This window comes from Vulpes lagopus, chromosome 4 (assembly GCF_018345385.1).
Source record: "Vulpes lagopus strain Blue_001 chromosome 4, ASM1834538v1, whole genome shotgun sequence".
Taxonomy (NCBI): Eukaryota; Metazoa; Chordata; class Mammalia; order Carnivora; family Canidae; genus Vulpes; species Vulpes lagopus.
In genome coordinates this window covers 132,824,079-133,046,387 of record NC_054827.1, presented here as the reverse complement: position 1 = coordinate 133,046,387, position 222,309 = coordinate 132,824,079, and the positions used below count along the sequence as shown (strand labels likewise).

The window sequence follows — 222,309 nt, the reverse complement described above, 5'->3', positions numbered from 1 at the left end:
TCTCCAGGATCACACCCTGGGCTGAAGGCGGCGCTAAACCGCTGAGCCACCAGGGCTGCCCTAGAGTTTACTTTTTTTAAAAAAGAGTAACGGGGGGATCCCTGGGTGGCGCAGCGGTTTAGCGCCTGCCTTTGGCCCAGGGCGCGATCCTGGAGACCCGAGATCGAATCCCACGTCGGGCTCCCGGTGCATGGAGCCTGCTGCTCCCTCTGCCTCTGTCTCTGCCTCTCTCTCTCTCTCTCTCTGACTATCATAAATAAATAAAAATTAAAAAAAAAAAAAAAAAGTAACAGGCAGCCCAGGTGGCTCAGCGTTTTAGCGCACCACCTTTGTCCCTGGGCGTGATTCTAGAGACCTGGGATTGAGTCCCATGTCCGGCTCCCTGCTTGGAGCGTGCTTCTCCCTCTGCCTCTCTCTCACGAATAAATAAAATCTTAAAAAAATAAATAAATAAATTCAGGGTAATAGCTGAGATGATTTTTTTAAGGTTTTTTATTTATTCATCAGAGAACCAGAAACACAGAGGGAGAAGCAGGCTCCCTGTGGGGAGCCCAGTGTGGGACTCCATCCCAGGACCCCAGGATCATGATGTAAGCCAAAGGCAGATGCTCAACCACTGAGCCACCCAGGCACCCCAGCTGAGGTGATTACTAACACGGTTTATTTTCCTTTAAAAAATATGCTTCCAAATGATAAACATTTAGTTTTAAGAACCAGAAGTAGTGAAGAATTTATAGTGGGAAATCTCTAATCCTCTTCCTACCTGTAGTACTAATCCATTGAGACAACAGATTTAAAATGTTTCTGGTTTTCATTTTTAGATTACTTCCAGGTCTCTAAGTAATAGACTTATATCTCTGTAAGTAACTTTAGGCTTTGTAATACCTACATTAATTACATTTCTGTTCCACAATTACGTATAGTATCCCTAATTTTATCCATAACCTTCATTTAGTACAGATGATCCCTGACTTAGAATGGCTTGATTTACTTTTTTTTTTTAACCTTATGATGGTGTAAAAGCAGTATGCATTCATTAGAAACTACACATTGAGATTTGAATTAAGACTTTTTCCTGTGTTAGTGGTATGCAGTATGATACTCTCTTGTTATGCTGGGCAGTGGCAGTAGCTGCATGCAGCTCCCAGTTAGCCACTTGATGAAGGTAAATAATACTTAGAACCATTCTGTATATGTAATAGCCATCCTGTTTTTCCCTTCAGTACTGTATTCAATGAATTACTTGATATATTCAGCACTTTATTATAAAATAGGTTTGATGTTAGATTATTTTACCCAGCTGTATGCTGATGTAAGTGTTTTGAGCACATTTAAAATGAGCTAAATTGGGCAGCCCCGGTGGCTCAGCGCCTACTTCAGCCCAGGGCCTGATCCTAGAGTCCTGGGATCGAGTCCCACGTCAGGCTCCCTGCATGGAGCCTGTTTCTCCCTCTGCCTGTGTCTCTGCCTCTCTCTCTCTTTCCGTGTCTCTCATAAATACATAAAATCTTTAAAAAATAAAATAGGCTAAACTGGGGCACGTAGGTGGATCAGTCTGTTAAGCGTCTACCTTTGACTCAGGGGTGATCCCAGGGTCCTGGGATTGAGCCCTGAGTCTGGCTCTATGCTCAGCAGGGAATCAGCTTCTCCTTCTGTCCCTTCCCCCACTGGTACTCGCTATCACTCACTTCCTCTCAAAAAATATATATATAAGCTGTGATATTAGGTATATTAAGTGCATTTTCAATTTATATTTTTAGTTTACTATTGTTTTATTGGCATGTAATTCTATCATAAATTGAGGAAGATCTACAGTGGAATTTAGGTTGAGGGAGGGCTGTTCCATGTATGAAAGCATTGAGAAAGTAGGGTGACTTCGGGGCAGGACATGTATAGATAAGGGACATCATATTCATTGGAGCAGAAATTGCTTTGGAACTGAAGTAGAGATAAGGAATAAGTAAACTGAAATAAGGGCGGCCTGGTGGCACAGCGGTGTAGCGCCGCCTGCAGCTCAGGGTGTGATCCTGGAGACCTGGGATCGAGTCCCATGTCGGGCTCCCTGCATGGAGCCTGCTTCTCCTTCTGCCTGTGTCTCTGCCTCTCTCTCTCTGTCTCTCATGAATAAATAAATAAAATCTTTAAAAAAAAAAAAAGTAAACTGAAATAAGGAAATTATGATAATTAGATTGGGATAATAATTAGGTGAAGATGTAAGGGAGAGATACTATGAAAGGGAGATAGAAAAGGCAAAATATAGTAAAGGATGAAGTTAGTTATAAATCTGAGGAGGGGGTAGCCCTGGTGGTGCAGCGGTTTAGCACCACCTGCAACCCAGGGTGTGATCTTGGAGACCCGGGATCAAGTCCCACGTCAGGCTCCCGCATGGAGCCTGCTTCTCCCTCTGCCTGTGTCTCTGCCTCTCTCTCTTCTCAATAAATTTAAAAAAAAAAAAGAGATGCCTCCCCTTTTAAAAAAATAAAAAATCTGAGGAGGGCAGGATAGGAAGGGAAAGAAATGCTATGTTGGAAGACATCCATGTAGAGAGTCCAACCAAAAACCTGAGCCCTAAATATTTGGTAATTTTCTTAATGTGCTCAAAATGTGCTCTAACCTTCTATCCCCAACTCTCTTAACTTGAGTAGATTAGTATTTTCTTCACTGGGTCTTTGAGAAGCTTCTCCCAGATATACCTCCTTATACTCTTTATTACTTTTCATGGTCATTAGATTTTTTTTTCCATCATCCAGCAGTTTTTTTCCCAAAGCCTTTTTCCATTAAACTTTATGCTTTTCTCTTTTCCCTACTTTGCCACACTTACAAAATGCTGCTTCCTGAATAGTTTCTTTCCTTAACCTTTTCTTTATTCTTTAATACACCCAATTTTGCTCTTGGCTTCCATAATGCTAAAATTGGTCTGAAAACTCTGCAGTCCTTCAAATTGTAGATACAAAAAAATGAGGTCTTTACTTGCCCAGACTATCCACTATACTTCTTACTTTGTTTTTTAAAGTGTGTGTGTGTGTGTGTGTGTGTGTGTGTGTGTGTGTGATAAAAATGTGCTAATTCAGGAAAGTTAGACTTAAAAAAGAAATTTTAAAAAAGGTCCTAATCCTATTTCCTCCTAGAATTTACTTAATATCTTGGAGTATTATTTTATTTTAATGTACTGTTTTTATGCAGTTAATAGTGTATGATTGCCAATATTCACCTTTTAAAAACTGATAGTCACGGCTTTTTTTTTTTTTTAAGATTTTTATGTATTCATAGAGACACAGAGGGAGAGAGAGAGGCAGAGACACAGGCAGAGGGAGAAGCAGGCTCCATGCACCGGGAGCCCGATGTGGGATTCGATCCCGGGTCTCCAGGATCGCGCCCTGGGCCAAAGGCAGGCGCCAAACCCCTGCGCCACCCAGGGATCCCTGTAGATTGTTTTCAATTACACATTATGCTGCATGGGCTTCTGATTAAACATGATGAGTACCACAAATGCTTTTAATACTAGCTTCTCCTAAAACTCAAATGACATTTTTAAAAGTGGAAATCAGGGATACCTGGGTATTTCAGCCATGGAGCGTCTGCCTTTGGCTCAGGGCATGATCCTGGGATCTCAGAATCGAGTCCCACATTGGGATCCTTGCATGGAGCCTTCTCCCTCTGCCTGTGTCTGCCTCTCTTTCTGTCTCTCATGAATAAATAAAAATCTTTTTTAAAAATGGAAATCAATAGAGACCATGGAAAATAAAACAATGTCAAAATACTTTTTTCAAGGGGGTGCCTAGGTGGCTCAATCAGTATATACATCTCTTGATGTCAGGGTTGTGAGTTTGAGCCCTATGTTAGGTGTAGACATTACTTAAATATTTTTAAAAATACTTTTTGGAAGATAGAGGAATAGAACCTGATTTAGTATATTAGATGTAGTTCGGACCTAATTGTTTACAGGAGTGTTTATTTTGCAAGGGAGATGATTTGTTCCTTAAAACCCAGACTTAGAAATGGGACAGAATAGATCTTGCAGAATGTGGATATGAGAGTTGGGCTGGGAGTGGGTATTTGTTGAAAATATATTCCTTTCTACCCAGTTAGGTAAATAGCTTATCTCTATCTTCTATGGAAGGAGAACTACTCTTTTGAGAATTTAAAATAGGTTTTCAAACTGAGATGCCAGTTAAATTGAAAATGAAGATCAATTAAAATTCTGTATACTGGGATGCCTGGGTGGCTCAGCAGTTGAGCATCTGCCTTTGACTCAGGGTGTGATCCTGGAGTCCCTGGATCAAGTCCCACATCGGGCTCCCTGCATGGAGCCTGCTTCTCCCTCTGCCTGTATCTCTCTGCCTCTCTCTGTGTCTCTCATGAATAAATAAAATCTTTAAAAAAAAATAAAAGTAAAATTCTGTATACTTGGATAATAGATTACTAGTTTTAGAATGCTGACAGTTATGTCTCAGGGAAAAGGAGATTGGATCCTTTTTTTTATTTTAAGTAGTCTTCATGCCCAGCATAGAGCCTAGTGTGGGGCTTAAATTCATGACTGTGAGATCCAGACCTGAGCTGAACCTCAAAGTATGAACAAACTCAAGAATTACCAGATTTTTTAAAAAGATTTTATTTATATATTTTAACACACAAAAGTGGGGAAAGAGGGAATGAGATAATCTCAAGCTGACTCTGCACTGAACACAGAGCCCAATGTGAGGCTCAGTTTCATAGCCTTGAGATCATGACCTGAGCTGAAATCAAGAGTCAATCACTTAACTGACTGAGCTACCCAGGTGCCCCCAAGAATCATCAGATTTATGAAAATTGCCCCAACACTAATGATCAAGACCAAAACAAGATCAGTACAGGCAGATGAAAATCTGAAAAAAAACGTTTTCAAAGATAAGATACAGCTATTGTGTCCATGAGAAAAGTACAGAATGCTTTATAAAACCAGATTTTGTAAGTTATTATAATGCTTAAAATTTAGCTAAAACATTTGAACTTCAAAAAGTAAACCATAAATAGTTGCCCGGGTGGCTCAGTGGTTGAGTGTCTGCCTTCAGCTCAGGTTGTGATCCTGGGGTCCTGGGACTGAGTTCCACATTAGGCTCACTGCAGGGAGCTTGTGTCTCCCTCTGCCTATGTCTCTGCCTCCTTTCTCTGTCTCTCTCATGAATAAATAAAATCTTTTAAAATTACGGGATCACTCCAAAATGTCAACACCTAATAGGAATTTTTTAAAGATTTTATTTTAGAGATAGCATAAACTGGAAAAGGGGCAGAGGGAGAAGGAGAGAGAATCTCAAGCAGGCTCTTCACGGAGCACAGAGCCTGATGTAAGACTCAAATTCACGACCTTGAGATAGTGACTTGAGCCAAGATCAAGAGTCAGTCATTTAACCAGTTGAGCCCCCCAAGCACCCCTAATAGGAACTTAAAGAAAATGCAATGAGACAAAGTATTAAGAAAATAATTTGGGACACTTAAGGACATTCTACTTTGAGAGCCTATTGAACATCCTAACAATGAATGGAAAAAGATCCACAGTAAGGCATGTTTGGTTTCTAAACATGAGGAAAAGAGCCAAAAGAAATGGCATTGGAAGTGTGGGAAATGGGTCCCTTAAATGAACTGGGGTAAGAATGTCCTCGTTTCTCAACAGAGATATATATGGGAAGCTAGGACAATGAAGCAGTGACAGAGAAGTTTTGAATGAAAATTTATTTCTAAATTCTATTCCTAGCTGAGGTGTCAGTGTAGACTAAAGATAGTTTGATATATTGAAGTCTCAAAACATACTTGTCTTTCATTGTCTTTTCTTGGGAAGGACCTTAATGATTAATTCACCAAAATTGAGGAATAAGCCATCCAAAAGAAAGGCATAAGAATATAACATAGGAACTGGTTGTTTCTAGAATGAGTGAAGAGAAATCCAGAATGCCAGTTGTGTAGCAGTCTTGAGTATTCATTCCATTACATAGAGGACCGACCAGAAAGCTGAAGTAGTCTGGATAAGATCAACAAAATGAAAGGAACTGATAGATTGTCTAGTATATTTTACCATGTGTGATATTACATTGGAATTAGAATGCAAGGAAAAAACTGACAGTAGTAGGTATGCAGAAAACTAATCAAAAAGAAAAAAAGATTTGGGGCTCCTAGGTGACTTAGTTTGGTTAAGTGGCTGACTATTTTCCCTCAGATCATGATCTCAGTGTCCTGGGATTGGTCCTGGTGTTGGGATCTGTGCTCAGCAGGCAGCCTACTTCAGAATTCTCTCCCCCTCTACCATTCCTCCTGCTTGCTTGTGCTCTCTTTTTCTCTAAAATAGTAAAAAAAGAAAAAGGACGTAATTGTTCTAGGAAAACAAAGATGTAAAAAAAGCATTAAATGTATGGTCATTTGCCAGTCAATAACCATATAGTTACAATGTAAACTATTATACCAGACTTGGCAAAAACTAAGACATGAAAAGTGGAAGGGGATGGATGATACAAGAGAGCTAAGAACTTGTCTACCTTTAAATTATGTTTTAAGTCATTGAAGACAAATATAGTAGTGTAAGCATATTATTTTAAAAACGTTTGCCTTAATGAAATGGGATATGTGTGTCAAGATATGCTGTGTGTGTGTGTGTGTGTGTGTGTGTGTTTTAATTTATTTATCCATGAGACACACACAGAAGCAGAGACACAGGCAGAGGGAGAAGCAGGCTCCATGCAGGAAGCCTGACACAGGACTTGATCCCAGGTCTCCAGGATCAGGCCAGGCCCTGGGCTGAAGGCGGTGCTAAACCGCTGAGCCTCCCAGGCTACCCTATGTGTTTTTAACAGACTTGCTGAGATATAATTCACCTACCCTATTATCATTTGCTCACTTAAAATGCACAGTTCGATGGCTTTTAGTGTATTCACAGAGTCGTGCATGTGTTAGCTCACATTTAGTCATTTTTATTACTTCAAAACAAAACTACTCAGCCTTTACTAATCATGTTTTTTAAAGGTGATTTTTTTTTAAGATTTATTTATTTCTGATAGACACACACACACAGAGAGAGAGAGAGAGGTAGAGACGCAGGCAGAGGGAGAAGCAGGCTCCATGCCGGGAGCCCGATGCGGGACTTGATCCCAGGACTCCAGGATGGCGCCCTGGGCCAAAGGCAGGCGCCAAACCACTGAGCCACCCAGGGATCCCCTTTAAAGGTGATTTTTGGTAATAGTTGACTTAAAAACTATACCTATTACTTTGATAAAATGAAAAATGCTATATTGAACCATTTTGTATGCATTTCAGATTATTTCCTTAATTAAGCACAATCTGCAGGGATACCTGGCTGGCTCAATCCATGGAGCATGTGACCCTTGGTCTTGGGGTTATGAGTTTGAACCCCATGTTAGATGTAAAGGTTATTTAAAAAGTAAAAAAGGGACGCCTGAGTGGCACAGTTGGTTGAACTTTTTTTTAAATATTTTATTTATTTATTCATAGAGGCAGAGACACAGGCAGAGGGAGAAGCAGGCTCCATGCAGAGCGCCTGGACTCCATCCAGGGTCTCCAGGATCACGCCCTGGGCTGCAGGTGGCACTAAACCGCTCTGCCACCGGGGCTGCCCAGTTGGTTGAACATCTTGACTTTTGGTTTCAGATCAATGCGTGATCTCAGGGTCGTGAGATTGAACCCTGCATCAGGCTCCGTGCTCAGCCAGTCTTCTTGGGACTCTCTCCTTTCCCACTGTCCTTCCTTCCCCATGCTCACACTCGCTCTCTCTTTCTCTCCCTCCCTCAAATAGATAAATCTTTAAATAAAAGAAATTTAAAAAAATTTTTTGGTTTATTTATTCATGAGACAGAGAGAGGCAGAGACATGGAGGGAGAAGCAGCCTCTACATAGGAAGCCCGATGTGGGAACTCAATCCCAGGACTCTGGGATCACGCCCCAAGCCAAAGGCATGACGCTCAACCGCTTAGCCACCCGAGTATCCCTAAAAATAAAACTTAAAAAGGACAGTCTGCAGGGGTTTGCTTTATTGCTAAGATACTTTCCTATGATGTTGTACTAATAAATATTACCACTAACATACATGAAAGGGTCACCCCACTTTTTCTGAAATGTAAGCATTCATTTAAAAAATACTATGAAGGTGCAAGTAATGGGAATTTGTTTTTAATATACACTGACTGGGCATCATTTCAAGGCTTAATTTGCCTTGTTACTCCTCTCTGTTCAGGTTCTTCGTTCACTTGAATTTGCAGTCTTTTTCAAGAAATTAGAATACTTCTTTAAGAATAATCTTAGCAGGGATCCCTGGGTGGCACAGTGGTTTTGCGCCTGCCTTTGGCCCAGGGCACGATCCTGGAGACCCAGGATCGAATCCCACATCGGACTCTCAGTGCATGGAGCCTGCTTCTCTCTCTGCCTCTCTCTCTCTCTCTCTCTCTGTGTGTGTGACTATCATAAATAAATAAAAATTAAAAAGAAAACAATCTTAGCATTGTTTTGGAAAAAAATGGGAATTAATATTAATATTGGGTTTTTACTTTATCATATGGCATTTTAGATATTATGTATTATTTCACTGAATACTTCAAAAGAAATGGAGTACTTTGAAATTTTTTTAAATTCTATTTATTTTACAACTGAAGAAACAGGTTGAGCAACTGACCAGGACTTATTGAATAGTGACCCAACCTAACCAGATATCAAACTTAGACTTATCTCCCTATTTTATCATCTTGTTAAGAGACATCTTAGTTATTTCAAGACTATATTCAAAACTACATCTGATTTTTCTTTTTAGCATTATCAGTGCTGACTTCTGAGTAAAGCTAAAATGGATTGGCATATTTATTCTTCGTTTCTCCTAAAAGACCACATATAAAGGAATACAAGGTAATAATGCATATAACTTGATAACAATGAAGAAAATAGGATAGACTCAACAATGGATGAAGCAAAGTCCTGCAAAGTAGGAACCAGTGAGTGTGAACTAATGCTACATGTGGAAAAAGCCTCTGCTTAGCTATAATGCAGAGAGCTTTGAACTGTTGGGAAGGATGAGCCTTGAAGGAACTAGATACTGTGTGAAGATACAAGTTGGATAAGAGGCTAAAAATGGGACTTAAATGAAAAAGAAGATATATGGGACGCCTGGGTGGCTCAGTAATCAAGCATCTGCCTTCGGCTCAGGGCGTGATTCCAGGATCAAGTCCCACATCAGGATCCCTACAGGGAGCCTGCTTCTCCCTCTGCCTTATGTCTCTGCCTCTCTGTGTGTCTCTCATAAATAAATAAACAAAATCTTAAGAAAAAGAAAATGAAGATATATAACTCATAAGCCCCACCTTGTATGATTATCTTTTTTTTAATTTGAGCTTTACTTAGTTAACAGATTCTCTTTTTTATTTTTTAAAGATTTTACTTATTTATTTATTTATTCATGAGAGACACAGAGGCAGAGACACCGGCAGAAAGAGAGGCAGGCTGCATACAAGGGAGCCTGATGTGGGACTCGATCCTGGGTCTCCAGGATCACACCCTGGGCCAAAGGCAGGCGCCAAACCACTGAGCCACCCAGGCATCCCCAGATTCTCTCTCTTTTTTTTTTAAAGGTTTTATTTTTAAGTAATTTCTATGCCCAACAAGGGGCGTGAACTCAAAAGCTCCGAGATCAAGAGTCACATGCTCCTCCGACTGAACCAGGTGCTCCTCCCCTGAATGATTATCTTAAAGAAAAAGCCTGACAGTCCATAACTATAGTCACAGTACTCTTAATCTTTCAGTGCCTCATTGTTAACCACATGCAGAAAACTAAGATAAAAATTAGAAAGAGGGATCCCTGGGTGGCGCAGCGGTTTGGCGCCTGCCTTTGGCCCAGGGCGCGATCCTGGAGACCCGGGATCGAATCCCACGTTGGGCTCCCGGTGCATGGAGCCTGCTTCTCCCTCTGCCTGTGTCTCTGCCTCTCTCTCTCTCTCTCTCTCTCTCTCTCTCTGTGTGACTATCATAAATAAATAAATAAATTTTTAAAAATTAAAAAAAAAATAAAAACAAAACAAAACCTGGAGGAAATAATACAGGGAAGAGAAGAGTAGTTGAAACAGAAATCTAGTTATTAATGTTTAAGAATTCTTTGCACCCCTCCAAAAAGAGCAAGATGTTATGAAAAAGGAACGTACAATAACAAAAAGCTCTTGAAGTTTTTTAATGGTTGCATAGTTTAAAAAAGTAAATTAGATTTCCCCCCATTCTAAGGACATCCAGAGCATTCTTTGTAATACTGATCAGACCACCACCATCTGTCACCCACTTTATCACAACAAACTGCCTAAGAAACTGATGCTAAGAAGGAAGCTGTAGTCATAACTGATTATCCAACTTCTAAAACTCTACAAGGCTTAATCCCATTATACTTTTCATCTTGGTTTACTTTATTCACCCAGTTCAAGATTAAAGTTATTTGATAACAGTTAGACTTTTAACTCTATCAAGCTATTCCTTGATCTGACCCAATCTTAATAACTGGCCCTCTCTTCACCTCCTTCCACCATGCCCTAATTCATAGAATTCTCAGGAGCAATATTCAATCTTGATTACTTACTGAGACCAGTTTCCTTAGTTGGTGTTTATAATTTTTTTAATTTTCAATTTTTTTAAAAGTAGGTTCTATACTCAACATGGAACTAGAACTCACCACTCCAGATCAAGAGTTTTGTGCTCTGAGTCAGCCAAGTACCTGGGTAGTTTTATCTTTTGTTATTATGATGTCATCTGTGAATAGAAAGTTATAATTCTTTTCCAGCATATATTTTGTCTCTTTGTTTATGATTGCCTAATTATTCAGTGTAATGTTGAATATGAGTAATGAGATAGGACATCCTTGAATTGTTCCCAATATTAGGGGGAAGCATTTAGTCTCATATTAAGTATGATACTAGCTATAGGTTTTTGGTTGTTGCTTTTTTTATAGATGACCTTTATTAGGATAAGGAAATTTCTTTTTTTTTTTCTTTTTAAGATTTTTATTTACTGAGAATAACACACAGTTGTTGGGAGGGGCAATGGGAGAGGGAGAAGCAGACTTCTCACTGAGCAGGAAGCCCTATGCAGGATCCCAGAATCCTGGGATCAAAACCTGAGCCGAAAGCAGGAGCCTGACCAACTGAGCCACACAGGTGCCCCACGGAAATTTCTTTCTATTTCCAGTTTACTGAGAATGCTTATTAGTAATGGATGCTGAGGGATCCCTGGGTGGCGCAGCGGTTTGGCGCTTGCCTTTGGCCCAGCGCGCGATCCTGGAGACCCGGGATTGAATCCCACATCAGGCTCCCGGTGCATGGAGCCTGCTTCTCCCTCTGCCTGTGTCTCTGCCTCTCTCTCTCTCTCTCTTTGACTATCATAAATAAATAAAAATTAAAAAAAAATAAAAAAAAAGTAATGGATGCTGAGTTTCATTACATGCCTTTTCCACATTTATTGAAATGATCATGTGGTTTTTCTTATTTGGTCTTTTGATGTGATTAATTCTCAAATGGTGAACTAGCATTACATTCTTGGAATGAATTCCACTTGGGCATTAAGTATTATCCTTTTTATATGATGTTGGATTCAATTTACTAATATTTTTTTTAATTTACTAATATTTTATTGAAAGTTTTTACATCTGTGTTCATGGGAGATATTGTTCTGTAGTTTTCTTATAATGCCTTTGGTATGGCTAAAACATTTGTAAATGTCTTTGGTGGTCTTGTAAAATGAATTGAGAGGGTTCCCTCTTCTTTCTTTTTTTTTTTTTTTTTTTAAGATTTTATTTATTTATTCATGAGAGACACACAGAGGCAGAGACACAGGCAGAGGGAGAAGCAGGCTCCATGCAGGGAGCCGGATGTGGGACTTGATCCCAGGACCCTGGGATCATGCTCCGAGCCAAAGGCAGACGCTCAACCACTGAGCCACCCAGTTGTCCCTTCTTTCATTTTCTTAAAGACGTCATATAATATTAGTATTATTTCTTCCTTAAATGTTTCATATAATTCTGTGAAACCGTCTAGATCTGGGATTTTCTTTTTTGAAAGATTTTTAGGTACCAATTTGATATCATTAATAGATATAGAACTATTCTGATTGTCTCTTCTTGAGTGAATTTTGTTTTCAAAGAAGGAAGGTGGTCCATTTCATCTAAGATGAAACCTTATCTATCTCTATATAGAGAGATTTCTGTAGTATTACCTTAGTGTTCTTTGTAATGTCTGTGGGATTTCTGGTAATACATCCTGTTTCATTTCTGATACTGGTAATTTATATCTTCTTCGGTTTTTTTTCTTTTTTCTTTTCTTTTTTTTCTTCTTCGTTTTTTTCTTAGTCATTCTGGCTAGAGATTTATCAGTCTTACTGCTTTGTGAAACCAGCTTTTGGGTTCATTTATTTTTTTTTATTTTTACGATCATTAATTTCCCTTTAATCTTCTTTGCTTTGGGTTTAATTTGCTTATTTTTCTTTTTCTTTTTTTACTTTTTATTTTTTAAAGATTTTATTTATTTATTCATGAGATACAGAAAGAGAGAGAGAGGCAGAGACATAGGCAGAGGGAGAAACAGGCTCCATACATGGAGCCCAACATGGGAATCGATCTTGGGTCTCCAGAATCCGGCCCTAGGCCAATGGCAGTGCTAAACTGCTGGGCCACCCGGGCTGCCCAATTTGCTTATTTTTCTTAAGGTGGAGGCTTAAGTTACTGATTTTAGATTTTTTTTTAAGATCTTTATTTATTAAAGAGGGCACATGAGCATTTGCAGTGGGAAGAGGTAAAGAGAGAAGCAGACTCCCCACTAAGCAGGGAGCCCAACATGAGGCTCAATACCAAGACCTGAGATCATGACCTGAGCTGACAAGGCAGACACTTAACTGAACCACTCAGGCGCCCCTTTCTTTTTTCTTTTTTTCTATCAGAAACGTTTAATGCTTTAAGTTTTCCTCTAAGCAACGCTTTAGATGTATCTCACAAATTTTACTGTGTTGTATTTTCATTTTCTTTCAGACTAAATTGTTAAATTCTCTTGAGACTTCCTCTCTGATCTAAGAACTAGATAGTTTATTGTTTAATTCCAAATATTTGGAGATTTTCTAAATATTTGATTCTAATTTAATTCTGTTGTAGTCTGAGAACATTTTTTTTTTCAGATTTTTATTAGTTAAATTTGTTAAGATTTGCCATATGGCCCAGAACATAGTCCATGTTAGAAAGGGTTCCATGTGTACATGGAAAGAGTATATAATCTGACATTTTTTGGTGGAAAATTCTGAATGTCAGATCAAGTTGGTTGATAGTGTTGCTGAGGTCATTTTTATCCTTATTAATTTTTTGCCTACTTGTCAATTACTGAGAGTAGAATGTTGAAGTCTCCAATTATACTTATGGATTTATATATTTTAATTTTTATATCTGTCTTTGCTTTGTGTACATTGAAGTTCGGTAGTTTTAGGTGCATGAATTTAGGATTATGCTATGTTGGAGAATTGACATTTATCATTTTCTCATGTCCCTTTTTTTTTTTTTTAAGATTTTATTTATTCATTCATGAGAGACACCCAGAGAGAGGCAGAGACATAGACAGAGGGAAAAGCAGGCTCCATGCAAGGATCCCAATGTGGGATCATGCCTTGAGCCAAAGACAGACATTCAACTGCTAAGCCACCCAGGCGTCCCTCTCATGTCCCTTTTTGTCTCTGCTAGTATTCCTATTTCTGAAGTCTGTTTATCTAAAATTAACTACTCCAGCTTTCTTTTGGCTAGTGTTTGCATCCTTTTACTTTTACTTTTAACATATCTGTCTTTATACTTAAAGTGGATTTCTTATAATTAGTGTATATAGAGTTGAATCTTGCTTTTTAATCCAGTCTTACAATCTCTTTATTTTTTAAGTTTTTTAAAGATTTTTTTTTTTAAAGTAATCCCTACACCCACTGTGGAGGTTGAGCTTGAGCTTGAGCTTGAGCTTGAGCTTCCAAGATTGAGTCACATGCTCCACTAACTGGAGCCAGCCAGACACCACCAGCCCCCCACCCTTTTAAGAGATTTTATTTACAATCTCTGGCTTTTAATTTGTGTGTTTAGACCATTTACATCTAATGTGATCATTGATATGGTTGATTTAAAATTCTCAGTAGCTGTTTTTAATTTCACAGTCCTAATTCCTGAAGGTGAGACATGTATATTTGTTATACACCTTCCTCTACCTGACTTAGATTCCATGGGCCATCATCATAATTGTCCCTTATCTATTGCTTCCTGATCTTCCTTGAAAGCCTCATGTGTCTGCCTATTCAACTCCTATACTTTCTTATCAGAATTACCTGGAGAAAAACACATGTGGTTAAACTGACTATTCTCACTGTGAGCTGATAACCACTATTTTCGAGTGTGCTTTTAGCTCTTAGCTTCAATCTTCTATCTCCCTGATCATTTCAAATCTGTTCTCTGAAGTGACTATTGTACAACTTACTTGCCTCCAATCTCCAGCAGCTACTTCTAATTCCTCACAGCTAATGAACTAATTTCTTATGTTACTGAAAGATAGGAGCAAGGAGCACTGCATCTTTTCATCATCAAATGTATCTAACCTTCATCTGCTGTTATATACTCTGTCTTCCATCTCCTCTGTTTTAGGATTTTCATTCCATCTCTTTCTCTTATGTTGTAAATTTCTCTTTTTACTTCAACCAGCAAAGTTATAATATCTCCATCTTAAAGAGAAAAAGGAAAGATTTATTTATAGACTCCATACCCCATCTGATTCAGAATTTAAACTCATGCAGATCATCTCCACACTTTTAACCACTATGCAGGACTTTTCAAACTTCAGTTTAAAAAGACAGAATCTTTGTTCCCTCTTCACCTCCACCCAAACCTGCTGCTTCCTCCATCTTTCCTTAGACATTTGAAAAGTACCATCATTTACCAAGTTGCTCAAGCCAACCCCCCAAATCACCATTTACCCCTTTCTCTGCCTTATGGCCCATATACATTAGTAACTCTTACTAGCTCAAGCTTTAAGTATGAAACTGACCTTTGAACAGCAGAGCTTTGAACTGTGCCTGTCCACTCTGGATTTTTTTTTTTCCCAACAAATATAGTACAAGTACTATAAATATATTTTCTCTTATAATTTTCTTAACATATTATTTTTTCTATCTTTATTATAAGAATACAGTTTATAATATGTGTAACATAGAAAATATGTGTTAAATAACTGTTGTGTCATCTGTAAGGCTTCTGGTCAACAGTAGGCTATTAGAAGTTAAGTTGCCGGGGATGACTGGGTGGCTCAGCAGTTGAGCATCTGCCTTTAGCTCAGGACATGATCCTGAAGTTCGAGGATGAAGTCCCACATTGGGATCCCTGCAGGGAACCTGCCTCTCCCTCTTCCTACATCTCTGCTTCTGTCTCTGTGTCTCTCATGAATAAAGAAATAAAATCTTTAAAAAGAAAAAATAAGTTGTCAGAGTCAAAAATTGTAAGTGAATTTACGGCTGCCCAGGGATTTGGTACCTCTCACTCCTACACTGTTCAGGGGTCAACTGCATTCTTGTTCTGATTTCCCCTTACTTTGTCCCTACGTCCCTAAGCAAGCCACTATTCACATTTACTTTAACTATTAAACATCTTCCCTCCTTCCACTCTTGAGCTCTGTTGTCCATCTGCCATATAGCAGCCAGAATGTTATTTTTTTAAGTGATACTTCCAGTTCAAAATGACTTTTAACTAAATTTAGAATAAAATCCATGTTCCTTACCTAATCCATGTTCCTTAGAATAAAATCCTTGGCCATGTTCCTTACCATGGCCACAATACATGGCCAAATGTTACTTTACTACCTGTTCTGCTCTTGACTATTTCTCCAGCTTTATCCCTTTCTCCTCTCCCTTGCTCACTGTCCATTAGACATACTAGCCTCATGGTATTTTTCAAATACCCCAGGTTTCTTGCAACCTCAGGTCCTTTGAAAAGCCTATTTTATCTACCTAGAATGCCCTTTGCCCGGATCCTGACATATCTTGCTCTGTGATTTCATTCATGTTGTTGTTCAAATGTCAGACCTTTCCTGACCATCCTAACTAAATCAACTTTTGCCTCCACTCAGTTGTCCCTCTACTTGTTAATTTTTTTAAAGGCACTTAAATTAACCTACTTTTTAAGTTTTGTCCAAAATGAGGATTGAGATTTGAGATTTGTCTTATTCACTACTTTATCTGTAATGCCCATAACATTGCTGGGAACACAGAAAAACATAGTAGGTCAGTCATCAGTAAATACTTGTTGAGCAAATGAACGAATAGTAAATAAAGGAGATATGTCAATTGTTGGTGTGGGGGAGGCAGAAAACAGAAGCAAGAATATGAGAAATGTATTGAATCAACTCAGAAGGGTCAACAACGGATCAAAATACAAAGACAAACTATCATAAGAGAATTTTTAAAATGTGGGATTATATTACCAAATAAATAGTACAAGAACACCTCAGAGCTGAAGGACACAAATTTTCTGATTGAAAGATTCACCAGCTCATTGCTATCAATGAAAAAAAGAAACATATCTTTGTCAAATTTTAGAGCAGTTGGCAGAAACAAAGATCCTAAATGTCCCTTGAAAGAAAAGGGCAAGAATCAATAGCATCAGACTTCTTAAAAACTTACTGTATTCTAGAAGGCAGTGTAACAGTTTTTAAGTGCTGATAAAAAACTTTTTTCCGTATAGTTTATGTTAGTCTTTTATTAGGATGGAATAAAACCTTTTTTTTTTTTTTACGTGAAAAGATGCAGAAGTATTACTTACATACCATTATAAGAAATTGCTTGTAGATATTCTGCTGTAGGAAAATGAGAATGTATCCATAAATAAAGATACTGGGCAGCCGGGGTGGCTCAGTGGTTTAGTGCCGCCTTCAGCCCAGGGCATGATCCTGGAGACCCAGGATCAAGTCCCACATCGGGCTCCCTGCATGGAGCCTGCTTCTCCCTCTGCCTGTGTCTCTGTCTCGGTCTCTGTCTCTCTCTCTCTCTCTCTCTCTCTCTCTCTCTCTGTGTCTCATGAATAAATACATAAAATCTTTTAAAAAATAAAATAAAGATAAGTTGAGTCAAAGAAACAGTTTCTAATCCAGAAGAGCTAATACAGGAAGAACCCATGGTAACAAACACAAAGCCCTCAGCTTTATTAGAGCAGGACATGGGGCTTTGGGTAGAAAGACTCTTAGAAAAGAGGACTTGATAAAACAGACTGCCTTATTGCATAACCTCATTTATTCTTATCATGTGAGTGGGGCCCTTGCAGTTCATGTTCTACATGGATGAAGCAACTGGAAATGCGCAAGAGAAAAACCATTGTAAACATTAGGACAAGACCCTGTAGTAGGTTCTTCTGGGTGGCTCAGTCAGTAAACCCTCTGCCCTCAGCTTGGGTCATGATCTTGGGGTCCTGGGATTGCCTTGCATTTGGATCCCTGCTCCATGAGGAGTCTGCTTGTCCCTCTATTCCTTCCCCCTGCTCTGCTGTCTCTCTTTCTCAAATAAATAAAATCTTTAAAAATAAAAAAAGATCCTATAACAATAGTAATAGCTTTTTTTTTACCCTATATACTACATGCCAATAATCATTCTGAGTATTTTTACATGTGTTAAGTCATTTAATTTGATTTTACAACAATCGTGTAGATCTGTCCTCATTTTACGGATGAGGAAATGGGCAGAAAGATTAAATAATTTTCTCACAGTTAAGACAGCTAGAAAGTGCCACATCCAGAATTTGAACTTCAGTATGGCTGCAGAGCTGATACTCTTAACTAATATTCTGTAAGTTTTCTAAATATAATTAATGTAAAACACACAAGAGTGCCTAGGTGGCTCAGTTGGTTGAGCATCTGCCTTTAGTGCAGATCATGATCTCTGAGTCCTGGGATTGAGCCCGTCGGGCTCCCTGCTCAATGGGGAGTCTTCTCCTCCTCCTTTGCACCTCCCCCTGCTTGTGCTCTTGCACTCTCTCTTTCTCAAATAAAGTCTTTAAAAATAAATACACAGCTTAGCTCATGAGCGAACACTTGCAAGACAATAAATACTTGATAATCAAGTTAACCAAAAGTAGTGATAAATCAGTATTGCAAGTTGTGGGGAGCTCTAAGAATGCCGAACTTTCATCTTTTAGAGTACATTGTAGATATATCCAGAATTTATATAGTAAGAAATAGTATTCAAAGGATATTATTTAAAAATAATGGCAAGTCTTGAGGCGCCTCTGTGGCTTAGTAGGTTAAACATCTGACTCTTGACCTCAGCTGAGGTCACAATCTCAGAATCGTAAGATTGAGCCCCAAATTGACTGTGTGATAGGTGAGGAGCCTGATAAAGATTCTCTCCCTCTCCCACCCGTTCCTGTAGGCACTCTCAAATAAACTAAAATATAGCAACTCTGTAAAGAAATGGTTAAGAAAGCTTGTCTCTCAAGAATAGGCCAGACACTGGAAAGATCTGGGCAGAAGAGATATTTTCATTATAAACCTGTTCTTTCTTTAACCACTTTATTATTTGCATAAAAATAAGAATTTATATTAGAATATCTTTTATTTTCTCCCTAATGTTTCTCTAAGTACACATTGTGCTTCCTGCCTTTATATGTTTAAAATTAAACTTGTTTCTTGGGGGCACCCGGATGATGCAGTCAGTTTAACATCTGACTCTTGGTTTCAGCTCAGGTTATGATCTCAGGGTCTTAGGATTGAGCCCGGAGTCAGGCTCCACACACAGCAGGGAGTCTGCTTGATATTCTCTCTTCCCTCTCTCTGCCCCTCCTGCCTATCCTCTCTCTCTCTCTTTTTTTTTTTTCCTCTCTCTCTTAACTAAAACTTTAAAAATAAATATAAAATTACTGTTTCTTCTTTTGCATATGATTCTCCTTCATTTCTAGAAATTGAAATCCTATCCTTCAAATCTACCCCCAAATGCTCCCACCTCCAATGAACCTTACCAGATCTTACAGGAATTTGTAAGTTCCACGACATATGTACATTCTACTTTATGTTCTTATTTGTTGTTTACCCTGGTTGATTGTAAACTCCTTAAACACATCTTGGTGCTTAATAAATGTCAAATGTGCACTTAAGAAATACCGAGAAGCAGAGGAAATAGGACTAAAAATGGTGCTAGCATTAATGGTATCAGAATGATGGAGCAGATGAAAGCTAGTTACTGCGTATTGGCAATAATTTCAGCATTTTGTTTGTTTTCTTGAAGTATCTGAGCAGTTTGATAAACTGATGGAATTAATCAGCTTAGAAGTTAGGGAATGGTGAGCTAAAAGAGAAATTCAATTGTTAAAAAGGGAACTAAAATAATTACCAAGTATTGTAATTATTTGCTTTCTAAAGCGAGAGAAACTTGTGCATGGGCACATTTTGTGATAAAAGGAGAAAACTCACTGGGGAGAGAGAAGTTGAAGATGTTGGGAAGATGGAAAATAATCTCTTGGTGAGGAAAAGTGGAATGTATGTATTGTAATTATTTTGAAGGAATAATTATCTGAAGTATAGATGGCTGCAATTATATACTGTCAGTAGGAGAAATGAGATCTTTGAGGCAAATTTCATATTGCTGGTGAGAAATTCAAGGTGAATTATGATTTGCCTAAGGTCATTAAAAGTTGTTAATGAATCATATAACTGAGATTTGAACTATTCCCAAATCTATATTCTCCCCATTTCCCTACCCAGCCTGAAATACTTGTCTCCTTTCTGATGAAATCCTATTTTACTAAATTACTTTTCTGGAACCTTTGTATGTTTCTTTAAACTCCCTCTCAGGCACAGTAAATTTTTTCTAGACTCATATTTTTTTTGTAAGCTATTATTATAATGCACATCATACTGCATTAGCAATTTGTTTTCATGTCAGTCATTTCCTCTTTAAGGATTGGAATCATGTCTTCTTTACTTTTGTTCCTAATGCAAAGACTGGCAGAGAACTGATGCTCAACCGTGTCTTCATATTGGAATTCTTGTTATGAATCATTTTGATCTGTAGAAATAGCTCCATGGGTGCTATTTATAAGCCATGCCAAAGATAATCAGGCAATTTATGGACAAAATTTGGTAACAAGACATCTAAATAGCCAAACAGAAATGTAAAGTGTCTCAACCCCCAAAAGATTTGGGTAATTCTGGTGATCTCAGGATTTTAGGCTTCTGTGAAAGGCAGGGGAAGGGCTATTCTAAGAAATGACTTGAAAAAAAGGAAGGTGAATTGAGTGTAACAAAGCTCCATTTATAAGGGTTGTGTCTTGTATTTTCCTTTCTTTCCTACTTTGCCTTCCCATATTTCATATATGTACCTTTTCAAGTATCAAATATTTGAGGGGCACCTGGGTGACTCAGTGTTTGAGCATCTATCTTTGGCTCTGGTCGTGGTTCCGGGGTCCTGGGATAAGTCCTACATCAGGTTCCCCGTAGGGAGCCTGCTTCTCTCTGCTGATGTCTGCCTTTCTCTCTGTTTCTCTCATAAATCAATCAATCAATCAATCAATCTTTTTTAAATTTTTGAGACAAGTTTTTTTTTTTTTTTTTTTAAGATTTTTATTCATGGGGATCTCTGGGTGGCGCAGCGGTTTAGCTCCTGCCTTTGGCCCAGGGCACGATCCTGGAGACCCGGAATCGAGTCCCATGTCAGGCTCCCGGTGCATGGAGCCTGCTTCTCCCTCTGCCTGTGTCTCTGCCTCTCTCTCTCTCTGTGACTATCATAAATAAATAAAAATTTAAAAAAAAGATTTTTATTCATGAGAAACAGAGAGAGAGGCAGAGACACAGGCAGAGGGAAAAGCAGGCTCCATGCAGGGAGCCCAATGTAGGACTCGATTTCGGGACTCTGGGATCACACCCTGAACCAAAGGCAGACGCTCAACCGCTGAGCCACCCAGATGTCCCTTGAGGCAAGTTTTTTTTTTTTTAATATTTTATTTATTCATGAGAGACAGAGAGAGGCAAATTTTAGGACTCGAAAATGTAGGACTCGAAAATGTAGGAAATCCAAATGTAGGACTCGATTTCGGGACTCTGGGATCACACCCTGAACCAAAGGCAGATGCTCAACCGCTGAGCCACCCAGATGTCCCTTGAGGCAAGTTTTTTTTTTTTATATTTTATTTATTCATGAGAGACAGAGAGAGGCAAATTTTAAGAGCAAGAGAATTGTATTAGGTTCATGGACCAGAAGACTATGCAAGCATGAAATTGTTATATATCCTAAGTGTTTATGTCCTCTTAAAGGGGGCCAAATCAAATATCATTAGTACTGTGTCCTGGCCCAAGTCTAGGATCTCTGGGTAATAATGTGTTTCTCTTCTTACTCTGATCCTGCCTAGATATTATGTAACCTGTGGGCTAATTTTAAAACTTAATTGCAAAACATACTCTATATAAAATAGTGCAGAGAAGTGGAAAATAACTCAAAATATGTAAATAGATATATAAAACACTTAAATTTTATATAAATTACTAAAATATGTAAATGTTCAAATAATAGAGCAAAAAACCATTGTTCATTGTTGCTTATATCTGCAGCTGGTCAATGACAGTAGCTGACAAGTGTCACCATTATGATTACCATTTATTACAAATTCACCTTCCATTAGCTAACACCTCAATAGATTGAGCAGCTTTTTATAGAACAGTAGTTTCCCTAGATTCCCACATACCCCTTCTTCCCACTATTGTGGAACAGTGACATATTTCCCTATTTGATAATATAGATAATTCGCCCCAATCAATCCTGTAACAGATCCCAGGGGCACCTGGGTGACTCAGGGTTTGACTGTCTGCCTTTGACTCAGGGTGTGATCCCGGGATTCTGGGATCAAGTCCTGCATCAGGCTCCCTGTGGGGAACCCGCTTCTCCTTCTGCTTGTATCTCTGCCTCTCTCTCTCTCTCTCTCTCTCTCTCATGAATGAATAAAATAAAATCTTTTTTTTTTTTTAAGATTTTATTTTATTCATTCATGAGAGAGAGAGAGAGAGAGAGAGAGAGGCAGAGACACAGGCAGAGAGACAAGCAGGCACTATGCAAAGAGCCTGACATGGGACTCGATCCAGGGTCTTCAGGATCACGCCCTGGACTGCAGGCGGCGCTAAACCACTGTGCCACCGGGGCTTCCCATGAATGAATAAAATAAAATCTTAAAAAAATTTTTTTTGCAGTTCAAAAGAGGAAGAGTAGTAGACTAATGATTACAAATTACACTAGTATCTTTTGAGAGGAGAATCTACCTATTAGTCTATTGCACAGTGAATAATGTTGCGATCTCTATTTTTGCTTGTATGTTTTAAAGACTTATTTCTTTTAGAGAGAGAGAGGGAGAGCATGAGTGGGAAGGGCAGAGGGAAAGAGAGAGATAGTCCCAAGCAGACTTGGAGCTGACTCTGGAGCCCTGTGCAGGGCTCAATCCCATGACCCTGAGATCACAACCTGAGTCAAAATCAAGAGTCAGGACACTTAACCGACTGTTCCACCCAGGAGCCCCTCTATTTCTATTTTATTTTATTTTATTTTTGTCTGATTTCACATCTATTTGTTTTGCAGTTTCTTTTCATTAAAAAAATTTTCAATTCTAGTGTAATTAACTGTTATATTAATTTCAGGTGTGCAATTTAGTGACTCAGCAATTCTATGCATTAATTAGTGCTCAGCATGATAAGTATCCTTTTAATCTTCACCTGTTTCTCTTTGCCCCCACCCATATCCTCTCTGGTAATCATTAGTTTGTTCTCTATAGTTTGTTTGTTTGTTTGTTTGTTTGTTTGTTTAAGAGAGAGAGTGTGTGAGCAGGGGAAGGGACAGAGGGAAGGTAGGGGAAAGAATCTCAAGCAGACTCCCTGCTGAGTGCAGAGTCCCATGTGGGCCTCTATCTTATGATCCTAAGATCATGACTCTAACTGAAACCAAGAGAGGGACACACAACTGACTGAGCCACGCAGGTGCCCCAGTTCTCTAGAGTTTAAAGTGTCTATTTTTCAGTTTGTCTCTTTTCTTCATTTGTTTCTTAAATTCCACATGTGAGTGAAATCCTATGTTGTCTTTCTGTGACTTATTTCACTTAGCATTATGCCCTCTAGATTCATCCATGTTGTTGCAAATGGCAAGATTTCATTCTTTTTTGTGTCTGAGAAATAAATATACACACACACACACATATATACACAAACGCACACACACACATATAATAGCATATCTTGATATATAGCATATCTGGTTTATTCATTCATCAGTCAGTGGACACTTGGGCTGCTTCCCTAACTTGGGTATTGTAAATGTTGCAGTAAACTTACAGGTTTATGTATCTTTTCTTTTTTTAAGATTTTGTTTATTTCTTTGAGAGAGAGGCAGAGACACAGGCAGAGGGAGAAGCAGGCTCCATGCAGGGAGCCTCATGCAGGACTTGATCCTTGGACCCCAGGATCTTGGTCTGGACCAAAGGCAGGCGCTAAACTGCTGAGCCACCCAGGTGTCCCACACATATCTTTGCAAATTAGTGTTTTTGTACTCTTTGGGTAAATACCCAGTAGTGGAATTGCTAGATATAGAGTAGTTATATTTTTAATTTTTTGAGGAAACTTCATACTGTTTCTCACAGTGACTGTACAAGTTTGCATTCCCACTAAACTGTGTGAGGGTTCCCTTTTGTCCACATTCTCACCAACCCTTGTTCTTTCTAGTGTTTTGTATTCTAGCCCTTTTGACAGGTGTTAGGTGATATGGTAGTTTTGATTTGCATTTCCCTGATGGTTAGTGATGTTGAACATTTTTTCATGTGTTTTTTGGCCATCCATGTCTTCTTTGGAGAAATACCTGTTCATGTCTTCTGCCCATTTTTAATTAATTAATTAATTTTAGAGAGAAGATAGTGGAGAGGGGCAGAGAGAGAGGAAGAAAGAATCTCAAGCAGACTCTGCATTCAGGGCAGAGCCCAATGAAGGGCTTGATCTCATGCCCTCAAGATCATGACCCAAACTGAAATCAAGAGTCACTCGGCTGACTGAGCTACCCAGGCACCCGTCTTCTGCTCATTTTTAAATTAGAGTATTTGTTATTTTGGTGTTGAGTTGTATAAGTTCTTAATATGTTTTGATACTCTCTATCAGAGATGTCATTTTCAAATATGTTTTCCCATTCAGTAGGTTGTCCTTTAGATTTGTTGATTGTTTCCTTTGCTGTGCAGAAACTTTTTTTTTTTTTTTTTTTTTTTTTTAGGATTTTATTTATTTGTTCATGAGAAACACAGAGAGGCAAGAGACCTAGGCAGAGGGAGAAGCCGCCTGATGGATCTGGGGACTCCATCCCCAGATCTCGGGATCACGCCCTGAGCTGAAGGCAGACACTCAACTGCTGAGCCACTCAGGCATCCCTGTGCAGAAGCTTTTTATTTTAATGTATTTCCAATAGTTTATTTTTGCTTTTGTTTCCCTTGCCTCAGGAGACCTATCTAGAAAAATGTTGCTGTAGCCAGTGCCAGAGAAATTAATACCTGGGCTGTCTTCTAGGATTTTTATGGTTCAGGCCTCACAGTTTTAGGTCATTCATCCATTTTGAGTTTATTTTTGTGTATGGTGTAAGAATATTGTCAGGTTTCATTCTTTTGCCTGCAGCTGTCCAGTTTTCCCAACACCATTTGATGGAGAGACTTTTTCCCATTGCGTGTTCTTGCTGCCTTTATTGAAGATTATTTGACCATATAATCGTGGGTTTATTTCTGAGCTCTCTGTTCTGTTCTGTTGATTTTGGTATCTTTTTTATTTTTATTTATTTATTTATTTATTTTAGGTATTGGTATCTGTTTTTATGCCAGTACCATACTGTTCTGATTACTACAGCTTTGTAGTGTATCCTGAAATCTGGAATTTTGATACCGCCAGTTACTTTTTCAAGATTGCTTTGGCTATTTGGGGTCTTTTGTGGTTCCATATACATTTTAGGATTCTTTGTTCTAGTTTTTTTTTTTTTAAGATTTTAATTTTTTTTTTATTTTATTTATTTATGATAGTCACACACAGAGAGAGAGAGAGGCAGAGACACAGGCAGAGGGAGAAGCAGGCTCCATGCACCGGGAGCCCGATGTGGGATTCGATCCCGGGTCTCCAGGATCGTGCCCTGGGCCAAAGACAGGCGCCAAACCGCTGCGCCACCCAGGGATCCCTTTTTTTAAGATTTTATTTATTTATTTATGAGAGACAGAGATAGAGAGGCAGAGACACAGGCAGAGGGAGAAGCAGGCTCCGTGCAGGGAGCCTGACGTGGGACTCGATCCTGGGTCTCCAGGATCAGGCCCTGGGCTGAAGGTGGTGCTAAACCACTGAGCCACCCGGGCTGCCCTTTGTTCTAGTTCTGTAGAAAATACTGTTGATATTTGGTAGAGATTGTATTAAATATGCAGATTGCTTTGGGTAGTATGGACATTTTAATATTCTTCCAATCCATGAGCATGTCAAGTCTTTCCATTTGTGCCATCATTGTTTCTTTCATCAGTGTTTTGTAGTTTTCAGAGGATAAGTCTATTAGTGTATAGAAATACAGTGAATTTCTGTGTATTGATGTTTTATCCTGTGACCCTACTGAATTCATTTATCAATTCTAATAGTTTCTTGGTAGAGTCTTTAGGTTTTCTTTTTTCTTTCTTTCTTTTTTTTTAAAGATTTTATTCATTCACCCATGAGAGACACAGAGAAAGAGAGGCAGAGCACAGGCAGAGGGAGAAGTAGGCCCCATGCAGAAAGCCCGATGCGGGACTAGATCCTGGGTCTCCAGGATCACACCCTGGGCTGAAGGTGGCACTAAACCGCTGAGCCACCCAGGCTTCCCCTTTTTCTTTTTTGTTTTAAGATTTTATTTATTTATTTAACAGAGACTGAGAGAGCATGAGTAAGGGGAGAGGCAGAGGGAGATGGAGAGGACAAGTAGACTCCCCACTGAGTGCAGAGACCAACATAGGGCTCAATCCCAAGACCCTGAGATCATGACCCGAGCTGGAGTCAGATGCCTAACCGACTGAGCCACCCAGGAACCCACTAGATTTTTATATATATAGTATCATGTCACTACAAACAATGAATATTTTGCTTCTTCCTTAGCAATTTGGATACCTTTTAATCCTATCTCTTAACTGATTGCTATGGCTAGGACTTCCAGTATTCTGTTGAATAAAAGTGGTGAGAATGGACATCTTTGTCATGTTCCACATCTTAGGGCGAAAGTTCTCAGTTTTTCACTATTATCATTTTAATTGTGGGTTTTTCATAGATGGCCTTTATTATGTTGAGGTATGTTCTGTCTAGACCTATTTTATTGAGTTTTTTTTTTTTTTGATGAATGGATGTTGTCCTTTGTCAGATGCTGTTTCTGCATCTATTAGTGTGATCATATGGTTTTTATTCTTTCTCTTAAGAAATGTGATGTATCACGTTGATTGATTTGCAGGTGTTAAACCTTACTTGCATCCAAGGAATAAATCCCATGTGATTGTGTTGAATCATTTTTGTAATGTATTGCTTGATTTAGTTTGCTAATATTTTTTGAGGATTTTTGTATCTATTTTTCTTTTTTTTTTAATTTTTATTTATTTATGACAGTCACACAGAGAGAGGGAGAGGCAGAGACACAGGCAGAGGGAGAAGCAGGCTCCATGCACCAGGAGCCCAACGTGGGATTCAATCCCGGGTCTCCAGGATCACGCCCTGGGCCAAAGGCAGGCGCTAAACCGCTGCGCCACCCAGGGATCCCTGTATCTATTTTTATGAGAAATTGGCCAACGTTCTCTTTTGTGTGTGTGTTCTATCTGGTTTGGTATCAGGGCTGGCTGCTGGCTTCATAGAATGAATTTGTGAGCTTTCCTTCCTCTTCTGTTTTTTGGAATAGTTTGAGAAAAGTAAGTGTTAACTCTTCTTTAAATATTTGGTAAGGGGCAGCCCCGGTGGCTGGGATCAAGCCCATGTTGGGCTCCCTGCTCAGTGGGGAATCTGCTTCTCACCCCTCCACATGCCCCTCCCTGCTGCCTATGATTTCTCTCAAATACATAAAATCTTTTTAAATAAATATTCTCATATAATCATTTATATTTCTATGAGTTGGTTATTTTTCCTCTTTTCATTTCTGATTTTATTTGAGTCCTCTCTTTTTTGTTCTTGCTGCTGTTGTCTGTTTCTGTTTTGATAAATCTGGCTAAGGGTTAATCACTTTTGTTCTCTTTTTTAAGATTTTTAAGATTTATTTATTTATTTTAGAGAGAGAGAGTGTGAGTGGAGGCAGGGGAGAGAGAGAGAAGCAGACTCCCCACTGAATGTGTAGCTTGATGCAGGGCTTGATCTCAGAGCCCTGAGATCATGACCTGAGTTGAAATCAGAGTCAAATACTTAACCTACTGAGCCACCCAGTGCCCCCCTTGTTGATCTTTTCAAAGAACCAGCTCCTGGTTTCATTAATCTGGTCTAATTTCTTAGTTTCTAATTCATTTATTTCTGCTTTGATCTTTATTCTTTCTTTCTCAGGTTTGTTCTTTTCTTTTCTAGCTCCTTTAGGTGTTAGATTAGGTTGTTTATGGTGTTTTCTTGTTTGTTTGTTTGTTTTTGCTTTTTTTCATTTTTTTAAAGATTTTATTTATTCATGAAAGACAGACAGAAAGAGAAGCAGAGACACAGGCAGAGGGAGAAGCAGTCTTCATACAAGGAGCCCGATGTGGGATTCGATCCTGGTACTCCAGGATCACGCCCTGGGCTTAAGGCAGGCACTAAACCACTGAGCCACCCAGGGATTCCCCCCCCCCCCCGCTTTTTTTTTATTTTTGCTTCTTGGGGTAGGCCTGTAATGCTATAAACTTCCATCTTTCTTTTTTTTTTTTTTTTAAGATTTTATTTATTTATTCATGAGGGACACACAAAGAGAAGCAGAGACATAGGCAGAGGGAGAAGCAGGTTCCCCGCAAGGAGCTCTATACGGGACTTTATCCCAGGACCCTGGGATCATGCCCTGAGCCGAAGGCAGATGCTCAACCACAGAGCCACCCAGGTGCCCCAAACTTCTTTCTTAGAACAGCTTTTGCTGCATCCCAATAATTTTGGACTGTTGTATTTTCATTTTCATTGGTCTTCATGTGTTTTTTTTTTTTTTTTTGTCTTTGATTTCTTGGTTTACCCATTCATTGTTTAGTAGCATGTTATTTAACCTCCATGTCTGTTTTTTCCAGATTTTTTTTCCTTGTGATTTCTAGTTTCATAGTATTATGGACAGAAAAGATGCATGGTATGACTTTACTCTTTTTTAATTTGTTGAGACTTCTTTTGTGAATCTATTCTGGAGAGTGTTTCATGCGTACTTGAAAAGAATGTGTATTGTGCTGCTTTAGGATAAAATGTTCTGAATATGTTAGATCCATCTGTTCCAATATGTCTTTCAAAGCCACTGTTTTCTTGTTGATTTTGTTTGGATGATATATGCATTGATGTAAGTGGGATGTTAAAGCCCCCTACTGTTATTATATTACTATTGATAACTTCCTTTATGTTTGTTATTAGCTGTTTTATGTATTTGGGTGCATAAGTGTTTACAATGGTTATACCTTCTTGTATTGTTCTTTTTTTTTGGTATTGTTCTTATTATGAATTTATAGTGTTCTTTTTTGTCTCTTGTTACTATCTTTATTTTATTTTAAAGATTTTATGTGTTTATTCATGAGAGACACGCTGAGAGAGGCAGAGACACAGGCAGAGGGAGCAGCAGGCTCCTCACAGGGAACCTGATGCAAGACTCGATCCCAGGACCCCAGGATCACACCCTGAGTCAAAGGCAGATGCTCAACTGCTGACCTACCAGATGTCTCCAGTCTTTTTTTTAATAAAAATTTCTTTTTTAAAATTTTTTATTATTATTTTTATTTATGATAGTCACAGAGAGAGAGAGAGAGGCAGAGACATAGGCAGAGGGAGAAGCAGGCTCCATGCACTGGGAGCCCAACGTGGGACTCGATCCCGGGACTCCAGGATCGCGCCCTGGGCCAAAGACAGGCGCTAAACCGCTGCGCCACCCAGGGATCCCCAGTCTTTGTTTTAAAGTCTATTTTGTCACATAGAAGTATTGCCACCCTGGCTTTTTTTTTTTTTTTTTCATTTCCATTTGCACACTTCTCCACCCCCTCATTTTCAATCTGCATGTGTCTTTAGGTCTGAGATGAGTCACTTACATGCAGCATGTAGATGAGTCTTGCTCTTTTATCCATTCCATCACCCTATGTCTTTTGATTGAAGCATTTAGTCTGTTTACACTGAAAGTAGTTATTGATAGGGCACCTGGATGGCTCAGTTGGTTAAGTATCTGCCTTTAGCTCAGGTCATGATCCCAGAGTTCCAGGATCAAGCCCTGCATTGGAGTCCCTGCTCAGTATGAAGTCTGCATCTTACTCTGCCCCTCACCCTGTTGGTATGCTCTTGCCCACTCTCTTTCTCTCTCTCAAATAAATAAAATATTTTTTAAAAAGAAAGTAATTATTGATAGATATGTATTTATTGCCATTTTTTTATTTGTTTTATGGTTGTTTTTTAGTGTTTTTTTTTTTTTTTTTCTGTACCTTCTTTCTCTTGCTCTCTCATGGCTGACTGGCTTTCTTTAATGATATAGTTGGATTCCTTTCTTTTTCTTTTTCCATATCACTGATTTTTTATTTGTGATTACCATTAGGTTTATATATAATAGCTTATGCATATAACAGTCTGTATTAAGTTGATGGTTCCTTAAATTTGAACCCATTTGAAAAGCACTAAATTTGTACTCTTCTTCCTTCCACCATGTTTTAGGTATAAATTGTCATACTTTATATTCTATTATTTTGTGAACCCCTTGACTGATTTTTATTTTATTTTTTAACTTTTATTTTTTATTTTTAAAAAAAGATTTTATTTATTCATGAGACACACACACAGAGAGAGAGAGAGAGAGAGAGAGAGAGAGAGAGAGAAAGGCAGAAACACACAGAGGGAGAAGCAGGCTCCCTGCAGGGAGCCCAATGTGGGACTCAATCCCAGGACTCCAGGATCACACCCTGAGCCAAGGCAAACACTCAACCGCTGAGCCACTCAGGCGTTCCCCACCTTGAGTGGTTTTAATAGAGATACTTAATTTTATTGCTTTTGTGCTTCCTTACTTTTCTTACTCCTGCTTATGATCTTTCCTTTCCACTCAAGAGTCCCCTTTAACATTTCTTGTAGGACTGATTTAGTGGTGATGAATACTTTTTGTTTTTGGTGATGAATACTTTTAACTTCTGTTTGTATGGAAAGCTTCTTTTTTTAAGATTAAAAAACAACAACAAGGGCAGCCTGGGTGGCTCAGCGGTTTGGCACCTGCCTTCAGCCCAGGGTGTGATCCTGGAAACCTGGGGTCCAGTCCTGCATCGGGCTCCCTGCATGGAGCCTGCTTCTCCCTCTGCTTGTGTCTCTGCCTTTCTCTCTGTCTCTCATGAGTAAATAAATAAAATCTTTAAAAACAACAACAACAACTTTTAAGTAATTTCCATATCCAATGTAGGGCTTGAATTTATGACCCTGATATCAAGAGTCATATGCCATCAACTTAGCCAGCCAGGTGCCTCTTGTCTAGGAAACTCTATCTTCTTTATTCTGAATGATATCTCTGCTGGATAGAGAATTCTTGGTTGCAGGTTTTTTACTTTCAGCACTTTGAATATATCATGCCACTACCTCTGGCCTGTAAAATTTATGCTGAAATCATAAGCTGATAGTGTTATGGAATTTCCCTTGTATGTAACTGTTTTCTTTTTTTCTTGCTGCCTTTAATAGTCTCTATCACTGTTTTTTTTTGTCATTTCAATTCCTGTGTATCTTAATGTGGACCTCTTTGGGTTGGTTTTGTTGGAGGCTCTCTGAATCTCCTGGATCCTTATTTCTGTTTCCTTCATTTTTTAGGAAGTTTTCAGCTATTATTTATTTCTTCAAGTAAATTTTCTGCACCGCTTTTTGTCTCTTCATCTTCTGAAATCCCTATAATAAGCACATTATGCTTATTTTAAAAAAATATTTATTTACTCATGAGAGAAACAGAGAGAGAGAGAGAGAGAGAGAGGCATAGACACAGGCAGAGGGAGAAGCAGGCTCCATGCAGGGAGCCCGATGTGGGACTTGATCCCGGGATGTGAGATCATGCCTTGAGCTGAAGTCAGGTGCTCAACCACTGAGCCACCCAGGTGTCCTCAAACTACTGCTTCTATGCTCTATCTCAGTGGGGCTGTTTGTTGTGCTCTCTCTTTAAGGGTGGGGACTCAGTTTCCTCTCACTCCCCTGTCTCTCCAAGAGCCAAACCCAGTGATTTTAAAGTTCCAGGTGTTAAGCCCCACTGATCATAAGAACTGGAAGTTAGGCCTCTCTGGTTTTCAAAGCCAAATGTTAGAAGAGATTCATCTTCCAAGTGTGGATATCTAGTACCCAGGGTGCTTGATGTGGTGAGGTCTGCTCCTGTCCACTCCACATTCGAGGAGTTTCCCCCCCGCCTTCCCACAGATAGGCCTGTGGGTCCATTTGGCTCCTGACTCTGTCTCCACCCTCCCTACTCTCTTTGATGTAGCCTCTTAGCCACATTTAACTGTGTAGGATCTGTTCTGCTAATCTTCAGGTCATTTCCTGGGTTATTTACACTGATGTGGGGGCTATCTAGGTGAGTCTGTGGGACGAGGTGAGGTTAGGGGGAGCCTCCTACTCTTCTTCCCTGAAGTTCTCTTGCAATTTCTGTTTTTTGAGCCTAAGTTCTTCAAATTTATTAATGGTATTGTCAGAGTCTTTTTTTTTTTTTTAAGATTTATTTATTTACTCATGAGAGACACACACAGAGAGAGAGAGAGAGAGAGAGAGAGAGAGAGAGAGAGAGAGAAAGGGGGTGGGCAGAGACACAGGCAGAGGGGAGAAGCAGACTCCATGCAGGGAGCCTGATGCGGACTCGATCCCAGATCTGGGGATCACGACCTGAGCCAAAGGCAGGCGCTAAACTGCTGAGCCACCCAGGCGTCCCATGTCAAAGTCTTTTTAATTGTTAAAAAAAGACTGTACTCAGATTTGTTATCTATCCTCACTCACAGTTAAGCAAAGAACACTATTTTAATTTTGAAAAGAATTGCATGAAGCAAGAGACCAACAAATTACAGGGAATCTTTTTTTTTTTTTTAAGATTCTATTTATTTATTCATGAGAGGCACACACAGAGAGGCAGAGACAGAGGCAGAGGGAGAAGCAGGCTCCATGCAAGGAGCCCGATGTGGGACTCGATCCCAGGACCCCGGGATCATGACCTGAGCCAAAGGCAGATGCTCAACCACTGAGCCACCCAGGTGTCCCACAGGAAAATTCTTAAGGATAAGTTAATGTGTGTTAGAATTTCATAAAAATCCCATGTCACAGTATATTCCTGAAATTATTTTGCTTTTCAAGATTGAGTCTAGCGATTTCAATAGAGAAGAATTCAAACACAAAACCTCCCAGGTTGTCATGTAGAATGAAGAGACTGATATAACTGAAGTATAGTTTCTTTACCTGAGTATTTTGAATCTAGGGGCTTCTGTCTTCTGCCTAGAAGGTGCAGAAAGCTGTAAAGAGGGTAGTTACTACCCTAACAGGAAAAAGCAAGATAATCCACAAAGTCATTTTCTTGAACCCATCGGAAAATTGATGTAACCAGTTTAAGCGAAGGTGCCTCAGACACAAGGAGATTTCTCATCTACTTATGAGTTCTTTTACATGGTCATTCATCAACACTCACAAGGACTAGTGGGCCCAGGTGGAGACCAGAGACAAGCCCTTCTTGGTAACACAGGCTGGGGAGGTGAGCAGTTGCTGCCGTGTGAAAGAAACCAAGCCCTGCCTGGACTCCTCTTCCCTACATAACAAAACTTGTAGCTGCTGGAGAAGGAAAGCAACCTCAGAGTATAGATGAAGATCAGATAAGGTTGGGGAAAGAAAAAGAAATCCTTGTCCCATAGAGAAGGGGCAGAAAACCATCGTGAACCAGATCATTAGAGGCTCCTACCGCTGGGAGATCAGAGGAAGCCCCATCCCTTAGATGGTTTGTTACCAGCAGATCCATTTTCTGTTGAGGCTTCTCTTTCTGGATCACAGCTGGCCATCTTCTCATTCTGTCCTTAACATGGTCTTTCCTCCATGTGTACAGCTGGAGAGAGAGAGTGCACAAGTGAGTTCTCTAATATCTCATAAGGACAGGAATTCAGAGGAGAAGAAACTGATCAGTCATAGTGAATATGTTGGCCCCTTGCTTACAGATACAGTCTTTTGTATCTTTGGTTAGTGAAGTCAGTTGTGGCAGGACTATAGTGGAGAAAACGTTTTCTAGGCCTGCCTAGCTGAGAACCAGAATCACTCCAGCATGTAACCCTGTAAGGAGTGGAATTCACTGATGAGAAGGGTGGTTTGCCTGCAAATTCAGTTATTGTTAATAATGGTGTTTTTGATATGATTTGGATTTGACAGTCTGGTACTTAAGCAGACGCGCATTGTTTGGCATAAAGATTTTTTGAAGATGTCTCATTTATCTTTTAAGTAATCTCTACGCCCAATGTGGGGCTTGAACTTAGACCCAGAAATCAAGAATCTCATGTCAACCAACTGAGCCAACCAGGTGCCTCATGTCTCATTTATCTTAAAATTTGTTAAGGTATAACTTACCATAAAATATAATTCAATGATTTTTAATAAACTTATTGAGTTTTAGAACATTTCCATCACTCTGATAAGATCACATGAGCCCACTTACAGCTAATCCTGGCTCTTAGACCTAGTCTCAGGCAACCACTATTCTACTTTATGTCTATAGATTTGGCTTCTCTGGATATTTTATATACATGGAAGCATATAATATGTAGTTCTTTAGGTCTGGCTTTTTTCACAAAGTATACTGTTTCTAGGATTGATCTATGTTGTAGCATGAGTAGTATTTCCTTCCTTTCTATTGCTTAGTATTCCATTGTATATACACGTTTTGTTTGCAAATTTGATATTTTTATATAGATCACATTATTTTTAAAGATTTTATTTATCTATTCATGAGACACACAGAGAGAGGCAGAGACAGGCAGAGGGAGAAGCAGGCTCCATGCAGGGAGCCTGATGCGGGACTTGATCCTGGGACTCCAGGATCACGCCCTAGGCAGAAGGCAGGCACTAAACCACTGAGCCACCCAGGGATCCCAGTATAGATCATTCACCAGTTGACGGAGTCACATCTTCATTTGCTTAGGATGTTTGCTGAAGGTGTATATGGAGGCAATAGAATCTAATAGGTAGTATCATCTCAGCTTCTCCCCAGTGTCTTATATTCAGTATCTGTTTCCTTCTGTGCCCTTATTTCTGGCCTATTGTTGGCATCTGGTGGAAAAGCCTAAGCAAGCAGTGCTGAGGGGCACCTGGTAGGCTCAGTCTGTAGAGCATGCATGCAACTCTCCATCTCATAGTTGTGAGTCTGAGTCCCACATTGGGCATAGAGTTTCTTCTTAAAAAACATTTATTTATTCATTCATTCATTCATTCATTCATTCATTCATTCATGAGAGACACACAGAGAGAGGCAGAGACATAGGAAGAGGGAGAGAAGCAGGCTTCTTACAGGGAGCCAGATGTGGGACTTGATCCCCGGACCTGGGATCATGCCCTAACCTAAGCTGAAGGCAGACGCTCAACCACTGAGCCACCCAGGGGTCCCTAGAGTTTACTTTAAACAAAAAACAGGGCACCTGGGTCAGCTCACTTGACTAATCATCTGACTCTTGGTTTTATTTTTTATTTTTTTTATTTTTTATTTATTTATTTATTTTTTTTTCCGACTCTTGGTTTTAGCTTGGATCTCATTTGTGGTATCGAGCACCGTATTGGGGTCTGTGCTCAGCATGGAGTCTGCTTCAGATATTCTCTCTCTCTCTCTCTCTCAAATAAATGAATAAATAAAAGTCTTTTTGAAAAAGAAGAGTTGGGGATCCCTGGGTTGCTCAGCGGTTTAGCGCCTGCCTTTGGCCCAGGGCGCGATCCTGGAGTCCCGGGATCGAGTCCCATGTTGGGCTCCCGGCATGGAGCCTGCTTCTCCCTCTGCCTGTGTCTCTGCCTTTCTCTCTCTCTCTGTTTGTGTCTCATTAATAAATAAATAAAATCTTTAAAAAAAAAAAAGTAACTGAATTGTGTAGTCAGACTGTTTAAACTCCTGGTTTTTTAAACTGCCCCATTCTTAACTGAGGAGACTTAGTTGGGGTTATTGTTTAACTTCTTTGAGCTACAATGGGGTTTATAAAATAGAGATGACATAGTAGCTACTTTATGGCTTATTGTGAGTATTAAATATGCCAGTATATGTACAGTGCTAAGCTTTTGATAAAAGTCACTTTTTATTAGTTCTGAGTATGGGAGAGGGAACTAGATCTTAGGTAGAACAAATATCTTCTGTGCTTCATTTTCTTTATAGTTAAAACACAGCCAGGGCAGAGTAGGCAATCAAGGACTGGTACTCTCTGATTTTTTGGTTAGGGTGGGAAAAGTGCTTAGTGGCCATTTTCAAGAAGCATGACTGATCCTTGCCCCATGAAAGGGGCGGGGGGGGTGTTCATGAAGTGAGGAAAATGAAAAGCATCTCGGTGTTTCCTAAGTAGGAAAATATTCAGATTTCCTCCACACAGTCAACCAGTGCCAATACAGATGAAGGCCCACGTGGCAGTCTTGACAGCCTACAATGCTGAGTCCCCTTCATAGCCTCTAGAACTCCCTGACTGGGCTTCCCTTGGCATTGCCCTTCTGAGTAACTAGGAGATACTCAGGAGGAACCCTGATATGCTTCTGAGGAACCCATTCTCCAGCAGTCAGGTTTGGCCTCCTAAACTCTGCATTATTTTAAGGTACCTTTCCATCACCACCTCATTGCTTTGAGGTACTCAACCCAACCTTTCCAGGATTCCTGTCTGAATTCACAGAGCAAATGTGTTCTTTGCATGTCACCAATGTGTGCTCTCAGAATTCAGCTTTTCTAGGAGCAGATAGAGATTCTAGTTGCAATACCAGCCCTTTCTGAACCTCTTTGCTCAATTATTATTGTTGAAAAATATTAATCACAAGCAGGTATATTAAAATGGATGTGAACTGAGGCAGAAATCTTTCCAGTCTGTTCCTTCCCATATTCAGAACTCTGTTCTCCCCAAAGCCAAAAGGCAATGAAGGCCATGTTTGCACCATTGCTTGCTTCTTGTCTCTACTAATTATTATGGAATATTTGTAATTGCTCCATCCTTCCATAGGCACTGTAATATTTAGGTAGTTTTCACCCTCAAAACACAATGCCAAAATTATCAGTAAGATAGAAATGCATCAGTGAAGATCAGGTGTTTAGATAACAAGCACTTTGCTGCCATTTATGTTGCTATTGTCACAAAAAGAATTAGCAGGAGACTAGACACGATTTGGATTATAAAATATTTGTGAAATTTTTTTCTCTGACTCAGCTTTGGAGACTGGGACCTGCTTGACTATCATGGTATGGTCGGTGCCTTGTGATTAATAAAAGATCCTACTTGGGAGTATGTGTGGAAAGCAATGGGATCTGTCTACTTTTGATCCCAGTGATCTACAACTTCTAAAAAGAGGCAGGCCCTGTTGCTCATAATGATGAGATTCCATGGGCAGACCAAGCTGCCCAGTGGTCAAAAAATGCAGACCTGCACCTTCTGGGCCTATTCTACATAGGACATTTAAAAGAACCTCTGTAAAATGGTTACAAGTAAAGCAGTTTTAGGGGTACCAGCCTTCTGCTTTTCAGTTCTTAGTCTGAGGTAGGTTGCAAGGGGACAGGTTCCTCTTGTGTTCTGAAGCTGGTCTATCTCTTGAAGGGTGCACTCCATTGTAAGCTAGGTGAAACCAGATGGCAAAACTAACACTTTTGAAGAAAATGGTCTCAGCAACTTTTTTTGGGATGAGGGTTGTATGGCTATCGGGGCAAATCTTTTAAGAAGGCTGAGAACAAACCTAAAAGGCGCTTCAAGGGGACACTGTCTGGGTCTCCATCAGAATTTGCTTTTTTGGAGAAGTATAGTAAGGCCCTGTGGTTACAGAGAGTTTGTGCAGAGAGGCGACAGGAACTGTCAGCACACTCAAATTTGTGTTTGGAAAGGGAGTGCACTCAGGATAGCGGGTGAGCAAGGTTTGGGGGCTGGGATGAGATCTTCCATAGTTTGCAGATGGAGTAATGCTTCATGCATGGGAAGTGCTCAGGCAGTGTTTGCCCTGCTGAACTAGCAGGCTTCTTTCTGTTCCTTCCCAGCTGGAGTTTGTTCTTCTCTATGATCACCTCTGCCTGGGGATTCCTCAACCTGAAGAACCGGGTTCAGCATCAGATCCAGCTTACTGTGCGTGCGGCAGTGGCTTGTTCAGCTAAATCCCTTTTTTGAGTTCTCTCTATACAAAGGGTAGGTTTTCTGCTTCTACAGCATCTCTCAGGGCTCTGAAGTTCAGACAACATATCACCTAAAACAGTCACATCTGCCTATGTCGTGCTGTTTTATATTGCTAGTTCTTCTAACAGCTCAAAATAGTTTTTCCAGTGTGAGCCCCTGCCATATTGTGTACCCTTCAATGTTCTGACTGGCTTCCACAGACTTGGACCTTGTTCCTTGTATGTATAAATGACCTCCAGTTGATTGCTTTCCAAGCTTCTCCCATAATTGGACACAATGTTATTTCCTAAAAGGAATGAATTTTATTCAAAATGCATGGTCTTTGCTAGAGAACAGGAGTAACTAGAGAATGAGGGGAAGTAAAGGGCCTTCAGCTGGCGATCAGGATTGATAAAATATTATTTGAAAAAGACCCCCAAATTGAAATCCTGATCACATCTGGTCCATATTCCTTAGAAATGGGACTCACATGTTCCTGTTGGCCTTTCATTTCTTTTTTTGAGAGAGAAAGTGCATGCACAAGGGGGCGGGGGGTGGACACAAGGCGGAGGGAGATGGACAAGTAGACTCCGCGTGCAGTGTGACGCAGGGCTTAATTCCAAGACCCCAAGATCATGACCTGAACCGAAGTCAGATGCTTAACCCACTGAGCCACCCAATCGTGCCACTGGCCTTTCAAATAAGACACAAAATGAAGTAAAGAAGGTTTATTACTCTTATGAAATTGAAAATTTAAAGCTCTGGTTTACAGGCTGAGGAGGTGTGTGATTATGCACATTCATTTCCATTGTTCTACAGTGTTACTGTCTTACAGCGAACTTCTTGTGAGCAATGCCATCATTGTTGAGGCAGGCTGCAAAGCTTGTTTTCAGACTGTTAGAGACTTGTTGGTCTCCACTGGTTTCTATGAACAGTTTATCCACTTGAATAGTGAGGACAGAAACGTCTTGACAGTACAAATATCAAGGTGTAGAATGATAATCCCATGGAGGGTGAAATACAGAACCAGGCAGGATAGCTAGCTTTCTTATTTCTCATTCTGTCCATTTCTTATTTCCGATACATGTAATCTGCTTGCTGTCCATCAGTTTATAAACTAAATGTGCATGTCCAAAATTTGCAATAAATAGATGTTATCATAGTATAAATGAAAGGCCACTTTTAAGTTCTTGGGTTAAAAAGGAACTTCTAAAGTTTCCCAAATGCTTATCAGAATTTATCATCTATTATGCTCTCCCTCAGTCACTGTCGGTCAGATCAGAGTATGTAGCCAAGAAGTTTGAAGGTTTTTTTTTTTGACTTATGATTACATTTGATTTCTCATGAGGATATGCAGACTCCAGATTTCAAACAGAAAATATGCAGATATTTTATCAACTTGTGACATACCAGGGGGTACATGAATATTCAGGGTTCCACACTACTATATAATGCTGCATTTCTTGGTTTTATTTGAAACAATGCATATTTTTAGCATTTTATGGTAGGATTTTACACTCATCATTTACACAAATTACAAGGTTCTGCTTCAAGTCTTTAAAAAATTTTTTAAAAATTCAGCCCATGTGCAGCACAAGAATATGCAAAACTACTTTACATTATACACACTTTTTATCAAAGGAGATACAAAATTCTGGCTTGTAGTTTTAGACAAATACAAGAAGCTTCAAACTAGACACAAAGGGTTAACATTAATTCTCAAATATAAGTCTGCACTTTGTGTTGTATTTCTCTGAGATGTGAATATCAAATTCCTAAGGGATTTAACATTTTCCTTTTTCAAAGGAAAACTGACAAATGTCCCTTAAGTCCCTCCCCATCATCTCAATCTTTTTATCATCCTACTCTCCCTTCCCTTAGTGCCAGATGCTTGCATCACATTATGAAACCAGAGGGGCCATTTACATACACCTGCGGACCAGATCCTTTTAGCTAAACTCCTCTCCTGCAAAAATGCAGCCACAAACAGATGCAAATGGGTCTGCTACATTGTTAAATAGCACTAGGTAATCTAGTCAGCTGTGATGCTGAGTAATCAAAAGGAGTTGAAAAAGAAGGTCCCTACCAGTGTGCTTTTTTTTTATTGGTGACAGGTCAGTGGCCTTGTGAATCAAGTTGTCTGATGCTAAGAGCACTTTAAAATCTTTCTAAATATACACGTCCACTGTTTGCTTGAGGGACTTCTCTGATGCTTATGCATAGATATTCTTTTTCAGCATGTTGGAGGCAATATTTTATACTTCTAAAGGGTAATGAAGAGGCAATAAGAAGAGCAGGGCTTTTCTTGCCCTTTTAAAAAGGTATCGTTTTCTATCACTTGTATTCACTGTTCCCTAACCATCATCTGATACTTACATGTGTGTACATGCATATTTGAAAGTTACCCATCTTTCACTGAGTCAATATACAGCCAACTCTTGATTATCTAGGAGATCATACGTGACATTTACTACTAGCAGATTTCACATTTAACATAATCTTTTATTTTGACATTACTCACATTCGCTGTTTTACATGCCTGTGGACTATAGCATCTCAAGACGGTTCTAGTGCACGTGTCGTTTATGTCTTCTGACCCTCCTAGGAACGTGCAAGGCAGCTGAGTGAGCACATTCAGTTATGGTTTTGAGAAAGAGCCTCAAATGAAGACTGGGGGGCAACAACTCTTGAGCATGAGAAAGGATCAATTACAAGTTCCTCCTGAATCAGCTCTTGTAACATACTTGCTTTCATTCAGTTTACAACTTAAATTATGACTGCAACTCAAAATCTGAGGCACAGTCACTGTTTTATATAGATAATGGAGAGTTGACTGTAATCATGTTCTTTATGACTTTAGCCCTTTCACATAAAAAGAAAGAAAACATAATATGATAAAGAGATTAAAAAAGACTACCATATGACCTCTAGAAGCATTTATTTTATGCAAAAAACTTAAATATGATTATGTGTACACAAAAAGTGCACACATCACCTATGCTGAACAATGCCAAGAAACAATATATCGATGCAACAGTTGTCTTCTAAAATAAACATAAAAACTGAGCCCAGACTGGCAGACAAAAAGCAAAATACTTAATTCCCAATAGCACAATGCTGAAAATTGATGGCAATCCTAAACACCTCCAACTTTCCTTACAAAGCTGCCAAAGTCCAACTATTTAAAAAAATTGACTTTTTCCTTTACATCAATAATAAAAATCTGGTGACAAACATTATAAAACCAAATGCTGGGCAGTCTTTACTCCTTTAAAATTCCAAATATTCCAACATAATCACAGGAGTAAAAACCTTTTTAAAGTGATATGCTTTATGAAACAAACAACAATATGTACATTTATTGCAAATTATATTAAACTAAAATGGAGGGGAAATCAAAATATGAAGTGATATGAAATCAATAATAATCTTAATTATTTTCTCACTCTGATAAAAATCAGAAAGCAACATTTATAAAATTGCCACCACATCACTTTTCATAGCAGGGAACTGAAATCTGTACATCTCATTTTTGCAGAAAAGTAGGCAGGCAGAAAGAATTATACATAAAAGTTTCCAAAAGGAAAAACAAAGAAATATTTAATCTGATCTCTTTTCTTCTAAAAAATTAATTCAGTAGACTTCTATTTTTTTTTTTCTTGTGTAACACGGGAATTCCTGGCTCTAAAATTGATGAATTTTCAGTGTCAGTGTAAGGACATCCTGTTACTTTCCTTAAAATAAAAACTGCAGCATGGAAATTAATGGTATATTATGCCTTTAAACTCCAGATATGCAGGAACTGGAACCAAGTGTTAAGCAATTTGCTTAATTATTGACTTTTCGTAAGAAAAGTCTAGGGGGAAGGGTAGAATAGAGTTGCTTTTAGCCTCTCTCTCTCTCTCTCAAGAGTTTCTCTGTACATTTCCATCAAAGGACTTGTGGTCATGTGAAAAGGAAGTAATAGTTTCTTTCAGTTTTCAAGGCAGAAAGTGTGTTCTGAAGTTAACTTCATTTTCTGTTCAGGGACATTGTGAATCCAAGTTCTTGCAGAAGCTGGAGCCTGTGCTTCTGTTTGGCCTTCATTTTCTCCCTTTGCAAATGAGTTTTCTTTTTACCTTGGGGATGGGAATAGAAGAAAGCAAAGTTAGAAAAGATGCAAACAGGAAAACAAACCAAACTAGAATTACTTCATTTCTACAGTTATTATCTAAAAATCTCAAAATAGGGCAGCCCGGGTAGCTCAGGGGTTTAGCGCCGCCTTTAGCCCAGGGCCTGATCCTGGAGACCAGGAATCGAGTCCCACGTCGGGCTTCCTGCATGGAGCCTGCTTCTCCTTCTGCCTGTGTCTCTGCCTCTCTCTCTCTCTCTCTGTCTCTCATAGATTAAAACAAAACAAAACAAAACAAAACAAAACAAAAAAAACCCTCAAAATATTTTTTCCAGTTTTCACCTGAGACCTTTACTTATTTTAAGGAATCTTTCTCTAAACTACATATAAACACAATATACCAATGAAGTTTTTTTTTTTTTTTAAATTTTATTTATGATAGTCACAGAGAGAGAGAGAGGCAGAGACACAGGCAGAGGGAGAAGCAGGCTTCATGCACCGGGAGCCCGATGTGGGATTCGATCCCGGGTCTCCAGGATCGCGCCCTGGGCCAAAGACAGGCGCCAAACCGCTGCGCCACCCAGGGATCCCACCAATGAAGTTTTTATTTTCAACCATTAGGTGCTGCTATCCAATGGCAGATTTGCTTACCATAATAAAACAATAGAAGCTATTTATTTGAAATAACTGTAATTTGTTATTACAATTATTTCAAAATGGTATTACAGAAAAAAAGGTACTGGGCACTTATGGCAAAATGAATTTATATAAATAGCAAAAGAAGTTCTAACTTCCAAACCAGGTAAACACATACATTTTACTTTCCTTAAAAGCTTCTGAGAGAGAGACAGAGCACAAATGGAGGGAGGGGCAGAGAAAGAAAAACTGAAGGAGAAGCAGACTCCCTGCCGAGCACAGAGATCTCAGGACCTTGAGATCATGACCTGAGCCGAAGGCAGGCGCTCAACCGAGCCACCCAGGTGCCCCAAACACATATATTTTAATATGCTTAAAACAAACAAACAAACAAACAAACAAACAAACAAACAACAAGGAGGAAAATTTACTTTAATCCTGTGAAGACGTTAGAGGAATGAAATCCCCACTGGTCCCGTTTTCCTAGTAAGGAGAGAGAGTCTGATCTCTGGAAGCATAAGCATGGGAATGTGATCTCTTCTTTCCCCTAATTCCTCTTTGGAAAGAGAAGAATCCATCGAATAGGTGAGGGGCGAGGGGTAGGAGGAACTAAGCATGCTGGGCTTGTCTTCTCCTAGATTTGTATCTTTTGCTTCCAAAAGGGCCATTCTGGTTTGCCTGTGGTTCAATTTAGAGGCAAGGCATTTGTAGCCACCTGGCCTGTCATTTCCACATTTTCTGTCAGCCGTATCAGTATTAAAACTGTGTCTCCGGGACACCTGGGTGGCTCAGCGGTTGAGCGTCTGCCTTCAGCTCAGGGAGTGATCCTGGGTCCAGGGATTGAGTCCTGCACTGGGCTCCCTGAGAAGAGCCTGCTTCTCCTGTGTCTCTCATGGATAAATAAAATCTTAAAAACCACCTCAAAACCAAAAAAACTGTGTCTCCTCCTCAACAATTTCAAACTTGGGAGAAATACAAGGGAGATATTTACCTGTATTCCACTACATATATATTTTATTAAGATGACAATGCTTAAAAACAAGCTAAGTGATTAAGATCTTATAGAGACTTAATTTGTTATGATATATAAAGCAGATTTAATAATATGATATCAAAGAATACTCTATAAGTTGCTGTTGCACCTTTGGAAAGCTTCCATTTACCTCATACCTCAGTATGTTCCGGGCTGCTCTCACAGACTTTTAAATGATCTAGATCACTGAAAGAATTTGCTGGATTTGATTCTGTGTCACAAAGTGAACTGCCATCACATCAAGTACCTGGCTTCTAAAAGATGTCATACTAGTTTGATAAAATTCACCTGCTACTGAAACTGAATAAGTATTCATATCAAACTAATATATGATTAACATATGAGGATACATATTTAGGGGTTCCTATAATTTGAAGATATGAATCTATTACATGGTTACATGGTACCTATGTACCATGGTACATATGATTAACATATGAGGATACATACTTAGGGGTTCCTATAAGTTGAAGATATGAATCCATGTAATGACAGGAAACTTTCTGAGTATACAAATCAGCACAGGAAATAGGAAATTCTTTGCTTATAAAATAGAAATTCCAAGATTCTTGAACACTCCCACACCAAGCATACCGAACAAAACATATATATTTTTTAAATATTTTATTTATTCATTCATGAGAGACACAGGGAAGCAGAGACACAGGCAGAGGGAGAAGCAGGCTCCATGCAAGGAGCCCGATTCAGGACTCGATTCCAGGACCCTGGGATCATGTCCTGAGCCGAAGGCAGACATTCAACCACTGAGCCACCCAGGTGTCCCAGTGAACAAAATATATTCATCAAAGATGGGAAAATAATAGTCTGTTTTCCTATAGATAATTTCCTTATATTTAGTTTCCCCAGAAGTCCCAAATTTAAGCACTGTTTCTCCACTGGTATTTCCTGATAATTTCCTTGTAACAACTTTAAGGCCTTAAGTCTAATAAAACATACTGGTGAATCAGCAGACCTATGCAGACACATTTTCAATGCAAAATGTTTGGAATTGTTTGACATCTGGATAATAGCTCAAAAACAAAAAGGAAAAACAAATTAACTTAATAATTGAAATGATGATCTACCCTTCACTCAAAACTCAGAAAGCCAATGTTAATTATCAGGTTGTCAGATACTGTTTCCTGACCATAATACACAAATGGCTAATTATTATAAATAGGGTAAATTCCAGGAGTTTTCTCAAAAGTAGTAACAATTCCAAATATAGCCTCTGAAAGGTGATGCTAGCATAGCTATAGATTGGCTACCTTGAGGAGATTCCTACTCAGAAGGACAAAGGAATACATGGAGTTAAGAAGATCAGGGTAATGTCAGGGGGGAGAGGCTCTTTTCAGCTGTTACTGTGAAAACCTGTGGCCAGAGCAGGACTGGACCATCTGAGAAGTGAGAAATTATGCAAGTGAAAAGTTATGAAGAATAATGCAAGGTTAAGAAAAAGACTGAAGTGGCATGTGAAATTAGAGAGCAGGGGCAGAGAGAAGCACTAGGGGTACTGGGCCTTATTTATCAAAGTCTTACACTCAAGCTTTGAGTCCAGGGGTGAACAACTTCAGTGCAGCAATTTGGATCTCACTCCACAATGCAAAGCCTTTAGGCTAGGCTTTGAGTTACCAAGGCAATGAGTATCATTCTGGAGTCATCCTTGGCTCACAGATTTAGTGTTTGATGGCTCTCAGGTTTGGCAACCCCATTTCTTTTAGTAATTAGTTGGTTGAAATTTTAATGACAACATTAACAGGATGATTCAAGGTGTTGTCCTAGTTTTATGAGAATTTAATCGTATGGCTTTAATCTGTATGTGATCATCACCAGGTCTCAGGAAAATTCAGGTGGGATGTCAAATCAATCACAGGTACTACCTGCAGTTAATGAAAAGTATGTTTACTTTTATTTATCTTTTAAGTAAACTCTATGCCCAACGTAGGGCTCGGCCTCATGATCCCGAGATCAAGAGTGGCATGCATTACCGCCTGAGCCAGCCACGTGCCTCAATGAGTCTTATAGAGTCTTTTTTTTTTTTTTTAATCTTTATTTATTTATGATAGTCAGAGAGAGAGAGAGAGAGAGAGGGGCAGAGACACAGGCAGAGGGAGAAGCAGGCTCCATGCACCGGGAGCCCGATGTGGGATTCGATCCCGGTTCTCCAGGATCGCGCCCTGGGCCAAAGGCAGGCGCCAAACCGCTGCGCCACCCAGGGATCCCGAGTCTTATAGAGTCTTATAGGAAAGTGAAAGCTACAGTCCCACCATGAAATAAAAATAAAGCTGGTACTGTCAGGATTTTGATGGTTTAACATTTCTCCTTAAGTTGAGATAGTTAAAATATCAGCTGAATCACAAATAAGGAACTTTTGTTTTGATGTATCTACTCCACGATTTGGTGGTAACTACACAGTATCTTTTATATTATTACACAGTATCTTTTACATATTAAGAGGAAAAACAGGGACTCCTGGGTGGCTCAGTGGTTAAGCATCTGCCTTCCGCCCAGGGCGTGATCCTGGGGTCCAGGATCGGGTCCCACATCAGGCTTCCTGCATGGAGCATACTTCTCTGCCTGTGTGTCTTTCATGAATGAATAAATAAAATATTAAAAAAAAAAAAAAAGAAAAATAGAGTTCTGAATGTTCACAGTTTAAAAATGTTTCAAAAGGGATCCCTGGGTGGCGCAGCGGTTTGGCGCCTGCCTTTGGCCCCAGGGCGCGATCCTGGAGACCCGGGATCGAATCCCACGTCGGGCTCCCGGTGCATGGAGCCTGCTTCTCCCTCTGCCTATGTCTCTGCTTCTCTCTCTCTCACTGTGTGCCTATCATAAATAAATAAAATTTAAAAAAAAAATTAAAAAAAAAAAAATGTTTCAAAATGCTGTGTAAATTAAGAGAACCCACCACACTGAGGTGGTTACTAAGGGATGCGCCTGGATTCGAAGCTTTGCTCTGCAGGACACTGGCCAGGTGCCCTGAGACAGTAGCCTGTTTGGGTCTCCTTATCTTTAATATAGGGTTATACTTACTTCAAACTGACTGCTGGCAAGGCAAATATATAGTTAACAACCTTTCCCTATCATTACTATTATTTATGTTGATATATAGGCCAAGGACTACCCCAATTATCTTCCACACATTATTGTACCTAACTTTCATCAGTCTGACAATGTTGTTAGCATTAGGTGCTTCATTTACTTTAAGTGTGCCGTTTTCAAGAATATCTGATCTACTGCTTGGTTTGTTCCTCTCTGATGCTAAATGCAGGGGCTCTCATTTGCACATACTCTGAAAGAGGTTAAAAAGAGGACTACAGTTGGTCTGTTTGGCTTAACCTGTACTTTTTTTTTTTTTTTTTAAAGATTTTATTTATTTATTCATAGAGACAGAGAGAGAGAGAGAGGCAGAGACACGGAGAAGCAGGCATCATACAGAGAGCCTGACGTGGGACTCGATCCTGGGTCTCCAGGATTACACCCTGGGCTGAAGGCGGCGCTGAACCGCTGCGCCACCGGGGCTGCCCTTAACCTGTACTTTTTTTACGTGAATCTGAGCCCCATGATGGGTACAGAGGTTACTTAAATAAATAAACTTAAAAAAATAAACAAGCTACCTTTTTACATAAGAGTTAAAAAACTCCATTACGGAAACTATTACTCATATGAACTACATTAGCTATTTAAGATATATAAGAATATAAAGTACACAAGAATTTTCAAAGCACTCTCTCTTACACCAGTTTTGTGTACACATGCAGTGCCTTAGAATTAAGACTTAATTTTATCTTACAAGGACAATATAGCATGGCAGTTACAAACTCTGGAGTAATATTGCCTGGGTTTAATCCTGGCTGCACTATTCATATAAGCAGAGATGAAAAGCTGTATGGGGCCTCTATGCCTGGGTATCGTCCTTTTTGTAAGCTGAGAATGATACAACTTACCACAAAGAGGGGTTTTAAGGATTTAATACATTAACAAGGAGCTTAGAATGGAGCTTGACTTATAATAAGTACTATATTAGTGTTAGCGATCATTATTCCTATGTAGCAGTTTTTTGGTGTAAAATTTATATGACCTAATATTTATCATTTTAACCATTTCTTTTTAAGATTTTATTTCTTTATTGGTGAGAGACACACAGAGAGAAGCAGAGACACAGGCAGAAGGAGAAGCAGGCTCTTTGCAGGGAGCCTGATGCGGGACTCGATCCCAGGACCCTGGGATCACGACCTGAGTCAAAGGCCGACGCTCAACCACTGGGCCACCCAGGTGTCCCATTTTGACCATTTTAAAGGACATGGTTCAGTGGCATTAAGTACATGCACAATGTTGTACAATCATAGCCATTTATTTCTAGAATGTTTTCATCTTCCCCAAATGAAACTCTGTACACCTACTGAACACTAAAACCTACCCCTCCTCGTCCTGGCAACCACCATTCTACTGTCTGTCTCTCTGAATGTGATGGCTCTAGGTACCTCATATAAATGGAATCGTATAGTATCTATCCTTTGGGGTCTGGCTTATTTCACTTAGCATCATGTCCTTAACAGGTGTCGGAATTTCACTTGGTTTTATGTAGTACTTAAAAAAAAATTCTTATAATTTCCTGTATCAATCAACAGACCTAATGTGAAACTTTTTTGGAGTTGACAAGCTAGGGAAATAAACTCTGTGAGGGCAAGAACCTCAAAACTATCATTTTGGATACATCTGTATTGTCAACACCCAGCATGATGCGAGCATTCTTATCAGTTGAGTATTTGTTGAAAGAACGAATGAGAAGTACCAGGAGCAATACTGATGGTGCCTATAAGGCATTCAATTCTATGCAAGAGGTGATCATGAGCAGTGATCTTTGACTTTCAGTGATCTTTCAGTGAGTGAGCTTTCACTGAATAGTTCATCAGGATTCCAAGCTGAAGTCATAATGCTAGAATGAGAGGGCAGAGTTGTATATTAGGTTTAGGAAAAGGTAAAAGGAAACTTGGGAGAAGTTTCAGAATGTACTTCTATGTTTTGTTCAATTAGTAGCAGACAGTTCAAGCAGAAGTTTCTGAAGTATGTGTGCAAAATATCTGATCTATTCTACTGAATTAACACAGTAAACATTGTCATGAACATCTAATTTAACCATCTAACTTCACTAAGAATATAAAACCATCACAGAACTTGTTTTGACTAACATAGTCCCCCCACCCCTCTCAACCTAACAGCCAGCATACTTGAGACTTCTAAGGTGCTTTTTCACTGAAGACATTTTTAGATTTTCAAGAAGGCTCAATGCTATTTTTAACCAGTCCCTGGCATGTAAGCCATTTTTGTTGGTTTAACGATACTGAGGTACATGGTGTAGCAAAAGCAGAGCAATGGGTTTTACAATGCCCTAATCAGAGACAAGGTCTGGTTGCTATTGAAAACATTTTCAGGGACCAAGTAAGTAACTAGATATTTTGCTTAGAAGGCAAAAAGACAGTAAATGAGAGGTAAGGTAAGGTGGCTCAAGTGGCCTATGTGTGATGATCAGTACTAATAATGGAATGGCTAAAACAGAATTTCAGAAATCCTTTAGAAAATTCTGGCCATCTTGAAGGAAACTGTTCAACTTTTGTGTAACTGAAAAGTGTATTAAGGGGTAGAGAAACTAGAATTCAATGATTACAACGATGACTACTTATTCTGTGAAAGGCACTTTTTAAAGTGCTTTACGTTTACTGATCCACAGTCCTTTGAAGAAGGTATTATTATACTGTCTTACTGAAGACAAAGAGGAGGTTGAGGTTAAATAAGACATTCTAGGTCAAAGATCCAGATCTGAGGAGAAAAATAATACATTTGCCCCCAACTGCTTTCAGTACTACACTTATTAGTCCATAAAACTACAAGTGAGTAGGAGAAACATCCATTACTTAGATCAGGTTTGGGCCTGGATCTGCTCCCATGAGATGTTGTAAAAGGTAGCTAGAGACACTTAAAATGTAAGAAAATTTAACGTGAATGGTAATTTAAAAAATGTACTTGTTAACACATATGCTTCAGGCAACACTGTACTTTATAAAAATACTGAAGCAGGATGGTAAGATCATCCTGAGATGATCAAAACTCTTTCCTAGAAGAAATTCAGATGTTTGTCATCTAAGCTCAAGGGGAGATGAGTTAGGTACAGATATACAAGGAAAAAAGCAGAGGGCAGGCCAAGTGTGAAAGGAGCCAAGTTCCAGGTCTCCCGCTGGAACACGACCATTACAGGGTAGAGAAGCTGAAGTCTCAGCCTAGGAATGATCAAAGATGAGCAGCTGTGAGGTTGTTTCACTGGAGATTGGGGGTGGGGTGGGGTAAATTGTTGATTTATATTAAAATTAACTCTAACAAGAGGAATTGAAGAGCAGGATATACCTGTTTGTGTGTCATGACTTCTGTCTTATGCTTTCTGAGACCTTTTTACCCAAAAAGGTAGCCCTTTAAATTAAGTAAAGCCCATGTAACTATGTGAAGGATACCAAGCAAAATATAATACCATCCTTGCTAGTAAGCAGAAATATCACAACACGATATCCTAATTAAAAATTAACCAAAAGAAATAAGACCTCTCTTCAAACTGGCTTCCTGGAGGTTATGAGATCAAAATAAATGCCACTATAACCTACTCAGGAAAACCAAGGGCAGTTTTCAGTCTCAAATACCTAGGTGTTTGGGGGTAACCGGCACAAACTAAAAATAAAACACAATGTCTAAATTAACAGTTCAGAAAGAATGGTGTCCATTACCTTTGTAAGTCAATCTGTCTTTCTGCTGGTACTGCCTTTTTGGCTACATCTTGCAGTTTGGGTGCTTTGGCATTACCTGCTTCCAGACCCCCAGGGCTTTCCTGACTGACCACAGCTCTCTTTCTTCCCTTGCCAAGAGGTTTGTTTATGTCATCATTTTTGGTTGCATTGCCCTGAGATTCAGACTTGGGTCGGCGTCCTCTCCTGGGTTTTGAAGGGGCAGGTGGTCCTGATTCGTCTACTTTCTCATCTGTTTTTTGTTGGATGTTCTCTGTACCAGCTGCTGCTACACTTCTCTTCTTTCCTCGGTCACTGCTGATGTTGCCCTGGGTAGTCTGATCAGAATTAATCTCCTAAAAGAGCACAAAAGAATTCTGTAAATGCAAATTGCTTAAATATCAATATCTGTACTGGAAAGTAGTATTTTTTTGAAAGTATTTTTGAGTAGCTGGAATTCTAAGGCTTCTAATGAACTGCTTGCTTATAGAGTCCCTTGTAGAATGCAAACTCCTTGAGGGTAGGGCCTGAGAGCGGTGCCAATCATGGGGCTTGGCACATATAATGTATCTAATAAATGCTTATTGAAATGTATGGTGGTATACATACTCATGAAAAGGTCCTTTTAATCGGTGGTATGCTCTATATTTATCTAAACTTTTTTTTTTTTCTTTTAAAGATTTTATTTATTCATGAGAGACATAGGGAGAGAGGCAGAGACCTAGGCAGAGAAAGAAGCTGGCTTCCCGCAAGGAGCCCAATGTGGGACTCATTCCCGGACCCTGGGATCACGCCCTGAGCTTCAGCTGCTCAACCAATGAGCCACGCAGGCGCCCCTAAATTTATCTAAACTTTTTAAAAAGGGGGAGCATGTTTGCATAATTGAATATGCTCTTTACCTATGATGCTTTTTTGTCTAGAATAACTTCTGTAATTCTATGACACAAAGTTCTTCAATTTCTCACTCTACTCATACATTCTAATTTTTGTCATTTTTGCTGTAATCATTAACCTTCTACTGTTTTCTGAACATTTTTTCTTTTTAGTTTACTAAATATACATATTAATTCAACACGTTCTAGTCAAAGATCCAAATCTGGGTCTTTGTTCAAAATAATAGAATCCCATTTTAATATGATAGATATAATGGACTTTAATAGTTTTTAGAATCAAAAGTGACTTTTATACAAAGGTTATTTAGGAATAATAATTTTAACTGATTAAAGGAAAACAAACAAGCACTATCATTATCCAAAAAATCAGTCTATATCTTTTCCAATTAATTAATTTCCATTTCCCCCAGAAAATCTTTTCAGAACATCTGAGTAAAAATGATAAATCTTTTATGTTTCATGAAAACTCATGAAAGTAGTAATTTCAGTGAAAAAATTTCACAAATCAGTGTTTTACTTTAGGGTTTATTTTACTATGTGTGGTTTTTTTCTAAGATTTTATTTATTTATTTGAGAGAGAGCGAGAAAGCACAAACAGGGGAAGCAGCAGAGGGAGAGGGAGAAGTAGGCTCCCCACCAAGCAGGGAACCCAACATGGAGCTTGACCCTGGGACCCTGGGAACATGACCTGAACCAAAGAAGCCCAACCGACTGAGCCACCCAGGTGCCCCTTATTTTAATTATTTATCTTACTGTTAATCTTCATTTTAAGAGAAAGGATAATACCTGAAGGAGTAAGAATAAGGTCATCCACCAGAATTAAACTGTAAAACACCACAGAATGGGTCAGAGAAGAAAGAGGCAAAGTGTCAGCCTGGGGAAAGACAGTGATTCTAGGATGACAGGAGGGTTAACAGGATGACCAACTATTATTAATCCTGCAGTTGGAAGCATTCATTCAACTGAATGCCTAGCAGGTGCAGTGGCTGCTGAGCACAGATCAGGGAAGAAAACTGACAGTGTTTTTGTCCTTATGGAGATTAGCATGGTAGTTGCTAATTTTTTAAAAAGTAAACAAACATTCAAGTACAAAATATCCCAAGTGCTCAGAGATCAAAGAACAGGGCATTGATTTTTCAGGGCATGAAAAAAATCAGAGGGAGCCTCAATTCTAATTGGCTTTTAAGGAATATTTTTTAAAAATATAAAAGCAGGACATTCATCACGTGAGAAGTGCTGTATGCTATACAGAGAAAAGAGGACCATTAAAGTATATGAAGAGGGAAAGAACTTGGAAGAGACAAGGAACGTGAATTATGAGGGGTGATAGGAGAGGGATTCAAGATAAGGTAGGAGAAGAGCACAAATGCCTTACAGGACAGGTGAAGAAATCTGATTTCATTCTAAGTGCTCATGTAAGTCACCAAAGGACTTTCAATAGAGGACAAATTTAATCCAAATTACATTTTTAAAAGATAAAATTGGCTGCTGTATCGTGAATGGATTGGAAGGGAGCAAGAATATTAACAAGAAGGTAAAACTACTACAGCCATCAGAAGTTAAGTTACGTAAGAAAAAGATTATTTAAAAATGGGTAGATCTCAGGTGTAATTCACAAGGTAGTCAACAACAATACTGGTATAAAAATGTAAATTAATATAGTGGGGCATTAGATTAGTTTTGATTTTTGGGACTGAAAGAAATGAAAAAGAACCCTAAAATTTGTTATTGGTGGGCATATAGAGAAAAAAGCACTTACACCTTGATGAATAGCAATGTCAGGTGTTCCACTTTTTCAAGGAAGCAATATAGAAATATCTAAAATCTGTAATACATTTTACTCTTTGACTCAGCAATCCCACTACTAGGAATTAAGTCCATAGAAATAAAAATCACCAGTAAATGTCTGATGCACATTTAATTTTTAATGTAATATTGTTTGTAGTGGCAAAAAAGGGGAAAGGAAATATATACACATACACACACACAAAGTGTAAATGCTAAAATGGGGGAAAAAGACTTTTTAAAAGTAAAAAGACTAAAAAGTAAAAATGACTTTTTAAAAGTAAAAAGATTGCATTAAAAATCCTGCACATAACTGTATTTACACATTTATGAATATTATGTGAATATATAATTAAAGAACTCATGTATAAGGCAAAGGAAAGGGGAAACTCATTGGGCAGCCACGGGTAGGAAGAAAAAGAAGATTCCTTAAGGACAACACTGGCAACACTGCTTGCCTGAATCCATGGGATATGTTTTGTTTCTTTTTCCCTTACCCATCCTTCATATTACAATTTGATTTCTCTCACAGTGTAAATAACAGGAGAGAATGTCCCAATTTTTTTTTTTAAACATTTTATTTATTTATTCATGACAGACAGAGACAGAGGCAGAGACAGAGGCAGAGGGAGAGAAGCAGGCTCCATGCAGGGAGCCTGACGCGGGACTCGATCCTGGGTCTCCAGGATCATAGCCCAGGCCGAAGGCGGCGCCAAATCGCTGGGCCACCGGGGCTGCCCCCAATTTTTTTTCTTTTTTGAGAGAGAGGGGGAAGGCCGTGGAAGGGGGGAGGAGAGAGAGCTTAAACAGGCTCCACACCCAGCCCAGAGGCCAATGTGAGGCTTGACCTCACAACCCCGAGATCATGACCCGAGCTAAAATCAAGAGTCAGACCCTTAACTGACTGGGCCAGCCAGGTGCCCTAAGAATGTCCTGATTGTAAACACCCACATCTAGTTTGCTGGGTAATTTTGATTTTTACCATATTTTTAAAAAGATTTCATTTATTTATTCATGAGAGACAGAGAGAGAGAGAGAGAAGCAGAGACAAAGGCAGAAGGAGAAGCAGGCTCCATGCAGGGGGCCCAAATGTGGGACTCGATCCTGGGACTCCAGGATCACGCCCTGGGCCGAAGGCAGGTGCTAAACTGCTGAGCCACCCAGGGATCCCCAAGACTGTTTAATTCTATACAAGAATCCCACAATAGTCAAGTCTATTGGTTTCTGAATTCCAGAGTTTGGTAGTGAGAGGCTCCCTGTTAGCTGAATCTACTGACATACTGAAGTTCAGATAACAAGCAGCAAGAGGTTGAATAGTGAGAGACTGATCTAAAAATATATCCTCATCTATTCAGTTTGAATTCAGATAATAAGTTTGCAGAGCTGAGCTATTGCAGGGTAACTGTACAGTCCTGTGTTTATGTACCCGAGGGTGATTCCTAAAACATTTGATGAATACTATAAATATATGGTGGGCAATAAAAACACAAGTATATCAAGAATATGATTCTGTGGAAAAAGAACAATAGTATTTCCATACCATCCCTACTAAGATAAGTTACCAGTTTCATTCTATAGTTAAACAGAAGCTTAGAGAAGTCAAGCAACCTGCCTAAGTAAACACACAGCCAACGAGTGGCAGAGCTAGGATTCAGACTCAGGTCTGTAATTCTCCTACCAAGCTTTCTCTCCCGCCACAAAATTAAGAAATTAGATGCCATAATTATAAGGTCAACAATAAAGAATGTGGCTATTAAACAAAAAAATATATTTTAAAAGCTTAACTCATAAATTTAACTTTTAAATTAAAAATATAATAGAAATCAAACTGTTCACATCCCTTAGTGGAGTCAATAAACTTTGAAAGATCTCAAAAACTCTCAATTCCTAGTCTTTCAAGTTTTGGGAGTATTAGTGTGGAAGAAGGGAAACTGTTAAGGGGTGTGGGTGACCACCTAAACTCTTGAAATGAGTAGTGATATGGGCTGAATCATTTGTTAGAGAGTGGAAGCATAAACTATAGTGAGAGGTGGTACATGCAAATATAGAATATGTAGTATTTATCAACTTGTCAACTGTGGGCTTCTTACATCTACCATGAAACTTTGGGAGAAATCCATTTGTTAAATTTTACCTTATTCTTTACTGGGTCAATATTTTTTACAGGTGTGACAGAAATAATTCTCACAGGGTTCTCTTCATTTTCACTAACTCCAGTTTCTACTGCCTCTGAACTTTGTTCCCTGTTGAAGAAAAATAAACCAAAGCTTCATTATTTCACCAAATGACAGAGAGCCTATCCTTTCACTATACCAATAAGGAAACAAACAGAAGCTCAGGCTAGTTTAGAAGTCCAGCCAAGTGAAGCAACATTAGCAAGATTCAGATCTTCTGTGGTTATAGATCATTGCTAAATTATACCGTGTTATTGATTCCCTTTAGCCTTACTAATATAAGGCACAAATGACTGCCTAAAACTATCTGATAAGATTAGCTGTCAAGAAACAAAATCATACAATCATTTTTAAGACTTTCTCTTGGGGGTAGGAAACTCTAAAACAAACTAAAAATACAATGATAAATTGAGTGTATAGTATAGTTGTTTCCAGTCTGTGTGGTTTTTTTTTTAAGATTTTATTTTTAAGTAATCTCTGTGCCCAACAATGGGGCTTGGACTCAAACCCCAGAGATCAAGAGTGCTTCACTAACTGAGCTAACCAAGGAGCCCCTCCAGTCTGTGTTCTTAATGCTCTGCAAGGGAGGGGGCAGCTGTTTGAGACCTACTATTTCTGTAAACCACATATGTTCCATGTTAATTTATCTTATATTTTGGGGTTCTATTGCTAAGAATGTGTTTAAAACAACACCAACCGAGTTTATACTTAAAAATTCATGAGTAAGAAAAAAAATCTTTAAAAGCTTCAATTTTTAATGTTGATAAAAGTAGGGTCAGGTGAAAATTTTTATGCAGTGGCTACCATGGTAAAGACTTGTTAAAATACACATGGAATATTCTTGTAAGTAGAAATGCTACAACAATGTTATCTTAACTCATGTTATACTAATTTGATTGAAATAAAACTTAAAAAATATATAAATTTTTTTTTAAGATTTAATTTATTTATTCATGAGAGACAACAGAGACAGAGAGAGAAGCAAGCTCCATCCATGCAGGGAGCCCGATGTGGGACTCGATCCCGGGTCTCCAGCAGCATACTCTGGGCTGAAGGCGGCACTAAACCGCTGAGCCACCCGGGTTGCCCTATAAATTCTATTTCTTTAAAAGAACTAATGTGTTGTTTCCTAAGTGTTAACTTTTCTTTTTTTTTTTTTAATTTTTATTTATTTATGATAGTCACAGAGAGGAAGAGAGAGAGACAGAGACACAGGCAGAGGGAGAAGCAGGCTCCATGCACTGGGAGCCCGACGTGGGATTCTATCCCGGCTCTCCAGGATCGCGCCCTGGGCCAAAGGCAGGCGCCAAACCGCTGTGCCACCCAGGGATCCCAAGTGTTAACTTTTCTTTCATAAACACTTCCATGTAAATTAATTATATTAGAAATTCTTACATCTGTTTCATTTAACTTTTTTATATGTTTGCAACGTTAAATGGGTGCAAAATGGAATTGTGCACTCTGAATTTCCATCATTATTTATATTTAAACCCATTGCTTTTATATTTTACAAAAATGTTTCCTAAATTCTATTTTTGTGATCTAGTGCTTTAGGCAAAAAATAAAAGATGAACCAAGTAATGAGTGATAGTAACAAAAATAAGTGGAGAAAAAAAATTGCCTTGATCGATTTCCGGTTGAAGGGTTCAGCTCTGAATTTACATTAATATTGCTTCCAGTCTCAGCTCCAGTGCTTCTTACATATGGTTTCCTTCCTGTTGCTGATAAAGGCTTGTTTACTGCACCTAGTACTCCAGCAGGTTTTGGCTAAAAATTACACATATGCATGTTATTTTATACCTTACTGTAAGGAATTCATATAAAATTAGATACATGTAAAAGATACTGTTTAGCCTAAGCCAAGGAACTGCTGTTACGTTGGGAAGTTAAATTCTAAATTTATTAGAAATTAGAATTCTGAAAAATCAAGTTGGTCTAAATACAATTACAAGTCATAGGCATTACTTCTATTTAAAAACAACTTGGCAGTATTTAATTATTCCTTATTGTTCAATCAAAATAAAAAGTGCCTCTGAAACACACTGAAATACATAACAAATAAAATATAATAAAATGTCTTACAAATAAACTATTAAATGTATGTAGTAATAGACACATTTTTTTATCAAAAATTACTTTTGCTCTTTTAAGTGTTATAGAATACAAATTATCTAACTCATTAATACTTTAAAATCATTTCTTTTTTTAATCTTACATATCTAAACTTATTATACCATTTTTTGAGAAAATCTGCTTTATGGATTCTGAGTACTTTGAAGCTTACTAGTACTGATAAGAACACATGGTCTTATTCAAGAGTCATTTATGGCAGAAAAAAGCCTAAGAGAACAATGCTTTAGATGCTACAATCCACAATACATCCCTAAGAATCAGGAACTATAAAATCCATGGGACATTTAAAGGTTATTTCTAAGAAGAGAAGTAATATACACATGAGATAAAGATTTCCGAATTATCTAGTACATAATACCTTTCCTGTTAACAGAAGTACTCTGGTCTCTTCTGAAATATAACTCTTGTCATTACAGAAATCCTGTCCAAGAAAAAAAAAAAAAAAAAAAAAGAAAGAAAGAAAAAAAAAATCAAGTGAACACGTGTATTTTTTTACTGTCTAAGTGAGACTTTTCAGGCACTGTGCTTACAATAACAATTATATTTGAGCTAGCATAACATATTAATTCCTCATATAAAGCAAATTTAATGAACCATATTATTAAGTGTAGCTTTAACTCAATGGCACATAAGACTTGGCAAATACCAGAACTCAATTAAGTTATTTAAGTTAATCACATTTTATTTATTTACTTTTTAAATATTTTATTTGTTTATTTGAGAGGAGACACCACAGAGGGAAAGGGAGGAGAAAAGGCTCCCTGCTGAGGAGAGAGCCCAACTTGGGGCTTGATCCCAGGACCCAAGGATCATGACTGGGGCCAAAGGCAGACAACCAACGGACTGAGCCACCCAGGTGCCCTTAAATCACATTTTAAATAAAACACATTCCTATTTTTTTCATATAGTTCAGGGCAGTCAGTCTCCAGGTTATTCACTGAACTACTTTCTCTACTGTATAAAATCTACTTCATTTGGAATTCCAAAGCATCCAAAATGGTACAGTGCATATATTAGGCACTCAATATTCACTAAAATAACTCCACACTGGATCTCAAGCAAATTATTCCCATTGAAAAATTGTAACTTTAATTAAAAATATTATATTTCTTAGAACCATAAGCAGACTGTCCAAATCATATAGGTAAATACACTGCCAAAATATAATTAAATGAATTATAATGTTCTTTGGCAGCAGTGATGTTTACGTTAATAGAGTTAATGTGGACACTGATGGTACTTTCTTGAAAGTTTCATCTATATGAAACTTAAGAATTCTTTGAAATTTCTGTTAAGTATCCGGGTAATAGCACACAGATAAATCATGACAGTGTCACATAAGTATTCACTATGACCAATAAGTTTATTAATTTCCAAAAAAAAAGTTTATTAATTTCAGTAATCTCACTTAAAAAATAATTTTTTCTTTTCTCTTATTAAATTTATCTTCACACTGTTGTTATAGGAAAGAACAGAAGGCTTAAATTTGCCCATCAAGAAATCACAAAAAAAGAAGAAAGAAAGAAAGAAAGAAAGAAAGAAAGAAAGAAAGAAAGAAAAAAGAAAAGAGAAAAGAAAAGAAAGAAAAGAAAAGAAAAGAAAAGAAAAGAAAAGAAAAGAAAAGAAAAATAAATAAATCACAGTTTTGGCATGTGTTCCAGGCACAGCTGTGTCTTTTTTGGGGGGTGGGGGACAAACACTTTTATGAAGCTAAAATAAATGTCACAAAGCCTGGGTACTAAAGTTCATTCACTTTATTCATTGAGATATATTATGGCCTCACTAGGCTCATTATCTTAAATACTTAGTTTCCTAGAGTTTAAATTTATATCTTTTTTTTTAAGATTTTATTTATTCATTCATGAGAAACACAGAGAGAGAGCGGTATAGACACAGGCAGAAGGAGAAGCAGGTTCCCTGCAAGGAGCCTGATGTGGCACTTGATCACGGATCGTGGGATCACGCTCTGAGTCGAAGGCAGATGCTCAACCACTGAGCCACCCAGGTGTCCCTAAATTTATATCAGATTAAAAGCAACATATCAGAAAAGGAAATGAAGAAAGGCATTCACTGAAAACAGAAAAAAGTAGTTCTTAAGAAGGATAAAAACACTGTTTCGCGGCAGCCAGGGTGGCTCAGTGGTTCAGCGCCGCGTTTATCCCAGGGCGTGATCCTGGAGACCCGGGATCGAGTCCCATGTCAGGCTACATGCATGGAGCCTGCTTTTCCCTATGCCTGTGTCTCTGCCTCTTTCTCTGCGTCTCTCATGAACAAATAAATTTTAAAAATCTAAAAGAAAAAAAAAACACCAAAAACACTGTTTCAGATATCAAAACAAATCCAACTAAAATTAGGTTCTAGTGACAAACAGCAATTTAAATTATTTTTTAAATAGGCTTCACACCCAATGTGGGGCTTGAATTCACAACTCTGACATCAAGAATCCCCTGAGAATGAGAGTCACATGCTTTCCTGACTGGGCCAACCGGATACACCACATCAATTTAATTCCTGATGATGGGATCACTGTTTTTTTTTTAAGATTTTATTTATTTATTCATGAGAGTCACACAGAGAGAGGCAGAGACACAGGCAGAGGAGGAAGCAGGCTTCCCGCAGGGAGCCTGATGCTGGACTTGATCCCAGGATCCCAGGATCATGCCCTGAACCAAAGGCAGATGCTCAACCACTAAGCCACCCAGGTGCCCCTGGGATCTTATATGAAGATTCTATCTGGGTACTTAACTATTCTGGTCACGGTAACCCTAGATCAACAATAAAGTAAATTTAAATTTAATTCAAGAGGGATCCCTGGGTGGCTCAGCGGTTTAGCATCTGCCTTCGGCCCGGGGTATGATCCTGGAGTCCCACATTGGGCTCCCTGCATGGAGCCTACTTCTTCCTCTGCCTATGTCTCTGACTCTCCCTGTGTCTTTCATGAATAAATAAATAAAATCTTTAAAAATAAATAAATTTAATTCAAGAGCTCAGGTAGGACTATTTACATAAACCAGTATATACTCAAATAGAAGGCAAAGAACTTTGAATCTTTATTATCAAAAACTAGGGGCGCTTGGGTGGCTCAGTGGTTGAGCATCTGCCTTTGGCTCAGGGCATGATCCCGAGGTCCTGGGATTAAGTCCTGGATCAGGCTCCCCACAGGGAACCTGCTTCTCCCTCTGCCTATGTCTCTACCTCTCTTTGTGTCTTTCCATAAATAAATGGATAAAATCTTAAAAAATAAACAAAAAAATCAGGCACAGTAAGTGCTGAATATCAAATAAAGAAAATCTATTTAAAATTTTTGTCAAAGTATGGCACTGAAAGTAGGAAGCTCCATTTCCTGGTATGTTTTTTTTTTTCCCCCCTGGTATGTTCTTTTGTAAAATACTCTAAAAGGGAGATTATTACCCTGAATGTTCTGAAGTGTATCTTCAGGTTTGAAAATGTATAGAATTAAAAAAAAAATTTTACAATTAAGGGCGACCCGGGTGGCTCAGCGGTTTAGCGCCGCCTTCAGCCCAGCGCGTGATTCTGGGGACCCAGGATTGAGTCCTATGTAAGGCTCCCTGCTTGGAGCCAGCTTCTCCCTCTGCCTGTGTCTCTGTCTCTCTGTGGGTGTTCTTGTGAATAAATAAATAAAATCTTTAAAAAAAATTTTTTCCCCAATTAAAAACATATTTTTATTCTGGGGGTGCTTGGCTGGCTCACTTGGTAGAGCCTGTGACTCTTGGATCTCAGGGTCCTGCGTTCAAGCCCCATTTGGGTGTGGAGCCTACTTAAAAGAAAAAAAATTAGGATTCTGTTTTTTAAACAAAGCACAGGAAGGTTAAACTTCCAAATACTTCCTCAAAGCCAGAAATAAATACAAAAATTTTTTAAAAAAGATTTTATTGGGATCCCTGGGTGGCGCAGCGGTTTGGCGCCTGCCTTTGGCCCAGGGCGCGATCCTGGAGACCCGGGATCGAATCCCACATCGGGCTCCCGGTGCATGGAGCCTGCTTCTTCCTCCGCCTGTGTCTCTGCCTCTCTCTCTCTCTCTGTGACTATCATAAATTTAAAAAAAAAAAAAAAAAAAAAAAAAGGTTTTATTTATTTATTTGACAGAGAGAGAGAGAGAGAGAGAGAGAGAGAATATGCACAAGCAAGGGGAGCAGGCACTCCTAAAAAAAGTTTTTAAATTCTGATTAGTTGGAAAAACAAAGAGCTTTAGTTAGCTGGTAGGTAAACTTACTTACGTGGAAAACTTAATTTGCTGATAGCAGAACAAATATATGATGTATTAATTATTACTACCATATACTGAATACTTACTAAATGACAAACTGTTATAAAATTATAGACATAATATTAGTAATTGTTCATAGGTATTATCACTTGGATTTTAGGGAGATAGAAACTGAGGCTTGGAAGAGTTAACTCGTCTAAAGTCTCTTAAGTTAGAAGCAGTTGATTAGAATACAGGTTTATCGGGGCAGCCCAGGTGGCTCAGCAGTTTAGCGCCACCTTCAGCCTAGGGCCTGATCCTGGAGACCTGGGATCGAGTCCCATGTCAGGCTCCCTGGGTGGAGCCTGCTTCTCCCTCTGCCTGTGTGTGTCTCTGTGCCTCTCTCTCTCTCTCTGGGTCTCTATGAATAAATAAATAAAATCTTAAAAAAAAATACAGGGTTATCATTTGGTAAGACCAATGTTAATTCTAACATTATTTCATACATATTATATATTTTATATATATTTACACTGTACCAAACATTTATTTCTTGCCTGATAAAATACACTGTTTTAATAAAGTGAGATTAACACGTTCCTGGGTAGCTCTCTGTCGGTTAAGCGTCTGCCTTCAGCTCAGGTCATGATCCCAGGGTCCTGGGATTGAGCCCTGCATGAGGCTCCCTGCTCAACAGGGAGTCTGTTTCTCCCTCTCCCTCTGCCTGCAGCTCTCCCTGTTTGTGCTGTCAAATAAATGAATACAATCTTTTTAATAAATAAATAATGTGATATTAAAATAATTTAAGAAATCAAAAACTCTTACATACTAGAAATATTGAGAAGGAATAGTTACATAAGAACATCAACTTTGATTTGCATTCTACTCTGTAAGGTGAGAATGACATTTTTTTTTTAAAAGATTTTATTTATTTGTTCATGAGAGACACACAGAGAGAGAGAGAGAGAGAAAGAGAGGGCGGGGGGAGAGAGAGAGAGGCAGAGACACAGGCAGAGAGAGGCAGGCTCCATACAGGGAGCCCGACTTGGGACTCGATCCTGGATCTCCAGGATCAGGCCCTGGGCTGAAGGCGGCGCTAAACCGCTGAGCCACCTGGGCTGTCTGAGAATGACATTTGTTCAGGGAGACAATCTCCCATTCCTTGATACAAATACAAGGAGGTATTTCTTACTCCATAGTCAAGACAATCCACTATTTGCCATTCAGGTTGATGGTAAGTGAAATTTAAATCAGTTTAGTGTGGTGGTAGAACAATGAAGAAAAAATATTACCTTTTCAGGTTGTGTAAAAAATTTCATTGGAAGGACTGGATCCTTTGGTGAATCTGCATTGCACAAAGCACTTTTACTATTTATAACACACAGAGCCACATCACATACTGTATAAAGTTTCTAGGGAAGAAAGAAAGAAAGATCTTATATAACTTTCAGTAGCACAAAGTAACCACAAGTACCAATTCTACCGGATGCATAAAATGAAATCAAAAGGTTATGTGGGTATTCCTTGAACATTTCACATTTATGTTTACATTTCTTCTTTATGTGCAGCCTCCTGGTAAGCAATAACAAAAAACCCTTTACCTAATTAACATGAATGCCAAGTATACACTAAAAACAAATAAACCAAACTAAACCAAGGGAAACATACAAAAAGGAATATTTACTTCTCTGTGTAACTTACTAAAAGTTCGTAAGACAGCAGAGTAGTAAATTTTATTAGTTTTTATCTTCTTGCTCTGTAGAAGTTTTAAAGTCCTTTTCCAGGTAATAAACATTCCTCAAATAATAGAATTCAATTATAATAAAATACAATCAAACTGACCATAAATACATTTTTACAAACATTCTGTAATCTAATTTATTATGTAATGGGAAGAACAAGTGGGACAAGGATTGTAATATTTTTTCCTGTAATTATCTTAATACAGACTGGCCTAATACATATCTTACTTCATTCATCTTGGATTCATCTGGAGACTGGGCATCTTTTGTTAACTTGATGTTCTCTGCCATCTTCTTCATAAATGCATGGCTATTGTTTTCATTCTTTGTCATTAAAACTTCAAGCATGAACCATAGGCACCTAAACGATAAACATACTTGCCTATAAAAAGAGGCTAAACGTAGGTGCTTTGCTTAAAATGAATTAAATATCTTATTAGGAAGGTCTGTTGTCTGGATATAACAAAATAAGAGAAAATATAAACTAAACCATAAAATATTAAAAATAAAAAAATAGCTTAATACAAGAAAGTCTGACAGTTTCATGAGGCACATAAAGATTCATTCTACAGGTATTCAATAGACATTTAGATGATTCGACATGTATCATCATTGCCCAGCAATGGTGAGAAAACCAGCAGGCAGCAAAGTCTTTCCATTTTGACTCTGCAAACTATGTAGGTCTAGGTAGGGCCTGTTTATATTAAGTTTCCAGGATAAATCTCAGGCACCCATGGGACTTACTGCTTTACTGCATCAACAGAGGACAAACCATTTGATGATAATGTATGCATACCTCTTTGCCTATATTCTATGTAAATGTTTTAAAAGACTATTGTGAAGGGGAAATTCAGCACTAGGTTAGTGGAGTTCATTTTTAAAAGAACCATGTTTTAAAAGAACCATTAAATGGAGTCCTTCAGGCTGAAATACAAGGACAAGACTAGACTGTAACTAAAACCATAAGAAGAAATAAAGAACATTAGCAAATAGTAAAGATAACCACATAAGTAAATATAAAAGCCAGCATTATTGTACTTTCAATGTAATTATTACTCAATGTATTTGCCTTTAAATACATAAAGTAATAATTACATCTATATAAAAGGAAATAATGTAAAAAGATATAATTTCTACCACAATTACAATACTAAAGGAAAGGAGTAGAGATGTAAAGGACAAAGTGTAACTCTTGAAACTAAGCTACTTTTATTCAGTCTAGGTTGTTATAAGTATTATTTGGAATCTCTAAGAAAATAACTAAAAATATACAGAAAAGAGGGGAATCAAAAAGGTTCATTATAAAAAAAATCTAGATATAAAAAAGAGAAGCTGTAATGAAGGAAATTAAGTAACATATATAAGGCAGAGAAAGCAAACAGCTATATCGCAGAAATAAATCAGTAATTACTTCAAATGAAAATAGATTAAAGCCCCCAGTTAAAAGGCAGAGGTAAGAAGAATGGAAAAAGAAGGGAGGAAAAAAAAAGAATGATCTATCTATATCTATCTACAAGAGATTGTTTTTTTTTTTTTAAGATTTTAAAAAAATTTATTTATTCATGAGACACAGACACAGAGGCAGAGATACAGGCAGAGGGAGAAGCAGGCTCCCTGCATGGATAAATAAATATCTCTCATGAATAAATAAATAAAAATCTTAAAAAAAAAAAAACAACCCAAACCATAAAGCATCTGAAAGTAAAAGGATAAGAAAAAATTTTTTTTCCATGCAAATAGTAACCAAAAGAGGGCTGGTAGCTATTTTATGATCAGACAAAATAGACTTAAAGTAAAAAAGGATTATAAGAGACCCAGAAGTACTACACTGATAAATGGTTCAATTCAGCAAGAAGATACTATCATAAAACACATACAAACCTAACAGAGTCCCAAAATTACATGAGGTAAAAATTGACAGAATTAAAGAGAGAAATAGATAATTCTGTGAAAATAACCAGAGATTTCAATACCTTATTTTCTTTCTTTCTTCCTTCCTTTCTTTCTTTCTTTAAAAGATTTTATTTATTCATTCATGAGAGACACAAAGTGAGGCAGAGACAGAAGGCGGCTCCATGCAGGGAGCCCTCATGCGGGACTTGATCCTGGAACTCCAGGATCACACCCCAGGCAGAAGCTCAACCACTGAGTCACTTGGGTGTCCCTATTTTTTTTTTTTTTCAAGACTTATTTCAGAGAGAGAGTGTGCACGTTTGAGAGAGTACAAATGGAGGGAGGGGCAGAGGGAGAGACTCCAACTCCTTGCTGAGTGTGGGGCCTGATGCGGGGCTCGTTCCCACAACCCCAAGATCATGACCCGTGCACAAACCAAGAGTTGGATGCCTTGGGCCACCCAGGTGCCCCTTCAATACCTTACTTTCAATAATGGATAGAAAAGCCAGAAAGAAGATCAGTAAGAAACAGAGAACTTGGTCTGATTCAAGATGATGATGCAGTAAGAACCTGAACTCATCACCCTCAGGAACATAGTGCACCTACAGCTACATATGGAACCAATTTCCTCTTAAAAAAAACCTAAAGGCTAACTGAGTGATGACTATACATTCAGCAAACAAGAAAAAACCACATCAAAGTGGGTAGGAGAGGCCGGGACACAATCTAACCATGAACCCCCACCCCTGGTGCTGTGAACCACAACTTGGAGGGAACTTAAATACCTGAAACTTCTTCCTAAGGAGTGAAAGGTTCAAACCCCACACCGGGCACCCTAACTTTTAAGATCGGAACATAAGAGATGAGTCCCCCTAGTGGGTCCCACAAGTCTGTAGCAATCTGAGAAATGCCTCTAAAAAGGGTTTGTGTACTGGAACTGACTTGCCCCTGGGTCCAGCTCAGAAGAAGCTTAAAGTGGAGAACATTAACCTGCTTAAAGCCTCCACCTGAAGGGCAGGCAGCTAAATTAACTTACACATCTAGAAGCCTGCTGGAACACTCTCCAGGGATGAAGCATTCTCCCTTTGCCGTTTCCCAGAAGGGAACCTTTACATGTGTCTGGTGCCCTGACTTTTGTGGGTGTTGCCCAAGAGGACATCTCTTAAACACCTGTCTCTAGAGAACAGAGGTGTTTGTGTTTCTGGTCACATGGGAGCATAATAAGCACCTAGACAGGAGTTCATAACCCTCCCCTGGTGCCCCAATTTTTGTGACTGCTGCCAAGGAATACTTCTACATCACCTGACACTGGTGGCCAATGGGGCTTACATTCATGAGTCCCCAAGGACTGTAACCAATGCACAAAGAGTGCCTAAACAGCTACCAGCTACCATCCCTCCCGGGCACAGCAAGAGGCAATTGACCCAGGAGCTTAGTCTTTCTGTGCAGGAGGCCTATTAGCTAATCATCAGAATCTGAGGGGCAGACTTCTAATGATAACAATCATCTGGAGGTTGACTGATATCCTTTCCAGAGACCTCTGAGGGCAGGCACTAATTTTCATGCTCACCCTCTGCCATGCTCCAGAGGGCCAGTGTCTCCTGGAAGGGGGCTTTCCATCTGGTGCCTGATGCTCAGGGGGCACCCCTTAATCACTTGGCTCTGGTGGCTGAAGGAGCTTGCATCCTGGATTTTCCAGGGACTGTGTTCATCAGAGGGATGGCCCTTGGCAGGCTACCACCCTCAGGATGCTGCACAGACAATAGACTAAGGCATACCTTGAGTTTCCTGTGAAAAGGCCAATTGGTCCTGGAGCTTTGGACTAAGGGCAGGACTCAGGTTTCACAAACATTTAGTGGCTTCTGGTGCTTCCTTAAAGAACACAGGCTATAAATGCCATCTTGGTGCTCTTGGTCTTTCTCCAGTTTGTTGGTATCTCCCAGAACGGAGGCCATATACTTGTCCGGAACCTCTATTTTTATGAATGCCACCGGGGGGACATACCATACCTGCCTGGCTCTGGTGGTCAGTGAGGCTTATGCTTGTGGCCCCTGAGAACTGTATGTATCTCCATAACTTTTAAAAGCAGCTGCCTAAAGGTCTGGGTTCCAGTCAGCCTGAATGTAGATGCAGAGATCCTCCATTATGGGACACTGACACCTCTTGCCACATCCTTAACTACTGAGAACTATTAAAAATAAAACAGGCTGCTTGACACACTCAAAGCTTTGAGGGATGACTGAGAGCTGGGGAAGGACCAAATGAGAAGGTTCAACTCCTGTACAAGGTCATTCCTTCAAGACTAGAAAAGATGTTCCATCTACTGTACAGAAACCAATACAGAGGGTCAAGCAAAAAATGAAGAAACAGGAATATGTTCCAAGTGAAAGATAAGCTAAAACCTCATAAAAAAAGCCTTAAGGAGGGACGACGCCTGAGTGAGTCAGTGGTTGAGTGTCTGCCTTTGGCTCAGGGTGTAATCCTGGGTCCAGAGATCGAGTCCCACATCAGGCTCCCTGCATGGGGCCTGCTTCTCCCTCTGCCTCTATGTGTCTCTCATGAATAAATAAAATCTTAAAAAAAAACCACACACACACACACACACACACACACACACACACACACACAACCCTTAAGGAACCTAAGAAAATGTATTAAGAGTTCAAAGTAATGGTCATAAAATGCTCACTAAACTGGGGAGGAGACTGGATGAACAGAGTGAGAACTTCAACAGGGAAGAAATTATAACAAAGTGCCAACCAGAAATCATAGAGCTGAAGAATATAATAATGGAACTAAACAATATTATAAGGGGGTTCAATAGCAGACTAGATATGAAACATAAATTAAGGATCAGTCAACCTAAGGATAAGGCAGTGGAATTCACCCAATCAGAGCAGCAAAAGAAAAATAATGATATAAAAGGTGAAAATAGCTTCAGGAAGTGAAAGGATATCAAATGGACTCATATTTGAACTGCAAGCTTCCAGAAGAGCTGCTTCTTCCAGAAGAGCTTCCAGAAGGAAAGGAAGAGGCAGAATTATTATTTGAAGAAATATGCCTGAAAACTTCCTAAATGTAGGGAAGGAGATATACACCAGATTCAGGAGGCGCAGAGAGTTCCAAAATAGATGAACCCAAAGAGACCTACACTAAGACACATTACAATTAAAATGTCAAAAGTTAAAGACAAGGAGAGAATATTATAAGCAACAAGAGAAAAAAATTGTTACATATAAGAGAATCCCCAAGGACTATCAACAGATTTTTCAGCACAACCTTTACAGGCCAAGAAGATATAGCACAATATATTCAAAGTGCTAAAAGAAAACAACCAAGAATACTCTACCTTCCAAGATTATCTTCCAGAATGGAAAGAGAAAGAGTTTCCAGAAAAGTAAAAGCTAAAGGAGTTCATCACCACTAAACTGGTTGTAGGAAAGATGTCAAAGGGACTTCTTCAGGCGAATAAGGGCCCTAATTGGTAACAAGAACACATGTGAAACTGGAAAGGTAAATATATAGGATAGTAAAGGTAGGGAATTACTTATAAAGCTAGTATGAAGGTTAAAAGACAAATGTAATAAAAATAACTTTGATTCAATAATTAGTTAAGGGAAATATAAGATAAAAAGATGCAAAATGTAAAATCAACACCATAAAACGTGGGGAGGAGAGTTAAAATGTTGAGACTTAGAATGGGATCAAACAAGTTGTTAGCAACTTAAAATAGACTGCTATAAGTTGTTATAGGTAAGCATCATGGTAACCATAAATAAAAACCTATAGTAAATACCCAAAAGATAAAGAGGAAGGAATATAAGCATACCACTAAAGGAAGTCATCAAACCACAAAGCAAGTGAACAAAAGACTAAAGGAACAGAGGAGAACTACAAAAACAGCCACAAAACAATGAGCAAAATGGCAATAAGCACATACATATCAATAATTACCTTGAAAGTAAATAGATTAAATTCTGTAATAATAATAAAAAAAAAGAATGGCTGGCTGGATAAAAAACAAGACTCATCTATATGCTGCCTGCAAGAGAGACACCCAATGAAGAAATGGAAAAAGAGGGCAGCCCGGGTGGCCCAGCGGTTTAGCGCCGCCTTCAGCCCAGGGTGTGATCCTGGAGACCCAGGATCGAGTCCCACATCAGGCTCCCTGCATGGAGCCTGCCTGTGTCTCTGCCTCTCTCTCTCTCTTTCTGTGTTTCTCATGAACAAATACATAAAGTCTTTAAAAAGAAAAAAAAGAAGTGGAAAAAGATATTACAAGCAAATACAAACTCTGGTAGCTACACTTGTATCAGACAAAATACTTTAAACAATGACTTGTAATAAAACACAAAATAAAACACAAAAAAGAGTGTTATATAATGAGAAAGGGAACAACAAAGAAGTAGATTTAACTTTTGTAAATATTTATGCGCCCAACATAGGAGCACCTAACATATAAGCACCAGACCTAAAAGGAGAAATACAATAATAGTATTTAGATAATTATTATAATTTATTATATATAGGGACTCTAATGCCTCTATTAGTTCAATGAACAAATCATCTAGACAGAAAAATCAATAAGGAAACATTGATCTGGACAGCTCCGATGGGTCAGCGGTTTAGCACTGCCTTCAGCCCAGGGTGTAATCCTGGAGACCCGGGATCGAGTCCCACATTGGGCTCCCTGCATGGAGCCTGCTTCTCCCTCTGCCTGTGTCTCTGCCTCTCTCTCTCTGTGTCTCTTGTGAATAAATAAATGAAATCTTAAAAAAAAAAAAAAAAAAAGAAAGAAAACATTGATTAAACGATGTGTTAGACCAGATGGACTTAATAGATATTTACAGAACATTCCATACAAAAGCAACAAATATGTTTTTCTTTTTTTAAAAATACATGTTTTTCTAAAAAAAAAAAAAAAACAAAACATGTTTTTCTTAAGTGCACATGGAACATTTCTAAGATAGATCATATGTTAGGCCACAAAACAAAGTCCTAGTGATTTTAAGACTGAAATAATATCAGGCATCTTTTTCGACTATAATGGTATGAAACCAGAAATTAACTATACAAAGAACACTAAAAAATTCACAAGTATGTAGAGATTAAACAACATCCAACCAGTGGATCAGGAAAAAAATCAAAAGAGAAATAAAGGATATACCTTGAGACAAAGATAGAAATGTAACATAACAAAATTTACAGGATGCAGCAAAAGCATCTAACAAGGAAGTTCTAACAGTGAAGTTGATAGCAATAAATGCCTACCTCCAGAAACAAACTAAGTTTACACCTTAAAGAAGGGGGAAAAAGAGAACAAACGAAGGCCAAAGTTAGTAGAAGTAAGGAAATAACAAAATTTAGGGAAGAAATAAATGAAATAGACTAAAATAACAATAGGAAAAAAATCAATCTCTTGATGAGACTAAGAACTGTTTCTTTGAAAAACTGAGCCAGACTGACCAAGAAAAAAGACTACTCAAAGTTATGACTGATATCACAGAATACAAAGGATCATAACAGAATGCTATGAAAACTCATATGCAAACAAATGGAACAACCTAGAAGAAATGGATAACTTCCTAGAAATATGTAAATTAACCAAGACTGGATCATGGAGAAATACAAAATCTGAAAGACCAATTACTAGTAAGAAGATGGAAACAGTACTTGAAAACCAACCAAAAAACAAAAGTCTAGAACCATATGGTTTCCCTGGTGAATTCTACCAACGCTCAAGGAAGAATTAATACCAATCCTCAAATTCATCCAGAAAAGAGGAGGAAACTCTTCCAAAAAATTTCACAAGGCCAGCACTACCCTGTTACCAAAACCAGACAAGGATGCCACAAAAAAGAAAAGCTAGAGGCCAATATCCCTGATGAACATAGACGTAAAAATTCTCTCCAAAATATTAGCGAACTGAATTCAACAGTACATTAAAAGAATCATATACCATGACTTAGTGGGATTAATTACAGAGATTCAAGGATAGTTCAGCATCCACAAATGAATCAATGTAGTATATACCACGTTAACAAAATGAAGGGTAAAAATTATACAATGATCTCAATAGATGCAGAAAAAGTAAATGACAAAATTCAGTATCATTTTATGATAAAAACTCTCAACAAAGTGGGTATAGAGGGAACATACATCAAGATAATAAAGAGCACATATAACATACTCAATGGTAAAGACCTGAAAGCCTTTCCTCTAAGATCAGGAGTAAGACAAGAATGTCTGTTTTTTTCCACTCTTTACCACTTTACCACTTTTATTCAACAGAGTATTAGAAATCTCAGCCAGAACAATCAGGCAAGTAAAAAAAAAAAAAAAAAAAAAAAAAAAAGGCATCCAAATTGGAAAGAAGTAAAACTGTCATTATTTGCAGATGAGATATTACATACGAAAAATACTCAAGACTTCATAAAAAAAACTGTTAGAACTATTAAATTCAATAAAGTTGCAGAATACAAAATACACAAAAATATGTTGTATCTTTTACACTAATAATTATCAGAAGAGAAATTAAGAAAATATTCCCATTTATAAGTACACCCAGAATTCCTAACATCTAGGAATATAGTTAGCCAAGAAGATGAAAGATTTATATATTAAAAACTGTAACACATTAATGAAAGATACTGAAAAATGCAAAAATGGAAAGATATTCTATGTTCATGGGTGGGAAGAATATTGTTAAAATACCCAGGGATCCCTGGGTGGCGCAGCAGTTTGGCGCCTGCCTTTGGCCCAGGGCACGCTCCAGGAGACCCTGGATCGAATCCCACGTCGGGCTCCCGGTGCATGGAGCCTGCTTCTCCCTCTGCCTGTGTCTCTGCCTCTCTCTCTCTCTGTGTGTGTGACTATCATAAATAAATAAAAATTTAAATAAAATAAAATAAAATAAAATATCCATACTATTTCAAAGCAATGTGTAGAAAAATGCAAAAATGGAAAGATATTCTATGTTCTTGGGTGGGAAGAATATTGTTAAAATATCCATACTATTTCAAAGCAATGTGTAGATTCAATGCAATTCTGCATTTTTTAGGGGACACCTGGGTGGCTCAGTGGTTTAGCGCCTGCCTTTGGCCCAGGGTGTGATCCTGGAGTCCTGGGATCGAGTACCACATCAGGCTCCCTGCATGGAACCTGTTTCTCTCTCTGCCTCTCTCACTCTGTCTCTCATGAATAAATAAATAAAATCTTAAAAAAAATTCTGCATTTTTCACAGAACTTGAAGAAATAATTCTAAAAATTTATGTAAAAGACTCTGAAGCCAAAGCAAATAGTGACACAATAGTAAGTTAATAACTTCCACAATGTTAAAGACCAGTTTGAAAAAATATTATTTAATACTTCAAATGACATGGTAACTTAAAAATAACTGTTTAAAGATACTAAAAAATGTTGCTCGCTAGACAGAACAAAAAAATATGTGCCAGTGATTTCAATTCTAACTCCAATGACTTCTTTTACGTCAATATTCTTTTCACAACAGTTATCTCTCTTAATTTTAATCCTACCTCCATGACTGCTTTGAACCTGAAATATGCTGAAATGTCCTCTAACATAGACTTTGTGGCAAAGTCAAACATCATGTTTCATTTTATGGAAGCGCTTTCTGGGATACCCCCAACTAAAGGTTTTTAATGAAAAAAATTTGTAAATACAAATGTAAATATTTACAAAATAAACATGAAGAACTGGAAGACATTATGGGAATTAACTATTTTATCTCCTGCATTTTATAGGTACAAATGAGGGCCAGAGAAGTATTTAATTACACAGCTGGGACTAGAACCTAATTATGTGGCTTCCTAAAATACAGATCAACTAAAAACCTTAAAGAAAATTATTTTTAAAAATGCAGGGATCCCTGGGTGGCTCAGTGGTTTAGCGCCTGCCTTTGGCCTAGGGCGTGATCCTGGAGTCCCAGGATCGAGTCCCACGTCAGGCTCCCGGCATGGAGCCTGCTTCTCCTCCTCCTGTCTGTCTGTCTCTCTCTCTATCACAAATAAATAAATAAATCTTAAAAAAAAAAAAATGCAGACTTGGGGATCCCTGGGTGGCTCAGCAGTTTAGTGCCTGCCTTTGGCCCAGAGCGCAATCCTGAAGTCCCGGGATCGAGTCCCGCATCGAACTCCCAGCATGGAGCCTGATTCTCCCTCTGCCTGTGTCTCTGCGTCTCTCTCTCTCTCTATGTCTATCATGAATAAATAAATAAAATCTTTTTAAAAAAATAAAAAGATAAAATAAAAATGCAGACTTATTTTCAAGCATTTGGAATAGACAATACTACTAGAATGATGTATTGGAAATAACAATGAAATGACAAGACTTCAAAATGTAAGGAGCATGACCCAGTGCTTAACAGTAATGTTGGACAAGATATAACATCTCTTTCAATGAAGATATTGACACATTTTGGGACACCTGGGTGGCTCAGTGGTTGCGCATCTGCCTTAGGCCCAGGGCGTGATCCTGGAGACCCTGGATTGAGTCCCTCATCAGGTTCCCTGCATGGAGCCCTGCTTCTCCCTGTGCCTGTGTCTCTGCCTCTTTCTCTTTGTGTCTCTCATGAATAAATAAATAAAATCTTAAAAAAAAAAAAAGATATTGACATGTTTTCAGTAATGAAAGCTGCAGGAGGCAGAGATAAATGTTGATTATATCCTTAAATAAGATCAGGAATAAGGTCACACATACAAAAATCTTAATACTTTTAAATACAAGTTGAAGCTTACAATTTAAGAGTACAAAGCAAAATCATAGTAACAGAAGAGAAAGTAAATATTGGTTTAAAGTTTCTTGAAGGGGGATCCCTGGGTGGCGCAGCGGTTTGGCGCCTGCCTTTGGCCCAGGGCGCGATCCTGGAGACCCGGGATCGAATCCCACATCGGGCTCCCGGTGCATGGAGCCTGCTTCTCCCTCCGCCTGTGTCTTTGCCTCTCTCTCTCTCTCTCTGTGACTATCATTAAATAAATAAAAAATTAAAAAAAAAAAAATAAAGTTTCTTGAAGGTTGGAGGCAAGGCAATCAATGCGGTCGCTGCTGGGCACAACTGTCCCACCTTGTCTTCCTCAGTGCAACCCATTACTCAGCAAATCTCTGAGTAATGAAGAAAACCTGAAAACGTTTGGGAAATTAAACAATCCAAATGACTATGGGCACAATTATAAAGACTGATCAAATTACAGGAATGGTTATGAATTTGACCGACCTCAAAGAGTACATGGAGGAGACAATTATGAAGGCCCTTGATCATTAGAATCTGGATCTGGATGTGCCATGCTTTGCAGATGCTGTAAGCACGACAGAAAATATAGCTATATATATCTGGGAAAACCTCCAGAAATTTCTTCCTCTGGGAGTTCTTTATAAAGTAGAAGTATATGAAACTGACAATAATGTTGTCATCTATAAAGGAGAATAGCTTTTCGGAGTTAATACTGTAGAAAAACTAATTTCTTTCAAAGGTCTTTATACCCTTGGACTATTAAGAAGTCATTGCAAAAAAAAAAAGTCATCACATAATTGTTACACTTCCACATTGTGTTCTGGAGTGCCTGATTTTTTGAAATCACTGTAGGACCTGTTGTGAATTCAAATCTATTTTAAAATTAAACTTGTAAAAAATATTCTGAGTATCACTTAGTCTTTGTATCTGTAGATTAAAATCACTTCACTTCAGTAAAATGTTGTGGTGTGGGATTTAAAAGGAAAATAAATCAATTCTTGTTTTTCCGTTAAAAAAAAAAAAAAAGTTTCTTGGAGGTCATTTGTAGGCAAACTTAGGCTGCCTCTCACTCTTTCACTCTATCATGTAAAGTCCTATTTTACATAAATAACACTTCTTCAACAGTGTTTTTTAATTATTGTTTACTTGCCGTCTTTCCACTAGATACAAATCTGTGACTGGTGTTAACAAACTTCATTTTGTATTACCATAATCTTGCCACAGAATATGTATATATATTTTTGTACATGTATATTTTTAAGGCATTATCTTTTGAGTTTGAAAGTTCAGTTTCAAGGAGAAAAATTTTACTACGTGGCTTTCTAAATTATTGAAATGAGGTAACTTAAAACCATCTTAATACAAATAGTAAAAATAATATAAAAACTAAAATAACCAAACCAACCTATTTCAAAGACTCAGCTAATTGCAAACAGGAAACAAAAGAATATAAAAGAACTTGTCAGATGAGAAAAATTTTGTAAGATGAAACTTATAATAAATAAACTACAGATGAGTTTTTATTCTAATGGGAATAGTAATACAAAAAAATTATCATCTTTTCAATAAGTAAAAATAATTTTTAAAATTCTTGAAAATCAATACGACTTACTCTTTAATATCACGAAGCTGATCAACATCTTGTGATCTTGTAAAATCTGGATCATGGGCTAGCAGGTGAATCATGTATGGAACTACATATTCAGGCAACAGTGATAGTAATTTCTCTAAAGTGAAAACATTATTATTAACAATAATAATAACAGCTGTTATAAAATCCCTCTCTAGTTTGCATTCTACTTCAGTTTCCATCTTTTTCCTCAATTATTTAAAATTAGAGGCAACATGCTATCCAGATGATACTGAAATACATGTCAGTGTTGAAAGCTATTAAAGCCAAAAGGATAATTTGAGATTATACAGTGGGACCTTGGTAAAGCTGGGAAAATACTTCTTTATTCTCTGACACCCGAGCAAAGTATTTAAATCAAGCCACACTGCTGATTCCCTAAGAAAAATGCAATTTCCCTAAACAGTGTTTTTACACCATAAATAGGACTGAGAAACCAGGATTTTAGACATTAAGTATATCACAACTACAGGAATAGCATTCTACAAAAATTATGGTGTTATTATAAATACACTACAATGGAAATATATGAAATAAACCCCACCTACAAATTGATATACTGACAAGATACACTGGCACACTGGGAACTTTCAAAATTACTTACCAGTAGCCATGGGGTTCTGTTTAATGTACTCCCTGCGTATACTGATATTTTTTAGTAAACACTGTCGTGCATGTGCTCTTCTCTCCTTCACAGGATCTTTGGCACACAAGGCAAAGATCGCCATATATTCCAATGGCAGCAGTAACTTCACGAGAGCTTTATGCAACTTCTGGGCAAATATCTGCCTTACTTGGTAGCACTCATCCTACAGCAGCACAAAACCATAAATACTTAAATAAAAATGTTAGTACTTTTAAAATCATGACAAAATAACCTAGTTAAGAAAAAAACTGGCAAACATTAAAGAGCAGTTTGTTTCAAATGTCTCCATTTAAAAAATAATGGTAATTATACTGGAGAATAAAAAACAATACTTAGAAGATACTTAGAATAGTTGTAATAGCAATTCCTTTTGTGCACACAGCAAATGGATCTGTATCCACAGAAAGTAAATGTATTTAACTTTGAAGGCCAAGTGATTGACAAAAATAAGAGGAGTACTTACGTTAATAACAAGTGCACAGAGCTGAAACTGTTCTGGAGTTATAATTTCATGGTAACAAGGTTCCTGAGCAAGCTTCATTATGGCACTACCAGCAGCTAATCGCAAGCGAGACATATCAGATTTACTATAAACAAACAAAAAAGAAATAAACATTTCCTATAACCATTATCATTCACAACAATGTTTTGATCCCTTTTTGTGTGTTAATGTCTTTAGCATAATTTATGCTTAAGTTGACATAACGTACAAATATCTGGGAAAACTACTTTGAGTCCTTGAACTCAACGCAAGGAAAAAGGTTCAAATCATTGTGACTAACGACAAATTTATTTATCTTCATTTTTAGTATGTTCTAGTGTAGATCCTCTACCACAGCCAAGCAGCTCCGCTTAGGATCACAACTTAACACTAATTCCAATGTCAGTAAGAACCATTTACATCAGGAACGGTATTCCTCATTTTAAGAGGAATACACATTCATTGTAGAAAACTTGATTAAATCATCCATATTTCCTAGTTTTTAAATGCATGTACATAAACATGCATATGCATATACACACATACACTCACCCCCCCCCCCCCCCCCCCAGAAATCTAGCTTAAGCCTACACGTCTGATGAAATAGAGGGGCTAGCAATTAGGAGTTGATTTACACTACAGAAGGGGAGGTATCAGAAAAATATCTAAAAGGAAAGAATATGGGAATGAGAGCCAGTATCTATCTGGGCTACTAGTCTCTGGGGCAGACTTTGTTTGTAGCAAAAAAAAAAAAAAAAGGAAGTCCAGCATTCCCAGTCCGGCCCAGTATGCCCAGTAGTTTATTACCTAAATGGTAAAATGTGACAATGAATGGGATGAAAGGACAGTTTTATTTCAACTTCTATGTGAAACATACTATGGTTATGACATTTTGAAGACTTCAGGAAATGTGGAAAGCTGTCGGAGTCCATCATTAGCATACAAGAGGAGAAAACATGGCACTCTTGGACAATAGGATTATCAAAGTGAACATTGATATTCTTGAGGGAACTTCAAATGGCTTCTAAGACAAATAATTCAGGAATTTAAATAAAAGTAACTACCATCTGGGTGCTTAAGTCTGTGCTAGTCAGTGTGTGAAACTGTCACAGGCTTTTTCTCATTTAATTTTCACTCTGTAGGATGAGGAAATTGAGGCTTAGAAAAGTGGTTTATATAAGTTCACACAGCTAGTAAATGGGAGTGTAGAGTTGTAGAAGTTTCTGATTCTAGAGCCCAAGTTAAACCATGGGATATGTAATACCTAATTAAGACTTGCCTAATTATTTCATGATTTATGTGTGTTCCACAATTAACCATTTGCCTATTTTCTATGATGATAAACAATGATGAAAAGAACATGTCCGTATATATGTATTCGTAAGATTCCTTTATTTCATGAGTATAAAAATAGTCAAAATGGTAACATTTATAAGGATCTAGACACAAAATGCCAAACTATCCAGCCAAGATTGTGCCAATTTATGTTCAAAGGAGTAATGAGGAGACCCATTACTCTGAACCCATAAAAAAAAAAAAGTGATTACTTTAAAAAATATTTTTGCTGATTTGAGAGGCAGGAGGTATTGCTAAGTTTAAGCTGTATTTAATGTATTTAGTGATGCTAAACATTTTTTAAAAGGTAAACTGATAATTTATAGCCTCTATCTCTATTGGAGATCCTGCCTATTTATCACTGATTTCTTAGAGCTCATTATTAAGCCTTTGCCATAGTTTCCCCAAATATAAAACTTCTCATTATCCCTAACTCGGCTCTAATCTTCTAATCTGTTCCTACAAAAACTACCCTTGGCTTATTCTAAATTAAGATAATTTTCCATGGTTTTCTTCAGTTTATCAAAGCATTCATCATCTCTACTATAATTTGCTCATTTCCAAATCTCCTCACTGAATGCATATTCTTGGAAGGAGAGATTTTATACCTTTAAATAAAGCACAGCAGTACCTAGGATGACAGTGCTCAATAAATAATGAACGCATAAATTTAAATTTATGTTAAATGTAACCTGTAATAACACATTTTAGAGGAGGAACACATCACAAGCAGAATTCTATAGTTTTATCTGTTGGTACTCCTGGACCCTTAAGTCAAGAATTTGAAACAAATACGATCATGAAAAATTTGTTTTTATTTTCATCTTAAAATGAATAGAAAGAAGAAATGGTGATTTCCAAAACAGTGAAAATGTGTAGAAATGGAAACAATTTGTTTTTCTCATTCACAGAACCCTGTTTTAATCTTTTGCAAACCACCAGAAAGGCTGTAACTTTTCCTCCTTTAAACCCCTCCACTGAAGCTTGTATTCCTTTCATAGTACCAAGTCACTCCACTTATTCAATCACTATACTACAGGGCAAAAGGTAGGAACTGAATCTTACTTGTTTTCGCTGCAATGCCTTTCATGGTGTTTTGAAAAGAGTAGTATTTCAACAGATATTTGCTTAAGTAAACTAAATTTTGAAGCCAACTGTAACATATAATGATTACAACTAAACATTTACTAGAAAAATCTGGTCTTTAAAAGTGAAAAGAAACATTCCATCATTGAGATGAAAACCCCAAGTGAGTATATTAGATCTAATCCTGAGTGTTGGCAAACTGAATTTAAATAAAATATTAAAAAAAAAAAAATTCTGATCCTGAAGCATATGGTACAAGATTCAATATTAATTAGGTAAATAGTTCCTATGTAAGTTCTACCAACATTTTGAGCTGTAAAAATTGGAAAGGAAGAAAGATCTCACCTGATCCTCTTTTGCTCTGTCAGGTCACCCTCACTAACCAACATCGCTGATAATAATCGAAGAGTTGAATTGGCAGATTTAGACTGGTTGTTTTTCATACCCAACAGCCACCTTACCAGAAGTTTAATTGCCTGTACCTATAAAATATTAACATGCTAAAAAAAGAAAGGAACTTAAAATTCCAATTAGATGGAAGATTAATTTATGTCAAATAGATTAGTGAGGTTGCTTAATTGCTGGTAGACATGTTTTATTAAAAATGTCTGTGGGATAATGATAACAGTAAGAATATTTATTCTTTTAATCTATAATATGCACTTTTCCCAGAACTGTACATTAACTTATTTGATGTCCCAAGCAAGCTTACAAGGCAAGTGTTTTTATTTCCAATAGATAAGGCAACGAGACACATTTCTACGATGGATAATTTGCCTAAACTCTGGCTTGTGAACCCAGGCTTTTCACACATGCCCAAGATTTTCAAATTATTTGAAAATACATTGTTTAAAAGTAACTTTTTAAACTATACCTAGTATAGTGATTAAAATGAGCTATTTAGATAGATGTTAATTTTTTTATAAGTACTGCAAGAACTATCTTGAAGAAATCATTAAGTCTGATTCTATCTGACTATCCTGATTTAAAAACTAGAAGATTGCATAATTATTTGTGGTCATAATTACTTGGAAGTTTATACTCAAAAGAACGCTACCAATACACATGAAAGAACTAGCGAAAGGATCTAGGTGCTATTTACGATATTTATCATAAAAAGGAAAAAGGAATTGATGGAACACGACTAGGAAGCTACAAAGGGTGAAAAATATTATCAATGAAGATGGTAACAAATGAGTCTTGCTTCAATCCCAATATTACACTTTAAAAATTACCTTTACTGAAGTAATTTTGTATGTATCTAAAGTTACCAATTTGATGTCAAGCATCTGTTTTGCCAAGTTAATATTCCTATTTTTGTAGAGTTGTAGTGAGGTTAGATCTGAGATGCTTCTGAGCATCAACATTCCACAAATTTCTGTGTAAAACAGCCTCACTGAAATTTAGCAAGCAGGAAGTTCTACAGAAGATGCTGACATGTATCTATATGTAAACAACTCAATGAGGACTACAATTTCTTTGAGAAACATAACTTTTGATTTAAAAATAAGTACTTCATGCAACACAAAAGTTATCAAGGCCTATACAAATTTACCTTTGCTAGTACTTCGGGGGAAACCTCTTCATCTGGAGACCATAATTTTCCATTCTTCTCACCTGTTGACTATAGACAATTGAATATATTTAACTCTTAAAAACAAAAGCAATTTTAAGGTTTCCTTCATTAAGTTTTTCATGCCGAACAATGCAGTGCTCTAGGAAACCTAGCGGAAAGTCACCAGAACTTGAAAAAAGAACAAAGTTGGAGGACTTGATCTCCCTGATTTCAAAACTTACTACAAACTTATAGTAATTAAGACAAAATGGATGGTACTGACATATATGGCCATATAGACCAATGGAATGAAACAGAGAACCCAGAAAACCCTCACATATATGGCCAATTGATTTTTAACAAGGTTAAGACCAATTACTTCAACAAATGGTACTGGAAAAACTGGATATCCACAAGCCAAAAAAAAAAAAAAAAAAGATGAACTTCTAACACATAAAAATTAACTCAATATAGAGCCATAGATCAAAGATCTATTAATTTAAGAGCTAAAACTATTAAAATCCTAAGAAGATGATACAGGGGAAAATCTTCATGATCTTTGATTTGACAAATATCTGACAAGGGTTTAATACTCAAAATATACAAAAAATTCTGACAACTCAGCAACAATAAACAACCCAATTAAAAGCATGCAAAGGACTAAATGTCCAAAGAAGATACACAAATGCATAAAAGCACATGGGAAAACAAAAACAAAAACAACCTTCTACATTGTTAGTCATTAGGGAAAGAAACACAAACCCTAACCACAAGATACTACTTCACATCCACTAGAAAGGCCATTATCAAAAACACAGAAAAGAGTAAGTATTGGCAAAGACGTGAAGAAATTGGAAGACTTGTGCCTTGATAGTGGGAATGCAAAATGGTACAGTCACTGTGGAAGATAGTTTGGTGGTCCCTCAAAAAGTTTAACAAAGAATGACCAAGTGACTCAGCAATTCCATTCCTTAGTATATACCAAAAAGATCTGAAAACAAGGTCACAAATGTTCAGATCAGCATTATTTGCAAAAGTCAAAAGGTGGGAAGAAACCCAACTGTCCATCAACAGATGAATAAACAAAATGTAGGCTATACATACATCATTTTGCATAAAATGAACTTCTGATACATAATACAAATGAACTTTGAAGTCATGATGCTAAGTGAAATATGCCAGGCACAAAAGGACAAATATTGTATGATAAGAGGCATCTAGAAGAGGCAAATTCAAAGTCAGAAGTACAACAGACGTTACCAGAGGCTGTGGGAAGGAGACCATGGGGATTACTGGTTAATGAATACAGAGTCTCTGTCTGAGATTGAAATGTTTTGAGGAAAAAAAAAAAAAAAAAAGGTTCTGAGAAAATGGTGGTGACAGTTTCACAACAATGTGGGTACATATTTTAGGTGGTGGTTTGGGTCATTTTGGAGAGCTGTTTGGCTTTCCTGGGTATAGAGTAGGCGTACACGGTATTAAACTTGTTTTTTAAAAAACAAAACAAAACAAAAACACCAACCCAACAACAAATATAGGAATGCTGGTGTATTAGTGTAAGTGAACTGTACACTTTAAAATGGCAAAAATGCCAAAAGTTTATATTATATATAAAATTTTACCACACAAACAAAAAAGAGCCACCTTAAACTACAATCTAGGTATTTAAGAGGTGTCTTAAATTTCACGTTTGTTGCTATTCACATCTATCAACAGTGCAATGAACAGCGAAAATGTTAAGTGGGAAATGACACTTAAGCCATGCTCTTCCATTCTTGTCTATTACATCCAAATCGGGGAAGTTAAAGAGAATGGAATGCATTGGCAAATGTCTTTCTAAGTTTGGATATCGAAGGCTTCAAGACTATTGGATCATGTGGAAGGAACAGGTAAGCTGGACAAATTAGCACTGCATTGAATGTCATCCACTCCTTGACCAAGTAGGCCATAAACTTCATTACATCTATTTGGTAAAGCAGTGATTCTTAATCAGAAGTGTATTTCAGGAATCACTTGGGGAGCCTTTTCAAGCTATAAATTCCCAGGCTCCAACCCAGGGCTAATAAATTAGCATGCGCGCACATACACGTGCACATACCCACCAACCCACACACTTCAATAACTAAAATAGAATATGGGCCTCATGCCAAAAATGCAATGTCATTATATTTCAAAACATTAGTTAAAAATCCACTTATATTTTTAACAACATCTGATAAAATAAAATTCTAGCATTCCAGTAAATTGTCCTTCAAATGTTAGGATAATAGCATTTGACTTATATTTTTTACTTCATGACTCATCCATCTCATGTTCTCATTTTTATTTTCTTAAATGTTAAGTTCTTGTAATAGCTACATGAAGTTAGGATGTCATTTGGAAATTTAAATAAATAAATAAGGAATGAAAACATAATAATTGAAAAGGAAAATAAGAGAAGCAGAAATGTTTCTGTAATAAAGATATAAACAGTTTTAGCCTCATTATTCTAAATTTAATTAAATTATAAACTTACCCTGTCATTCATTAGCAGATCTTTCACAATAAAATTTGCTACTACAGATTTCATTGGGGAAGCAAATTGATCTGGTGCTAACATAGAAATGTGGCCCAATGATACTAACGGAGTAATAAGTTGTTCTGGTACATCAGCATTCAGACTCCTACTGAGTGGCTATAAAAATAAAATAGTCAAAATTACCAGTTTTGTCTTATAAAAATCTAGACATTCTATGGAAACAGTAAATGTTCCTGACATTCTTAAATTTATTGTGCTCAAACAAATCTGTTGTAATGATATGATCAAAAGTAACTTCAGCCATATTAGATGCTTGATTCTTAGTTCAACTACTGAAATTCAGGGAGATTGAAAGAATCCAGAAAGGGGGAAAAATAAAGAACATATCAAAGGCAGAAGTAAAAACAAGAACATTTCTGTATCATCAAATTAGCATTAAAAGCCTACATTAATAGGCTTGTTTTATTACTGGATTTCTTATCCTGTAGGGACATTTTAAATGACCACAGACCATAAATAAGCATTCACTGGGTCCTGTTGATACTATATCCAATTTATAATAACACATAAGAGTACTAATTGATCTTACTTACTCCTAGTACCTTTCTAGTAGTGGAATCAGGCCAAGGATTATACATAAGAAAAGACAAACAGGACTAATTTTCAGGTAGCGTTGTCAGGTACTTTAAACTGGGTAGTTCAAAGTTACCTACTTATACTTTCTGAGGTTATGTGGACCACTGAGCCAATAAAGCTAAAATTAAGTAAAATAGGGATCCCTGGGTGGCGCAGCGGTTTGGCGCCTGCCTTTGGCCCAGGGCGCGATCCTGGAGACCCGGGCTCGAATCCCACATCGGGCTCCCGGTGCATGGAGCCTGCTTCTCCCTCTGCCTGTGCCTCTGCCTCTCTCTCTCTCTCTGACTATCATAAATAAATTAAAAAAAAAAAAAAAAAAAAAAAAATTAAGTAAAATATTCTAACACAAACACACAAAATATTCTTCTATATGTAGTACTTGAACACATAATGTGATCTAGAGGCTGAGAATACAGTACTTAAAAAAAAAGAGAAAGAGAATCCCTACTCATAGAATTTATAGACTAGGGTGAGATTAAATAGCTTAAAAAAAAAAACTACCTTCTATCTTGGTCAAACCACACAGCATAAAAATAAAAATCAACACAAACACATCCTATATATTATATATACCTCAAAAATCTGTGCAAGCTGGACTTCTTTATTTGTGAATATGGCATGTATACAGTGAACAGCCTGTTTTGCTTGATGTGGAGTACCTCTCTTTGCTTTCTGATGTAAAATGGGAATTAAGGTTCTGTAAAAAATAATATCATAGTTAAAAAAAAAAACAAACCATATACCACAAGTAGTTCTTTTGGTTTCTCCTTCTTCCTTTCCCATAACTGTTTGGATGTATGCTAATAGAGAAGCCTCTCTTATTTTTTTTTTAAGTTTATTTATTTAAGTAATCTACACCCAAAGTGGAACTCAAATTCCTGACCCTGAGATTAAGACTCGCATGCTCCATCAGCTGAGCTAGCCAGGCACTCTGAGCAGACTCTTAAAAATTACTTCATCTACAGAAAGATTTAAAGCTCCTTATCTGTCCCCAACTATAATCCAAGAAACACAATGTCTCGAGAAAAGGCCTACTCCAGGAGACAATTTTTGTTTTAGAGACACCTCACGAACATGGAGAAATAAACAAGCCATCCTTAATTTATAGTCTAAAACTTGCCACGTGCTATTTTTATATTCACCTTCTAAGTACATACTCCTAATTTTCCGCTTTACTTCCACAATCCCATTCAGTTATTTTACAGCAGTCATGGAAAAAAGTAGTAAAAGGTCGAGTTTTATTAAAAAACTGAAATGATACCAGTAGAACACAGTATGCAAGGATACAGACATACATATATTGGTAGAGGAGTAATAAAAGCATTGAATGATTATTGAGAGCTTGTGCCAAGCACCATTTTAAGTGTTTTTACCTGGATTAATTCAATTAGTCCTCATAATCACCCAAAGAGGACTATTATATTAAACAGATAAGAAAACCAAAGCACAAAAATATTATTTATTTAAACTTAAGTTAATAGAGTTAGGATTTGGTGGAGTTGGGGTGTGAAGAGGTGTACTTCTGTTCCAAAATTCATGCACTTAACCTCCATATTGACATTGAAGATCAAAGTAAAACAATCTTTCCATAAGGCAATATGAATATACACATTAAAGTATTAAATGCTGATATGGGAAAACACTGTATGAAGAAAACAGCATGTGTGTATCAACTTATAAAAGAACAGGTATACACATCAAGCAGATAAAATACTCCTAAAAAATATTGAAGTGTTAATAGTGACTCTTTTTCTCCTTTACATTTCCTAAAGTTTAAGCTTTTTAAAATGAACATATATGTATTTTTTTTAATCAAGAGAAAATCTAAAGCAAGAAAATTTAAGAAAAGATACTTGTCATACATTTACTGTAGTGGTCCTATTTTCTAGATTATTAGGTCATTGGCATCAAATACAATGGTGACAAAGGGTCCTCTTATGAAAACAGGAGGCTAGACATTAAGAGCAATACCCCAGATCCTAGGTCATGCACCTCAACCAAAAAACTGGAACATATGTTGGTCAGTATAAATCTAATTTGACATTTATGAGTATTCCACATTTCTTTGTATGCAGGTTTAGAATGGTAAGGTAGGGATTTCCATACCCAACTAGTCTCCCTAACTGAGCACTGTTTAATTCTTTTTTTCCCCCCACAGATTCATTTATAAGTAACAGTTCTTATAAATAACACAAGTAACAAAGGAAGACATATTATTAATCAAATTGTTGTTAAACATATTATTAATTCTTAGCCTAATGAAATGATGACACATAACAACTTTAACCTTTTTCCTTGTTAGTCTAGTGTGCTATAATCCAAAGATGCCATCAAGATTGTTGAAGCCTGCACTGTCATGCTTCTCTGCTCTTAAATGATTCTCTCCTTCCTTTCTTCATTATTCTTAAGAACAAGAGGTTTTATTCCTCGTCTCCAAAGTTAACTATTCTATCTATTCCCATCTTACCACTGTTTCATTTGGGATGGAATTCCTTTAAGAATAAATCCTTTACCTTAAAAAAGGTTTCTCTACATTGAAAAACTCACCAGAAACTTTATCCTGCTATGCCAATTATTTTTTTCAATGTACAAATATAAAGATTATCATCTTTAGGCTATAAACTCTTTGAAAACAGGGACTGACTGTGGTAATTCTTTTATGTTAGCCAGTACAGTTCTGAGAATGAAGAGAATGTACAATAAATATTGACTTATTTTTCTCAAATTAAACTGTTAGCTCACAAATTTAATAAAAACTTTAGAAGTCAGGAGTCTTCTTGTCCTATTATTACCCTGTGAAGAAAAACTGGTTTGATTTGGATATATCCAGAACTATTTGCATATACCCTGAACATCTGATTCAACAGCTATCAGCAATGTGATTTTCCTCCAAAAGACATCTCCCACATCTTTTGTCTAAATATAAACTCTCAGCACAAGTTTGATCCTAAGGCAACCTCTTTAAGATGCCAAAGTAAAAGTATAAAAATGTATTTCATTCTTATGATGAAAGGGGAAAGGTAATCTTGAGGGAGAGATTAAAATTATAAAAGCACCACTGCAAACAACCAAGCAACTAATAAGATACACGATTAAAGCACACTACTTGATTATCCCATTCTTTGATGAGACATGAAGGTAGCAGCTATTGAATTTACATAAGCGGGAGGAAAAAAAAACGAACATTCATAGATAAGGAAGATGTTATTAACCACAAATTCTAAGTTCTGTGAAAACTCTTGATTATTAGTATTTAAAAATAATCCTGTTATAGACAAAATTTCAGTTTGTTCTTTTGCCTAATTTCTTCTTCTGTTTGTTCTTCTAATGGTAGAGGCGGAGCACAAAGCAGAGAAAAGATGAAACAAAGAATACAGAAAAGTAGCTTTTTTTTAAAAAAGTAAGCTCCAAGCCCAATATGGAACTTAAAAGTCATGACCTTGAGATCAAGAATTGCTCTACTGATTGAGTCACCCAGTTGCAACCAGAAAAGTAGCTTCTGAGTAAAAGTTCTCTTTCCTCTCTTCTATCTTCCTCCATGAAAGGGGAAAATGACTGTATGGCTCCCACTCTTAAAACACTTTTGTGTTTACCATGAGAAAAAATATACTCACGATCGTATCTGGGGTAGGTCTGTTTCTATTTTGTGGCCTGTATTTCTAAAAATTTGTATAGCAGCTTCTGCTACCTTGTCATCTTCCATTCTGAGGCACTGTAACAGGGACTCATATGTCTCTGCAGAGTGGAACGAGGTAGGATGTGTGAAAGACAGAACCTAGAGGAATAGATACAGCTTTAGAAGTATAGACAATGGTTTTAATCCATTAAAAGAAGAGAATTATTTTCTAATATGAATACAATTCAAAATATTGGGCTGTATATGCTAGCATACGGAATGAAGATTTTATTTCATAGCCTCCTTTGCAACTTATTACATTTAATGAGACATTAACAAAAATATTGTGAAGATTTTTTAAGAGAGCTGATTTATAGCCCTTGCCTTATTTTCTTCTTCACCTTATCTATTCTGATACTGGGAATACAGAAAATGTGGCTCCATTCTTATGGATTGTGGTATTGTGATGTGAACAAAATATTAACACCGAGTTTTATTTTGCTGGCAAAAAGATACTCCATAAGGGGTATTTTAAGTGGAATCCATCACAAAAAGTTCACTTGTTACACCTATAAACAAGCCATAATTGTGAACTTTTATCATGATTACAAACATAAATAATTATTCCCTTATTTATTCCTACATAAGTCCCAGTACTAAGACATTTACAGCAATTTAGACACAACATGTCTACAAAGTTTACTTTCCAAGAAGTGGAAAAAATTTAGTTAGCATAGTATCAGAAATAAGGGCTAAAAGTAGAGAGAGAAGTCGGGGGCAGGGGGTGCAGTATTTAGTCTTCATCAACTATTCAATTAGCATTTATTTACTGGGTTATAAAGTATAGAGATTGTCTCATTTGGTGAGGTTCTTGTCCATAATATTTAGAAAACATATTGACATGTTACTAATAAGTTGATAATATAATACCTTATAAAAGTTTTAATTACTTACAGAAAGAAAATGGAGAATCAAATCTGAAAACCTGAATCAACCCATTAAAGATGTTTCTTAAAGATGATTTCATTTCACTCTTAAAGACTACTTAAAAATATAATCTCATTATTAAAAATATACTTAAAATATTTCTCATTAAGCATCATATCAATTCTTCCCATAACATTATATTTAAGACCATTCCAATACAATCCCATCACTCTTTTCTATATCATGTCCACTGCATTGGTTAGTCTCTTCTCCTTCAGTTTACATATTGTAATCATCTAAATATTTCTTTGCCTTCAATTTCCTCTCCTCTTTACTCTGTCAAGTGCTGTTATCATAATAAAAGCCCGAATGAGGGGATCCCTGGGTGGCGCAGCGGTTTGGCGCCTGCCTTTGGCCCAGGGCGCGATCCTGGAGACCTGGGATCGAATCCCACATCGGGCTCCCGGTGCATGGAGCCTGCTTCTCCCTCTGCCTGTGTCTCTGCCTCTCTCTCTCTGTGACTATCATAAATAAATAAAAATTTAAAAAAAAATAAAATAAAATAAAAGCCCGAATGAAAGACCCTGATAATACCTTTCTGCTCCAATAGCATTCCACAATCTAATACAAACCTTGTCTCCAATTACTCCCCAAAGCAATCTTTTTCTCTAGTCAGGCTAGATTCCCAACAATTCCTAATATATGCCAAGAATGATTTTCTTTGATGATACAGCACTTCCCTTAGACTAAACCATATCTTGTCCACAAAGTCTTGTCTGACCCAGTCTTACTAATTGCTCTATTCTCTGAATTCCTTGGCATAAGAATATAAATATGATTAGCAATTGTTTAAAAATTCTCTGATCAGACAGATGCTGTCATAAAATTTCTGTGAGTGATCCTACTACTCCAGATGAAAGGTAAGACTAGATCCTTTAAAACATACTGTTACAAGCACATGTTGTTAAAATACAGGCATGCAAATGATGAATGAAACAGCAAACCCCCCAAACATTATTATTTTAAAATGTGAAACAATTACATTATTGTAATATAAAAAAATACATTTTTATAAAATATTATTTCTGCCACAAATGTTTAATCTTTCAAATAGTTCCCAATGAAATTAAGTCCTACTCTTGCATATCCTTTTTTTTTCTTGCATATCCTCAAGGGAGTTCAAATTAAAACTGTGGAAATGCATGGAGACAAAATTATCTCAAAAGTACCTTAAGAAGTTCAAGTCCCGAACGAATAGCTGTATCTGGACTTACACCCTCCTCTTCATCATCTGCTGTCCCTTCTATTGATTTATTCATCAGTTTTACCAGTGCACTATAAAAACAAGAAAATCTAAATTAGAAACCATACTAGATTAGTAACTATATCCTAATTGCATCATGGCAGGATACATATAGCATCTAAACATCAGACACAAATATGTTCCTGGAGAAAAAAGTTATTTTGTGACTTTTCAACTTTTTCCCTATTTGACAGCTGAGCTTACTTTCAGTTTATCTCCCCAGAACTCTGCCCAAACTCCATTTGTAACTCTACTGAAAACCAACAAAATTGAAATGAAACAACACATACTGGAAATAGAATTTAATATTGATTTCTATATATAAAGAAATCATTTACAATCTTAGGAAAAACAATAAATAGATGGAAGTTGTTAAATTGACAAATAAGTCACTAAAAGAAAAAAGCAAATAATTAACAAAAATCATAGACAAAGACATTTAAATTAATCTCTGGTAATCAACTTACTGAATCAGTAATTCCATTACTAGAAATTTATAACAAGAAGCAGTTCATCAAAGGCATCATGTTATATTCATAAATAGATTAATCAGTTAAAAACCATTTAATTACAAAAATATAGATTCTAAAGGGCACATGAACCCTGATGTTTATAGCAGTATTATCAACAATAGTCTAATTATGGAGAGAGCCCAAATGTCCGTTGAATGATGAATGGATAAAGAAGTGATACATATATATGTTCCATAATATACATATACTTAGTCACCAAATAAATAAATAACATCTTGGCATTTGTAACAATGTGGATGGAGCTAGAGGTTAATTATTATTACCTTTATTAGGCTAATAAGTCAGTCATACCATATGACTTCACTCACATGTGGAATTTAAGAAACAAAAGATGAACATATGGGAAGGTGAAAAAGGAAAGAAAAAGAGAAGGAAACATACAGTAAGACATTTAACAATAAAAACAAACTAGGGTTGATGAGGGAGGTGGGTGTGTTGGGTGTTGAGGGCACTTATCATGATGAGCACTGGGTGTTGTATATAAGTGATGAAACACTAAATTCTACTCCTGGAACCGATACTAACCAATGTTAACTAGAATTTAAATAAAAATTTTAAAAAACATTTAATTGTCCAACATTATAGAATTACTTCTTCAAGTACACCTAAACACCACAAAGTAGAGTATTACCTGGTCAATAAAAATCAGGCTATGTTGCAATATGGTACTATAAGTATAAACAGATGTGATTTTTGGTTTTGAGACTGCTTCCTTATCAATGAACTGAGAAATAATACTACCTTATTTTGAGGACACTGATTTTTTACAGCAAATGGCCTAATACATAGCAAATACTTAACAAATGGAAGCTAATCATAAAAGCTTTAGGTTAAAACTTTTTCTTTGGAAAAATATGCTTATTTTAGTCAAGTTATTAAAAAATGTAAGTATAGGGCTGCCCGGGTGGCTCAGCAGTTTAGCACCGCCTTCGGCCCAGGGCTTGATCCTGGAAACCCAGGATCGAGTCCCATGTCGGGCTCTCTGCATGGAGCCTGCTTCTCCCTCTGCCTGTGTCTCTGCCTCTCTCTCTCTCTCTCTCTCTCGTCTCTCATGAAAAAATAAAATTAAAAAAAAAAAAAGTAAGTATAAAACATAAGATACACATATATCTATATAATTTAAAGCAATTTTAGTACTTTTCTTTCCTTTTTAACATCATAAGAATAATTTCAAAATCTTAGTATCTTTAATTGATAAAACTTTATTTTTTTGGAAAACAAATTAGGGATATGTATATAAACATTAGCCTGAAATAAAACTTATCATATAATTCACCTATTTAAAATGTGTAATTCAATGGTTTTTAGTGTTTATTCACAGAGTTGTATTACCACAATCTAAATGAATTCTCCCGTCCTTTTCCAATGAGTCACTGCTATTCACTTGCACTTTCTCCAGCCCCAGTCATCTACTAATCTACCTTCTGCTGCTATACATTTGCCTACTCTGAATATTTCATATAAAAATAAAATCATACAATATATGGTTTTTATAAGTGACTCCTTTCACTTAGAGAACTGTTCTTAAGGTTCACCCACATTGTCTTATGTATCAGTATTTCATTTACTTTAATCCTGAATAATCTTCCAGTATATGAATGTAAGACAACTTATCCATTCATCAGTTGAAAAGACATTGGGTTGTTCCCACTTTTTTGGCTATTAGAATTAATGTTGCTATAAACATTCATGTACAGGTATGGACATATATTTTCATTTCTCTTGGGCATATATTTAGGAGTGGAATTGCTAGGTCATATGGTAACTCTGTTTTAACTTTTTGAGGAACTGCTAAACTGTTTTCCAAAGCAGCTCCATCGTTATAACATTCCCAGCAGCAATATACGAACATAACAATTTTTCCACATCTTCTCCAAATTATCTTTTTGTTATAGCCATACTAGTGGGTATAAAGCGGTGTTTCATTGTGTACACATGCACGCGCACACACACACACTCCCATCTCTGCACAAAAAATTGCCTTATGTCAACCAATCCCCTTTTTCTATGCTGGCAATCATTGATTTGGTTTCTGTCGCTGTAATTTTACCATTTCTAGAATTTCATACATTGTGTGTCTGACATCTTTTATGTGACATAATTCTTTTGAGAGTCCTCCATGTTGTTGAGGAGAATCAGTAGTTTGTTCCTTTCTACTGCTGAGAAGTATTATATTGTATGGTTATATCACAGTCGTTTATCCAATTACCAATAGATAGACATTAGGATACTTCTCATTTAAAGATATAAAGTGCTATAAGCAATTAATGATATATCTTTATGGCAATTTATATTTTCTTTCCTTATAGGCAATATCTAGTATTGGGATTCCTGAATTGTATGGTAATATTATATGTCCACTTAACATTACAATAAACCGTCTCCTACTTCACTGCCACTTGGTTCAGTCTACACCCTCATCAACACTTGGTACAGATAGGGTCTTTAATTTTACCATTCAAATGGTTGTGCAGTTGTATTTCTCATTGCAATCTGACTTTATATTTCCCTAATGAGTAATAATGTGTATTATCGTTTCCTGTGCTACTTTCTTACTTGTATACTTACTTGAAGTCTGTTCAAATTTTCTGTCCATTACTAAACTGTACTGTTTGTTTTACTGAATAGTAAGAATACTTTTTATATTCTCGCTATAAACTTTTCAGATATATGCTTTGCAAGTAGGTTCCTAGTCTTTAGCTTGACTTTTCTTTCTCATAATAGCATCTTGCAAAAAGGAAACAGTATTTAACTTTCATTCATTATGCTTTTTATGTTCCATTTAAGATATCTTGCTCACCTCATTATTTTGTTCTAGAAGTTTTACTTCTGATATTATATATTTTTTAAAAAGTTATTTTCAACTTGAAAAAAATATTTTGATTTAAGCTATCAGGAGGAAATCCTATAAAAATATGAGTTTAACAAGATTATAAATTTTTTAAGATCATACATGTTTGAAAAATTTATAAATGTATCTGATTATTGGTAAGAGGTAGTAGTCCGTTATTGACCACCTATGACGTGCTAAGTCTTAGTGTCTGTCCTAAAAATACAGTGCAAAACAAGACAGGCATAATCTGTTTTCATTATACTGTGGGTGGATCACCATTATAAGTCAAGAGAAAGACCCAAGTCTTGAAGCCAGGATTATAGTCCTTGCTCTTATAAAAGTACTTACATTTCTAAATTAGAGAAATAATACATACTCCATATACTTCACCAATTCACGTACATGTTCGAACTGCTTGACAAGTCTTCTATGTGTCTCTTTCTCTTCTTATGCTGTATAACAAACTGACACAAATCTTCACCATTCTTCCTCAGGTCTAAATCTTTCCACTGAACAGACTACTTTATTTTTAACCTAACTGAGAATAATGAAGGCCTTGAGTGAAAACTAATTTTCTATACCCTGCCTTCTAACTTCTTCTAATTTGTATCTATTATTTTTTCATGTCACAGGGGAGGATTTCCTTCTTCCTTTCCTCCTCTATAAGGATGTTTCACTATCATAATTCTATCCGCTCCCATCTTCAACCTCTCTTCTTTTCCATCAGTACCTCTCAAAGGTATTTCATTTTTAAAAAATATTTATTTATTTATTTATTCATGAGAGACACAGACTGAGAGAGAGAGGCAGAGACACAGGCAGAGGGAGAAGCAGGCTCCTCGCAGAGAGCCTGATGCAGAACTCAATCCCGGATCCCAGGATCATGACCTGAGCTGAAGACAGGTGCCCAACTACTGAGCCACCCAGTCGACCCTCAAAGGTATTTCAATATTTAAAATTCCTTCATTAAAAACAACAAAAGAGCCTTTTTCAAGTTTACTCCCTTCCAATTTAATTTTTCTCCTTTACTTATTTTTATTTTTTTAAGATTTTATTTACTCATGAAACACACAGAGAGAGAGAGGCAGAGGCAGAGGGAGAAGCAGGCTCTAAGCAGGGAACCCGATGTGGGACTCGATCCCAGACCTCCAGGATCATGCCCTGGGCTGAAGGTGGTGCTAAACCACTGAGCCACTGGGGCTGTCCCTCCCCTTTAAAGATTTTATTTATTTATTCATAAGAGACACACAGAGAGAGGCAGAGACATAGGCAGAGGGAGAAGTAGGCTTCCTGCAGGGAGCCCAATGCAAGACTCGATCCCAGGACCCCAGGATCACACCCTGAGCCAAAGGCAGATACTTGACTGCTGAGTGACCCAGGCATCCCTCTTCTTTACTTTTTATAGCTAATCTGTCCACAATGGCTGTCCCACATCCAATTTATTTCCTAAAGCAGAGTTTACATTAGAAGTGTGACAGGGTATTTATCCCTTTGATTTTCTCATAACTAAAGGTGGCTGAGTGAGAACCTAGTGGGAACCTGTTGAGCTAAACCAGTCACTTCTGGGCATCAGCAATTTTCTCTGCTCAAATATTATCATTTTCTTTGTGTATCATGGTATTGTGTTGTGAAGAACTATGTTAAGCTCTTCTTAATCGTTTGTCATCTGGGTTTGCTCTTGCTACCCCCAAACTATTCTGGCCACTGTGATGTTTTTCCTTTTTCTAAATCCAATGGGTGCTTTTAGTATCTATTTTACTTCTGGGGAACATATGACCCCTCCATCTTTTAGTCCGTCTGACCTGTTCTCACTCTTTCCTGATTTTCCTTCCACTTTTGACCATGCCTCCTTAAAAAAAATCTTCTTAATTGAAGAACTGTCATGGTAATATATTGGTTACAGGTATAGAGCACAGTGATTTGGTATTTATAAACATTATTAAATAGTCACCACAATAAGTGTAGTTACCATCTGTCACCATTACCACATTGTTAAAATTTTTAAAGATTCAATGAATTCTTTATCTTCTCCTAGCCTCTTAATTTTCCTTAGGGTTCAGTCCTCGCCTTTTTCTTTTTAAATTTTACTCTCTTCCTGAGGTTTCAACCATTATTACAATCACTACTTCCTTTTCAACCACTATCTAAAGACAACTAACTGGAGCGTGCATATGTGTATCTGTATCTGTATAAACACAAGGCTGGAGAAAATATACTAAAGAAAAATTGGTTATATTTAGGATGATTTTCTACTACCCTCATTCCTTTATTCCAAAATCCTTCATTATGGTGAAAGTACATGCAATTTTCTAACTACTTTTTGATTCCTTCTGCCTTTGTCTATTTTTTCTTTCTGGAATAGATCCTAATGTTCATTTGGTAATTACTATGTGTAAGGCATTGTGCTAAGTGTTTTATATATCCATGTCATTTAAGCCTCTCAACAATTCCAGTTGTTATTGTATTGTAATATACTATTTTTATTTTAAAGGTAAGGAAATTAAAGTTCAGAGTAGCATAAAAAATCTACAGGGCTAGTGGCCTGGGTTGCTTCTTCCTCTGCAATATTCATCTGGCTACCCTACATAATTCCTACTGATCTTTCACTACCCATTTTATGTGTGATCTATTTCAGAGCCTTCCCTAACAACAAATCTATCCCACACAATTTGGGTTATGTAACTATCCTTCTCCAGTTACCCAATGTATTTTATAAACTGCTCCATTAAACATACATTAAATGAGTAAATAAACCCTCTATTTGCAAATTAACAGTCCATGAAGATTTGGTTACACAGAAAGAATATTATATGACATATATATTTGTCATTAAAATAAATTGGAATTTTGCATAAAATTAGTCTCTCAGAAATTCTAACCATAAGTTGATTTTTCTAAGCTAAACATTCATGATGTTACTGAAAAAAAAATGAATTTTTGGTCTTTTAACACTGGAGATCAACCATTAGCGTATTATAATTTACTAATAAAATCCCGTAAAGCCTCATGGAAACAAACAGCAAATGCACTATATGTCTCTTTCAAAGTCAATATGCAAAAGCAAGAGTACTAGTACATGTACTTTATCCTTGGTTTATCCTATTAAAATCAAATGGCATAGGGACACCTGGGTGGCTCAGCAGTTGAGCACCTGCCTTCAGCCCAGGGTGTGATCCCGGAGTCCTGGGATCGAGTCCCACATGATTCATGAGAGACAAAGAGAGAGACAGGCAGAGGGAAAAGCAGGCTCCATGCTGGGAGCCCAATGTGGGACTCAATCCCAGGACTCTGGGATCATGCTTTGAGTTGAAGGCAAACACTCAACTGCTGAGCCACTGAGGGGTCCTGATAAAAAAAAATCTTAAAAAAAAAAAAAAATCAAATGGCATTGAGCAAAGAACACTGATATTAAAAATAAATCTACTGGTGGGAGTGTAAATAGTATAGCCACTGTGGGAAACAGGATGGAGGTTCCTCAAAAAATTAAAAATAGAAATACCATATGATCTGATAATTCCACTACTGGTTATTTACCCAAAGAAAAAAAAATACTAATTTGAAAATATATATGCACCCCTAGGTTTACTGCAGCATTATTTATAACAGTCAAGACACAAAAGCAACCTAAGTGTCCACTGATAGATAAATGGATAAAGAAGATGTGGGGTGTACACACACACACACACACACAGAGGAATATTATGCAGCCATAAAAAGGGATGAGGTCTTGTCATTTGCAACACAGGTCGACCTAGAGGGTATTATGCTAAGTGAAATAAGTCAGACTGAGAAAGACAAACACCATATGACACTTACATGTAGAATCTAACAAAACAAAACAAATGAATAAACAAGCAGAATCAGACCTATAAATACAGAGAATTGATGGGTGCCAGAGGGAGGAAGGATGTAGAGATAGGCAAATGGGTAGATATAGAAGAGTGGGAGATATAGGCTTCTAATTATGGAATAAGTTACAGGAATAAGAGGTACAGCATAGGGAATATAGTTAATGATATTGTAATATCATTGTATGGTGACACATGGGAGCTATATTTGTGATGCACTACAGCATATGGTGATGTTGAATCACTATGCTGTACAACTGAACTAATGTAACATTGTGTATGAAGTATATACCCCAAATCAATCAATCAATCTATGGTTTTTGCCCAGCTATGAACAAACCACTTACTCTCTGAAAACCTTAGTTTTCTTATTTGCAAATAAGGAAATTAAATAAAAAGGAACTCTTAGTCAAAAAAGAAAAAAAGCAGACTAACGTTATTAGCTGAATTGTGTACCCCCAAATTCATTTGGTGAAGTTTAACCTCCAGTATCTGATGTGATTGTACTTGAAACCAGGGCCTTAAGATAATTAAGGTAAAATGAGGTGAAATGTGTGGGGCATTATCCATTATGACTATTGTCCTTATATGAAGGAAGATTAGGGCACAATGTGAGACCTTGTGAGTAGACAGCAAGAAGGAGGCTATCTGCAAGTCAAGGAAAGAGGCTTCAGAAGAAATCAAACTTGCTTACACCTCTATCTTGGACTTCAAGCCTCCAAAACTGTCAGAAAATTAATTTCTGTTGTTTAAGTCACTCAGTCTGTGGTATTTTATTATGGTAGCCCTAGAAAACCAACAGAGTTGGCATTTCAATACAACCACGCAGTAATTCACATATGGTGAAATAAGTAATAGCTAGAATCAGCTCTCCTAACCCAAGGCTGTTTAAAAAGAGAACCAATTAAAAAAAAAAATCAAGACAAAAAACCCCCCAAAGATAGAGAACTAGTAAATGCTATGCAGCAACCCACCATGAAAAGGAAGACATATAGCTTATCAAAAAAATGATTAGTGCAAGGGAAAAGTATTCACAGATGTTTACAATAGAAAATCATAAAAAACAACTAAAATGTATGAAATTACAGAAAATACTTAATAAAAAATAGCTGTCAATATCTATTATGCCAGGTTGCTTAGTTTTTATATTATCTCTAATTCTCACAACCATCTAACAGGGAGATGTTACACACATATTGAAGTTAAAAATAAAATGAGAAACTCAGATAAATTACTGGGCTTCTTCCAAAGCCACAAAACTGGTATGCAGTAGACACATGTTATGAAACCAGATTAGTCTAATGGCAACTTGTGCTCTTTTCAAAGTACTATTCTGTTTTCACATATCTCAAGTGAACAGTGATATAATACATAGTAAAAGAATGTCATGTGGCCATCAAAATAGTTAAGAAAATTCAAAGTCTGATCGATAGTCTATAGATATAATTCTGCTTTCTCCATTCTTAATGTTCTAGGTTTTAATGAGCACATATAGGCTAAAGATAAAACACAAGGACCTTTAAAAAATAAAAAGCAGTGAAGTAAGCCAAAAACTAGAAAACAAGCAGGCCCTTCATTCAAGTTGAATGATACGTGCTTCTGCCATTAAAAAAGTATACAGGAAACCTTTTTAGGTTTTCTTAGGGACCCAGAATTTAAACTTACAATACTGTGGTTAAAGATTATATTCCATTTTTGAGTGAATTTATTTCCTAGCTTACCTTATGGCTTCTGAATCAATGTGCACAGGTGCAATTCTTTCCAACAGAAATTTGACCATCTCTAGAAAAGGATTTGTTGGCTGCTTAGGATTTGCAAGTTTTCGAGCTATTTCTCTCTATAGAAAGGAAAGATTTTACCATAAGTAAAATTTACTTTCATATTTCTCAAAATAAAAATGATTATATGTATCAAAAGCACTTAACGATTCAAAACCAAAAGAATCTGCTTTAGACCTGACCAAATCTCTGCTCTAAACCCTGACTAAAATTATTATTATTATTATTATTTTTTAATTTATGGTAGGCACACAGTGAGAGAGAGAGAGAGAGAGGCAGAGACACAGGCAGAGGGAGAAGCAGGCTCCATGCACCGGGAGCCCGACGTGGGATTCGATCCCGGGTCTCCAGGATCGCGCCCCGGGCCAAAGGCAGGTGCCAAACCACTGCGCCACCCAGGGATCCCCCTGACTAAAATTATATACTCATGGGATACTCACTGCAAAATATGGACTATGAGGAACAGAAATGGGATGACATGGTATGGTTTTGTTTTGTTGTTTTTTTTTTTAAAGATTTTATTTACTTATGATAGACAGAGAGAGGCAGAGACACAGGCAGAGGGAGAGGCAGGCTCCATGCCGGGAGCCCGATGTGGGACTCGATCCCAGGACTCCAGGATCGCACCCTGGGCCAAAGGCAGGCACTAAACCGCTGAGCCACCCAGGGATCCCCCAACATGGTATGATTTATGCCTCCTGTCTCGTATTTCTTCCATGAAGTTATTGCTTAGTAAATAATCTTTTTCAACTGCTCTACTTTCAAAAAGTTAACAATTTATACTTTCATGGGTATGTCATATTAGTTTATTTCATAATAATTAGTTTATTTCATAATATTGTATTTTATTTCAGTTAATAATTTTTTCTTAAAGAGGGGAAGATTCATTCATTGTGTATTTATAAAGTGTTTTTAGGAAGAGCATATTTGATTTCAAAGATGATGACATATCAAATAGCTCCTACAAAGAAAACACATTATTGATGGAATTTCTAAAGAATATATTAGTATTTAATGACTAAGAGCCTGATTTTACCAAAGACAAGGTTAAATTTACAAAATGCTGGGTTATTGGGAAAAGAAGTTTAATAATGAGCCTTTTAATTGAATATCTCTGATGAGTAAATGTAAATTTTGGCTGAGAAGATAATACATATTAAAAACGCTTTCCAAACTATAAAGCAATTAATAGTCACTTTATATATTTTTTTCATAAAAAAAGAAGAAAAATTAGTGATATACATTCAGAGTGACAAGGGAGAAAAAAATTTCTACTGTAGTTTCAGTGACATCTTGACACAAATTAATTATAAAGACAATATTAGATACCATCCATATTTAAGCAGTGTCTCAGGAAAACATTAATCATTACAAGATGCCAGATATATTTTGCAAGCTGTAATTAGCAAAATTTTAGAAAATAAAAATATTTTAGTCGTGCTCAGTCCTTATTACATACTTTGCTTTAACTCATAGGTAAACATTTTAAATCTGAATTTAAGTATGTTACTATCTTTTGAAATCAAACTTATTTTCTGCAGGTCTCTCCCAAAGAGGATTTTTTTTTTTTTATCCGTAGTATAAAATTTAACCTAAGATGAAGTCAGTGATCATTTAATACGAAATCTACTGGAAAATTGCTAGACAAAGTATACAGTCAGTTCTTTGGAATACATTACTAAAAAAGGAAAAACTAGGAGAGACAGTTAATGGTAGAAAAAATAAAGGGAATATTAAAGGAAAAAAGAATAATTCACGATTATCTAAATCCAGTAAAAACACTATATAAAATATACCTATGTATAAACAATAACACTAGACACAATTAACTTCTATTTTATTTTACTTTTAAGTAGGCTCCATGCTCAGTGCATTGTGAGGCCTGAATTCACGACCCTGAGATTATTAAGACCTGAGCTGATGCTTACCTGACTGAACTACCCAAGTGCTCAACATAATCAACTTTTAAGACCTGATATTTAAAAAAAAAAAGACTTGATGTTTTTGTATTCCAATATAACCTTACATTTAAGTAATTCCTCATAAAAATATTTTATGTATGTAATATTTAGGTACTGTCTCATAACAATTATATGTGATAATCTTAAGTGATACTGTGGGTAATCAGCAAGCCAAATTAGTGGCAACAAAAGCCAACTAATTAGTTTGAACCAACAAATAGTTTCCTTGTTCTTTCCATAAGAAAAAAAATACCCACACATACACCCAAGGCACAAAGAGAAACATCTAAGACCAACATGAAATTTTATAACTGAAGAGTAGTTGACAAAACTTCAAACAGAAGTAATCATTTATGACGGCAGAAAGAATTAAAAAAAAAAGAATTCTTTCTGCATCTCCGACAATGTTTCCAAATTTCTCATCAACTATGCAGCTTGATACTACTACTGATATTTACAAATTACATAAATTGTTTAGTATATTAAGCACCCTTAGGGAATATAAAAAACATAAAGAAATAGTCCCTGTTTTCTTTAGGATTTTTTATTTGAGAGAGAACGCATGTGCACACATGCACAGCAGTGGGTGAGGGGCAAAAGGCTAAGCAGACTCCTTACGCGACAAAGGAGCCAGGGGTAGGGTTCAATTCCAGGACCCTTGAGATCATGACCAGAACCAAAGTCAGACGCTTAATGGACTGAGCCACCCAGGTGCCCCAATCCCTATTTTCAACAAGACTATATATACATATTAATCTTGTTATTATAAAAATAAAGTTTAAAAATTCTGCATTTAGACGTTCTCTTTGTTCCTTTTTTAAAAATTATTTATTCATTTCAGAGACAGAGAGTATGAGTGGGGGAGGAGGAATAAGGGCAGATGGAGAGGGAGAAACAGACTCCGCACTGAGCAGGGAGCATGACTCACGGCTCCAATCCCAGGACCCTGAGATTTTTTTTTTTTTTTTTTTTTTTTAGGACCCTGAGATTATGACCTGAATTGAAGGCAGATGCTCAACTGACTGAGCCACTCAGGTGCCCCTCCTTCCTCTTTGTTCTTCATACATTTTTTTCCTTTCTCATTTTGACAATAAAAAAAAGTTTGTTAAAAAAACAGCATTCTCTCTATACACATTTGTTGTCCTAATCAAAATGGCTCCTAAAGGGATCTAACATTAACAATATTTTTTGCAGTTAGAATCAGTAAACTAGACAAAGCAATTTCTCACAAGAAGCAGTTTCTAAAGGTTTAACTTTCATGTTATAGTGGCCTATTGTTTTTGGTTCCAGGATATAATTCAGTGTGTGTATGTGGCGAGGATCCCCCCACCAACAAACAATTCTCTGGACCCCAGCAGGATGTCCTACAATTCAACTCAATTCTGACACTGTCTATCCTGAGACAGCATCGGTTCCCACTGGTTAAGGGTTCAGTCTTAAGCGACTGCCTCCCCTCTCCCCACCAGACCTCAGTTGTAAGCCCAGGTTGTTACCTATTCTTCTGACCAACTGGCTACCCCCTCCTTTCTTGGGTCTGATGAACTTGCTAGAGCAACTCACAGAACTCAGAGCAATATTTTACTTAGCAGATTACTGGTTTATTATGAAAGGATATATAACTAAGGAATAGCTGGATGGAAGAGATACACAGGACAAGATATGTGGAAAGGACAGGGAGCTCCTGTTCTGTGAGCTTGCCACTCTCCCTAAATCTTCACATGTCCATCAACCTGTAAGTCTCTCTGAACCTTGTCTTTTTTCAGTTTTTAATGGAGGCTTCCTTACAGAAGTTTGACAGATCAAATCACTGGTCACTGGTGACTGAACTCAATTTCCAGTCCCTCTCTCCTTTCCAGAGGTCAGAGGATAGTTCCAATCCTCTAATCATGTGATTGGCTCCACAAAGAACCAGTCCTACCCTTAGGGGAGGTCCAAAAGGCACCTCATTAACATAACAAAAACAAAACAAAAACATCTTTGCAGCTCTTAGCACTTAGGGAAATTTAAAGGGTTTTAGTTCTGTGCCAGAAATGGGGGACAAAGACCCAATATATATTTCTTATGTTAATCAGGTTACACCTTCTATCATTCTCACTGAACTATAGAAAAGTTAAATTAAAATAGGAAGCATTTGATGATTGTTACTGAATAGCATCTTTCTCTCCCCTTTCTTCTTTTCTTCTTTTACCTCCTCCAGGAACTATACCTATGCTAATATATACCAACCAGCCTTGAATTTCAGACTTCTAAACACAACTGCTGAGAGGCCACACACCATTGTTTTCCTACCCTTCTCTTGGCTATCCAATCACTCAAGTTAGAAATACAGCAGTCATTCTTGATGTAGTGGTCTAATCCCTATTCGTCCTTTAAGATTCAATTCAGGAATCACTTATTCTAAAATAAGGTATTCCCATTTCCACTCCTGCCTGGGATGGCTGCTTTTTTGTGTGTGTTACCAAAGCATATGATTCTATCAGAATACTTACGATACCATGTTCTTGACCGAAATACTTGTCTGCCTCTGTCACCTAATTGCAACCTCAGTGAGAGACCACATATAATACAATTTACTAAATTATGCAGTGAATTATAATGATGTAAGCTTGATCAAGGGACAACCCAAAATTTAGCCTTCAGAAGATATAATGTATATTTGGATAACTCTGTAGGGGAGGTTAATTAAGGTGCAGTCCATGAACGACTCATATCTGAATCACTTTGTTAAAAAGAGAGATTCAGGATCCCTCTCCACTTATTTTAAGAATTCCTTGTGTTTGTCATAAATACGTAATACCGTAAGAATTACTTTTCATTTACATCTTATAGGGCAGTGCAAGGGGTCTTGTATTAGGTCATATTTAAAATTTCATTTTATCTTATTCTAACAATCATGAGGTAGATAAAACTTAAAGATGAAGAAAAGGAAGCTCAGAAATATTGAGTAAGTTACTAACAGTCAAAATGGTAGTAAATAGCATACTGAAATTCAAACCTAAGACTGTCTCAAATGCTCAATGAGTAAGCTTCCTGGAAAATCTTGACATTCAAGTCATAGGGAGGGTGCTAGAGCATAAAATAGCAACCAGAGCTCATGCTATGCCAAATATGTGATCCTTCTCTAGAACCAAGGTACAGAAACTCAAAACCTAAAGTCCAAAGGGAAAGCAAACCTATACAGCATATATCCTAATGCCATTGCTCATGCTTTCTCACTCACTATAGCATCATCTATATATGTATTAATCCACAGTATGTGTTTATTGTTATTCCTTGCTCAAAGTATTAGATCTCCATTCCCACAAATTCTGTTACTGAGTAATGCTACTGTTACTGAGTAATGTTACTGAGTAAGAAGTGATTGTCATTTAGAAAAAAAGGAAGTGGTAGTATATACATATAAGCAGGGACACAGCTCTATGTAGCTCTCAGAATGAAAGCTACATAAAATGACAGAAACTAAATTTTATATTTGTGTATTTCTTTATTCTTTTCTTCTATTCTAGAATGAAACTATCAGGAAAAAAGGAATGTGATACTAGAAGGTATATATAACTAGTACCAGTAGCCCTTAGGGAGAAAGACTAAATGATATAGATATTCTGAAAAATAGCAAAAACTTTATGAACAGTAGTCATTTTCCTGAGTGTTTAAAGGGTATTATAAATCCTATTTTTAGATGAAAGAATATGTAGATAAGTTAAATAATATGCTCAGAATACACAAAGCTAATGTAAAAGCCAGAAAATATATTACTGTGAAAAATTCACCAAAGAAAATAAAGAATATGAATAGCAGAAATCTTTTCTTCCAGAATAGAGTTCTATTAGCTATTCCATGGACCATTACTTAAAATATCCTCAGAATAATTTCCCTTCCAAAAAGCACCATTACCATGCTCTTTCCAGGGCAACTGCTGTGCTCATCTCTACTTTCCTGGTTGCTAAAATCAGGAGTGCTGATTGGCTATACTGCATGGCTGTGGTATTCATCCTGAGATATTTTGGTTACAAACATCTGTTTTGCATATACTTTTTGGATTTGGAAACTTAGATATTTATGGTCTGACAAATAGTAGGAATTCATGTTACTGCCATTTTTTCAAAGTCAAGCTCAATTTCTGTTTTCTTAGACCAAAAACACCACTTGATTATTCTTTCTCAAGGTCATTTGTTGAGCAGTAGTAAGTTTGTACTGGCTCTTCCGGCAAACAATGGAATGTATAGAAAGAACACTATTTAGGACCTATGAGATCTAGACTCTACCTGCAGCTCAGCCACAATCACCAGCTATAAAATACTGGACAAGAAACCTTAAAATTCAATGTCTTTATTTGTAAAATGAAGTGGTTAAACCAACTCTTTATTTGTAAAATGAAGTAGTTAAACCAACTCTCTTTCTTTTTAAAGATTTTATTTATCTGAGGGAGCGAGAGCAAGTGAGCCCACATGTGCAAGCCAGAAGAGGGGCAAAGGGAGGAGAAAGAATCTCCAGCAGACCCTAGTTGAGCATGGAACCTGATGCAGGGCTCCATCTCATAACTCTGAGATTGTGACCTGAGCTGAAATCAAGAGTAGGGTGTTTAAACAACTGAGCCACCCAGGAGCCTCTAAACCAAGTATTTCTAAGGTCCTTTAAAGATATTTCTTTTTTTTATATATATTTTTAAGAATTTATTTATTTATTAATGAAAGAGAGAGAGAGAGGGAGAGAGGCAGAGACACAGGCAGAGGGAGAAGCAGGCTCCATGCAGGATCCTCTCCAGGATCAGGCCCTGGGCCGAAGGTGGCGCTAAACCGCTGAGTCACCTGGGCTGCCCAAAGATATTTCATTCTAGGATCCAATTATATTAGCAGATACCCTGCAGGACATAGTATTCTGAAACTATAATTCTAAATGCCAAAGAAATTAATGAAATCTTTAAACATTTGCAGCAAACTACTCAACTCAAAAGTACAAAGGCTGAGGAAGTCTGGGCACGTGGCATATCCTTATCCCTAGGACCAAGAGGAGTCCACTGTTCTCTTCCCTAAATTAGCTTCTCCTTAGCTCTTCCTAATTCCGGGTCTTTTTAGATCTGCTTAGGTAACTAATATCCCTAGAATGAATAAAAAATACCTATTCCATGCTCTCAGACCACGTTGTATATACATCTATTATAGCCCTTATCCCTTTATCACATAAATAATTATGACACTCTATTTCTTTCTACAACAAAACTATACATAAATATCTGAAATAATTTTCTTTTCTCTTATTCTTTCTTTTCATTCATTCATCTCTTATGTAAGCCTGGTCCCAAACATAGCAGTTATGACATACGTGTAATACCACAGAAATACAATTTATTTAAGTCCTAAAGGGCATCACAGGGCCAGGTATTAGGATATATATACACACATACACATGCAAAATCTTCTAACAACCCTATGAGGTCTTTAACATTTAAACATAAGAAAAATGAGGCTGCAAAATATTGAAGAACTTACTAAAGGTCACACTGGTAGTAAATGGTATAGCTGAAATTCAAACACAAAACTCTCATAAAATGCTGAATAAATGAATGGATCAAGTTTTCCTTCCTGGTATTTTCAACGAATATTGGTTTTCTATAAAATAAAGAATCCAGGAATAGAATGTAGACAAAAGCCTAAAAAGGGATTATCTCATCATCTATAAATGCATATATGGTGATATAACCATTACTAAATTTTTGATAAGGTTTACTTCCATGTTAACACATGAGTGAAGAAAATGCATACATACATGAGGATTTAGAAAATTCTATTTACTTAACAACTGTCTACTAAATACAAACGTACTGTCTTTCTCAATTCCTAGCAGCAACCTCCCTGGCTTAGTTCTCTAGGGGTTTTCCTGGAATGTGGCTAAACAGTGGTAAGAGAACTAAGCTGACCACAGATATACTCCTGGGTAATTTAGGGTTCGCTAAATTGTTAAATAACACAAATAATTTATGCAAAGCAGACTTTAGTAAAATATAAATTTCAACAAGCAAAGCTAAAAGAACACATGTAGAAGTATCATTTACTAACCACACAGACATCTGCCTGTTTGCATGAACAGGTTGGGCTGATTAGTAACTCCAGCTGAGACCGCAATTTCTCATCATCACCAAGGACCTGGTTAAATTTCTTCACAAAATCTTGTGCTTTCCCAGGGTCAGGCAAATTCTCTATAAAATTGAAAGAGAATCAGTATTATAAAAGAAAAACTACTAAACTAAAAGTAAGCTTTCTAAAAAATAATATGGAGCTATCAAAAGACATCAGCTTAATTGGTTCTCAGAAATAAAATTAAGAGGATTATTTTCTCTTACTTGGTATTAAATTGATAGTTCCAGTGTGTAAATTATTTGTTTTGATGTTTACACACACATGCACACACACACAAAGAGAGTGAATAAACAAACTCACTTGCTATGGTCATCAGTTTTCCAAACATGGCAGAACAGTTAGCCTCTGACTGAAATTTAAAACAAAAACAAAAGAAGTCAAATGTGCTACCAAATTTCTGTAAGAAAATCCAAAATTACAAATTTAAAGCAAAACAAAACAAAAAACAAAAAAACATCACAAACCAGCCACAAGAAAATCTACACCCTAAATTGATAACAAAGAATTATGGAGTAGCTAGTTACAACAAGCAGAAGGAAAGGTGAGGTCAGAAGGAAGTTCTTTAAAAACTAAAAAAGAGTACATAACTTCCATAGGAAAAACATTTTGCCAGAAGACTGAACTGAAGATAATCAAAACAATTATCATATCAAAATTATTGTGAAACCATACATCAAAGAAAATTAAAAATGTGAAGAGTAGAGAAAAATTTCTTCCTGAATAGTTCCTATTAACTATTTTGTGGCCTATTACTTGAGAATATCACCTCGCTTCCAAAAAGTAATTCCATATAGTCCAACACAATAAAGTATTACTTTATTACTAAATTTGTATGGAATTTTAGTAATTTGAATTAGAAATTGGTAAACTATGGTCCTATGGACCATCTGTTTTTGTTAAAGGTTTGCTGAAACACAGTCACATTCATTCATTTACAGATGGTCTATGACTGCTTTTGTAATTTTACAAAGGCAGAGTTGAGCATTTCACCAGAGACTTTATGGCTAGGAAAGCCTAGATTTTTACAATCTGATCATTTACAAAAAAAGTTTGCCAACCCTTGCTTTAGCATCAATAGACCCTTGAAGAATCTCTAAGATTCCCTAGTTAAGAACATCTCTTCTAGCAAACACATTTAGAAGTATATTAGAAAGTATACTAAGAAATTATACAAGTTTCTTTCCCTCATCTTCCAGAAGACTTTTTTTGTTAATTTGACTTTGCCATATTTATAAGATTGGTACCTGATGTGATACTGACTCTACACTGAGGGACCCAAAATCATGGAGTAAAAAAAAAAAATCACGATTTCTCATAACATTTTATCTTGAGGTTTAATTATAATTATTTGAAAATTAATGAACAATGTATAAATTCTTAGTATCTAAAATGATAAACTAGAAATTATCATTTCTTTGTTCATGCTACAAAGTAAGATTTTGTTATATTCTCTACAGTGAAAATTTAACTTGGAAAACTACAGAATTTATGCATTACTGACATTTGGAAAACAGAATAGTTTTTACCTGCTTCATAGTAGGTACAGAAAAACTGAATAATGACATAACAAACTATTAATTTAAACAAATCTTGAACCTACTGTAGGTTGCTTGTGCAAATCCAAGAGTTCTCGTACATGACTTCGAAGCATGTTCTGACATTTCCACATTTCATTGAGAGCTCTGTTAATAAAGTTACAAATATGAAAAAAATATGTAATATAACAATTCTGGTAATTATTCAACTTTACTACTTTTCTTGTTGCATGGTATATATCTATACCATGCTTCTACATCTACCTAAAATTTTAAACACCAGTACCAATAAATTTTTATTTATAGGATTAAGTAAGGCAGGTTAGTTTAAAATGGTAAATAAAAGGATTCTTATGAGAAAAAATACTTGAGAAGTTTAGAAAGATGAAGAGGATCTTTCTAGGTAAATGAAGGGACTGAAAAGACCTTTTTTTTTGTTTTTTAAAGATTTTATTTATGTATTTGAAAGAGAGTGGGAGCAAGTGAGCACAAGCTGGGGGTAGTGACAAAAGGAGAGGGAAAAGCAGACTCCCCTCTGAGCAGGGAGCCAGACCTGGAGCTCCAACTCAGGATCCAGAGCCAAAGGCAGAGGCATAACCGACTAAGGCACCCAGGTGCCCAGGGACTAAAAGACATTCTAAGCAGAATCAGAATGTTATAGTACCAAAAAAGACAAAATGTCATCAAAATGGTTGGGATAGAAAACTTTATTTATTTATTATTTTTTAAAGATTTATTTATTCATGAGAGACACACACAGAGAGAGCCAGAGACACAGTGGGAGAAGCAGGCTCCATGCAGGAAGCCCGACGCGGGACCCGATCTCAGGTCTTCAGGATTACACCCTGGGCCGAAGGCGGCGCTATATCAATGAGCCACCAGGGCTGCCCAGGATAGAAAACTTTAAAAAATTTTTTATAGATTTGAAGCACAAAGTATGAATGAAGTAGCACCAGGAAGCTGGAATATACTATAGAAAAGGATCAGATCATAAAGGCATTTTCATGGCAGGCTAAGAGATACTTATGCATAAAGAGCTGCAGAAATGAACTTCTTAGAAATGATGTAGATTCAAGACATCAAATTTAACTTGAGTGTCCTTATTCTTCTAGCTTCCTTTCTCTCCATGAAAGCAGATTTTCTTCTTTCACAAACCCAGTCCATAATTCCAGGTGCCCAGAAGGATCTCTGAGACATTAGTCTATATTAGAGTATTATTTGCCAATATTTTGAACTATAAAGAGACCAAAACTTTAGGCCAGGGATTTACTACCCAGGGTGAGCATTAGGAATCATTTGTAAATTAAAAAAAAAAAAAAAAAAAAAGGCTAATGGCTCCTAATGTAATACACTAATGTTATAACATGACCTCTGTAGAATTTCTGCTGAAAATGCATAATCTCAGTCGAATAATGAGGAAACCTTGGATGAAACCAAATTGAGGGACTATTCTACAAAACTAGACTGGACCATGCATACTCTTCCCCGATCATCAAAGTTATCAAAGACAAAGAAAGACCAAGGAATAGCTCCAAATTAAGAAACTAGTGACCTGACAACCAAATATGCAATCTGCAATCCTAAAAAGGGGGGGAAAAACCCCATAAAGCACACTATTGGAACAACTGAGGAAACTTAAATACACATTAGGTTAGACAGTTATATCAATGTTAAACCTCTGGATTTTGATAAGAGTTACATAAGAAAATATCCTTGTTCTTAGGGAATATACACTGAAATATTTAGAGCTAAAGGAATCTAATGTCTGCAAATTACCCCCAAATGGCTCAGAAGAAAATATTTATGTAGAGATAAAGAAAAAGTATATGCAAATCGCAAATGATAGCGCATATGATGAATCAGGATAAAAGGGATATCATAATGTTTTGAACTATTCCCACAACTTTTCTCTAAGTTTGAAATTATATGGAAGTTAAAAGACAAATACATAAGATATAATATACAAATATTGTAAGTATAATAATACACACATACACACAAGCTGAGGTTCTTTTCAGAAGAATCAGAATTCTCAACAGGACATTTTTACTTTTTAAAAAGCTTTATTACTGTGGAGGACCACACATCCTAGCAAGCCTTGGACAGCTGAAGTTTATGCCAATTGCCTGATCAAAAATATTAATAGTGCCTTTCAGTTTAAAAAATATCCCAGTTCAAACAACCAATCATGTGGTCATTCTACATAGAGGTGATTTTGATATGCTTTCCTAAAAAAGAAGCAGTATTAAGTTCTTAGAATTAGTACTGTAAAGCTACAATAGTGTAATTTAGATCCCCTTCAACAGGTAGGGGAGTAATTTTGATATGGGGATTTCTTTGAATCCCTGAAACTATATTACCAACCCAGTTTCTAAATATGTCTACACATTTGGGAATATTTTTTGCTTTTAATTTATCTGAACTTATAAAATGTTTCTCTATAAATATTTATCTGAAGCTCTCTTTTTTGTCTTAAAAGAGTGTGCGCAAGTGTGCGAGGGTAGGGCGCAAAGGGAGACAAAGAATTGTAAGCAAGCTCTACACCCATCATGGAGTCCTACCCAGGGCTGGATCTCATGACCCTGAGTATCATGATGTGAGCCAAAACCAAGAGTTGGATACTTAACGGAGATACCCCTGAGGTTCTTGATTCAACCAGAAGAAGCAACAACCCTATCAATAATTAGATAAGGTGAAGTCGTTTTTACAAAATTGTTAACTCCAATCATTTAAAAAGTAACTTACTTAAAAAAATAATAATGAAATAAAATAAATAAAAAGTAACTTACTTGACAGCATTTGGATCCAAACTAGCGTATAAATAATACAAGCATTTCATTCTCTCTTCTGTTTCCAGGTTGTGGGGGACAAGATACTGAGCAAAGATTTTCTCTACCAACAGTCTATGAAACAAAAAATTCCAGTAACATAATTATTGTTTTTCAGAAGGAACAGCCCTTTTATATTTTAACCATCTCCTGCAAAGATACCAGCCTTATGTGTACAAATACAAAGGAAAAGATTAATAGGTGACCAGACCCTTGCCTTCAAGTATGGTTTTTATTTGGTGGTGGTTGTTTTCTTGAGAAAACTCTATTCTCAACATGGGGCTTGAACTCACGAAATTAAGAGTTGCATGCTCTACTGACTAAGACAGGCAGGAACCCTGGAATACAGTTATTTTTAAAGCTGGAGCAATGGTTGCTATTTGTGGCTTTACTTTTTAATTTGTCAGTATGGGACATTTGTTCTACAAGGGTTATATGTTATTACTAAACACAGGGTTGCTAGGCTGTTCCAGCTCTTCTTCACCAGTCCTGAGATACAGGAAATTACTTAACACTACATATAAAGCTATGATCAAGAACAGCTAATTCTCAAAAACAAAACAAAACCCCAACAACACACAAAAACAAACAAAACACTAATTTCTTCCAATTACAGTCCAATTCTTTTCTCATGTTGTCATTTAAAAAAAAAAAAATCAAGGGGATCTCCCTTCATATTACTTCCTGAAAATTTAGCTTTTCCTGTGTACATCTGATCTCCTCTCCACAGTCTAAATCCCTTATTGATACTGGAATAACCTTCTTGCTAAGCTAATATTTATTATTCAATATCACTAGAATGAGACAATATAAGAAATCCTCATTAATCAATGAAATACACAGCCAGTGATACTAAAGTAATCAAATTCTATAAAACATTGCAAAGTATTTTGCAAAAACTAAAATCATTACAACCCAATACAGAATTATAAGTAACATTAAAAAGTTGAAAACAACATAAGTCCTTATCAGAAGAAAAAAAAATTTGTAACCAAGTATGGGGATGGATGTTAAGTTGACATACCCCGGTGATCTTTTCCAAGTATATACAAATACAGAATCATTACGTTGCATACCTAAAACCAATGTAATGTTATATGTCGACTATACCTTCAGCATCATTATGTTCCATACCTGAAACTAATGTGTTATATGTAGACTATACCTCAATAAAAAAACATCACTGCTTCTATTGATACCTACAGTGTTGCAAAAAAGTAAAAATAATAACTAACAGTTACTGAATAGTCCCATATTGCCAGGCATTGGGCTAGGAACATTTAGGTTCATTTTTAAATTTAATACACGTAACCACCTTGTAAGGGAAGCTTTATTATTACATTTTAGATAAAACTAAGATGCACAAGAAGTCAGCTGTGCAGAAGCACATGTCTAATAAGGGGCAGAATGAATATCTGGTCTCTGGTCTGCCTCCAAAGCCCATAGATATTTCACTAATTATGCTACTTAACAATTTCTGCCAGAGTCTTATTTAAACATAGTATGTATAAATACATAGAAAATAATTTCTTAATCTAGAAATAATTTAAAAATTAAAAAGTAAATTGTTTAAAAAATTAAAAGCACTTTTATATTCGACCATTCTACCAATGTCAGACTCACTTGTCATCGATGCTATTTTGATAATAAATATGCAAAAGTTTGTCCTTTATCCAGCTGACTTTCTCTGCAGCTTCCTTTCCTGCTTCACCATGAAGACAGTATTTCTTATAAAGCTGAGCCAGACCCATCATAGCTTCTTTTCTTACTCGCCACTAAAAAGTATAAAGTTCATTGGATAAGTGAGATACCAAACTTCAGTATAATAATCTGCAGAAATTGGCATTTCTTCAGTAGGCTGTATAATCAGACTTATACATACATAAACTGGCATAATATTTATTTTCCTAAGAAGCAACATATTGCTTTATCAACAACTTTGAATACATTCCTATTTATAAATCAGACTATTTTAAAAATTGCCTAAATACTAACTCACCAATTTTTTATTTCCCTCATAGCCAAGCAATCAGTAGTAAATCTTAGAGATGATTTCATTAGATTCCATCTAAAAAAATTTGCCCAAGTTTTAGCAGTGATGAAATGGTAAAGAAGAAAGAAGAAAGTACAGATTTACTCTGTAACCAAAAGCCCTATCATCTGGAATGTTTTACCCTAATTACATTCCTTTTGATATTAACTTAGAATAAGAAGAATAGAATTTAGTATCAAGATCCTAGAATTACAAAGTTGGAAAGCACGTAATGATTATTATTTTTTTAAGATTTTATTTATTTATTCATTCATGAGAGATACAGAGAGAGAGACAGAGAGAGAGAGAGAGAGAGGCAGAGACACAGGCAGAGGGACAAGCAGGCTCCATGCAGGGAGCCTCGTGTGGGACTCGATCCTGGGTCTCCAGGATCACACCCTGGGCTGAAGGCAGCACTAAACCACTGAGCCACTCAGGCTACCCTAATGATTATTTTTTTCATAAGAGTTGACTTATTTATTTGAGAGAGAAGCACGAATTAAAAAAGAGAGAGGATGGTCAGAGGGAAAAGCAGACTCCCAGCTGAGGTGGAGACCCAGGGCTGAATCCTGTGACTCCTGGATCATGACCTGAGCCAAAGGCAGACGCTTAATCAACTGAGCCACCCAGGCGCCTCCTTAGTGATCATTTTAAGTGGACCTTACTTTATAGATTAAAGGGGCAAATGATTTACCTAGCCACATACTAGTTAGTGGAAGAAGACTCTCTGGGACTTCTAAAGACTGGAAGAGTTTACTAGGAGAAAAGAAAGGTGGCAGGAGGAAGGCAGGAAAAAAAGGAGACCATAAAAACCTACAGTTAGAACCATGACAGTGAGACAGAATTAAAAAATAACCAAGAAAAATATTTGTCTCAATAACAAATCAGAGTATATAATCTTTTGTTTATTTACATTAATATAACTTTATAATTTTTTGTATAATTTCCTCTTAGGCAAGATGAATGAAACTATGAAACTTTGAATGAAACAAATGAAACTTTGTTCCTATATAACAGGTAACAGATGCTGTTTGACATTTCTCACATGAAACCAAAAAATGTAAGCAATGCAATCTAAGATTAAGTCCTGTCCCCATATTTTATACAGGAGAAACAAATTTCAGAAAGGCTATACCTAAGATCATCTAATTTATTACACCAAAATCTGGGACCTAAAATGTCCAGTAGAAGCTATTTAACCACATCATGCAGCCTCAGGAAGACTCATGTATTCAACTATTTCAGAAACTATCAACAAACATAAGCAGAATCAGGAGTGAAAAATGTTTCTAAAAGGAGGAAATAACACAAAAGGTTAAATCTTAAATCAAGTGTGTGTATGGAGGTGGGGGCAAGCAGGGGGGTTACCAGCTAACCATTAGTAGAGCATCATTTCATTTAAATTAAACTTTTAAATTTAAATAATTTAAATTATTAAAGTCAAGAGGAAAAACTTGTTCAAAGTTATAATTACTGATACAGCTGAACATATTAAACACTGCTCATTTGACGTTATCTGCCTCTGCTAACAAAAGTTATTAGACTTAAAAACTATCTCTTGCTATATTTTATAACCAAGAAATACAATTTTCTTCTGAGACTATTGGTAAACGACACTAGTTTTAGGAGGACAGTGTGTTTTCAACCTATACCTCAAATAAAACAGCACACTACAAAAGTAACTTTTGTTGAAGACGTTAATACATTTAATCAGCCTGCCCTGCATGTTCTCTTGCTTACAGTTGACACTATTCCTTAGCAACTGCTTTTGTTGTTCTCAGTACTACTCTTCCTTTTCAACTCATGTTTTTAACTAACCACAGAAAGGAAATCACACAAAAAAGTAAATGAACATACATTCTGCCCTTAGCTGGGCATGGAAATATAGAAATATCACTTTCATATAAAGTATGCTATTCTTTTAGTTCAATGAATGACAGATCCAGCTAAGTATATACAACATGATCACTTTTGAAAATGCTAACTATAAGAAAAAAACATAGGTGATCAATCTTTTGAAATTCATCATATAAGTGAAAAGGTAAAATAAAACTTTAGAAATCATTTAATAATTTTACTTATTTAGCACTTTAAATTTAGTAAATTACAAAAGAATACAATTCCTCAGATCTTACCCGTTTATCCAGTGTTCTTTCTCTTACAAAGCCAAGTAGTTGATCATTTACTAAGGCAAGGTCTCTTTTGGCAGCTGTTATTATAGTAACAATGACATCATGACGAATAGCCTCTTCGGGATCATGGGATCTAACTTTCAAATATTCTGTAAGAAGAGAAAAAAAAACTAAAGCTAAATGTTAGCTATGTTAGCTATGTTATGTTAGTTGTCATGTTCAGAATGACAGAAAAGACTAATGTTTTAGGCTTCTATCCATAGTGAAACAATGTTTGTAAAAAGCGGCATGAATTAAAATCATTTTTGAGGTGGCAATACCCTACATAATCAATCACAAAATAAACTATACCTCATTATTTGCTACTGAAGAGTCATACATCTTTTTTTTTTTTTTTAAAGATATTATTCATGAGAGACACAGAGAGAGGGGCAGAGACATAGGCAGAGGGAGAAGCAGGCTCCCCGTGGGGAGCCTGATGCGGGCCTCAATCCCAGGACCTTGGGCCAAAGGCAGACACGCAACAACTGAGGCATCCCAAGAGTCATACATCTTAATAAAATAATGTATTTTTACCTCAACAATTCTGGAAAAGTTAAAGCACAACACATTAACTGATTTATATATTCAGAACTTAAGATATAATACAAATTAAAAGAAAAATAGTAAAAAATGCTTATAGCAAGGTTGCTGACAGGTATATTTCTGTACATTACACAATATGAAATATAGAATAACATTCTATGATCTCTAAAAAAGATTCCTAAATAATTATAATACAAACAAAACCAAAACAAAAAGTGTTTCTTTTCTTGGTAAACAATATTTTGATAAAAGCATTTATTTGCTAATACCAAATAAGCAGGTTCAAACGCTCTATGTTCAAGTGGAGAGTGAGAAATTCTAGTGTACTCCAGGAGATAATCGCTTTCTGGCTTATTAAAATAGATTATGTTACTATATTTAATTACCTCATAGGTATAATGATTTGTGCCCAAACCACATGTGTACCTCTTCAAACTCTGATTTCCAAAAAATTCTAAAAGATTACAGTATGAAGATTTCAAATGCAATTTTATTGTATAAATATGAAATCATTTGTTAGCCCAGCACAGATAAAAATCTGAAATAGTGCCAGAGTAAAAACCTATTGAGATACTAAATTTAGGTCAAAGGCTACATCTAAAATATATTTGTGTGATTATTCTCATATTTGTAATAAATTAGCCAGCTTACCTGTGAGATCCTTTGCTAAATCTGGGTGATTCATTAAACAGTGACTGGCAAATTTCACACTTTCTAATCTCACAGGAACATGAATGTCATTAAATCTACATGGAAAAAGTTGCTAAAGATTAGTTTTAAGGCAAAATAATCATTTTTGATTAAGGCACATTATTATGTAAGGGCCAATAAACAACAGTTACTGAATAGAAAGAGTGTTATCATTAAAACATTTTCAAAAACGTTTACCATTCTAAGATAAATGAAAGTATATGAACACATCCCCCAATCCAAATGACACACTTCGTAGAGCCCCAAATTTAAGAGCTAATTATGATGCAAAAAATAAATATTTAAAACTTATAAAATCTACTTGAAAAAAATTTATAGGGGGAAAATGCTGGAGGAATAAGAGGTAGGAAGCAAATCATAGGAGAGGTAGAGCCAGAAGTTCAAAGATGCATGTGTCATACTGCTTTACAACAAAAAAACGTTTCATATCCTGGGATGACTTGTATTAAAGTACTCTTTTAAAGGTCGAGTATATTATAAAAATGCAATAAATATGAAACACCACATGGAGATCCAAAACTGCACATGATAAAGGTAAACTTAACTCTCAAATTTAAAATGGGCTATTCATTCATTCATTCATTCATTCATGACACAGACAGAGAGGCAGAACCACAGGCAGAGGGAGAAACAGGCTCCCCACACGGAGCCCAATGCGGGACTCTATCCCTGACCCCGGGATCATGACCTGAGCAGAAGGCAGGCACAGAACTGTTGAGTCACGCAGGCATCCCTTATTTATTTATTTGAGAGCTAGAGTGAGTAAGAACGCAAGCCAGAGATGAGGCAGAGGGAGGAGCAGACTCCTCAATAAGCAGGGAGCCTTATGTGGGGCTTGATCCCAGGACCCTGGGATTATGACCTGAGCAGAAGGCAGCCACTTACTGACTGAACCACCAGGGGCCCCTATTACGGGCAATTTAAAAAACATTTGTTAATCACAAATAATCTGTTTTTAAATAGCAAGAATTATTTTTATTTTTGAGTTAATCTCATAAAATAACCAGTTAAAGTCATTTAATAAATGTCTCTGGGATGCCTAGGTGGCTCAGCAGTTGAACATCTGCCTTCGGCTCAGGGCATGATCCCGGAGTCCCAGGTCTAGGTCCCATATAGGGCTCTTTGTGTGGAGCCTGCTTCTCCCTCTGCCTGCATCTCTGCCTCTCTTTCTGTCAGTCATGAATAAATTAATAAAATCTTTTAAAAAAAATGAATGTCTTTCTTTTTTAAAACATTCCATTTATTTGAGAGAGAAAGAGTGAGCACGAGCAGGGGGAGGGCAGAGGGAAAAGGAGAAGCAGACTCCCTGCTGAGTAGGGAGCCCACCTTGGGGCCTGATCCTAGGATCATGACCCCTGCCAAAGACAGCCACTTAACCAACTGAGCCACCCACATGCCCCAAAAATGTCTTAATAAATAAAAATTTAAAAATATATTTTCTTTCCTATGTAAAGATAAAAATTACAATAATTTTATTTTAATAAATCTTGGATTTAGGATTTATAAATTTTCTAACAGCCAGAGAAAAATGAAAATATTACCATTTATGATCAAGTAAATTACAAAGTATCAAAACACTTATTGCTAAATAATTAAGGAAAATAATACAGTGAAACATTATACATTATATACATTATACATTAGTAATACATTAGTAACACTTCAATGAATCAGAGACTGATTATTAGAAATAGCAGTGAACGTAAAATTTTGAATATAAAAAGCCTCTTATGGTTGACTTACTTTTTACCAGTAATTGTTTTGCTCTAAACATTGAGGCAATCACAAGGACAAGACCACTTCTCTGTTTATTGACAAGTACAGTTGCTTCATTCTAAGTTCTCATAAAATCAAGTTTAATTACTCAAAATAGTCAGCATTTATAGACCTTCAAAATGGTCTGTTCTGAGCAAATTAAGATGGTGTCAGAGGTTTCTCAAATATTAAAATATAATTGACAAATCTAACTTGGAATTATTATAATGAATTTACTTTAAGAGCATTTCTAAGCCCACCTTCTAAATCAGTTGAATTAAACAAGATGAATCTAAAATATTCTCCAGAAAAAATAAAACAAGACAAAATCAGAGAGGGAGACAAACCATAAGAGACTCTTAATCATAGGAAACAAACTGAGGGTCGCTGGAGTGGAGGAGGGTAACTGAGTGACGGACATTAAGGAGGGCACATGATGTAATGAGCACTGGGTGTTATATAAGACTGATCAGTCACTGATCTCTACCTCTGAAACAATACATTATTTGTTAATTAACTGAATTTAAGTAAAATTTAAAAATAAAAAAATAAACTTAAAAATAAAATATAAATGTTTTCCAGAATACTAACAGTAAAACTGACTTTTCATGCTTTGAAGCAAAGAAACATGTAAATGGAATGCAAGAGCAAAGATGATAAATTTCAGATTTTTCAACCTTACCATCAAGTTGAATAGATTCTAATAATTCAAAGTTCTTGAGATAGAACATTAAAAGTTATCTGAATGAAGACCAATGTCATTTTCAATTTCAAAATCATACAATACCATATTAGTTCACAACATACATCATTCCATTAAATAAGCTATAGACCTAAAAAAATAAACACTAGTAAATGAATACATTGACAGAAGAATGGCATGGAATGGGTCATTATATCTTCAGTTTCATGATTTAAAACTCTTTTAATTTAAAACTCTTAAGATGGAACATTCTCAATCTTGCCTATTTTTCTAATGACATTATTTTAGCACTGAAAGATTAAAAAGTGTTACATGTTAAATAATAAGCACCTTCATAAAAAAATCTGATCTATAATTTGTTTTCCAAGAAAGACAGCAACACAGATACTAAAAAACACCTACCAATTAAAGTTTTGATATGTGTGATTTTAATCAAATGGACCATATTGACTGGCCTCCAAAACATAAGTTAAAATCCATGGAATTGTATGTTCCTTACCGTCCAAGAAAACACTGCCAAAGAGGACGATTCTGTGTTGCCAAATCAGAATCTTTAGAACCAAACAATTTAGCTAAAAGTCGAACAACAGCTAATCGCTCTTCTCCATCATTGCTCTAAGGAAAAAGAGAAAATAAATGAAGCCAAGGGTTTATTCATCAGATTACAAAAAACAACGTAATACATTCCTGAGAAGCTATTTCATATTTCCACTTACAATGATGAGAACTTTAAAATATCATATGCTCACATTTACTATGTGGAAATTAATGTGATTCCATGTAGACTGGTTCTTTGTTCTTCTTTCACAACCCCTCCAACTGCTAATTTATGCCTACTTCACTGTTTGTCTGCAATCTATACAGACATTGTAGAAAAATGAAGATAATCATTCAATTCTTTTTTTAAAAAAAATTTATTTATTTTTTCATGATAGACATAGAGAGAGAGAGAGAGAGAGAGAGAGGCAGAGACACAGGAGGAGGGAGAAGCAGGCTCCACGCTGGGAGTCCAACGCGGGACTCGATCCGGGGACTCCAGGGTCGTGCCCTGGGCCAAAGGCAGGCGCTAAACCACTGAGCCACCCAGGGATCCCCTAATCATTCAATTCTAACATTCCCCTAGGAGTCTCAGAAAAAATTCTGTGAAGGACAAAGCTACAAATAATTCCCACCCTAATAAATTTTTCCTCTTTTTTTTTTTTTTAAAGTAGGCTACATGTCCATTGTGGAGCCCAATGCATGGTGTGAACTCACACCTTGAGATGAAGACTTGAATGCTTAACCAACTGAGCCACCCAGGTACCCCCTGCCATAGTAAATTTTCTTAGCTCCAACATAAACTCTATCAGTTAAGATTTTGATATAAGAAATTTTAATCAAGGATCCCCTAACTTACTGGAGAACCCAACACTGAAGAATGTCATGATTCAAGAAAACTCATTTTAAAAGAAGAACAAGAATGGTAAGAAGATTTAAAAGATCAGGTAAATCGAACACTATTAAAAATCCAAATTTAGTGTGAGGTTGGTTTTTTTTGATAAAGGCCTCAAATTTTCTTATCCTGAATCAAAATATGCTATGAATTGTTTCAGTTTCACTAGTGATGTCACATCTTAATATAAATTATTCTGAAACCATATGGTGTGTGAAACTTTAAAAATCACATATCACTAGCAAAATAAAGGCAGTAACAAAAAGCAATTGGTAACTTTTTCAAGGATTCATATAAAGAGTAATACCAGAATGCTAATAAAGAAATATTTATGGAAAAAGACAGCAAGTTAAAAAAACAAAGACTACAAATAGCTATGAATAGCTTATCTTTCAGGAATAGGAGTTTTGTGGGCTAAAATAGGCAAACTTATCAAACAGAGGTAAAAATGAAAACTGTCTCAAGGTTTAACAATAATAATTACAAAAATGATTTTTTCTGACAAAGTTTTTCTCAAGTAATGAGAGAACAATGTAGATTTGGACCTTTTTAGTCCAATCAACAAACCAATATGAGTTTTTTTTTTTTTAAAGAAAAATGTCAAAAACTAAAATAAGTGGAAGTTTTCTTCTATTTACAAGTGACTATTTCAGTGGCTTAGTGATTATTTCAAATGATGTGACATTTTTAACCTATATTTTTAACTACTGAAACTGAGTAAAAACTCACCCCACCTTTTTAAAATTTAAAATATACTCCTTGAGTAAGACTGAAATATGATTATAATAATGGTAAATTGTTTTTGGTGCAAAAATCATTTGATGTCTTTGAGGTGGTGTCTCCCTCAGTTTACTTTTAGTCCACACATAGAAACCTACAAATCTAGTTCTTTTTTTTTTTTTTTTTTTTTACAAATCTAGTTCTTAATTGCTTCCCACCAACTATCATGTTTAAGGACTGAAGAGGCATGACTTTTCATACTCAGAGTCTATGAAGAGATTGAGAGAAAATATTTTAATGCCTTATACCTAGAAATAATTTGGTATGGAAACATCTTTAGGCTGTTGTTAAAATAAACTTTTAATATTAAAAATAAAACAAAATCTTGTTATCCATATAATATTTTTCATGTAATAGAGTTTCTTAGCTTGATACAACGTTCTCTTATACTACAATAACAAATGTTTATAATGAAGACAATATGGACAATATTTTTTCCATTTTTTTGGAGAGGGAGGGAGGGGGAGAGGGAGACATACACTCTTAAGCAGGTCCCATACCCAGTGTTCATGAGTGGAGGCGACAGAGGAGTGAGGGAGACAAGCATACTCCACACTGAGCACTAAGTCCAATGGGGGTTGGCAACAATGAGATCATGACCTGAGCCAAAAGCAAGAGTGGGATACTTAATACCAACTGAATCACCCAGGTGCCCCCAGTATGGATAATTCCTAACGATCACGTATGTATGCTGAAAGAGTCTGAAAATTGGAGTTCTAATCCTAAGTCTGTTTTAACTGTGCAACTTGGCAAATTATTTCATCTTAAGTTTTTCATCTAAAAATCAGGACTATAAATAAATAAATAAATAAATGAATGAATGAATAAATAAATAAATAAAAATAAAAAATAAAAAACAAAAATAAAAATCAGAACTATAATGTTGGTCCTAACTACACCACAGTTTGACTTAAGGATCAAATAAGATTACTGGATATCAAAAACCTTTCACAAAGCCTAGAATATTAAGCAAATGTAAGCTGTTATCACCCAAGTTCAACTGGGATAGGGGATTGAGGGTCAAGACTTTATGTTTTTTGGGGAGTTATAAATCCCTTACTTAGTTGGCTATACAAAATAAGATATGCCCCAAGTCATACAGTAAAACTTTTGTCCTTGATCTATACTACGGAAGATTCATACAGCTGTGACTAAGACCCTTTGAGCACTCAATCTGAAAGCTTTTGATGTTCTAAAACATACCTACCTAATAATAGTATTTAATAAAATATGTATTATAACGGATAATGCCACTTTTCATATCTATTATTTGTATCACTGTGTTTATCAGATATTCCATAACTAGGACACTTAGAATTTTCACATGTAATTCTCCTATCACACCCAGATTAGAGACTGTTTACTGAAATTAAAAATGTAACTAAATGTAAGAAGATAAACTGTACTCACATTTTATTCTTTTTAAAGAGGAAAACAATATTTATATCTTTTACAATTCTATATAAATTTTTGTCTTAAAGCTTAAAGGACTTAAAAATTATAGTCAGTCCTACCTTTAGTTTGAATTCAAGCTGCGGCATGACAGACAATAATAAATGAGGATCTATTGCAAAAAGTTCCTGAATCAGATCAAATACATGCTCTGACAAATCACTTACGGACGATCTTCCCAGCACCAGGACTTGATTGAAAAACTAAAGGAGATTTAAACAAAAATAAAACATTCATTTCACTTAAAAACGGACAGACTTTTAATAAATGTGAGTCTAAAAAAGATATAATTAGGCATTACATATACAAGTGAAAGGGATGAAACAAAACAGACATTTCAACTACTAATATATAATGGAATAAGTCACTAAAACAGAATAAATTTCTAAATATCTAGCTATGAATGTTACAGCAAAAAAGGTAAAAATGAATTTGTTAGCTTTTTCCAAATTGAGATGGTATTTCTAGAAATCTTGACTTTCATAAAAACAAAAGAGTTTAAAGAATTTTATACAGAAATTTCCTTATAACAGAAAAACTTTAAAGTCTCAATCTTTTTGCATTTTACTTAAGTCTGATTAATTAATCATGAGTGTAGTAATAAAGACTATGTAAAGGTGGGGGCTAAGTTTTTTTTTTAATACCCAGAGAAAATAAAATAACATTTAACTCAGAAGACCAATAGAATAAAAAAGTGATAATTTAAAAGAATGCTAGAACAAATAATCAAAAGCTCCTCCCTGCCAACACATACACACCTAGAAAAAAGATATTTAATTTAAAAAAAATTAAAAATGCTAAAGAGGTAGTTCTATATAACTTAGATAGTACATATTTCTGGCAGTATCATCAAACAATGTATTTCCTTTGAAAAGGAACACATTAGAAGTTAGAAAATATTTATACTGACTATGCAGACCCTGGAAAATATTTTTTTTAAAGTTTTAACAAGATTAAATAATGTACTTATGAAAAATGAATACCAACAGAACACTAATTCTGGAAGGATAAATGAAAGTCTGTTGGCAATGATTATTTCTGAGAAGTGAGAACAGGGTATTCAGAGTTGAAGAAAAGACACCATTCACAGTATATTCTTTTGTGAAAAGAAACTTTTCCTTTCACCATGTTTAAATATTAACTTAGTAACAAAAATAATACTAATACTTCATACCATTAAATTAATATACTCTCACTTAGGTTTTTAATATGTGGAAAATAATTCAACCATAGATAAATGCTACATTCACAAAGATAATCAACTACTAAAGGAAAAAAAACTGCTAAAGGAAAACAATGAAAACTCTAAATGTAAGATAATAAGGAAATGGTTAGGTAAACTACGTATATATGTCAACTGAAAGAAACATTTATAGTCATTTATAAAGAAATAATTTCAAAATACAGAAATATATATTAATATAGAAAATTCAAAATTTATATAGAGTGTGAAAAAAGTTATGATGTGAGCAAATGTGCAACAGAATGAACTGTTACATTAGGAAGAATCATAAATTATTCTAGATTATTGATTTTTAAGTAGAAAAAAACCTTGAATACAGTAAAAAAATGTATTTTTGTTAATATATAACTACCTAAGAAAAGATTTCATAGGAAAGACTTAGAAAAATAAAGATACAAAAAAAGGAGAAAGTGAAAGATATCAGCATAATCAGGAGATAAAAAGAAATATAAACACAAAGGCAGCAAAAGGGATGAGTTAAAGGTAAATTTTTTTTTTTTTTTTTTTAGTTTTTATTTATTCATGAGAGACAGAAAGAGAGAGAGGCAGAGACACAGGCAGAGGGAGAAGCAGGCTCCATGCAAGGAGCCTGACGTGGGACTCGATCCCTGGTCTCTAGGATCAGGCCCTGGGCTGAAGGCGGTGCTAAACCACTGAGCCACCCAGGCTGCCCCTATAGGTAAATTTTTATAAAATATCCTCTATTTTATGCCATCTAAAAATAATGTCAAAGCTTATACTTTATGCTGCTTTTGGGCACATCTGGATATATCAGTTCTTTCACGTATTTGTTTTAAATAGATGAAATCGTTTATACACTAAGGAAAACTATATGTGAAAGGCCTCAATAAATTAATACAATGGATTAAGAATTATATAATTATGGAATAAATATGAACAGAAATACATACATTGGCAATGCATGCCTCAATGGTCTGGACTGTCCTTTTCAATAAGACTTTTGCAAGGTCAAAGGACTGTTTATTTAAGTTCTGAAACACAATAAAAATACACAAAGTTACAAATGAATTCGTGAATTTATGAGACAACCATGACAGTACTATAATTTTCAAATCTACAAACCATAAAGCAAAATATATCACTGAATCCCATTCAAGGTTTTATTCGATATTCTTTAGTCAAGTGGTCTTAAATGCAAAAGCTGCAAATACTACAACTCTAAATCAAAAACTAAAATATATTACACAGCCAAAAGCCAAACCCTCTATCATGTTTAGTTTTATTAAACTGAAAATGGACCCAAGGCTTTTTGGGTTAACCAATTTGAACTGCCAATTATGCCCCCATATCTAAATGAATTTACACACATATACCCTGTCTAACCCACCATCCAAAGTACTTCATTGTCTAATCAATGTGTGATCTAAGAAAGAGTACACCTAGAAAATGTTAAGAAAAATACTTGGTCAACTAGATACTTTTGAAACCTGAAAGTTATGTTTACTCTTCAAGATTCCCAGTGTACTGTAACAAATTAAAGGGTCTGAGAAAGGCCATGGAAAAGACATATTTAATTTTTAAAAACTTATTTGGAAATGGATTTCTTATTTTAAAAAGTACCTGTCAACACCTCTATACTTTGATGCTTTGGACGAAAATGAGATTTATTCACCATCATCTTGCACCTTTCCCAAAAAAGGCTAGGAAACCCTATACTCTAGGTGAGTAATCAGCAAACTTCTCTTGTAAAAACCCAGATGGTAAATATTTTAGGCTTTTTGCGTCCTATAGTTACTGCTGCAACTACACAATTCTGCTAATGAGTGTGAAATAGCCAGAGACAAAATGAAAATGAGTGTGGTTGAGTTCAAATAAATCTTTATTTACATAAACAGGTAGTGGACTAGATTTGGTCCACAAGCCATAGCTTCTTAACTTTTTTTCCATTGGCAAAAGGATAAAATTAGCTCAAAATTAAGCTTTCTATTTCCTGAAATGGTAAATTTTACCATTCTATTTCCTAAAATGGTAAATTCCTAATCATAAAAATATTGTGAATAAAAAAATACATATATATTTTCTGACTAGAATATAAACACCAAATATGTTATCTATTCCTCTAGTTTTTCCTCTCTTATTTTGCCTGACATATACGCTGCCCCCCCCTTTGTCATACTCTCAAAATTTTGGCCAATTATAGATTTATTTGAATTAATAAAATGCAAATAATACTTGGAGGCAGGAGAACTTCTAATTAATTGCCAGTGTAACTGGATACATTGTTCATACATCTGATAACAGGTCACTGAACCATTAGAGGAAAAGAGCAAGAGGGTAAATATCAACAGTAAGGTAGGACTGAGTACAGCCCTGTGGTAGGGCTTGTGGAAAGCTAAGTCCTTCAGTTCCTTAGGAAGAAGTAGCAGAGAGGAACAGAAAGAAGAAACAGGGAGAAACATACAGCTGTGAATCATCTCTTTGCCTTTAACAGTAATCATACAGTTCCAGCTTCTGCCCAAATCTTTTTCTGAAAATGTTCAAGAAAAATGGATTCTGAAAAGAAATACAATCCCTATGTTCCACCATCTGTGTTACAGAGGTGGAAATACATTTTCCTTCCCGCCAAAACCAACATAAAACCCCAACAAAACACCTAACCAAAACAGTACTCTCTCTCCTTCTAATTCCCACATTACGTATGAGTGGTGAATGTGAAGGATTTTTGTGTTTCAGGAAATCGGCAGTACTTCACTGAATGAAAATCTTCTATAATACATGTTAATAAATCTTCTAAAAACAATAGCTATAAAACTGATGTGTTATACTATTTTATTGGGGCTAGAAGTGATAGTGGGAATAATTATGTGAAATCATAAATGGTGGAAAACAATTATTTTTCATGTGTCTAGTACTATCTTTAAACATTAACCCTTAATATCTTCATATTATACAGACCTTATGTGCAGGAATGAGGTTAATAAGAATGGAGTCCAGTAATTCTTGAGTAACTCCATCACCTTCCATGATGATAGAACTCATCAAGTCTAACATGTGCATTTGTACCTTCTTATTGTGGCTATTGCTTTAAAAAAAAAAAAAAAAAGGAAGAAGAAGAAAAGGAAATAAAATCAGGCTTACAAAAATAAAATTATACTTCCCAGTTTAAAACAACTATCTCAGATAAATAATTTCATTTGAAAAAACCATGCCATTTAATGGCAAAGAAATTTTGACTGCTCTATTTACTTTCTCCCTCTGCTGACTATAACAACAGCTGTAAGGTATTGTTGTAAAGTATCTTACAAAACCAAAGTCCTCGAAAATGAATTAAGTCACTACACAATTAGAATTCAAAGGTGAGTTAAAATCAACCAAATGAAAACATCAACTTCAAAGGACATCTTTGCTTACATGTCCCCAGATTTTAAAAAGTGATAAAATGTTAATTAACAAAACAAAAAAAAGCACAAGATAATGAAGGTAGACAGTTTTTCATCCTTTTTATCCTTTTAGATCTTAATACATTCCCCAAAATAAAATTAAAAACACCAAAAAAACCCCTCAGCTAATATAAGTAATTTCTGCTATAAAATCTTTGTCACTAGAGGTTTTAGTTCACTGATTCTGAAAATCCAAAATCGGATATAAAATGTTTACCAGAATTTATGACTAGGAGGTTCTGAAAATATCATTTCGATATCTCACAAAGAATTTCAAACAAATGGGGTAGCTCTGGTGGCTCAGAGGTTTAGCACCACCTTCAGCCCAGGGCCTAATCCTGGAGACCTGGGATCGAGTCCCACATCAGGTTCCCTGCATGGAGCCTGCTTGTCCCTCTGCCTGTGTCCCTGCCAATCTCTCTCTCTCATAAATAAATAAAATCTTAAAAAAAAAAAATCTTAAGAAAAAAAGTTTAAATCAAGACAAAATTTTAACATCACTTATGTATCTCTTAATTTTAAAAAAATAAACCTGAAATAAAAAAATAAACCTGAAATAATGTATGAGACCTGTTGAGCACTTGATGATAAAATGCAGACAAAAACTTAAGTGGGTGGAAAAATTCCCACATTAGATAACCCTGTTTCTCACAACTTTTAGAAAGATACTTCCATTGCATGTCCTCTTCCAAATATCCTATTTTACCTTACTAAAAGCCAAAGTTATGAAGGATCAGCTATGTAGTGTTAGAGAGAGTGTATATGGGGGAAAAAATAGAAATACTCAGCTTGATGCAAAAAAACTGAAGAGAGCATTTAACTCTCAGACCCAAATGTACTTGGGGATGGGAAAGAACCAAAGTGAAGAGACACAGAAACAGACTTAAAATGGTTTCCACAGGTTGCAGTTAAGATACAATAACTGTGAAAGGATTTATCTTCCTACCTGAAACTAAAAAACTGAACAAAATATATGAAATTACAGTTTTTAGACACTGAACATCATGCACATGTGGCTGAGAGAGGGAAACATTTTCCCAACTTAGTGGCTGGTAAGTTTCCCCGCTGCAGTGTGGGGAAGGAAGATCCTGACAGAACCTAGAGGCTGAATGTGGAAAGACTAGAGTTCACAGGGCAGAACGTCAGAAGGGAGAGACCTTCTGACAGTAGGTTTGTAAAGGGTATCTGAGTCTTCAAGTGCTCGCTTACTGATCAGCACATGCACGTGAGGAAAAGTCTTGCGTTTGGTAAGGGCACCACCTGAAAGGAGCAGAGGGAATAATCCCTGGAACAAGGGTCTTAGAATAGTGCATGTTCCAACCACAGAGAATATCTCACAACTCATAGGGCATCTTGTAATCAGATTGGTAAACCCACATACCCAAGCTCAACAAGCCCCAAGCACAAGAAAAAGAAAGAAAACTCCACCATGGTCATAATTAAATTGTTTAAAACCAGTAACGAAGAGAAAATCTTCAAAGTGGGTAGAGAAAGAAAAAACGATACATCATGTACAGAGGAACACAGATTAAAAATGATAAAAACTTTTCATTAGAAACAGTGAAAACCAGAAGATGGAATAGCATCTTTAAAAGTACTGAAAGAGGGATCCCTGGGTGGCTCAGCGGTTTAGCGCCTGCCTTTGGCCCAGGGCGCGATCCTGGAGTCCCGGGATGGAGTCCCGCATCTGGCTCCCGGCATGAAGCCTGCTTCTCCCTCCTCCTGTGTCTCGGCCTCTCTCTCTTTCTGTGTCTATCATAAATAAATAAATAAATCTTTTTAAAAAAAAAAAAGTACCGAAAGAGAAAAAAGAAAAGAAAAAAGCCTATCAACCTAGAACTTTTTTTTAAAGATTTTATTTATTTATTCATGAGAGACACACAGAGAGGCAGAGACATAGGCAGAGGGAGAAGCAGGCTCCATGCAGGGAGCTCGATGCAAGCCAGACTCAATTTGACCTGAGCCAAAGGCAGACAGACAGACACTCAGCTAAGCCACCCAGGTGCCCCTCAATCTAGAACTTTTACCATGAAAACAACCTTCAAAAATGAAAGTGGAATAAAAACATTTTTAGACACATAAAACTGAAGAATTCTATCGGCACCAAACCTGAACTATAAAAATGTTTTGTTTTTTAATATTGTATTTATTTATTTTACAGAGAGACAGAGAGAAAGAGAGCACACGCACAAGCAGGGGGAGCAGAGAAAGGAGAGGGAGAAGCAGGCTCTCTGCTGACCTGAGCCAAAGGTAGTCACTTAACCAACCATGCCACCCAGGTGCCCCTGAACTATAGAAATATTAAAGGAAGTCCTTCAGACTGAAGAAAAAGACCATCACATAAAAACCTGCATTGACACAAAAACATGAAGAACACCAAATATAAATCAGTGAGCTCCTCTTTCAAAAGGCAAATCTTCTATTTATTTATTTATTTATTTATGCAATTTTTTTTTTTTTTGCAAATCTTTTTTTTAAAGATTTACTTACTTATTTGAGAGAGCACGGGCACGATCGCGCATGAGCAGGGGAGGGGCAGAGGGAGAGGGAGAATCTTCAATCAGACTCTCTTGGGAGCAGGGAGCATAATGCAGAGCTAAACCCCAGGACCCCGAGATCATGACCTGAGCCAAAATCAAGAGCTGGCTGCTGAGTAACCCAGGTGTCCCCAAAAAGCAAGCCTTTTATTTACATATAGCTTGTTTTGAATTAATTAGATAATTAAGTCAATAATAAACTTAGATCTTTAGATTCAGGAAATAAAAATATTAACGGATCAAAGAAAGGTGTGTGCATATACAAGTAATTGTGAGAAGAAAGAAGTATAACGGCTGAATGGAAGTGGACTTAAGTGGATAGTTAAGGTCTACTACTGGGGCAGCATGATGACAATTTTAAAAGTTTTAAAATTTTGTTGGTGATTCTAATTTTAAAAGAAATTCTCTTCTCTATATTCATATGTCTTTAAAACGCTGTTCTTCCATGAAGATATGGAATCTATCTAACCCAATCTCCAAATATATCTAACCCAATCTCCAAATCTGGACTTAATTATGTGCCTTCCCTGGCCAATGAAATGTAAGTAAACATAAAGTGAGTAGAGGTTTAAAAAGTGCTTGTGAGAGAAAGCATGCTTTTTCTTGCTACTGTTGAAACTCAGTCAGCATTTGAGAAGGCCTGGGTTAGCCAGCTGGATGATGACAGTGTGAGAGAGACACACACACACACACACATGACCTTACTTGTCCTATTACTTCAGCCAATTGCCAGATGTCCTGCCAAATGACTGCATATACAGGAGTGAGTTCAGCCCAGACAAAAAGAACTGCTAAACAGAATCAGGAGTTAAATAAAATGGGGTCTATTTTAAGCTAACAATTTTGGGGTTGTTTTATCATGCAGCAAAAGCTAACTAATACAAAAGGTAAAGTTCATATATTTTATCATTTTTTATAGGCCTCTAATAAGTTGTCAAAGGAAGCTTTTTTTTTCATGTAGTCTCTTTATAAGCTTCTATTTCTATACCAATTCAGTCTAGTTCTTTCCTGTTTATTCCAGGTTAAATTCTATTCCTACCATTCTAAGGAAACAGAAAACATGACAGCATAGAATTCGTAAAAAGTCTATAGAAAACTCTAAATGTGTGCTGCCAAAATTTACCATTAGTCAATAGTAATTTGGCCATCGAACACCTGTAGTATGGATAGAGCCACAAGTTGAAATACTAATGCTTTTGGGGGTGCCTGTGTGGCTCAGCTGATTCAGCACTGGACTCTTGTTTTTGGCTCAGGTCATGATCTCAGGGCTGTGAGACTGAGCCTCGTGAAAGGCTCCATGCTCAGTGGGGAGGCTGTTTGAGACTTCTCTCTCCCTCTGCCCCTCCCACTGCACCTACATTCATGCTCATGCTCTCTCTCTCTAAAATAAATAAATCTTAAATATATATATATATAATAATAATAATAGTGCTTTTGGATATTGTGAGATAAAGTATCAAAATAAATTTCATTTGTTTTTTTTTAACCTTTCTTAATGTGGCTACTAGAAAATTTAAAATTAATGTAAAATATATTATGTTTGTATATAGTGCAATGCTACAGAACACATCTCATAATAATGCTTGGTTTAGTATACAAAAAACCAAACCACAACAAAACACTGAACTGAAATCAGAGTTTAGGCTCTTCTGTTCAGTGATTTGTCCTTGGACAAGCCACCATACTCCTTTTCCTTATGCATTAATTTCTCTATTTCTATAAAGAAAGAGCAATGCTCAAGGTTTTTTCTAACTTGAAAATGAGAAGTCAGTAAGCTTAACCACTGAGGTACTATGATTTACAGCACTCACTAATGGTACTTAAAATACTTAAAATTTCCACTTCATAATTTAGTATTTCATTACATAAGGTTTCACACCATTTTCTTTTTTAAGAGTCAACTAATATAATTGATATCTAACTTGAAACCATAGTATAAAGGCAGCTTTCAGACAACAGATTTGCTTATTTTCCTTTTCATGTCAAGTCTAAGGAAAACATTTCATTATAAATCTAAAAGATCTTAGTTATAGTACATGATGCTTCACTATGCACAGCAAGAAAAAGAGACAAACAGAAATGCTTAAAAAATAACTTACTTGATCACTGAGAAGAGAGTCCTAAAAAGCTGAATAAAAATTTCATTGCAATCTTCCAATTCGAAGCAGATGTTATAGGATTTAACCCAAGCTAAGTTCTTAAATAAATAAATAAATAAATAGATTATTTATACTTGCACAGAATGGTTACACAAAAGCAAACTCATTACTATAATTTAATTTTTAGAATTACAAATTTATATTAAAGCTTATAAAGGTCCAACTATATAAAGCTGTTAAAGTTGTTATATACTCTGACCTTTAAAAAGACATATATGTGTTGGCATTAACCTACTCTAATGAAAAAATATTAAACTGTTAAGAGATTAGTAGACATATATACATACTAAATATAAGGACTGGTGAAAATTAATTCAACTTAAACCCTCTTCACATTAGAAAAGAATAAAAACAAAAAGATGAAAACAGACGTTCAAATAACATAACAGATTTTCCAGTGGAATGTATTTTATCTTAAAAGATATTTTATTAAGTGGGATTTGTATAGAACAAAAAAATTCATCTTACATTATAAAGTTTCTGTAAGGAATTTTCTATTACATGAGTAGTGTGATATTTATTAAATTTTTTTTTACCTCTAATAAATAAAAGTATCTATTAAACTGTGGACTCTTTGTATCCTCCAAACCTTTTAATTGTCTGGTAATAAACAAAAATATGTCCTGTTAAAAAAAATGATAAAATTAATTTAGATACAAATACTTATCATTCACAATATACTAATAATAGTCTCTCTATACATATTCTCCATTACATACTACAATAAAAGAAAATTCTCCTTAGCCAAATGACTTGGGATTGGCTTAGTCTGTTATTCCAAATAATGAGAATAGAGCAAATTATATAAAATTATATCTTTCAGAAATGATAATAAAAATTATTACTGCCATAAATTTCTAGGCTTTCTCATTCTCAAAAAACCATAAGTTCTACATCTTGTTGTCCTTTCTTCTATTACAGAACTTCCACTTTACTATCTTCATTCACCTTGCAGCATGGTAAACTATTATCTTCATTTTAAGGACCTGGACAAGAGTTTTTCCATTACTACTTCCTACATGAAAATAGTAATTTTCAGCATGTAGTTTGAATTTGATGTGTGGTTATAAATTTGTGTGGAACAAAAACAATAACAGACTAGTTGAAGAGTCATACTTTTCATGACAATAGTGTGCCATTTCTTAATAAGCTTTCTTTAGAAGTTTTAACCCAAAATAGAATCAATATGCAAAAAAATGACTTTAGGACAACTGAAAAGAAAGAAGTTCAAAATATTAAAATTTATCAAGAAGAAAATTATTCAGAATATGAAGTCAGCTCAAGAGATCAATTCAAAAGAGTTCCTTGAACATTTCAAACAAAGGCAGAAACCTCCAAGATAAGCATAATATAATTCTGCATGTAATGTGCAAGGGGAAATAATCATTTGAATATATAAATTCCGTTACACTATTGTTTTAAAAAAAAAAAGTGTCACTAAATCCACTTCTATCTCTTCAATTCAGCCATCTGGGCTTTGTGATGGGTTATCATGAGGGTCACCTATGAGCAGACAGGGACTAATTTTAATTTTGATCTATACCTTTCAATGCCTCAATAAAAATACCAGTCATTTTTGTAGATATGTAATAAATTTTAACTGAATGAATTCATTTTTATGAATAATAAAAGCTATGTTCCTAAAGGTAAGCTGAACTATAAAAGTGAACTAATTCTATAAAGATTGTATTTACCTTAAGTTTATCATGGGAAGTATATGGAGCTTCTGGGGCATAGATTCGAAAAATGTCGGCCAAACAACATGCTACAAGGAGACGCACATCTTTATTGGGATTCCTGAGGAAAAATTCAGATGCAAGATGCAAGGCTAGTGGGAGATACTGCTGTTTTTCATCTTCTGAGTCCTGATCCATATCCATAAAAGTTTTTACTACCATCTGTAAAAATATATATATAAAAAAAACATACTCAACTCCTGATACTTAGAAATTAGTAGTAGACATATGTTTTTAAAAACTCATGTCCATTAAAACACAAACTAGTAATCAGTTACTATCAAAGGATTCACAATCAGTTTGTGTAAATCTTCAATTAAGACTCTAATCATTTTACATCTAGTCCAGGTAAAAAATTCTTAGCCTCATACATACAATCAAATTCATCTGATATTTGCAACATCATCATCAATTATGTTTCTTTTATATTTTATTATCAAAGCTGCCTTGATTTCACACTTTAATAGGTTTTGCATTTCAGAGAAAACCATGTTCAAGCATTTTTATGTAGTTTATGATTAAAAGCTGTAATTATAAAATAACCTGTTACTTACAACTACAAAATTAACAAGTGTACATTTTAGAATCACTATAAAACAAAAAGGTCCATGCTCGTGAACTGGAAGAATGTTGTTAAAATGTACATACTACAAAGCAATCTACAGATTCAATGCAATTCCCATCAAAATACCAATAGTATTTTTTCACAGAACTACAACAAAGAATCCTAAAATTTGTAATGAACCACGAAGTACCCAAATTGGCAGAGCACTTCTGAGAAAGAACAACAAAGCTCGAAGTATCACATCCCAGATTTCAAGGTATACTACAAACTAAGGTAATTAAAACAATATGATTACTAGGGGATGGGGAAAATGAGAGAAGGGGAGTTGGAAGTACAGGCTTCCACGTATGGAATGAATAAGTCATGGGGATGAAAGGGAATACAGTACAGGGAATATAGTCAGCGGTATGATAACAGATGGTAGCCACACTTGTGGTAAGAACAACATAATGCATACAGCTGTGGAATCACTATGTTGTACACATGAAACTAATATAACATTGTGTGTCAACTATACCTCAATAAAAAGAAAAAAGAATTTTAAAAAAACCCAGTATGGTACAGGCACAAAACAGGCCAAAAATAAACCTGTGCTTCTATGGTCCATTAACCCACCACAAAGGAGGCAAGAATATATATTGGGGAAATGACAGTCTCTTCAATAAATGGTTCTGGGAAAACTGGACAGCTACATGCAGAAGAGTAAAACTGAACTACTTTCTTATAGCATATACAAAAATAACATGGATTAAAGACTTAAATGTAATACTGAAAACCATAAAATTCCTAAAGGAAAACTATAAGCAGTAATCTCTTAAACATCGACCTTAAGCAGTATTTTTCTGGATCTGTCTCCACAGGCAAGGAAACAAAAGCAAAAATAAACTGAGACTACATCAACTAAAAGGCTTTTTACACAGCAAAAGAAACCATCAATAAAACAAAAAGGCAACCTACTAAATAGAAGATATTTACAAATGATATATCTGGTAAGGGGTTAATATCCAAAATATATAAAGAACCCATGAACTCAACACCAAAAAACCCCAAATAATCCAATTTTTTAAAGTGAACAGAGGACCTAAATAGACATTTTTCCAAAGAAGATATACAGATTGCCAAAAGACACATGAAAAGGTGCTCAACTAATCACTAATCATCAGGAAAATGCAAATGAATAAAATGTAAAAAAAAAAAAAAAAAAAAAAAAAGGGCAGCCCTGGTGGCTCAGCAGGTTTAGCGCTGCCTCCAGCCCAGGGCGTGATCTAGGAGACCCAGGAGGATCGAGGCCCACATCAGGCTCCCTGCATGGAGCCTGCTTCTCCCTCTGCCTGTGTCTCTGCCTCTCTCTCTGTGTCTCTATAAATAAATAAAATGTTTTTTTTAAAAAAAAAGAAAATGCAAAGAACAAGGCAGTATTATCTCATACCAGTCAGAATGGCTAGTATCAAAATGGCAAGAAACAAGTGTTGGAGAGAATGTGGAGAAAAGGAATCCTCGTGCATTGTTGGTGGGAATGTAAATAGGTGCAACCACTGTGGAAAACAGTGCTGAGGTTCCTCAAGAAATTAAAAATAGAAATAACATATGCCCCAGTAATTCCACTTCTGGGAATTTACCTGAAGAAAATAAAAACACTAATTAGAAAAGATATAGGCACCCCTATGTTTACTGCCACATTATTTATAATAGCCAAGATACGGAAGCAACCTTAATGTCTACAATAGATAAGTGAATTAAAGTGATATACAAACATACATGCACACTTAAACACTAGAATATTAATCAACCATAAAAAATGAAATCTTGCCATTCATGGGAGCATGGGTGATCCTACAGGATATTATGCAAGGTGAAAGAAATCACACAGAAGACAATCTTATATGTATTGAATTTTGTCATTTTTTTCTGTGCCTGCTGAGGTGATCATATTTTCTTCCTAATTCTGTAAATAGAGTAAATCTCACAGACTGGTCTTCTAATTTTAATCCAAGTTTCTATTCCTAAAACTAATTCTAGATCTAAGTTTCCATTTTAAAATAATGCCAACTAGGTCATAACACTTGTGCATTGCTAGATTTTTTAAAAAATTTTATTTATTTATTCATAGAGTCACACAGAGAGAGGCAGAGACACAGGCAGAGGGAGAAGCAGGCTCCATGCAGAGAGCCTGACATGGGACTCGATCCACGGTCTCCAGGATCACACCCTGGGCTGCAGGCGGCGCTAAACCGCTGAGCCACTGGGGCTGCCCTGCATTGCTAGATTTGATATGCTATTATATTGCTTCAATTTTTACATTTACATTCATGAAAGAAATTGGCTTATAACTTTAAGACAACTTTGCCCACGGTTTTTTTTTCAAATATTTAAAAATTTATTTTATTTTAGAGAGTGTATCTGAGAAGGGGAACAGGGAGAAGGAAAAGAATCTCAAGCAGAGTGCACTGAGTTTGGAGCCTAACACAGGGCTCAATTCCATGACCCCAAGATCATGACCTGAGCCAAAACCAAGAGTTGGACACTTAATCAACTGAGCCATCCAAACACCCCCAACCTTGTCCATTTTAGAAATGAAGTTATACTGACTTAAATTAATAAGTGATCCCTTTCCTTCTATTATACAGAAAGTTTATAGTAATACTGGTTTTATCTTTCTTCCTTAGTGAAGCTCAACTGATCAAAGAAGGAATCATAATGGAATTTAGAAAATATTCTGAACTGAATGACAATGAAAATATAAACTATCAATACTTGTGGGATGCAGATGAAGTTGTACTTATAGGAAATTTATAACATTAAATGTATACGTTACAATAGAAGAATGAAAATTCAGTGATTTATATTTCCATCCCAAGCAGTGAGAAAAATAGCAAATTAAATAAAAAGGAGGTAAAATGAAAGGGGGAAAAATTAAAACAGATATCAATGAACTGGAAAACAAACATACAAAAGAAAAAAACCAAACAATGACAAATGCTGACTGTTGAAAAGACTAAAAGAATTGACATGCTTCTATAAGAATTAATCAAGAATTAATCAAAGGCGGCACAAATTATCATTGTCAGGAATTAAAAAGAGGACATATTATCCATCCTAATAATACATGGGGAGAGGAAGGGGCTGGCACTGAAAAATACTCTCTGAATAATCCTACTTCTATGGAAAAAACTGAATCTGAAATTTAAAACCTTCCCACAAAAAAATATCCAATGTTAGATGGCTTCACTTATGAAAAGTCCCAATCAAGACAACTATGTATAGACAGGCATACGACTGGTTACTCTGCTCAGTATACCAAGCTTCTCCTGACATTCTGTTGTTAGCTTTGTATCTTGGTTTGATTATGCAGTCAGTATAACTAGTCAGTGACAGTCTATTTACTGTTAAGTACAAACATCTCTGTGAGATGTTAAGCCTTATTTCTTGCTTATCTATTAACATTTTGGTAGAAATTGTTATCTAGTTGGAATTAATGATATAATACATTAATATGCATTATTATAATAATACATTAATAATATAAACACCGGGATCCCTGGGTGGCGCAGTGGTTTGGCGCCTGCCTTTGGCCCAGGGCACGATCCTGGAGACCCGGGATAGAGTCCCACATCGGGCTCCCGGTGCATGGAGCCTGCTTCTCCCTCTGCCTGTGTCTCTGCCTCTCTCTCTCTCTCTCTCTATCATAAATAAATAAAATTAAAAAAAATATAAACACCTGAAGTTTAGGGATTCTTAAAGATAAAGAACACCAAATGTGAGTTGTGAAAGGATCAAAGAAAATCTTAACATTAACTTAAAGTAGGACTAGCCAGGTCACCTGAAATTATCTGATTAGGCTCCCTTTCACATAAGTCATCTAATCTCAACCAACAAAATAATCAAAACTTTTATTTATGGATGAGTAAACTAAGGAACAGTTTAAATCCTCATGCAAGCTGACAAAAGCCAAAGGAGAGAACATGCAAACCATAGATATTTTGAAGGCCACTGAAGTGTTTGAGCAACAGCATAATATGGTTAGATTTGCATTCCATGAAAATATCTTTTTAGTTACGAGGTAGCCAGAAAATGAATGTCCCACTCAAGGTGGATGAATCCATCAAAGCTAACTCAGCCAAACTCTGAAGTCACTAGTGACATCTTACAGAGTATTTTGAAGCAATCTGAGCACATTCAGTGAGATCAAGAAAGATAAAGTAAGAAGGGTAAACTATACTCCTAAATGCCATAACTAAGGCCCTTAAATTTTATTGGAAAATTATACAGGACATGGGAGTCATCAAAAATATTTCTCAGTAGTGAAGTCTATGTATTTGCCATCTATTGCTATGTGACAAAATACCCTCACACTCTGTACCTTAAAACAATAAATATTTCTTTGTCACAATTTATATGGAAGCAGAATCAGAGAGTAACTTAGCTAGATGGTTTTGTTTGAATTCTCTAATGAAACTCTAGTCAAAGTTATAATCATCTGAAGGTCTGATGAGCCTACCAGATATGCTATGAAGGTAGTAGCTCATTCCATGATTGTAAGACGGCACTGGATTTTGGCAAACGACATCAATTCCTCTCTTTGGGGGCTCTCTCCATGGACAGCTGCTTGAGTGTCCTCATGGAATGGCAGCTGGCTTTCTCCCAGTGAGTGATCCCAGAGCGCCAAGTCATTAATAACAATCTTTTATGACTAACCTCAAAAAACATACACTGTCACTTCTACAATAGCCTAATTAGTTACTCAGGACAGCCCTTCTGATTAGAATATAAGGGAATGAGGATCATTCAGGGCCATGTTGGAGGCTAACTACCATATTATGTCTCCTCATATTTACATCTTGTTTAGTCCTCTCTCAAAAAGACACCGGGTTTGGTCATGTGGCTTATTTTGACCAGTGGGACATTAGAAAGAGTAACGCAAGGAGAGGCCTGATAACTACATACATATAGATGCTGGAATGCTCCCTACTGGAACCCAGCTACCACAGTGTTAGGAAGACTGGACTATCCAAGAAAGAAGAGACCATGCACAGAATCCTAGAAAATGAGACAACACACAGAGGCAGACTGCATAGAGAACTCAGAGTCCTCGTTGAGCGCCCAGCTAAATTTAGCTTGTAAGAGTAACCCAGGCTGACACCATATGGAGCAGTAATATCACAGAACTATGAGAAATAATAAATAATTTTAACCAGCTAGATTCTGTTTTACTATATAGCCAACAATGAACTGAAACCACATCCATTCTGCAGTTTTTAAAACATGCCTTTCTGTACTGCAGAGGCAGGAAAGCTGAAAATTATATATCCTGAGCCACCTTACAATAAAGGTCATACTTGTAATTTGGTTTAGCTAATCAGAAGCACTTATTCATGATTGGAAAATGGAAATGTGGAAAAGGTTGTGTTGCTATTCTTTCTGCCCTCTTTTTGGCTGGCAGCTATGGAATGAAGGCATTTTGTGGTATGTGGTAGCAGGAGCATTAACCTTTGTGAAGACTTACAGGAAGGATATATCCATTTTGTGCTGGTATTGATCTATTAGATGTGTGAGGTTCTGGAGTAATTATTATGGCAATGGTTTACTCATGACAATACTTCCAAGAGATAGGTACTATTATCATCCTTTCCTTATGGATAAGGAAAGTTGTGCACATCTAGGTCCTGGGTCACATAGTCTCAGAACAAGATCAATACCAGCACATAAGGGAAGGAAGAAAGTAAAAGAAAATATTAGAATGCACCACATATGATAAGGGTATAAATATAGTTGAAATTTGGTTTCACATACATGACTGACCTGGGGAGCACAGTATGAAGTATGTTTCTCAGCATGGGTTGTGGTTCTGGAGATGGATGGTGCAGATAGTTGCACAACAATGTGAATGAACTTAATACCACTCAACTGTATGCTTAAAAATGGTTAAAATTTTTTAACATAAAATACATCTATGTTATGTATATTTTACCATAATTTAAAAAATCAGTACAAATGACTTCTAAAACTGGGGAGATATTTTTCTTAGCTACACGTTAAGTAATGTTACAACCAAGTGAAATAAACACAAATACATCAAAACATGTTAAAAAATAAAGTTCAGGATGAAGTAATAATAGTGTAATAAAAAATAAAATTTAAAAATCTGATCCTTTGGAACCAGCTAGTTTTTTAAAACTTTCTGAAAGGAACGCTATCACATCACACAGAGAATCATAAAATATAGAAAAGTATAGCATGCATGACCTAACCGGGCATAAACACAGAAGAGGAGGACTATTACTGTCCCCATGAGCCCAAACACAAGCATCAAAAATGGAATCTTAAAGAACTATTCAGTGTTTTTGTTACAAATGACTTTGCATTTATATAGGACACTAGAGTAGGCAGAGAGGAAAAGAGTAAAAGTGGAAAAAGTTAACATCTGAAGAACACAGGAGGCTCTTTTTACTATTCCTGCAGCTTTTCTAAGTCTGCAATTATATCAAACTAAAAAACTGAAATTAAATTCATTTGCCAAAGTATAAGACAAACATACATATATTAATAGTTGCAATGAAAGTTTCACCAAACAAGACTTGCCTTAAAAAGAAGTTTCTGGTTTTAATAAAATGTATTTATCACTTCATCATTAGCTTGATATAGAGATGTTACAGATATGAAAATACAATGATACAAAATATTCTAATTCTACTTTCAAACCTTAAAAAAATAAATTACAGGTTTCTTTTACCTAAGTTTCGTCAGGAAAATAATTTTTGTCTGTTATCAGCTGTATCCTCGATGATGAGAACAGTGATTGGAACAAAGTACGTGGGGTATACACTTTTTTTTTTTTAAAGAACACTAAAATTCACAAAATGCCTCTTTAACATATACTCTGATTACATATATACATGAGTGTTAACAATATATACATTATGACCCATGATATATATTCCTACCATTCTGGCTTAAAACTTACTCAGTTATAGATTATTAATCAGTAAGTTAATATCTGTTTCCCAGAAGTTTATTTAGAGTTTTAAAGTAAATATAATCCTAAACATGGGTCAATAGCAAGGGTCACAGCTGGAGGGGAGTGACATGGAAATAAGGATTGAGGAGAAATGGAGAGCCCATGCCCAACTAAAGACAGAGCTGGCTTTAGCTAATTACTGCCAGGTGACAATGCAGTAAAATATTGCAAATTCATCCAGGTGATCATGACACACAAAATTTTAAGAGAAACATTTGAGAATTTAAGCAACTCCAAAAAGTTCAAACTATCACAAAGGAAAAGCAAAACATGTCTACATGCTCTATGTGGTCCTCAAATCAACAATCTACAAATTGTTGGAAATATTTTAAAGGAAAAATGTTCAGGGGCCTGGGTGGGTCAGTTAGTTAATTGACCCCTTGAGCCCTGCACTGGGCTCCATGCTCAGCAAGGGGTCTGCTTGAGATTCCTTCTCCCTCTGCCCCTCTCCCTAACTTGCATGCGTGCACAGTTTCTCTCTAAAATAAATAAATAAGGGATCTCTGGGTGGCTCAGCGATTAAGCGCCTGCCTTCAGCCCACAGGGCGTGATCCTGGAGTCCCAGGATCGAGTCCCACATCAGGCCCCCTGCATGGAGCCTGCTTCTCTCTCTGCCTGTGTCTCTGCCTCTCTCATGAATAAATAAATAAAATATTTATAAATAAATAAATAAATAAATAAATAAATAAATAAATAAATCTTTTAAAAATGTATTTATGACATTCAATAGAAAGGATTCCTTAAGACACAAAAAGCACTAACAATAAAAACTGATTCTTTTGGGACACCTGTATGGCTCAGTGGTTGTACGTCTGCGTTCACTTCGGGGCATGATTCCGGGATTTGGGACAGAGTGCCACATCGAGCTCCTTATGGGGAGCGTGCCCTTCCCTCTGCCTATGTCTCTGCCTCTCTCTCTCCCTCTCATAAATGACTCTGTCTCTCATGAATGAATAAAATCTTAAAAAAAAAAAAACAACACTGATTCTTTCTATAAAACTAAAATTAATGCATTATTTATTGAAAGGCATCACTAAAAAAATTTTAAAAGATATGCTACCAAATGGAAGCAGGTATTTGTGAAAGGCGTAACAAAGAACCAGTCTAGTACATTAAAGAATTCCTAGAATTCAGTAAGAAAAAGAAAACCCAAAGGTAAAATGGACAAATGACTTGCTAGACTAAGCACTTCTTGAAAGAAACCCAAATAGTCAATATAATGATGGACTAAATCCCATTCATGGCCAAGGAAATGTCAAGTAAAATGACAGTAAGAGAACTGACATTTTAGGGACACCTGGGCGGCAGTTGTTTAAGCATCTGACTCTTGATCTCAGCTCAGGTCTTAATCTCAGGATGGTGGACCAGCCTAATCAGAGTATAGCCAGGCTACTTTTAAAAAGAAAGACAGAGACCTAACTAACATTTTAATAATACCAAGTTCTCTGATCTGAGAATATAGATTTCTCCAATAATTTAGGTTTTTAAATCTTCTCTTCCAGCATTATTTTGTAGTTTTTAGTACACAAGTCTTGCACGTTTTGTTACTCCAAGTATTTTATCTTTTCAGATGCTACTATAAATTTAAATTTTTTTTCATTTTTCCAACTGTTGGTTCCTAATACATAAACAATTTTTCTATGTTGGGCTTATAACCTATCATACTGCTACACAGCTCTACTGGTTCTGGTGGCTTGTTTCTGCATTTCTTAGGGATTTCCTATAAACACAGTAATATCACTCACAAATAAGAACAGTTTTTATTTTGTCTCTTCTAATCTGTATGCCTTTCCTTTCCTTACTGCACCAGCAAAACCACCAGAGGGGTGGCTGGGTGGTTCAGTTTGTTAAGCATTGGACACTTAGCTCGGGTTTCAATCTTGATCTCCAGATTGAGTTCAAGCCCCATGTAGGGCTCCACACTGGGCATGGAGCCTACTTTAATAAAAAAACAAAACAGGAGCACCTGGGTGGCTCAGCTGGTTAAGCATTTGCCTTTAGCTCATGATCCCAGGATCCTGGGATTGAGCCCTGCTGAATAGGGAATCTGTTTCTCTCTCTCCCTCAGCCCCCTATTCATGTTCTCTCTCTCTCTCTCTCTCTCATTCTCTCTCAAATAAATAAATAAATAAATAAATAAAAATATCTTAAAGACAAAATAAGAAAAACAAAACCAAAACCCATCAGAATATTGAAAAAAAATGCTGAGTAGACATTTTTGCCTCTTTCCAGAGCTCAGAAAGCACTTGGTCTTTCATCATAAAGTATTATATTAACTGGTGTTTTCTGTAGATGCCTTTTATCAACTTGAAAAAGCTATCTTTTATTCCTAAAGTGCTGTTAGTTTTTATAATAAATGTGTTGGATTTGTTTGCTCAAATACTTTTTCTACAGTTACTGAAATAATAACATGGGTTTTCCATTTTATAAGGTTAATATGTTGAACTACATTAATACTCAAAGTTTAAGCCAAGTTTGCACTCCTGGAATAAGCCTGACATTGCAGTCATTAGATCGTTGTGTTATGTGTGGTTTTTTCTTGTTTTTTTTCCTTCTTCTGGTTTTTATTTGGCTGGCTGGATCTGCTCTAATACTTTGTTGTTCATTAAGGCTCTTGATCTGTAGTTTTCTTGTAAAGCATGTTTTGTTTTGATATTAAGTTAATATCAGCCTTATTAAGTCAGAAGTGTTTAATCTATTTTCTGAGTTTTTGTAGGGTTGGTATGATTTTTCCCTAAATGTTTAATAGAATTTGTCAATGAAGTCATCTGGGTCTTTATGGCAAATTTTAGCTGCAAATTCAGTTTATAAAGCTATCAGGTTTTCTATTTCATCTTAAGTCAATTTTGGTAATTTGCATTTTCCAGAAATATATCCATTTTATTTAGGATATTGAATTTACTGGCATAAACCTGCTCATAATACGCCTTTATTTTCCTTTTAATGCCTATACTGTACCTTTTAAAATCTACACTGACACCTTGTCTTTTGTCACTGACTGCTATTTTTTGTCGTATTTTCTTTTTTTCCTTGATTGGTCTAATGTAGTGGTCCCAAGAAAAGAGGAATGAATTTGCCATTCACCTTCAGGGGACATCAGATGGTGTCTAGAGACACATTTCTTAGTTGTAACATAGGGAAAGGGAGTTCTATTGACATGTAGTAGGTAGAGGCCAAGGATGCTGTTAAACAATGCATAGACAGTTCCCCACAACAACCAATTACAGGATAAAAGAGTCAATAGGGCCGTGGTTGAAGAACATGATCTAACAAGAGGTTTGGCAATTTTATTGCTCTTTTCAAAGAATCAACTTTTGGCATTACTGGTTCTCCCCACTGTTTGTCTATTTTCTTTCTTTTTCTTGCTTTCTTTTTTTTGCTTCCTGCCCAGCACAGACTCTGCCTGCCTCTACCCCTGCTAGTGCTTCTCCCCCACTGTTTGTCTATTTTCTTTCTTTTTCTCAACGTTGAGCCTTGAACTCATGACCCTAAGATCAAGACCTGGAGCTGAGATCAAGAGTTAGACACTTAACAGACTGAGCCACCCAGATGCCCCTGTTTGTCCATTTTCTTTTTTCTTTTCTTTTTTTAAAAATTTATTTGCGAGAGTGAGTGCAAGAGAGAGAAGAGCAGGGGAAAGGGCAGAAGCAGACACCCCATTAACCAGAGAACCCAATGCAGGGTTTGACCCCAGGCCTCTGGGTTCATCACGTGATCCAAAGGCAGACACTCAACTGACTGAACCACCGAGGCACTCCTGTTTGTCCATTTTCTATCTAATTGGTCTTCATTCTTTATTAAGTTCTTCTTTCTTCAGATGTAATCTGATGTTCTTTTCCAGGTTCTAGGATTAGAAGCATATCACTGATTTTTTTGTTTGTTTGTTTAAGACTTATTTATTTATTCATGAGAGACACACAGAGAGAGGTAGAGAGAGAAGCAGGCTCCCTACAGGAGCCTGATGCGGAACTCGATCCTCGAACTCCAGGATCATGCCCTGGGCTGAAGGCAGATGCTCAACTGCTGAGCCACCCATTTTAGACTGTTCTTTTTTTTTTTTTTTTTTTAATTCATTCATGAGAGACACAGGGAGAGAGAGAGAGAGAGGCAGAGGGAGAAGCAGGCTCCCTGCAGGAAGCCTGACGTGGGACTCGATCCCAGGACTCTAGGATCACACCCTGGGCTGAAGGCAGGTGCTAAACCACTGAGCCACCCACGGATCCCCTAGACTGTTCTTATATAAGCATTTAAAAGCATATCAGAATAAACTTCTCAAAAAGAACTGCTTTAGCTATATCCTAACAATTTTTCTTTAAAAGAAGAAAATTAAATTTAATAGTCTACCTTACAGGAAATCTACAGACATGGAAATTCCCTATCATAACAAATCATGATATCATTTTCATTAAGTTCAAAATATTTTCCAGGGACACCTGGGTGGTTCAATTGGTTAAGCATTTGCTTTCACCTGTCAAGATCCTGGGGCCTGGGCATCAAGTCAGGATGGGCTTCCTGCCCAGCACAGACTCTGCCTGCCTCTACCCCTGCTAGTGCTCTTCCTCTCAATGACAGATAAATAAAATCTTGAGGGGAAAAAAAAGTTCAAAAGATTTTCCAATTTTCTTTGTGATTTCTTCTTTTATTATTTTATGTTACTTAGAAGTATACTGCTTAGGGGTACCTGGGTAGCATAGTCTGTTAAGTGTCTGACTCTTGGTTTTGGCTTAAGTTATGACTCAGGGGTGTGAGATGGAGCCCCACATGGGCTCCAAACTGAGCATGGAGTCTGCCTGAGTTTCTCTCTCCCTCTGACCCTTGCCCCAATGCTCTTGTGTTTTCTTCTCTCTCAAATTAATAAATCTATATAAAAAAAAGGAAGTATACTGCTTAAATTCCAAATATTTGGGTATTTTCTGGATTTTTCTTATTAATTTCTCATTTAACTATCTGTGTTATCCCTATGTATAATATGAATCAAATTAAATATACTGAAATTTCTTTAATGGTCTATCTTAGTGAATAATTCATATGCACTTAAAGAAAATGTAGAGTTCTGCTGTCATTGAATGTGATGTTCTATAAATATCAATTAGGTCAAATTCATTGGTATGTTAACTCTTAGCCCTATTAATTGCTGTCTACTTCTTTAATAAGTTATTGAAAAAGGAATGTTGATATTTCCATGTATAATTGTAGATTTAATTATTTTTTGAAGTAATCTCTTACCCCTCAATGTAGGTTTTGAACTTATGACACCAAGATCAAGAGTCACATGTTCTATGGACTGAGCCAACCAGGCACCCCTATTTCTCCTTTTCAGTTTCCATCAGTTCCTATTTCATAAATGTGGAAGCTGTTTTAGGTAAATATATATTTAGGACTGTTGTTTTCTTAGTGCAATGATCCCTTTATTAATAACATTATGAAATATTCTTCCTTATCCTTGGTAGTACTATTTCAAAGTTTACTTTGTTTCAAATATTGTCATTGTAAATTCCTTATGATCTGCATTATCATGGTGTATCTTCTTCCAATCCTTTTTTTTTTTTCTTTTTTTAAAGACTTATTTATTTGAGGGATGCCTAGGTGGTTCAGTGGTTAAGCATCTGCCTTTGGCTCAGGTCATGATCCTGGAGTCCCACACCAGGCTCCTCGCTTCTCCTTCTGCCTATGTCTCTGCCTCTCTGCGTCTCTCATGAATAAATAAAATATATTTTTTAAATTATTTATTTGAGAGAGAGCAGGCATACGAGTGAGTGCATGTGAGGAAAAGGGCAGAGGGAGAGAAGAGAAAGAATTCTTAAGCAGACTCCCCACTGAGTGTGGAGCCCAACATGGGGCTCAATTCCAAGACCCTGAGATCATGACCTGATCAAGAGTCAGCCACTCAACTGAGCCACTGAGGTATCCTACTTCTTCCAACCCTTTTACCGTGGAAAACAAAAACAAAAATACCACAGGTTTACTGAGGTATAATTTATAAACACTTCATGTTTTTTGGTGTCCGTTTCTATGAGTTTTGACAAATACACAGTTCTACGGCCATCACTACCATCAAGACACAGACTATTTTCCAACACCCTAACACCTTCCTTTTTGTCCCTCAGAAGTCAATTCTTAACCTCTTCCTTAGCCCTTGACAATCCCTTCTACTGCTGTCCCCATACTTTTACCTTTTCCAGAATGTCATATAAATGGAATTACATGTATGTTGTTGTTTAAGACTCAGCTACCTTCCCTTTTTTAAAAAAAAAAAAATTATTTATTTATTCATGAGAGACACACACACACACACAGAGGCAGAGACACAGGCAGAGGGAGAAGCAGGCTCCGTGCAGGGAGCCTGACGTGGGACTCAATCCCAGGTCTCCAGGATCACGCTCTGGGCTGAAGGCGGCGCTAAACCGCTGGGCCACCCAAGCTGCCCCAGCTATCTTCACTTTGCAAACTGCATCTGAGATCCATCCATGCTGTTGCATGTAGCAGTTAATTTGTTCCTTTTACGCAAGAAGTATTCCTTTAGAAATACAATTGAAATACACTGTATACACAGAACATATTTTATAGGATTTCAATTTTTTTGAGGCATGCTGGCCTAGTATTCAGACCGTTTTGACAATTATGAAAGGAGCCACTATACGTATTTGTGTATAGGCTTTTTTGTAAATGCATTTATATTACATCTCTGGGGTAAAAACCTAAAAGTTAGATTGCTGGGTTACATACTAACTGCATAATCACTTTTATATTCATAACAAATCAACAAAACATTTTCCATGGTCACTGTATTATTTTCCATTCCTATGAGCAGTGATGAGAGGGGCAATTGCTCAGCAATCTTGCTGAGTCAGCTTTAGTTTTCTGTTTATTCTTAGCTATACTAGTAGGGGTTTAGTAGTATCTCATCGTGGTTCTAATTTGTATTTTCTTTCCTTTTTTTTTTAAGACGTCAGAGGAGGGAGTCAATCTCACAACCCTGAGACTATGATCTGAGCTGAAATCAAGAGTTTGATGCTTAATTGATTGTGCCATCCAGGTGCCCCTTAATTTGTTTTCTAATGAAATTAGACTAATGGAATTCAAAACTGAGCATCTTTATTTGCTGTTTAGACATTTACTTGAAGTGTCTTGTCAAATCTTTTATTTTATTTTTTTAAGATTTTATTTTATTTATTCATGAGAGACACGGAGAGAGAGAGGCAGAGACACAGGCAGAGGGAGAAGCAGGCTCCATGCAGGGAGCCTGACGTGGGACTAGATCCCGGGTTTCCAGGATCACACCCCGGGCTAAAGGCAGCGCTAAACCACTAAGCCACTGGGGCTGCCCTATTCTATTTTTTTTCTATTACCTAAGTTTTGAGAGTTCTTTATATATTCTGGATACAAATTCTTTTTTTTTTTTTTTAAGATTTTGTTTATTTATTCATGAGAGACACAGAAAGAGAGAGGGGTAGAGACATAGGCAGAGGGAGAAGCAGGCTCCACACAGGGAGACGGATGTGGGACTTGATCCCCAGACTCCAGGATCATGCCCTGACCTGAAGGCAGACGCTCAACCACTGAACTACCCAAGCATCCCTGGATACCAATTCTTTATGTATTTTGCAAATATTTTCTTTCAATGTTTGGCTCACCATTTTAAGTTTCTCAACAATATAGAATGCTTTAATTTAAGGACGATTTAACTAAGGAAGTCCAATTTATCAATTTTTTCTTTTATGGTTTGTGCTTTTTGTATCTGACCGAAGATATATTTGCCTAAACAAAGGTTACAAAGATTTCCTACTAAATTTTTTGTAGATGTTCTATAGGTTTTAGGTTTTTACATTTATGTCTATAATTTATTTTGAACTAATTTTTTTTAATTTATTTAATTTATTTATGATAGTCACAGAGAGAGAGAGAGAGAGAGAGAGGCAGAGACACAGGCAGAGGGAGAAGCAGGCTCCATGCACCGGGAGCCCGATGTGGGATTTGATCCCGGGTCCCCAGGATCGCGCCGTGGGCCAAAGGCAGGCGCCAAACCGCTGCGCCACCCAGGGATCCCTATTCTGAACTAATTTCTATATGTGTTCTAAGTTTTATGTAAAAGTATTCAGGCGTCATTTGCATAAAAGGCTATTCTTTCTCCATTAAACTGTATTGGCATCTCTGTTGAAAATAAAATTGACTGTAATGTGTAGGTCTGTTTCTGGACTCTATTATGTTCCACTGATCTATATTTCTATCCTTTACTACTATCATATAGGTTTGATTATTGTAGCTTCACGTTATTAAATTTTGAAATCTAGTAGTGTGTGAGTCCTCTAACATAGCATAAAAATAGGAAGAATATATGGACACTTTACAAAAAAAAAATTTATACAATGGTGGCAGGAATCTAGAATGGTGCAACCACTTTGGAAAACCAGTCATTTTTCATAAAGTTAAAGATACACTTAAAATCAAAGACAAAAACTCAACCCTAAGATTTGTATGGAACCTGAAAAGACCCCAAATAGCCAGAAGAATGTTGAAAAAGGAAACCAAAGCTGGTGGCATCACAATGCCTGACTTCAAGCTATATTACAAAGCTGTAATCACGAAGACAGCATGGTACTGGCACAAAAACAGACACATAAATCAATGGAACAGGAATAGAGAACCCAGAAATGGAACCTCAACTCTATGGCCAACTAATCTTCAACAAAGCAGGAAAGTATTCAGGTGTCATTACCCAATGGAAAAACAGTCTCTTCAGTAAATGGTGATGGGAAATTGGACAGCCACATGCAGAAGAATGTAACTGGACATTCTCTTATACCATACACAAAGATAAATTCAAAATGGATCAAAGACCTAAATGTAAGACAGGAATCCATCAAAATCCTAGAGAAGAACAGAAGCAGCAACCTTTTTGAACTCGGCCCCAGTAACTTCTTGCAAGACACATATATAAAGGCAAGGGAGACAAAAGCAATAATGAACTATTGGGACTTAAACAAGATGAAAGACTTCTGCACATTAAGTAAACAATCAACAAAACTAAAAGGCAACCTAAAAAAATGGGAGAAGATGTTTGCAAATGACATATCAGATAAAGAGCTAATATCAAAGATCTATAAAGAACTTATCAGGGACGCCTGGGTTGCCCAGTGGTTGGGTGTCTGCTTTCGGCCCAGGGCGAGATCCTGGAGACCCGGAATCGAGTCCCTCATAGGGCTCCCTGCATGGAGCCTGCTTCTCCCTCTGCCTGTGTCTCTGCCTCTCTCTTTCTCTGTGTGTTCTCATGAATGAATAAATAAAATCTTAGGGGAAAAAAAAAAAAAAAGGAAGTACAATTCCTGTTTAAAAAAAAAAAAAAAAGAACTTACCAAACTCAATACCCAAAAACAAACAGCCCAGTCAAGAAATGCGCAGAAGATAGGAATAGACATTTCTCCAAAGAAGACATACACATGGCCAACAAGCACCAGAAAAAATGCTCCACATCACTTGTCATCAGGGAAATACAAATCAAAACCACAATGAGATACCACTTTATACCAGGCAGAATGGTTAAATTAACAAGACAGGAAACAACAAATGGTGGAATGCAAGCTGGTGCCGCCACTTTGGAAAACATTGTGGAGGTCCCTCAAGAAGTTGAAAATAGAGCCACCCTAGATCCAGCAATTGCACTACTGGGTATTTACCCCAAAGATATAGATGTAGTGAAATGAAGGGGCACCTGCACCCCAATGTTTATATATACCAGCAATGTCCACAATAGCCAAACTGTGAAAGGAGCTGAGATATCCTTAGATGAATGGATAAAGAATATACATTGTACATATACAATGGAATATTACTCAGCCATCAAAAAGGATGGATACCAACCATTTACATTGACATAGATGGAACTGGAGAGTACTATGCTGAATAAAATAAGTCAACTGGAGAAAGACAATTATATGATTTCACTCCTAAGTGGAATATAAGAAATAGTGAAAGGGATCATAAGGGAAGGCAGGGAAACTGAGTGGGGAAAAATGAAAGACGAAGACAAACCATGAGACCCTTGACTCTAGGAAACAAAGGGTTATGGAAGTGGAGGTTGGTGGGGGGGATGGAGTAACTGGATAATGGGAATTAAAGAGGGCACATGATGTGCTGAGCAAATTATATGTTGGCAAATTCAATTTAAATTAAGAAATTAATAAAGTAAAATAAATTCCACCCTTAAGTACTTACTGAAAACAAAGTTCACACAAATACAATGTTCATAAAAGCTCTATTCAGAATGCCCCAAATTGTAAATAACCAACTATCTATTAACAGGTAAATGAATGAATCCATTGTGGTATACACAAAGGACTACTAATAACAATAAAAAGAACCTCATATAGGCAATACCATAAATAAATCTCAAAAATATGCTAAGACAAGATAGCCAGACACAAACAGGGAACAGAGTGGGATTTAAAAGAACTGGAGGAAACATTTGGGAGTGATACCTATGTTATCTTGATTGTGATGATAGTTTCAAGGCTGTATATATATATATATTGATGTCAAAACTTGTCAAGCTTTCACCTTGAGAGCAATTCGCTGACTAGGTGTACTACATTTCAGTTCAGTTCTGACAGTAACTACCTGGTATTAGCACAAATCCCACAAGTTAAAGGACAAAATCCTTCACAACACTGCCCCACTTCTGGTGCCACCTACAAGTCCTGGAGGCCACTTATATATCTTTGAGGTTCCTACATACCTTCAGGTTCAATAATTTGCCTGAACACCTCACAGAATTCATCAAAAGCACAATGCTTATAATTACAGCTTTACTATAAAGGATGCAACTCAAGAACAGCCCAATGAAAAAGACATTTGGGGAGGAAAGAGAAAGACAAAGAGCTTCCATGCCCTCTTCTGGTGGAGTCCAACACACCAATGTGTTCACCAACCAGTAAGCTCCCCTGAGCTTTGGTATCCAGAGGTTTATTGGGGTTTTAGTATATGTGCTGCCGAAGCGAGCACTACTGGAGTTTTAATACAGGATTAAATTATTGTCATATGGGGCAGCCCCGGTGGCTCAGTGGTTTAGCACAGCCTTCAGCCCAGGGTGTGGTCCTAGAGACCCTGGATCAAGTCCCAAGTCGGGATCCCTGTGCGGAGCCTGCTTCTCCCTCTGCCTGCCTCTCTCTCTCTCTCTCTCTCCCTCTCTCTCTGTCATGAATAAATAAATAAAAACCTTAAAAAAAAAAAAAAAAACTATTGTCATATGACTGAACTCAAACTCTAGCCTCCCATCTCTTCCAGGAGCTCAGGTGGCATAAAGTTCCATCTCTAACCATGTGCTTGGACTTTCAGTGACCCTATTAAATTAATAGTTTAGGGGCAGGCCAGGAGTTGCTTAATTAGCATAACAAAGATATTCACTTGACTCAGGAAATTCCAACCATTTTTGAATCTCTGTGTTAAGAACTGGTAACAAAGACTAGATGTATTATTATATCATATTGTATACTTTATTGTATTTCTCAATTATGAATCAATATAGCTGGTTTTTTAAAGTCATTGCCTTGGGGAAAGAGTAAAGTAAAAGATCTTTTAGCTTCCTCACTGGTAAAAATTAAATCAACATTTTAAAAGTCCAACAAAGAAAATGAGAGCTCTCATTCACTGTCAATTAGAATGTAAACTGGTACAACCACTTTGGTGTTTTCAGTGAAGTACAAGACATGCATATCCAATGACACAACAATTTCACCTATGTAGGTCTATGTCTATGCCCTAAAGCAGGTTGTACACATGTATACAACATATGCATACAAGTATATTCATAGCAAAATTATTTGTAAATGCCAAAAAAACTAGAAATCGAATGTCAACAGAAGCCTGGATAAGTAGTACAACAGAGTACTATACAGCAATAAAAATAATTGAAAAACCAATATAAGTAATAACATGGACGGAGCTCAAACAGTACTAAATAAGATGTATACCACAAGGAACTAGATGATGTGATTCCATTTACATTAAATTCAAAAACTAAAACCAGAAAAAAAATCAAACTATATTTTTAGAGATGTGTACATAGACAATGACACCATAAGCAAACCAGAAGACTACACTGATATAGAGCTTATAAAGTTCCTGTGTATTGATATTCTATTTCCTTCCTTCTTGATTTCTTTTTTTAAAATAGGCTCTAGGCCCAGTGTGGAGACCAATGCGGAACTTGAAGTCACAACTCTTAAGATCAAGACCTGAGGTAGTATCAAGAGTTGGACACTTAACTGAGTGAGCCAACTGAGTGCCCCAATATTCTACTTTATTTATAGGTTCACTTTATAGTTACTTATTAAACTACAGTCTGTGTATTTTTGTTTGCTATATTTCATACATAAGAGATACACCATAACAAATGTATATACCTTCAGTAAAATAGTTAATAGCTATTTTTAATTACATAAATAGTTAATAACAAATTTTTAAGTGTTAGTCATTGTTATTTTAAAAATTATTCTTTTTTTAGGAATGTATTTTGAAATAATGAAATGATATAATATTTGAGGTTTGCTTCAGAAATTCATTATTCTATTTTGTCCATTTGTGGTTTTGATTGTCCCATAGTGAAGAGTGACAAAGTTTAAAAAGTAATATTACATGTACCACAAGAATCTCAGATTTCCTTTAAAGTAACTAACCTTTTATTTTTATATTTTTTTATTTTTTAAAAGATTTTATTTATCCATTCATGAGAGACACAGACAGAGAGGCAGAGACACAGGCAGAGGGAGAAGCAGGCTCCACGCAGGGATCCTGATGTGGGACTTGATCCCGGGTCTCCAGAATCAGGCCCTGGGCCAAAGGCAGGCACTAAAATGCTGAGCCACCCGGGCTGCCCAGTAACTAACCTTTTAGATAATAAATAAGGACTTCAAAAATTTCAACCCCATTAAAAATGAGAGGAATACTAGGATAAGAAGAGAGAAAGAGGTATAGAGGGAGAAATGGAGACCAAGAGTTAACGGCAGTTTTAGGACTAAAAAATAAAACCTGCACCTCAGGATTACTAATCTAATAATACTTTTCTGAAAACTATTTTAATTCTCATATGCCAGGCGTTTAAGTTTTCAACACTTTCTTTTCATTTATTATTCTCTGTCTTTTCTGCACTAGGACTTTTAAATTCTGAAAAGCAGTAAATGTATTCATTTGTGCAGTACAGAATCTATAAAACTGTACTGATACACAGCACTCTATTTGTTGGATTATGAAACAGTTCACACAATCTCTACATGTACACCAATCTTTAACAAATCAAATCTATCTTTCAAGAATGAAAACATGTAAGCTTGGGAGTTAAAACTTAATGGTTTTTATATTAATATGGTGACTCACTAAGTATATACATGGACTGCTAGATGTGAATGAGTACTGAGTTGTTGGCCAGCATGTACTCCTGTTCACTTTCATATAATTATTTGTAACATAAATCCTTCTATCTAATGCACATTTGAGGTGAAACCTGAGAGAAGCAGGTGAGGCAGGGGCACAGTTAATGAATGCATAAACCATCAGAACTACAAAAATAGTCTATCTAATACACATTCTGATTTTGGAGTTAAACAGATTAGAGTAACTTTTAGGTCTAGTAATCAAAGTTTAAGTGACATATTGACCAAATTTATCACATTATTATTATTATTGTCTTTTCTCTGCACCTAGATTTTATATGTCTTTCAAGAAAACTTCAGTATTCTTAAGAGCCCTGACTGCTTATCTCAAAAGTGAGTTACCTTCATACTGAATACAGTTTATAAAACTTACATTCCTTTTTACACCCTTCTTACACAATACCCTATTTTAGTCTAATTCTCAAAATCAAACTCAGTGATTCTAAGTTATTCTTAAAGCATCTATTTTGTTACAATCCAAATAATGGTTCCCAATGACCAATAACTTCTGACATTTAAAACATAATTTACACTCTTACCTTACTTTTATGCATGTATATATGCATACACACGTGTGTATATATGTATATAACCATGTAAATATCCATACACTTATTAATATAAAACGTTATACTGATTTCAACTCTCCACTCTAGTCAAACTACGTTTGTTCATTATTTTCCAAAAACAAAAACATCTGAGCATCTTTTTTTTTTTTTTTTTAAAGATTTGATTTACTTGAGAGGGAGCAAGCACACACTTGCATACACATGTGCTTGACTGGAGGGGAGAAGAGAGGGAGAGAGTATTTGAAGCAGACTCCATGCTGAGTGCAAAGCCCAACCTGGGCTCAATCCGACCACCACAAGATCATGACCTGAGCTGAAACCAAGAGGTGGACACATACCACGGAGCCACCTAGATGCTCCCATCCTAAGCATCTTTAAGGCTTTGTACAGAAAAAAGAAAGAACTCGTGGTGAAAGTGCAACACTTACTGAAGAAATACACGAATATGCTCTCAAACCGCTTTTACCCTAACTCGACTCCTCACTTCAAAATACACTCTTGAGGGCAGCCCGGGTGGCTCAGTGGTTTAGCGCCGCCTTCAGCCCAGGGCCTGATCCTGGAGACCTGGGATCGAGTCCCACATCGGGCTCCCTGCATGGAGCCTGCTTCTCCTTCTGCCTGTGTCTCTGCCTCTCTCTGCGTGTCTCTCATGAATGAATAAATAAAATCTTTATAAAAAAAAATACACTCTTGATTAAAATATCACCCGCTCTAAAAGTTTATGCCCAAATTCTACTTCCTCTTCTTCTTCTTCTTTTTTTTTTTTTAGAGAGAGAGGGAGAGGGATCCCTGGGTGGCGCAGTGGTTTAGCGCCTGCCTTTGGCCCAGGGCGCGATCCTGGAGACCCGGGATCGAATCCCACATCAGGCTCCCGGTGCATGGAGCCTGCTTCTCCCTCTGCCTGTGTCTCTGCCTCTCTCTCTCTCTCTCTCTCTCACTGTGTGCCTATCATAAATAAATAAAAATTAAAAAAAAAAATTAAAAAAAAAAAAAAAAGAGAGAGAGGGAGAGAGAGCTTAGCTTGTACACGGGTAGGGGGGGAAGGCAGAGGGAGAGTAAAAGACAGTATCTTACACAGGCTCTATGCCCAGCATGGAGCCCCACACAGGTCTCAATCTCACAACTGTGAGATCATGACCCAAGCCAAAATCAAGAGCTGGATGCTTAACCCAGAGGCACCCAGGTGCTCCTCTACTTCCTTTCTTGAAGCCCATTTGACCATCTTTGTCCGAATGGATCACTGACTCAAACTGAAAACGAAGTCCAATTACAAAGCAAATTACATTACGGTGTCCCCTTGCTGTGCTTATTAACATAAAAATCATGTATCCTTAAGAAGATTTTTATCTCCAGTAAGATAGAAGTGTATATTTTCTGAAGCAAGGAAATGTACTAGTATACTTTTGACATGCTCTAGACTTTAGTGGTGGACCAAGTCTAAGAATGGAAATCTCTGAAATTTTTATTTGTCAATAACGATACAATTGGGATCCCTGGGTGGCGCAGCGGTTTGGCGCCTGCCTTTGGCCCAGGGCGCGATCCTGGAGACCCGGGATGGAATCCCACATCAGGCTCCCGGTTCATGGAGCCTGCTTCTCCCTCTGCCTGTGTCTCTGCCTCTCTCTCTCTCTCTGTGACTATCATAAATAAATAAATTTTAAAAAAATAACGATACAATCAATATAGATTTTAAGACTAAGTGCTAACATTAAGACAAAACAAAACATTAAAAATAGAACTACCATATGATCCAGCAGTTCTACCTCTGGATATTTATCTGAAAAAAACAAAAACACTTACTTGAAAAGATATCTACACCTTCATGTTCACTGGACCATTATTTACAACACTCAAAAGATATGGAAACAACTTAAGTGTCCACAGAAGAATGGAAAAAGAAATTGTGTTTTTTAAACACACACACACAAACACTCTCTCACACCAGAGTGTTATTCAGCTATAAAAAAGAATGAAATATTGCCATCTGCAAAAACATGGATGAACCTTAAGAACATTATGCTAAGTAAAGTAAGTCAGAGAAAGACAAATACCATATAATCCCTCTTATATGTGGAATCTTTAAAACAAAACAAAACAAAAACAAACTACAAACTCAGTGACACAGAAAACAAATTAGTGGTTGCCAGAGATGGGGGGTGAGGAGTTGAATAATTTCTAATTTAAAAAGAAGAAAAGCAAAAAATCCTGCATCTGGGCAAGAAGGAAAAAAACCTACAACAAAAAAGCATTACTATAGCTATTTCATTCAATTTCAACAAATTAAGTTATTCTCCAGAAAAAACTCACTAAGCTGTTTTACTAATAAGCAGAGATTACCTGATGACACTATTTGTTTTGTTACTAATATGTTTAGTCGATGTTAGTATTCTTTAATGAGCAAGGTTATTATTTCATATCTAAATTGAGTGGTATACAAAAGTTAGATGCTACATATACCACCACTATCCTCTTGAACTCCAACCCCAAATCTATTCTTTAGGCCCATTCTATTAGTCCCAAACCATTTCATAAGCATATACTATAAAATTACACTTTCAATAATTCCTGAAAGTTTCTAAATTAATTGAAATGTTTTATTACATTTATTTCCACTTTTAAGATAACCCAGTACTATTAGTGTTCTAAAAATAACCTGAATACTGACTGTAACAGAGACAGTCATCACAGAAGCTATTTTAGACTCAAGGGACATTTACAAGGTCTAAAATATAAGTAGCCTTAAAGTCTAAGGGTTTCACACTTGTATTGAGGCTTCAGAGGTTTTGACTTTGGTTTTAACATAATCTTAGATATGCTTGGGGTCCTTTTGAGGTTGAAGGATAAATTGAGTGAAGGTAACATTATACAAACTAATTCATTATTCTATAGTTTGATCCTCATATAATAAAGAAAATTCTCAATGAAAGCATATTTTTTATAGAAAAAGTATCTCTAATAGTACTAACAGCTATCATTTTTATTGAGTTTTTGCTCTGTGTAGGCATATTTTAAGTAATTTAAATGTACTATTAACTCCTCTAATACAATAATTACTTATGGGAGGGCATTATTATTAACATCTCCATTTAACAGATGAGGACACTGAGGCTAAGTAATTTGTTCAAGAAAATAAAAATTCAAATCCAAGCAGAGTGGCTTAACATTCTCATGTACCTCTTACCACTCAATCTATACATCATATATAGTATAGTATAGCAAGACAAGTGGTTATCCAAAATAACTACAAAAAAATAAAATATGTATACATACAGAGAGTATGTTATAGAAACTATACTATTAGAGTGTTAGAAGTACTAAGTGGTTATATTCCCAAACCAACTCAAAAAAGCCTATTTTTCTCACAACTTAGTTAGGTGAAGACTATAGTAGAGAATTTAGATGGGAGCAGATGGCCACTTAATACATGCTATTAATATTTTAACTTCAAGTTTTCTAGCTTTCCTTTTCCTAAAGGTGGATTATTTGCCTTATTCCTAAAATGATCAATCATCTGATTGCTCAAAAACATAATAATAAGTAGCTGGCTTATCCTAAGGTTAAGTGGATTAAAATTTGGCAGAAAGAAGAAGAAAAATGAGGTTCAAGCAGATAAGTGTATATATGTGGGGAAAAAACAGATGGAATTAATTATGGCACAGAAGTGAAAGCCAGAGAATAAGCAATAGTAAGCACAGGGAAATTCGCTTAGGGGCAAAATGAAAAGGGAATGGTGGAAAAAGAGTAGACAGTGGCAGGGAAGCAGAACTGGGCAAAAGCTTACTCTATCAGTTGCCAAAAACTACTTCTGCCCAGAAGAACTTGATGATTGCTACAGAAAGGGAAAATCAAAAGCTAGTTCTTTGGAAAGGTCAACAAAATGGACAAACCTTTAGCTAGAAGACTAAGAAAAAAGAAAACTCAAATGACTGGAATCAGAAATGAAAGAAGGGATATTACTATTTACCAAACCGAAATAAAAAGGGTTATAAAGGAATATTATGAAGAACTGTATGTTAATAAATTAGACAACTTAGAAGAAAAGCATAAATTCCTAAACACAAGCAACTCAAGAAAAAAATAGAAAATCTGAATAAACCTATAACAAATGAAGAGACTGAATTGGCAATCAAAAATACACACAAAGAGGGATGCCTGGGTGGCTCAGCGGTTGAGCATCTGCCTTCGGCCCAGAGTGTGATCCTTGGAATCCCAGGACTGAGTCCCATGTCCGGTTCCCTGCAGGGAGCCTGCTTCTCCATCTGCCCGTGTCTCTGCCTATCTCTCTGTGTCTCTCATAAATAAATTTAAAAAATCTTAAAAAAAAAAAATACACACAAAGAAAAGCCTAGGCCCAGATGCCTTTACTGCTAAAGTCTACTGATCATTTAAATAATTAATACTAATTTCTCCCACCAAACTCTTGCAAAAAATAAAAGATGGTGAAACACTTCCAACTCATTTTATTAAGTCAATATTAACCTAATTCCAAAACTAGACAAAAATATCCCAAAAGGGATGCCTGGGTGGCTTAGTGGTTGAGTGTCTGCCTTCAGCTCAGGGCATGATCCCAGGGTCCTGGGATGGATTCCCACATCTGGCTCCCCACAGGGAGCCTGCTTCTCCCTCTGCCTATGTCTCTACCTCTCTCTCTTTCTCTCTCTGTGACTATCATAAATAAATAAAAATTAAAAAAAAAAAATATGGATGCAGGGCAGCCTGCATGGTTCAGTGGTTTAGCACTGCCTTCAGCCCAGGGCCTAATCCTGGAGACCCGGGATAGAGTCCTGCTTCGGGCTCCCTGCATGGAGCCTGCTTCTCCCTCTGCCTGTGTCTCTGCCTCTCTTTCTCTCTGTCTCTCTCATGAATGAATAAATAAAACCTTAAAAATATATATATGGATGCAAAAATCTTCAAGAAAATACCAGCAAACAAAATCCAGCAAAATATAAATGGAATTATATATTATGATTGAGTGGGATTTATGCCAGGAATACAAGGTTGGTATATCATTTGAAAATCAATTAATGTAATACATTATATCAATAGAATAAAAAAATCATATTATCATATTAATAGATGCAGAAAAAGCATTTCACAAAATCCAACACCCTTTGATGATAAAAATACTCATGAAACTAGAAGGGAAATTCCTCAATATGATAAAGGGTATTTATAAGAAATGCACAGCCAACATGATTCTTAATGGTGGAAAACTGGATATTTTCCCACTAAGATTAGGAAGAAGGCAAAGATGTCTGCTTTTATCACTTCTATTTAACATTATACTGAAGGTTCTAGCCAGGACATACAGGCAAGATAAGACATAAAAGCATCCACATTAGAAAAGAAGTACAATTATCTTTCTTAAAGATTACATGATCTTCTATACAAAAATGCCTAAGGAATTCATTATAATCAATTAGAATAAAGAAGTTTAGCCAAGTTGCAGGATCCAAGATCAGTGTACAAAAATAAATCAAATTTCTAAATACGTGGAATAAACAATCTGAAAATATTAAGAAAACAATTCCACTTACAGTAGTATCAAAAGAATAAATTATATTTAGCATTTAAGAAAGAGAGTGTACAACATATAATCTGAAAATTACAAAATATTGTTGGAAGAAATCAAATATCTAACTAAATGGAGAAACATCCCATGTTCATGGATGGGAAGACTTAAGCACTGTTAAGATGGCAATAGTTTCCAAATGGATAAACACATTCAATGAAATTTCTCATCAGAATTCAAGCTGATTTCTTTGCAGAAACTGACATGCCAATGTAAAATTTACGTGGAAGTGCTAAAAAATGCTAAAGAACAACTACTTATTATAAAGCAACAGTAATCATGATGGTATATAAAGTTCTCATCAGAAGGAAAAAAATTTAATATTTTTTAAGAGATCTGAGGGAGAGAGAGAGCATGCTTGAAAGAGCGTGCAGGCACAGAACAGGGGCAGAGGAGAGTCCCAACCCGACTCCCACGTGGGGCTCAATCTTATGATCAGGACCAAAACTAAGAGTTGGTCACTCAATCAACACAGAGCCTCCCAGGTGCCCCCCTACTTCCAAAAAACATTTTTACACCTACACAAGATGACAGACATTAAACTTATTGTAGTTATCATTTCACAATACATGTAAGTCTAGTTATTATGTGGTACACCTCAAATTTATACAGTGTTGTACATAAATTATATCTCAATAAAACTGAGGTAGGGTGAAGGGCAGTGAGGTACTGGCACAAGGAGAGACAAACAAATAAAGAGGAATAGAATTAAGAGTTCAGAAATAAACCCATAGATTAATGACGCCAAAGCCATCCAATGGGGAAAGAATTGCTTTTTCAATAAATGATGCTAGGAAAAGAACAATTTTTTCAACAAATGGTGCTGGGACAACTGAACACTCACTTGCAAGAGAATAAATGTGGACCTGCACACAATGTTAAAAAATTAACAATTTTTTTTTTTTTTTTACCAATTTCAGTTTCTTGAATACTTTGATCAAAACAGTTCAAAGACCTACATATAAGAACTAACACTATAAAACTCTTTAGGGGGAAAAAAAAAAAGGCATAAATCTTTGTGACCTTAGTTTGGCCAATGATTTTTAGATGACACCAAAGTGTTAAAATAGACAAAAGAAAAAAAAACTGTAGTCTTCATCAAGATGAGATATTTGTACTTCCAAAGATACCATCAAGAAAGTGAAAAGACAACCCACAGAATAGGAGAAAATTTCTGCAAATCATATGCCTGATAAGGAGCCTATATCCAAAAAATATATATAAGAACTCTTACAATTCAACAATAAAAAGACAAAAAACCCAATTTAAAAATGGGCACAGGACCTGAAGATATCTCTCCAAAGAAGATACATAAATGGCTAATAAACACATTAAAATATTCTTGATATCATTAGGTATCAGGAAAATGAAAATCAAAACTACAAAGAGGAATGCCTGGGTGGCTCAGTTGGTCAAATGTCCAACTCTTAATTTCAGCTCAGGTCTCATCTCAGGGTTGTGAGAGTTCAAGGCCTACATTGAGATACCACTTCACATCTACAAAGTTAGAAAGAATCAAAAAGTCAGATAATTACAAGGGTTGAAAAGGACATGGAGAAACTGGAAAACTGGAACCCTCATATACTGGTGAAAACATAAAATGGTATTCAAACTTCGGAAAAGTTTGTCATTTCCTCAAAATGACTAAACAGTTACTATATGACCCAAAATTCCACCTTTAAAAGCAAAAAAAGTAAAAATGTATGTCTACATAACAATTTGTACACAGATGTTTAGAGCCAAAAGGTAGTATCAGCCCAAATGTCCATCAACTGACAAACGGATAAACAAGATTTGATATATTCACACAATGGAATATTTGGCCATAAAAAGGAATGAAGTACTGACGCTACAAAATGGAGGAACCCTGAAACCATTATGCTAAGTTAAAGAAACCACTTATGACAGACTACTATGATTGTTATATGAACCATCTGAAACGTACAGAGACGGAAAGTAAATTAGTGATTGCTTAGGGCTGGAGGGCCATATGGAAGTGACAGCTAAAGATATACGGTTCCTTTCTGAGGTGATAAAACTGCTCTAAAATTGACTGTGGTGATGGCTGCACATATCTGTAAATATACTAAAACCAGTGATTGTACACTTTAAATGGGTGACTTGTATGTGAATTCTATCTCAATAAAGCTGTTTAAAAAGAAAATACAGATGGATAAAAATGAACTGGAGAGATCTCCTAAAATCCTCATATTTTTCTACAAAAATATTACTATAAATGTTAAATGTGTAGTTCCTTTAAGGCAATGAAAAAGGCTCAACTGACAAATCAATGGTTCATAAGCCACCTTCCAACATTAGGAAAGAAAGTAACTAGAAGGGAATAATTGCCCTAGATCATGTAAGCCAAATAAACTAACCACAGCTTTTCCTATATAACCACTGGAGATTGACATCTATACCATTTATTACTCTTCCCTAACAAGTTCTAAACAATTTGGAGGGGGGTGAGGAAAGGACAATAAAGTCACCTAGACAAACTATGAAACATCATCAAGGCTCAAAGACAGCACAATCTGCAAGGTACAGTGCTTTCCTTCTATAAAGTAAAAAAAAAAAAAAAAAAAGCCCAGGGAATCATCAGTACTGTGATATCACAAAATTAAAGCGGGAGTGGGGAGAAGAACACATTAAATTGTAGTGTATATACTGTATTATCCTTTACTATAAATGTAATGGAGAGAGAAATAGACTAAATTACCTGTTTTCAACAGAAGAAAAATTTAATTCAGAGAAAAGACTTTATATACATCACTTGTTGGTAGAGTATCCAGGAGTTAGACATAAATCTACAGATTCTCTGTAGAGAACTCCCAGACTAAGTTTAAACTTACAATTCACTCTAGATCAAATCTAGTTATACCCTGGTATTATAGTTCCTGATTCATAAAGGGACCATATATCCCAATTTGCCTCAGATAGCCCTAGTTCACACCTGTTATCTCAGCATAATTACTAAAACCTCCTGTCATCAATTTATTTCATCAATGTTTTTCCTTTTTATCCTGCTTGATCCATATCTGGAACCCCCTCATTAGAAACTTTTACTTCCAGTATCCTCGACTGTAAAATTTTCTTTTCAAAACAAAATATTCTGTCTCCCAACTTCTCCATTTTTTAGTTTTATTAAATCTACCATTTGCCTTTAATCTGAACACTAAATCTTCTATCATACTCTATAGCCAACTCCCTCACACCCTTACTTATCTCTGTTGGCCCCCACACACAAATACATCATTTCAATCATGCTATAAGAATACTACACACACCTCCTGGATTTGGTAATTCCTGACTTTCAATCTCCAATCCAGAGTGGTTTCTACTGGCTGAGTCCACCAGATAAGCAATGCTAACAACTGATGAACATATACATCCATTCTACCTTGAAATCTGAAACAGATGTCTTCCTTACTGCAGAGAAAGAATACAAATTAAATTTGAATTTATTCAGACCACAGGTGTGAATTCCATTCTGCCTCCTAATAGGTATGTGATCTGAATAAATTACTTTCTGTGCCTGTAAAACAAAAACAAGAATACAACCCTAAAAGACTGTGATATTTAGAGATAGTGAACATGAAGTTCCCAGTGTTTGGCATGTATTGGTCTGTAATAAATAAAAATTACCGTATTTTACTAATCCTAGGACCCATTTATTAACATGTTTGATACTGAAATGTGTCTTAAAATCAGTGGTCTTATAAAAAGTGACAGCCAGAAATAATTGTAAAAGAACTGTTGTCTGCACTTATACAAACTTCAGTTTGAAAACCTCGGGCTGATAATGCCTGATAAAATCTACAAAACACTAGCACCAAATCTTGCAGCATTAAGTGTTAATACCTTGGAAGAACATCTCAGAAACAAAAATGGAGCACTTCATAAAGATATTCTGGGGGTGCACAGATGGCTCAGTCGGTTAAGCATCTCATCTGCCCTTGGCTCAGGTCATGATCTCAGGGTCCTAGGACTGGCTCCTTGTTGGGCTCCTTGCTTGGCAGGGAGTCTTGCTTCTCCTTCTCCCTCTGCCCCTCCCCATTTGTGCTTTCTCTCTCACTCGCTCGCTGTCTCTCAAATAAATAAATACAATCTTAAAAAAAAAAAAAAAAAAACACAGACTTTATCAAGTTCTTCTCTTCCTCTTCCTCCTCCTTCCCCAGCGATTCCTTACTCCTCCTCCTCCCTATTCCTCCATTTCCTCTTCCATCTTTAAAAAAAAAAAAAGATATTCTACATTACTAATACTTTTGATGAAAACAACACAATAAGGAAAAACATAAATGTCAGTATCTAGTCAAAAGTAAGATTTAAAAGGGTCAAAAATCTGAATGCGAAGATTTTCAGAATGACAGCCAATTTATTTCATTTTCCTTGGTGTATGTAAAAATGTGAAAAAATTTTGTATAAGTTATCTATATGAGCTCTTCCAACAAGATAAAAATTTCCATGTGTTTAAAAAAATCATCAGGGCAGCCCAGGTGGCTCAGCGGTTTAGCACCACCTTCAGCCCAGGGCATGATCCTGGAGACCCAGGATTGAGTCCCGCGTGGGGCTCCCTGCATGGAGCCTGCTTCTCCCTCTGCCTCTCTCTCTGTCTCTGTGCCTAAATAAAAATCTTTAAAAAAAAAAACAATAAATCATCAGATCATAATTTATTTGGTAATCTTTTTGATAGTGGACTCATATCTATGGAATTGACTGGTTTTCTGCCTGTCACATCACTAAAGGCTAGCCTGATAGTGCAGTGGAATGGTTCACTGTTATAATAGCATTTGAGAAGACAATGCTCTGAAATGGTGAGGTTCTATTTTATAAGATGTGACATATGCTCTTAATTTGTGACCGATAAATTATGCTATTTCTACAGTACATGGGCCTGGAAATTGAAGGCTGGAAATTAGAGTGCCTCTTCCATTATATCTAATACCCATACTCAAAAGACTTTTTGCTTCTATCCCTAAACCTTTTGGTCTGCTAGTTAGAGATTTTGGTTTCCATGAGAAGAATGCTTGTATTATAGGACAGAATGGTTACACTAAACTAAAGCTGAGACTGTCACCTGCCTGTTTGGACTGTTCAAACCACTGCAACAATCCGTAAAGAAGTTTACTATGATGACTAGTGTGACAGATCCCAAATTACTATGGGAAAACTGGCTGCTACTATGCAATTGGTGCAGGGACAAACAGGTTTGGAATTTAGCAGATGGGCTAGATAGTGTTGTCAAACTAGTGGTGTGTGAATAACCAATCAGGTACTGCTCTTAAAAAAAAAATTCCAATACAATTGTAAAATACAAAATAATGCACTTAGATGTTGCAGCAATAGCAAACTGCCTATCAAAGTACGTTAACCCTCAATTTCTGCCTTTATCCTGTTGTGCAGAGGTAACATACCCCTCAATAGCTAAGGCACTTCTTAGGATTTCTGCATGCAATATTAAAAGTTCATAAGAAACTACAGTGTCCTAATAAGTCAATCCCTAAGGGTTTCAGTCAGACCCTTTGAGAATGAAGTTTAAGGACAATCTACCAAGTTAAAAATAAAACCAGAGCAACCCCAGCTGAGGTACTGGGTGAAGGCAAAAGAAACAGAATTGGTTATGGAAGAAGGAAGTTAATTAAGGCTCTATGGCAAGTACAAAAATGAGGGCTATAAACAGCTATGCAATGCTGGTGTCCCTGCTTGTTAACATCTGTGAACTGTTGTATTAACTACTTTTCTTTTCCTTCTCTTTAATTATTTTAGACAAGGACTGTCAGTGGTTTCTAATATATGTTTAGGGGACTAACTTTCTGTAAAGGACAAGTAAATATTTTAGGCACCTGGGGGGCTCAGTTGGTTAAGCGAATGACCCCTGATTTTGGCTCAGATGATGATCTCAGGGTTGTTAGAGCCCTGCATCTATGACCAGCATGGAGCCTGCCTAAGATTCTCTCTCTCCCTCTCCTTCTGCCACTCCCCTGCCCATTCTCTTTCTTAAAAAAAAAAAAAAGTAAATGTTTTTAGGTTGTGCAGGCCATAAGGTCTCTGTCATAACTACTTAACTGCTGTATCAGTATGAACGCAGCTATAGACAATATGTAAACGAATGAGTATAGCTGTATTCCAAAGAAACTTATAGACTTTGAAATTAGTATTCCATATAATTTTCAGGTATCATGAAATATTCTTTTGATCCCTCCTCAACCACTTAATAATGTAAAAATAATGAAATTAGTATTCCATATAATTTTCAGGTATCATGAAATATTATTCTTTTGAACCCTCCCCAACCACTTGATAATATAAAAATAATTCTTTGCTTCCAAGCCTACAGAAATAAGCAGCAGATCAGATATGACGAACTCCACTCAGGCTATTCACGTAGAATAGTGTTTTAACTAAAAAAGCAGTTACCACCCAGAATTGGGTATGTTATCACTTAGAGATTGGCCCATGTGACTATTGAGAGTATCTGGAAAGAGAAGAGAGCATCTTCATTTTTAAAAGAAGAATAGGTGTACCTTGTTAGATGAAAACATGAAATTATTATTCTTGTTCTGTGCAAGTTCAAATCATCAGAACAGTGTGCTAATTATTTACATAGCTAACTCCAAATTCACCCTTCTATACTCTGTGATCTGATGCTGAGACTGGGATTCTGGAAAATGCATTGCACAGACTTCTTTGACAGGAAGCAAACTGATAAAGAGGGCAGGAAGAGAGAAGGAGGACTTCTTTCTTGTTTTTCTTGCTATTATTGCCAATGTCACTCCAGTAGTCTTTAGCTTCTTTTAGCACTCAATAGCTCAATAGCCCTTAATTGATAGTATTTGTTATTATTTTTAAACACTGAATAGCTTCAGAAAGTAGCTTTGACTACAGACTTGGTAATGTTTCTCAATGAATTCAGCTGTAACTACAGAACTGTTATGCACTTATATGTGAAACTTACACATTATAGTAAAGTTATTTCAACAAATAACATTAGCTGAATCACAAGAAATGTCAAGCTCCTTCTTCCTATAACTGCCAAAAATTATAACAAAAAGTGAGATCTTCATTTCCAAGCTCAAATTCCAATTCCACCAGCATTTTTAGGACCTTAATGCACAAGCCAAGGAAACTTCCATATTTCAAAGGCCATTTCGGTTTTTTTTTTAAATTTTTATTTATTTAGGATAGTCACACAACAGAGAGAGAGAGAGAGGGAGAGAGAGAGAGAGAGAGAGAGAGAGAGAGGCAGACACAGGCAGAGGGAGAAGCAGGCTCCATGCACCGGGAGCCTGACGTGGGATTCGATCCTGCGTCTCCAGGACCGCGCCCTGGGCCAAAGGCAGGCACTAAACCGCTGTGCCACCCAGGGATCCCCAAAGGCCATTTCAAACTGCAATTGAGGAGCTTCCATCTACCCTTCAATTGTAAGCAGTTAATCTGCAAGTTAATGACACGCTAAAAGGCAATTATCATGAAAAAAAATCAAAGAATTCTAATTCTGTAAATGCCTCCCAAGCAATGAATATGTTAAAATCATATACTCATAAATGGGTATCAATATTTGGGAATATCTAGCTCTGTGAAAAAACTTTCAAATGAAATACACAAAACTTCATTATAGATTAGCATTAAGGGACGCCAGGGTGGCTCAGTGTTTGAGCAACTGCCTTTGGCTCAGGTCGTGATCCCAGGGTTCTGGAATCGAGTCCTAAGTTGGCTCCCCATAGGGAGCCTGCTTCTCCCTCTGCCTATGTCTCTGCCTCTCTGTCTCTCATGACTAAACAAAATCTTTAAAAAAAAAAATAGATTAGCATTAATAGGTGAACACCTGAAATCAATTTTGGTGATAGGGAACACAAACTTTAAACTTCAATTAAGTGAATGTTAGTCCCACACACCACCGCCCAGAATCCTATTCTTCTCATTAATAGTCTGTGTTACCAAAAAATGTACTGAATCATTATTATGTTTTGAATTTTGTTCAAAAAAATTGTGGAAATTTGTCCTCCTTTGTGTAAGTACATACACAGCTTCTTTTTGACTCACAAAGCATAAAATATTTACTATCTGGCCCTTCAAAAAGTATACCTACCCAAGATACATGAGTCCTTGACTCTACCTAAAAAACCTCACACAATGTTAAAGAAGTGTTATTCAGAAAGCAAAAAACTATTAACCGAAACACCCATTAACAATAGTTCAGATAAATAAATTTTGGTATATTCATATAGTAAAAAATTATTACTGCACCCCATAACAATAAGGTTGAATCTCAGACATGGATGTTTTAATAAATGGCCAGACATAAAAAGAATACATACCACATGATTCTATTTGTACTAAGTGTGATGGCAAAACTTTCAATAAGAGATTAGAAGAGTGTCTATCTCTAGGGAGGAAACATAAGTCAGCCTGCTGGGGTGCCAGAAATGTTCTGCATCTGGTCTGAATTGTGATTGCATGTAAATACATATAAAAATTAGCAGAATGAAAAAAAAATTAGCAGAATGTTACCTTTAAGGTTTATGTATTTTACTATATGATCTATATGATCACGTCCTAAATCTCTATGACTTTGTATTTTTTTAGGCTGTATGTGCAGCTGAAGATGACATCAGAAAAAAGTAGGGAAGCTTGAAAATAAATCAACAGGAATTATCAAATTTGAAGAACACAAAGAGAAATGACTGAAAAAAGGTAAAGAGCCCCAGTAATCTGAGGGCAATATTAAAAAATCTAATATGTGTGTAATTGGATCCTAGGAAAGAGAAATGACCAAAAATTTTCCAGATCTGCTGAAATACATAAATTTACAGATCCAGGAAGCTCAGTGATTCCAAGACAGGACAAGTACAGGAGAAACACGCCCCTTGTAACACAATAGTGAAACTGCTGAAAATTAAGAAAAGAGAAGTATCTTGAAAGTAGCTAAAAACTGCAGATTACATACAATGAACAAAAATACATATAATCACTGACTTCTCATCTGAAAAACTAGAGAACACAAGATAGCGGAATTACATCTTTAAAGCACTGAATCTGTCCACCCAGAATTTTATATCCAAAAATATCCTTAAAAAAAAAAAAAAGGTAAAATAGACATTTTCAAATAAATAAAAACTACTAAAATTACCTCAGCAAATCCTCACTAAAATATACGCTAAAGGGAAGTTCCTCAAACTGAAGGGATATTATAATCAGGTGGAAAATCCAGCGTTTGGGAAGGTGCAAGAAAGCAAGAAACGGTAGTAACGGTAGTAAGTGCTCAAATAGGAAAGACTATTTCCCCCTGCAACTTATTTAAAATACTCAACTGTTTAATGTTGGGCTTATAAATATATCTGTGACATAAAGGGAGGAGGATAAATGGACCTATACTGATAAAAGATGATTACATTTTACATGTAGTATAAAAATAAAAATGTAAGTCTATAAAAGTTAAGGATGAGTTATTGCAGGGCACTGGGTGGCTCAGTCAGTTGAGCATTTGCCTTCAGCTCCAGCATGGTATTAGAGTTCTGGAATGGAGGTCCCCATCAGGCTCTCTGCTCAGCGGGGAGTTTGCTTCTCTCTGCCCTCACGCTGCTTGTATGCTCTCTCTCTCAAATAAATAAATAAAATCGTTTTAAAAAGGTATGTATTGCAATCCCTGTGCAACCAAGACACAGACACACAGAGCAAAAAGGTCTGCCTAGGGCAGCCCCAGCAGCCCAGCAGTTTAGCACCGCCTTCAGCCTGGGGTATGATCCTGGAGACCCAGGGTTGAGTCCCACATCAGGCTGTCTGCATGGAACCTGCTTCTCCCTCTGCCTGTGTCTGTGCCTCTCTCTGTGTGTCTGTCATGAATAAATAAATAAAATCTAAAAAAAAGGGGGGGGGGGAGTCTGCCTACAAAACCAATAATCAGAATTCTAAAAAAACAGCAAATTAAGATAAAAGACAGGAAAGAAGGGAAAAATAGATGAGACAAATAGAAAAAGTACAAAATGGTAGACATAGGGATCCCTGGGTGGCGCAGCGGTTTGGCGCCTGCCTTTGGCCCAGGGCGCGATCCTGGAGACCCGGGATCGAATCCCACGTCGGGCTCCCGGTGCATGGAGCCTGCTTCTCCCTCTGCCTGCGTCTCTGCCTCTCTCTCTCTCTGTGTGTGACTATCATAAATAAATAAAAATTTAAAAAAAAAAAAAACAAAAAAAAAACAAAATGGTAGACATATATCCAACCACATCAATTAAATGTGACTTACTCCAATCTAAATGCAAAAATTGCTACAATGGATAAAAACAGGGATGCCTGAATGGCTCAGAGGTTTAGCATCTGCCTTCAGCCCACGGCATGATCCTGGAGTTCCGGGATTGAGTCCCACATCGGGTCTCGGGTGAAGTCTGCGTTTCCCTCTGCCTCTCTGTCTCTGTCTTTCATGAATAAATAAATAAAATCTTAAAAAAAAAAAAGATTAAAAAATAAATAAATAAAATGGATAAAAACAGTAATAAAAATTTTTTTTAAGAGCATGAACTAACCATACTCTGGATGCATGTTAAATATAAAGACACATAGGTTAAAAGAAAAAAGTGTAGAACATATAATGCAGACAAAAACTATAAAAAGGGTGTTTAGACATTACAAACATTTTATAATGCTAAAACGGCCAACCTATTAGAAAGATCTAACAAGGGATCCCTGGGTGGCGCAGCGGTTTGGCGCCTGCCTTTGGCCCAGGGCGCGATCCTGGAGACCCGGGATCGAATCCCACATCAGGCTCCCGGTGTATGGAGCCTGCTTCTTCCTCCGCCTGTGTCTCTGCCTCTCTTTCTCTCTCTGTGACTATCATAAATAAATAAAAAATAAAATAAAAAAATAAAAAATAAAAAAAGAAAGATCTAACAATTATAATTCCAACAATATTTGCCTTACAACAGAATTAAAAAACAAATGAAAGAATAATCAACAGGATTAAGAGAGAAATATACAATTCCACAATCACAGTTTGAGGTTTTATCACTCTTTCTCAGCAGCAGAATGAGGCCAACATTTTTAAAAAATCAGTGAAGACTTAGATGATGAATAACAATCTCAATCCCCTAACAAAATGGACACTAAATGACCACACAGAACACTGTATCCAATGAACAAAATACACATTCTTTCCAGGTGCACATGATATGCTTACCAAGAGATGCCATACATGAAGCCAAAAAACCAAATCTTAACAGATTTCAAAAGACTATAATCTTACAGAATGTTTTCTAATCATAGAATTAAATTAGAAATCATTAACAATCATATATTTACAAATACTCCAAATATCTGGAAATTAAATCACACATTTCTGAAGAACTCATAGGTTAAAAAAAAAAATCACAAAGAAAATTAAAAAAAAAACATTTGTAACTGAATGGTAATGAAAATGTCAAAACTAGTGAGATGCAATTAAAACAGTGTTTTGAAAAAAATATTATATAGCTTTAAAAAGCTTATCAGGACAGTGATTCTCCACCAAAGTGGTTTTGCACCAAGGAGACATTTGGCAACATCTGAAAACATTTTCAGATGACAAAACTGGAAGGATGGAGCCTGCAACTGGTCTCTAGTAGGTACATTTGAAGGATAGTACTAGATGCCCTACAATGCACAAGACAGCTCTCCAAAACAAAGAATTACCTGATCTAAATTGTCAAGAGTGCAGAGGTTGAGAAAATTCTCTATATGAAATAGAGAAAACAGAAATCAATAGAAAACAATAGAGAAAATGAGCAAAACCAAAAGTGAGATCTTTGAAGAGTACCAGATTTGACAAACCTCTTGCTAAACATATCAATTTAAAAAAGAAAACCAACATGAGGAATGCAACAGGGAGAATATCACCACAGACCCTACAGACATTAAAAGGGTAATATTATAATATCTACTTTACGTGGACAGAACTTAGAAGAAATGGACAAATTCCTTGACAATACAGTATTACCATACATTGTTGGTGAAGCTGTAAAATAGGACAATCACTCCTGTGATTGACTAGCAGCTGCTCACTAAATTAAACATTATCTTATGATCCAACAACTGCACACCTAGGTACTTACCCAATATAAATAAAACCATATGTCCAAAAAACACTTGTACACCAATGTTTATAGCACCTTCATAATGGCCGAAAGCATAAACAGTCCAAATTTTCATCAATACAAGAATGGTAAAACAAATTGTGATATTCATACAACGGAATAATATGGAGACATGAAAAGGTACAAATAATACATGCAATAACATGGGTGAATGTCAAAAACCCTATGATAGGGATCTCTGGGTGGCACAGCAGTCTGGCGCCTGCCTTTGGCCCAGGGCGTGATCCTGGAGACCCGGGATTGAATCCCACATTGGGCTCCCAGTGCATGGAGCCTGCTTCTCCCTCTGCCTGTGTCTCTGCCTCTCTCTCTCTCTCTCTCTCTCTCTCTCTCTGTGACTATCATAAATAAATAAAAAACAAACAAAAAAAAACACTATGATGCATGATAGAGGACTTGCACAAAAATATATAGTACTATACAGCTCTATTTACATGAAGTTTTAGAAGAAGCAAAACCAGGGGATCCCTGGGTGGCTGAGTTTAGTGCCCGCCTTTGGCCCAGGTCGTGATCCTGGAGTCCCGGGATCAAGTCCCACGTTGGGTTCCCTACACAGAGCCTGCTTCTCCCTCTGCCTATGTCTCTGCCCCTCTCTCTCTGTCTCTCATGAATAAATCAATAAAATCTTAAAAAAAAAAAATTTAAGTGGGGACAGCTGGGTGGCTCAGCAGTTTACTGCCTGTCTTCCGCCCAGGGCATGGTCCTGGAGTCCCGGGATCCAGTCCAGTGTCAGGTTCCCTGCACGGAGCCTGCATCTCCCTCTGCCTGTGTCTCTGCCTCTCTCTGTATGTCTCATGAATAAAATGAGAGACAAATAAATAAAATCTTTTAAAAATAAAATAAAAAATTATAAGTGTGGGGCACCTGGGTGGCTCAGTGGTTGAGCATCTGCCTTTGGCTCAGGTTGTGATCCCAGGGTCCTGGGATCGAGTTCCGAATCAGGCTCCCTATGGGGAGCTTGCTTCTCCCTCTGCCTATGTCTCTGCCTCTCTGTATCTTTCATGAATAAGTAAATAAAATCTTTAAAAAAAATTTTAAGTGTGATTACCACTATGAGGCTGGTGGAGGGGCAGGGACTACCTAAAGGGGGCATGAGAGAACTTTCTATGTTGATTGTAATGTTCTGAATCATGAGAAGAGTTTGGGTTGTACATGAGTAAGCATCGGTTAAAACTCATCAAACAGTACAATTAAGATATGTACATTACCCTCCAACACAGAAAAACTATACCATGAATTCCAATTAATGATGTTTGTGCTAAAGTGTTTCAGGGTAAAGTATACTGATGAAACAGATGTACTTATTCATACATACACACGCACACAATAAAACAAAATATAGCAAATGCAGTTCAACCAGATAAGAACTAATTCAATCTCTCACACTAATAACCTGACAAAAGAGATGTTTACTGCTGTGCACAATTATTATTTACCGCAGTCCGTATTTTTATACATCATGTCCAGCATTCAGTCAAAAACAGGAGGGTAGGGATCCCTGGGTGGCGCAGCGGTTTAGCGCCTGCCTTTGGCCCAGGGCGCGATTCTGGAGACCCGGGATCAAATCCCACGTCGGGCTCCCGGTGCATGGAGCCTGCTTCTCCCTCTGTCTATGTCTCTGCCTCTCTCTCTCTCTCTGTGACTATCATAAATAAATAAAAAATTAAAAAAAACAAAAACAAAAAAACAGGAGGGTAGGAGAGAGAAACCTACTGCCAAGAGATAAACAAACAACAGAAGCATACCCAGAAATGACGCAAATGCTTAAGCTATCAGAGAGGAACTTAAAATAATTAAAATTAGTATGTTCAAAGATATAGTTGAGGGCATCTATAACCAACTGGGTGGCTCAGTCAGTTAAGCATCTGCCTTTGGCTCAGATCATGATCCAGGATCCTGGATCAAGTCCCATGTTGGGCTCCCTGCTCAGTAGGGGGGAGTCTGCTTCTCCCTCTGCCCCTCCCTGCTGCTCATGATCTCTTTCCTCTCTCACTCTCTCAAGTGCTCTCGCTCTCCCAAATAAAAAAAATCTTAAAAACAAAAACAAAAAACAAATCCAAAGATATAGTAGATAAGGGGGACAACATCTAATAACAATGGGGAATTTCAGCATGTAAACAAAAACTGTATCAAACTGCTGAATATTGTCAGACTGGAGACTCAGTAGGAAAAGAGAAAAAAAATGGGGAAGAAATATTTGAAGAGATAACAGTCAAATACTCTTCAACAGTAACTAAAACTGAATTATACACATCTAAGAAACTCCAAGAACCCTAAATCGGATATACACAGAGAAATACACAAAAGACACATAATGGTCAGAAAAAGGAAAAAAAAATCCTGAGGGCACCCCTCTTACTAAGGGATAGGGCAATTTACTATTTCAAATACTTTAATCACCATCATATATTTCAAGCACTGCCAATTTGAAAATAAAGTGAAGTGATAAGTAATAAAACCAAATTCTTAATATTGATGATTCAGGAGTCCCACAGGCAAAAAAAGAAAAAAAAAAGTCCCACAGGGATCGTATCACATACGTCAATAAAAATTATTAGTTTTGGAATGCCACGCACTATTGAAAATGCAAAATAGCACAATCAATGCTTACTGACTCTTCTATTTTGGAAAAAAATCCAACTCCTTTTAGTAAAATCTATACAAACTAATAAATTTTTTTACAACTCTAATATGCTATATTTGTAGCTGTCAGCTCAAATTAAGAAGACTATGATGCAATGAGATTTCATTTGGAAACCTAGAATGTCTGCTTTCATAAGTAAACAATCCCATCAAATGACCCTATTTGCTAATTACGCTTGGGGATTATTTTGTTAAAATTACATTTGAATAACTACTAGTAAAATCATACCAAAAAATGTAGATTGAGGTGCCTGGGTGGCTAAGTTGGTTAAGCATTCAACTCTTGATTTTGGTTCAGGTAATGATCCCAGGGTTGTGAGATCAAGCCCAACATCTGTCTCTGTGCTGGGCATACAGCCTGCTTAGGATTCTCCCTCCCCTCTGCCACTCCTCTCCCTTTCTCACACTCTTCCTCTTTCCTTCCCTCTCAAAAAAAAAAAAAAAAATTAAAAAGGTAGATTAATAGAGTTCTAAATAACAGACTAACATCATATAATGTACAAGAGATCATGGTATACATCATTGCATGCCTTCCAAATAAATTTAAATGTTTTCAGGATATAGCTAAATTTAAAATAATTAGGGAGTGAAGTTTGTTTCTGGGCACAATTTAAACTTAATGTAAAAAATCCCAAAACTAAATTTAAAGATATTTTTTTAGACAAAATTTTTGAGAATAGTTAATATGAAATTTAGCAATAAGGAAAGTAAAATAGGAGCAGCCCCGGTGGCGCAGCGGTTTGGCGCCGCCTGCAGCCCAGGGCGTGATCCTGGAGACCCTGGATTGAGTCCCGCGTCGGGCTCTCTGCATGGAGCCTGCTTCTCCCTTTGCCTGTGTCTCTGCCTCACTCTCTCTCTCTGTGTCTCTATGAGAAAATAAATAAAATTCTTTTAAAAAAAATAGAAATAAAAAATAAAAAAAGGAAAGTAAAATATAGTGGGGTTCTCAGACCCTGGATTGAGTCCCGCGTCGGGCTCTCTGCATGGAGCCTGCTTCTCCCTTTGCCTGTGTCTCTGCCTCACTCTCTCTCTCTGTGTCTCTATGAGAAAATAAATAAAATTCTTTAAAAAAAAATAGAAATAAAAAATAAAAAAAGGAAAGTAAAATATAGTGGGGTATCAAGAACACCAGAGTGGCTTAATGAAAATGCAGGGGGAAAAATGCAGAAAATTGAGACTACCCCTAAACTACTAAATTGGGGGTAAATGGGTGGGAGATTACCAAGTATCTAATTTTTTTTAACTAAGTGTCTAATTCTTAAAAGGCACCAGGTGATATTTAAAAACTCTAAAAATCTGAGAACCACTAATCTAGATTAATTAAAACATTCTGATTATGTCCAACATTTAAAATCTTCTGCATCCGGAGTCGGTGCGCATAGGACGTTTCTCGCACCCTGACTCCGGCCCTCCGTGAGAGCCTGTTTGTGCTTTAGTGTCCTGTGCACACCTTGCAAGTGACAGCCCCATGAGTCTGACTTCCAGCGTACGAATTGAATGGATCGCAGCAATTACTATTGCTGCTGGGACAGCTGCAATTGGTTATCTAGCTTACAGAAGGTTTTATGTTAAAGATCATAGCAACAAATCTATGGTAAACCTTCACATCCAGAAAGACAACCCCAAGATAGTACATGCTTATGACATGGAGGATTTGGGAGATAAAGCTGTGTACTGTCGTTGTTGGAGGTCCAAAAAGTTTCCATTCTGTGATGGATCTCACACAAAACACAATGAAGAGACTGGAGACAACGTGGGACCTCTGATCATTAAGAAAAAGGAAACTTAAATGGACAGTTTTGATGCTGCAAACCAACTTGTCATGATGTCATCTGACTGTTTAATTAGAATGACTACCACCTCTGTCTGTTCACCTCCCCTGGGTTCTAGATGTGATGTATTGCAAATTGCAGCTTTCGTATTCACGGCATTTGCCTTATTTGTTGAACCATCGTGGTGCACATTTGTTTAAACAAAAAAAGGAAAAAGTAAAAACCAAAAAATAAAAAAATAAAAATAAAAATAAAAAATAAAAAATAAAAAATAAAATCTTCTGCATCCAGTTAAAACCAGAAAACGTGGCACTTAAAGCTCCACTTTGGCCAAATAAAAAAAGTCAAAATTAGGAATATTCAGAGGACAATAAATTCAACTTAGATAAAAAAAAATAAGTAACACTAAGTAATGAACATTTCAGATTTTCCACGGTAAAAAGCATACAAGAAGGGAGGAGGGAGATACAGGCAGAGCAGAGACAATTTTTAGGTCACTGAAAATACTGTAGATGTTTTATAAAGATGGATATATGTCAATATATGTTTGTCCAAACCCAAAGAACGTGCAAGACCAAGAATAAACCTAAGGTAACCTATGGACTTTGGGTGATTATGTATGTGTCAACATAGATTCATTGTTGGTAAGAAGCATAACATTCTGGTGAGTGGTTCTGATAATGGGGGAAGCCATGCATGTGTGGGAAAGAGAGATATATGGGAAATGTCTATACCTTCTATTCAATTTTGTTCTGAAACAAAATTGCCCAAAGAATAAATTCTTTAAAAAAAATCATGTTTTGGGACACCTGGGTGGCTCGACGGTTGAGCGTCTGCCTTTGGCTCAGGGCGTGATCCTGCAGTCCTGGTCCCGGGATCGAGCCCCACATCGGGCTCCCCACATGGACCCTGCTTCTCCCTCTGCCTACGTCTCTGCTCTCTCTGTGTGTCTCTCACGAATAAATAAAATCTTAAAATTTTTTTTTTAATTTTAAAAGTTAAAAATCAGGGATCCCTGGGTGGCGCAGCGGTTTGGCGCCTGCCTTTGGCCCAGGGCGCGATCCTGGAGACCCGGGATCGAATCCCACATCGGGCTCCCAGTGCATGGAGCCTGCTTCTTCCTCCGCCTGTGTCTCTGCCCCTCTTTCTCTCTCTGTGACTATCATAAATAAATAAAAATTAAAAAAAAAAAAAAAAAAAAGTTAAAAATCATGTTTTAAGAGATTATTTAATGATATGGATATATTCATGCTATACTGTCTCACGAAAATCAAAATAATACACTTATAATTATAAATTTCTTTAAAAAATTTTTTAAAAAGGAATATGGACTTTGGGTGATGATGATATGTATTAATGTCCACTGACTATAACAAAAATACTACTCTGGAGCTAGATATAATGGGGAGGGAGGGTCGAGAGGGGAGACAGAGTTGCTGGAACTCTGTACTTTCTACTTACTTTTGCTAAGAAGTAAAATTACTCTAAAAAGGAGCATCTAGGGGATCCCTGAGTGGCGCAGCAGTTTAGCGCCTGCCTTTGGCCCAGGGCGTGATCCTGGAGACCCAGGATCGAATCCCACGTCGGGCTCCCGGTGCATGTAGCCTGCTTCTCCCTCTGCCTATGTCTCTGCCTCTCTCTCTCTCTCTCTGTGACTATCATAAATAAATAAATAATTTTAAAAAATAAAAAATAAAAAAAATAAAAAGGAGCATTTATTAAAAAAAGCATTAAGTGAATAATAAAGTATAGAAAATATAAAGAACAAGTGAGACAATGGTATATTATAATCTAAAAAATGTGGTAAAATATCAACTAAAGGATGAGAAATTAATAAAATAGACAAAATCCCATAGCATTACTTCTAAGAGATCTAAAATCAATTTTATCTTATTACTGCCTGATGATTTTATTTAGTTTTTTCAAAACTATTTAGGTATATGCTTCAAGAAGAAAACCATCTTCTAAACATTTGCCAAAAATAAACTAGTCCTCTTATACATGCTGAACCAATCATTAAACATTTTTTTATTCAATGATTTTTTTGTACAATGAAAAATTTACCTCTACTTATTTTATAATGGCTAGATGAAGGATATTCAATTCAAGTATTTGAAATTATAGGACAATTATACATGGCCACTGAACTTAATTTTCAAGTATTAAACTTAACAATTTGGCATCAGTTTATTAAAATTTACTTAAATTCCTACCACAAAAATTACAAAAAATTTTGAAAAAAACACAAAATGTTATAAAAATCCAATTCATATGATAGTCTAGTACATAACCTTCTACTAACCACTCAAAATTTTACTCATCCACAGTCTTCACACCTAGTGTCATATGACTAAACTCTCACCAACTAACAGATTTATTCAGACAATATCAATTAGAAATGGATTACTATTCAACCAAAGATGCTATCTGGTCTGGAAATGAGGACAAAAAGACCACAAATCAGCGACAAAGGTGGTATTCATGTGTAAACAAACTGCTTGGTCACTTAGCTTTGTTAATCATGCAAAACTAGGACTTAGACACCAGACTCTTACTCAAATGTGTGAGAGTTAGTTTGTGCTTTTTTTTTTTTTTTAACTCAAATTCCTTTCTTTGGCATTTAAGGATTTTAACAATTTCAAGAGGTACCTTCCTCTTTTTTTCTCCCAACTACTCTTTTTTAAGATGCGTTAGCTCTAGCAAAACTATTCTCATTTTCTTCAAACACACCAAGTATACTTCTGCCGCTCTGTTTTTGTCTCTATTTGTCTGGAATCTGTTACCACATCAAAGTCCGAGTCTTCATATTCCAGTCCAACTATCACCTTTTCCATGAAACTTTTCTTGACTATCAAAATTCATAGTATCTCTTCATCCAAAGAAACAAATGCAATCCTAGCACATAATTTGTATTTAATTTATAAATTATATATGATAATCTTAAATATTCTTTCTTCATATAAGTGGAAATCCATTCCAGTGTTATTCTAGAATAAATCTAGTTTCCCTCAGTGGACTAATGCCATTCAAGGGCTGATTTTAACAGCACCAATCACAGTGCTCCTACCTTGGTAGGAAGTTTTCAATGTTTGATCTTAATGATAATTTTAAAACATGAAAAATAAAACATATTATAGCAGTTCCCAACTTTTAAAATATCACATCATAGGGGCATCTAGCTGGTTGAGTCCGCAGAGCATGTAACTCTTATCTTGGGGTGGAGTTCAAGCCCCATGTTGGGGGTAGAGAAGAAAGGAAAAATTAGAATATCATATCATATACAAAAAAAAAAAAACCCATCAATATTTGTAACCTCCAAATATGGAGTCCTTCCAATTCCTGTATTTAGGCACACCTGTAACTGTGTAAAACCACACCTGGGGGGTGGGTGGGGGTGAATGGGTAACAGGCACTGAGGGGGGGCACTTGACGGGATGAGCACTGGGTGTTATTCTGTATGTTGGCAAATTGAATACCAATAAAAAATAAATTTATTATTAAAAAAAAAAGCACACCTGTAGGGAAACCATGCATTAATTTAATAAATTAAATGCAAACAAGATGATTAGTAAATTCCTTGGTTATTTTTGTGTTCAGCTTTCTATTTCAACCATTACCTAGAAACCTCTTGATTTGTTGTCTTTAGTAAATAAAAACTTATTAGGCTTTTATACAATGTATAAACTCTACTCATTTTATCTTTCTGAACAGGGTATTCAACTGGACATATTTCCATGTACCAACAACCTCAGCCAAGTAATGTTTAACTTAAACATTAGTTCTGAAAATAGAAGCTAATAGAAACAAAATTCATTAATGACCTTAAACTGAACTACTCTCCTACTGTGATAACGCATCAGTTTTTTTCCTTGGTGCTAATATTCTACATACCAATGCACCTTATTTTATATATGATTTTTAACATATCTTCACCTAATTTCTACTTAATTTAAGGTTTTGAATTAAGACCTAAGTGAGACTTGATGATTTCAATACCACCTTTGTTACTAACATTTGTCTCCATCTCCACCCATCCTCACTTCTTTAAACAAACTAAAAAACCTAGAAACTAAAAAAGTCACTCCATTCTGAGCTTTTAAGGAGCTCTAGATAGGGTTCTTTACCCCTCTGAACTCAATGTGACATGTAAGTTTAATCATTCCCATAAAGAACTCTTGTTGCCAGGAGTTATTAAGACAGCTTTTTTGTAACATTAATTTGCCAATTTGCTAATTTAAAAGTAGGCATTACTTTAAATGAATGAATGAATGAATGTAAACATTACTTGAGAATACATTATGAGACTGAGCATTCTTATACTAGTTGGTAGAAGTCCAAAATGCTACAACCCCTATGGAGAGGAATTTGACCACCCAAAACAAAACACAACATTCATAAATGTACTGTTTAACCCAACAATTCCACTCCTAGAAATTTACCCTGAAGATACACTTCTATAGATACAGAACACGTGAACAAGGTTAGCATTAGCATTATTTGTAATAGTAAAATATCAGAAACAACCTCAAATGCAACAAGACTAGCTGAATAAACTATGGCACATTAACAGAGTACTAAAACAACATGAAAAAGAATTTTAAAAAGATTTCCAGATAAGGAAATTTCCAAGTGAAATGAGTGATTTCCAAGTGGGAAAAAGCAAAGTACAAGAGAGTACATACAGCAGTCTATGTTTTGAATAAAAAGGGAGAAAACACAGAAAGGAGAGACCACAAACTGATGAAAATGATTGGATTTATTTATTTTTATTTTAAAGAAAATACACACTTGCATGAGTAGGAGGAGGGGCAAGGGAAGAGAAAGAGAAAGCATCCAGCAGACTCCCTGCTAATAAGCATGGAGCTGCCAATGGGGTTGGGGGGGGAGGGACACGGACAGTGCGTGGTAGGAAGCCTTGGATCCCAGGTCCCCAAGATCATGACCTGAGCTAAAATCAAGAGTTGGTCACTCAATTGAGTGAGCCACCCAGGAACCCCCAAAATGATTACCTATAGTGGGTGTGTACATAGAAATGAAATGGACGGGGACACCTGGGTGGCTCAGCCGTTGAGCGTCTGCCTTTCGCTCAGGGTGTGATCCCGGGATCCAGGATCAAGTCCCATATTGGGCTCCTTGTGGGAAGGAGCTTCTTCCTCTGCCTGTGTTTCTGCCTCTCTCTCTCTCTCTCTTTCTCTGTGTCTCTCATGAATGAATAAATAAAATCTTATAAAAAGAAAAGAAATGAAATGAAATGGAAAGGATAAAGATGGGAGTAAGGCTTCTGAAAAATATGTTTTTTTAAGGTATGTTTTTATATAGTACTGACTCTTGAATTATGTAAAATTAAATAAAAAGAAGAAAATAATCCTTAAAACTGAATATAAATATTCCTATAACTCAGCAACCAAAAAACCCCAAATAAACCAATTAAAAAATGGGCAAAGGGCTTAAACAGACATTTCTCCAAAGAAGATACACAAATGGCCAAAAAGAATAAAAACATGCTTAACATCACTCATCAAGAAACTGCAAATCAAAACCACAATGAGACATCACCTTATACCTGTTAAGACAGCCACTATCAAAAACACAGAAAATAACAAGCACTGGTGAGGATCTGGAGAAATTGGAATCCTTGTACACTACTGGTGGAAATGTAAAATGGTACAGATACAGCTGCTATGGCAAAAAGTATGGGGGGAGGGTCCTCAAAAAAATTAGAAATGGAATTATCATATGATCCAACAGATATATTCTGGGTATATATACAAAAGAATTGAAAACAGGATCTCAAAAATTTGTATGCATACCCATGTTCACTGCAGTATTATTCACAATAGCCAAGCAGAAGCAACCTTTAAATATCCATCAACAGATTACTGTATAAAGAAAATGTGGTATATACACATAACAAATTATAATACTGCCTTTAAAAAGAAGAAAATTATGTCATATATTACAAAATGGATAAGCCTTGAGAACCTTAAGCTAAGTGAAATAAACCACTCACAAAAAGATACTTTGTGATTCCTTTTATGAGCTATCTAAAGTAGTCAAACCCCTAGAAACAGAAACTAGAATGGTAGTTGCCAGGGGCTGGGAAGGATGGGGAAAGGAGAAGCTTTTCGGTGGGTAGAGTTTCAGTTTTGCAAGATGAAAAAGTTATAGAGATCTGTTGTATTAACAATGTGAACGTGAGGGATGCCTGAGTGGCTCAGCGGTTGTGCATCTGCGGGCGTGGGCCTTCAGCTCAGGGCGTGATCCTGGAGTCCCGGGATCCAGTCCCACATTGGGCTCCCTGCAAGGAGCCTGCTTCTCCCTCTGCCTATGTCTCTGCCTCTCTCATGAATAAATAAATGAAATCTTTAAAAAAAACCACAAACAATGTGTACATGAAAAGGGGCAGAGGGAGAGACCCACAATGCACATAGTTAACAGAGCTGTACTATAGACTTAAAAATGATTAAGATGGTAAATTTCATGTTATGTGTTTTTTAGCACAAATTAAAAAAATCAAGCAAGAATCACATTTATTAGTGGAAATAAAAAGTATTCTGTGTGTATAAAAATTGGGATACAAACAAACCACTTGTATACAAATTTCATAACAACAGACAAAAGAATTCAAATTCAAGTAACTAACAAATAGGCACTCTATACAACCTTAGGGGGACAACAACAACAAAAAATTCTTGCAAGGGATACTGGTAGAGTATTGAATTTTTTTGAGCTTATAGCAGGGTAGTACAAGAAATAAATTTCTCAAAGTTAAGGGAAAACAGGGTTTATACTGTAGGAGAAGGATGATACAAACATGGAATGCAGGAAGTTTAGGAAAAACTGTGGTGTAAGCTCTGCCCCCAACATGGGGCTTAAACTCACAAACCCAAGATTAAGAGTCACATGCATGGGCGCCTGGGTGACTCAATTGGTTAAGGGTCTAAACTCCTGATTTGGGCTCGGTCGTGGGATCCAGCCTCAGGACAGGCTCTGGGCTCCAGGCTCTGGGCTCAATGCAGAGTCAGCTTGTCCCATTCCCTCTGTTCCTCCTTCCTGCACCCTATCCCTTTAAAATAAATTTAAAAAAAAAAAAAGAGCTGCATGCTCTGTTGACTCAGCCACCCAGGTGCCCTTGTGGTGCTGGATTTTAACTGAACAGAATGAACTCATGATTTAAAGTATATATGTACATTTCCTAGCTCTATACACTGAAAGGGCCTGAAAAATTACACTTTACTACCAATGCGAACACAAAGCGTATGCCCAAACCTTGGTTTATAAACACCACTCTCTAACTAAAATGCAAATAAGGCTTTCTGGTAAAAATGACCTATCCAAATCTGGGTCAAGAAAGCACAAAGTGAACATCTTGCACCAGAAACCAAAGAAGTGCTCAAAGACTCAGACATGTCTAAAAGACACTAGATGTTTCAAAAGGACACCAAAGCCAGAACGATCATTTTGTGATAATTAGACTCTCAAAGAGAATAAAGACAGTAGATTATAAAACATTGAATGAAGAATCCATGAATAAATCCAGAGTCCAAATACCCTGTGAGAGAGCCCATGTAGAGAAGCCCTCATAGATAGGAAAAAAGGCCTAGAGGAGTTCAACCTTACAGCTGTTCAAGTGTTTGAGAGAAAATAGCGTGGATCTTCTAGACCAGTTTAGACACCAGCTAAATACTACTGAATGAGCACAGTAAGGAATATGGAGAAGAATAATCAAATCAAGCCAAGCCAGCCCAAATTCCCGAGTCACAAAATTATGAGATAGAGAAGAAATGTTACTGACGGATGTTAAAAGGTAGAAGCAACCCAAGTGTCCGTTGACGAATGGATAAACAAAAGATGTTTTATATATACACAGTGGAATTTTATCTAGCCTTAAAAAGTAAATTCTGGGGCAGCCCGGGTGGCTCAGCAGTTTAGCACTGCCTTCAGTCCAGGGCGTGATCCTGGAGACCTGGGATCGAGTCCCACATCAGGCTCCCTGCATGGAGCCTGCTTCTCCCTCTGCCTGTGTCTCTGCCCCTCTCTCTCTCTCTCTCTCTCTCTCACTCTCACTCTTTCTCGTGTCTGTCATGAATAAATAAATAAAATCTTTAAGAAAAAAAAAAAGTAAATTCTGACACATATCATATGGATTAACCTTGAAGACGTGCTAAGTGACACAAGCCAGTCACAAAATAACAAATGTTATATGGTTCTACTTATACTAAGCTCCTACAGTAGTTAGACTCAGAGATACAAAGTAGAAGGTGATTGCCACTGCTGGGGGAAAGGGGAATCAGAGTTACTATTTTAAAAAAAATTTTTTTAATACTTTATTTATTCATTTGAGAAAGAGAGAGAAAGAATGAGCACAAGCAGAGGGGCAGAGGGAGAAGCGGACTCCAGTTGAGCAGGGAGCCCAATGCTAGGCTCAATCCCAGAACCCTGAGCTAGAGGCGGACCCTTAACCACTTGACCTACTGAGACACCCAGGTGCCCTAAGAGTTACTGTTTAGTGAGTACAAAATTTCAGTTGGGTAATATGAAAAAGTTTTGGAGATGAATGGTAGTGATGGTTCTACAATAATGTAAATGTGCTTGATACCACAAAACCTCTTACAAATGATTAAAATGGCAAAATTTATGTTATATATATTTTGCCATAATAAAATTTTTTTTTAAACTTGCTGTTTTCAACCACTAGGTAGTTTGTTACACAGCAACCAATGAGCAGAATAGTTCCTCTACACAAATGCAAGTCTAAAATAAAAACTGCTACAGTTAGCATTAAATACAATATTGGCTATATTTTAAGGCTTCCTTTTTTTTTTTTTTTTTTAAAGATTTATTTATTCATGAGAGACATACACACAGAGAGAGGCAGAGACACAGGCAGAGGGAGAAGCAGGCTCCTCACAGGGAGTCCGACGTGGGGCCCGTCCTGGATCCCGGGATCACTTAGGGCTTCATTTTAAGGAATCTTGCCTATTTAATATTTTTAATTTCCTAGCAGAATCTTCCACAAAGAAGATTTAATATAAATACTAAAATAAGATATATGGACAGATTTTAGACTGGAGGTTACATACTGAATTATATATAAAATGAACATCCTATGTGGCATTTAGGGATAAATAAAAATCTTTCATGGAAGTGAAAATAATTATAACCAAAGTAGGTACTTTTGGGGTCCACCTGGAAAAAAAGAAGGGAAAGAATTCATGGCTTTCCTGCCCCTAATCTATTCTTCCCCTCTCACAACCTATTTTTGATGAGAAAAGAGATGCCCTACTTTAAATCAAGCCCACCATATCCTAAATCCTAACTTATATCAAACAAACCATTCTATAGAAAGCAGAAGTGAGAGTGTGGGGCAGAGGGAATGGTTGACACAAAGAGAAAGGTAACAGAAAAATACAAAGAAAACACAGAAATAACACCTAGTGGGAGAAAAATGGGGGACATATTCAGAACAAAACCTTATTTAATCTCTCCTAGGTCTTAGCACCAAAGTAATAAGAATTTTGATTCTGTGACTGAATGAATGTGGCAGATTTAGGTATAAAGTTAATAGCCAGAGAACTGTCTGGGGTACTGAACTCTGAGACCAGGTAATAAGAAGTGGATATAAGAAACAATCTTCAGGGCCCCTGGTGAACTCAGTCAGAGTGTGGAACTCTTGATCTCAGGGTTATGAGTTTGAGCCCCATGTTGGGTGCAGACATTACTTAAATAAATAAGCGCTTAAAAAAAAATCTCTGGGGACGCCTGGGTGGCTTAGCGATTGAGCGTCTTGCCTTTGGCTCAGGGTGCAATCCCAGCTCAAGGTGCAATCCCAGGATCCAGGATCGAGTCCCGCATCGGGTTCCTTGCGGGGAGCCTGCTTCTCCCTCTGCCTATGTCTCTGCCTCTCTCTCATGAATAAATAAAATCTTAAAAAAAAAAAAAAAAAAGTCTTTGGTCTGTCCCTCTCCCTAAAACTCAAGGCTTATCAAGGACCCTCTAGAGTAACAGAACACGAGAGACTCCTAACTCTGGGAAACAAACAAGGGGTGGTGGAAAGGGAGGTGGGCGGGGGGTGGGGGTGACTGGGTGATGGGCACTGAGGGGGGCACTTGATGGGATGAGCACTGGGTGTTACGCTATATGTTGGCAAATTGAACTCCAATAAACAAACAAACAAACAAACAAAAAGGACCTTCCAGGGTGTCATTCTGGTTAAGCATCTGCCTTCAGCTCAGGTCACAATCCCAGGGTTCTAGGATCAAGCCCCACATGGTGCTCCCTGCTTCTCCCTCTGCCCCTCCCCCTGCCTATGCTCTCTCATTGGCATGCTCACTCTGTCTCTCTCTCAAATAAACAAATCTTAAAAAAAAGAAAGAAAGAAAGAAGAAAGAAACTTCCACTTTCAAAATAGCAAGAAAGGAAGGAATGTGAGTGGCATGTAGTTCTATAGTAATACATGATCTGAAACAGACCGTATATAACAAACTGGGCAGAAGTACTTAATGGAACTTTGTACAACATTGTTTGTGTCATAAAAATTAACAACATGACTGGCACATTAGTTTCAGAATCCTTAACTATATAGAAAGAAGGCTATTTGTGAACTATAGATCTTAACGCTTAATGTAACACTGATAGTAAACAATCCTCTGCCCTTTCCAACAAATAACTAACTTATCTAAGTAACAAAACTGTCTACTTATTTATTTTTAAAAGTAGGCTGCATGCCCAACATGGGGCCTGAACTCAGGACATGGAGATCCGAGTCACATGCTCTAACAACTACTCCAGCCAGGCAATCCTAAGCAACAAAATTGTTAATGATAATTTTCAGCTTTCTGTAACTAGGGTTAGTCACAACATCTGAAACTCCAATTTCTTCATCTGGAAAATTAGAACAGAACCAAATAACCTTTAAGCTACCTTTTGGTTCTAAAATTCTAAATACCCAAGTTATCATCTCTGGTATTTAGTCTCAGGTAAAGACTTAGTTGCAATTCAAAATATTTTCAAATTATCCTTCATTTTCAAAAATAAAAATATTTCTCTAATCCAACATTATTTTTTCTAATCCAATATTAATACAAAGTATTTATTCATCCATTGAATAAATATTTGTTGGGCACCTAACTATGTGTCAGGCACTAAACTTGGTGTTGGCAGTGTACAAAAGTAAACAAAAAGAGACATTGTACCTGTATTCATGAAGCTTACATAGAAGTTGGGGAGACAAACCAAATAAACATGTATAAATGTAATATCATATCTGTAATAAATAATATGAAAGGGTTAAAAGAACATGTAATGAGGAATCTAAGAGATTTTCCCTAAAAAGAACAAATGAATGACAAAGATGAACAAATGAATGACAAACGAAGTTGAGAAAGAGTACACATATAGGTTACATAACGTGTAATCTGTCTAGGCAGAAATGAACATGGCATCCTGAAGGAACTGACCAATGGCCAGTATGACTGGACATAAACATATTTAGAGTAACTTCTTGGAAACTGAAATTAAAACCTATCATACATATATAAAAGTGTATCTTAGCTGTTTAAGAACTATTTTCAAAAAAAAAAAAAAAAAGAACTATTTTCAAGAAAGCCTCAAAGCATTACAATTGTTCCTAATGTTAAAAAAAAAAAAGTGCCCTATATCTCCTTGAAAAGAGCAAATTAACTCATTGATTTCCTTCTCTTTTCACTTCACCGCTTTCAATTGCATAATAAAAATCACAACTTCTTAGTTCTACTTAGTTTAGATTCCTCTGAAGAAAGTCAGTTATAAGAATGAAAATAAATATGATACCGTTGCCCTGGATCTGCCACTATCACTCTGTAACTGATCTTGGTACATGTTAGTTGGCTACTCTGGGCCTAAATTTTCTCATCTGTGAAATACAGGGAGTTCTAGAATTTAAGATTCTTCTAACTCTAAAATTATGGTTCTATTATAAAAATGTTTGTGCCATTCTTGAAAACCGAAGGGAGTGGACCAAACATCTCTGCATTCCATGGACTAAGATACAGCATTTGAACACTGTCGCTATGTTATAATAAAAAAACTATTGAATTTATAAAATTTGCCCATATTAAGGATCTAATAACACAAAAACTTATCAAAACTAGTTAAACATTGTTAAAAATCTATGCTTCCAATGAGACAGTACTACTTTAACTAACCAGGGATCCCTAGAAATCACAAAATCAAAACACTTAGAAAAACAGGAGCAGGGCAGCCCGGGGGCTCAGCGGTTTAGCACTGCCTTCTGCCCAGGGTGTGATCCTGGGGACTGCTTCTCCCTCTGCCTGTGTCTCTGACTCTCTCTGTCTCTCATGAATAAACAAATAAAATCTTAAAAAACAAAACAAAACAAAAAAAACGGGCAAAACAAAATCATAAGATTCTTGAGAAAAGCAAAATTTTAGCAAGACATTCAAACTGGTTAATATGCATGTTAATTTTAACTTCCAAAAGAACTCATAACAAAGGATATCCTAATCAAAGCTCATTCTAGATTTGGTTATATGTCCATTTATATAACAGCATTTCTGATATAGGGTGGTAACTTTTTAACCAGATTATCCCATCACTAGAATTTAAGATTTCATATTCTTGATATGAAAATAAAAATTAAAAGATCTATAAATTGTTTACTTAACAGCTTTGTATTTCACAATTTTTCAGCATCTCCAAACATTCAATATAGTCTTAAGAAGCATCAATTAGGGGATCCCTGGGTGGCTCAGCGGTTTGGCGCCTGCCTTTGGCCCGGGGCGCGATCCTGGAGTTCGGGGAGGGAATCGAGCCCCACATCCGGCTCCCTGCATGGAGCCTGCTTCTCCCTCCTCCTGTGTCTCTGCCCCTCTCTCTCTCTAGGTCTATCATAAATAAATAAATCTTTAAAAAAAAAAAAAAAAAAAAAAAAAAGAAGCATCAATTAAGCACCGCACTTCACATATAACCTTTAGTATCAGGTTTATTTATTTATTTTTTTTATGTTTTTGTTTTTTTTTTGTTTTTAATTTATTTATGACAGTCACAGAGAGAGAGAGAGAGAGAGAGAGGCAGAGACACAGGCAGAGGGAGAAGCAGGCTCCATGCACTGGGAGCCCGACATGGGATTCGATCCCGGGTCTCCAGGATCGCGCCCTGGGCCAAAGGCAAGCGCCAAACCACTGCGCCACCCAGGGATCCCTAGTATCAGGTTTATTTTAATGGAAGGTATTGTGTGTCCTTTTCCCTCAAAAGAGGCAACAAATTGCAGAATCTAATTAGATTTTTTAAAAGCTAAGTTAAGGAATACTTTAAATACTCATTAAGCTCTCATAACATCATAAAAATTTACTAGGCACTATACTAACCTTTAGGAACAAAGGAGTAAGATCATACCCTAAAAATACTTTTATCAAGTTGCCTAAGGTAGAAACCCTGTCAACATTGTTTCTTCCCTCACCTCCCACCAAGTCTGATTGATTCTAACGCTGAAACATTTCTTGGATCCTTCCCTACCTCTCTTCCACTACCATAGCCCAACCTCAAGATTTCAGCATCTTTCACCTATACTACTACCATTAGCAGTTTCCTAGTTGGACTCCCTGCCTCAAGTCTTTCCCTTTCCTTGCCTCAATCTAGCCGCAATTGTGACAACCAAAATATTTTCAGCGCTGACAAATGTTCCCTGGGAGTCAAAGATGCCCTGGCTGAGGGACACCTGGGTGGCTCAGTCCGTTAAGTGCTGGGACTCGATCTCAGGGTCATGAGTTAAGCATGACAGCCAGTGTGGAGCCACTTAAAAAAAAAAAAAAGGGAAAAAAAGAAAAGAAAATAAATGAAGATGCCCTGTCTGAGAAATACTCCATCAAGTTGCTCTCTTAACAAGAACAGCACTTATCCTGTAAGGCTGTAGGCATAATCAATGTCCATGCAACAAAGCAAAAAGCTGATCAACATAAAGCTGAAACTTACAACCCTGATCTTAGGATCACCATGGTTTAAATAAGCTAACTAAAAAAGAGCTAAAATATTCTCTCTTAAAAACCCCTTTGAATATGCAGACATAAATCATCACCTTACTTCAAGTCTGAATTGTGAAGTCAGTACATTCTGTGAAAGTTCAACCATATTAAATTCATATTTAAGCTTCCGGATATTAGAAAATTGTGACAATTTAATAAAAATGCTTTTGTGATTGGTCTCCTCGGAAAGTGATGGAAATAGGACCCTTCCTAGGCAGCTATTGCCTAAACTTAAGATTGTAAGCTACTTTGAACAGTATTCTCATAAATATTTCTAGAAAAAGTTATATATATATATACACACACATATATATATCAAAAAAAAAAAAGCACATTCTTAGGTTTGAAAAAACAGATACACTGCTTTTAATTTTCCATGATTATATCCCTACAGAACCAAAGATACAACCAAGATCATACATCTCAGAGGGGGTAAAAAAAGGAGATGATAAGATACCTAAAACAAACAAACAAAAAACCCTGGTAGGTGAAACTGTAAAGGCCAGGCCTAGCAGTGCAGTAATAATACCACGGTAGGATGAGAGAGCACCTCCTACCACAAACGTCTCACGTGTGAACACTGTCCAGACGCTTACCTTCAGTCGCTTGATCATTTCATCGGTGGTGATCTTGTCGGTGATCTCCTTTACCCCCGGAGGGTAAGCGATCTTCCCGTCTGCACTCACGACGCCACAGAGGGCAGTGGCAGGCTTGGGCTGCGCGGTGAAGTCCATCCTGGGGGACAACTTTTCTTTCACAGTCCTCTACCGGCCTCTATCGGTCAGAAAACAAAAGTTCAGCGAGAAAGGGGAGACTTTGTAACCTCTTTTTTCATTTCAAAAATCTCTAATCTGCAAAGGGCCCTTTCTCCACGGAGGCCGGGGACTCGGCGGCGGCCCCGCCACTCGCCCCTCCCCGGGCCCAGCCCCCGGCGGCCGCCCCGCCACCCCCACTCACGCGGGCCCCGCCGGCCCCGGGCCCCAGGGGCTCTCCGGCACCAGCCGCCGCGGCCGCGGGGAGCGCCGAGCTGCAGCAGGAGTTTCCCATTCCGCCTCTCACAATGAAACCCACCCCGGAGCACCGAGGTCCGGAGTTCGGCAGCCGCCCGAGCCCGGCGAGGCCCTCACGGCCCCCGCTCGGTCGGAGAGAAGCCCCGAGTCCCCGCCCGGCCGGTCCCCTCCGGGAGAGGAGACGCGAGGCCTATAGGGCTCGGCTTAGGCCGCAAAACTAGGGACCCGAACGGACCCGCACGCAGCGGCGGCTCCGGGAGACGAACGCCGCTGCCGGGCCGCGCCTCAGGACCCCCGGCGTCCCCGCCACGCTCCCGCCCCTCCCCTGTCCCGCGGGAGGGGAAAACAAGCCGCCCTCCACCCCAAACCCCACGCCAGGAAGCGGCTGACGCGGCTCCGCACTTCACATTTTGTTCCTTCAACTTCGGCTGAGGGACCCCGGCGGCTTCTCTCGCCCCCGACCGCTCGGCGCCGTCCAGCGCTGCCGAGGCCTGACTGGCACCTCGGGCAGCCCCGCCGGGCCTCGGTCCCGCGCCCCCCCCTCCGGTCTCCCCTTCCGTCCCCTCCCTCCACCAACCGAGGGCGGGAGCCGAGCCGCCGCCGCCTTTACCTCCTCCTCCTCATGCGGGCGGAAGGTGCATCGAGCGCCCGGGCCTCTGTCAGGTGGTTGTGCCGCCGCCCCTCGTCGGGCTGCACACAAAGCGGCTCCGCGGGTCCCGCCGCCGCCGCCGCCGCCGCCCGCCCCGGAGCGGCGCTGGGGCTGGCGGTGCCGAGGAGGAGCAGCCGCCGCGGGGGGAGACGCGGGGCGAGTGTGCGCTGGGCGGGGAGACACTGCCGCTCTCCGTCTGGCCGAGGAAGAGCAGCCTCGGAGAAGGCTCCTCCGGGAGCGGGAGCGCCGCGTCCGCCCGGGACCCCCGCGGCCCGCCGAGCCACCCGCACCTCGCGCCGGCCGGGTCCGCCGACCGGGACCCGGACGCCCCTCGCAGCGGCGCGCGCCCGGCCGTCCGTGCCCCCGGGAGCCGGCCCCTCGCGCACACACCAGCCGGTCACGCGAGCGGCGCGAGAGCACGCGAGAGCAGGGAGCGCGCCTCGCTCCCTCCCCTTCCTCCGCCGGCCGAGCCTCCGCCTCCCTCGGGCCCGAGGCGGCCGCGCGCGGGGCGGACAGCGCCGCCACCCGGTTGGCGCCAAGACTCGCCGCGCAGAGCGCCTCTGGGAGCTTTGGACCCGAAGGGCGAGCGGAGGAGGGGCCCCTGTGGCGGGAAGCGGACCGGGTCCCGGAGGCCCGTGTGAGGGCAGGCAGGGCGACCCGAGCCGTACGTTACGCCGCGAAGAGGAGTTCAAGACTTTTCGGGGTCATCCTGAAGAGCCGGGGCGGAGCTGCTTGCAAGACGGTTAATTACTCGATGAAAATGAACTGATTTCCTCCCCGGGGACAGAAGAGCTGCGAACTGAGGAAAAAGTTTTACCACATGGCACAACGTGAGCTGCTCGTTCCTGTTCAGACAACCACCGGGGTTTTTGCCTTCTCCTCTTTGGATTTCTAAAGTCGATATTTTGAAAGCTGCAAAATATGAAGGTAGCTTTTTTTTTTTTTTTTTTTTTTGAGTCCAGTGGTTCTCCAAGAAGGGTCTGAAACGTAGGTTCCTGGGCTCCACTCCCAAACCTAGAGAATGAAGGAAGATCTCTGAAGGACACCCAGAAGGAAGCATGTTTACAAAGTAGCTGGATGAATATGGAAATAATAATAATTTTTTGAGGTTTTAAATACACCCGGAACAACTTTAACTTTCATCCATAGGAAAACCCAATGCACCGGGTTTCAGCAGTTTAATATTAAATAAATAAATAAATAAAGAAGAAGCAAATGAACCTCAGATGCACATGTATGGGAAGATGAAGTCGAAAAAAAAAGAATACAATAGTGTGAAATAGCATTCCGCTCTTGAAACTGACCACTACCGTAGTTTAAAATTATATTCGATTATTATTCTTGATGAATAAATATCCATTGGTCATTTTTCCACATCCTTTACTTGGTCAGAAAAATATTTAAGGTACTGTACTCACTGAATTGTTTTCCTGCTATTACACAAGAGAGCAATCATCTTGGAATGGACCTGGCCATAGCTGCTGATTGGCTAGAACTGCCCAAAAGTCAGTGCTTTGTTCTGGGGCATTTATAGGAGCAGACAATCCATTTAAGTTGGTCTTCATCCAGACAATTAAACCGACCAAAACCTTCTCTCTCTTAGGTGCTCCCTCTCAAGGTGTTTTTTTCTTTAATCTGTCATACTAAAATAACAAAAGTGTGATGCTTTTCGTTGTCATTTTTTCTCTGAGTGATTTACCCACTATTAAATGGAATGTTGTATATGCTCAAAATTTTTAATTTTACAATTTATGACTTTGTTAATATTGTTTGACTTTATAAACACAAGATTAGTAAACCCTAAGGATTACAGCACAAATTGAATTCAGGGGCGCCTCGGTGGCTCAGTTGGCTAAGGGATTGAGTCTGGATTTCAGCTCAGGTCATGATCTCCGGGTTGTGAGATCAAGCCTCCTGTTGGTCTCTGCCCTGGGCATGGAGCCTGTTTCAGATTCTCCATTCACTCTCTCCCTCTCCCTCTGCTCCTCACCTCCCCCGCCTTAAAAAAATTAAAATATAAATAAATGGAATGTATACAAATTTCAGGAATTCTGAAATCTCTGCTTTTAGCCTCCTTTCTTAAACATTTGTTTCCACTTGCAGTAAATGAGAAGGGATATATTTATTTGTACAACAATTATTTAGAGTGCCTGTTTAGGGATCCTTGGGTGGCGCAGTGGTTTAGCGCCTGTCTTTGGCCCAGGGCGCGATCCTGGAGACCCGGGATCGAATCCCACATCGGGCTCCCGGTGCATGGAGCCTGCTTCTCCCTCTACCTGTGTCTCTGCCTCTCTCTCTCTCTCTCTGTGTGACTATCATAAATAAATAAAATTAAAAAAAAAAAAAATAGAGTGCCTGTTTAGGTGGGCACCTGAGCAGTTCTTCCAGTTAAATGTCTGCCTTCAGCTCAGGTTGTGATCCCAGGGTCCTGAAATGGAATCCCATATGGAACTCCCTTCTCAGCAGGGAGTTTGCTTCTCCCTATGCCCACTTCCTCACACTCCTTCTCTCTTGCAAAAATAAATAAATAAATAAAATCTTAAAAAAAAAAAAAAAAAAAGAGTGCCTGCTATGCTAGGCATTGTTTTGGGCACTTAGAAAAAATTGGTAGTGGAGAAGGGGACAGAAATCTCCATCCACCCTGGTGGAATTTAATTTGGGGAAAAATAGATAAGAAAATAAATAAATTGCTATGGAGGAAAATGGAGTAGAAGAGGAATGCAAATCACATGTAGACTTTTAGGCCCTTGGTCTTTGAAAGGACTTTGGCTTATACTATGACTGAAATGGGGAATTATTGAAGTATTTTAAAGAGAGAAGTGACGTGATATAATTTATGTTCCATGAGCCAGGCAACCTTAGGCAAATTACTTAGTCTTTCTGTGTATTATTTTCCTCCTCTGCAAAACAGGGATAATAGTTTCTCTGAGGTTCATTATGAGAAATAAATAAGTTGACATTTGTAAAGTGCCTAGAATAGTAACTGGCACATACTAGGCTCTACATAAGTTTATATATATATATATATATGTATACATATATATATATATATAATGAAAGAACCATTCTAGCTTCTGGGTTGAAAACAATATAAAAGTGCAAAAAAAAAAAAAAAAAAAAAAACAATATAAAAGTGCAAGTATAGAATTAGATTAACCAAGTGTAAGACAACTATAAAAATCCCAAGGAGAGCTAACAATAAGGACCACGTAATAACAGTGAAGATGATGAAAAATGTGACTATGAAAAAAAGGAAGAAAAGAAAAATGTGACTATGTAACACTTGAAAATGACTACTGCAACCAGGAACTGAATTTTTAATTTAATTTAATTTTAAAATTAGTCACTTATAGCTAGGTGACTATTGGACAGTGAAGTTCTAGAGTATAGAGTTTGGAGGAATGATAGACCAGATGAGGGTAGAAGATAAACTGTTCATACTGAATGCTACAAATGTTAAGCAGAGTGATAGTTTAAAAGGATGAATTGGGATAATAGGAGACTAAAGCTGTGTACAGTGAAAGTGGACTGAAAGTAAAGCTATAATCAAACAGATAAAAATGCAAAAATATTTAGGATATTTAAGGCAGTTTTTGCAGGTAAGTATTCTGTTTATCTGAAATTATTTATTTGCTTTTCAATTTGAAATATAACAAGCTAAATCTGTCCTGAGGATTTTTCACAAATTATACATATGAATCATCCATTTACCTCTGGTCATAGAGAATTAACCATCTGTCATAATCACTATGGGACTTGAAAAAATGGTGCTTTATTTTAGTGTCTTTCCAAATACCACTGACATTTTGGCTTAGATTCGCTAAAATTTAAATATATTTAGGCATATAATAATTATCTATCTGTAGTGAGCTAAATAAGTTTGACATGTCTCACTAATGACTGATAAAGACAAAAAATATGAAGTCTGAATCATTTTGCTCTAGTATGACCAAGACATAGATGGTTAACTTGTTTGTCATAGTAATTTAAAGATTTTATTTGAATTCTAATATCTTAGTCTCCATGCACTCTCACTTCAGTTTTTTTTTTTTTTAAGATTTATTTATTTATTTATTTAAGATAGGCAGAGAGAGGCAGAGACACAGGCAGAGGGAGAAGCAGGCTCCATGCCGGGAGCCCAACGTTGGACTCGATCCCGGGACTACAGGATCGCGCCCTGGGCCAAAGGCAGGCGCCAAACTGCTGAGCCACCCAGGGATCCCCTCACTTCAGTTTAAAGTGTGATGTCTGGCCCACATCATTAGTTATATCAGCTTTCTTAAAGTTGTTTACTCAAAATTATGATTTAACTAGTAGGGAAAACAAACGAAAACTAAATATTTTCAAAATATAAAAGAAATAACAGGTATAAACAACGCGAGTAAATCTTAGTGGCCTAATATAACTTGTTTATGACATTCAAAAGCAAAGCTCAGGGTAGTGGTTACCCCTGGAATACAAAGGGAAGGAAGGAACACAAGGGGCCAAGATGGGATAAAAAAAAAAAAAAAGATGGGAGAATGAGTACACACGTAGATATATTCCTGTTAAAGCTTTAGTCTTGGGCAGAGTGGTGGCTTCACATACATTCATTAAATGATATGTGAATGAATGTGTGAATGAATAAGGGTAATCCATGCACTGATAAGGGATGCTTTTACAACCCAAGGTTTACGATTAAACCAACTCAGGGCATCTGAGTTCCAGAAGAGAAAAAAAAAAAAATCATAGGATGACAAACTCAAGAAATTTTTAAAATTTTATAATTTAATAGTTCTGGAAAGTATATCCCCCAAAGTCAAAGAAATTCTGCCCTCTTCGGATAATTTTTTTCTAATAGTGATGGTAAAATGAGAAATTTTTTGGAGTTATGTTTTCTCAAATTGCTTGCTTCCTCAAGTTGCTAGTATTAGGCCAATAAATGATTATAAGACTGAAAGAATTTTCATGGTAATTAAACTTTGAACAATCACATTACAGTGTGTTTTTATTATGAAGCTTGGGATGTCAGACTCCTATTGTTTTATATGATTAAAATAATTAAGAAAGTAAACTTATGACAAATACTTCTTCATTACAGTAAGGGCAGAAGAGATTCATTTATCGAAACTATTGAGAGGATAATAATTGCCTCCCCTTTGCAAACTCTTTTAAGAGAGTGGTTTGTATCCCAGCCCTACATATTCTCTCTCTCTCTCTCTCTCTCTCTCTCTCTCTCACACACACACACACACACACATACACACACACCTGACTGAGCATGCAGTGGCACCCGAAACAAGAAAATGCAGTCCACAAGCTGAGCTGAGCCAAACAAAATATCATGAGACAGGCTGCGAATGAAAACTCAGCAACAGATAAAATTTTAGCTCAATTATATCCGTACAAAACAGTAGCAGTCTTTATCTACTTATGTGTAGGCTAAGGAAACCTGACATGCCCTAATTTTTGTTCCAATGGTTCTGTTTTCCTGGGACTCCCCATAAGAGTTGTTTCCTTACAGTAAAATCCCTTTTATCCAAGATAATTTGACTGAATTTCTGATCTTTCACCACTAAATATGACTTGATTTAGAATTGACAACTGGACTTCATGAAATCTTTTTTTTTTTTTAAGATTTTATTCAGGGATCCCTGGGTGGCGCGGCGGTTTGGCGCCTGCCTTTGGCCCAGGGCGCGATCCTGGAGACCCGGGATCGAATCCCACATCGGGCTCTCGGTGCATGGAGCCTGCTTCTCCCTCTGCCTGTGTCTCTGCCTCTCTCTCTCTCTCTGTATGACTATCATAAATAAATAATAATAAAAAATAAAGATTTTGTTCATTTACTCATGAGAGACACAGAGAGAGGGGCACAGACACAGGCAGAGGGAGAAGCAGGCTCCATGCAGGGAGCCCGATGTGGGATTCGATCCTGGGTCTCCAGGATCACGCCCTGGGGGCGCTAAACTACTGAGCCACCCAGGCTGCCCTGGACTTCATGAAATCTTAATTATGATCCATGAACCCAGCTTTACTGAGTCAAACAGTACCCCCCAAATTCTTGTCCACCTGGAACTTCAAAATGTGATCTTATTTGGAAGTAGGTTCTTTGCAGATATAATTAGTTAAAATGAAGTAATACTGGATTAGGGTGGGACCTAAATCCAATGACTGGTATTCTCATAAGAAGATATGCAGGGAGGAAAGCCCGGCGACAACAGAGATTGGCATGATGTAGCTGCAAGCCAAGGAATGCCGAGAATGACCAGCAAGCACCAGAAGCAAGGAAAGAAGCAGTGAAGGATTCTTTTCTTGAGCCTTCAAAGTGATTATGGCCTTACTGACATCTTGATTTTGGACTTCTGGCCTCTAAAACAGTAAGAGAATGAATTTCTGTTCTAAACTTTTACTTGTTATAACAGCTCTGGAAAACTAATACATCAGCCATGTGTAAAATCTGTCTTAAAGTAGATTGGTTAGCAGCTGTATGAAAGCAAAAGCATGGGGTGCCTGGGTGGCTCAGTTGGTTAAGCATCTCTCTTCCACTTGGATCATGATCCTGGGGTCCTGCTTAGCAGCAAGCCTGCTTCTCCCTCTGCCTCTCCCCCTGCTCATGCTCTCTGTCTTGCTCTTTCTTTCTTTCTTTCTTTCTTTCTTTCTTTCTTAATTTCTTTCTTTCTTTCTATAAATAAATAAATAATAAATAAATAAATAAATAAATAAATAAATAAATAAATAAACAATCTTAAAAAGAAAGGAAGAAAGAGGGATCCCTGGGTGGCGCAGCGATTTGGCGCCTGCTTTTGGCTCAGGGCGCCATCCTGGAGACCAGGGATCGAATCCCACATCAGGCTCCCGGTGCATGGAGCCTGCTTCTCCCTCTGCCTATGTCTCTGCCTCTTTCTCTCTCTCTCTCTCTCTCTGTGTGACCATCATAAATAATAAATAAAAAAAATTTTAAAAAAGAAAGGAAGAAAGGAAGCAAAAACATTTTACCTCCTGAGAGACAAATTTCATCACTTTCATTTTTGGACCTAACCCTTTGCTTTTGAAAGAGACCTATAGAACATTTATAAAGCTGTGACCAACAGTTTATCTTATTTCTACATTTTTTTCAGTCATACTAAGCTTGTAAGCCTCAATTTATCTCCAGAATCTGCATTTTAATTTTTCCATTTTCTCACATTCTTAGAAATAAGAACAATATGCAAGCAAATATTTAAATAATTACAAAACTACGATGGAGAAACTGCAAAAATGGAACTGTTGGTTGGCAACCAGCTTCACCAAGCTTTGGCTCAAAGTGTTCATTTGTCATCTTATATGCAAAAGTCTAAAATTGGAATTTTGAAAGCAGTTTAGAAATGACAATATATAATGTACTAAATGAGGCTGTGTAAAATTGAGTGAAGTCATAGCCTGTTTAATAATAAAATCTTTTGTGTTCACTTTATTAATTAAAAATTTTTATAAATGGAATATTTTCTATGACTTATAACCATCAAGTGTCATTATAATAATAAATGTGGCAGACTGGAGGAATAAATAGCTGAATTTCAAATTTCTGGTTTAACTGGAAATGTAACCACATTAGAACTGGTAGCCAGAACTATCTGACTTGTCCAAGGAATGTGCCAAGAATTTGCACAACTTTGCCTTCTGAATTTTTTTCAAGTAATTCCAGAAACTGAATAGTTCTTGGACTCTGGGCTACCTAGATAGATACTGTTTTGGAAAAACTCTTCAGAGTTCAATTATGTCTAGACTTGTCTAGCTAAAGAAAATTAAGCAGGGAATCTGCAGAAAAGTTAGTAAGAGCTGTTTCACCTTTTTTTTTTTTTTTTTAAAGTAAGCATGGAGCCCAACACAGGGCTTAAACTCATGACCCTAAGATCAAGATCTGAGCTGAGATTAAGAGTCAAACACTTAACCAACTGAGCCACCCGGGTGCCCCAAGAACTATTCTAGCTTCTAATCATACCTGAGATTTACCATGATTTTCAGGGGATAGTACGTTTCCTATTAATTGGATCCTTTTTTTTTTTTTTTTAAGATTTTATTCATTTGCTCATGAGAGACACAGAGAGGCAGAGACATAGGCAGATGGAGAAGCCACCTCTCTGCGGGAAGTCGGCTGCAGGGCTAAATCTGGGACCCTGGGATCATGCCCTGAGCCAAAGGCAGACCCTCAACCACTGAACCACTCAGGTGTTCCTAACCGAATTCTTTGACAAATAGGTCAGTTATCTTTTCAGTCTTTAGAAAACACAGGATAGTGACCATAATGGGGAATCTTTTGGTGTTTGAACATAACCCAAATGCCTCGGGGCTGTCAATCTGAAAACCACTTTAAATTTCAAAACTGTAGAGGCACCTGGGTAGTTCAGTGGTTGAGCGTTTGCAGTTGGCTCAGGTTATGATCCTAGGGTCTTGGGATCGAGTCTAGACTCCCTACAGAAAGCCTGCTTCTCCCTCTATGTCTCTGCCTGTCTCTCTGTGTCTCTCATGAATAATAAATAAATAATTAAAAATACAAATAATAAATTTCAAAACTATAGATATAGAATCAGTGGTTGATTGAGCCAAACACATACTGAGACTAGAACTTTCCATGAAAGTTAGATGAAATTTAATCTCTATGTGTATTTTAAAAAATTCAGTGGGAAGAGGCAAGTTAAGAACCTTTGGGTTTTGATACATTAAACTAGTTAGCACTTACTACTTGGCAGATGAATGTTGAGGATGCAGAGGTGACAAGATATTATCCCTGAATTCAGCAGGCAATTTGAAGTTTTCTTGTGTTTTTAGTACTATATTATCATATATTTGTGCTATCCTAACTTACTAATTTGAAAAGCAGAAGTCTGGATAGAAGATAGTGGAATTGGGATGGGGATGGGGAAGTAAGAATTGTCTTAGGTGTAAACAAGGAGAAAATGGTAACCATTTCTCTCTCCTGTTAATGAGGTTATGGGATATGCTTTTCTCTTTCTTCATACTTTCATGTATTTTCCAAGCTGTCTGCAAAAAAATTGTTCAGAAAAAAATGGTTGCAAAATATTTAAAATTGAAAAACAAATTTATTTTTTAAATGTGACAGACAAAATCTATATCTAATGACATATCTAAAGTCTTACCATAATCCCTAGCACCTAATAGAGGCTTAATAAATATTGGCATTATTATAATTGCTGTTAGTTCTCTTTGGTTGCAAGGAACAAATAAAACTAAAAGTAGCTTAAGCAAAAGATAGATAGATAGATAGATAGATAGATAGATAGATAGATAGATAGAATAGATGGGTAGATAGGTAGATAGATAAACAAGGTAATATCTCAGGGAACCCAAGAGCAAAAATTACAGCTATACCTTAAGAAAGGAATGGAAGTAAGAACTGAAAAGTCATCAGGATACAGTCTACTTCCTTCCCAACACCTGCTTCGTTCTTTGCTCTTCGAAGAGACCTCCTTTCTTTGCTTTTCAGTTCACATGGCATGCAGAAGAGAACTACCTCTCATCTTCTGACTCTAGAACTCCTTCATCTTTGATTGGCTTAGACTAAACTAGAATTTCTTAGGCCAAATCCCAAATGCTAAAGAAAACAAATTAAAATTTTTTTTTCTGTAGGGTTTATCATCAAGTATACTAATAATTTACTTATTTATTATCTTTAGTACTTATAGTTTGTCTTTCCAGGAGCCCATACCTAGTGTAATCAACTAGGGCCAGATGGGCATGTCTAAAATGCACTCCTAGGTGAGCCATTGCTAATAATTGGGAGTCCAACAGCAATTTCAAGGTTAAGGAAGGATACTGGGTCATGGACCAGGCATATCCTTCAAAAGATCTCCACCAGTTTTATCTCTCTTAAAGTAGTACCAAAACAATGGTCTTTGTATTTATACACACACACACACACACACACACACACACACAAAGTTCCTTATGTAAAAAAAAAATTTCCATGAGCATTGTTTAATTATTCAAATGTGATTTTCAGAGTTTTGACTTCTGTAATTTAAAAAATTGGATATATTATTCACATTTTAATAAATAATACTTAATATGTATTAATGAGTTCAAAATTTATAACACAATCTTTTTTTTCATAAAGTGAAACAGAAAACTATTATCTACAGGAAACGCCATTTCTGTACTCTGATCTGCGTCCCTAATTCTTTCGCTGTTATTGTGGCAGGACAGACATTCTTTTCCTCTCTGTATGTGGTTCCCTTCCTGGAGCATAGCACATACCATGAGAACCAGAAGGGCATTTGGCAATGTGACTGAATGATGAGGAAGGGACAGAGACCCCTTTAGAATATTAACACATTGGGAGAGGTCAATCTTGTAATGTGAAACGGCTGATTGTATGTACTCCATTAGTGGGATCTGACACACACTAGGTCTCATCTAAAGTAGAATAGAGCTTACAGCCTGTGCCAGAGGTGAAAAGACCTAGGATTCTGGGGAAAGGATGGAGGTGTCATGGAGAGAGAAGAAAAGAAAGGGAGGGGCCAAAGGTGAGGTTGCTTTTTCTTTGTTGGCAGTGAAAGAGATAGTCAATTAGGGCAGCACAGTAGGCCTAGATGGCAGGACCCAGGCCCATTGATGGTTTGGCAGGCTTTTATGAAAAGAGTAAAGGGACCCTTTCCAAACCCTTATTCCCTTGTGACTCTGAGTTAGGAGATTCCACACTAAATTGGAGCCAGGCACTATTGTGTAGATTCTGCTACAACATAAGTTGTGTGAGCTCAAGGATCTTTTTTTTGTTCACAGTTGTGTGCCAAACACCTAAAACAGTGCCTGGCACCTATAGGCACTCAATAAATATTTGTTCAATTGAATCAAAACACCTTGGACTATGTATACATGTATGACTGGCTAAGAATATGGCTGTTTGATATTGGATGTACCTCTCCTTCTTTCCCTATTCAAAACATAGTTCTAGTATTTCATTAGAAATGAAGTAGGGGTGCTTGGCTGGCTCAATCAGTAGAGCATGTGACTCTTGATATTGGGGTTGTGAGTTTGAGCCCCACATTAGGGATAGAGATTACTTTTAAAAAACTTCCCTTGGGCCGCCTGGGAGGCTCAGTGGTTTAGCACCGCCTTCAGCCAAGGGTGTGATCCTGGAGACCCGGGATCAAGTCCCACATCAGGCTCCCTGCATGGAGCCTGCTTCTCCCTCTGCCTGTGTCTCTGCCTCTCTCTGTCTCATGAATAAGTAAATAAAATCTTTAAAAAAATAAAAAGTTTTAATAAAAATACCATAGCTTTACTAATGTATAACAATATAGAAATTCATGTAAATAAGTATCTTCTGATCATATTTGTACATGGAACTGCCTAGACAGGATCAGGGGTAGTTTATTATTCAGTCAAGTGAACTGTTCTAAGGTGTGAGTCTATCACTCTGGCTTAAGAAGTTTTAAAATGGAATTTTGGAAAGTTTTCCTAAAAAATTTCCTTGGCCAAATGACTTAAAAGGTTATTCAATGACATGTTATTTTAGTGTCTATTGCACTATGCACTATGCACTCCTCAGCTGACTCCCATGAAAGGATGAGAGACATGGTCCATGGAGGGCTTGGTTGGAAAAAAGTCATCTCATCTGTCTACACCAAGGGTTTGTTACTGAGTCAGATGTGTCAATCCTGGCTGTACTCTTAGGATAAACGTTCTCACCAGGCACTCCATTTTCTTGCAAATAGAATTCCTTTAGCTTTTCCCATCAGTTTACTAGGTGTCTCCATACATATACACAGTGGACAAAACTTGAACTGAGGCTGGAAACCCATCATCATCATCACTATCGTCTTACCTCTGTATAATTCTTTAGAGCTTAAAAAGTGCTTTCACATTTAGTATATTGTTTAATGCTATCAACAACCCAGTGAGGTAGGCAGAGATAGATTTACCATGAAGGTAATGAAGTTCAAGTTTAGCACCCTCTGGGAAGGACCTTAGCAGAGTCACACTGTTGTAAGATTTTGGAAATTTTGGAAAATTTTTAACAAGAGATTAAGACTACTGTCACTATCCACTCTGACTACCCTCCTTAGCACCTCCCTCATGTTGGGAGGTACTGGCGTGCCCTTAGGCATTTTTGGAATCCAGCTGAGTTTGGATACACTTAGTTTCGATATAGTGGAATGTAGTCATGTAGTTTGAAATCACTTTTGAGCTAAGTTATTGCCAGTTGTCTCAATGTGGAAATGGTTTCCAGGAACTCTTCTACTGCAAGCTATAAATGAATGCTGACAATGCAGAATATTAAGATTTGTCACTGAACAAGACATCTTCAGATGCCTTGTAATGTTTGTACCTCATACATGAAATAAACTTGTTAGGGATTTCCCAAATGTAACGACAATCCTAAAACTTTATAAGACATTACTAGAACACATTGTGGAGCCAAAATAAATGTTTTAAAACTAGCAAAGGTAAAAAAACAAAAAAACAAAACAAAACAAAACAAAACAAAAACTTGAATACTTAAATTAGAGATAAGACTAGATAACTTTTCGTTCACTATATAGAAAATAATATTACAAACATGATGAACACCAGGTGATATAAGGAATTGTTGGGGATCCCTGGGTGGCACAGCGGGGGATCCCTGGGTGGCGCAGCGGTTTGGCGCCTGCCTTTGGCCCAGGGCGCGATCCTGGCGACCCGGGATCGAATCCCACGTCAGGCTTCCGGTGCATGGAGCCTGCTTCTCCCTCTGCCTGTGTCTCTGCCTCTCTCTCTCTCTCTCTGTGTGACTATCATAAATAAAAAAAAAAAAAAAAAAAAAAAAAAAGGAATTGTTGAATCACTATATTGTACTCCTGAAACTAATTTAACACTATATGTTAACTAACCAGAATTAAAATAAAAACTTTCTTTTTTAAAGATTTTATTTATTTATTCATGAGAGACATACAGATAGAGAGAGGCAGAGACACAGGCAGAGAGAGAGAAGCAGGCTCCATGCAGGGAGCCCGAATGTGGGACTCGATCCCGGGACTCCAGGATCACGTCCTGGGCGGAAGGCCGGTGCCAAACTACTGAGCCACCCAGTGATCCCCAAATAAAAACTTTTTTAAAAAGGAAAATAATATAAACATTATAAAACCATTGTCATATAAGAAGGTGATCAACGATCACTAAGTGTTTGGAAAATGAGTGTATGGAAATATTCGTTCCTTTGGCTGATTGTTTAATCCACAAACATTTATGATTTGCCTACTACATTTTGAAGAATGGTAATGGGGAGTGGAAATAGAGCAGTGAACAGACACAAATAGTCCCTGACATTGATATAGTCATAATTTAAGGTGGAAAAGGCCCCTAAGCAGTAATAATATCAATAATTGTTTATTTATGACTAGGATAATTGTGAAAAAGAGAAGTATTAGATGTTCTGAAAACTAACCTAAGTCTAGGTAGGTTTCCTTGGAAAAAAAGAATATGTAAACTGTAGGATTTAGTTTGGATTTGGTGGAATGTATTTATGTAGTTGGGTTTTTTTTTAAGATTTTATTTATTTATTCATGAGAGACACAGAGAGGCAGAAGCACAGGCAGAGGGAGAAGCAGGCTCCACGCCCGTTGTGGGACTCAGTCCTGGGAATCTGGGATCACTAGCAAAGGCAGAGGCTCAACCTCTGAGCCACCCAGGCGTCCCCATATTTATATAGTTATGTAGTTTGAAATCACTTCCGTGCTAGGTCGTTGCCAGTTGTCTCAATGTAGGAATGGAAGACAGAATGTCTTGATGTAGGGGAAGATAGAATATCCTACTGAGGGGAAGAAGAGGAATAAAGACTGGAGTGGAAAGGTACAGTACTTGTTGATGTCAAAGAACCAAAAGAATGCCAGTGTAGCTAGCTTGTCATTACAGTGGGGAGAGTGATGAATGAGTCCCACAGATTAGTTTTCTTATTCTAAAACTTAGCAGAAATGAAACTTAGAGTATATAATGTATATGCTATGCTTTCGTATAAGGCTTCTTTAACTCAGAATAAAGTTCTTAAATTTGATCCATGCTGTTGCATATATTTGTAGGTATTTGTTGCTGAACATTATTCTGTTATATACTACAATTTATCCATTGACCTGTTGATGAACACTTGAGTTATTTATAGCTTTTGGCCATTAAGAAGGGAACTGCTCTGAACATTTTTGTATGAGATGTAGTATTTCTAGTCCACTGTTTTTCTCTTCACTGTGGTAAAAACACAAGAATATGCTATGTGTTGCACAGAAGTTTTAATGAAAGTGCAAAGAACAGTTTAATACCTATCTGTTCCTTTTGTTGACCTTATGAAGGTACTTGGGTTCTAGAGTCTACAGATAAGAAGATCTAGGTCAGGTAATTCAACACGGACGTGGCAGCAGCCTGGCCTGAGTTCCACATTAACAACATTTGATACGTGAACCATACTTTGAGAGGGAGGATGTCCATATAGGAAAATATTCTCACTGATGCCTGAAGGTGGGGAACCTATCTTGTCAACACACCCTCCACTCTAAACAGGAATCCATAACTACCTGAGAGACTCTTTATCCCCTGCCAAGTGATTTAAGCTCCTTTCCCCTTGACCCTTTCCTACTTCCCCTAAAGGACTGACATAATAATAATGATCTGTAACTCTAGCTTTTCTGAATGCTTTTCCTGTGATGCTTTTAGCTAGCGTATCTGCATATTCAGCAGAAGCAGTCCCAGCAGTAAAACAATTCCTGTGCTGAGGCCTGCTATGGAAAGTCAACTGCTATTCTCTAGTGCTTCTCTGACCAATTGTTCCAATTTTAGTCACTGATCTGTGACTTTAATTTTTTTAAAAGATTTTATTTATTTGAGAGAGAGAGATAGACCGAGCACATGAGCAGGGGTGGGATGGGGTGGGGGAGGGGCAGAAGGAGAGAGAGAGAGAGAGAGAGAGAGAGAGAGAGAGAGAGGCAGACTCCCCACTGAGCCGAGAACCTGACACAGGGCTCCATCCCATGAACCTGAGATCATGACCTGAGCTGAAGGCAGATGTCTAACGGACTGAGCCACACAGGTGCCCCTGATCTGTGATTTAAATTGAAGTACAGGGGTGTCATGGCTCTGTTGGTTAAGCTCTTTGGTCTTTCAGCTCAGGTCTGTGATCCCTGGGTCCTGGGAAATCCCTGCTCAGTGGGAAGTCTGTTTTTGCTCCTCTGCCAGCACCTGTGCATGCTCTTTCTCTCTCAAATAAATAAATAAAATCTTTTAAAAAAATAAATTGAAGTACAACCATGAAAGTATTAAGAATATCAGTTTTTGGTAACTTTATTTTTGTAGTTAACAAACAAAGATGGTATTTTGAAGCAATTTTTTTTCCTTGAGAAGAAACCTCTTTCTTGCAGGAATTTTCTTTCCAGAGAGTATTTCTATGCTCTTTTAATACTTTACATTCTATTTGTTTCTGCTGGATTTCTATTATATTTTATACTTTTTTTTTTAGCTCAAAGTCAACACCCTCCCCAGCCTCCTAGATAATTAATCGTTTTCCCACATTTAACTAGTGCAGCCTATCCCATTATCTTCTATATTCTCTGGATTTCTCTCAAATGGATCTTTATGTGCTACTGAAAGAGTTCTTCCTTTCAGCCTTTCTTTTTTAACCTCTAACTACCCACTTTAGTGTGTATAGTAAGTAATAAGGAGAGCTTCTTTATCTGGTAATATGGTGAACTGATAAATGGGAAAAACCTCCCTACAAAACATCTAGAAGTGCTGGATAAAATATAACATTCTTTTAAATGAAGAGCTAAACTAGCAAGAAAGTAGGTGTAATAAACTTGCATAATGGCCAGAAATCACTCCCGCTCCAGTATGCATGTGCCTTTGCAGTGTGACTTTGCTGCTTGTCTCAAGACATAGTCTCTACTTCCCTCACCCTTTAAACCTGGACTGCCCTTGAATTCTGACACCAGCTAGTGTGCTGCAATACAATTCTATCCTAACGTTAACCATCTAGAGTTACTGTCAGAATCCACAGGTGAGAGGGCACAATTTCCAACAAGATTACTCCACTTTCTAAAGCGGATGCCAGCTTCAAGTGGAGTCCCCCAGCCACCTGCTCCTGTGACCAACTAGCTATGAATCTGGGAGGGTTCCCATGACCCCTTCTCCCAATCAAGTTTGGTAATTCATCAGTATGATTTACAGAACTTAGGAAAGTGCTATACTTAACAATAACAGTTTTGTTATAAAGGATACAAATCAAGGCCAGCCAAATGAAGAGACACATTAGTTCAGTTACAGTAATGGGTAACTGATACTTGAGAGCCAAAAACAAAGAAGGTAAAGTCAGAGCAGTAGGCAAGTGAGCTCTCAGATACCTTTGCACCAAGGTTAGATGGAGTTTTCCCATCATGATAACAACGGGACTTATATTTTAACAAGGCTGTGACATCTCATGACATAGGAAACTGGAATAAAGTCCCCTTAATGAAGTTGATGCTTTGAAAAGCTACTCTAAATGATAGGTAGACTAAGAGAAATTCTGTTCCCTGGCAAAGGGAAAGGATAAAAAAGCTTGTCTGTCTTAGTCTGGGATTTAGACAATAAAAAGGAAGTATTCTGACTGAATTTATAGCTATTAACCTTATTTGTCCACAACTAAATTTGGATTTTGAACGTATATCATCAGTGTATTATTATCAGTCTGGGAACTTCCAGTTAGAATTTAACATAAAAAGTGTTCTGTGGAGGCACCTGGGTAGCACAGTTGGTTAGGTGGCCAACTCTTGGTTTTGGCTCAGGTCATCATCTCAGGGCCCTGCATCCGAATTCCTACTCAGCAGAGTTTGCTTCAGGATTTTCTTTCCCTCTGGATCTTGGGATCAAGTTCCACATCAGGCTTCCCATAGGGAGCCTACTTCTACCTCTGCCTTTGTCTCTGCCTCTCTCTCTGTGTCTCTCATAAATAAAGAAAAAAAAATTTTTTTGTATAATATAAGGATAAAGCTTTATTTTTGCTTATGGATATCCAACTGTTCCACCCCATTTGTTGAAAAGATTACCCTGTCTCCATTAAATTATCTTGGGACATTGACCATATATATGTGAGTCTATCTTTGGAATCTCTATTCTGTTCTATTGATCTACATGTCAATCCTATACCAATATTATACTCTCTTGATTACTGTAGCTTGACAGTAAATCTTATAATCATGTTGTATGAATTTTTCCAATTTTGTTTTTTTTACAATACTGTTTTGGGCTATTCTGGGTCCTTTACATTTTTATATAAATTTTATTTACTTATGTATTTAAGTAGGCTCCATGCCGATAGGGCACAGAAAACACACCCCATGAAAGAAAACATTTTTTATAATAATTAGAAATTATTGCTCTTTGAAAAACACTGTTAAGAAAATGAAAGACAAACCACATACTGAAAGAAGATATTTGCAAAACACGTATATGATAAAGGACTTGTATCTAGAATACATTTTTAAAAATATTTTATTTACTTATTTTAGAGAGAGAGAGAGAGAGAGGGCACGTGAATGGGGGGAGGAGCAGAGGGAGAGGGACAAACAGATGCTGAGCTTGTGGCATATCCGGACTGCCTGGGTGGCTCAGCAGTTGAGTGTCTCCTTGGGCTCAGGCAGTGATCCGGGATCTGGAGTCCCTGGATTGAGTCTTGCATCAGGCTTTCTGGGAGGAGCCTGCCTCTCCATCTACCTATGTCTCTGCCTCTCTCTGTGTGTCTCTCGTGAATGAATAAATAAAATCTTAAAAAAAAAAAAAATTGTGGCATGTCAATAAAATGAATAAATCACTGATACACTTAACAGAGTATTAGAAAAATTATGCCAAATAAAAGGATCAGAAACAAGACTGATTATATGATTCCATTTATATGAAATTCTATAGGAATCAAAAGTGTAATTACATAAAGCAAATCAGCGGTTGCCTGGATGACAGAAGAGGATTAACTACAAGGAGGCACAAAGGAACTTTTTAGGGTGATAGAAATATTCAATATCTTAATTATGGTTGCAGTTCCATGTCTGTTTACATTTATCAAAACTCATTGAATTGTATGTACACTTTAAGTTAGTGAATTTTATTGGAAGTAAATTATACCTCGGTAAAGCTGATGAAGAAAAGTGACTTGATGTCAGTAAAAACTTCTACAGAGAGACATATTCTTAACTCAGGCTTCACAAGATTCCCGAAGGTAAAACCTAGCTGAACATGAGGTTTCCATACAGAAATTTCAAAACATAGAGGGAAACTCTAGCCTCCATAAATAAAGAGAGACACAATAATCATCAAAGCAAGGCACGCAAAGATGGCAGATACCTATTCAGTAGAGAGCATAAATATAATTATTTAATATATATTATATATAATAAGGAATTGAAAATTTCAGAACAAAAACAAGACATCAAAAAAAGACCAGAGCATTGAAAGCATTCTTTCCTCCAAGAAAAAGAAATAGAATTTCTTCAAAAATATAATTTCTAAAAAGGAAAAGGTAAACATTGAAATTTTAAAAATTATGGTCAAGTCTAATAGCTGACTAAACTAGCTAAAAAGACAGTTAAGGAATTAGAAAATTAATCTAGGGAAAATATATAGAATATAGTATACAGAGGTAAAGAAACAAAAAAACATAAAAAGAAACATGGCAAATAGAGCAAGAAGACCTCAATATATTCGTAATATGGGTTCAGAAGCAAAGACTATAGTGAAACAGAATAGCCAATGAGAAAATGACTCAGAATTTTCCCAAATTAATGGATGACAGTGAATAAAGAGTAACATGGCTTACAAGACTTCAAATGATAGCCCTTCTTAACTTTTTAATTTCTATCATTACTCCTTTAACTTTACACTTCACTTATATGCTAGGATAAACAATACAAGAGGAAGAGCAGCTTGCTTGTGGAAATAGCAGAACATTGTTTGTGTAATCCATTTCAAATTAGTGTTTTTCCTTGCACCCTGAACTTTGTGCATATTGTTCTTTCTATCTAAAATACAATGTTTAGTTGATGTGCCATTACACAGATCACACCTCCCCCCTCCACTCCACTATTCTGATTAAACAGCTGGAGTCTTCATTTTGTGGTTAAGGGACAGGTTATCTTCTTCCAAGAGTTTCTTTACTCCTGATAAATCCAATAACCCCAGGCGTTTACTCAGGCCTGTGAATAATGACCTTAAAGAAACCAGAGAGTCTGTTCCATTTGCTCTTTATGGATTGCTGGGCCAGCCATGTCAAGATCCTGACCACTGAACTTTCCAAGGAACCTTGGGGGCTGAAGCTCAAATGTCTACCTCTGAAACTGAGAGTATGCCACTGCTGCCATAGCTACCTTTCTACCAGTATAGCAGGAAGACGCTGGAGGCTCAATATGGTATTTGTCTAAGCCTATGCCCAAGGATGTGTCACCACTACCTGTCCTCCCACAATCTCAACAACTGCTCTCCACAAACTCCCTGTGCATTTCCTGTATGACCCCTGCACATATGAAAGTTGACAACAAAGTGAGAAGTCTCTTTGGCTTTTCACTATACTTGACCCAAATCACCACAGACCCAAAATCCCAACACTTAGTTCTTCACATACACACAGAGCACAGAGCCAATCCTTGTCCCCATGGCAATCCCCCAGGGCCAGGATTTTGGGCACCAAATCCTAATAATTCTGTCTCCTTTTGTTTCATGATGTTTTTCCTCCTTTCTGCAACCACTATGGCTTTGATCCTAAAAGTCACATCATAGCGAGTTTGAGTCTAAGTTTTAAGGCCAGAAAACTCTGGTTTGTACCTTACTAGATACTTAGGATTTTTGGTCTTTAGTTTCCTCTCCTATAAAAGAAAGAAATAATAGCATGTATCTCCTAAGATTATTTTGAGGACTAAATTATATAATGTGTGTAAAGTTCCTGAAACGAGGCCTGGGATGCCTTGGTGGTTCAGTGGTTGAGCATCTGCCTTTGGCTCAGGGTATGATCCTCGGGTCCTGGGGTCCAGTCCCACATCAGGCTCCCTGCAGAGAGCCTGCTTCTTCCTCTGCCTATGTCTCTGCCTCTCTCTCTCTTTCATGAATAAATAAATAAAATGTTAAAAAAAAAAAAAAACAAACAAGGCCTGACATTAGTAAATACTACCCATACACCATTAGTAAAGGTGTCTCCTTTTCCTCCTTTCTTCTTCTTAATTACCTATGATTAAGTCTAAATATTTCATGAATAAATGTGTCTACAACATCCCTGTCTCTTAAAGTAGAGCTGGCTCTCTCACACATAGTTTACCTGTGAGTATAAGCTCTTGTCTCTGGTATTCACTCAGAACATTCTTGTTCTTGTTGTCCAAGCGTTTTTGATCGTTTGATCCAAATTTATATCAGACTTCTGGGTCTTTCTGAAATATTTGGAATCATCTCACAACCCAACTAGTCCCAGGCCAAATGCCACTTGATTTCAACTTCACATTCTTTTTTTTTTTTTTTAAGATATTATTTATTCATGAGAGACACAGAGAGAGAGAGAGAGAGAGAGAGAGAGAGAGAGAGAGAGAGAGAGGCAGAGGGAGAGGTAGGCTCCATGCAGGGAGCCCAACGTGGGACTCGATCCCTGGACTCCAGGATCATGCCCTGCGCTGAAGGTAGATGTTCAACTGCTGAGCCACCCAAGAATCCCCTCAATTTCACATTCTTACGTGATTTTGGTGTAGTTGACTTTCTTATCAGTCGGCCCTGTCTGGGTATAATCTAGGCCAAATTCCTCTCCCTTCTTTGGACCCACAGCTGCTACACCCCCAGTTCCACTTCAGTTTTGAGGACTAGACATAAAGACCTCTGGAATCCTTCCCTGCCTTCTTTGTCATTTTCCCTTCTCCTACTTGCCTTCTATCCTTTTTGACATCTTTGTATGTCTACCCATGCTGTTTGCTCTCTTGGCCACATGGAAAACCCTCAGCCCTGTTTCAAACATTTCTTTTTTGATATAGTCTTGCTTGACTCTCCTCTTTTCTTTTCCTCCCATGTCTGATTGAACTGGGCCCAGAGTGGTGCCAGGCGTGTAGTTGGAGGTCAGTGAATATTTGTGGAAAGGCAGCCCATGAAAGACCGTTACTTCCAGATTCCTGGCCTTTCCCTTGCATCCAGCTTTTCAGATCTTGTATTTTTTTTTCTTTGATTTTGTGAACTACTCTGATACATTTCAGATAATTTTCTTTTTCTTTCTTTTTTTGCTTAAGTTAGCCCAATTTGTGTTATGTTGTGTGCAATGACTCCTAATTGATGCATTGATGCACACATGTGTTGCTTTTATAATGAGAAAAAATGTTTTTTTTTTTTAAATTTTATTTATTTATTCTTGATAAACATAGAGAGAGAGAGACGGGCAGAGACACAGGCAGAGGAAGAAGCAGGCTCCATGCAGGGAGCCTGACATGGGACTTGATCCTGGGACTCCAGGATCACGCCCTGGACCAAAGGAGGAGCCAAACCACTGAGCCACCCAGGGATCCCCGAGAAAAAATGTTTTCTATGATGGAAATATAAATAGATTCCAATTTGATCAATTGTTCATTGGGCAGCTATTTTGAGTGAAGTGAGGATCTTCACATTCACCTATTATAGGAGAGCTGAAATTTTCAGGATTTTCAATAATGAAGTGAGAACATGAGAGATGGAGGCAGAAACTCTGGCCAAGACGTTGGCAAAATGCACAAAGGAATTTCGCATTAGGGGCCTCTCCAGAGAGTGCATCCAATTTAAGTTGAATTTAATCCCTCAATTGGCATCTTTGGAGAGGTACCTATCCCTGAATTTATGAGAAGTAGGCAGATTATCTTTAAAATGGCACTCTGCACAAAAGAGCTTCGCAGAATGTCCATTGGAAATTATATTTTAAAAAAATTAAGTCTTATATAAAGGGTGAACTGAGAGATCCCTTTCTTGATTAGACTCTGAAAGGAACATAAGATAGGAGAACAATGATAAGAGATTTAAAAAGGGGATGAGAGGGAAACTAGATAATCTGAAGAGGCATTGCACCTAAATATGTAAGGTATAGATATAGTCCTAGTTGTGCCTCCACCAATGTGTGAGAAAGAATTAAATTCAGTTAAGTTGTAGAGCGCCTGGCCGGCTTAGTCAGAAGATCATACAACTCTTTTTTTTTTTTTTTTAATCATACAACTCTTGATCTTAGGGTCATAGGTTTAAGTTCCACGTTGGGTGTAGAGATTACTTTAAAATAAATAAATAAATAAACTTGAAAAAATTCAATTAAGTTATCCATTACCAAGTCGTTAAAATCTTAGCTTTATTGCAGTCAGGCCTAGCTGCCATTAATGTTTGGGGGTCAAACACTGCTATTTCTGCTCTTGTAAAACTTGCCACCTATACTATAAAGAAGTCTAGGAGGCCACACAATGCCATGAGATATTTCCTAGGTCTTTGACAGATAACTCTTCTTCCTAATTCCTGCTCCAATCTTGTGTCATTCTATGGCAGTTGTACTCAATTGAGGGTGTCCCTCAGAATTTTTTAGAACCGTTTTTTTTTTTTAAGATTTTACTTATGTATTCATGAAAGACACAGAAAGAAAGAAGCAGAGACACAGGCAGAGGGAGAAGCAGACTCCCTGCGGGGAGCCTGATGCAGGACTCAGTACTCCGAGATCATCACCTAAGCCAAAGGCAGATAGATGCTCAATCACTGAGCCACCCAGGCGTCCCTTATTTAGAACTTTGTAAAAAAAAAAAAAAAATGCATGTTTATCCCCAGCACAGACCTACTAAATTAGAATGTCTGAGATTAGAGTTTCTTCTTGTTGTTTTTGCTTGTTTGCTTTTAATCATTTTTTATAGAGATAAAGTTAGCATACAATGAAATGCAGAGATCTTAAATGTTTGGTTCAATAAATTTTGACAATCACATACACTCAGTAACTACTACCCAAAACAAGATAAAGAACATTTCATTCATCCTCAAATTCCCTTATGTCCAGACTAGTCTGCTCCAGCCTACCAAAGGCAACTACTCTTCTAATTTCAATCACTATAATATAGTTATGGGATGCTAGGATTTTTAAAAATACAAGTAAGTGCCATGAAGTATAGCTACATGAACAAACATGAATATATCTCAAAAACGTTAAGCAGCCCCCCCAAATTTCAGAAAAACCCAAGAAATTTATTTCATTTGTATAAATCATATACAAATTAAAAGTAAGCAAAAATAATCATAACTTTTCTTTAGAGTAATATATGCAGGTAGTAAAATATTAAGATGTACATGGGAATGATGATCATTAATTTCAGGATAGAAACTGCCTTTTGTAGAGTGGAAAGAACTAAGAATAGGGAAAAACACTCTGAGGTTTCAACACTGTAATATTTTATTTCTTAAGAAAGTATGGGGTACATGGTTGCCCTTTATATTATGATTTGTACCTTTCTTTATGTCTGCAATATTTCATAATAAAGTAATTAAAACTTCACAGAGGGTTTTGATGTGCATGCTCTTATAATCTCTAGACTCCAGAAATATTCAACATTTTAATAATTATATAAGTAAACATATTTCAAAAAATAGAATTAATTGTGCCATCTGTTCAAAGAGTGATTTTTTAAAAAGTTTTATTTTAATTCCAGTTAGTTAACATAACCACTGTATATTATATTAGTTTCAGGTATATAATATAGTAATTCAACAGTTCTATACATCACCCAGTGCTCATCATGACAAGTGCCCTCCTTAATCCCCATCTCCTATTTCACCCATGTACCCCTCTGGTAACCATCAGTTTGTTTTCTATAAGAGTCTGTTTGTCTCTCTCTCTCTTTTTTCCCTTGTTCGTTTGTTTTGTTTCTTAAATTCCACATATGAGTGGAATCATATGGTGTTTGTCTTTGACTTATTTCGCTTAGCATTATTTTTTTAAAAGATTTTTATTTATTTATTCATGAGACACACACACACACACACACACACACACACACACACACACACAGAGGCAGAGACACAGGCAGAGGGAGAAGCCGACTCCATGCAGGGAGCCTGACACGGGACTCGATCCTGGATCTCCAGGATCAGGCCCTGGGCTGAAGGCGGCGCTAAACCACTGAGCCACCCGGGCTGCCCTCGCTTAGCATTATACTCTCTAGCTCCAACCATGTTGTTGCAAATCCCGAGATTTCATTTCTTTTTTATGGCTGAAGAATATTCCATTATATTTATATACCACATCTTCTTTATCCATTCATCTACTGATGGACACTAGGGCTATTTCCATAAATTAGCTATTGCAAATAATGCTGCTATACACATAGAGATACATGTATTTCTTTGAATTAGTGTTTTTGTATTTTTTGGGTAGATATCAAGTAGTGTGATTACTGGACTGTAGGATAGCTCTATCTTTAACTTTTTGAGGAACCTCCATACTGTTTTCCACAATGGCTGCACCAGTTTGTATGCCTATCAACAGTGCACCAGGGTTCTTTTTTCTCCACATCCTTGCCAACATTTATTTCTTCAGTACAAATTCTTCTTACCTCGCTACTCACTCAAACATAAGATGTGGTTTTAACCTCATGATCTAAAATGGCTGCTTAGGGGACTCCTGGCAGCTCAGCGGTTGGGCATCTGTCTTTGGCTCAGGGCGTGACCCCGGGGTCCTGGGATGGAGTCCCGAGTCAGGCTCCCCGCATGAAGCCTGCTTCTCCCTCTGCCTGTGTCTCTGCCTCTCTGTGTCTCTCGTGAGTAAATAAATAAAATCTGAAAAAAAAAAAAAAGAAAAACAATAAATAAAATGGCTGCTTAGTCTCCAATCATCATATCCTCATTCTAGCCAGCCAACAGAAGGGATGAAGGGAGAAATGCTTGCTCTTTCCCTTCAAAAATACTTTCAGATATTGCATACATAACTTCTACTTACAACTCACTGTCTAGAATTTAGATATACCACATAGTTATATGGGAATTTGGAAAATGCGGTCATTATTCTGGGTGGCCCCATGCCCAGATGAAAATCAGAGATTTTATTACTAAGAAAGAAGTGAGATTAGTGAACCAAATATATAAATCTTATTATTTTATTATACATTACTATGTTTATTATACTGTTATATTATATATACTAAACTGCATATTAATATTATATAGCATATATAGGATGGGTATTACATGTATTATATATATTTTTTTAAAGATTTTATTTATTTATTCATGAGAGACACACAGTGAAAGAGAGGAAGAGACATTGGCAGAGGGAGAAGTAGATTCCATGCAGGAAGCCCAATGTGGGACTGGATCCTGGGACTCTGGGATCTTGCCCTGAGTCAAAGGCAGACGCTCAACCACTGAGCCACCCAGGTGACCCTATATTTTTATTTTTAAATGAATATCAGGAAAATGTACTATAAAATGTTTTTCTTTAAAACAAAGTTTATTCAGGGGCACCTGGGTGGTTCAGTCACCTAAGTGACAGACTCATGATTTCAGCTCAGGTCCTGATCTCAGGTTTGTGAAACTGAGCACCATGTTGGGTTCCTTGCTTACATTGGAGTCTGCTTGAGATTCTGCTAGAGATTCCCTCTCCCGCCCCAACCCCTGATCATATGTGCAGGCACTGAAAAAACCCAAAGTATACTAATATTTTCCTTTGTAAAAGTCTTTCTTGCTTGTCTACTGTGAATATAACATAGTAAGTTTTTAGAAGCATGTACTCTAGAGCAGAATAACGATGTCTAAATCATGGCTCCATAGTTTATTTGCTGTGGCTGTGTAACTTCTAATAAGTCACTTAATCTTGCTAGCCACAATTTCTTCATCTGTAAATGAGGATAGTAATAGTGCCAAACTTATGGGGTTGCTGCAAAGATGATATGTATTGATACACATAAGCACATACAACAGTAAGTGCTCACGAGTGCCTGGCTGACTCAGTAGAGCATGTGACTCTTGATCTTAGGGTCATAAATTCAAGCTCACATTTGATGTAGAGATTAAAAGTAAAATCCTAGGGAATCCCTGGGTGGCTCAGTGGTTTGGTGCCTGCCTTCGGCCCAGGGCGTGATCCTGGAGTCCCGGGATCAAGTCCCACATCAGGCTCCTTGCATGGGGCCTGCGTCTCCCTCTGCCTGTGTCTCTGCCTCTCTCTCTCTCTCTCTCTCTCTCTGTATCTCTCATGAATGAATAAATAAAATCTTAAAAAAGAAGAATCCTAAAAAAAACCCAAAAAACAAAAAACCCTCAAAAACTGGTAAGTGCTCAATGTTAACTATTATTATTTATGTTGAAACTTTTAGAATATTCAAAAAATTAGAAAGAGTAAAGAAAGGTAATCCATAATCCCACTTCCCCAAAACAACCAATATTAAAATGTTGATGTATACTTATGACCTAAGTGTTAAGGATATTTTATACAATTAAAATTCTTGTATATATTATTCTTTTTTTTTTTAAACTTTATTTTTTTTAAAAGATTTTATTTATTTATTTTTGAGAGACACAGAGAGAGAGAGGGAGGCAGAGGGAGAAGCAGGCTCCATGCAGGGAGCCCGACGTGGGACTCGACCCTGGGTCCCCAGGATCAGGCCCCGGCCGAAGGCGGCACTAAACCGCTGAGCCACCCGGGCTGCCCAAAATTCTTGTATATATTATTCTTACTCTGCTTTGGTCTGAATCTACTCCTCTCCCTTCTTTATGCTGCTTTGTGTCCCTGGAGGTGGTCTAATAAGTTCTTCATCAGTAGGTTTACTGGGTTCTCCAAATAGGCTTGGCCAATAGGGAACAGAGTGTATATTTCAATTTCTTTCTTTGAAGGATTGCTGTGGGTTGGCTGTGTCCCTTTACTGAAGGTCCCAGCTCCTGTCAGACCCTTTCTCTCTTCACATACTTACCCTTTCTGGGGTCTCTCTTTTAGGCCTAGGAATGGTAGCAATTGTTGACAGACCCAAAGTACTGCAGTAATCCTTATTGGTTTCTCCTAGCCTTTTGTAAATAATCCCTTTATTAAATCCCCTGAAATTACCCAGTTTGAGTGTACCATGTCCTTTCTTCTAGGACTCTAAGACATAGAAAGATAAGAATTTTTTCAGAGAAATTATTTTGGTAGCTGTAGAATATTCTATAGTGCCAATGTACCTTAACACCAATAGCAAATTACTTAACATGCACGCACGTCAAATTCCTTACAGACACCACCCTATTCATTCCTTAGCACCCCTAGGGACTGGTATTTTACAGATGAGGAGACTGTGCCTCAGGGGAGTCTGAAAATTTACTTCCCTGAGGTCATAGAGCTGATAAACAGCAAGGTTAGTCTTACTTCAGAATCTATATTCTTTGCACTAAACCCAGTGGTTCCAAAACTCGGCTAATCATCAAAGAATCTAAGGACTGTTTTCCTGTGTCCATTCACAGAGACCATAATATTGTAGCTCCAGAGGGAGACTCAGAAATCTCTACTTTTATAAAAGTGCCTCAGGGGATTCTAATAATCCGCTAGATTTGGAAATAAGTTACCTAATTTTAATATACTTATGTTTCCCTTATAGAATATTTGGATCATCTATACATTTTGCTGTTATAAGAAGACTGCAGTGAAGATGGTTATGTATAAAGCTTTGCCTGTATTTAGTATTGTTCACATAGGATGAGTCCAGAAGAGTGATTAGTAAATCAATGATGTAAATATTTTTAAGATTTTTGAAATGTTTCATTCACATATTTACTTATTCAGCTACTCAAATATTCACTTAAAAATTATGTTTCTTTCTACAAATATTTATTAGACATTTGTCATGCACCAAGCACTGTGCTAAGGGTTTGAAATATAACAGTGAGCAAGACATATAGTGGGGAAGATGGATATTAATAACAACAAAAAACAAAATACTGAAGTTGTAATTGTGATAGGGTATCTAAAGGAAAAGTAAAGGGGAATGTAACCCTGGTTTGGAGATGATTAGTGAAGATATTGCTGAAGAAATGATATTTAAATTTAGGCTTGATGAAAGAGTAGAAAAGTTATGCAAAGAGAAAGGAGAGGGCATTCTGGGCAGAGAAAACTGACATACACAAAGGCTCAAAGGTGCAGGGGAACTTGGAAAATTGCATAAAATTAGATTTATGTTATCATATGGCTATGGATATACTGAGTTTTTGACAATGTTAAGTTTTGAAATAACCAAATGTGTGACATCTGAGTGAAGATATGTTCAATCAGGAGTTAGAGATAAGAATCTAGAGTTCAGAAGAGAAGTCGTGTGTAAAGAAATTAATTTGGCACTTGAAGCCATGGAAATGGATGGAATGTACAGTGTAAAGGAAAAATATATATAAGGTCAAGAGCAGAGGGCTAATGACTGAACCTGGGAGACTCCACTGTCGCAAAGCTGGGTAAAAATGTTCCAAAGGAGGGGCACCTGGGTGGCTCAGCGGTTTAAGTACCAGCCTTTGGCTCAGGTTATTATCTCTGGATCCTGGGATCAAACCTGGGTTCAGGCCCTGCATCAGGGTCTCTGCTCAGCGAGAGTGCTTCTCCCTCTCTTGCTCTCCCTGCTTGGGCGCTCTCTCTCTCTCTCTCTCTCTCTCTAAAATAAATAAAATCTTAAAAAAAAAAAAAAAAAAAGTTCCAGGGTAGCCCAGGTGGCTCAGCAGTTTAGCGCCACCTTTGGCCCAGGGCATGATCTTGGAGTCGGGGGGTGGAGTCCCACGTCTGTCTCCCTGCAGGGAGCCTGCTTCTCCCTCTGCCTGTCTCTGCCTCTCTCTCTCTGTGCCTCACTTTAATAAAAAAAAATATATATAAAAAAAAAAAGAGTTCCAAAGGAAAGCTGAAAACTAGTGACCTAAGAAGTAGAAGGAGAAAACCAGAAGTGTTGAGTTGAAGGGAAAAAATGTTTCACTTGAGCAATGATAAAAATTAACAAAATAAGTTCTTGAAATGAGTTGAAAAGGGACTACTGTGCACAAAATGATATCCCAATAATGAACAGAGATGATCACTGCAGCACTGTTTATGGAAATAACTTGATGCATTGTGATTTAGTCATACACTGTTATCCTAAAAAGTTGTGCAGAAGTTGTACTAAACTACAAGTATCAATATGGCAAAATATAAAAATTAACTTAAAGCAGATCACAGATTCAAAAGCAAGATGTAAAACTATAAACTTCTAGATGAAAGCAGGAGAAAAATCTCTGGAACCTATCTTGGCTTGATGAAGAATTCTTAAATATTATACCAAAAACATGACCTGTAAAAAATTTTGATAAATTGGACTTTTTCAAAATTAAAACTTTTGTTCTGATTTTCAAACTACATATCTGATAAAGAACTTACATTTAGGACATATAAAGAACCTCCAACATTAAAAAAAAAAATTCCAATTAGGGATACCTAGATGGCTCAGTGGTTGAGCATCTGTCTTTGACTCAGGTCATCATCCCGGGGTCCGGGATCGAGTCCCACATTGGGCTCCCAGTGAGGAGCCTGCTTCTCCCTCTGCCTATGTATCTGTCT

General features: G+C 37.0%; 2 protein-coding genes across 4 annotated transcripts; one reads left to right on the top strand and one right to left on the bottom strand.

The window, feature by feature from the left end:
- Window positions 1–38,928: 38,928 nt before the first annotated feature.
- On the bottom strand, window positions 38,929–193,178 carry PDS5A (PDS5 cohesin associated factor A). Of its 3 annotated transcripts, none has more exons than XM_041751997.1 (33): window positions 192,771–193,178; window positions 191,747–191,924; window positions 133,406–133,609; window positions 132,248–132,334; window positions 131,652–131,749; window positions 126,531–126,657; window positions 124,526–124,606; window positions 122,434–122,574; window positions 119,207–119,322; window positions 116,190–116,284; window positions 114,957–115,102; window positions 112,413–112,564; window positions 110,751–110,864; window positions 108,027–108,108; window positions 106,727–106,775; window positions 106,346–106,485; window positions 98,272–98,387; window positions 89,263–89,368; window positions 87,105–87,265; window positions 84,064–84,187; window positions 82,852–83,010; window positions 80,337–80,405; window positions 79,127–79,263; window positions 76,343–76,466; window positions 75,838–76,042; window positions 75,216–75,330; window positions 63,190–63,322; window positions 62,512–62,631; window positions 57,371–57,433; window positions 56,501–56,646; window positions 54,840–54,948; window positions 50,031–50,383; window positions 38,929–41,595 (listed from the first exon to the last, which is right to left on the bottom strand). In XM_041751997.1, the coding sequence occupies exons 2-33, from the start codon at window positions 191,882–191,884 to the stop codon at window positions 41,592–41,594; spliced, it is 4,014 nt and encodes a 1,337-aa protein (XP_041607931.1). In that variant the 5' UTR covers window positions 191,885–191,924; window positions 192,771–193,178; the 3' UTR covers window positions 38,929–41,591. The 3 variants fall into 3 exon arrangements, with proteins under 3 accessions (XP_041607931.1, XP_041607932.1, XP_041607933.1); XM_041751998.1 differs by lacking the exon at window positions 192,771–193,178 and adding an exon at window positions 192,563–192,683; XM_041751999.1 differs by lacking the exons at window positions 131,652–131,749; window positions 132,248–132,334; window positions 133,406–133,609; window positions 192,771–193,178 and having other exon boundaries at window positions 191,747–191,866.
- On the top strand, window positions 176,811–177,385 carry LOC121489239 (CDGSH iron-sulfur domain-containing protein 1-like). The gene has a single exon (XM_041752001.1). It carries the CDS (start codon window positions 176,826–176,828, stop codon window positions 177,144–177,146), a length of 321 nt encoding a protein of 106 aa, XP_041607935.1. The 5' UTR covers window positions 176,811–176,825; the 3' UTR covers window positions 177,147–177,385.
- Window positions 193,179–222,309: the final 29,131 nt, after the last annotated feature.

What these genes read in the sequence shown, in the direction of transcription:
- LOC121489239 (XM_041752001.1), top strand. Translation starts at nt 176,826, where the DNA reads ATGAGTCTGACTTCCAGCGTACGAATTGAATGGATCGCAGCAATTACT.
- PDS5A (XM_041751997.1), bottom strand. Translation starts at nt 191,884, where the DNA reads ATGGACTTCACCGCGCAGCCCAAGCCTGCCACTGCCCTCTGTGGCGTC. An exon ending in ACTCTCTTCTCAGTGATCAA is followed by an intron (nt 126,658 to 131,651) that starts GTAAGTTATTTT and finishes TTTTTTTTAAAG; the next exon opens with CAATAGCCACAATAAGAAGG. An exon ending in AAAACTGATGACCATAGCAA is followed by an intron (nt 106,486 to 106,726) that starts GTGAGTTTGTTT and finishes TCAATTTTATAG; the next exon opens with AGAATTTGCCTGACCCTGGG.